The sequence below is a fragment of the Eleutherodactylus coqui genome, chromosome 4 (assembly GCF_035609145.1).
Source record: "Eleutherodactylus coqui strain aEleCoq1 chromosome 4, aEleCoq1.hap1, whole genome shotgun sequence".
Taxonomy (NCBI): domain Eukaryota; kingdom Metazoa; phylum Chordata; class Amphibia; order Anura; family Eleutherodactylidae; genus Eleutherodactylus; species Eleutherodactylus coqui.
In genome coordinates this window covers 285,736,589-286,024,946 of record NC_089840.1, presented here as the reverse complement: position 1 = coordinate 286,024,946, position 288,358 = coordinate 285,736,589, and the positions used below count along the sequence as shown (strand labels likewise).

At 47.2% G+C, this 288,358-nt stretch overlaps 4 protein-coding genes and 2 pseudogenes across 5 annotated transcripts; all 6 read left to right on the top strand.

The window, feature by feature from the left end:
- The first annotated feature begins 2,646 nt into the window (after window positions 1-2,646).
- Window positions 2,647-8,783, top strand: LOC136626365 (zinc finger protein 501-like). 2 transcript variants are annotated; one of them, XM_066601353.1, is made up of 3 exons: window positions 2,647-2,822; window positions 2,909-3,442; window positions 4,806-8,783. In XM_066601353.1, the coding sequence occupies exons 2-3, from the start codon at window positions 3,313-3,315 to the stop codon at window positions 5,762-5,764; spliced, it is 1,089 nt and encodes a 362-aa protein (XP_066457450.1). In that variant the 5' UTR covers window positions 2,647-2,822; window positions 2,909-3,312; the 3' UTR covers window positions 5,765-8,783. The 2 variants fall into 2 exon arrangements, with proteins under 2 accessions (XP_066457450.1, XP_066457449.1); XM_066601352.1 differs by having other exon boundaries at window positions 2,905-3,442.
- Window positions 8,784-34,237: 25,454 nt separating this feature from the next.
- LOC136624401 (oocyte zinc finger protein XlCOF22-like) lies at window positions 34,238-37,554 on the top strand. Its single transcript, XM_066598377.1, has 4 exons — window positions 34,238-34,357; window positions 34,440-34,504; window positions 34,875-34,977; window positions 36,135-37,554. Exons 1-4 carry the CDS (start codon window positions 34,273-34,275, stop codon window positions 37,343-37,345), a joined length of 1,464 nt encoding a protein of 487 aa, XP_066454474.1. The 5' UTR covers window positions 34,238-34,272; the 3' UTR covers window positions 37,346-37,554.
- Window positions 37,555-53,496: 15,942 nt separating this feature from the next.
- LOC136626742 (zinc finger protein 420-like) lies at window positions 53,497-220,630 on the top strand. Its single transcript, XM_066601748.1, has 14 exons — window positions 53,497-53,879; window positions 131,829-132,221; window positions 132,304-132,368; window positions 132,738-132,840; window positions 136,786-137,924; window positions 164,046-164,061; window positions 174,718-174,901; window positions 174,968-175,589; window positions 201,445-201,564; window positions 201,885-202,064; window positions 202,154-202,277; window positions 202,358-202,422; window positions 211,816-211,918; window positions 218,469-220,630. Exons 2-14 carry the CDS (start codon window positions 132,074-132,076, stop codon window positions 219,452-219,454), a joined length of 3,855 nt encoding a protein of 1,284 aa, XP_066457845.1. The 5' UTR covers window positions 53,497-53,879; window positions 131,829-132,073; the 3' UTR covers window positions 219,455-220,630.
- Window positions 56,145-106,777, top strand: LOC136626743 (zinc finger protein 585A-like; annotated as a pseudogene).
- On the top strand, window positions 58,043-59,563 carry LOC136624421 (zinc finger protein ZFP2-like). The gene has a single exon (XM_066598396.1). It carries the CDS (start codon window positions 58,070-58,072, stop codon window positions 59,324-59,326), a length of 1,257 nt encoding a protein of 418 aa, XP_066454493.1. The 5' UTR covers window positions 58,043-58,069; the 3' UTR covers window positions 59,327-59,563.
- Window positions 220,631-255,898: 35,268 nt separating the features above from the next.
- LOC136625011 (zinc finger protein 300-like) lies at window positions 255,899-259,929 on the top strand (annotated as a pseudogene).
- The last annotated feature ends 28,429 nt before the right edge of the window (window positions 259,930-288,358 follow it).

Here is a 288,358-nt window from a genome sequence, read left to right as displayed (position 1 = left end):
GGAACCGGGACAAGATGGCGGAGAGTATATTCACCCTCACCCTAGAGATACTCTTCCAGCTTACAGGAGAGGTGAGAGATTCTGGGGATGATGTCACGTTCCATCATTCTTATCTCTGTCAGTCTCTGGTCACATCTACGGCAGACGATTTACTGTAGATTCATGAAGGACAGAAAAAAAGTAACCCGTTGCGCTATTTTTCAGGTAAAACGATGGACTGCAGGCACAGCTCTCCTTTAAATCAATGCGAGTTGTGCCTGCAGTTACAAGCGCCGATCACTACACAGGGGTCGTCACGGAGACTTCTGCTGCTTCTACTCCGACCTCTGTGTATTTGCGCCACTGACAGCATGTGCCCGCTCAGCTGATCGGTCGGGGTCCTGAGTGACGGACCCCAGCTGATCAAATGTTGATGACTTATACGTAGGGTTACTTTTCTCAATCATTTTTTTTTTTTTGAACTTGGTAAAAAGCCATGCATTCACTCGAAGGTATGCTGCCATCCGATAGGTGGCGCTGCAGAGCTATTGTTTAAAGTTCCTTATGTGCAGGTCTAAAGGAGAGATAACACACAGGCCTGGCACATCCCAGTACATGTGGAGATCATGAATTTGCAATGTTTTGATCACTCCTGCAGTATGATGCAATGCCATCTGGCCAATCACCCTCCATACAAACCCCGAACCTCCAGGACAAAAATGGACGCCCTGTAGCGTTAAGGGGTGAAAGGATATGTACACTTTCGCTTTCCTTTTTTTTTTTTTCTTTAACCAATGTGTTTTTGGAAATGATTGTTTCTGATTGTTTAGTTTGATGCTTGTATTATGTTCCAAGCCATTGCAGACTGGAGGACTGACTTATGAGCAATATCCATGAGAGTGAACTGATGGCTGCTTCTGAGCCGTTCCCCCAGCGTTCCTCCCTGAGTAATGGCCCATTTACATGTACCCATTATCTGAGCGATAGTCCTGCAGTGTGACTGCAAAAAAAAGCTCACTTTTTGTTTGCATGTCATTATCGTGACTTTCAGTCAGCATTAAGACTATTGCTCAATCGCTTCTTGTTCCACCTAAATGCTCCCCATTCAGCACTTCAAATTAAAGATGGAGCGTTGAGTGAGAACCCAGCAATCCAGCAGCGAAGTCTGTCTGTCTAAGCATTCTACACGAGCGGTAATGACTAGAGATAAGCGAGCACGCTCAGAAACAGCAGTTACTCGAGCGAGGATCACTCATCTCGAGTAACTGCTTACTGGTCCGAGCGTGCTTCGGGGGGGAAAGTTGGGGTGCATGGGTGATCTCTTTCACCACCGCCACCCGCTGCTCACCCCACAGAGCACGCTCGGACCAGTAAGCAGTCGAGATGAGCAATGCTCGCTCGAGTAACTGCTGTTTCCGAGCGTGCTCGCTCATCTCTAGTAATGACCTTAGCAGTGATATTAGCGCTCATTTAGCGGACTGTCATCCAGTGTAAAGGGGCCATAAGAATGAGCCTGCTGTGAGAGGGGTACATTACACAGTAAGGGATTTCTGAGAAACGACAGAGGCTTTTTTCAGTGAGCTTTTGTAAGTCCATATGAGTCTTGCACACAGGGGAGTGCAGTCTATGGAGAGCTTATATGTCATCGGTTGTTACATTCAGTGCAATACATACATAGTGATAGAGAATAATCAAACCTGTGATATGTCTGCAGGGAGAAACCTTATTACAGAGGACTGTATGACCTTGACAGGAGATGTGGGGAGATGCTGATCATCTCACCAGCCTTCATGCCCTAGCATGCTGCACCTTGTAGTACTCTTATTTTATCAGGCTCTGCTCTCCATCCAGATCATCTGCCCCCACCCACCTGCCCAAAGTACAATTAGTGAAGCTCATCTCCCATCACCTTATCATTTGATCCAGAGATAAGCATATATAGCTGTAGTTGATTACAATGCCATCTGTTCCACCACCAGCAATCTATACCCACCCCCCAAATAGTAAACAGAGAGGTAGCATTATGTGATATTGAGTGAGCATGGCTAAACAGCCTCTGAAAGAGGGGAAGGGAGGGGAGCTGAGTGTGTGCTCCTTCATGAGAGACCAGCTGATCAGTGCTGAGAACATCCCCAGCCAGAAATAACAAGGCAGGACTAAAGGCAATGCAAGTATAAGGTTTTCCTAATGCATCAGAATGAAAACTCAAAGCAAAACACAGATAATTGCATCATTTCTTTCTGCAGCAACTTAGTAAGATATGTGTGTATTGATTTTTAACACAAAAAGGTTTCCATAGGCTTTAATATCACATGGATATAATTGGGAATGTGAAGATCTCTGGAAATTGGTAAAGACAAACGTGAACAGAACCTTAGTGATTGATGAATATAACTGGAGAGGTAAAAATGTCTGCAGGGATATTTATGGATGTTTCTCCCCATGAACAGGATTACACGGTAGTGAAGAAGGCTTCTAGTGATGGCTGTCAGGCCCCGGTGTCTGATGGATGGGGAAGACCCCTGAGCCCAATCACAGGGCCTCCACCTCACCCCCCGATACTGGAGGAGATCAATGAGCAGAAGATCCTAGAACTCACCAACAAGATGATTGAGCTGCTGACTGGAGAGGTAACGCTGCTGGGAATGCTGGGACATTATACAGTAACACTATGGCGGTATAACGTGTCTGGGTGATGACGGTATCATTGTGTTGTCAGGTTCCTATAAGGTGTCAGGACGTCACTGTCTATTTCTCCATGGAGGAGTGGGAGTATTTAGAAGGACACAAGGATCAGTACAAGGACGCCATGATGGAGGACCACCAGCCCCCTCCATCACCAGGTAATAGACAGGACTAAATCCACACGGCCTTTATTATTTGTATGTAGAGAATGAATTCAGTGATTGTCTGTGTTTTCTGCAGGTAGATCCAGTAAGAGAACAGCAGCGGAGAGATGTCCCCGGCCTCTTCTTCCACAGGATGATCAGGTAGATGGAGAGAAGGTCTCATGAAATCTCCCCTCTGGTCTGTAGGACGGCTGGGAAGGTCTTGTGTTCAGTCTTATTATATGATTGATACTTGTGTAATGAGAAAGCTGGAGATGGCAGGATTACAGCCGACCGCAGACATTAGATCTCCGCATCTTATCACTATTTTCTGGTTCTGGAGACTTCTGATTGGAATAAAGAAGCAACAGGTTGGAGTTATACAGGAGACCTGCAGCTATTTGGCCCAGATCACTACTGCTGTCATGTCATTCCGGCTCCTCATACTAATTAATGACCTTTTCTGGCCATATAAAACCTCCCACACGACTTCTCCAACTGTGTGATGACTTTTACAATATTTATTTCACAGCTGGTGAAACTGGAGGAAGATCTGATCCCTATTGATGCTACAGAGACACATGTGAGGGGGGATCAGCCGTGTAAGGAGGGGATTCCTACAGATAACCCCCCAGGTGAGACTACATGTACAGAAGAGTCTGTGTTGTCGGGGTTTTCAGCTGTATATTCCCTTATTCAGCCATAGTACATATGGAGCCGGCCCCCTCATGGAGGGTTCCTGACAGTTTGGTCATTAGTCTGCTGGTGGTCGTTGTGTGCAGCTCTGCCGGTGCTCCTCCTGTTGTCCTCGCACAAAGGGTCATATGCCGACCCTAATCCTGTGGCTAACAGATCACTATGTTCCTGCACTCTGCAACGGGTACAGATCAGTCATCATTATAGGTTTCTATTAATCCTGGAATACATGATAATTATATTATTTCCTCTAGTATTTTAGTCCGGCCACAGGGGCCGTGTAAGAAGTCATCTCCAGGCTGCATTCAGCTTCTCCTCACATCGCGTCTGCTCCCGGCTGAAACCCCATGTATTATAAAGAAATTTTCACAGCAGAAAAGTCTATAATTTTATAAATCACCCATCACTGAATTGACTTAAAATTAAAAGTTCAATTTTATTAATATTTAGTTAGTTAAAACCATATACACTACAGGGCACAGAAGCTCAGAGGGGAGAGGAACAATAGGGCAGACGAAGACACATACACATAAAACATACAATAGGTTTTCAGATGATTAGGCAACTGGCAAGGGTCACATCAGATGTGGTCCCAAGTGACTGACTTAAGGCCCATTTATACTGGACGAGTGTCTCCGCGCTCCTATGCTCCTGCACGGGAGCTAGCAGGGCTGGCTCAGGAGGGGGGGGGGGGGTTCAGTGCAGGAGATTTCTCTTCTCTCACTCCCCTGTCCCTCTCCATTGAGATACACAGCGGCCGTTTGCTATTGAACGGCCGCTGTATAAAAGATGAGCGATGAAGCTCATCGCTCATCATTAAGTTTAAACAGCCACTGTGTATACGAATGAGCCCTTATCGTGTTTGCTCTCCTTGGTTGCTGAAGAAGCAGAGTTACTGGGCATGCTCAGTAGGAAGTTACACAGCTCTTGTCCACGGTTCGCACAGCTCCTGCACTCTGTAACCTTACAAGCTGTATGAGCCGCGGATAAGAGCAGCAGCTGAGAGCGCCTGCTGGAGGTAGGAAATTACCGTCACCACACGGGAGGAAATCAGTGCAGAACACGTCCTACAATGTGGAAGTACTCGGTTTTTAATAGAGATAAAAAATGCAGAAGAGTTCATGGTCTAAAATGAGTGGTACTTAAGGATGGTTGTCAGATTAGGTGCTCTACAAATTATTGTACCTACTATTAACGGGAAATACTTTTAATAACTGAGTTTTTATGAATATTTATTATAGAAATGTAATAAAATATTATTGTAATATTCAAAAATATTAAAATCCATTTTATTGATGGCAGATGATGACACCAGGAGCTCAGAGGGACAGCTGATATCAACAGATTGTAAAGTGGAAGATCGTGGTATCATACAAGATACATATGTAGACCCTGCCACTATCCCAGATGTACCCTCAGCCCTTCACAGCAAAGATCTATCATCTGATCCCTCTAAACAGGTTCCATCTTCTGATTCATCACAGACTGATAAGAAACATAGAATTTATGGAAGAAAGGTTGGCCATAAAGGAATTGATGCAAGGAAGAAGTCATATTTATGTCCAGAATGTGGGAGATTTTTTGCACAAAATTCACATCTTGTTCAACATCAGAGAATTCACACAGGGGAGAAGCCATTTTCATGTGCAGATTGTGGAAAATGTTTTAACTCCAGAGCAAATCTTGTTAAACATCAGAGAATTCACACAGGAGATAAACCATTTTCGTGTTCTGAATGTGGGAAATGTTTCACCCAGAAACATTATCTTGCTGGACATCAAAGAATTCACACAGGGGAGAAACCATATACATGTTCAGAATGCTGGAAAGGTTTTACTACAAAATTTGTTCTTGTTGTACATCAAAGACTTCACACAGGGGAGAAGCCATTTTTATGTGCAGATTGTGGTAAATGTTTTAACTCCAAAGCAATTCTTGTTAATCATCAGAGAAGTCACACAGGGGAGAAGCCATTTTCATGTGCAGATTGTGGAAAATGTTTTAACTCCAGATCAAATCTTGTTGGACATCAGAAAACTCACACAGGGGAGAAACCATTTTCATGTTCAGAATGTGGGAAGGGTTTTAAAAGAAAGACAGTTCTTGTTAGACATCAGAGAATTCACACAGCGAAGAAATCATTTCCCTGTGCAGATTGTGGGAAATGTTTTAACGACCAAGCAAATCTTGTTAAACATCAGAGAACCCACACGGGGGAGAAGCCATTTTCATGTCTAGAATATAGAAAATGTTTTGCTTAAAAGTCACATCTAGTTGAATATCAGAGAATACCCATGAAAGGTTTTAATTCTAAATCACATCTTGTTGGACATCAGAAAATTCACAAAAGAGAGAATCCATAGCAACATGTTGTATTTGAGAAATGTTTCACCCACAAAATTACATTTTCTCAAATAGCACATCAGGGAAGCAGCCATTATCTCTTTTTTGGGGGGACGGGGGAAGGTTACTGTTCTTTTTCATTGATAAATAGTACAATAAATATCCAACATTCCTTCCTAGCACTCCTACTGACTTACACAGTCTTCAAGTGCCATATTTGGCCCCAGGCATGTATGGAGGCAGGATTCGCTATGTTACCCTAGTGAGGAGAGAACTGTTTCATTCCTTCTGTTGTTGGCCCTCCATCTTGAAGGCATTCTCAAAGGTGACCAGCCTGCCATAGTTCTCCCTTCTTTTGTCCGGAACACTCCCTCCTTCAATAAAGGCTGGTGAGTGACAGGGAAAGTGGAGACACTGCCAGAACCGTGAAGTTTGCCGTTCAGCATCAGACATTTTGGGGTCACAATTAAAGCAGGTCCCCCCAATGATCGAGAAGTATGATGGGTAACTATAGTCTTTACAAGGGTAAGTAATTCGCTTACTTCCAAATGTAAAAACAAGTAGCTCACCTTGAATGTAGCAGGGCATTCCTTCCGTTAGTCTGCTGAAAGCATGTGTGGAGCCTTGGCTAACTGTAAGTCCAAGCAGCAGAGAATATACGTCAAGAAAAGGGATGAATTACCAGTTTCTTCACAGAACTTATTTCTTTATTATAAATTCATGCTCAGAATACAAGAAACCATAGATAAAACGCCTTGTTCACTGTGACGCGTTTTGGCAGAGACTTCTGTCTTTGATAAAGAAGTTCTTTGAAGAAGCTGGCAATTCATCCATTTTCTTGAAGTATAAGTAATTCCCTTCCTTCATAGTAATTCCCAGCTCCTCTCACACCTGTCCTGCTTTTTGCTGGGGGCTACTCTGGTATTTGCTGTGCTTTTGTTGGGGTGCTTTCCCCGATCTTGGTCGGCTGCCCTTTTCTCTGAGAGTCCATTGGTTTCCTCTGTCTTGCCGGGATGGTGTGTGCAGTGTTGTGTCCATGATCTCTACGCTACTCTTTAACTTTTCAGGAGGTAATGCGTGCTTCTATAGGTTCACCGAATCCTGCCTGGTAGTTTGAAGGATGCATGGATATTTCCTTCTATTGGCTGGGCACACAGTTCACTGTCCCCTCCTTCACTTCCAGGTGAGGGCTGTGCTTCTTCCACCTGCCTTTCAGCGTATCATCGCAGGAGTTTTGGCAACCAGTGGTGCCACATGTGCAGTCTCTTACTGGCGAGGTGTTCGTTAAATTTAGCCCCGACTTCACCATGGGGTGGAGCTTGCATGCCCGGGGTGAGCAATGTCTCCTATTAGCTGCTAGCGTGTAGATGTTTTATGTGTATCCCAGACGCCCGCAAACACTCCCTCTCCTAACTACAGCAGTAACAGATACCTTGGTGATATTGGATCAGCCTCCGACTTCATCTACAACATCGTTTTTCTTCAGACATCGCAGGCGATCTCCCAAAACTTTTCCCCCACATGAGGATTTTGATGACGTCTTAGTCAGGGAATGGAATGTTCCAGACGAATGCTTCATTGTGCTTAAATGTGTTTAAATGTTATGTATCCCTTTCTGGAGGATCTTGTGAGGAAATTGTCGGTTCCTCGAGTAGTGGATGTGCATGACAGAAAGCTTGAGGCTCTAGCTAAATCCTCCTTTAAGTCAGTGGGTTTGGCTCTCAAGCTAGTCTTTACCTCTACCTGAGTAGGCAAGAACAGGGCTGAGTGGGCCAAGCAGCTCCACATGGGTATTTGTTTCTGGTTCTCTCGGTGAAGCGTATACCAGGGATAGACAATTAGAGAGCTACGTCCAATCCAGGACAATGAGAGCTACCTCCTCAAGTCTTTCGGATGATATGCATGAGCTGGAGTTGACCGAATGTCAATCTGATGGCAGTCATAATAAACCGCAAGCTACTCACCTTTGTGGCCAGGTCGCGGGATCCACTGGCACAAGTAGTAGACCCTCTCATAATCCTGTAGATGGGATTAGTTGGAAGGGAGGAGAGATGTACAGGAACCAGAAGCCGATGTCTTCTCAAGAAGATTAAGGTGAAAGGTCTATTGATAATTCTCTTAGCCCCACATTGGCCTCACTGAGCGTGGCACACAGATCTCGTCTGCTTGCAGTAGCTATAGCCACGGTAAGAGCCATGTCCCCCAATGAACGGACGAGAATATTGTTTTTCCTATTAAAAATAAGTCCTGTCAAAAAAAATAAAAATTGCCATTTTTTTTTTTACTAAAACACGATTTACTGTGGGAAAACTACAAAAAAATAACTTCCTACAAAACTGGTATTCCCATGTTGATACCAACCTATACTATAAAAGGATTATGCTACATCGATTAATGTAATACATGGAGAATGATTGACTACTTACTACAAATACTTAACAGTCTAGTTATCTACCCTGTTTACTGTTCATTAGTTGGTTTTCATTTCTTTTTTATTTCTCCCCTTCTTCTCTTCCCCCATCCAAGTGAACGGCGAGCGCCGCGGCCTCCTCACTGTATACTGATAAGACAATACTCATTATATTCTTGCTCATAGATGTTGCTGACGCTCAGCTGCCCATATTGTACTCCTAATATATATGTATAATGAGGAAGAGAAATGTATAATTAACCAAAATGTCTTCCCAGTGACCAACTTCTTATATGTAATGACCTTCGGCACGTGTTCTTGTATAACTGCTCGGCATTCTCTGTATTTCTTAATGTCTGTAATAAAGATAAGATTGGGATGTTCTCGGCCAGAAGGGTTTCTGATGAGGTGCGGGGTGATGCCGAAATGTGTGACTAATAGACATAATAATCTAATTGTTTCTTGCTCCTGAATTGCAGTTTTTGAGGAATAAACTTCCTTAGATACCTCGTTACGGAGGTCCATTATATTCTCGCTCTCTCTTTTTGTGAGGGTCTCCTTTTCAGCTCGTATTTCTCATCATCTTAGCTTATTTACTTTGTAAAACGTATTCTAAATAAACTTTACATTCTTTAATCTCACACTGTGAGACCGGATTACTTGGACGCCTCCCACACCAATACCATTTCTATCTTCACCTTTGTTTTATTTAAAAGCACAGCGCCGTGCATTGTATAGTGGTTGTGCCTTGTACTGCACCTCAATTCTATTCACTTAAGTGGGATAAAGCTGCTGAAAAGCCATCTCACAAATGAAGAAGACATCACAGGCAGAAGAAGAAACTGTAATCCTCACTGGAAGGCTTCAAACAGCAGAGGTGCTGGGAATCTGACCCCTCCATCCATCTGACAATGAGAACCCATCCTAAGGATAGCTAATAAATAAGTCCTGAAATACCCATTTCCCTTCTGGAAAGCGTTAGTGCAGCAATAAAGTTTTGCTTAAAGGTAGGTCTTTGGGGTCCAAATTAGTTATATTCGAGCTCGAAGCAAACTTGCAGAACACACTCTCTTTGGATGTGAAAGGAAGTCATCTGATTATACAATTAAGTAGAAGTATATATACCAAAGGACATTTGCAACGGGACTAGAACATGCCTCACTTGTAAGAACTATAATTTATTATTCCTTTATTATCATTAGTTTGAAAAACTAAATAAGAAAATTAACACCTTAGTTGTCAAAGCAGGCTTCTCCCAAGCCAAGAATGTGCACAATATATAAACAATAAGATATTTAGGAAGATGCATCAGAAGCTCCTCAGCTTGGAACATGATGTTCCTCAAGGCCTCTTGAACAGTTATTGCAGATCTATGAAATTCTTGTTAAACGAAAAAGACAATTAGAAGTCAGAGACATACAAGATGGAGTAACATTTATTGCCCTAACTATATGCATGTCACAGAGGTGGGTTGGTTATGAAGTGGGCTTGGGAGCCAAGCTTGTTACATACTTAGAGGATGCCAGATATTTGAAACAGATGCCACCTGCCACAAACTAGCTCCGATTGCTATGGCTTAAGTACGCAGTCAATCCTGACCTGTAAACTGTCAGCCAATGTGAGATCCCCATCCCCCCCCCAATGATACGATCAAAGGGTGCTGATAGTAGCCATACGCCTAGTGAAGTGTCAGGGCTTGAACCCTCAAGTTCCTGTGTCCCAACAGAATAATAGTTAAAAACATGTACCCTGTTTCCCTGAAAATAAGACATAGCATGATTTTCCAGAATTTTTGAGGATGCTTGAAATATAAGCGCTGCTCCAAAATTAAGTCATGCTAACAGTTAATTTAAAAAGTCAATTTAAATAGTGTCCAGGCAGCTATATATGTAAAAGAGTTAAACCTTTTTGAACAAAAATTAATATAAGACACTGTCTTATTTTCGGGGAAACACTAGTAGGAGAGGGATTATCTGGATATACAGGAACTGGACTTCAACAATGGAATGAAAATCCATCCATGATATAAATAGGATAACAATATATACAATCGTGGATTTACAAAGTCATATATAATACAAGCCAGACAAAGCAAGGCAATAAATTAGGACTGTCGGATCACACAAGATTAGAAATGAGCGAACGTACTCGGTAAGGCCGATTTCGCAATCGAGCACCGCGATTTTCGAGTACTTCACTACTCGGGTGAAAAGTACTCGGGGTCGCCGGGGGCGGGGCGTGGCGTGCCGGAGTGGGGGGTAGCAGTGTGGAACAGGTGGGAGCTCTCTCTCCCTCTCCCCCCCCCCCACTCCCCTCTGCAACCCCCGCTCGCCCACAGCGCCCCCGAGTACTTTTCACCCGAGTGGTGAAATACTCGAAAATCGCGGTGCTCGATTGCGAAATCGGCCTTACCGAGTACGTTCGCTCATCTCTACACAAGATATAAATACAAAGTTGTTTCCACCTGCCAATCAAGACCTGTATCCTGAGCCCCAACACACGTTTCACATCTGCTTTTTTAAGAGGGTATGGTTACAATGACTGATCGTCTCCTAAACAACCTAAATTGGAACACCTGATGTATCACATGACTCCAAAGAACACGCCCTCCAGCATGTGTCCCTGAGAGGGTGTGGTTCAGGAGTGTACAACCCAAATTACAAAATTAGATGCTATCTGACTGAGGTGTTTGTGTGTGCACAGCTATAGCACACCAACGAAGGTACCCCTCTCCAAGACATCATAAAAATAAGACAATCTATAGTCCTCATGTGAATCAATGCACAATGTGTATATATAACAGGCAGTGACATAAATGTATAAAAAGTACAAATAACACATTTTACAATACATTAAAATATATATAATAGTCAAAACCATTGAAACAATCATAAATATGTGAATTATATTCTAAAACATTTAAAAAATCTAGATATGATCTTCAAAAACAGCACGCTCGGACAAGAATGCAGTTACTCGAGAAGAGCGAGGCTCGCTCCAGTAACTGACTTATCCGAGCGTGCTCGCTCATCTCTAGCTAAAACATTTACATATGTACAATGCTTATGACACTAAAAATAACACTGGCCAACAAAATTGAAAAAGATTTTTGGTGCCGGGAATGTTACAACTCATTTAGTGTATATTTATCCTATTCTTTACGAATATGCAAACAGTTTCTACCCATCAGCCATAGTGTCGGCGCCTGTGTATGGCCAGCCGCATCACCAATCTTATTCGTACATTTAGTTTGTCCCGACCGGTAGTGAGGAACGGTTGTGTACATTTGTCGCCCAAGGTGTTGTGGGGTGTTGTAGCTATACAATCGTTGTGTTTAGGGCCGTACCTAAAGACTCAGGGGCCTGGGTGCAAAAGTTCAGCTTTCCCCCCCCCCCCCTCCATAAATCATGCAGCCTACAGCTGCAAAACAAATTTCCATACATGATCTGCTCCTTAACATAGTAACATAGTTCGTAAGGCTGAATGAAGACAATGTCCATCTAGTCCAGCCTGTCTATCCTCCTGCATTGATCCAGAGGAAGGCAAAAAACCCCAAGGGCAGAAGCCAGATTGCCCCTTTTGGGGAAAAAATTCCTTCCTGACTCCCTAATGGCAATCAGACTGTTCCCTGAATCAACCCCTAATAGTTCCTACCTGCCTGTATACCCAGGAAGACATCAAGTCCCCTTTTAAACTCCTCTATGGATTTTGCCATCACCACTTCCTCCGGCAGAGAGTTCCACAGTCTAACTGCTCTTACAGTAAAGAATCCCCTTCTGTGTTGGTGATGAAACCTGCTTTCCTCTAATCGTAGTGGATGTCCTCTTGTTACCGTCGCGGTCCTGGGTGTAAACAGATCATGGGAGAGATCCTTGTATTGTCCCCTCATGTATTTATACATAGTTATTTGATCACCCCTTAGCCGTCTTTTTTCTAGAGTAAATAATCCCAATTTTGATAGCCTCTCTGGGTATTCCAGTCTCTTCATTCCATGTATTAGTTTAGTTGCCCTTCTTTGAACCCCCTCCAGTACTGTAACATCTTTCCTGAGTACCGGTGACCAGAACTGTACGCAGTATTCCATGTGAGGCCTGGCAAGTGCCTTATATAAAGGAAAGGATAATGTTCTCATCCTTCGCCCCTATACCTCTTTTAATGCACCTCAAGACTTTATTTGCCTTTGCAGCAGCTGACTGGCATTGGTTACTCCAGTTTAGTCTACTATCCACTAATACCCCCAGATCCTTTTCCATGTCACTTTTTCCTAGTGGTACTTGATTAATTGAATATTGGTGGCATCCATTTCTCCTGCCCATGTGCATAGTTTTACATTTTTCAACATTGAACTTCATTTGCCATTTTTCTGCCCAAGCCCCCTCATTTTGTATATTAGCCTAGTATGTGGCACGGTGTCAAAGGCTTTAGAGAAGTCCAGATATACGAGATCAATAGATTCTCCCCGATCCAGCTTAGAGCTTACTTCATCGTAGAAACTGATCAGATTTGTCTGACATGAGCGACCCCTCATGAATGCATGCTGGTGAGGAGTTATTCCCTTGTTCTCCTTGAGGTACTCATCGATGGCGTCTCTCAGAATCCCCTTGAAAATTTTTCCCGTTACTGAAGTGAGACTTACTGGCCTGTAGTTACCAGGCTCACTTTTGCTTCCTTTTTTGTAAATTGGAACCACGTTGGCAATGCGCCAATCCAATGGTACTACACCGGTCTTGATAGTGTCTAGATATTAGATATAGCGGCCTAGCTATCTCGTCACTTAGTTCCCTTAGTATTCTTGAGTGTAATCCATCTGGGCCCGGCGATTTATCGATTTTAGTCTTCTTTAGTCGCTTCCGCACCTCCTCCTGCGTTAGGTATGAGATATTTTGTGATGGGTTCATTTTATTCCCCTGCATCTCATGTGGCATTTCCTTTTCGTTTGTGAATACACTTGAGAAGAAACTGTTTAGTAGATTTCCCTTCCCTCCGTCATCTTCAATGATTTCTCCTGCATTATTTGTTAAAGGGCCAGTGCTCTCCCTGCAAATCCTTTTGCTGTTAATATAGTTGAAAAATAGCTTCGGGTTGTTTTTGCTCTCTTTGGCGATCAGTCTTTCTGCTTCCTCCTTGGCAGTTTTGATCTTATCTTTGCATATTTAGTTTTTTTCCCTGTACGATTTTAGCCCTTCTTCGCTGCCTTGTTGCTTTAGTAGTTTGAACGCTTTATTTTTTTCAGTTATTGCCCCTCTTACCGTCTTGTCGAGCCACATTGGTTTCCTTTTAGTTGAGTTTCTTTTATTTTTAAAGGGAATGAACTGCTCACATGAGGTGATTAGGATCCTTTTAAACTCCTCCCATTTGTCCTCTGTACTGATATTTTTGAGGATGTTGTCCCAATTAATGTCACCGATAGTAGTTCTAAGCTGATCAAATTTTGCTTTACTAAAGTTTAGTTTCTTTGTCGTTCCCTGATAAGGCTTCCTATTGAATGACAGCTGGAAATTGATTATATTGTGGTCGCTGTTCCCCAAGTGCCCCTCAACCTGCACCCCCTTTATACGTTCTGGTTTGTTAGTTAGTACTAGGTCCAGAGTGGCCCTCCCTCTTGTTGGTTCCTGCACAAGTTGGTTCAGGTAATTATCTTTAATTACTCTCAAGAACTTATCACCCCTGTGAGATTTGCAGATTTCGTTCTCCCATGTTATACCTGGGTAATTAAAGTCCCCCATGATAATCACTTCATTGCGGTTTGACACCTCTTCTATCTGCCTTAGTAGTAAGTTTTAAGTTTCTTCTGTTGCTTTTGGTGGTCTATAGAAGACCCCTATCAGGATTTTGTTATTTTTTCCTCCCTGTATTTCTACCCACAGAGATTCCACCTGTTCTTCTCCTACCCCTATATCCTCCCGTAGCCTCGGCTTCAAGTTCGATTTGACATACAGACATACCCCTCCCCCTTTCTGGTTCCTTCGGTCCCTTCTGAAGAGATTGTACCCCTGCAAATTCACCGCCCAATCGCACTTATCATCCAGCCATGTTTCCGTAATTCCGACTATATCATAATTTTCATCAAACATTCTTGCTTCAAGCTCACCCACTTTACCAATCAGACTTCTTGCGTTCGTGGTCATACAATTTATATTGTTTGTTTTTTAAATTTGTTTTGTTGCTATTCGTACTTATGGCTAATCTATAAGTTCTAACTGTACTAACCCCACCCCCTGCTCGACCCCCATTCCCTTTGCTTGGACCCGGGTCGCTAGTTACACTGGCTACCACACTATTTCTCATTTTACCCTCCCCCCCCAGTCCCTAGTTTAAACACTCCTCCAGCCTTCTAGCCATCTTATCCCCCAGCACAGCTGCACCCTCCCCATTAAGATACAGCCCGTCCCTACGGTAGAGCCTGTAGCCGACCGCAATTGTGGTCATCTGGTGTAATCTTTCCAAATAGGATGTTTGTAGCTCCTTAGGACACTCTCACACACACACTAGGGTACTATGTGATCGCTGACTCCTCCCACACTGGTGACATCATCACAAGTCCTGGAAGCTGCTGTTGGCTCTGCCAGTGGGGGTCTGTGTGAGACGGCTGTGAGGTGAGTGATAGCAGCGGCTGTTCTCTCCTCTCCAGGACGACTGGGGTGATCTTCTGCCAGCATCCCGTCCTCCTCTCCCGCAACAGTTACACACTGCTGGTGACCAGCCAGCCAAGCACTCAGCGTGCAATCTCTATATCTTCGGGGGCCGCTGGGCCCCCTGACCGCAAGGGCCAGGTAGGAATGGCTCCCCCTAGTGGTACGCCTGTGGTTGTGTTGCTTGAATGTTTATACACAGGATGGCCTCCTTCAGTCGAAGTTGTTTAAATCACCCAAATGTATTTTGCTACATCTGTGGAGAATATACCGTACAGGAAAATAGAAAACCTATATCAGACTTTGTGAAAGAGGTCTACCGTACATACTTTGGTGATGAAGACAAAAGTTGGGCTCCACATGTGGTAAGCAAACTGTGCTGAACATTTAAGACAGTGAAGTAATGGGAAAAGAAGAAGCTTAAAATTCGGTATGCCGATGGTGGAGGGAACGAGCACCCCTTCTCACGCACACGCTCGGCTTCGCTCCCCCTTCTCACGCACACGCTCGGCTCCGCTCCCCCTTCTCACGCACGCGCTCGGGTCCGCTCCCCCTTCTCACGCACACGCTCGGCTCCGCTCCCCCTTCTCACGCACACGCTCCGCTCCCCCTTCTCACGCACACGCTCCGCTCCCCCTTCTCACGCACACGCTCCGCTCCCCCTTCTCACGCACACGCTCCGCTCCCCCTTCTCACGCACACGCTCCGCTCCCCCTTCTCACGCACACGCTCGGCTCCCCCTTCTCACGCACACGCTCGGCTCGGCTCCCCCTTCTCACGCACACGCTCGGCTCGGCTCCCCCTTCTCACGCACACGCTCGGCTCCCCCTTCTCACGCACACGCTCGGCTCGGCTCCCCCTTCTCACGCACACGCTCGGCTCGGCTCCCCCTTCTCACGCACACGCTCGGCTCGGCTCCCCCTTCTCACGCACACGCTCGGCTCGGCTCCCCCTTCTCACGCACACGCTCGGCTCGGCTCCCCCTTCTCACGCACACGCTCGGCTCGGCTCCCCCTTCTCACGCACACGCTCGGCTCGGCTCCCCCTTCTCAAGCACACGCTCGGCTCGGCTCCCCCTTCTCACGCACACGCTCCGCTCCGCTCCCCCTTCTCACGCACACGCTCGGCTCCGCTCCCCCTTTTCACGCACACGCTCGGCTCCGCTCCCCCTTCTCACGCACACGCTCGGCTCGGCTCCCCCTTCTCACGCACACGCTCGGCTCGGCTCCCCCCCCCACCCCCCACCCCGTCTCACGCACACGCACACGCTCGGCTCCCCCGTCTCACGCACACGCTCGGCTCCCCCGTCTCACGCACACGCTCGGCTCCCCCGTCTCACGCACACGCTCGGCTCCCCCGTCTCACGCACACGCCCTCTGCTCCCCCGTCTCGCACACGCACTCGGCTCCCCCGTCTCGCGCACACGCACTCGGCTCCCCCGTCTCGCGCACACGCACTCGGCTCCCCCGTCTCGCGCACACGCACTCGGCTCCCCCCCCCCCCCGGTCTCGCACACGCACTCGGCTCCGCTCCCCCGTCTCGCACACGCACTCGGCTCCGCTCCAGCTTCTCGCACACGGCTCCGCTCCCCCGTCTCGCACACGCACTCGGCTCCGCTCCCCCGTCTCGCACACGCACTCGGCTCCGCTCCCGCTTGTCGCACACGCACTCGGCTCCGCTCCTCCGTCTCGCAGACGCTCGGCTCCGCTCCTCCGTCTCGCAGACGCTCGGCTCCGCTCCTCCGTCTCGCAGACGCTCGGCTCCGCTCCTCCGTCTCGCAGACGCTCGGCTCCGCTCCTCCGTCTCGCAGACGCTCGGCTCCGCTTCTCCGTCTCGCAGACGCTCGGCTCCGCTTCTCCGTCTCGCAGATGCTTGGCTCCGCTCTCCCGTCTCGCAGACGCTTGGCTCCGCTTCCCAGTCTCACAGACGTTCGGCTCCGCTCCTCCGTCTCACACACGCTCGGCTCAGCTCCTCCGTCTCGCACACGCTCGGCACCGCTTCCCCGTCTCGCACACGCTCGGCTCCGCTTCCCCGTCTCGCACACGCTCGGCTCCGCTTCCCCGTCTCGCACACGCTCGGCTCCGCTTCCCCGTCTCGCACACGCTTAGCTCCGCTCCTCTGTCTCACACGCTCGGCTCCGCTTCCCCGTTTCGCACACGCACTCGGCTCCGCTCCCCTGTCTCGCACACGCACTCGGCTCCGCTCCCCCGTCTCGCACACGCACTCGGCTCCGCTCCCCCGTCTCGCACACGCACTCGGCTCCGCTCCCCCGTCTCGCACACGCACTCGGCTCCGCTCCCCCGTCTCGCACACGCTCGGCTCCGCTCCCCCGTCTCGCACACGCTCGGCTCCGCTCCCCCGTCTCGCACACGCTCGGCTCCGCTCCCCCGTCTCGCACACGCTCGGCTCAGCTCCTCCGTCTCGCACACGCTCGGCTCCGCTTCCCCGTCTCGCACACGCTCGGCTCCGCTCCTCCGTCTCACACGCTCGGCTCAGCTTCCCCGTTTTGCACACGCTCAGCTCCGCTCCCCCGTCTCTCACACGCTCGGCTCCGCTCCTCCGTCTCACACACGCTCGGCTCCCCACCCCGTCTCACACACGCTCGGCTCCCCACCCCGTCTCACACACGCTCGGGCTCCCCACCCCGTCTCACACACGCTCGGGCTCCCCACCCCGTCTCGCACACGCTCGGCTCCGCTTCCCCATCTCGCACACGCTCGGCTCCGCTTCCCCGTCTCGCACACGCTCGGCTCCGCTTCCCCGTCTCGCACACGCTCGGCTCCGCTTCCCCGTCTCGCACACGCTCGGCTCCGCTTCCCCGTCTCGCAAACGCTCGGCTCCGCTCCTCCGTCTCCCACACGCTCGGCTCCCCACCCCGTCTCACACACGCTCAGCTCCACTCGCCCGTCTCGCACACGCACTCGGCTCCGCTCCCCCGTCTCGCACACGCACTCGGCTCCGCTCCTCCGTCTCGCACACGCACTCGGCTCCGCTCCCGCTTCTCGCAGACGCACTCGGCTCCGCTCCTCCGTCTCGCAGACGCACTCGGCTCCGCTCCTCCGTCTCGCAGACGCACTCGGCTCCGCTCCTCCGTCTCGCAGACGCACTCGGCTCCGCTCCTCCGTCTCGCAGACGCACTCGGCTCCGCTCCTCCGTCTCGCAGACGCACTCGGCTCCGCTCCTCCGTCTCGCAGACGCACTCGGCTCCGCTCCTCCGTCTCGCAGACGCACTCGGCTCCGCTCCTCCGTCTCGCAGACGCACTCGGCTCCGCTCCTCCGTCTCGCTGACGCTCGGCTCCGCTCCTCCGTCTCGCAGACGCTCGGCTCCGCTCCTCCGTCTCGCAGACGCTCGGCTCCGCTCCTCCGTCTCGCAGACGCTCGGCTCCGCTCCTCCGTCTCGCAGACGCTCGGCTCCGCTCCTCCGTCTCGCCGACGCTCGGCTCCGCTCCTCCGTCTCGCAGACGCTCGGCTCCGCTCCTCCGTCTCGCAGACGCTCGGCTCCGCTCCTCCGTCTCGCCGACGCTCGGCTCCGCTCCTCCGTCTCGCCGACGCTCGGCTCCGCTCCTCCGTCTCGCCGACGCTCGGCTCCGCTCCTCCGTCTCGCAGAAGCTCGGCTCCGCTCCCCCGTCTCGCACACGCTCGGCTCCGCTTCCCCGTCTCGCACACGCTCGGCTCCGCTTCCCCGTCTCGCAGACGCTCGGCTCCGCTCCTCCGTCTCGCCGACGCTCGGCTCCGCTCCTCCGTCTCGCAGACGCTCGGCTCCGCTCCTCCGTCTCGCAGACGCTCGGCTCCGCTCCTCCGTCTCGCAGACGCTCGGCTCCGCTCCTCCGTCTCGCCGACGCTCGGCTCCGCTCCTCCGTCTCGCCGACGCTCGGCTCCGCTCCTCCGTCTCGCCGACGCTCGGCTCCGCTCCTCCGTCTCGCCGAAGCTCGGCTCCGCTCCTCCGTCTCGCCGACGCTCGGCTCCGCTCCCCCGTCTCGCAGACGCTCGGCTCCGCTCCCCCGTCTCGCACACGCTCGGCTCCGCTTCCCCGTCTCGCACACGCTCGGCTCCGCTTCCCCGTCTCGCAGACGCACTCGGCTCCGCTCCTCCGTCTCGCAGACGCTCGGCTCCGCTCCTCCGTCTCGGAGACGCTCGGCTCCGCTCCTCCGTCTCGCAGACGCTCGGCTCCGCTCCTCCGTCTCGCCGACGCTCGGCTCCGCTCCTCCGTCTCGCCGACGCTCGGCTCCACTCCTCCGTCTCGCAAACGCTCGGCTCCGCTCCTCCGTCTCGCCGACGCTCGGCTCCGCTCCTCCGTCTCGCAGACGCTCGGCTCCGCTCCTCCGTCTCGCAGACGCTCGGCTCCGCTCCTCCGTCTCGCCGACGCTCGGCTCCGCTCCTCCGTCTCGCCGACGCTCGGCTCCGCTCCTCCGTCTCGCCGACGCTCGGCTCCGCTCCTCCGTCTCGCCGACGCTCGGCTCCGCTCCTCCGTCTCGCAGAAGCTCGGCTCCGCTCCCCCGTCTCGCACACGCTCGGCTCCGCTTCCCCGTCTCGCACACGCTCGGCTCCGCTTCCCCGTCTCGCACACGCTCGGCTCCGCTCCTCCGTCTCCCACACGCTCGGCTCCCCACCCCGTCTCACACACGCTCAGCTCCACTCGCCCGTCTCGCACACGCACTCGGCTCCGCTCCCCCGTCTCGCACACGCACTCGGCTCCGTTCCCCCGTCTCGCACACGCACTCGGCTCCGCTCCCCCGTCTCGCACACGCACTCGGCTCGGCTCCCGCTTCTCGCACACGCACTCGGCTCCGCTCCTCCGTCTCGCACACGCACTCGGCTCCGCTCCCGCGTCTCGCAGACGCACTCGGCTCCGCTCCCGCGTCTCGCAGACGCACTCGGCTCCGCTCCTCCGTCTCGCAGACGCTCGGCTCCGCTCCTCCGTCTCGCCGACGCTCGGCTCCGCTCCTCCGTCTCGCCGACGCTCGGCTCCGCTCCTCCGTCTCGCCGACGCTCGGCTCCGCTCCTCCGTCTCGCAGACGCTCGGCTCCGCTCCTCCGTCTCGCAGACGCTCGGCTCCGCTTCCAAGTCTCACAGACGTTCGGCTCCGTTCCTCCGTTTCGCACACTCGCGGCTCTGCTCCCCCGTCTCGCACACGCTCGGCTCCGCTCCTCCGTCTCACACATGCTCGGCTCCCCACCCCGTCTCACACACGCTCAGCTCCACTCGCCCGTCTCGCACACGCACTCGGCTCCGCTCCCCCGTCTCGCACACGCACTCGGCTCCGTTCCCCCGTCTCGCACACGCACTCGGCTCCGCTCCCCCGTCTCGCACACGCACTCGGCTCCGCTCCCGCTTCTCGCACACGCACTCGGCTCCGCTCTTCCATCTAGCAGACGCTCGGCTCCGCTCCTCCGTCTCGCCGACGCTCGGCTCCGCTCCTCCGTCTCGCCGACGCTCGGCTCCGCTCCTCCGTCTCGCCGAAGCTCGGCTCCGCTCCTCCGTCTCGCCGACGCTCGGCTCCGCTCCTCCGTCTCGCAGACGCTCGGCTCCGCTCCTCCGTCTCGCAGACGCTCGGCTCCGCTCCCCCGTCTCGCAGACGCTCGGCTCCGCTCCCCCGTCTCGCAGACGCTCGGCTCCGCTCCTCCGTCTCGCCGACGCTCGGCTCCGCTCCTCCGTCTCGCCGACGCTCGGCTCCGCTCCTCCGTCTCGCAGAAGCTCGGCTCCGCTCCCCCGTCTCGCACACGCTCGGCTCCGCTTCCCCGTCTCGCACACGCTCGGCTCCGCTTCCCCGTCTCGCACACGCTCGGCTCCGCTCCTCCGTCTCCCACACGCTCGGCTCCCCACCCCGTCTCACACACGCTCAGCTCCACTCGCTCGTCTCGCACACGCACTCGGCTCCGCTCCCCCGTCTCGCACACGCACTCGGCTCCGTTCCCCCGTCTCGCACACGCACTCGGCTCCGCTCCCCCGTCTCGCACACGCACTCGGCTCCGCTCCCGCTTCTCGCACACGCACTCGGCTCCGCTCCTCCGTCTCGCACACGCACTCGGCTCCGCTCCCGCGTCTCGCAGACGCACTCGGCTCCGCTCCCCCGTCTCGCAGACGCTCGGCTCCGCTCCCCCGTCTCGCAGACGCTCGGCTCCGCTCCCCCGTCTCGCAGACGCTCGGCTCCGCTCCCCCGTCTCGCAGACGCTCGGCTCCGCTCCCCCGTCTCGCAGACGCTCGGCTCCGCTCCCCCGTCTCGCAGACGCTCGGCTCCGCTCTCCCGTCTCGCACACGCTCGGTTCCGCTATCCCGGTTCGCACACGCTCGGCTCCGCTCCTCCGTCTCTCACACGCTCGGCTCCGCTCCTCCGTCTCTCACACGCTCGGCTCCGCTCCTCCGTCTCTCACACGCTCGGCTCCGCTCCTCCGTCTCTCACACGCTCGGCTCCGCTCCTCCGTCTCTCACACGCTCGGCTCCGCTCCTCCGTCTCTCACACGCTCGGCTCCGCTCCTCCGTCTCTCACACGCTCGGCTCCGCTCCTCCGTCTCTCACACGCTCGGCTCCGCTCCTCCGTCTCTCACACGCTCGGCTCCGCTCCTCCGTCTCTCACACGCTCGGCTCCGCTCCTCCGTCTCTCACACGCTCGGCTCCCCACCCCGTCTCGCACACGCTCGGCTCCGCTTCCCCGTCTCGCACACGCTCGACTCCGCTCCTCCGTCTCGCACACGCTCGGCTCCCCACCCCGTCTCGCACACGCTCGGCTCCCCACCCCGTCTCGCACACGCTCGGCTCCCCACCCCGTCTCGCACGCGCTCGGCTCCCCACCCCGTCTCGCACGCGCTCGGCTCCGCTTCCCCGTCTCGCACGCGCTCGGCTCCGCTCCTCCGTCTCACACGCGCTCGGCTCGGCCGTCTCACACGCGCTCGGCTCCTCCGTCTCGCAGACGCTCGGCTACGCTTCCCAGTCTCACAGACGTTCGGCTCCGTTCCTCCGTTTCGCACACGCGCGGCTCTGCTCCCCCCGTCTCACACATGCTCGGCTCCGCTCCTCCGTCTCACACATGCTCGGCTCCGCTCCTCCGTCTCACACATGCTCGGCTCCGCTCCTCCGTCTCACACATGCTCGGCTCCGCTCCTCCGTCTCACACATGCTCGGCTCCGCTCCTCCGTCTCACACATGCTCGGCTCCGCTCCTCCGTCGCACACGCTCGGCTCCGCTCCTCCGTCGCACACGCTCGGCTCCGCTCCTCCGTCGCACACGCTCGGCTCCACTCCTCCGTCGCACACGCTCGGCTCCGCTCCTCCGTCGCACACGCTCGGCTCCGCTCCCCCGTCTCGCACACGCACTCGGCTCCGCTCCCGCTTCTCGCACACGCACTCGGCTCCGCTCCTCCGTCTCGCAGACGCTCGGCTCCGCTCCCCCGTCTCGCAGACGCTCGGCTCCGCTCCCCCGTCTCGCAGACGCTCGGCTCCGCTCCCCCGTCTCGCAGACGCTCGGCTCCGCTCCCCCGTCTCGCAGACGCTCGGCTCCGCTCCCCCGTCTCGCAGACGCTCGGCTCCGCTCCCCCGTCTCGCACACGCTCGGCTCCGCTCTCCCGTCTCGCACACGCTCGGTTCCGCTATCCCGTCTCGCACACGCTCGGTTCCGCTATCCCGGCTTGCACACGCTCGGCTCCGCTTCCCCGTTTCGCACACGCTCGGCTCCGCTCCTTCGTCTCACACGCTCGGCTCCGCTCCTTCGTCTCACACGCTCGGCTCCGCTCCTCCGTCTCACACGCTCGGCTCCGCTCCTCCGTCTCACACGCTCGGCTCCCCACCCCGTCTCACACACGCTCGGCTCCCCACCCCGTCTCACACACGCTCGGCTCCCCACCCCGTCTCACACACGCTCGGCTCCCCACCCCGTCTCGCACACGCTCGGCTCCGCTTCCCCGTCTCGCACACGCTCGACTCCGCTCCTCCGTCTCGCATACGCTCGGCTCCCCACCCCGTCTCGCACACGCTCGGCTCCGCTTCCCGTCTCGCACACGCTCGGCTCCGCTTCCCCGTCTCGCACGCGCTCGGCTCCGCTCCTCCGTCTCTCACGCGCTCGGCTCCGCTCCTCCGTCTCTCACGCCCTCGGCTCCGCTCCTCCGTCTCTCACGCCCTCGGCTCCGCTCCTCCGTCTCTCACGCCCTCGGCTCCGCTCCTCCGTCTCTCACGCCCTCGGCTCCGCTCCTCCGTCTCTCACGCCCTCGGCTCCGCTCCTCCGTCTCTCACGCCCTCGGCTCCGCTCCTCCGTCTCTCACGCCCTCGGCTCCGCTCCTCCGTCTCTCACGCCCTCGGCTCCGCTCCTCCGTCTCTCACGCCCTCGGCTCCGCTCCTCCGTCTCTCACACGCTCAGCTCCGCTCCTCCGTCTCTCACACGCTCAGCTCCGCTCCTCCGTCTCTCACACGCTCAGCTCCGCTCCTCCGTCTCTCACACGCTCAGCTCCGCTCCTCCGTCTCTCACACGCTCAGCTCCGCTCCTCCGTCTCTCACACGCTCAGCTCCGCTCCTCCGTCTCTCACACGCTCAGCTCCGCTCCTCCGTCTCTCACACGCTCAGCTCCGCTCCTCCGTCTCTCACACGCCCAGCTCCGCTCCTCCGTCTCTCACACGCTCAGCTCCGCTCCTCCGTCTCTCACACGCTCAGCTCCGCTCCTCCGTCTCTCACACGCTCAGCTCCGCTCCTCCGTCTCTCACACGCTCAGCTCCGCTCCTCCGTCTCTCACACGCTCAGCTCCGCTCCTCCGTCTCACACACGCTCAGCTCCGCTCCTCCGTCTCACACACGCTCAGCTCCGCTCCTCCGTCTCTCACACGCTCAGCTCCGCTCCTCCGTCTCACACACGCTCAGCTCCGCTCCTCCGTCTCACACACGCTCAGCTCCGCTCCTCCGTCTCACACACGCTCAGCTCCGCTCCTCCGTCTCACACACGCTCAGCTCCGCTCCTCCGTCTCACACACGCTCAGCTCCCCACCTCGTCTCACATACGCTCGGCTCCCCACCCCGTCTCACACACGCTCGGCTCCCCACCCCGTCTCACACACGCTCGGCTCCGCTTCCCCGTCTCGCACACGCTCGACTCCGCTCCTCCGTCTCGCACACGCTCGGCTCCCCACCCCGTCTCGCACACGCTCGGCTCCCCACCCCGTCTCGCACACGCTCGGCTCCCCACCCCGTCTCGCACACGCTCGGCTCCGCTTCCCCGTCTCGCACGTGCTCGGCTCCGCTCCTCCGTCTCACACGCGCTCGGCTCCGCTCCGCCGTCTCACACGCGCTCGGCTCCTCCGTCTCGCAGACGCTCGGCTCCGCTCCCCCGTCTCGCACACGCTCGGCTCCGCTCCCCCGTCTCGCACACGCTCGGCTCCCCACCCCGTCTCGCACGCGCTCGGCTCCCCACCCCGTCTCGCACGCGCTCGGCTCCGCTTCCCCGTCTCGCACGCGCTCGGCTCCGCTCCTCCGTCTCACACGCGCTCGGCTCGGCCGTCTCACACGCGCTCGGCTCCTCCGTCTCGCAGACGCTCGGCTACGCTTCCCAGTCTCACAGACGTTCGGCTCCGTTCCTCCGTTTCGCACACGCGCGGCTCTGCTCCCCCCGTCTCACACATGCTCGGCTCCGCTCCTCCGTCTCACACATGCTCGGCTCCGCTCCTCCGTCTCACACATGCTCGGCTCCGCTCCTCCGTCTCACACATGCTCGGCTCCGCTCCTCCGTCTCACACATGCTCGGCTCCGCTCCTCCGTCTCACACATGCTCGGCTCCGCTCCTCCGTCGCACACGCTCGGCTCCGCTCCTCCGTCGCACACGCTCGGCTCCGCTCCTCCGTCGCACACGCTCGGCTCCACTCCTCCGTCGCACACGCTCGGCTCCGCTCCTCCGTCGCACACGCTCGGCTCCGCTCCCCCGTCTCGCACACGCACTCGGCTCCGCTCCCGCTTCTCGCACACGCACTCGGCTCCGCTCCTCCGTCTCGCAGACGCTCGGCTCCGCTCCCCCGTCTCGCAGACGCTCGGCTCCGCTCCCCCGTCTCGCAGACGCTCGGCTCCGCTCCCCCGTCTCGCAGACGCTCGGCTCCGCTCCCCCGTCTCGCAGACGCTCGGCTCCGCTCCCCCGTCTCGCAGACGCTCGGCTCCGCTCCCCCGTCTCGCACACGCTCGGCTCCGCTCTCCCGTCTCGCACACGCTCGGTTCCGCTATCCCGTCTCGCACACGCTCGGTTCCGCTATCCCGGCTTGCACACGCTCGGCTCCGCTTCCCCGTTTCGCACACGCTCGGCTCCGCTCCTTCGTCTCACACGCTCGGCTCCGCTCCTTCGTCTCACACGCTCGGCTCCGCTCCTCCGTCTCACACGCTCGGCTCCGCTCCTCCGTCTCACACGCTCGGCTCCCCACCCCGTCTCACACACGCTCGGCTCCCCACCCCGTCTCACACACGCTCGGCTCCCCACCCCGTCTCACACACGCTCGGCTCCCCACCCCGTCTCGCACACGCTCGGCTCCGCTTCCCCGTCTCGCACACGCTCGACTCCGCTCCTCCGTCTCGCATACGCTCGGCTCCCCACCCCGTCTCGCACACGCTCGGCTCCGCTTCCCGTCTCGCACACGCTCGGCTCCGCTTCCCCGTCTCGCACGCGCTCGGCTCCGCTCCTCCGTCTCGCACGCGCTCGGCTCCGCTCCTCCGTCTCTCACGCCCTCGGCTCCGCTCCTCCGTCTCTCACGCCCTCGGCTCCGCTCCTCCGTCTCTCACGCCCTCGGCTCCGCTCCTCCGTCTCTCACGCCCTCGGCTCCGCTCCTCCGTCTCTCACGCCCTCGGCTCCGCTCCTCCGTCTCTCACGCCCTCGGCTCCGCTCCTCCGTCTCTCACGCCCTCGGCTCCGCTCCTCCGTCTCTCACGCCCTCGGCTCCGCTCCTCCGTCTCTCACGCCCTCGGCTCCGCTCCTCCGTCTCTCACGCCCTCGGCTCCGCTCCTCCGTCTCTCACGCCCTCGGCTCCGCTCCTCCGTCTCTCACACGCTCAGCTCCGCTCCTCCGTCTCTCACACGCTCAGCTCCGCTCCTCCGTCTCTCACACGCTCAGCTCCGCTCCTCCGTCTCTCACACGCTCAGCTCCGCTCCTCCGTCTCTCACACGCTCAGCTCCGCTCCTCCGTCTCTCACACGCTCAGCTCCGCTCCTCCGTCTCTCACACGCTCAGCTCCGCTCCTCCGTCTCTCACACGCCCAGCTCCGCTCCTCCGTCTCTCACACGCTCAGCTCCGCTCCTCCGTCTCTCACACGCTCAGCTCCGCTCCTCCGTCTCTCACACGCTCAGCTCCGCTCCTCCGTCTCTCACACGCTCAGCTCCGCTCCTCCGTCTCTCACACGCTCAGCTCCGCTCCTCCGTCTCACACACGCTCAGCTCCGCTCCTCCGTCTCACACACGCTCAGCTCCGCTCCTCCGTCTCTCACACGCTCAGCTCCGCTCCTCCGTCTCACACACGCTCAGCTCCGCTCCTCCGTCTCACACACGCTCAGCTCCGCTCCTCCGTCTCACACACGCTCAGCTCCGCTCCTCCGTCTCACACACGCTCAGCTCCGCTCCTCCGTCTCACACACGCTCAGCTCCCCACCTCGTCTCACATACGCTCGGCTCCCCACCCCGTCTCACACACGCTCGGCTCCCCACCCCGTCTCACACACGCTCGGCTCCGCTTCCCCGTCTCGCACACGCTCGACTCCGCTCCTCCGTCTCGCACACGCTCGGCTCCCCACCCCGTCTCGCACACGCTCGGCTCCCCACCCCGTCTCGCACACGCTCGGCTCCCCACCCCGTCTCGCACACGCTCGGCTCCGCTTCCCCGTCTCGCACGTGCTCGGCTCCGCTCCTCCGTCTCACACGCGCTCGGCTCCGCTCCGCCGTCTCACACGCGCTCGGCTCCTCCGTCTCGCAGACGCTCGGCTCCGCTCCTCCGTCTCGCAGACGCTCGGCTCCGCTTCCCAGTCTCACAGACGTTCGGCTCCGTTCCTCCGTTTCGCACACGCGTGGCTCAGCTCCCCCGTCTCACAAACGCTCGGCTCCGCTCCTCCGTCTCACAAACGCTCGGCTCCGCTCCTCCGTCGCACACGCTCGGCTCCGCTCCTCCGTCGCACACGCTCGGCTCCGCTCCTCCGTCGCACACGCTCGGCTCCGCTCCTCCGTCGCACACGCTCGGCTCCGCTCCCCCGTCTCGCACGCGCACTCGGCTCCGCTCCCGCTTCTCGCACGCGCACTCGGCTCCGCTCCCGCTTCTCGCACACGCACTCGGCTCCGCTCCTCCATCTCGCAGACGCTCGGCTCCGCTCCTCCGTCTCGCAGACGCTCGGCTCCGCTGCCCCGTCTCGCAGACGCTCGGCTCCGCTCCCCCGTCTCGCAGACGCTCGGCTCCGCTCCCCCGTTTCGCAGACGCTCGGCTCCGCTCCCCCGTCTCGCAGACGCTCGGCTCCGCTCCCCCGTCTCGCAGACGCTCGGCTCCGCTCCCCCGTCTCGCAGACACTCGGCTCCGCTCCTCCGTCTCTCACACGCTCGGCTCCGCTCCTCCGTCTCTCACACGCTCGGCTCCGCTCCTCCGTCTCTCACACGCTCGGCTCCGCTCCTCCGTCTCTCACACGCTCGGCTCCGCTCCTCCGTCTCTCACACGCTCGGCTCCGCTCCTCCGTCTCTCACACGCTCGGCTCCGCTCCTCCGTCTCTCACACGCTCGGCTCCGCTCCTCCGTCTCTCACACGCTCAGCTCCGCTCCTCCGTCTCTCACACGCTCAGCTCCGCTCCTCCGTCTCTCACACGCTCAGCTCCGCTCCTCCGTCTCTCACACGCTCAGCTCCGCTCCTCCGTCTCTCACACGCTCAGCTCCGCTCCTCCGTCTCTCACACGCTCAGCTCCGCTCCTCCGTCTCTCACACGCTCAGCTCCGCTCCTCCGTCTCTCACACGCTCAGCTCCGCTCCTCCGTCTCTCACACGCTCAGCTCCGCTCCTCCGTCTCTCACACGCTCAGCTCCGCTCCTCCGTCTCTCACACGCTCAGCTCCGCTCCTCCGTCTCTCACACGCTCAGCTCCGCTCCTCCGTCTCTCACACGCTCAGCTCCGCTCCTCCGTCTCTCACACGCTCAGCTCCGCTCCTCCGTCTCTCACACGCTCAGCTCCGCTCCTCCGTCTCTCACACGCTCAGCTCCGCTCCTCCGTCTCACACACGCTCAGCTCCCCACCTCGTCTCACACACGCTCGGCTCCCCACCCCGTCTCACACACGCTCGGCTCCCCCCCCCGTCTCACACACACTCGGCTCCGCTTCCCCGTCTCGCACACGCTCGACTCCGCTCCTCCGTCTCGCACACGCTCGGCTCCCCACCCCGTCTCGCACACGCTCGGCTCCCCACCCCGTCTCGCACACGCTCGGCTCCCCACCCCGTCTCGCACACGCTCGGCTCCCCACCCCGTCTCGCACACGCTCGGCTCCGCTTCCCCGTCTCGCACGTGCTCGGCTCCGCTCCGCTCCTCCGTCTCACACGCGCTCGGCTCCGCTCCGCCGTCTCACACGCGCTCGGATCCCTCGTCTCGCACACGCTTGGCTCCGCTCCTCCGTCCCACACACGCTCGGCTCCGCTTCCCCGTCTCGCACAGGCTCGGCTCCGCTCCTCCGTCTCGCACATGCTCGGCTCCGCTCCTCCGTCTCACACACGCTCGGCTCCGCTCCTCCGCCTCGCACACGCTCGGCTCCGCTCTGCTCCTCCGTCTCACACACGCTCAGCTCCGCTCCTCCGTCTCGCACAAACTCGGCTCCGCTCCTCCGTCTTGCACACGCTCGGCTCCTCCGTCTCACACACGCTCGGCTCCTCCGTCTCACACACGCTCGGCTCCGCTCCTCCGTCTCACACACGCTCGGCTCCGCTCCTCTGTCTCACACACGCTCGGCTCTGTTCCTCCGTCTCACACACGCTCAGCTCTGCTTCATCCACTCTCTGAATACATCCTCACACAGCAGAGTCCTGCATCCACTGAGCGGATAGACCTGGTCATGTGACCCCTTGTCTCCTCCCACACACTGATCACATGACGGTGACATCATCACAGGTCCTGTAAGCACAGAACAACCCCACGGCTCCTGTCCGGCTGCAGGTGGAGGTATGTGGGGTCACCAGCACTGGGGGGCAGATTAATGGAAGCCCATAGCAACCAATCACAGCGCAGCTCTCCTGAGGAGCAGGTAGTGCTATAAGCTGCGCTGTGATTGGCTGGTTTTCTTGCACACAGGGTCACGCGGCTCGCAGGATTTCTGGGGTAAATTTCTCATTAAAGAGGTTTTCTGGGACATAAAATGAAGCCACATTGAATGTTCTCCCGGCGGCTCCCGTCCAGCTCCGCCCCCTGATGTCTGCCGCACGGAGCCCGGAAGAAGCGGCGGCCAGCCCCGTGGTGCTCCCCCTCACAGATTTCAGATAGGAATTACGGATTCTGCAGGCGTTTGCTCCTCAGTAATACGCGGATAAATCAAGTTAATTGGATTCCACGATTCCGCTCACATTATCGGGTCAGAATTGCGTAATCTGCTTGCAGAAAACAAAAAGCCGCAGGTTCTGTTAAACTGCGGATATTCGTGACATCGTGCTCTATGGTCGCGGATACGCCAGCAGCCCATACACAAGCGGTGGCTCGGAGAATAGAAACAAACCAAAAATACGCGCATGACATCGGTAAGCGGATTTCACATCCGGCCGGGTGAGCCCGGCGTTATTCAGACCGCTACCTGTAATACATAATTTACAAGAAGCCCCGGGAACGCTCGTCTTCCTGCAGTTCCAGGAGCAGCTTGTTGAGCGCCTTCCGTGTGAGACCGCTGCACCTCAGCAAGCTTACGAAGCCTCACAGGGCGCCACTTTACACCCCATCCCTGCCGGAGGGCAAGAAATACCGCCAAAAAAATGTTGGGTTTGCAGCAAACATGGAAGGAGGAGGGATACCCGGTCTTATTGCCCCATGTGCCCATCCCAACCAGCCTCTGTAATTACCCCGCTCTTCAGACAAACCACACAGTGCCAAAAAGATGGGGAAATCTATTTAGGGAATCAATTTTTAGTTTTTTTTCCTGCACAAGAGGACAATGGCGCCTGGAATTTATTCATTTGTGCCCTGAAAGCTAAAGGTTGTTCCCTCCATTACAGGCCGAGCCATGTGTCCAGAAGCAGATTGGGGTACAATGGGTATGTTTCTGAACATGGGACAAACAGGCGGAGCCAAGTCTTCATTCACATGTGCTGCACAATAAATACTGTTTTTAAAATGGCACACTTGCTAAAAAAATGAAAATCATAATTCTTTCTCCTTCTACTTTGCTTAGATTCATTCAAAAACTATGGGGTCAAAATCTGCAGTACACCCCATAGAGGAGTTTGTTAAGGGGTTTACTTATAAAAATGAGGTCACTTGTGAGGGTTCTCCATCGTTTTGGCAGCTCAAGGGCTCTACAAGTGGGCAATGGGGACTGAAACTTTCTGTTCTGAAAGCCACCGGCTGCTCCTTTCGGTTTGGGCCTCGTAGTGCAAACAAGATTGGGGCCACAATGACTATTTTTCTGAACACAAGACAACCAGGGGTATCTTTTTGGGGTACAAATCCCTATTTTCATGTGCACTATAGAAAAAAACTCTGTCCTCAAATTGATATATTTGCAAAAGTATGACTTTTCTTTCTCCTCTAAATTGCATTTACTCCTGAAAAAAAACTTTGGGGTCAAAATACTCCTGACACCCCTCCCCTCCCCCTCAGTCACTAATGGGCACTATAAGTCATGAACTTAAAACAAACAACAATTTTCTTACTCCACCCCTGGGAGGACGTCCTCTCCGGGCTCCTGGCTTGAATGCTGCAACTCGTCCCTCTTCCTCTCCCCTTTTGCCCCTTCTTCTCTCCTCCCCTAATTATTCTCTCCCCCCTCCTTGCCTAACTGCGACCTCCAGCCACTGGCAGCTGCATTATGCTGCCTTGCAATCCCTTCTTTATCTATTCCTGGACCACCGTGAAGACTTCTTATTGCCACAACTCGTCTCCACACGCTCTTACCATCCTGCTGCTGCCCCCAATGAGTCTTGGTGGTCTTTGGTATTGCACTTGTGTTTCATTCACTGCAATAGACCTGAGCCACAATCCCAGACACAACCCGCGGGCCGGCACAGCTCTGTTATTGGAGGGAAGCAGCCATGTTTCTCTAAACCTGGACAATCCCAATAAAGACGCAGCCACGCAGGGCAGATTATCCACAGGGGGGTTTATACTGATTGTACTACAAAGTCTGTGACTAATCATGACTAATCTGCGGCAGAATCCACATGTGTTATATGCGGAATCTATACAGACAGTTGGTGTCCCACCTTGACTTCCCTTTACTATTGAAGCTCCAAGATGATCGGTGTTAACTCTTGTGATGCCAAGTGAGAGGATTTGGGAAGTCGCTGTCTGACCTCTGGAGTTACTGCTTTATACTGACATCACCGTTGTGGCCCCTGATCTGCTCATGTGACATGCTGTGGCCCCCAACATGGAGGAACGGCCCTGACAAACTATTCACCTCCTGATCCAACCTGGATAAAGAGAGAACAGAAGGCCTACACTTTATTATCTCCAGTAATTGTATTATTATAGGATTTTGTATGATGTTACATTGTCTCGTCTTCTTCCCATTCAGGATCCTCGGCTGATATCTTCTATACCAGATAATTATCCTGATTGACCCGACAAGGATGGAGAGGAACCGGGACAAGATGGCGGAGAGTATATTCACCCTCACCCTAGAGATACTCTTCCAGCTTACAGGAGAGGTGAGAGATTCTGGGCATGACGTCACGTTCCATCATTCTTATCTCTGTCAGTCTCTGGTCACATCTACAGCAGAGGATTTACTGCAAATTCATAAAGGACAGAAAAAAGTAACCCGTTGCGCTGTTTTTCAGGTAAGATGACGGACCCCTAATATAAGACAATGGGGTCTGTCAGGGACCACTGATGTCTGTCATATGATGGATCCAACACTCTTGTCAGTTTTGTTCTTCTGCTTCTATGATGGAACAAAGGAATTGATGAACACATTTGTCAACAGAAACTTAACCCCTTAAGGCCACGGCTGTTTTTTGTTGGGTTTTCTTCCCCACTTTTAAAGAATCTCAACGCTTTTATTCATTCATCCACGTAGATGTCTGCATGTTGTTCTTTGCGGGACGAGTTGTATTATATAATGGTACTATTTATTATACCTTATAATGTACTGACAAACATTTAAAAATTCTGAATGGAAGAAAAAGAGCGATTACACCATCTTTGAGGGGTCTTCTTCGGTGTACACACTACATATATCACCTCTCCTCCTGGCTCCCCGACACTGTTGTAAAGCTCTTTCTCCTAGCCAAGAATTTAAAAATCTCCGCCTCCTGCAAGAGCTGGGTCTGATTGGCTGAGCATTTAGCCAATCACAGGCAGCACCCAGCCATTCATTGAATGACAGCTGAGCGCTGCCTGTGATTGGTCACAGCACTAAGCCATTCATTGAATTCAAGAGGAGAGGGAGGGGAGCTGAGTATGCGTTCCTTCATGAGAGAGACCAGCTGATCAGTGCAGAGAACATCCCCAGCCAGAAATCTCAAGGCAATGACTAAAAGTTTTCTAAATGAATCATAATGAAAACTCAAAGCAAAACACAGATAATTGCATCATTTCTTTCTACAGGAAACAAATGTGAACAGAACCTTAGTGACCTGGATAAGCTGGGGGCTTGGGCAGGAAAATGGCAAATGAAGTTCAATGTTGAAAAATGTAAGACTATGCACATGGGCAGGAGAAACGGATGTCACCAATATTCGATCAATGGAGTACCGCTAGGAAAAAGTGATATGGAAAAGGACCTGGGGGTATTAGTGGATAGTAGACTAAACTGGAGCAACCAATGCCAGTCAGCTGCTGCAAAGGCAAATAAAGTCTTGGGGTGCATTAAAAGAGGTATAGGGGCGAGGGACGAGAACATTATCCTCCCATTATATAAGGCACTTGTCAGGCCTCACATGGAATACTGCGCACAGTTCTGGTCACCGGTACTCAGTAAAGATGTTACAGAGCTTGAGGGTGTTCAAAGAAGGGCAACTAAACTAATACATGGAATGACGGGACTGGGATTATTTACCCTGGAAAAAAGATGGCTAAGGGGTGACCAAATAACTATGTATAAATACATGAGGGAACAATACAAGGATCTCTACCAGGATCTGTTTATACCCAGGACTGCGACGGTAACGAGAGGACATCCGCTACGATTAGAGGAAAGTAGGTTTCATCACCAACATAGGAGGGGATTCTTTACTGTTAGAGCAGCTAGACTGTGAAACTCTCTGCCTGAGGACGTAGTGATGGCAAAATTCTTAGAGAAGTTTAAAAGGGTACTTGATGTCTTTTTGGAGAGGAAGGACATTATAGGATATAAATCTTAGGTTAATTGTTAATCCGGGTATACAGGCAGGTAGGAACTGTTAGCGGCTGATCCAGGGAACAGTCTGATTGCCATTAGGGAGTCGGGAAGGAATTTTTTCCCCAAAAGGGCTAATTGGCTTCTGGCCTTGGGGTTTTTTGCCTTCCTCTGGATCAACACAGGAGGATAGACAGGCTGGACTAGATGGACATTGTCTTCATTCAGTCTTACATACTATGTTACTATGGCCGCCTGCAGACGAGCGGGTCGGATCCGGCAGCGAGAAATCTCGCCGCGCGATCCGACCCCAGAGCCTGCAGGGACGAGCGCGTACTCACCCGCGCCTGGCGGCCCCGGCTCTTTGATGTGCCGGCTGCCGCGCAGCCGGCGCATGCGCAGACCGGAGCCGGCGGCCGGGTGAGTGCGTGCCCCGCAGAAAATTAGAACATGCCGCGGCCGTCTGCATAGGAGTGCGTATTGTAATGCACTCCTATGCAGACTTTCAGCGGCGGAAATCCCGCGGGAAATCCCGCGGCGGGATTTCCGCTCGTCTGCAGGCGGCCTATGACTGATAAATATAACTCGAGAGGTGAAAATGTCTGCAGTGATATTTATGGATGTATCTCCCCATAAACAGGATTACACGGTAGTGAAGAAGACTTCTAGTGATGGCTGTCAGGCCTCGGTGTCTGATGGATGGGGAAGACCCCTGAACCCAATCACAGGGCCTCCACCTCACCCCCTGATACAGGAGGAGATCAATGAGCAGAAGATCCTAGAACTCACCAACAAGATGATTGAGCTGCTGACTGGAGAGGTGATGCTGCTGGGAATGCTGGGACATTATACAATAACACTATGGCGGTATAACGTGTCTGGGTGATGACGGTATCATTGTATTGTCAGGTTCCTATAAGGTGTCAGGACGTCACTGTCTATTTCTCCATGGAGGAGTGGGAGTATTTAGAAGGACACAAGGATCTGTACAAGGACATTATGATGGAGGATCACCAGCCCCTCCCATCACCAGGTAATAGACAGGACTAAATCCACACGGCCTTTATTATTTGTATGTAGAGAATGAATTCAGTGGCTGTCTGTGTTTTCTGCAGGTAGATCCAGTAAGAGAACAGCAGCGGAGAGATGTCCCCGGCCTCTTCTTCCACAGGATGATCAGGTAGATGGAGAGAAGGTCTCATGAAATCTCCCGTCCGGTCTGTAGGACGGCTGGGAAGGTCTTGTGTTCAGTCTTATTATATGACTGATACTTGTGTAATGAGAAAGCTGGAGATGGCAGGATTACAGCCGACCGCAGACATTAGATCTCCGCATCTTATCACTATTTTCTGGTTCTGGAGACTTCTGATTGGAATAAAGAAGCAACTGGTTGGCGTTATACAGGAGACCTGCAGCTATTTGGCCCAGATCACTACTGCTGTCATGTCATTCCGGCTCCTCATACTAATTAATGACCTTTTCTGGCCATATAAAACCTCCCACACGACTTCTCCAACTGTGTGATGACTTTTACAATATTTATTTCACAGCTGGTAAAACTGGAGGAAGATCCGATCCCTATTGATGCTACAGAGACACATGTGAGGGGGGATCAGCCGTGTAAGGAGGAGATTCCTACAGATGACCCCCCAGGTGAGACTGCATGTAGAGAAGAGTCTGTGTTGTCGGGGTTTTCAGCTCTATATTCCCTTATTCAGCCATAGTACATATGGAGTCGGCCCCCTCATGGAGGGTTTCTGACAGTTTGGTCATTAGTCTGCCGGAGGTCGTTGTGTGCAGCTCTGCCGGTGCTCCTCCTGTTGTCCTCGCACAAAGGGTCATATGCCGATCCTAATCCTGTGGCTAACAGATCACTATGTTCCTGCACTCTACAACGGGTACAGATCAGTCATCATTATAGTTTTCTATTTATCCTGTAATGCATGATAATTATATTATTTCCTCCTAGTATTTTAGTCCGGCCGCAGGCGCCGTGTAAGAAGTCATCTCCATGCTGCATTCAGCTTCTCCTCACATCGCGTCTGCTCCCGGCTGAGACCCCATGTATTATAAAGAAAGGAGCAGTATTGTACAAAGTACTCCATGTCTCTCCTTTTTGTGATTTTTTCGGGTTGCTGTAGGTTACGTCCACCCTGGGCAACATCATTTATTAGTCACTCCATCCTCCATTAATGCCTTTGGGCGTGCGCAGTTACCGTCAGGTCACTTTCATCCTCTGTATTAAGCACGAGAAATGGAATTAACAGAACCATTGGTTTGAATAGATTTATTCACATGTGGCTTTTTTATACGTGTTTCTGTCTCTGAATATGCTGTGTATCCAGCCGTGTGAATGAGCCCTGATCATGTTTCCTCTCCTCGGTTGCTGTAAAAGCAGAGTTACTGGGCATGCTCAGTAGGAAGTTACACAGCTCTTATCCACGGCTCGTACAGCTCCTGCGCTCTGTAACCTTACAGGCTGTATGAGCCGCGGATAAGAGCAGCAGCTGAGATCGCCCCCTGGAGGTAGGAAATTACCGTCACCGCATGGGACGAAATCGGCACAGAACACGTCCTGCAATAGGGAAATAATCGATTTTTAATAGAGATGAAAAATGTAGAAGAGTTCATGGTCTAAAATAAGTGGCACCTAAGGATGGTTGTCAGATTAGGTGCTCTACAAATTATTGTGCCTACTATTAATGGGAAATCCTGTTAATGAGTGAATTTTTCAGAATATTTAATATAGAAATGTAATAAAATATAATTGTAATATTCAAAAATAATAAAATCCTTTTTATTGATGGCAGATGATGACAGCGGGAGCTCAGAGGGACATCTGATATCAACAGATTGTAAAACGGAAGATCATGGTATCAAACAAGATACATATGAAGAGCTTGCCATTATCCCAGATATACCCTCAGCCCTTCACAGTAAGGATCTGTCATCTGATCCCTCTAAACAGGTTCTACCATATGATTCATCACAGACTAGTAAGCAACACAACATTTGCGGAAGAGATGTTGAACATAAAGGAGTTGACGCAGGGAAGAAGCCATATTCATGTCCGGAATGTGGGAAATCTTTTACACAAAAATCACATCTTGTTCAACATCACAGAATTCACACAGGGGAGAAGCCATATTCATGCCCAGAATGTGCAAAGTGTTTTAGCCAGAAATTTTGTCTTATTAGACATCAGAGAAGTCACACAGGCGAGAAGCCCTTTTCATGTGCATATTGTGGGAAATGTTTTAACTCTAAAGCAGATCTTGCTAAACATCAGAGAACGCACACAGGGGAGAAGCCATTTTCATGTTCTGAATGTGGGAAATGTTTTACCCAGAAAACACATCTTGCTGAACATCAAAGAATTCACATGGGGGAGAAACCATTTTCATGTTTAGAATGTGGGAAATGTTTTACTCAAAAATCATATCTTGTGGAACATCAGAGAATTCACACCGGGGAGAAACCATATACATGTTCAGAATGCGGGAAAGGTTTTCATAAAAAAATTATTCTTGTTGTACATCAAAGACTTCACACAGGGGAGAAGCCATTTTCATGTGCATATTGTGGGAAATGTTTTAACGCCAAAGCAAATCTTGTTGAACATCAGAGAATTCACACAGGGGAGAAACCATATTCATGTTCAGATTGTGGGAAATGTTTTAATAGAAAAACAATTCTTGTTAAACATCAGAGAATTCACACAGGGGAGAAACCATTTTCATGTTCAGATTGTGGGAAGTGTTTTAACTACAAAGCAAATCTTGTAGAACATCAGAGAACTCACACAGGGGAGAAACCATTTTCATGTTCAGAATGCGGGAAGGGTTTTAATAGGAAGACAGTTCTTGTTAGACATCAGAGAATTCACACAGGGGAGAAGCCATTTTCCTGTGCAGATTGTGGGAAATGTTTTAACTCCACAGCAAATCTTGTTAAACATCAGAGGACTCACACGGGGGAGAAACCATTATCATGTCTGGATTATGGAAAATGTTTTGCTTAAAAGTCACATCTAGTTGAATATCAGAGAATTCCCATGGGGGAAAAAACATATTCATGTTCAGAGTGTGGGAGAGGTATTAATTCTAAATCACATCTTGTTCGCTTTCAGAAAATTCACAAAAGGGAGAAGCCATATTAATATATTGTATTTGAGAATTGTTTCACCCACAAAATCACATTTTTTCAGATTACTTATCAGGGAAGCAGCCATTCTGGTTTTTTTTTTAGGTGTGTGTGTGTGGGGGGGGGGGGGGGGGGGTCTTTCTAATTGATAAATAGTACAAGAAAAATCCAACATTCCTTCCTTCAAGTGCCATATTTGGGCCCAGCATTTATGGAGGCAGGATTCTCTATGTTACCCAGTGAGGAGAGCGAACAGAATTATTTGATCCCTTCTGTTGTTGGCCCTCCATCTCAGACGAAAAGAAGGCATGTTTAGGCATTCTCGAAGGTGGCCAGTCTGTCATAGAGTTCTCCCTTATTTTGTCCGGAACACTCCCTCCCTCAATAAAGGCTGGTGAGTGACAGGGAAAGAGGGGGGGACACTGCCAGAACCGTGAAGTTTGCCGTTCAGCATCAGACTTTTTGGGGTCACAAAAAGCAGGTCCCCCAATGATTGAGAGGTATGGTGGGTAAGTATAGTCTTTGCAAGGGTAAGTAATTGCCTAACTTCCAAATGTAAAAACAAGTAGCTCACCTTGAATGTAGCAGGGCATTCTTCCCGTTGGTCTGCTGCAGTATCTGTGGAGCCTTGGATAACTGCAAGTCTAAGCAGCAGAGAATATACTTCAAGAAAAGGGATGAATTGCCAGTTTCTTCACAGAACTTATTTCTTTATTATAAATTCATGCTCAGAATACTATAGCAGTGTTTCTCAACTCCAGTCCTCAGGACCCCAAAACAGGCCATGTCTTCAGGATTTCCTTAGTATTGCACAGATGATGTAATTATTGTCAGTGCCTCAGACATTGCTACCAGTGATCTTACTATAGGCCATCTTGAAAACATGACCTGTTGGGGGTCCTGAGGACTGGAGTTGAGAAACACTGTACTATAGTATATTAGTCTGAATGAGGACAATGTCGATCTAGTTCAGCCTGTTTCAACCTCCCTGTTGAGCCAGAGGAAGGCAAAAATCCCAAGAGGCAGAAGCCAATTAGCCCTTTCGGGAAAATCCCAGGATTAGCCTCTGATAGTTCCTACTGACTGTAAGACCCGGACCAACAACCCGCTGGTCACCTAATGTTTATATCCTGTAATATCCTTCTGCTCAGAACACAAGACACATAGATAAAACGCCTTGTTCACAGTGACGCATTTCGGCAGAGACTTCTGCCTTTGTTAAAGAAGTTCTGTAAAGAAGCTGGAAATTCATCCCTTTTCTTGAAGTATAAGTAATTCCCTTCCTTCGTAGTAATTCCCAACTTGAGATCAGCAGCGCCTCTCACACCTGTCCTGCCTCTTGCTTGGGGCTACTCTGGTGTTCGCTGTTCTTTTGTTTGGGTGCTTTCCCCAATCTTGGTCCGCAGCTCTTTCCTCTGAGGGTCTGTTGGTTTCCTCTGTCTCACCGGGCTGGTATGTGCAGTGTTGTTGGTTTGATCTCCACGCTGCTCTTTTACTTTTCAGGAAGCAATGCATGCCTTTGTGGGCTCACTGAATCCTGCCTGGTGGTGTGAAGGATGCATGGACAGTTCCTTTCATTGGCTGGGCACATCCTTCGCTGTCTCATCCTTCACGTCCAGGTGAGGGCTATGCTTCTGCCTGCCTGCTTTTCGGCATATCATCGCAGGCGTTTTGGTGACCGGTGGTGCCACATGTGCAGGAGGCAGACTCTGACTGGTGGGGTGTTCGTTAAGTTTAGCCACGGCTCCACCATGGGGTGGAACTTGCATGCTGGGGGGAGCGATGTCTTCACCCTTATTAGCTGCTAGAGTGCAGATTTTTCATTTGCATCCCAGAGGCCTGCCAACACTCCTCCCGTTCTTATGCCGATATCCTTGTCAGCATCGGCGTTTGGAGGTTGCTGCTTGATGACACCTGTCGTTCTATACAGGAGAAGCTGGACGGCTGAGACACACACTGGATACAACATTTCTATTGGCTCCAAGGAACAGTTCTGAATGGGTAAACTCTTCCTGGTGGCCAGCTCCATGCTTGCTACCTCTCCTGTATCATCACTAGCTGGGCTTTTTGTCTGGAGCCAGCTTTTTGCTCTAATTCAGCGCCTCCTGGCATGCATCCTGAAAATTTACATAGACTCAGTAGTTGATGAAAGGGCAAATTATCTGACTCTGATATGGACTAGGAACAGGTTTCCAAACTCTCTACGAATGTGGATAACCTAATTATAGCAGTAACAGACACCTTGCTGATATTGGATAGGCCCCGACTACGTCTACAACATCGTTTTTCTTCAGACCTCTCAGGCGATCTCCCAAAACCTTTCCCCCATATGAGGAGTTTGATGACGTCTTAGTCAGGGAATAGAATGTTCCAGACAAATGCTTCCTTATGCCTAAGTGTTTAGATGATGTTATTTATCCCTTTCTGGAGGATCTTGTGAGGAAATGGTCGGTTCCTCGAGTAGTGGATCCATCGTTGTCCATCTGTTGCCTGCAGAGAGAGGATCCAACACTTTTTCTGTTGCTTAAATCTGCCTCCCTGTGGCAGTAGCTATAGCCACGGTCAGAGCCATGTCCCCCAATGAACGAGACGAGAATCTTGTTTCTCCTATTTAAAATAAGTCCCGTAAAAAAAAAAAAAAAATTTCAATTTTTTGACTAAAACCCGATTTACTATAGAAAAACGCCAAAAAAAAGAGCTTCCTACAAAATTGGTATTCCCATGCTGATACCAACCTGTACTATAAAATGATTATGCTACTTATTCTGTATGGTGCACAAGGTAAAAAAAAATCGCGGTGAAAGAGCTTTGCAGATTTTGATCGTCCCGCCTTGCAAAAAATAAAATAATAAAAGTTATATCCACCCCAGAATTGTACAAAATAAATTGTCAACTCATTCTTCAAAAAAAACCCAAGCTACCCTCGCCCGGCTCCATAGACGGCATTATAAATAGAGATGAGCGAATGTACTTGGCCACGCCCCTTTTTCACTCGAGCACCGTGATTTTCGAGTACTTCTCTACTCGGGTGAAAAGATTCGGGGGGCGCCATGGGTGAGCGGGGGGTTGCAGAGGGGAGTGGGGGGGAGAGTTAGAGAGAGAGAGAGCTCCCCCCTGTTCCCCACTGCAACCCCCCGCTCCACCACGCCATCCCCCACTCCCCGGCGCCCCCCGAATCTTTGCACCCGAGTAGCCAGGTACTCGAAAATAGCGATGCTCGATCGAGTAGTTACTCAAAACGAGTACGTTCGCTCATCTCTAATTATAAACAATAATAGCTCTGAGTTTGGGAGCGGAAAAACAAAATAATGGCGATGAAAAATTCTTCTATGGTGCGATAATTAAAAAACTTGTTATCACTGTAATCATACTGACTCTTGGAACAAAATGATAATATGTCCGTTATACCGTACGGTGTATGTGAAAAAACCAAACCACTGCAACAATGACAGAATTACTCTCTTTCCTATTCATTCTCTCCCGCCAAATAGTTATTAAGCCCTAATGTACTCCGCACAGCTTACATACGTCCCCATAGTATATAATGACAAACCACAAACAAAACCACTACTAATACCCCGAGATGAATAATGAGGTAGTTTTCAAAAAGGAGTCTCTTTTGGGGGAGATGATTCCAAACATGATTCCAGCACCATCTGCCCTTCTATCCTTCTCAGTCCTGCTGAGCATCCAAACAGAAGGTTATTTCCACATATGGGGCATTTCTGTACTCAGGAGAAATCGGGTAGCAAATTTTGTGGTGCTTTTTTCTCAAATGGACCCTTTTGCAAAACTCATAAAATTGGAGCCACATCTGCATAAAAAAAAAAACAATTGAAATTTTTCATTTTCACGAATTGCCTGATGGTTCTAGTTTCTGAAATAGGAGTCACTTTTTGGGAAGTCAACTCTCCTGAGTCCTTCAGGGGCTGCAAATGCAACTTAGCCTGAAAACGATTCCAGAATAGTTGGCACTATAAACACTGTATAGCGCTTCTTTCCTTCAGAGTCCCCCATTGGTGGGAATTTTGATGTATATTTGCAGCAGACATCACCCCCTCAATTGAAAGGGTAAAATTTGCTGCAGATCTGCATCAAAAACCGGGTCAAAATCTACACTTAATGATCGAGATTTTGGTTCAGATATGGCCTAATATATGCAGGGGAAAGTATGCTACAAATTATGGTGGGGATTCGCACCAACATTTGCTATGCAATATCATGTCCCAAAGGGGTTTTCCAGGACTACACCTCCTCAGGAGAGGTCATCAATAGTTCTTCAGCAAAATCTGTTCATGATCCCCACTGATCAGCTGATTAAATAGGTTATGACGCTCCGGTGAGCACCTCAGCCTCTTCTTAGACCAGTAATGTCATGTATATCAGCGACTCTCTACCAATGAAGTGAAGGGCGAGCGCTGCGGCCTCCTCACTGTATACTGATAAGGCAATAATCATTATATTCTGCTCATAGATGTTGCTGACGCTCAGTTGCCCATATTGTACTCCTGATATATATGTATAATGATGAAGAGAAATGTGTAATCAATCAAAATGGCTTCCCAATGACCAACTTCTTATATGTAACGACCTCTTGTATAACTGCTCGGCATTCTCTGTATTTCTTAATGTCTGTAATAAAGATAAGATTGGGATGTTCTCGGCCAGAAGGGTTTCTGATGAGGTGCGGGGTGATGCCGAAATGTGTGACTAATAGACATAATAATCTAATTGTTTCTTGCTCCTGAATTGCAGTTTTTGAGGAATAAACTTCCTTAGATACCTCGTTACGGAGGTCCATTATATTCTCGCTCTCTCTTTTTGTGAGGGTCTCCTTTTCAGCTGGTATTTCTCATCTTCTTAGCTTATTTACTTTATAAAACGTATTCTAAATAAACTTTACATTCTTTAATCTCACACTGTGAGACCGGATTACTTGGACGCCTTCCACACCAATACCATTTCTATCTTCACCTTTGTTTTATTTAAAAGCACAGCGCCATACATTGTATAGTGGTTGTGCCTTGTACTGCACCTCAATTCTATTCACTTAAGTGGGATAAAGCTGCTGAAAAGCCATCTGACAAATGAAGAAGACATCACAGGCAGAAGAAGAAACTGTAATCCTCACTGGAAGGCTTCAGACAGCAGAGGTGCTGGGAATCTGACCCCTCCATCCATCTGACAATGAGGACCCATCCTAAGGATAGCTAATAAATTAGTCCTGAAATACCCATTTCCCTTCTGGAAAGCGTTAGTGCAGCAATAAGGTTTTGCTTAAAGGTAGGTCTTTGGGATCCAAATTAGTTATATTCGAGCTCGAAGCAAACTTGCGGAACACACACTCTTTGGATGTGAAAGGAAGTCATCTGATTATACAATTATTAAGTAGAAGTATATATACACACCAAAGGACATCTGCAACGGGACTAGAACACGCCCCACTTGTAAGAACTATAATTTATTATTCCTTTATTATCATTAGTTTGAAAAACTAAATAAGAAAATTAACACCTTAGTTGTCAAAGCAGGCTTCTCCCAAGCCACGAATGTGCACAATATATAAACAATAAGATACTTAGGAAGATGCGTCCTTCCCGCAGTACAGGTTGTGCTGCCACCGACCATCAGTCTGGATTTTTAGCATCAGAAGCTCCTCAGCTTGGAACATGATGTTCCTCAAGGCCTCTTGAACAGTTATTGCATATCTATGAAATTCTTGTTAAAGGAAAAGGACAATTAGAAGACATACAAAGACATACAAGATGGAGTAACATGTATTGCCCTAACTATATGCATGTCACAGAGGTGTGGGTTGGTTATGAAGTGGGCTTGGGAGCCAAGCTTGTTACATACTTAGCGGATGCCAGATATTTGAAACAGATGCCACCTGCCACAAACTAGCTCTGATTGCTATGGTTTAAGTACACTGTCAATCCTGACCTATAAACTGTCAGCCAATGTGAGACCCCCCCCCCCCCCAATGATATGATCAAAGGGTGCTGATAGTAGCCATGTGCCTATGAAGTGTCAGGGCTTGAACCCTCAAGTTCCTGTGTCCCAACAGAATAATAGTTAAAAACATGTACCTAATAGGAGAAGGATTATTTGGATATACAGGAACAGGACTTCAACAATGGAATGAAAATTCATGCATGATATAAATGGGATAACAATATATACAATAGTGGATTTACAAAGTCATATATAATACAAGCCAGACAAAGCAAGGCAATAAATTAGGACTGTCGGATCACACAAGATTAGAGATGAGCGAACGTACATGGTAAGGCCGATTTCGCAATCGAGCACCGCGATTTTCGAGTACTTCACTACTCGGGTGAAAAGTACTCAGGGGCGCTGTGGGGCGGGGCGTGGTGTGGTGGAGTGGGGGGTAGCAGCGCGGAATAGGTGGGAGCTCTCTCTCCCTCTCCCCCCCACTCCCCTCTGCAACCCCCCGCTCACCCACAGCGCCCCCAAGTACTTTTCACCCGAGTAGTGAAGTACTCAAAAATCGCGGTGCTCGATTGCGAAATCGGCCTTACCGAGTACGTTCGCTCATCTCTACACAAGATATAAATACAAAGTTGTTTCCACCTGCCAATCAAGACCTGTATCCTGAGCCCCAACACACGTTTCACATCTGCTTTTTTAAGAGGGTATGGTTACAATGACTGATTGTCTCCTAAACAACCTAACTTGGAACACCTGATGTATCACATGACTCCAAAGAACACACCTTCCAGCATGTGTCCCTGAGAGGGTGTGGTTCAGGAGTGTACAACCCAAATTACAAAATTAGATGCTATCTGACTGAGTTGTTTGTGTGTGCACAGCTATAGCACACCAACGAAGGTACCCCTCTCCAAGACATCATAAAAATAAGACAGACAATCTATAGTCCTCATGTGAATCAATGCACAATGTGTATATATAACAGGCAGTGACATAAATGTATAAAAAGGACAAATAACACATTTTACAATACATTAACTCTTTCCAATCCACTGTCTGACGTCTAAAGACATTCTGATTGAAGGCTGTACAGCTCCGATGTCAGAAGACGTCCGGCAGGGTATTCTTACTGTAGGTTAGTAGCCGCTCTGTTGTCGGGGGACCTCTCCAGCATGTCACATACTGCAGTACTGGCTCTAGCCAGCAGATGGTGCCATTGTATAATGGCAGAAAGAGAAAGCCCCCTAGGAAACCCTGAATCCAAAATCGGATTGCAAAGGGTTAAAATATATATAATAGTCAAAACCATTGAAACAATCATAAATATGTGAATTATATTCTAAAACATTAAATAAATCTAGATCTGATTTTAAAAAAGAGCACGCTCGGACAAGAACGCAGTTACTCGAGAAGAGCGAGGCTCGCTCCAGTAACTGACTTATCCGAGCGTGCTCGCTCATCTCTAGCTAAAACATTTACATATGTACAATGCTTATGACACTAAAAATAACACTGACCAACAAAATTGAAAAAGATTTTTGGTGCCGGGAATTTTACAACTCATTTAGTGTATATTTATCCTATTCTTTACGAATATGCAAACAGTTTCTCCCCATCAGCCATAGTGTCGGCGCCTGTGTATGGCCAGCCACATCACCAATCTTATTCGTATATTTAGTTTGTCCAGACCAGTAGTGAGGAACGGTTGTGTACATTTGTCGCCCAAGGTGTTGTGGGGTGTTGTAGCTATACAATCGTTGTGTTCAGGGCCGTACCTAAAGACTCAGGGGCCCGGGTGCAAAAGTTCAGCTTGGGCCCCCCCCCCCCTTCCTTTATAAATCATGCAGCCTACAGCTGCAAAACAAATTTCCATACATGATCTGCTCCTTAACATAGTAACATAGTTCGTTAGGCTGAATCAAGACAATGTCCATCTAGTCCAGCCTGTCTATCCTCCTGCATTGATCCAGAGGAAGGCAAAAAACCCCAAGGGCAGAAGCCAGATTACCCCTTTTGGGGGAAAAATTCCTTCCCGACTCCCTAATGGCAATCAGACTGTTCCCTGAATCAACCCCTAATAGCTCTTACCTACCTGTATAACTGGATTAACAATTGACCTAAGATTTATATCCTATAATATCCTTCCTCTCCAGAAAGACATCAAGTCCCCTTTTAAACTTCTCTATGGATTTTGCCATCACCACTTCCTCCGGCAGAGAGTTCCACAGTCTAACTGCTCTTACAGTAAAGAATCCCCTTCTATGTTGGTGATGAAACCTGCTTTCTTCTAGACGTAGCAGATGCCCTCTTGTTACCGTCGCGGTCCTGGGTGTAAACAGATCATGGGAGAGATCCTTGTATTGTCCCCTCATGTATTTATACATAGTTATTTGATCACCCCTTAGCCGTATTTTTTCTAGAGTAAATAATCCCAATTTTGATAGCCTCTCTGGGTATTCCAGTTTCTTCATTCCATGTATTAGTTTAGTTGCCCTTCTTTGAACCCCCTCCAGTACTGTAACATCTTTCCTGAGCACCGGTGACCAGAACTGTGCGCAGTATTCCATGTGAGGCCTGACTAGTGCCTTATATAGTGGGAGGATAATGTTCTCGTCCCTCGCCCCTATGCCTCTTTTAATGCACCCCAAGACTTTATTTGCCTTTGCAGCAGCTGACTGGCATTGGTTACTCCAGTTTAGTCTACTATCCACTAATACCCCCAGATTCTTTTCCATATCACTTTTTCCTAGCGGTACTCCATTAATTGAATATTGGTGGCATCTGTTTCTCCTGCCCATGTGCATAGTCTTACATTTTTCAACATTGAACTTCATTTGCCATTTTTCTGCCCAAGCCCCCTCATTTTGTATATTAGCCTATTATGTGGCACGGTGTCAAAGGCTTTAGAGAAGTCCAGATATACGAGATCAATAGATTCTCCCTGGTCCAGCTTAGAGCTTACTTCATCGTAGAAACTGATCAGATTTGTCTGACATGAGCGACCCCTCATGAACCCATGCTGGTGAGGAGTTATTCCCTTGTTCTCCTTGAGGTACTCATCGATGGCGTCTCTCAGAATCCCCTCGAAAATTTTTCCCGTTACTGAAGTGAGACTTACTGGCCTGTAGTTACCAGGCTCACTTTTGCTCCCTTTTTTGTAAATTGGAACCACGTTGGCAATGCGCCAATCCAATGGTACTACACCGGTCTTGATAGTGTCTAGATATTAGATATAGCGGCCTAGCTATCTCGTCACTTAGTTCCCTTAGTATCCTTGGGTGTAATCCATCTGGGCCCGGCGATTTATCGATTTTTGTCTTCTTTAGTCGCTTCCGCACCTCCTCCTGCGTTAGGTATGAGATATTTTGTGATGGGTTCATTTTATTCCCCTGCATCTCGTGTGGCATTTGCTTTTCGTTTGTGAATACACTTGAGAAGAAACTGCTTAGTAGATTTGCCTTCCCTCCGTCATCTTCAATGATTTCTCCTGCATTATTTGTTAAAGGGCCAGTGCTCTCCCTGCAAATCCTTTTGCTGTTAATATAGTTGAAAAATAGCTTTGGGTTGTTTTTGCTCTCTTTGGCGATCAGTCTTTGTGCTTCCTCCTTGGCAGTTTTGATCTTATCTTTGCATATTTTGGTTTTTTCCCTGTATGATTTTAGCGCTTCTTCGCTGCCTTGTTGCTTTAGTAGTTTGAACGCTTTCTTTTTTTCATTTATTGCCCCTCTTACCGTCTTGTCGAGCCACATTGGTTTCTTTTTAGTTGAGTTTCTTTTATTTTTAAAGGGAATGAACTGCTCACATGAGGTGATTAGGATCCTTTTAAACTCCTCCCATTTGTCCTCTGTACTGATATTTTTGAGGATGTTGTCCCAATTAATGTTACCGATAGTAGTTCTAAGCTGATCAAATTTTGCTTTACTAAAGTTTAGTTTCTTTGCCGTTCCCTGATAAGGCTTCCTATTGAATGACAGCTGGAAATTGATTATATTGTGGTCACTGTTCCCCAAGTGCCCCTAAACCTGTACCCCCTTTATACGTTCCGGTTTGTTAGTTAGTACTAGGTCCAGAGTGGCCCTCCCTCTTGTTGGTTCCTGCACAAGTTGGTTCAGGTAATTATCTTTAATTACTCTCAAGAACTTATCACCCCTGTGAGATTTGCAGGTTTCGTTCTCCAATGTTATACCTGGGTAATTAAAGTCCCCCATGATAATCACTTCATTGCGGTTTGACACCTCTTCTATCTGCCTTAGAAGACCGCTATCAGGATTTTGTTATTTTTTCCTCCCTGTATTTCTACCCACAGAGATTCCACCTGTTCTTCTCCTACCCCTATATCCTCCCGTAGCCTTGGCTTCAAGTTCGATTTGACGTACAGACATACCCCTCCCCCTTTCTGGTTCCTTCGGTCCCTTCTGAAGAGATTGTACCCCTGCAAATTCACCGCCCAATCGCACTTATCATCCAGCCATGTTTCTGTAATTCCGACTATATCATAATTTTCATCAAACATTCTTGCTTCAAGCTCACCCACTTTACCAATCAGACTTCTCGCATTCGTGGTCATACAATTTATATCATTTTTTTGTTTTTTAAATTTGTTTTGTTGCTATTCGTACTTATGGCTAATCTATAAGTTTTAACTGTACTAACCCCACCCCCTGCTCAACCCCCATTCCCTTTGCTTGGACCCGGGTCGCTAGTTACACTGGCTACCCCACTATTTCTCATTTTACCCTCCCCTCCAGTCCCTAGTTTAAACACTCCTCCAGCCTTCTAGCCATCTTATCCCCCAGCACAGCTGCACCCTCCCCATTAAGATGCAGCCCGTCCCTACGGTAGAGCCTGTAGCCCACAGCAATTGTGGTCATCTGGTGTAATCTTTCCAAATAGGATGCATTTCCTGCGCTATTTGTTTGTAGCTCCTTAGGCCACTCTCACACACACACTAGGGTACTATGTGATCGCTGACTCCTCCCACACTGGTGACATCATCACAAGTCCTGGAAGCTGCTGTTGGCTTTGCCAGTGGGGGTCTGTGTGAGACGGCTGTGAGGTGAGTGATAGCAGCGGCTGTCCTCTCCTCTCCAGGATGACTGGGGTGATCTTCTGCCGGCATCCCATCCTCCTCTCCTGCAACAGTTACACACTGCTGGTGACCAGCCAGCCAAGCACTCAGCGTGCAATCTCTATATCTTCGGGGGCCGCTGGCCCCCTGACCGCAAGGGCCAGGTAGGAATGGCTCCCCCTAGCGGTACACCTGTGGTTGTGTTGCTTGAATGTTTATACACAGGATGGCCTCCTTCAGTCGAAGTTGTTTAAATCACCCAAATGTATTTTGCTACATCTGTGGAGAATATACCGTACAGGAAAATAGAAAACCTATATCAGACTTCGTGAAAGAGGTCTACCGTACATATTTTGGTGTGAAGCTTGGTGATGAAGACAAAAGCTGGGGTCCACATGTTGTATGCAAACTGTGCTGAACATTTAAGACAGTGGAGTAATGGGAAAAGATGAAGCTTAAAATTCGGTGTGCCGATGGTGGAGGGAACGAGCAGACCACATGGATGACTGGTATTTTTGTAAAGTGAGTATTACTGGACTGAATCGAAGGAATCGTAGCAAGTGGACACATCCTGATCTACCCCCTGCAAGACGCCCTCTACCACACTCAAATGACGTACCAACTCCTACTTTTCATGAGTTACTAGATCTTTCACGCGCTCGGCTCTGCTCCTCCATCTCACACACAATAAGCTCTGCTCCTCTGTTTCATACGCCCTCAGCTCCGCTCCTCCATCTCGCACACGCTCGGCTCCGCTTCCCCATCTCGCACACGCTCGGCTCCGCTTCCCCGTCTCGCACACGCTCGGCTCCGCTTCCCCGTCTCGCACACGCTCGGCTCCGCTTCCCCGTCTCGCACACGCTCGGCTCCGCTTCCCCGTCTCGCACACGCTCGGCTCCGCTTCCCCGTCTCGCACACGCTCGGCTCCGCTCTGCCGTCTCGCACACGCTCGGCTCCGCTCCCCGTCTCACACACGCTCGGCTCCGCTCCCCGTCTCACACACGCTCGGCTCCGCTCCTCCCTCTCGCACGCGCTCGGCTCCGCTCCTCCCTCTCGCACACACTCGGCTCCGCTCCTCCCTCTCACACGCACTCGGCTCCGCTTCCCCGTCTCACACACGCTCGGCTCCGCTTCCCCGTCTCACACACGCTCGGCTCCGCTTCCCCGTCTCACACACACACGCTCGGCTCCGCTCCTCCGTCTCACACACGCTCGGCTCCGCTTCCCCATCTCACACACGCTCGGCTCCGCTCCCCTATCTCACACACACACACACACACTCGGCTCTGCTCCATCCACTCTCTGAATACATCCTCGCACAGCAGAGTCCTGCATCCACTGAGCGGAGAGACCTGGTCATGTGACCCCCTTGTCTCCGCCCACCCACTGATCACATGATGATGACATCATCACAGGTCCTGTAAGCACAGAACAACCCCACGGCTCCTGTCCGGCTGCTGGTGGAGGTATGTGGGGTCACCAGCACTGGGGGGCAGATTTATGGAAGCCCATAGCAACCAGTCACAGCGCAGCTCTCCTGAGGAGCAGGTAGTGCTATAAGCTGCGCTGTGATTGGCTGGTTTTCTTGCACACAGGGTCACGCGGCTCGCAGGATTTCTGGGGTAAATTTCTCATTAAAGAGGTTTTCTGGGACATAAAATGAAGCCACATTGAATGTTCTCCCGGCGGCTCCCGTCCAGCTCCGCCCCCTGATGTCTGCCGCACGGAGCCCGGAAGAAGCGGCGGTTGGCCCCGTGGCGCTCCCCCTCACAGGCTTCAGGGGGGATTCTTCTATGGCCGCTGTGAGGGGCTCAGCGCTCACGGACACAATGTGCGGCACATGACCGCCGGCCGCTTCTCCCGGCTCCATGCGGCCGCACTGAGGCTGCAGCGCTGGACGGGAGCCGCCGCCACAGGGGAGCAGTCAGCCTCTCCCCTCAGTGACCCCATTCTGTGTTTTCACCTCCCCTCTGTCTGGGCTGGAAGAAATAAAAAGCTGGTATCCGTTAGGGAGATGAAGTCCCTTCCCTGAGGCCCCGGATTTGTTATCTGATGAGATGTTCATCCACCGACCTTTCCCTGGCATCTGCACATACGCCCGTAGGCAATATGACGGACGCAAGCGCAGAAGCTAAGGAGGGCCCAGAAAATTTGAAATCTTCTTGCTTCTTGCTACTAAACAGCCGAGAGCTTAGAGCAGTTACTGAGGGCCACGGAGAACAGTCCCCGGTCACATGATCACCAATATCCAATAGAAAATGGCGATTATGTAGATGTTTTTTTAAAAAAGTTGCAGTTTAATCTCCCCTTAAAGGGGTTGTCTCGCGGCAGCAAGTGGGGGTATACACTTCTGTATGGCCATAATAATGCACTTTGTAATGTACATCGTGCATTAATTATGAGCCATACAGAAGTTATTCACTTACCTGCTCCGTTGCTAGCGTCCTCGTCTCCATGGCTCCGTCTAATTTCAGCGTCTAATCACCCGATTAGACGCGCTTGAGCAGAAGGGTCTTCTCCCTTCTGGTCGGTCCGGGCACGAGCAGCGTTCTGGCTCCGCCCGCCTAGCTCCGCCCCGTCACGTGTGCCGATTCCAGCCAATCAGGAGGCTGGAATTGGCAATCGACCGCACAGAGCCCACGGTGCACCATGGGAGAAGACCCGCGGTGCATCGTGGGTGAAGATCCCGGCGGCCATCTTGCAGGAAAAGAAGAAAGAAATTGCAGAGAGGGGATTCGGGTAATTTTTTTTTTTTTTATTTCAACACATCCCTTGGGTTTGTCCTGCGCCGAATGGGGGGCCTATGCAAAAAAAAATAAAAAAACGTTTCGGCGTGAGACAACCCCTTTAACGATGCAATCAGTGAGGGGAGATGAAACCTCTTCGCATTTAAACGCCATAACAATTATCCTCCACGAACCCTCTCAGGCTTCTGTGCATGTGACACCGGCAAAATGACGGACATAAGCTCACTCCTAGTTACAAATCCAAGCCTGGAGCGGTGAGCGAAGGCCTCGCAGAGTCGTCCCCGGTCATGTGATCGCCGTTATCCAATGTTGTAAAAAAGTAGTGACCTACCGTTGTCTGATCTCACACGACCGGATAGGAATCACGGATTCTGCAGACGTTTGCTCCTCAGTAATACGCGGATAAATCAAGTTAATTGGATTCCACGATTCCGCTCACATTATCGGGTCAGAATTGTGTAATCTGCTTGCAGAAAACAAAAAGCCGCAGGTTCTGTTAAACTGAGGATATTCGTGACATTGTGCTCTATGGTCGCGGATACGCCAGCAGCCCATACACAAGCGGTGGCTCGGAGAATAGAAACAAACCAAAAATACGAGCATGACCTCGGTAAGCGGATTTCACATCCGGCCGGGTGAGCCCTGCGTTATTCAGACCGCTACCTGTAATCTGTAATTTACAAGAAGCTCCGGGAATGCTCGCCTTCCTGCAGTTCCAGGAGCAGCTTGTTGGGCGCCTTCTGTGTGAGACCGCTGCACCTCATCAAGCTTACGGAGTCTCACAGGGCGCCACTATACACCCATCGCTGCCGCAGAGGTGAAGAAATACCGCCAAAAAAATGTTGGGTTTGCAGCAAACATGGAAGGAGGAAGGATACCCGGTCTTATTGCCCCATGTGCCCATCCCAACCAGCCTCTGTAATTACCCCTGTTGTCAGTCAAACCGCACAGTTTACATCATTACTTTATCTAAGATACAGGGAATGCCAAAAAGATGGGGAAATCTATTTAGGGAATCAATTTTTAATTTTTTTTTTTCTTGCACAAGAGGACAATGGCGCCTGGAATTTATTCATTTGTGCCCTGAAAGCCAAAGGGTGTTCCCTCCATTACAGGCCGAGCCATGTGTCCAGAAGGCAGATTGGAGTACAATGGGTATGTTTCTGAACACGGGGCAAACAGGCGGAGCCAAGTCTTCATTCACATGTGCTGCACAATAAATACTGTTTTTAAAATAGCACACTTGCTAAAAAAATGAAAATCATAATTTTTCTCCTTCTACTTTGCTTAGATTCATTCAAAAACTATGGGGTCAAAATCTGCAGTTCCCCCCATAGAGGAGTTTGTTAAGGGGTTTACTTCTAAAAAATGAGGTCACTTGTGGGGGTTCTCCATTGTTTTGGCAGCTCAAGGGCTCTACAAGTGGGCAACGGGGACTGAAAGTTTCTGTTCTGAAAGCCACCGGCTGCTCCTTTATATTTGCAAAAATATGACTTTTTTTTCTCCTCTAAATTGCATTTACTCCTGAAAAAAAACTTTGGGGTCAAAATACTCCTGACACTCCCTCCCCTCCCCCTAAGTCACTAATGGGCACTATAAGTCATGAATTTAAAACAAACAACAGTTTTCTTACTCCACCCCTGGGAGGACGTCCTCTCCGGGCTCCTGGCCTGAATGCTGCAACTCGTCCCTCTTCCTCTCCTCTTTGCACCTTCTTCTCTCCTCCCCTAATTATTCTCTCCCCCCTCCTTGCCTAACTGCGACCTCCAGCCACTGGCAGCTGCATTATGCTGCCTTGCAATCCCTTCTTTATCTATTCCTGGACCACCTTGAAAACTTCTTATTGCCACAACTCGTCTCCACACGCTCTTACCATCCTGCTGCTGCCCCCAATGAGTCTTGGTGGTCTTTGGTATTGCACTTGTGTTTCATTCACTGCAATAGACCTGAGCCACAATCCCAGACACAACCCGCGGGCCGGCGCAGCTCTGTTATTGGAGGGAAGCAGCCATGTTTCTCTAAACCTGGACAATCCCAATAAAGACGCAGCCACGCAGGAAGGATTATCCACAGGGGGTTTTCTACTGATTGTACTACAAAGTCTGTGACTAATCATGACTAATCTGCGGCAGAATCCACATGTGTTATATGCGGAATCTATACAGACAGTTGGTGTCCCACCTTGACTTCCCTTTATTATTGGAGCTCCAAGATGATCCGCATTTATTAACTCTTGTGATGCCAGGTGAGAGGACTTGGGAAGTCGCTGTCTGACCTCTGGAGTTACTGCTTTATACTGACATCACCGTTGTGGCCCCTGATCTGCTATAGAGGAGATGTGACATGCTGTGGCCCCCAACATGGAGGAACGGCCCTGACAAACTATTCACCTCCTGATCCAACCTGCATAAAGAGAGAACAGAAGGCCTACACTTTATTATCTCCAGTAATTGTATTATTCCAGGGAATTGTGTATGATGTTACATTGTCTCGTCTTCTTCCCATTCAGGATCCTCGGCTGATATCTTCTATATCAGATAATTATCCTGATTGACCCGACAAGGATGGAGAGAAACCGGGACAAGATGGCGGAGAGTTTATTCACCCTCACGCTAGAGATACTCTTCCAGCTTACAGGAGAGGTGAGAGATTCTGGGGATGACGTCACGTTCCATCATTATTATCTCTGTCAGTCTCTGCTCACATCTACAGCAGAGGATTTACTGCAAATTCATAAAGGACAGAAAAAAGTAACCCGTTGCGCTGTTTTTCAGGTAAGATGACGGACCCCTAATATAAGACAATGGGTCTATCAGGTACCACTGATGTCTGTCATATGATGGATCCGACACTCTTGTCAGTTTTGTTCTTCTGCTTCTATGATGGAACAAAGGAATTGATGAACACATTTGTCAATAGAAACTTAACCCCTTAAGGCCACGGCTGTTTTTTGTTGGGTTTTTTTCCCCACTTTTAAAGAATCTTAACTCTTTTATTCATTCATCCACGTAGATGTCTGCATGTTGTTTTTTGCGGGACGAGTTGTATTATATAATGGTACTATTTATTATACCTTATAATGTACTGACAAACATTTAAAAATTCTGAATGGAAGAAAAAGAGCGATTACACCATCTTTGAGGGGTCTTCTTCGGTGTACACACTACATATATCACCTCTCCTCCTCCTGGCTCCCCAGCACTGTTGTAAAGCTCTTTCTCCTTGCCAGGAATTTAAAAATCCCCGCCTCCTGCAAGAGCTGGGTCTGATTGGCTGAGAATTTAGCCAATCACAGGCAGAACCCAGCCATTCATTGAATGACAGCTGAGCGCTGCCTGTGATTGGTCACAGCACTAAGCCATTCATTGAATTCAAGAGGAGAGGAAGGGGAGCTGAGTATGCGTTCCTTCATGAGAGAGACCAGCTGATCAGTGCAGAGAACATCCCCAGCCAGAAATCTCAAGGCAGGACTAAAGGCAATGACTAAAAGTTTTCTAAATGAATCATAATGAAAACTCAAAGCAAAACACAGATAATTGCATCATTTCTTTCTACAGGAAACAAATGTGAACAGAACCTTAGTGACCTGGATAAGCTGGGGGCTTGGGCAGGAAAATGGCAAATGAAGTTCAATGTTGAAAAATGTAAGACTATGCACATGGGCAAGAGAAACGGATGTCACCAATATTCGATCAATGGAGTACCGCTAGGAAAAAGTGATATGGAAAAGGACCTGGGGGTATTAGTGGATAGTAGACTAAACTGGAGCAACCAATGCCAGTCAGCTGCTGCAAAGGCAAATAAAGTCTTGTGGTGCAGTAAAAGAGGTATAGGGGCGAAGGATGAGAACATTATCCTTCCATTATATAAGGCACTTGTCAGGCCTCACATGGAATACTGTGTACAGTCCTGGACACCACTGCTCAGGAAAGATGTTACAGAGCTTGAGGGTGTTCAAAGAAGGGCAACTAAACTAATACATGGAATGACGGGACTGGAATACCCAGAGAGGTTATCAAAATTGGGATTATTCACCCTGGAAAAAAGACGGCTAAGGGGTGACCAAATAACTATGTATAAATACATGAGGGGACAAAACAAGGATCTCTCCCATGATCTGTTTACACCCAGGACCGCGACGGTAATGAGAGGGCATCCGCTACGATTAGAGGAAAGCAAGTTTCATCACCAACATAGAAGGGGATTCTTTACTGTTAGAGCAGCTAGACTGTGGAACTCTCTGCCTGAGGACGTAGCGATGGCAAAATCCTTAGAGGAGTTTAAAAGGGGTCTTGATGTCTTTCTGGAGAGGAAGGATATTATAGGCTATAAATCTAAGGTTATTTGTTAATCCGGGTATACAGGCAGGTAGGAACTATTAGGGGTTGATCCAGGGAACAGTCTGATTGCCATTAGGGAGTCGGGAAGGAATTTTTTCCCCAAAAGGGCTAATTGGCTTCTAGCCTTGGGGTTTTTTGCCTTCCTCTGGATCAACACAGGAGGATAGACAGGCTGGACTAGATGGACATTGTCTTCATTCAGCCTTACATACTATGTTACTATGACTGATAAATATAACTCGGGAGGTGAAAATGTCTGCAGTGATATTTATGGATGTATCTCCCCATAAACAGGATTACAGGGTAGTGAAGAAGACTTCTAGTGATGGCTGTCAGGCCCCGGTGTCTGATGGATGGGGAAGACCCCTGAACCCAATCACAGGGCCTCCACCTCACCCCCTGATACAGGAGGAGATCAATGAGCAGAAGATCCTAGAACTCACCAACAAGATGATTGAGCTGCTGACTGGAGAGGTGACACTGCTGGGAATGCTGGGACATTATACAGTAACGCTATGGCGGTATAACGTGTCTGTGTGATGACGGTATCATTGTGTTGTCAGGTTCCTATAAGGTGTCAGGACATCACTGTCTATTTCTCCATGGAGGAGTGGGAGTATTTAGAAGGACACAAGGATCTGTACAAGGACATCATGATGGAGGACCACCAGCCCCCCCTATCACCAGGTAATAGACAGGACTAAATCCACATGGCCTTTATTATTTGTATGTAGAGAATGAATTCAGTGGCTGTCTGTGTTTTCTGCAGGTAGATCCAGTAAGAGAACAGCAGCGGAGAGATGTCCCCGGCCTCTTCTTCCACAGGATGATCAGGTAGATGGAGAGAAGGTCTCATGAAATCTCCCCTCTGGTCTGTAGGACGGCTGGGAAGGTCTTGTGTTTAGTCTTATTCTATGACTGATACTTGTGTAATGAGAAAGCTGGAGATGGCAGGATTACAGCCGACCGCAGACATTAGATCTCCGCATCTTATCACTATTTTTTGGTTCTGGAGACTTCTGGTTGGAATAAAGAAGCAACAGGTTGGAGTTATACAGGAGACCTGCAGCTATTTGGCCCAGATCACTACTGCTGTCATGTCATTCCGGCTCCTCATACTAATTGATGACCTTTTCTGGCCATATAAAACCTTCCACACGACTTCTCCAACTGTGTGATGACTTTTACAATATTTATTTCACAGCTGGTGAAACTGGAGGAAGATCCGATCCCTATTGATGCTACAGAGACACATGTGAGGGGGGATCAGCCGTGTAAGGAGGAGATCCCTACAGATGACCCCCCAGGTGAGACTACATGTAGAGAAGAGTCTGTGTTGTCGGGGTTTTTAGCTGTATATTCCCTTATTCAGCCATAGTACATATGGAGTCGGCCCGCTCATGGAGGGTTTCTGACAGTTTGGTCATTAGTCTGCTGGTGGTCGTTGTGTGCAGCTCTGCCGGTGCTCCTCCTGTTGTCCTCGCACAAAGGGTCATATGCCGACCCTAATCCTGTGGCTAACAGATCACTATGTTCCTGCACTCTGTAACGGGTACAGATCAGTCATCATTATAGTTTTCTATTAATCCTGGAATACATGGTGATAATTATATTATTTCCTCTAGTATTTTAGTCCGGCCGCAGGCGCCGTGTAAGAAGTCATCTCCAGGCTGCATTCAGCTTCTCCTCACATCGCGTCTGCTCCCGGCTGAGACCCCATGTATTATAAAGAAAGGAGCAGTATTGTACAAAGTACTCCATGTCTCTCCTTTTTGTGACTTTTCGGGTTGCTGTAGGTTACGTCCACCCTGGCCAACATCATTTATTAGTCACTCTCATGCTTTGGGTGTGCGCAGTTACCGTCAGGTCACTTTCATCCTCTGTATTAAGCACGAGAAATGGAATTAACAGAACCATTGGTTTGAATGGATTTATTCACATGTGGCTTTTTTATATGTGTTTCTGTCTCTGAATATGCTGTGTATCCAGCCGTGTGAATGAGCCCTGATCATGTTTCCTCTCCTCGGTTGCTGAAAATGCAGAGTTACTGGGCATGCTTAGTAGGAAGTTACACAGCTCTTATCTACGGCTCGCACAGCTCCTGCGCTCTGTAACCTTACAAGCTGTATGAGCCGCGGATAAGAGCAGCAGCTGAGATCGCCCCCTGGAGGTAGGAAATTACCGTCACCGCATGGGACGAAATCGACACAGAACATGTCCTGCAATAGGGAAATAATCGATTTTTAATAGAGATGAAAAATGTAGAAGAGTTCATGGTCTAAAATAAGTGGCACCTAAGGATGGTTGTCAGATTAGGTGCTCTACAAATTATTGTGCCTACTATTAATGGGAAATCCTTTTAATAAGTGAATTTTTCAGAATATTTAATATAGAAATGTAATAAAATATAATTGTAATATTCAAAAATAATAAAATCCTTTTTATTGATGGCAGATGATGACACTGGGAGCTCAGAGGGACAGCTGATATCAATGGATTGTAAAGCGGAAGATCATGGTATCAAACAAGATACATATGAAGAGCCTGCCATTATCCCAGATATACCATCAGCCCTTCACAGCAAAGATCTATCATCTGATCCCTCTAAACAGGTTCTACCATATGATTCATCACAGACTAGTAAGCAACACAACATTTGCGGAAGAGATGTTGAACATAAAGGAGTTGACGCAGGGAAGAAGCCATATTCATGTCCGGAATGTGGGAAATCTTTTACACAAAAATCACATCTTGTACAACATCAGAGAATTCACACAGGGGAGAAGCCATATTCATGTGCAGATTGTGCAAAGTGTTTTAGCCAGAAATTTGGTCTTATTAGACATCAGAGAAGTCACACAGGCGAGAAGCCCTTTTCATGTGCATATTGTGGGAAATGTTTTAACTCTAAAGCAGATCTTGCTAAACATCAGAGAACGCACACAGGGGAGAAGCCATTTTCATGTTCTGAATGTGGGAAATGTTTTACCCAGAAAACACATCTTGCTGAACATCAAAGAATTCACATGGGGGAGAAACCATTTTCATGTTTAGAATGTGGGAAATGTTTTACTCAAAAATCACATCTTGTGGAACATCAGAGAATTCACACTGGGGAGAAACCATATACATGTTCAGAATGCGGGAAAGGTTTTCATAAAAAAATTATTCTTGTTGTACATCAAAGACTTCACACAGGGGAGAAGCCATTTTCATGTGCATATTGTGGGAAATGTTTTAACTACAAAGCAAATCTTGTTGAACATCAGATAACTCACACAGGGGAAAGGCCATTTTCATGTTCAGATTGTGGGAAATGTTTTAATAGAAAAACAATTCTTGTTAAACATCGGAGAATTCACACAGGGGAGAAGTCATTTTCCTGTGCAGATTGTGGGAAATATTTTAACTACAAAGCAAATCTCGTTGAACATCAGAGAACTCACACAGGGGAGAAACCATTTTCATGTGCATATTGTGGGAAATGTTTTAGCGCCAAAGCAAATCTTGTTGAACATCAGAGAACTCACACAGGGGAGAAACCATTTTCATGTTCAAAATGCGGGAAGGGTTTTAATAGAAAGACAGTTCTTGTTAGACATCAGAGAATTCACACAGGGGAGAAGCCATTTTCCTGTGCAGATTGTGGGAAATGTTTTAACTCCACAGCAAATCTTGTTAGACATCAGAGGACTCACACAAGGAAGAAACCATTATCATGTCTGGATTATGGAAAATGTGTTGCTTAAAAGTCACATCTAGTTGAATATCAGAGAATTCCCATGGGGGAAAAACCATATTCATGTTCAGAGTGTGGGAGAGGTATTAATTCTAAATCACATCTTGTTCGCTATCAGAAAATTCACAAAAGGGAGAAGCCATATTAATATATTGTATTTGAGAATTGTTTCACCCACAAAATCACATTTTTTCAGATTACTTATCAGGGAAGCAGCCATTATCTTTTTTTTTTTTTTTTTTTTAGGTGTGTGTGTGGGGGGGGGGGGGGGGATCTTTCTAATTGATAAATAGTACAAGAAAAATCCAACATTCCTTCCTTCAAGTGCCATATTTGGCCCCAGCATTTATGGAGGCAGGATTCTCTATGTTACCCAGTGAGGAGAGCGAACAGAACTATTTGATCCCTTCTGTTGTCGGCCCTCCATCTCAGACGAAAAGAAGGCATGTTTAGGCATTCTCGAAGGTGGCCAGTCTGTCATAGAGTTCTCCCTTCTTTTGTCCGGAACACTCCCTCCCTCAATAAAGGCTGGTGAGTGACAGGGAAAGAGGGGGGGACACTGCCAGAACCGTGAAGTTTGCCGTTCAGCATCAGACTTTTTGGGGTCACAAAAAGCAGGTCCCCCAATGATTGAGAGGTATGGTGGGTAAGTATAGTCTTTGCAAGGGTAAGTAATTGCCTAACTTCCAAATGTAAAAACAAGTAGCTCACCTTGAATGTAGCAGGGCATTCTTCCCGTTGGTCTGCTGCAGCATCTGTGGAGCCTTGGATAACTGCAAGTCTAAGCAGCAGAGAATATACTTCAAGAAAAGGGATAAATTGCCAGTTTCTTCACAGAACTTATGTCTTTATTATAAATTCATGCTCATAGTAATATAGTATGTTAGGCTGAATGAAGACCATGTCGATCTAGTTCAGCCTGTTTCAACCTCCCTGTTGAGCCAGAGGAAGGCAAAAATCCCAAGAGGCAGAAGCCAATTAGCCCTTTCGGGAAAATCCCTGGATTAGCCTCTGATAGTTCCTACTGACTGTAAGACCCGGACCAACAACCCGCTGGTCACCTAATGTTTATATCCTGTAACATCCTTCTGCTCAGAACACAAGACACATAGATAAAACGCCTTGTTCACAGTGACGCATTTCGGCAGAGACTTCTGCCTTTGTTAAAGAAGTTTTGTAAAGAAAGTCATCCCTTTTCTTGAAGTATAAGTAATGGAATGTGCAGTGTTGTTGGTTTGATCTCCACACTGCTCTTTTACTTTTCAGGAAGCAATGCATGCCTTTGTGGGCTCACTGAATCCTGCCTGGTGGTGTGAAGGATGCATGGACAGTTCCTTTCATTGGCTGGGCACACACTTCGCTATCCCCTCCTTCACGTCCAGGTGAGGGCTATGCTTCTCCTGACTGCCTTTCGGCGTATCATTGCATGAGTTTTGGCGACCGGTGGTGCCACATGTGCAGGAGGCAGACTCTGACTGGTGGGGTGTTCGTTAAGTTTAGCCATGGCTCCACCATGGGGTGGAACTTGCATGCTGGGGGGAGCGATGTCTTCACTCTTATTAGCTGCTAGCGTGCACATTTTTCATTTGCATCCCAGAGGCCCGCCAACACTCCTCCCGTTCTTATGCCGATATCCTTGTCAGCATCGGCGTTTGGAGGTTGCTGCGTGATGACACCTGTCGTTCTATACAGGAGAAGCTGGACGGCTGGGACACACACTGGATACAACATTTATATTGGCTCCAAGGAACAGCTCCGAATGGGTAAACTCTTCCTGGTGGCCAGCTCCACGCTTGCTACCTCTCCTGTATCATCACTAGCTGGGCTTTTTGTCTGGAGCCAGCTTCTTCCTCTAATTCAGCGCCTCCTGGCATGCATCCTGAAAATTTACATAGACACAGTAGTCGATCAAAGGGCAAATTATCTGAGTCTTTCTCTGACTCTGATATGGACTAGGAACAGGTTTCCAAGCTCTGTACGAATGTGGATAACCTAATTATAGCAGTACAGATACCTTGCTGATATTGTTTTAGTCTTCAGACATCTCAGGCGATCTCCCAAAACCTTTCCCCCATATGAGGAGTTTAATGACGTCTTAGTCAGGGAATGGAATGTTCCAGACAAATGCTTCATTATGCCTAAGTGTTTAGATGATGTTATGTATCCCTTTCTGGAGGATCTTGTGAGGAAATGGTCCGTTCCTCGAGTAGTGGATCCATCTGTGTCCTATTTGGAAAAAGATGTCACTCTTCCTATAGCAAGTGCTTCGTCATACCAGGATGTGCGTGACAGGAAGTTTGAGGCTCTAGCTAAAACCTCCTTTAAGTCGGTGGGTTTGGCTCTCAAGCTAGTCTTCACCTCCACCTGGGTAGGCAAGGCCATGGCTGAGGGGGCCAAGCAGCTGCACATTAGTATTTGTTTCCGGTTCTCTTGGTGAAGCGTATACCAGGGATAGACAATTGGAGAGCAGACTTCCTCAGCCAAGAGACTATCGATCCAGGACAATGGGAGCTACCTCCTGAAATTTTTCGTGATGATATGCATGAGCTGGAGTTGACCGGACGTCAATCTGATGGCATTCAGGATCAACCGCAAGCTACTAACCTTCGTGGCCAGGTCTCAGGATCTGTTGGCTCAAGTGGTAGACGCTTTCCTAATTCTGCGGATGGGCTTCTGGTTCCCATACATCTCTCCTCCCTTCCCACTAATCCCATGTGTTCCCAAGAAGATTAAGGTGAAGGTCTATCGATAATTCTTTTAGCCCTGGATTGACCTCACTGAGCATGGTATGCAGATCTCGTCCACCTGCTGGTTGACGCCTTGTGGCACTTGTCTTTTTGAGAAGATTTTTTTTTTACAGAGACTCCTCTTCTATCCAAATTTGCCTATTTTTCATTTAACAACATGGTGGTTGAAGGTGCGGTCTTGAAATCACGCGGGTATGTGGAGACAGTCAATCAAACCATGTTAAAAGGTGAGGAAACCTTCCTCCTCTCATGTTTTTCATTTTGCTTGGCAGTGTTTCTTTGTTTAATGCAAACGTTGCAAATTTTCACCCTATGCGTTTTTCCCTCTCCCATATTCATCTTCTTCCCTTCTTTCTACAGCTAAGCCTGGATATGGGCTTAAGTCTGAGTTCCCTGAAAGGTCAGATATCCACATTATCTGTTCTGTTCCAGGGCCCACTGGCCTTGAAGTCGGCTGTCCTTACTTTTCTGCTAGGGGTTCTTCATGACGTTCCTCTATGCCATTCTCCCGTACCACCTTGGGACCTATATATGGTGCTGGACGCACGTCTGTCCCATCCTTTTGAACCATTAAGTGAGCTTCTAGTGCTTCTTTGGACCTCATGAGGATATTATACTGCCTTCCTTCTGTTCTAAGTGAGTTCATCCAAGAGAGTGTGCGCTCCATATATTGGATCTGGTGAGAGCTTTGAGGATCTATCTCAAACAGCTTCTTTCAGATGTGCTGACTCCCTATTCATAATTCTGGATGGCCTGAGAAGGGGTCTTATGGCCTCTAAAATTGCCATTTCTTGCTGGAAACAAGCCACTGTGGGCGAGTTTTATTATGCCATAGGCAGGTCGCCTTCATTTCAGGTTACAGCGCTTTCCACTTGTAAGTGGAAGCATCATGGGTGATTTGTAATGGGGCCTCAGCTTTGAAGGTGTGTAAGGCCGCTGGTATTCTCTGCATACCTTTGGAAAGTTCTACCTGGTGCATATGTTTGAACAGAGAGTTTTGCAGACAGCCGTGGACTGTCCCCATGTGTCATGATATTTCCTACCACCTCCCAGGGTTTGCTATGTCCACCAATGATACTGACAAGAAAGCAAGATTTTTGTTCTTACGTAAATCTCTTTCTAGTCTTGTTCATTGGGGGACAGCACACACCCAGTATTGGTCTTTTTTTAATTTATTGCATTTTCTCTTCCAGTCAGTTTTTTTTGCACATGGTGCCATCACTCAGTTATAGTTACTTTGCTGTAGATCATTTGCACTGTTTTTCTGTTCTACCTACTGGGCTGCTCCTTCTGCTTAAAAACGAACTGATTAGATTATTGCCTGCAGACAGAGGATCCAACACTTTTTCTGTTGCTTAAATCTGCCTCGCTGTGGCAGTAGCTATAGCCACGGTCAGAGCCATATCCCCCAATAAGAGAATCTTGTTTTTCCTATTCAAAATAAGTCCTGGCAAAAAAAATAAAAATTGCCATTTTTTGGACTAAAACACGAATTACTATAGGAAAACGCCCCAAAAAAGAAATTCCTACAAAATTGGTATTTCCATGCTGATACCAACCTGTACTATAAAATGATTATGCTACTTATTCTGTATGGTGCACAAGGTAAAAAAAAAATGGCAGTGAAAGAGCTTTGCAGATTTTGATCATCCCGCCTTGCAAAAAATAAAATAATAAAAGTTATATCCACCCCAGAATTGTACAGAATAAACTGTCAACTCATTCTGCAAAACAAAACCCAAGCTGCCCTCGCCCGGCTCCATAGACGGCATTATAAACAATAATAGCTCTGAGTTTGGGAGCGCCAAAAAAAAATAATGGCGATGAAAAATTCTTCTATGGTTCGATAATTAAAAAACTTGTTATCACTGTAATCATACTGACTCTTGGAACAAAATGTTAATATGTCTGTTATACCGTACCGTGGAAAAACCAAACCAGTGCAACAAGGACAGAATTACTCTTCTTCCTATTCATTCTCTCTCGCCAAATAATTATTAAGCCCTAATGTACTCCGCCCAGCTTACATACATCCCCATAGTATATAATGACAAACCCCGAACAAAACCACTACTAATACCCCGAGATGAATAATGATGTAGTTTTCAAAAAGGAGTCTCTTTTGGGGGAGATGATTCCAAACATGGTTCCAGCACCATCTGCCCTTCTATCCTTCCCAGTCCTGCTGAGCATCCAAACAGAAGGTTATTTCCACATATGGGGCATTTCTGTACTCAGGAGAAATCGGGCAGCAAATTTTGTGATGCTTTTTCTCAAATGGACCCTTTTGTAAAAATCATAAAATTGGAGCTAAATCTGCATTAAAAAAAAACAATTGCAATTTTTCAATTTTGTGAATTGCCTGATGGTTCTAGTTTCTGAAATAGGAGTCACTTTTTGGGAAGTCAACTCTCCTGGGTGCTTCAGGGGCTGCAAATGCAACGTCGCCTCAAAAAGACTCCAGAATAGTTGGCACTCTAAAAACTATATAGCGCGTCTTTCCTTCAGAGACCCCCATGTGCTCAAACAGCAGTTTACACTCACATATGGGGCAGTTCTATACTTGGGGGAATTGGGCAACAAATTTTGGGATGATTGTTCTCCTCTTGCTCAACGAAAAAGTTTAACAATTGGGACCAAATCTATGTTTTGTTTAAATTGTAATAATTTATTTTCACAGCCTGATTCTAAAACCCCTGTGAAGCCAAAACAAACAATATACCCCTTAAGTGTTGGTTGACACATAGCAGAACTGGGGCGGATATTCCACTGCAGAAAATCTGCATCAAAAACCACATTACAATCTGCACCATTGGTGGGAATTTTAATGTATATTTGCAGCAGACATCACCCCTCAATTGAAAGGGTAGAATTTGCTGCAGATCTGCATCAAAAACCGTGTCAAAATCTACACTTAATGATCAAGATTTTGGTTCAGATATGACCTAATATATGCAGGGGAAAGTATGCTACAAATTATGGTGGGGATTCGCACCAACATTTGCTATGCAATATCATATCCCAAAGGGGTTTTCCAGGACCTCACCTTCTCAGGAGGTCATCAATAGTTCTTCAGCAAAATCTGTTCATGATCCCCACTGATCAGCTGATTAAATAGGTTATGACGCTCCGGTGAGCACCTCAGCCTCTTCTTAGACCAGTAATGTCATGTATATCAGCGACTCTCTACCAATGAAGTGAAGGGCGAGCACTGCGGCCTCCTCACTGTATACTGATAAGGCAATAATCATTATATTCTGCTCATAGATGTTGCTGACGCTCAGCTGCCCATATTGTACTCCTGATATATATGTATAATGAGGAAGAGAAATGTGTAATCAACCAAAATGGCTTCCCAATGACCAACTTCTTATATGTAACGACCTCTTGTATAACTGCTCGGCATTCTCTGTATTTCTTAATGTCTGTAATAAAGATAAGATTGGGATGTTCTCGGCCAGAAGGGTTTCTGATGAGGTGCGGGGTGATGCCGAAATGTATGACTAATAGACATAATAATCTAATTGTTTCTTGCTCCAGAATTGCAGTTTTTGAGGAATAAACTTCCTTAGATACCTCGTTACGGAGGTTCATTATATTCTCGCTTTCTCTTTTTGTGAGGGTCTCCTTTCCAGCTCGTATTTCTCATCTTCTTAGCTTATTTACTTTGTAAAACGTATTCTAAATAAACTTTACATTCTTTAATCTCACACTGTGAGACCGGATTACTTGGACGCCTCCCACATAAATACCATTTCTATCTTCACCTTTGTTTTATTTAAAAGCACAGCACCGTACATTGTATAGTGGTTGTGCCTTGTACTGCACCTCAGTCCTATTCACTTAAGTGGGATAAAGCTGCAGAAAGGCCATCTGACGAATGAAGAAGACATCACAGGCAGAAGAAGATACTGTAATCCTCACTGGAAAGTTGTGGCCACTTCAAAACAGCAGAAGTGCTTGGAATCTGACCCCTCCATCCATCTGACAATGAAGACCCATCCTAAGGATAGCTAATAAATAATTAAGCCCTGAAATACCCATTTTCCCTCTGGAAAGTGTTAGTGCAGCAATAAAGTTTTCCTTAAAGGTAGGTCTTTGGGGTCCATATTAGTTATATTCGAGCTCGAAGCAAACTTGCGGAACACACACTCTTTGGATGTGATAGGAAGTCATCTGTTTGTTCAATTATTAAGTAGAACTATATATACCAAAGGACATTTGCAACGGGACTAGAACACGCCTCACTTGTAAGAATTATAATTTATAATTCCTTTATCATTAGTTTGAAAAACTAAACAAGAAAATTAACACCTTAGTTGTCCAAGCAGGCTTCTCTCAAGCCAAGAATGTGCACAATATATAAACAATAAATTTAGGAAGATGCGTCCCTCCCGCAGTACAGGTCGTGCTGCCACCGACCATCAGTCTGGATTCTTAGCATCAGAATCTCCTCAGCTTGGAATATACTGCTCCTCAAGGCCTCCTGAACAGTGATTGCAGATCTGTGAAAATCTTGTTAAAGGCAAAGGACAATTAGATGGCAGAGGTAATACAAACTGGAGTAACATTTATTGCCCTAACTATATGCATGTCACAGAGGTGTGGGTTAGTTATGAAGTGGGCTTGGGAGCCAAGCTTGTTACATATGGCGATGCCAAATACTTGAAACAGATGCCACCTGCCACAAACTAGCTCCGATTGCTATGGCTTCATGGCTTAAATACGCTGTCAATCCTGACATGTAAACTGTCAGCCAGTGGGAGATCCCCATCAGCCCCCCCCCCCATGATACGATCACAGGGTGCTGATAGTAGCCATGTGCCTAGTGAAGTGTCAGGGCTTGAACCCTCTAGTTCCTGTGTCCCAACAGAATAATAGTTAAAAACATGTAGTAGGAGAAAAAGAGTATCTGGAGATACAGGAACAGGACTTGGACAATGGAATGAAAATCCATCCATGATATAAATAGGATAACAATATATACAATAGTGGATCTACAAAGTCATATATAATACAAGCCAGACAAAGCAAGGCAATAAATTAGGACTGTGGGATCACACAAGATAGAAATACAAAGTTGTTACCAGCTGCCAACCAAGACCTGTATCCTGAGCCCCAACACCCGTTTCACATCGGCTTTTGTAAAGGGGTATGGTAACAATGACTGATTCGGTTTCTCCTCCCCACTCTGCAAAAAATCCTAACTCTTATTCATCTTTCGACATTGCTGGCTGAGAGCTCGTTGGTTGATGGATGAATTGTAGTTTTCAAATGGCACTATTTAACATAATGAAAAATGTAAAAAAAAATTCTAAGTGGCGTGAAATGGAAAAAAACGAACCTCTTCTATCTTTGGAGGGGTCTTGTTTTTATGGTGAACACACTGTGGCAAAAATGGCCGAACTTCATTCTGTGGGTCAGTTGGGTTATAACAATACAAAATTTATAAAGTTTTTTTGCGGTAATATTTGTAAAAAAAAATGTATTTGGGAAAACATAAAATAGCACTCTAATCAGATCATATATACTAATTATGGGACACTGCAGTATATGATTTTATAGGAGTGGCATCAGCGACCTCCATGGATAAACCTCGCATAGTATGCATTGGAAACAACGGGCGAGGTGTTGGAGGGAACGCCCAAAGATAGAACATGCCGCTCATGTTATATATTATTATATAGCTCATGAATATGACACCATTCATAACGGGGTTCATATCGCCTCTGAGTGATGAGTTCCATTAGATGATGTCACTGTCATGTGATCAATAACTGGGGCTCTGAACTCCACCCCTGATCACATGACAGTGACATCACAGGTCCTTCATCCCTGTGCACTGAAGAGGCAGACTACACCCCCCACAAACCCCTGCAACCTTTCTTGCTATGGATGCAGCAGTACTCAGTCTGGCAGTTTGCCACAGAGGGTTCAACGCAAGCTAATGCAGCTCACATGACACAGAGATCTCTCTCACTCCCTCCCCCGCTCCCCCCCCCCCCCCCCCCGAGTACGCTGGTGTGGAGGGAATGCGCAAACCACATTGATGACTGTTTTTGTAAAGTGAGTATTACTGGGCTGAATTGAAGGAATCGTAGCAAGTGGACACATCCTGATGTACCCCCTGCAAGACGCCCTCTACCACACTCAGATGTCGTACCAACTCCTACTTTTCATAACTAGATCTTTCACGCGCTCGGCTCTGCTCCTCCGTCTCGCACACGCTCTGCTCTGCTGCTCCGTCTCATACGCCCTCTGCTCCGCTCCCCCGGCTCGCACGCGCTCGGCTCCGCTCCCCCGGCTCGCACACGCTCAGCTCCGCTCCACCGTCTCGCACACGCTCAGCTCTGTTCTTCCGTTTCGTACACGCTCGGCTCCGCTCCCCCGTCTCGCACACGCTCGGCTCTGTTCCTCCGTTTCGTACACGCTCAGCTCCGCTCCTCTGTCTCGCACACTCGCACGGCTCCGCTTCCCCGTCTCGCACACTCGCACGGCTCCGCTTCCCCGTCTCGCACACACGCACGGCTCCGCTTCCCCGTCTCGCACACACTCGGCTCTGCTCCTCCGTCTTGCACACGCACGGCTCCGCTCTCCCGTCTCGCACACGCACGGCTCTGCTCCATCCACTCTCTGAATACATCCTCACACAGCAGAATCCTGCATCCACTGAGCGGAGAGACCTGGTCATGTGACCCCTTGTCTCCGCCCACACACTGATGACATGACGATGACATCATCACAGGTCCTGTAAGCACAGAACAACCCCACGGCTCCTGTCCGGCTGCAGGTGGAGGTATGTGGGGTCACCAGTACTGGGGGGCAGATTTATGGAAGCCCATAGCAACCAATCACAGTGCAGCTCTCCTGAGGAGCAGGTAGTGCTATAAGCTGCGCTGTGATTGGCTGGTTTTCTTGCACACAGGGTCACGCGGCTTGCAGGATTTCTGGGGTAAATTTCTCATTAAAGAGGTTTTCTGGGACATAAAATGAAGCCACATTGAATGTTCTCCCGGCGGCTCCCGTCCAGCTCCGCCCCCTGATGTCTGCCGCACGGAGCCCGGAAGAAGCGGCGGCCGGCCCCGTGGCGCTCCCCCTCACAGGCTTCAGGGGGGATTCTTCTATGGCCGCTGTGAGGGGCTCAGCGCTCACGGACACAATGTGCGGCACATGACCGCCGGCCGCTTCTCCCGGCTCCATGCGGCCGCACTGAGGCTGCAGCGCTGGACGGGAGCCGCCGCCACAGGGGAGCAGTCAGCTTCTCCCCTCAGTGACTCCATTCTGTGTTTTCACCTCCCCTCTGTCTGGGCTGCAAGAAAAAAAAAGCTGGTATCCGTTGGGGGAGATGAAGTCCCTTCCCTGAGGCCCCGGATTTGTTATCTGATGAGATGTTCATCCACCGACCTTTCCCTGGCATCTGCACATACGCCCGTAGGCAATATGGCGGACGCAAGAGCAGAAGCTAAGGAGGGCCCAGAAAATTTGAAATCTCCTTGCTCCTAGGTACTAAACAGCCGAGAGCTTAGAGCAGTTACTGAGGGCCGAGGAGAACAGTCCCCGGTCACATGATCACCAATATCCAATAGGAAATGGCGATCATGTAGATGTTTTTTTTTTAAAAGTTGCAGTTTAATCTCCCCTTAAAGGGGTTGTCTCGCGGCAGCAAGTGGGGTCATACACTTCATCACCAATATCCAATAGAACAGTGGTCCCCAACCTTTTTGGCACCAGGGAGCGGCTTCAAGCAAGACCATTTTTACAAGGCCCAGCAGGGTTGGGCGGGGCTTTGGTTATATGGGGCGGGGCTATGAAGGGGGTTGGAGTTTAGTGCATTCTTATTTAATTATGGCATTTAGAATGTCCTGGCCGCACACACATAGGGCAGTATATAATCTATACCCCCCCCCCCAGCACACACATAGGGCAACATATTATTTATCTCCCCCCCCCCCAGTAATAGACAGCCCCCACATCTCAGTAATTAGCAGCCCCTCCCCCTGTAATAAGTAGCCCCCACCCCCCAGTAATAAGCAGCCCCCCCAGTAATAAGCAGGTCCCCCCGGTAATAGGCAGGTTCCCCCCAGTAATAGACAGCCCCTTCCCCTGTAATAAGTAGCCCCCACCCACCCCAGTAATAAGCAGCCCCCCCCAGTAAGCAATCCCCCCAGTAATAAGCAGCCCCCCCCCCCAGTAATAGGCAGCCCCTCCCCAGTAATAAGCAGCCCCTTCCCCTGTAATAGGTAGCCCCAACCCCCCCAGTAATAAGCAGGTTTCCCCGCAGTAATAAGCAGCCCCTCCAGTAATAGGCAGCCCCTTCCCCTGTAATAAGTAGCCCCCCCCAGTAATAACCAGCCCTCCAAGTAATAGGCAGCCCACCCCCCAGTAATAAGCAGCCCCCCCCCCCCCCAGTAAGCAATCCCTCCAGTAATAAGCAGGTTCCCTCCAGTAATAAGCAGCCCCTTCCCCTGTAATAAGTAGCCCCCCCCCCCCAGTAATAAGCAGCCCCCTCAGTAATAAGCAGGTCCCCCCCAGTAATAGGCAGCCCCTTCCCCTGTAATAAGTAGCCCCCCCAGTAATAACCAGCCCCCCCCCCCAGTAATAACCAGCCCCCCCCCAGTAATAAGCAATCCCCCCAGTAATAGGCAGCCCCTCCCCAGTAATAAGCAGCCCCCCCTGTAATAAGTAGCCCCCACCCTCCCCAGTAATAGGTCGCCCCTTCCCCTGTAATAAGTAGCCCCCCCAGTAATAACCAGCCCCCCCAATAATAGTCAGCCCCCCCGAATAATAAGCAGCCCCTTCCCCTGTAATAAGTAGCCCCCACCCCACCCCCCAGTAATAAGCAGGTCCCCCCCCAATAATAGGCAGCCCCCCCCCAGTAATAGGCAGCCCCTTCCACTGTAATAAGTAGCCCCCCCATAATATGCAGCACCCCCCCCCCAACCCATATACTTACCTCCTCCCTGCTGTCAGCGTCGCTCCCTCTCTGCTTGCCCTGACATCAGTGTGCAGCCCGGAACGCTTCCTCCCCGAGTCATCTCCTGCAGAACTAATGAGCAGGGGACTCGGGGAAGAGGATCCTGGCTGCACATGGAGGTCAGTGTGCGCCGGGATCAGTGCGATTAACAGCGGGGAGCTGCGGCGCCCCCGCTGGTAATCGCTTCAGTGGTCAGCGGAGTCAGCACGCCGCGGGCCACATAACACAAGGCAGCGGGCCTTGGGTTTAGAGCAAAAGTTCCCGGCAGTGCCGCGGACCGCGCTAAACACCCAACGGCCCGGCACCGGTCCGCGGCCCGGTGGTTGGGGACCCCTGCAATAGAAAATGGTGATCATGTAGATGGTTTTTAAAAAAAGTTGCAGTTTAATCTCCCCTCACCGATGCAATCAGTGAGGGGAGCTGAAACCTCTTCGCATTTAAACCCCATAGCAATTATCCTCCACGAACCCTCTCAGGCTTCTGTGCATGTGACACCGGCAAAAGGCCGGACATAAGCTCACTCCTAGCTACAAATCCTAGCCTGGAGCGGTGAGCGAAGGCCTCGCGGAGTCGTCCCCGGTCATGTGATCACCGTTATCCAATGTTGTAAAAAAGTAGTGACCTACCATTGTCTGATCTCACACGGCCGGATAGGAATTACGGATTCTGCAGGCGTTTGCTCCTCAGTAATACGCGGATAAATCAAGGTAATTGGATTCCACGATTCCGCTCACATTATCGGGTCAGAATTGCGTAATCTGCTTGCAGAAAACAAAAAGCCGCAGGTTCTGTTAAACTGCGGATATTCGTGACATCGTGCTCTATGGTCGCGGATACGCCAGCAGCCCATACACAAGCGGTGGCTCGGAGAATAGAAACAAACCAAAAATATACGCATGACCTCTGCAAGCGGATTCTACATCCGGCCGTGTGAGCCCGGCGTTATTCAGACTGCTACCTGTAATACATAATTTACAAGAAGCTCCGGGAATGCTCGCCTTCCTGCAGTTCCAGGAGCAGCTTGTTGGGCGCCTTCTGTGTGAGACCGCTGCACCGCAGCAAGCTTACGGAGCCTCACAGGGCGCCACTTTACACCCATCGCTGCCGCAGAGGTGAAGAAATACCCCCAAAAAATGTCGGGTTTGCAGCAAACATGGAAGGAGGAAGGATACCCGGTCTTATTGCCCCATGTGCCCATCCCAACCAGCCTCTGTAATTACCCCTGTCTTTAGACAAATCGCACAGTTTACATCATTACTTTATCTAAGATTCAGGGAATGCTGAAAAGATGGGGAAATCTATTTAGGGAGTCAATTTTTAGTTTTTTTTTCCTGCACAAGGGAGCAATGGCGCCTGGAATTTATTCATTTGTGCCCTGAAAGCCAAAGGGTGTTTCCTCCATTCTAGGCCAAGCCATGTGTCCAGTAGGCAGATTGGGGTACAATGGGTATGTTTCTGAACACAGGACAAACAGGCGGAGCCAAGTCTTCATTCACATGCGCTGCACAAAAAAATACTGTTTTTAAAATGACACAATTGCTAAAAAAATGAAAATCATAATTTTTCCCTTCTGCTTTGCTTAGATTCATTCAAAAACTATTGGGTCAAAATCCGCAGTTCACCCCATAGAGGAGTTTGTTATCCATCGTTTTGGCAGCTCAAGGGCTCTACAAGTGGGCAACGGGGACTGAAGGTTTCTGTTCTGAAAGCCACCGGCTGCTCCTTGCGGTTTGGGCCCCGTGGTGCACGCTGACACAAAACTGGGGCCACAATGAGTATGTTTCTGAACACAAGACAAACGGGTATCTTTTTGGGGGTGCAAATCCCCTTTTTTATGTGCACTATAGAAAAAACACTGTCCTTAAATTGATATATTTGCAAAAATATTCCTTTTTTTCCACCCTCTAAATTGCATTTACTCCTGACAGCCCCTCCCCCCCAGTCATTAATGGGCACTATTAGTCATGAATAGAGATGAGCGAGCATACTCGATAAGGCAAATTACTTGAGCGAGTAGTGCCTTATTCGAGTACCTGCCCGCTCGTCTCTAAAGATTCGGCTGCCGGCGCGGGGGACAGGTGAGTTGCAGCGGTGAGCGGTGGGGAAAGAGTGAGAGAGAGATCTCCCCTCCATTCCTCCCTGCTCTCCCCCGCCGCTCCCCAACCCCCCACCAGCAGCCAAATCTTGTACCTACGAGCGGGCAGGTACTCACATAAGGCACTACTCGCTTGAGCAGTTTGCGTTATCGAGTACGCTCGCTCATCTCTAGTCATGAATTTAAAACAAACAGTTTTCTTACTTCACTCCTTGCAGGACGTCCTCCCCGGGCTCCTGACTTCAATGTTGCAACTCGTACCTCTTCCTCTCCCCTTTGCCCCTTCTTCTCTCCTCCCCTAAATATTCTTCACCACCTCTCCCTGCGGGTCGCAGCCCCCTCCTTGCCTAACTACGCCCCCCAGTCACTGGCAGCTGCACTATGATGCTACCCTGCAATCCCTTCTCTATCTATTCCTGGACCACCGTGAAGACTTCTTATAGCTACAACTCGTCTCCACATGCTCTTACCATCCTGCTGCTGCCCCCAATGAGTCTTGGTGGTGTTTGGTATTGCACTTGTGTTTCATTCACTGCAACAGACCTGAGCCACAATCCCAGACACAACCCATGGGCGGCGCGGCTCTGCTATTGGAGGGAAGCAGCCATGTTTCTCTAAACCTGCACAATCCCAATAAAGACGCAGCCACGCAGGAAGGATTATCCACAGGGGGTTTTATACTGATTGTACTACAAAGTCTGTGACTAATCTGCGGCAGAATCCACATGTGTTATATGCGGAATCTATACAGACAGTTGGTGTCGCACCTTGACTTCCCTTTATTGTTGAAGCTCCAAGATGATCCGTATTTATTAACTCTTGTGATGCCAGGTGAGAGGACTTGGGAAGTCGCTGTCTGACATCTAGATTTCTGCTTTCTACTGACATCACCGTTGTGGCCCCTGATCTGCTGTAGAGGAGATGTGGCATGCTGTGGCCCCCAACATGGAGGAACGGCCCTGACAAACTACTCATCTCCTGATCCAACCTGCATAAAGAGAGAACAGAAGGCCTACAGGTTATTCTCTCCAGTAATTGTATTATTACAGGGGGTTTGTATGATGTTACATTGTCTCGTCTTCTTCCCATTCAGGATCCTCGGCTGATATCTTCTATATCAGATAATTATCCTGATTGACCCGACGAGGATGGAGAGGAACCGGGACAAGATGGCGGAGAGTATATTCACCCTCACCCTAGAGATACTCTTCCAGCTTACAGGAGAGGTGAGAGATTCTGGGGATGACGTCACGTTCCATCATTCTTATCTCTGTCAGTCTCTGGTCACATCTACGGCAGAGGATTTACTATAGATACATGAAGGACAGAAAAAACGTAACCCGTTGCTCTGTTTTTCAGGTAAGATGACGGACCCCTAATATAAGACAATGGGGTCTGTCAGGGACCACAGATGTCTGTCATATGACGGATCCGACTCCCTTGTCAGTTTTGTTCTTCTGCTTCTATGATGGAACAAAGGAATTGATGAACACAAATGTCAACAGAAACTTAACCCCTTTTTGTTGGGTTTTCTTCCCCAATTTTAAAGAATTTTAACTCTTTTATTTATTCATCTACGTAGATGTCTGCATGTTGTTTTTTGCAGAACGAGTTGTATTATATAATGGTACTATTTATTATACCTTATAATGTACTGACAAACATTTAAAAATTTTAAATGGAAGAAAAAGAGCGATTACACCATCTTTGAGGGGTCTTCTTCAGTGTACACACTACATATATCACCTCTCTGACACATCTCCTCCTGGCTCCCTGCCACTGTTGTGAAGCTCTTTCTCCTGGCCAGGGATTTAAAAATCCCCGCCTCCTGCAAGAGCTGGGTCTGATTGGCTGAGCGCTCATCCAGTCACAGGCAGAACTCAACCATTCATTGAATGACAGCTGAGCGCTGCCTGTGATTGGTCACAGCACTAAGCCATTCATTGAATTCAAGAGGAGAGGGAGGGGAGCTGAGTACCTGTTCCTTCATGAGAGAGACTAGCTGATCAGAGCTGAGCCAGAAATCTCATGGCAGGACTAAAGGCAATGCAAGTATAAAGTTTTCTAAATGCATCAGAATGAAAACTCAAAGCAAAACACAGATAATTGCATCATTTCTTTCTGCAGGAACACAAATGTGACCAGAACCTTAGTGACTGATGAATATAACTGGAGAGGTGAAATTGTCTGCAGTGATATTTATGGATGTGTCTCCCCATAAACAGGATTACAGGGTACTGAAGAAGACTTCTAGTGATGGCTGTCAGGCCCCGGTGTCTGATGGATGGGAAAGACTTCTGAGCCCAATCACAGGGCCTCCACCTCGCCCCCTGATACTTGAGGAGATCAATGAGCAGAAGATCCTAGAACTCACCAACAAGATGATTGAGCTGCTGACTGGAGAGGTGACGCTGCTGGGAATGCTGGGACATTATACAGTAACGCTATGGCGGTATAACGTGTCTGGGTAATGACGGTATCATTGTGTTGTCAGGTTCCTATAAGGTGTCAGGACGTCACTGTCTATTTCTCCATGGAGGAGTGGGAGTATTTAGAGGGACACAAGGACCTGTACAAGGATGTCATGATGGAGGACCACCAGCCCCTCCCATCACCAGGTAATAGACGGGACTAAATCCACATGGCCTTTATTATTTGTATGTAGATAATGAATTCAGTGGCTGTCTGTGTTTTCTGCAGGTAGATCCAGTAAGAGAACAGCAGCGGAGAGATGTCCCCGGCCTCTTCTTCCACAGGATGATCAGGTAGATGGAGACAAGGTCTCATGAAATCTCCCCTCTGGTCTGTAGGACGGCTGGGAAGGTCTTGTGTTCAGTCTTATTATATGATTGATACTTGTGTAATGAGAAAGCTGGAGATGGCAGGATTACAGCCGACCGCAGACATTAGATCTCCGCATCTTATCACTATTTTCTGTGTTACGTTCATGTGGGCAAGTGAGCATCGGGCCCACACAAACGTGACCCAGATTGATAGGGAACACCAGCTGAACTACCACAAATTAGTACCTCTCCCTATCTTCTACTAGGGTTAGTGACACAAACCTAACTGAGCGCGGACATCGCCCCAATAAAGGGCGGCCCAGCCATCTTCAGATTTGGGCTCTTGCTGGTCCTAGGAATCCACGCACCCTGAATAGGACACCTACACATGCCACCACCGACAGGGACAAGTGGACAGGGTAAGAAGACACACAGAGCCATAATCGCACCATAAAGCAGCCAAAACGCAAACAGTAGAAGCAGATGTTAATGCTATAAATGCCAGGTATTGTGTGACATTTTTATCAAAATTTGGAAGCTAGCGGGCCACTTTACGGCTCCTTGCTATACCCCTAGTCCCTAACTAATCAGGAGTCCAGCGACACAACCAAACAAAACCACAACACACAAACCTTTCTTGCAGCCACCACACACACAATCTGCTCACACCATACAGAGAGAGAATGAGAACAGAGAAAGCTGAGCACGCCCACACTGGGGAAGACAGATTTTATATGTACTGACGTACAGTGATTGGCTGGCTGACACACACACGTCCAGCCAGCACAATCCCCAAACCTGAGCATGAAAGCTTCAGATAATCTGTAGCACCACAGGTCTCAGAAGACAGACGTGACATTTTGGTTCTGGAGACTTCTGATTGGAATAAAGAAGCAACAGGTTGGAGTTATACAGGAGACCTGCAGCTATTTGGCCCAGATCACTACTGCTGTCATGTCATTCCGGCTCCTCATACTAATTAATGACCTTTTCTGGCCATATAAAACCTTCCACACGACTTCTCCAACTGTGTGATGACTTTTACAATATTTATTTCACAGCTGGTGAAACTGGAGGAAGATCTGATCCCCATTGATGCTACAGAGACACATGTGAGGGGGGATCAGCCGTGTAAGGAGGAGATCCCTACAGATAACCCCCCAGGTGAGACTACATGTAGAGAAGAGTCTGTGTTGTCGGGGTTTTCATCTGTATATTCCCTTATTCAGCCATAGTACATATGGAGTCGACCCCCTCATAGAATCTGTTTTTGACAGTTTGATCATTAGTCTGCTGGAGGTCATTGTGTGCAGCTCTTATGGTGCTTCTCCTGTTCATACTTGCATCTGTTATGTCCACTGTGCGTACCTCGCCTAAGCGCGGACATATAAGAAATAGAACTTCTAGTGACAGCAGAGTTAGTGAATGGTTAAAAAACCCATGTGTGCCGACTGATAATGGCGGTGCCGGCCTTCTAAAAGCGTCTTTATTTCCCGGTCAGCAGAACATGATCAGCAGACTATAGTTGCAGCGCAGTACAGGGCATTTTACAGCAGGGGGCATCTGCAGCTCTTATCCACGGCCTGTACAGCTCCTGCGCTCTGTAACCTTACAAGCTGTATGAGCCGCGGATAAGAGCAGCAGCTGAGAGTGCCCGCTGGAGGTAGGAAATTACCGTCACCGCATGGGAGGAAATCAGCATGGAACGTGTCCTACGATATAGAAGGACTCGATGAAAAATGCAAAAAAGTTCATGGTCTGAGATGAGTGGTACTTAAGGATGGTTGTCAGATTAGGTGATCCACAAATTATTGTGCCTGCTATTAATGGGAAATCCTTTTAATAACTAAATGTTTATGAATATTTAATATAGAAATGTAATAAAATATAATTGTAACATTCAAAAATATTAAAATCTGTTTTATTGATGGCAGATGATGACACCAGGAGCTCAGAGGGACATCTGGTATCAACAGATTGTAGAGCGGAAGAACATGATATCATACATGATACATATGTAGAGCCTGCCATTATCCTAGATATACCCTCAGACCTTCACAGCAAAGATCTATCATCTGATGCTTCTAAACAGGTTCCATCTTCTGATTCATCACTGACTAGTAAGCAACATAGAATTTATGGAAGAAAGGTTGAACATAAAGGAGTTAACGCAGGGAAGAAGTCATATTCATGTCCAGAATGTGGGAAATCTTTTATACAAAAATCGCATCTTGTTAAACATCAGAAAATTCACACAGGGGAGAAATTATTTTCATGTTCCGAATGTGGGAAATCTTTTATAGATAAATCAGATCTTAATAAACATCAGCGAATTCACACAGGAGAAAGGCCATATTTGTGTTCTGAATGTGGGAAATCTTTTATAGATAAATCAGATCTTAATAGACACCACAAAATTCACACGGGGGAGAAGTTATTTTCATGTTCTGAATGTGGGAAATGTTTTACTCAGAAATCATATCTTGTTGAACATCAGAGAACTCACACTGGGGAGAAGCCATATTCATGTTTGGAATGCGGGAAGGGTTTTAATAGAAAAACAGTTCTCGTTAGACATCAGAGAATTCACACAGGAGAGAAACCATTTTTATGTGCAGAATGTGGGAAATGTTTTATCTGCAAATCACATCTTGTTACACATCAGAGAATTCACACAGGGGAGAAACCATTTTCATGTCTAGAATGTGGGAAAGGTTTTCATAGAAAAATAGTTCTTGTTGTGCATCAGAGAATTCATACTGGTGAGAAACCATTTTCATGTTTGGAGTGTGGGAAATGTTTTACTGAGAAATCTACTCTTGTTATGCATCAGAGAACTCACACGAGGGAGAAGGCATTTTCATGTCTAGAATGTGGGAAATGTTTTGCCCGAAAATCACATCTAGTGAAACATCGGCTAATTCACGAGGGGGAAAAAACATATTCATGTTCAAAATGTGTGGAAGGTTTTAATACTAAATCACATCTTGTTGGACATCAGAAAATTCACAAAAGGGAGAAGTCTTAGTAATATGTTATATTTGAGAAATGTTTCATACATATATATATATATACACATGAGAGAGATTTGCTCAATTTGATCAGCCCGCCTTGTAAAAAATAGATATAAAAGTTATATGCACCCCAGAATTGTACAAATGAAATTGCCATCTCGTTCTGAAAAAAAACTCAACCTGCCCTCGGACGGCTCCATAGACCGCTTTATAAAAAAAAATGATAGCTCTCTGAGTTTAGAAGTGCAAAAAAAATTAATGGCGTTTGAAAAATTCTTCTATTGTGCTATATGGAAAAAATAAAAGACTATATAAACTTGGTATTACTGTACTCACACTGATCCTAAGACTAAAGCTAACATGTCTTTACACCATACGTTGTATGTAAATAAGGACAAAACCAGTACAACAAGGACAGAATTACTCTTGTGAGGGATTATAAGAACTAAAGTACCTCCATCTTGTCTCTTCATAATCGCAGTTAATGGACAATACTAACATGATTTTAACTAACACTTACATGATGATCTCAGCATAAAGCTAAAAATACTAATCTTGTGACCATGAACAATGTACATCTGGTATCACTGGTTTCGGGGAAACTCAAGTATAAGCAGTTTCGCCTCAGTTACTGTAATCTCTAAAAATATATGGGAAATTCCAGATTGTTGGGAACGCACGTACACTGTTTTGCATAAACGCCTTCATTTCTTTGAAATGGTATATAAGACTGAAGGTTCCGCAAATAAATCAGAAACTTCTTGCACACAGCCTGTTGCCGTGTCGCATTAATGTTCTCCAAACCGGCTTGATACTCTAATTTGGCAATCGGTAACATATTGAAAGAAAACCCTTAGCTTTTCACCGACACTCTTCATTCTCTCCCGCCAAATAGTTATTAAGCCCTAATGTACTCCGCACAGCTTACATACGTCCCCATAGTATATAATGACAAACCCCAAACAAAACTACTACTAATACCCCTAGATGAATATGGGTGTAGCTTCCATAAAGCATTCTCTTTTGGGGGAGGTTTTACTGTTCTGGCCCCCTCTGTGGCCCTGTAAATGTGAAATGGCATACAAACATGATTCCAGCACCATCTGCCCGTCTATCCTTCCCAGTCCTGCTTTGCGTCAAAACAGCAGTTTCTGTCCACATAAGGGGCGTTTTTGTACTCAGGAGAAATTGGGTAGAAAATTTTCTAACTTATTTTCTCAAATGGCCTTTTTGCAAAAATCATAAAATTGGAGCTAAATCTTCGTGGTTTAGAAAACACAATTGCAATTTTCCATTTCAATGGCCCAATATTAGCAACTAACACCGAACACCTGTGGGGCCAAAATACTCACTACACCCCTTCATGAACTGCTTGAAGGTTCTAGTTTCCCAAATAGGAGTCACTTTTTGGTTAGTCAACTCTTCTTGGTACTTCAGGGGCTGCAAATGCAATTTAGTCGTAAAGCAGTTCCAGAAAAGTTGGCACTCTAAAAGCCAAATAGCACTACTTTCCTCTCCCCCCCCCCCATGTGCTCAAACAGCAGTTTACACTCACATATGGGGCAGTTCTACACTTGGGGGAATTGGGCAATAAATTGTGGGGTGATTGTTCTCCTCTTGCCCAACGGAAAAGTTAAACATTTGGGGCCAAATCTATGTTGTATTAATAAAAATGGAATAATTCATTTTCAAAGCCCGATTCTAAAACAGCTGTGAAGCCAAAACACACAATATACCCCTTAAGGGTTTGTTGACACCGAGCAGAACTGGGGCGGATATTCCACTGCAGAAAATCTGTATTAAAAAAAAATCACATTACAATCTACACCACTGGTGGGAATTTATTTGCAGCAGAATCACCTCAATTGAAAGGGTAAAATTTGCTGCAAATCTGCATCAAAAACCGTGTGAAAATCTACAGCCAGTGATCCAGACTTTGGATACCGATTTTGGTGCAGATATGGCCCAATATCTGCAGTGGAAAGTGTACTGCAAATTTTGGTGTGGATCTGTACCAAAATGTGCTAAATGTTGACGTATCCCAAAGGGGTTTTCCAGGACTAAAGCTCCTCAGGAGGTCATCAATAGTTGTTCAGCAAAATCTGTTGTTCGCGATCCCCACTGATCAGCTGATTGAAGAGGCCATGACGCTCCGGTGAGCACCTCGGCCTCTCCTCAGACCAGTAATGTCATGTACATCGCCCATGTGTGCTGAGAGCGACTCTCTACCAATGAAGTGAAGGGCGAGCGCTGCGGCCTCCTCACTGAATACTGATAAGGAGATAATCATTATATTCTTGCTCATAGATGTTGCTGACGCTCAGCTGCCCATATTGTACTCCTAATATATATGTATAACGATCAAGAGAAATGTGTAATCAACCAAAATGGCTTCCCAGTGACCAACTTCTTATATGTAACGACTAGAGATGAGCGAACATGTCCGTTACGGACACATCCGCACCCGGACACCGGCTTTGCCGAACACTGCAGTGTTCGCGCGTAAAGGTCCGGGTGCCGCCGGGGGGCGGGGAGATGCGCGGCGGCGCGGGCGGCAGTAGCGGGGAACAGGGGGGAGCCCTCTCTCTCTCCCTCTCCCCCCCACTCCCCGCCGCACCCCCCCGCGCTGCCACGGCAGCCCCCGAACTTTTTCGCCCGAACACTGAAGTGTTCGCAAAGTTCGGTGTTCGGGCGAAAAAGGGGCGGGGCCGAACGTGTTCGCTCATCTCTAGTAACGACCTTTGGCACGTGTTCTTGTATAACCGCTCGGCATTCTCTGTATCTCTTAATGTCTGTAATAAAGATAAGATTAGGATGTTCTCAGCCAGAAGGGTTTCTGATGCGGGGTGATGCCGAAATGTGTAACTAATAGACAAAATAATCTCTTGAATTTAGCCCCTCTCCGTCCCGCCTCCTTTCATTGCAAATAGTGCAGAGGGGCGGAGAGGAGGCAGAGAGGGGGCGGGAGCTCAGTTCCTGCTCCTTGCTCTTCCATCCCCCCCCCCCCCTGCACATGAGGACGACGTATATCGGCTCGGCGTGAAAACCAAGCCGATATACGTTCGTGGGAATGCAGCCTAAAGCTTGAAATGCTTTCAGCATTCGTCCAATGATCTTTTTGTAATCAGGATCTTTCTTATTGCCTAAAAACCTCTCTATGACCTCTTTAAATGCAATCCACCCTTTTTGAGAATCCGTCATGGTATTGACAAACTCTTGATAAGCCTTCTAATGTCTGGTCCGACGAACACACCTCCCTTCAATTTTGCCTCCGAGAGGCCTGGAAACTTGGTGACCAAATATTTGAAGCATACTCCATCTCTTGGAAGTGATTTCACGAATTGCTTCATCAATCCCAACTTTATATGGAGAGGTGGTAGAAGAACTTTATGTGGAGGTACCAAAGTTTTTCGGAGGACATTTTTTTGCTTGACTGTGAGCACCCTCGGCTGCCAACTCTTCTTGGTCCAGTGATTTTGTCGGTCTCAACTTTCCCATACACACAGAAAACAAGGGTATTTGATATATCCAGCTTGTTGCCTGAGCAGCCAATCAGCTCTTGGGGGCGTCAATGCCATGTCAAGCACCCTGTATCTTGTCTCTATACGTCCGATGGCGTCAAGATACAATATTACCACCGGCGAGAACCAAGAAAAAAAATTGAACCAAGCCGATGCATGTCAGAGACTTGCTGTCCGCTTGCAACATGTTGATGCTGGTTTCCATTAGCTCACTCTGGAAGTTCTTTCCTTTTGAAAGTTATGTTTTTTAGGCATTGTATATCTTAAATGCACTGATGTGAATTAATTAATAGTAATTTTGACTTTAACCCTTTCCAATAGATTTATTTTTTCTCACCCATTCTCCCCAGCTGCAAATAAATTGCAGCTGGGGAGAATGGGTGCGAAAAAATACATTTCCCTGCACCCTCCTGAACTGACAGAGTTCAGGTGCTAACTGCACCGTGGGGGATCTTGCTTACCTGTCCGGCGTCTTCCACATTCTCCTTCTGCCTCCCGACTCGGCGATCATGTGACCGCTGGGGTCAGGTGGCATCCAGCGGTCACATGATCGCCGAGCCGGGAGACAGAAGGGAGAATGCGGAAGACACCGGACAGGTAAGCAGGTTCCCCCACGGTGCAGGCTCCCGGCTCGGCGTTCATGTGACCGCTGGGGGTCAGGTAACACCGGCGGTCACATGATCGCCGAACGGAATCTCTATGCATTGCATAGCGCTAATTGAGCGCTATGTAATGTGTAAAGGAGAAGGCAGAAAGGGTTAAAAACCCTTTCTGCCTTCTCCTCGGCGGTCCTCGATGAGGACCAGTGCAGAAGTGTATCTGCACCTGATGTGTCTGACGATCGGTTGCAGATCCACTCCTGCACTGCAGTGTCGGGCCTGCCCCGACATCGGAGCTGTGGAGGGAAATTATGATGTCGGGGCAGGCCCGACATTGGATTGGAAAGGGTTAAATTTAGTTAAAAACCCTAACAAAAAAAAAAATTGAGAAAACTTTGCTAAATTTGAAGAGAATTTTGCATTTGGTGGTAAATCCTGGATTTTTTTTCACATTTTTGTTTTTCGTTTTCAGCACACCAAAATACATGGAAATTAGTTGACAATAATCAAACAGCTTTTTAGTCGCAGATCTGTGTAATTACGTCCTGAAATACCCATTTCCCCTCTGCAAAATGTTAGTGCAGTAATAAAGATTTGCTTAAAGGTAGGTCTTTGGGGTCCAAATTTGTTATATTCGAGCTTGAAGCAAACTTGCGGAACACACACTCTTTGGATGTGATAGGAAGTCATCTGTTTAGTCAATTAATAAGTAGTAACATCTATACCAAAGGACATTTGCAATGGGACTAGAACACGCCTCACTTGTAAGAATTTATTACAATTAATTTATTATCATTGGTTCAAAAAACTAAACAAGCAAATTAAGACCATAGTTGTCAAAGCCCAGAATGTGCACAATGTATAAACAATATTTGGGAATATGCGTCCCTCCCGCAGTACAGGCCGTGCTGCTACTGACTACTATTCTGGTTCTTAGCATCAGAAGCTCCTCAGCTTGGACCATACTGCTCCTCAGGGCCTCTTGAACAGCTATTGCAGATCTATGAAATTCTTGTTACAGGAAAAGGACAATTAGATGACAAAGGAATACAAGATGGATACAAAATAAATTTTTTACCCTAACAGCCCACCTCCCTTTTAAGACCATTTCATCATGCTACATAGCCCCCGCACTGACCTCCATTCTCATCCCAAAAGCTTTAGCTAATTACTAGCACAACAGTAAAAAATCTAGAACCAGTGAGGTAGTGATAAAGGCTCTTGCCTTATCACATGCTATACCATTTATTACCCTGCCATTAGTTATTGCTAGTCCCCAGACCCCCTCACTAGTGATGCCCCCAGAGCTATTACTTCACTATTACCCAACAGTGTGGAAGGTCTCTCACAGGTTTCATCTAATTGTCAGGATTCCCTTTTGAAGTCATGAGTTTGATGTATGAGAATATCTAAGTGTAACAAAATACAAAACATACTAACATATGCCACTCTGGGCAGCTGTAGGGTAATCTAGCACCATTGTGTACTGCCTGGTAATAACAACCAAATAAGCTTGAATTGTATCAGTTTGATTAGCCAGCCCTAATACTGGAAACATTTTGATAATCTGGACAATCTGCAGCTTTCACTAATTAATCCCTCAACCATAGTATGAACGGACAAATAAAGTCATCTTGTTGGCCATGCCCATAAACATTACATGGGGGTTACTGTTTGTCATCAGCCAATTATCCACATCTTTTTTGAAGAGTTTGTATTCAAAACTTACTGCTTATGACAGACCATTATGTGGTAACACAAAATGAACATGACTACTACCCTGTGATCTAGGACTGTACGCAACTTGTGTTACGGCTCTGACCCCCGGAGCGCCAGGTGGGGTGCCCTGAACTTCCCACACCCCGCTGTCCCTGCCTACTTGCCTCGGCCCTGGCTAACCCCAGGCGGACAACTGGACGACGGTCCCTACCCTAGGCTAGGCACCTGGCGACTACAAAGAAGAACCTAACTAGCGGGGGACAGAGTGCCGACAGAAAAGGCAGATGGAATGACCAAACAGGAATGCTGAGCACTAGACAGAGCTAAGGCAAGCTTGGGAAGGAAACTGACTAGCAGACTAGCAGGCTGACTGAGCAGAACCGACAGACAGGACTGACTAGGAGCAGACAGAACCAATAACTGGCAGTGATCTGAGCTCACTGCCAGTCTTTTAACTACAAGGCTCCGCCCAGGGGTGGAGAGTGGGAGGAGGCAGCTCCAAGCCGCCGGGAGGGCCCCGACACCAGAGCTCCAGGACGCCGACGCCGGAGCGACGTGCGCCGACCGCAGGGCCCCCACGCCGCCCTGCATGGTAACACTTGTCATTTAAAAAACAGGACATTCTGTGCTCTGGCCCAATTTTCTACCGTCTTACTATTTATGTTATCCCACACATTGTACATGTTTACTAAGGTAGCCTGTTTTTGAATCATCTACTATGGGGATTACAATAGAATTGCCACATTATTTGTGCCCCCCCACATGCATATTTTGTCCCGGAAGGATAAGAGTCTATTGTGCTGCTTTTTCCTGAGCAGATGAGATGGCATGACGATCCCCCCATCTATGATTGATCAAGCACCGACCAGGGTTCACCAAGCCATGCTCCAGCTATTAGTGGGGTGGTTCTGCTCTGGTGTTTTTATGGCAACACAGCGGCACCAAGATTTTTATTAAACCATGACCTGGTCTTCTTCATAATGAGGGGTATATACACAAAAAGGCTTAGAGGAGGATGCTATAGGAGCATGAATACCTATCCAACAACTTTAAAAAAAAGTGTCCTCAAGTACTGCAGTAAGTACTTCATGGTATTTAACAACTTATTTTCCAACATATTATTTAAGCCCCAAACTCATGGTACTAATTTCAGAGTAATAACCAAAAAAACGTTCCTCTACAGGAACTGGGATAACGGCTCCCAACAGTATTAAATCCCAAACCCCTTGCTCCAATCTTTCTTTGAGAAGAGGGGTCTGGTTTGGAGTGACTAAAATTTTTTGAAGGGAAAAGTGACGAGAATTCCAGCTTGTACCCCAAGGATACTATATGCAGAACCAAGGGATTCCCAATAATCTGGCTCCATCTCCCTTAGACCTGCGAGAGCCTACCCCCTATGGGTCCTCTATATTTATCTGGGTTCGGGCTGTCTGGGGAAAAAAGGGGAACTCTTACCCTTGCCTCCTTTAGGGTGCAACCATCTACCCATCTTGCCTTTACTTTTCTGCTCTCTATGCTGGTACACCGGTTTACGAAAAGAAGCACTACTTTTAGGAAGTAATCAGTTAGAAACCCTCTCTTGTTATCCCCTGCTTTTTCAAGGCTTTTATCAAGTTCTGGCCTGAACAGGTATTCCCCTTGGAAGAGGATGGAACATATTTTGTTCATAGATACAGTGTCTGCTGCCGAGGCGCTAAGCCATAGTGGCCGCCTAGCAGAGTTCCCCAGCAGCACGTTGCTCACCGAATGCTGGGCTCATACGCAGAGGTACTGCGGCATATGAAGAGGGGCTGGCGATACACAGACTGCCACTGCTCACTGAGCGGACATAGGAGACGGACTCATAATCGCTAGGTAGTTGATGCTTATACCCGGATGAACATCCCTTTTGAAGTTACAATATTATATGTTATAATCATTTATAACGCTCAAGAACGGCATCCAGGCCCCTCTTAAACTCTTTTATCGAATTTACCATCACCACATCCTCAGAAAGAAAGTCCCATAATCTCACTGCTCTTACAGTAAAGAACCCCTTTCTATATCAGTGTAGAAACCTTCTTTGCTCTAGACGTAGAGGATTCCCCTTGGTACAGTACTGGATACTGATCATGGGAGAGATCTCTGTATTGTCCTATGATATAGTTATACATAGTTATTAGGTCGCCCCTCAGCCATCTTTTTTTTTAACTAAATAATTCCAATCTTGATAACCTGTCTGGGTATTGTAGTCCATCCATTGCATTTATTAACTTAGTTGCCCGCCTTTGTATTCGCTTAATCAAAAACATTTTTTTTCTACATACCCCCACATTGTGCCCCGTTAAAAATAATCCCTTTGTTATTTAAAAAAAAAAAAAAAAAACCGCTTACCTGCATCCCCGTTCGGGCAGTTTCTTCTTTTAAACATGGCCGCCGGTCCTTTTCCAAGGATGCACCGCGGTTTTCTCCCATGGTGCACCGCGGGTCTTCTCCCATGGTGCACCATGGATTATCTTCTCCTGTCTTGCGTTCCACTGCCGATTACAGCCACCTAATTTGCTGATCGGCACCACGTGACGGAGGCGGAGCTACGATGACGATGCACAGACCAGCTCTCCGGCGCGAGCACGCCGGAGCGGCCCCAGTCAACACAGCAGAAGACCGGACAGCGCAAGCGCATCTAAAGAAGCCAGAAGATGCAGAAATTAGTTGGAGCCATGGAGACGGGGACGCCAGCAACGGAGCAGGTAAGTGTATAACTTCTGTATGGCTCATATTTAATGCACAATGTACATTACAAAGTGCATTAATATGGCCATACAGAAGTGTATAACCCCACTTGATTTCACGGGACAACCCCTTTAAGCTCTGATATGTCCTTCTTGAGTACTGGTGCCCAAAACAGTACATAATATTCCATTTGTGGTCTGACGAGTGACTTGTAAAGAAGAACAATGTTCTTGTTATGTGTGTTTGGACCTCTGTTGATGCATCCCATGATCCTAGTTGACAGCAGCTGCCTGACACTGATTGCTCCAGTTAAGCTTACACCCTTTAGTGTAGTCATCTAGGGATATTACGTACATAGGAACACAGTATGTTAGGCTGAATGAAGATAATGTCCATCTAGTTCAGCCTGTTTCAACCCCCTAGTTGATCCAGAGGAAGGCAACAACCCCAAGAGGCAGAAGCCAATTAGTAACTATAAAGTGTAAGGCCAAAAATAAGACAAATGTCCATTCAGTTCAGCCTATTACCAAAGTTGATCCAGCGAAAGGCAAAAAACCCCAATGAGGTAGAAGCCAATTTTCCCAATTTAAGCAAAAAAAATTCTTCCTGAATTCAATCTGGGAATCATAATAATCCCCGGATCAACAACGCTTTTAAAGTTATTAATGATAACATATAATATTGTATCACTCAAGAAAGGCGTCCAGGCCCCTTGTGAACTCTTATCAAATTTGCCATCACTACGTCCTACAGCAGAGATTTCCATAGTCTCACTACGCTTACCGTAAAGAACCCCTCCTATGTTAGTGTAGAAACCTTCTTTCCTCTAGATGCAGAGGATGCCCCTGGATACAGTCTTGGAGATAAATGCATCATAGTGCCCAAAATGGTACACAAATGGCACCCCATGATCCTACTGGCCTACCCTGGTTGCTTCAGTTAACTTAAAATCCCAAGTCCTTTTCCATGTGTTCCATGTCAGTGTTCCCCAGTGGTTTCCCATTTAGTGTGTAATGGTGACATGCATTTCCTCTGCCCATGTGCAGAACCTTACATTTATCACTGTTAAACCTCATTTGCCACTTTCCCTTCCAAGCCCACAACTTATCCAGATCCTCTTGCAGTCTCCCTGCATCCTCTTGTGTTCTTCACATAGTTTTGTGTTGTCTGCAAATATTGATATTTTACGGCATGATCCTTCTACCGGGTCACTGTAGCCTCCTGGCCTCCAGCACTGACGTTCTTCTGCTCTTTTCATCATTCGAGGGCCGTCCAGCTCTTGGAAATGTCACTTCTTGCTGACGTTGTCATGGTGTTCCCTGGTACATATAACGCCCAGCACATATTTGGCCCCCTTCTTCTGACTGATATCTTACACCCATCAGACCCCTTTGTGTTCTATAAAATCTTTATGGCCCAACTAAGAAAATGTCAGGAAAATCCTAGAAGAGCCGAACTTTATATGGTGATCCGAGTCGCTGTAAGTAACAGCGGCGGAGTGCTGACTGCCATCTATCAGGAGGTCACATGTGATTGGCTGATCCTGAACACAACCAAATATAAGAGGCCGGAAACACTTATGGAACCGCAGTATATTTATATTTCCACCGTAAAAGATTTCCGTTTGTTTTTCAGTGGAATTGTACAGAAAACGAGTCACACGGAGGAGAGAGAAATCTGACCGGATTCATGTTTGTCACATTTTTAACATGACAAAAATGATTATATATCTACTGTCTATTACACACTCGGCTCCGCTCCTTCGCCTCACACGCTCGGCTCCGCTCCTCCGCCTCACGCGCGCTCGGCTGCGCTCCTCCGTCTCACACGCGCTCCGCTCCTCCGTCTCGCGTGCGCTCCGCTCCGCTCCTCCGTCACTCGCACGTGCTCGGCTCCGCTCCTCCGTCTTGCACACTCTCGGCTCCGCTCCTCCGTCTCGCACACACACACGCTCGGCTCTGCTCCTCCGTCTCGCACACGCTCGGCTCCGCTCCTCCGTCTTGCACACTCTCGGCTCCGCTCCTCCGTCTCGCACACACACACGCTCGGCTCTGCTCCTCCGTCTCGCACACGCTCGGCTCCGCTCCTCCGTCTTGCACACACACACGCTCGGCTCCGCTCCTCCGTCTCGCACACACACACGCTCGGCTCCGCTCCTCCGTCTCACACACGCTCGGCTCCGCTCCATCCACTCTCTGAATACATCCTCACACAGCAGAGTCCTGCATCCACTGAGCGGAGAGACCTGGTCATGTGACCCCTTGTCTCCTCCCACACACTGATCACATGACGGTGACATCATCACAGGTCCTGTAAGCACAGAACAACCCCACGGCTCCTGTCCGGCTGCAGGTGGAGGTACGTGGGGTCACCAGCACTGGGGGGCAGGTTTATGGAAGCCCATAGCAACCAATCACAGTGCAGCTCTCCTGAGGAGCAGGTGGTGCTATAAGCTGCGCTGTGATTGGCTGGTTTTCTTGCACACAGGGTCACGCGGCTCGCAGGATTTCTGGGGTAAATTTCTCATTAAAGAGGTTTTCTGGGACATAAAATGAAGCCACATTGAATGTTCTCCCGGCGGCTCCCGTCCGGCTCCGCCCCCTGATGTCTGCCGCACGGAGCCCGGAAGAAGCGGCGGCCGGCCCCGTGGCGCTCCCCCTCACAGGCTTCAGGGGGGATTCTTCTATGGCCGCTGTGAGGGGCTCAGCGCTCACGGACACAATGTGCGGCACATGACCGCCGGCCGCTTCTCCCGGCTCCATGCGGCCGCACTGAGGCTGCAGCGCTGGACGGGAGCCGCCGCCACAGGGTAGCGGTCAGCTTCTCCTCATTATAAGGGCTCGTTCTTCCGGGTCTGAGCGCATCGCCGACAAGTAAATACGGGAATCCCCCCGGCCGCCATGTTTCACCTCCTGTCTGTATTTGCGCGGCTTATCCTCCTCAGCGGCCGCTTGCAGTCAGTAATACGCAGCAGAATCGGACGCCGCGGGGTTATTCTGTCCAGCCATTCCTGATGAAGGGGCTGCGGCACATTATTGTGCTATCAATTAATTAATAAAGAAAAAATTGGGTTAATTCCCTTGCATTTCTCCTTTTTACAATTGAGCATTTCTATGGTGACGGTTATCGGATTGGCAGCGCCCTACTAAGGCCTCATGTCCACGGGCAAAAGAAGAATTAAAATCCGCAGCGGATTTTAACTCTTCTCCTGCCCACGGATCTGCACCCCATAGGGATGCATTGACCACCCGCGGGTAGATAAATACCCGCGGATGGTCAATAAAAGTGATTTTAAAAAAAAATGCAGCATGAAAAAATCTGGACCATTCTCCATTTTCTCCATGGAGAATCCGTAGCGGGCCTGATTTTCCCCGTGGACATGAGGCCTAACTGTCCGATAAAACTATTCTGACTATCGGGATCCCATCCTTCTCTTCTCTTATTTTGATTGGGTTCATACACATTCACCATGTTTTTGGCATGGCTATGCGGGAAGCACATGGCGGGACGTCCTATCTATCTACGAGATCTCGCACCGCCGGCCCCATTGAAAGCGCCGGGAGAACTTTGCGATCCTCTTCCACAGCTGTGACCGCCGCAGCAGAGGATCCCTTCATCCCCGGAGCGATAGGAGGCTGTTGTCACATGAAAACGCCTCGCATCCACAGGGCTTTCAAATGGAGGCAAGGGCGATATTGGGCCGTGATTGACCCTCACCAGTGTAAGAAGCCCTAAGTGATGCTAGTAGACACTACATAATAGTCAGATACCAGAACTACATAGTGATATTGATTACAGTGCAGTTACCTCCAGTGATCATGAATACAGTACAGTTACCTCAAGCTGTCACAGGTGACGTCTCCGCTGATTGGAGTCGTTCTTATTTCTTCTCTATCTATTCGTAGACCACCGTGAAGACTTCTTATAGCCACAACTGGTCTCCGCACGCTCTTACCATCCTGCTGCTGCCCCTAATGAGTCTTGGTTGTGTTTGGTATTGCGCTTATATTTCATTCACTGCAATAAACCTGAGCCACCATACCAGACACAACCCACGGGCCGGCGCGGCTCTGTTATTGGAGGGAAGCAGCCATGTTTCTCTAAACCTGGACAATCCCAATAAAGACGCAGCCACGCAGGAAGGATTATCCACAGGGGGTTTATACTGATTGTACTACAAAGTATGTCAGAGTAGTTGAATCAGCAGCACAGTAGTTATCCCAATAAGGGTCAGACCTGCGTGCAATCACCAGTCAGGGGATTCAAACCAGAAGATCCCCAAAGCCAAAAGTCCATATAAATAAAGAAGGTCTGGCAGCACTTCAGGATGCAATGAAATCAAGAGGTGTTTATTCTCCCATCACCACAGACAGCGACGTTTCGGCTTTGGCAAGCCTTCCTCATGCATGAGGAAGGCTTGCCAAAGCCGAAACGTTGCTGTCTGTGGGTGATGGGAGAATAAACACCTCTTGATTTCATTGCATCCTGAAGTGCTGCCAGACCTTCTTCTTTTTATATGTACTGCAAAGTCTGTGACTAATCGTGACTAATCTGCGGCAGAATCCACATGTGTTATATGCGGAATCTATACAGACAGTTGGTGTCCCACCTTGACTTCCCTTTATTGCTGAAGCTCCAAGATGATCCGTATTTATTAACTCTTGTGATGCCAGGTGAGAGGACTTGGGAAGTCGCTGTCTGACCTCTAGATTTACTGCTTTATACTGACATCACCGTTGTGGCCCCTGATCTGCTCTTGAGGAGATGTGACATGCTGTGGCCCCCAACATGGAGGAACGGCCCTGACAAACTATTCACCTCCTGATCCAACCGGCATAAAGAGAGAACAAAAGGCCTACAGGTTATTCTCTCCAGTAATTGTACTATTACAGGGGTTTGTATGATGTTACAATGTCTCGTCTTCTTCCCATTCAGGATCCTCGGCTGATATCTTCTATATCAGATAATTATCCTGATTGACCCGACAAGGATGGATAGGAACCGGGACAAGATGGCGGAGAGTATATTCACCCTCACCCTAGAGATACTCTTCCAGCTTACAGGAGAGGTGAGAGATTCTGGGGATGACGTCACGTTCCATCATTCTTATCTCTGTCAGTCTTTGGTCACATCTACGGCTGAGGATTTACTGTAGATACATGAAGGACAGAAAAAACGTAACCCGTTGCGCTGTTTTTCAGGCAAGACGATGGACCCCTAATATAAGATAATGGGGTCTGTCAGGCACCACTGAGGTCTGTCATATGACGGATCCGACACTCTTGTCAGTTTTGTTCTTCTGCTTCTATGATGGAACAAAGGAATTGATGAACACAAATGTCAACAAAAACTTAACCCCTTAAAGAGCGGTCTTGGATGACCTTTTGGGGTCCACGGCATGATCAATGGGAATGTTTGCACCCTTCCAAATTAATGTTAAAAGGTTTTGTGCGCACAAAGAAGAGATCACACTGACACAAGTTCAGCATATGAAAACGTCCTCACTTCTGCTTTATTAGTGGGCACGTAGCCTCTTTTATAGCATTCTACATGTCTGCCCTTTATGGGCATGCCAACAATTGCATAGATAAGACGTATGGATAGATAATTGGATGAGCTTTTTAAGGTTCTTCCTGCATCTGGTCATCTGTTGTTTTCGGCGTGGTCCATCCCGTGGTATCAGACAGGAAATGAGAGACATCTTGGAAGACCTCGATGGAGGGGGCAAAGGCGGGATGAGTGAGTTCTTGTCAAATGACGCCCGTGTACCACATGTGGATGGTCAAATATGACTGGAGGTTACAACTTGTATCGCAAAAGGTTATTAGCTTGTGTTTTTTACTGAACCCATTTATGCTGACAAGTGCAATGCTGAAGGCTGCGGCGTTGAGGGTGCGGGCAGACGAGCGCATAAACGGCGCGTTTTTGCGACCAAACGTATATACGTGACCATCTGAGGCAATGGTTTCGAATGTATTCGTTCACATGGGCGATTTTACGGCGCGTAAAAACGGCAATTCGAAAAAAACCGGAACATATGCGACCGAAATACGCGCCAACGCATATTCGATCGCCGAAAAGACCGTTTGCAAAGTAGGAACAAACGAAAATACGCTTTCTAGCTCTGGTCGTGATCGGTGAAAAACGATCGCTCGGGCGATTATACGTTGCGCTCGTGCGAACATAAATACGCCTACGCTCGTCTGCCCGCACCCTAAGGCTGTGGTTTCGTGTATCTTGCTTGCTCTGCTAAAGTCTGCTAGGAATTGTGAAACAGAGAGTTTCACTGTACATTCTTGTATGAGGAAGTGAGTATATAAAGATATATATGTATAGCAGTATACAAGGAATGGAAATATACTGCCATAGGTATATAGGAGACTGTATAGGATATAAAGGATATAGGAGCGTGTATGTCCACTACAGATATAGGAGAGTGTATGTCCGCTACAGATATAGGAGCGTGTATGTCCACTACAGATATAGGAGCGTGTATGTCCACTACAGATATAGGAGCGTGTATGTCCACTACAGATATAGGAGCGTGTATGTCCGCTACAGATATAGGAGCGTGTATGTCCGCTACAGATATAGGAGCGTGTATGTCCGCTACAGATATAGGAGAGTGTATGTCCGCTACAGATATAGGAGCGTGTATGTCCGCTACAGATATAGGAGCGTGTATGTCCACTACAGATATAGGAGCGTGTATGTCCACTACAGATATAGGAGCGTGTATGTCCACTACAGATATAGGAGCGTGTATGTCCGCTACAGATATAGCAGAGTGTATGTCCGCTACAGATATAGGAGCGTGTATGTCCGCTACAGATATAGGAGCGTGTATGTCCGCTACAGATATAGGAGCGTGTATGTCCGCTACAGATATAGGAGCGTGTATGTCCGCTACAGATATAGGAGCGTGTATGTCCGCTACAGATATAGGAGCGTGTATGTCCGCTACAGATATAGGAGCGTGTATGTCCGCTACAGATATAGGAGCGTGTATGTCCGCTACAGATATAGGAGCGTGTATGTCCGCTACAGATATAGGAGCGTGTATGTCCGCTACAGATATAGGAGCGTGTATGTCCGCTACAGATATAGGAGCGTGTATGTCCGCTACAGATATAGGAGCGTGTATGTCCGCTACAGATATAGGAGCGTGTATGTCCGCTACAGATATAGGAGCGTGTATGTCCGCTACAGATATAGGAGCGTGTATGTCCGCTACAGATATAGGAGCGTGTATGTCCGCTACAGATATAGGAGCGTGTATGTCCGCTACAGATATAGGAGCGTGTATGTCCGCTACAGATATAGGAGCGTGTATGTCCGCTACAGATATAGGAGCGTGTATGTCCGCTACAGATATAGGAGCGTGTATGTCCGCTACAGATATAGGAGCGTGTATGTCCACTACAGATATAGGAGAGTGTATGTCCACTACAGATATAGGAGCGTGTATGTCCACTACAGATATAGGAGAGTGTATGTCCACTACAGATATAGGAGAGTGTATGTCCACTACAGATATAGGAGCGTGTATGTGCACTACAGATATAGGAGCGTGTATGTCCACTACAGATATAGGAGAGTGTATGTCCACTACAGATATAGGAGCGTGTATGTCCACTACAGATATAGGAGAGTGTATGTCCACTACAGATATAGGAGCGTGTATGTCCACTACAGATATAGGAGCGTGTATGTCCACTACAGATATAGGAGCGTGTATGTCCGCTACAGATATAGGAGAGTGTATGTCCGCTACAGATATAGGAGAGTGTATGTCCACTACAGATATAGGAGCGTGTATGTCCACTACAGATATAGGAGCGTGTATGTCCACTACAGATATAGGAGCGTGTATGTCCACTACAGATATAGGAGCGTGTATGTCCGCTACAGATATAGGAGCGTGTATGTCCGCTACAGATATAGCAGAGTGTATGTCCACTACAGATATAGGAGCGTGTATGTCCACTACAGATATAGGAGCGTGTATGTCCACTACAGATATAGGAGCGTGTATGTCCACTACAGATATAGGAGCGTGTATGTCCACTACAGATATAGGAGAGTGTATGTCCACTACAGATATAGGAGAGTGTATGTCCACTACAGATATAGGAGCGTGTATGTCCACTACAGATATAGGAGAGTGTATGTCCACTACAGATATAGGAGCGTGTATGTCCACTACAGATATAGGAGAGTGTATGTCCGCTACAGATATAGGAGCGTGTATGTCCACTACAGATATAGGAGAGTGTATCTCCGCTACAGATATAGGAGCGTGTATGTCCGCTACAGATATAGGAGAGTGTATGTCCACTACAGATATAGGAGCGTGTATGTCCACTACAGATATAGGAGCGTGTATGTCCACTACAGATATAGGAGCGTGTATGTCCACTACAGATATAGGAGAGTGTATCTCCGCTACAGATATAGGAGAGTGTATGTCCACTGTCATTGGAGGACTGAAGTATAGATATTGTGTATGTCCACTATGGGGGTTTTCCCGGGTAAAATACTACTGATGACCTATCTTTAGGAGGATAGGTCATCAGTAGAATTCTCCCTAGAAAATCTGTTTACGGACGTGGCCTTTTTTTGTTGTTTTTGTTTTTTTCCCCTACTTTAAAAAAAATCTTAACCTCTTTTATTTTATTTATCCATCCACGTCGATGTCTGCATGTTGTCTTTTCTGGGCCGAGTTGTATTTTTTAATGGTACTATTTATTATACCATATAATGTACTGAAAAACATTAAAAAATGTGGAGTAAAATGGGGAAAATGCATGATTCTGCCATCTTCGGAGAGCGTTTCTTCTTTTTTACACACACTGCAGCAAAAAATAACATGATAACTTTATTCCGTGGGTCGGTCCGATAACTTCGATACCAAATTTATATAGTTTTTTTTTTTTTACTGTACTACTTTCATTTTTTCTAAAGGTATATTTTTAATTATTTCCTGCCAGCATCTTTGGACAGCCATAAGTTTTTAATTTTTCTGGCGAAATAGTTGTGCGGGGGCTTGTTTTTTGCAGGACGACCTATAGTTTCTACTAGTATCATGTTGGAGTACATGTGGAGGACTTTGTGATCGCTTTTTATTCCATTTTCACTTGGAAACCGGGTAACCAAAAAAGGGCACTGTTTTACTATAAATATGGCAAAAGGGCAGTTTGTTAACTTTTCTTTTTTTTTTTAAATAAGGAATTACATTTTTTTAAAATATTTTTTTAATTTCTGATTTAGTCAGCATAGGGAATGTAAACTTTCGATGGTTTGAACACTTCTGCAGTATAATGCAATGCCATCCCCCCCAATCACCCTCCATGCAAACTTCAAACCTCCAGGATGCAAATGGACACTTTGTAGCATTAAGGGGTTAATGGATATGTTCACCTTTGCTCTCCTTTTTTTTTGTTTTTAATAATTTCTTTTTGGAAATGAGCAAGCTGTGGTGGGGTTACATTACACAGTAAGGGATTTCTTAGAAACGACCACTCAGAGGCTTTCTTCAGTGACCGGAAGAAGGCATTACGTTGTCATTTGTAAGTCCATATGAGTCTTGCACACAGGGGAGTGCAGTCTATGGAGAGCCTATATGTCATTGTTTGTTACATGCATTCCAATTCATACATAGTGATAGAGAATAATCAAACCTGTGATATGTCTGCAGGGAGAAACCTTATTACACAGGACTGTATGACTGTTTCGAGAAATGTGGGGAGATGCTGATCATCTCACCAGCCCTCATGCCCTAGCATGCTGCACCTTGTAGTACTCTTATTTTGTCATGCTCTGCTCTCCATCCAGATCACTGGCGTAACTATAGGGGATGCGGTTCCATCCTGGCCCATGAGCCTTAGGGGGCCCATAAGGGCTCCCTATATAGAGAAGAGAAGCCAGTACCATAAATAAAGTATTATAGTTGCAGATTTTGCATTGGGGCCCAGAAGCTTCAAGTTATACCTCCATCCAGATCATCTGCTCCCACCCTCCTGCCCAAAGTACAATAAGTGAAGCTCCTCTTCCATCACCTTATCATTTGATCTAGAGATAAGCATATAAGGGTAGTTGATTACAATGCCATCTGTTCCACCACAAGCATTGTATCCCACCCCAACTAAATAGTAAACAGAGAGGTAGAATTATGTGATATTGAGTGAGCATGGCTAAACAACCTCTGAAAGAGGAGAGGGAGGGGAGCTGAGTATGTGCTCCTTCATAAGAGAGACCAGCTGGTCAGTGCTGAGAACATTCCCAGCCAGAAATCTCAAGGCAGGACTAAAGGCAATGAAAGTATAACGTTTTCTAAATGCATCAGAATGAAAACTCAAAGCAAAACACAGATAATTGAATCGTTTCTTTCTGCATGAACTTAGTAAGATATGTGTGTATTGATTTTTAATGCAAATAGGTTTTCATGGCCTTTAATAACACATGGATATAGTTGGAGATGTGAAGAACTCTGGAAATTGGTAACACAAACGTGAACAGAACCTTAGTGACTGATGAATACAACTGGGAGGTGAAAATGTCTGCAGGGATATTTATGGATGTATCTCCCCATAAACAGGATTACACGGTAGTGAAGAAGACTTCTAATGATGGCTGTCAGGCCCCGATGTCTGATGGATGGAGAAGACCCCAGAGCCCAATCACAGGGCCTCCACCTCACCCCCTGATACTGGAGGAGATCAATGAGCAGAAGATCCTAGAACTCACCAACAAGATGATTGAGCTGCTGACTGGAGAGGTGACGCTGCTGGGAATGCTGGGACATTATACAGTAACGCTATGGCAGTATAACGTGTCTGGGTGATGACGGTATCATTGTGTTGTCAGGTTCCTATAAGGTGTCAGGACATCACTGTTTATTTCTCCATGGAGGAGTGGGAGTATTTAGAAGGACATAAGGACCTGTACAAGGACATCAAGATGGAGGACCACCAGCCCTCTCCATCACCAGGTAATAGATAGGACTAAATCCACACGGCCTATTTTTATTTGTATGTAGAGAATGAATTCAGTGGCTGTCTGTGTTTTCTGCAGGTAGATCCAGTAAGAGAACAGCAGTGGAGAGTTGTCCCCGTTCTCTTCTTCCACAGGATGATCAGGTAAAGAAATCCCCCCTCTGGTCTGTAGGATGGCTGGGAAGGTCTTGTGTTCAGCCTTATTATATGATTGATGTCAGGTTGTGCTACTGGGATCTGTTGTACTACTGGGTTCCAGGAGCACACCTTCACAGGTAGGGGTTAATTGAGCTGGCTGGGTGTGCTGTTCTCCAGCAGCCAATCCCCTTTAGTCTGCAGCATATAAAAAGCAGCATCTCCCAGTATTTGATGCTGGTCTTTGTACTGCTTGGATATCACTGTCTCTTGCCCACTCAGACCTGTGTTTGCATGTAGGTCTGTTGTGTCTCTCTGCTTCCTAAAGATAGTTTGGACACCTGTAGTCCTTGTCTATATCGTATGCAGATCCCCTCTTCCCTTCCCCTGTCAGGTGCGGCCTCCAAATGTCTTATGTCTCGTTTGTGTGTCAGATGGGTGATGTCTGACTGTTCCTTATTCCAGCACGATTGCTGACTGTCTATCCCCCTGATATGAGAATACTTTTAGACTTGCTGTGGAGTTTCATCTGTGTGCATGTGAGCTCTGCGTGGAGTCTGTGTTGTATGCACTACCTGTTGTAGTCTTGTGTGAACAGTGACCTCTGTTGTATGTCTGTGCAGGTAGCCAGACATGTGGTGTGAGCAGTCCTCTTCTGTGTTCAGTGTGTGTCAACAGTGTCATGTCCATGTGTGTTTTAGTGTCTTGCTAGAGTAGGGACTGCAAGACACGAGGAGCCTTGACGTTGCTTGCAGCTTAAGTTCATTGGCCAATGCACAAACTAATTCCTCGCTTTTTATATTCAGTTTTTCCATCTTCTGTAGAGTGTGAGGTTTGTGTGGTGAGTTTGTGCATTTTGTCAGTTCTGCTGGTGGTGAGAGTCCTCCTTCAGGGAGAGCAGGGCCAAGGTTCCAGCATGGGGCTGCCTTTTTTGAGGTGATCGCACTGCTTTGTTTGGTAGGGCCACATCATCCTCCCAGCAGTATAGGGCCAGTTGTCCCTAAACCCGTGCTTACAGGCCACATTCATGCTGGCCCGGTGCTTTTTCGGCCACACGAATGTAACAATTGATACTTGTGTAATGAGAAAGCTGGAGATGTTAGGATTACAGCCGACCGCAGACATTAGATCTCTGCATCTTATCACTATTTTCTGGTTCTGGAGACTTCTGGTTGGAATAAAGAAGCAACAGGTTGGAGTTATACAGGAGTCCTGCAGCTATTTGGCTCAGATCACTACTGCTGTCATGTCATTCCGGCTCCTCATACTAATTAATGACCTTTTCTGGCCATATAAAACCTTCCACACGACTTCTTCAACTGTGTGATGACTTTTACAATATTCATTTCACAGCTAGTGAAACTGGAGGAAGATCTGCTCCATATTGATGCTACAGAGACACATGTGAGGGGGGATCAGCCGTGTAAGGAGGAGATCCCTACAGATGAACCCTCAGGTGAGACTACATGTAGAGAAGAGTCTGTGTTGTCGGGGTTTTCAGCTGTATATTCCCTTATTCAGCCATAGTACATATGGAGTCGGCCCCCTCATGGATGGTTTCTGACAGTTAAGTCATTAGTCTGCTGGAGGTCGTTGTGGGCAGCTCTGCCGCTGCTCCTCCTGTTGTCCTCGCACAAAGGGTCATACGCCGATCCTAATCCTGTGGATAACAGATCACTATGTTCCTGCACTCTGCAACGGGTACAGATCAGTCATCATTATAGGTTTCTATTCATCCTGGATTACATGGTGATAATTATATTATTTCCTCCCAGTATTTTAGTCCGGCCGCAGGCGCTGTGTAAGGAATCGCACAATTTCCCAGCGCTGCGAGGCTGCGAGAAATCACAAATTTATGAAGCCAATGGCTTCAAATGCAGCGTTGAAACAAAATCGCTCCATGTCCATTTTTTTTTAGATCTTGCCCCTTGTCTTCAATGGGGCCCACGGCGGTGGCAGGGCCAGCCCCATTGAAATCAATTGGTGAGGATCGCGATCCTCTGACACTGCTGTGACTGCAGTGGCAGGGGATTCTCCCCGACAAGGATTTTCGAATTTGGGGGCTTGAAATGTAAGCCCCCTCCAAAAATAATCAATAACTGTAGAAAAATAAAAAATAAGAATACATAACCGTACTAGCGCTGTCATCTCTGGTGCGTCTTGTTGCAGGTCCCAGCACTCTTCTTCTGCTGTTCTTCTGGTCCGGGATTGAAAACGCACGCCTTCTGAAGCGCTGTGACCAATCGGAGGCAGTGCTCAGTATTGAATGACAGCTGAGCACTGCCTCTGATTGTTTACAGCGCTCAGCCAATCATATGCAGAGCTTCAGGAGGCAGGGATTTTTAATCTGCGGCCAGAAAAACAGCAGAAGAAGAGTGCCAGGACCTGCAACAAGACGCGCCGGAGATGACAGCACTAGTAAGATGATGCATTCTTTTTTTTTTTTTTTTAAAGGAACGTTTATTTAGCCAAAAGACAAATATACAGTAACAGCAGACATCATAAATAATGCACACCTTGCTGATACATTACAGTACATGAGAACTAAAAAAAAAAGACAAAAGTGAAAACACTGAGTGTCTCGCATATTTGTGTGCATTTCTCATAAAACATAATACTTGGCTGTTCATTTTCACATTTATCAACTACTCATAATGGAACAAACCTAAACCAGGGAGGGCTCCTAGTCCGGAGCCCCAAGACACCAGGAGAAAAAGGAGGAAGGAAAAAACAAAACAAAACAACCAAAAAAGGGGCAAAAAAATAGATAGAACAACAACCTTAAACAACAACCCTGCGCGACTCTTAAAGAAAAAATAGAATTAGCCTAAACAGTAGATCGGTTCAAGCGGGTATCCCTCACCATATCCATTCCCAATATCTAGACAGGCATCTCTGCTGCTGTTGCCGGACAGTTCATCCAGTGCCCCCAAACCTTCTCAAATTTCTCAGGACATCCCCTGGCCATATAAGTCAGTTTATACATTGGAAGCACAGAGTTCACCACCTGGATCCATGCGTTTCTGGCCGGCCTACCAGGGTGCTTCCAATTTAACAAAATCGCCTTCTTAGCATAGAAAAACAGTAGCTTATATAAGGTGCGGGTTGCAGCTGCCATTGTTAGGTCTCCAACAAGCCCAAAGAGGCACACCCCAGGGTGCATGATCCTCGGGGCCCCCAGGTGAGATTCCATAAATACAAGAATGTCCTCCCAGTAGTCTCGAATGACACCACAGTCCCAGAACATGTGCATGATGGTCCCATCAGCAATTAAGCATCGGGGACAGGTCGCTGAGGGGAGCAGACCCATTACATGTAGCCTGGATGGGGTGTATATACGGTGTAGGAACCTCACCTGGATAAGCCTATCTCTAGCACTAATCAAAGGAGGACCAGAGCTCGCCAATATGTCTTCACTCTCCTCCGCTAACAGGTCAGGAATGTCAATGACCCACTTCTGGGTCGCCCTCTCCCTCAATGGGGCAAGACACTGCACCAAGTGGGCATAGAAACTGGACAGTGGTCTTACTAGGTTGCACATCTGTGCCAAGCCTTCCAACTGAGTCAGGGACATCGGTATGGACAGGCCCTGAAACTGAGCCCTGATCACATGTCGTAGCTGGTAGTACCTGAAATAGGAGTGCTCAGGCAGGTTGTAGATTATCTGAAGCTGGAGGAAAGTGCAGAAGATGCCCTCACTGACTATGTCCGATAGTACAGTAATACCATGAGCTCTCCAGAATGCTGACTCTGTAAAGCGCTGCAGGTGTGGCAAGTGTGGATTATCCCACAAAGGAGTATGTGGGGACCATGTGACTTCCACTACAGGGGTCAGCTGCAAGGCCTTGTGCCATATTTTAGGTGTTACCAGCATGGGGTCAGGTAAGGGGGCAATAGGAGAGGAGGGGCCACGCATCAGCAGACCCCTCAATCCCAGGGCGGAGCCCGCCACCCTGCGCTCTAGTCCCACCACTGGATTGTAATCCGATGAAGTCAGCCACCACCCAGCTGGCCAGATAGTAGTAGTAGAAGTGGGGTAAGGCTAATCCTCCCCAGCTCACCGGGGGGCACAAGGTCTCCAATTTAATCCTGGGGGTGGAGCCTCTCCACAGGATACGCAGTACAATCCCACGAAGCGTAGCAAAGAATCTGGTTGGGACCAGGACAGGGGAGTTATGCAGGATGTACAAAAATTTTGGTAGTAGCTTCATCTTTAACAAATTGACTCTGCCCACTAGAATGAGCGGGAGAGAGGCCGAACGCGTCGCCATTCCTTCAGCCCATTTAAGGAGGGGAGCTAAATTAAGGTCAAAGAAGGTAGAAACCCTCACCGACACTCTTATACTCAAATAGGTTGTCTGAGCTGTCCAGCTTAGTGGAGCGGGCAAAGGGAGCTCAGCTGCCGCAGAGTCTATCGCAATTGACCCGAATACCAGAATGCAGGCCAAATGTGTCAAAAATGGCGAGTGCAGAATCAAGAGAGGACTCTGGATCCTGGAGAAAGAGGAGGGTGTCATCAGCATATAGTGCTATGCGCTCTTCATAATTGTGAAGTTTAAATCCCTTTATTACCAGTGAGGTCCGGACCCGAATTGCAAGGGGCTCTATAGCAAGGGCAAACAGGGCAGGGGACAGGGGGCAACCCTGTCGTGTGCCTCTACCGAGGGGGAACTGGGCATAAACATGGACATTGGTTTTGATACTGGCTACTGGGGAGTCATATAGGATCTTTACCCACCTAGTAAATGCTGGCCCAAATCCAAACCGTTGCATCACTGCCCACAAGTACCTCCACTCTACTGAGTCGAAGGCCTTTGCCTGGTCTATAAATACCAGGGTGCGTTTCCCACAGTTAGTGTTCATATATCAGATGGTCAAAAAGCCGCCTTAGATTCATGTCTGTACTTTTGCCAGGCATGAAGCCAGATTGGTCAGTGTGTATAATCTCATTAAGAACGGAGTTTATGCGCATCGCCAGTATTTTTGCCAAAATTTTAACGTCGTTGTTAAGGAGCGACATGGGCCTATAGGAACCACAATCTGCAGGATCTTTTCCAGCTTTAGGAATCATGACAATTATGGCCTTGCGCAGAATAGAAGCGCTAGAAGCCGGGGAGCTAGGAAATCCGCATTCTTTTTATACCATTTTCCAGGGAGTCCATCCAACCCTGGTGATTTCCTATTGGGGAGTGACTTGATAGCGTCCATTACCTCCTCTATACTCAAGTCCCCATCCAAATAAGTGGCACTACTTTGGCTCAGCGCTGGGATGGAGATATTACCAAGGTAAGCTATTAGCTGTTCATCCGAGCAGCTAAGTTTTGAAGTATAAAGATTACTATAGAAGTGGGCAAACATTAGATTGATCAGTTTGGGATTATCCACCAGGGTCCCCGAAGCATCGCGCACCACCGTGATTGGCGGCAATGTCTGATTCTCCTTTGTTAAATAGGCCAACAAATGACCGTTCTTATTTCCCTGGTCAAAGACCTGGTGACGGGAGTAAAGAAGCTTCTTTTTGGTATACTCAGCGAGTAGTAATTTGTATTCCCGCCGTAGGTTATTTAAGTCCAGGTAGGCTTCTGGGGAAGGATCTGCTATGTGCCTGGCTTCCGCTGCAACAAGGCGGCGTTCCAGGTCCAATCGGGCAGCTTGCAGAGATCTTCTATATTCAGCAATGGCGGGTGTAAAAGACCCCCCTGGTAAAGGCCTTAAAGGCATCCCACACAGTCAGTTCTGAGGCAGTCCCCTCATTGACCTCCCAGTACATCCCTGCCTCCTGCTCAACATACTCATGTATCTCTCCCTGTGCCAGCCACAAGGGGCTGAGTCTCCACAAAGGGCGAGAGCCCTCCACACCAAGGTCGAGGACCAGCTGGAGTGGGGAATGGTCTGATACACCTCTGGGCAGGTAGGACACATCCCGCACCATAGGGAGACAGTCCAGGGAGCCAAAACACAGGTCGATAAGGGAAAAGAAATTATATGTTAGGGAGTGACATGAATAAGCAGTGTCATGCGGGCGTCGCAGGCACCATATTTCCTGCAGCAAGTAGGAGTCAGCCCACGTAAGCAATCTGGTTGATATCGAAGCAGCTGGAGTGAAACGGTCCCGCACCGGATCTAAAATAAGATTGAAATTCCCCATAAATATTATTGGGGCGGGTTCGAGCAAGACCACCTGGGTCATTACGTCAGTAAGGATTTTAACATCAGCGAGGGGCGGCAGATAAATATTGATTATCGTGAGGAGCCGGCCATAAAAGGTGCCCTGAAGGATCAGAAACCGACCCCCAGAATCAATGTGGATTTGTCGGAATACAAATTGGGCTGATTTAGCTACCAGCACGCTGACTTGTTTATTTTAAAGACCATGGATTAATAAAGTTTTTCAAATTTGAAATTTTTTTGCTTATGCTGCCACTACATCTATTACATTCAAACTTGCTGTTTGGAGTCCTTAGGTTCAGACTCTTGCTGTGGCTTGCATTTTTTCCACCTCACCTTCTTAGGAGCTTATTGAGTGCTGCTGTAACACACCGACCAGCCGGGAGGAAATCAGCATGGAACACGTCCTACGATATAGAAGCACTAGATTTCAATAGAGATGAAAAATGCAGAATAGTTTTATCTCTAAAATGAATTGTATGTAAGGATGGTTGTCAGATTAGGTGCTCCTCAGCTTATTGTGCCTACTATTAATGGGAAATCCTTTTAATAACTGAATTTTTATGAATATTTAATATAGAAATGTAATAAAATATAATTGTAACATTCAAAAATATTAAAATCTATTTTATTGATGGCAGATGATGACACCAGGAGCTCAGAGGGACAGCTGATATCAACAGATTGTAGAGTGGAAGAGCATGGTATCACACAAGATATATATGAAGAGCCTGCAATTATCCCAGATATATCCTCAGCCCTTCACATCAAACTTCTATCATCTGATCCTTGTAAACAGGTTCCATCTTCTAATTCATCACAGACTAGTAAGCAACATAGAATTCATGGAAGAGAGGTTGAACATAAAGAAGTTTATGCAGGGAAGAAACCATATTCATGTCCAGAATGTGGGAAATCTTTTTCACAGAAATCAAATCTTGTTAAACATCAGAGAAATCACACAAAAGAAAAATTATTTTCATGTTCTGAATGTGGGAAATCTTTTACATTTAAATCAGATCTTAATAAACATCAGCAAATTCACACAGGAGAAAGGCCATATTCATGTTCTGAATGTGGGAAATCTTTTAGAAATAAAACATATCTTGTTATACATCACAAAATTCACACAGGGGAGAAGTTATTTTCATGTTCTGAATGTGGGAAGTGTTTCACCCAGAAATCACATCTTGTTGAACATCATAGAATTCACACTGGGGAGAAACCATATTCATGTTCAGAATGCGGAAAAGCTTTTAATAAAAAAACAACTCTTGTTGTACATCAGAAAATTCACACAGGGGAGAAGCCATTTTCATGTGCAGATTGTGGGAAATGTTTTATCTCCAAATCAAGTCTTGTTCTACATCAGAGAACTCACACAGGGGAGAAACCATATTCATGTTCAGATTGCGGGAAAGGTTTTACCCAGAAAGCACAACTTATTCAACATCAGAGAACTCACACAAGGAAGAAACCATTTTCATGTGCAGATTATGGGAAATGTGTTAACTGCAAAGCAAATCTTGTTCAACATCAGAGAACTCACACAGGGGAGAAACCATTTTCAAGTTGAGAACGTGGGACAGGTTTTAATAGAAAAACAGTTCTGGTTAGGCATGAGAGAATTCACACAGGAGATAAGCCATTTTCATGTGCAGATTGTGAGAAATATTTTAACTCCCCAGCAAATCTTGTTAAACATCAGAGAACTCACACAGGGAAGAAACCATTTTCATGTTTTGAATGTGGAAAATGTTTTGCTCAAAAGTCACATCTAGTAGAACATCAGAGAATTCCCATGTGGGAAAACCCATGTTCATGTTCAGAATATGGGAGAGGTTTTAATTATAAAATAAATATTGTTGGACATCAGAAAATTCACAAAAGGGAGAAGGCATTGGAATATGTTGTATTTAAGAAATGTTTCATCCACAAAATTTTGTTTTTTTTTGCTATTCTTTTTAATTGATAAATAGTACAATAAAAATCCAACATTCCTTGCTTCGTTGTGTGTTCTCCCTGGATAAAATTTATTTGAACTGTATTCCATCACGGCAGACTGCTGTAGATCCTTCTACTGTCACCCCTCCTATTCCGTCCTCTCTAATCCTAGCGCTGGAGTGGACACACTCCCCATCACTGTCCGTTTCAGACTTTACCTGGGTATCTACTGTGATTCTCGACAGGCTGGAATGCATGTCCAGTCCGATTGGACAGAATGTATCTAATGACAGCACCTCTATTTTGCAGGTCTCCCAGTGGGGCAGACCACCTAAAAGGTTTAGGCCTTATCGCTATAGGTTATCATCTGGGTCTTGGCTTCTTCCTCTAATTCAGCGCCTCCTAGTGTACATCCTGAAATGGAGCCATATTTTCTGCACTAACAGTCCCCCTTTTTGCGACTGTTTCATCATGCTACAGAGCCCCCACACTTACAACACCATGACCTCCATTCTCATTCCAAAAGCTTGAGCTAACCAATAGGGATTGTGTTGCTTTACCTAACTGGGAAGATGGGTGTCCCTAAGAATGTTCATGGTCCTCTGGTTACACCCATGTAGGATGGCCATAGTCCATCCCTAAGGGCTCTATTCTAACCCTGGGTCGGAGTGCAGGAGGTTCATATATGCTGCATATTGAGATAGATATAGCATGACAAAACATGACACTACTATTTAGTCATATCTGAGTTGGATAACATTTAAATAACAAACATTTTTTCCCTTTTAAATAACAACATAAAATTACAAATATTTGTATTAATGGACCCGTAAACCAATTATTATATAACCTACTAGATTAGGCATGCACTAGAGATGAGCGAGCATACTCACTAAGGCAAGCTACTCGAGCGAGTAGTGCCTTATGCGAGTACCTGCCCGCTCGTCTCAAAAGATTCGGGTGCCGGCGGGGGAGAGCGGTGAGTTGCGGGAGTGAGCAGGGGGGAGCGGGGGGGAGAGAGTTAGAGATCCCCCCCTCTCCTCGCCGGCACCCGAATCTTTAGAGACGAGCGGGCAGGTACTCGCATAAGGCACTACTCGCTCGAGTAGTTTGCCTTAGCGAGTACACTCGCTCATCTCTAGTATGCACTGAATGCAACAGCAAAGGAGTATACAACATACCACTATACCACAAAGTATACAAAAAAGTAGACAAAAACAAAAATGCACTGAACCAGGAAGCCAATGAAATTATCCCTGGTCCTTATTTTGCCTGAGTGTCTGTATTAACTTTCTAAAAATCTCTATGAATAGTCTCCAAATTATCATTTAAGTTGAAACAACAAATACCGTAAAATTTCTTACATCTATAATCAAATAACATCATTTGTAGCTCTGTTCTGTAGAACAGCTATTAGAGTACCTCATACATCTAACAGTAATACATCTAAAACCAGTGAGGTAGCAATAAGGACTCTTGCCTTATCACATGCTATACCATTAATTACCAGAGCTATCACGTTACTATTACTCAACAGTGTGAAAGGTCTCTCACAGGTTTCATCTAATTATCAGGATTAAGCAGTTTAGCTCCTCTGGTTTATAGTCTGGCTTGCTGCATATTGTTAGGCTCTACGGCCATTGTGCCGACCCTACGGCCATTATGCCGGTCTTATGGCGATTGTGCCTGCTCTGCACCTTATCAGGTATTGCTTTTTTGGCTCTTTTCCAGTGAAATATGTTTTTGTGTTCCCCCTCACCTCTGTGATTTTAATTTGTTTTACAGTGAGATAGTGTAGGTTCTGATGGACGCTGTGTGGCCTTGCCGTCGGCCCGTCAGCTTATGAGTCTTGGCCAAAATGCTAAAATAACACCCACATTTTATTAGTGTGTATCAATATTTCCTTTATGCAGTTTGCTATAGACTTCTGGGGGAGCCCAAAATGTCAGCCAGTGCGGCCAACTGTTGAGATACAGGGCAACCCACTGTCATGTTAGTGTGAGTTGTAATCCTGTATTGTGGGACGCACCCATCTATTGGCTGGATTCTGTGGTATCGTTCACATTGCATATTTAGTTGCATGCAGTCGCTCCTCCCCAATCTGGGCTGGGTTGAGTGGGTGGCTACATATAAATCTGCAGTGGACAGACAGTTCTTCCTGTCCCAACGGGACACGAGGGAGAGTTCCGTGTGTGCCGAGGATGGACTTCTTACCGGGATTCGGCAGATCTTCACACCACCACCCGCAAATGTCGCACATCCCTGCGGGGGAAAGTCCGGTGGTTTTCCTGCTGGAGCAGAAGGTCCCTCCACAAATGCGGGGCATCCCTGCGGAGGAGACAAAAAAGAAAAGGAAAGTAATTACTAAAGTCTGGCTTCTGCTGCGGCAGTAAGTCTAGACTTCCCTAATCAAGAATTCCTTATGTGTCCCTGGCATGGTGCGAGCCCTGGGTGCGGGTCGAGGGCGTGCAGCGTCAGCCGGTCACGTGGCCGGGCTCGCTGGGCGCGCCGCGCAACAGAGGGCGTGTCACGATGACGTCAGACACAGGGGGCAGGGCCAAAACGCTGTGCACGCCGGGTGGCGCCAAATTCAAATAAAAAGGCATCCTGTTCCCCTGGCAGCTCACCCTTTTGGGAATACTGCCAGACTTCTTCCCACCAACTCTACAGGAGAATGGAAAGTGTGGAAGGAGACAGGGGAAGTGCAGCAAGCGCGAGTAGTAAAAGATCCCTTGTGTAATTGCACTATTATCCTCCAAGTTAATAGCCTCTCCTGCATTTCTATTTGCAGGAGGATGCATTCTCAGGAAGTGTGCATTATGCGCCAAAAAACTGGAGGATAATACCAAAAAAGTCGTATGTGTAGAGTGCACGTCTAAAATTATTAAAGAGGAGCAACAGTCCTTAATGGAAGGTATCCGCCTGATGGTGCGGGAGGAAGTCCTGGCAATTAGAACCAATCCTGCTTCCCAACCTAAGCCTGGGCTGTCTAGGCCTGTAAAAAGGGCTCGAACACAGGACTTGGCTTTTTCGGACTCCGATGAGTCAGATTTGGATATGTCTGAAGGTGAAATTTCAGACTTGTCCACGCCGGTCCTCTTAGAGGATGACGAGAAAAAGTATTACTTTTCAAATTGTGATTTAGAAGAACTAATAACAGCTGTTCATAATACTATGGAAGTATCAGACATCCAACAACCCAGGTCCATTCAGGGCGAGATGTTTGGTGGGCTGAGAACAAGACGGCCCTAGTGTTTTCCCGTAAATCCAACACTGAAACAACTGGTGGTAGATGAGTGTGAAAAGGCAGAGAAGCGCTTATCGATGTCCAAAGACTTCAAGGACAGGCTCTTGTTCTCCGCTGACGAGACTAAATGATGGAACACCGTTCTGAAAGTCGACGTTCAGGTCGCTAAATTATTTAAAAAGACAGCACTCCGATGCTTGAGGATGCTTCTCAGCTTAAGGATCCCATGGACCGGAAGGTGGACGGGCTCCTCGAGCGTGGTTGGGAGACTACAGCCAACCTGATAGACGCTAACATCGCAGCTACCTCATCGCTTGTTCCATGTTCATATAGCTGTCGCAAATAAAGTCGCATTTGAGGCAGAAAACTTCAAGGGAATAGCTAGTTGAATACATTCCTTTGTTAAAAAAAGCCACAGGTTTTCTGGGTAATGCTTCGGCCGAATCAGTCCGGTTTTCAGCAAAAAATGCAGCGTTATACAATACAGCTAGGCGTGCGCTGTGGCTCCGAGCATTGTCGGGTGACACCGCTTCAAAAACCAAGTTGTGCTCAATCTCTTTCCAAGGGGAATATTTATTTGGTCCTGTGCTGGACAAAATTCTAGAGAAGGCAGGAGACAAGAAGAAGGGCTTCCCATCAGATTTCTCCGCCAGAAGCAGCACAGCGTTCAGGCAGTCCTTTTGTTTCAGAGCCTAAAGAGGCAAAGGCAAGACGGGCAGGTGGTCCTACGCAAAGGGAGGTAAGGCTAAATCTTCCCCTTTCTTCCCGCCAAGACCTGAACGAAAATAATCCAACAATTCCGGTAGGGGGCAGGTTACGCCAGTTCGCAGGGAGATGGCCTGAGGTTACTGAGAATCCCTGGGTATTGGAAATTGTTTCATTAGGGTATAGAATTGAATTTGATTCCCTGCCTCCTAGAAAATTTTTGGTTACCCCAAACCAATCTCCCCTTCTGCAAACCGGATTAGAAGAAGGGGTTGGGAACCTATTACAGATGGGGCGGTGGTTCCAGTCCCTTCATCACAGCGAGGCTTTGGGTATTATTGGCCATTATTTTTGGTGCCAAAACCTTTTAGAACCATTCTTCATTTAAAATCCCTGAATAATTACATATATAATCGCCATTTCAAAATGGAAACAGTGAACTCCACAATTCAGTTGATTAATCAGTCAGACGCTATGTGTACGATCGACTTGAAAGATGCATACTTTCATATACCCATTCATCCTGCATACCAAAAATTCCTTAGGTTTGCAGTCAGAATGAAGTCAAAAAATTTTCATTTTCAGTTTGTTTGCCTGCCGTTCAGCATTTCAGCCGCCCCAAGAATTTTTTCAAAGGTAATGATAGAACCGATAGGATTCCTTAGAAATCACGATATCTGTAGAATACTTAATTTAGATGATTTGATACTTGTCTTGGGGAGTTTCGAAATTATGGAACAACATCTAGACAAGACGCTAGGTCTCCTTTCGGATCTGGGATGGCTGATTAACTTTGAAAAATCAAGCCTTCAGCCAGATACCAGGAAAGTTTTTTTGGTAGTTTTGTTAGACTCCCGCAAATGTTGTTCTTTTTTACCCTCCAGTAAGAGGATGGATTTGATTTCTTCAGTCAAAAGATTTCAGAGGAAAAGTTGGGTCTCTGTTAGAGAGACCAGGGGGATTCTGGGCCGGCGTGTTTCTCCATGGTCAACTGGTCCAGGATCCACTCCAGAGCTTTACAACAGGCTTTATTGGCAGTATGGGATAGGAGTCAGTCTTCCCTCGATGTAAAGTTTAGGCTGCCGTCATCGGTCAAAACTTCCTTAAGTTAGTGGCTCTCTCCGCAGAACCTTAAGAAGGGAGTGTGGTGGGATCCTTCTCCGCTAGTAGTGGTAACTACCGACGCTAGCAGATCAGGATGGGGGGCAACAGTCGCAGATACGATCCTACAAGGTTCCTGGTCACCTTACGTCAGCTCCCTATCTTCAAATTATAGGGAACTTAAAGCAATTTGGCAGACATTAATCCAGGCAGAAGGTGCACTGCAGGGACAGCATGTAAAAATTTTGTCCGATAACATAACAGCAGTCTCTTTCATTCGCCACCAGGGTGGAACCAGGCACCCTCACCTATAGCGCCTGTCAAAAAGGATATTTACATGGGCGGAAGAGAACGTAAGATCTCTGTCGGCAGTACATCTAAAGGGCTCTCTAAATGTGGTCACGGATTTTCTAAGCCGTGAGGAAATGAATCCAGGAAGTTGGTCCCTGAATACGGACGTATTCCAGTCTCTAGCAGCCTGGTGGGGCTCTCCGCAAGTGGACTTGTTTGGGACAAAAACAATACAAAGTGCCAAAAATTCTATTCCCTGAACATCAGAGACAGATCATTGGCACTGGACGCTTAATCCCAAAATTGGGAGATAGACCTGGCTTATGCCTTTCCTCTTCTTCCTCCGAGTGCTGAGGAAAATCCGCAACAGCCAAACCAGGGTTATTCTGATAGCACCTGCATGGCTAAAAAGACCCTGGTACCCGCTGTTGAAATCTCTACTCATAGATACTCCGATTGCGCTTCCTCTGAGACAGGACCTTCTGTCCTAAGGTACAGTCTTCTGTTAGGAGATTCACCATTTGAAATTGACGGCCTGGCTCCTGAGCGCCGTAGGCTGAGAAAGCAAGGATTGCCACATAAGGTAATTGAAACGCTTCTTAAAAGTCATAAAATATCTACCTCAAAAATATATTCCAAAGTCTGGAAAAAGTTTTCACACTGCTATAGACCCCAGGTTCCGGATACGGATAAACCTGACCTATCAAAAATTTTAGAGTTTTTGCAGGATGGTCTGGACATGGGTCTTAGTCTAAGTGTTCAGGTCGCAGCTCTGAGCTTGGTATTTGACTGCCAGCTGAGCAAAAATGAATGGATTCGTAGATTTTTGCAGGGGGCCGACAGACTTAAACCTTTCATATGGAAGTCTATTCCGGCCTGGGATCTCAATCTGGTTCTGGATAGCCTATGCCAGCATTCATTTGAACCAATTGAGTGCATATCTCTTAGGAATCTGTCAACCGAGGTGGCCTTCTTGACAGCCATAACAACTGCTAGAAGGGTTAGTGAACTTCAGGCCCTATCCTGCAGAGAACCCCATCTAAAAATCTTGGATAACAGGATAATTTTGAAACTTGATCCAGCTTTTTTTCCCAAAAGTCATGTCTAGTTTCCACTTGGAGCAGGAAATTGTCCTGCCCTCCTTTTGCCAAAATTTCAAAAATTCTAGAGAACAGCGCATGCATGGCCTTCACATCAGGCAAGCTGTATTGACATATCTAAAAGTTTCACAAAGCTTCAGGGATTCAGATAGGCTATTTCCCTAGTTTCAAGGTAGAAACAAAGGAAAGGCAGCCACGAAAGATTCCTTTGCTAGATGGCTAAGATCAGCTATACAAAAAGCTTACAAAGCAAAAAATCTGGCCATTCCAGAAGGAATAAGGGCTCATTCAACAAGGACTCTGGCTTCTTCTTGGGTCGAGCGCAGGGAGGCATTGACCGAACAAATATGTAAGGCTGCGACCTGGTCTAGCATCCATACCTTCACTAAGCATTACCGTTTGGACCTACACTCTGAGAGGGAGCTGGCCTTTGGACGGAAGGTCTTTCAGGCTATTGTCCCCCCCTGACGTGTCCATAATTATGTGGTTGTGCCTCCATGTGTGCTGTCAGGATGGACGAAGTGGGAAAAGGTGAATTATTCTTACCGATAGTTCCTTTTCCATGAGTCCATCATGACAGCACATACTTTCCCACCTTATTATGATTACTGTATATGTAATGTTCAGTACACTTGTTTGTTTTACAGTACTCTGGCCACCTGCAGACGGCCGGGTCTGATCCGGCTGCGAGAATTCTCGCAGCGGGACCCGATCCGAGCATCTGCAGAGAGCAGCGTGACACTCACCTGCTCCCGCGGCCCCGGCTCTTTCATGTGCCGGCTGCCGGGCAGCTGGCGCATGCACACAGCGGAGCCGGCAGCCCCGCACAGAAATAGAGCATGATGCGTTTTGTTTGCCGCACGAGATTTCGCGCAGCCATCTGCATAGGATTGCGTTTGTTAGCGCAATCCTATGGCAGCTTCCAGGGGCGGAAATTCCGTGGGAAATCCCGGCGCGAAATTTCCGCCCATCTGCAGGTGGCCTAATAAAAGGATTTGGCCGCATAACCATTGTGATGATTGGAAAGTCACTGGAGAATAGCTGTGGGAGGCGGCCTTTTAAACTCTCCTTCCTTTCCCAACAAGGTCAAAGGGCAACCTCCATGTGTGCTGTCATGATGGACTCATGGAAAATGAACTATCAGTAAGAATAATTCACCTTTTTGTGTTCCCCCTCACCTCTATGATTTTAGAATATCTAAGTGTAACAAAATCTGTTAACCTAAGCCTCTCTTGGGCAGCTGTAAGGTAATCTAGCATTATTGTATTCTGGTTAGTAATAATAATTAAGCTTGATTTGCATCAGTTTGATTAGCTAGCCCTATTATTAGTTGGCCATGTCATTGGCCATGCCGATAAACATTACATGAGGGTTATGATTTGTCCTCAGCCAAGTATCTGCATCTTTTTTGAAGAGTCTGAATTCAAAACTTACTCTTATGACAGAACATTATGTGGTAACACAAAATTAGAATGACTACTACCATGTGATCTAGGACTCTAGACAACTTGTCATCTAAAAAGCAGGACATTCTGTGTTTTGGCAAAATTTTCTGCCATCATTTAGGTTATCACACACATTGTACATGTGTATTAAGATAGCCTATTGTAATCCCCATAGGGGGGGGATTCAAAAACAGAGTCACCACATTATTCGTGACCTCCACACATGCACATTTTGTCCAGGAGGGTTAAGAGTCTGTCATGCCAGTTTTTCATGAGCAAATGAGATGCCATGATGATTCACCAAGCCATGCTGTATTACTGGCGAAAGAGAATGTGTTAAAATACTGGTGGTGAAGGCACAACACTCATCTAGTTGAAGGTTAAGGTCCAAGATGCAATAGTGAAAGCACTTCTTTTTTATTTAATAACATAAAGAACCAGCAAGTGAAAACTCATTTTGGGGTCAAGCCCCTTTGTCAGTTTGGCTGGCCAATCACCGCTATTAACCCTTTAAATGCCGCTGTCAATTCTGACAGCAGCATTTGAATCCCCCGAACAATGTTCGGGGGTCCCGTATGGCCCCCCTCGCGGTGAGATTGGGGGAGCCGTGCAGGGGTCATGGCAACCGGGGGCCTTCTGAAACGCCCCTGGGCTGCCTTAAGAGACTGCCTATCAAGCCATCCCCGTGGGGTGGCTTGATAAACTGCCTGTCAAAAAGTAGTATGACGTAATGCTATAGCAGGAGCGATCAAAGCATTGCTGGTTGTGGTCCACCCTAAGGACTGAAAGAAAAAGTGTAAAAAAAAAGTTTTACTAATTATTAAAAAAAAAAATAATAAAAGTTCAACCCCCCCCTCCCCTTTTGCCATATTTGCAATAAAAGAATCTAAATAATAAAGCAAAAATATGTATTTGGTATTACTGCGTCTGTAAACGCCTGATCTAGCAAAGTAATGCATTATTTACCCCCACGGTGAAAAAAAAAATAAAGAACGCCAGAAATGCGCTTTTTGGTCGCCCTGTCTCCAAGAAAAAAATGTAATAAAAAGCTATCAAAAGTTGTTGGTATACAAAAATGGTACCAACGGAAACATCAGGACATACCGCACTAAATGAGCCCTCACACAACTATGTCGCCAAAAAAATAAAAAACTTATATTGCGCAGAAAAGAGAGACAGAAAATGATTTTAAAAAATAACATCTTTAAAAAAAATACAAGTATTACAGCAAAAAAAAAATAAAAAAAATAAAAAAACTATACAAATTTGGTATCACAGTAATCGTATTTACCCAGAATAAAGTTATCATGTCATTTTTGTTGCGGTTTGTGCGCCGTAGAAACAGGACGCACCGTAAGATGGCGGAATGTCATTTTTAAAAAATTCTCTCCACTTAGATTTTGTTAAAAGTTTTTCAGTACATCATATGGTACATTAAATAGTACCATTCAAATATACAACTCGTCCCGCAAAAAACAAGCCCTCATACAGCGACATCGATGAATAAATAAAGGAGTTACAATTTTTTAAAAAGGGGGAGGAAAAAACGAAAATGGAAAAAAGCAAAAAAGCTGTCACTAACTAGATATATGCCCCAATTGTCCATACATCACTCTACCACTTAACAACTCTTTTACACACAACAACTTTTTTAGACCTACCTGCCTCTTTCACACTGTTACCCATTTACCGTGTTTCCCCAAAAATAAGACCATGGAGAGGGCACCCAGAAACGTCTCTGACACCAGTTCAGGCGCAAACCAAATTTTACTAAAACACTGTGGCCCACATGACCACAAACAATAGTTGACCCATCAAAATTCACATACACTCAGACAGATAGCTGACGCTCTTGTGCTGTTCAGCGCTGTACTCCCCAAATGTGTACTACGAAAATAGACTATGCTTTTACCTAACGGGCAGGCCCCTATTAACCGGACCCTTGTTACCTATTAATACTGTCACTTAGGAACAAAGGGATCTGAGTACCAACGGTGCAGCACAACAGCTTACAAACTTAACATCCCCCTAAACCCAATACAATAAGGTAAATGTACAAAGATCAAAAGAACAGCAGTTGTATAACCAGGTGAATGGTCCCCAGAAGCTTCTTACTAAACAAAACAGCTGTATGTGGCATGCCAGCCACTACGCAGATCCCGCTGAAGTGTGGCCTGCCACCGTCCATGAACCTATCTAGCCTAACTACAGGCCCAAACGCAGTCCCGAGTGACTTGGCGCCAAAATATGGTGTCTTGTGTGCACGTAGTTTTCTTACTGGCCAGGTCTGCTGTATTATTAGCCAACGAGTCCAGACAGATGAGGGGCCCCTCCAGAAAAGTGTGCGGTATCGCATAGAGCAGTTACTTCCTCAGCGACATCCAGCATTGTCCACACAATAGCCAGTCTCGCTCCGGTTATTCAACAACATCCCCGGCAGCAAGTCTTCTCCCATCCAGCTGGCATCTGGTGAGAATCTTAATCCGCTCCACTATGCTGCAGTTCCGGTCCCCCTAGGACACGACCTCCTTCCCTCTTCCGTAGCTCCACTGTGTTCGCTCCATGGACCAACTGTCACCCCACAGTGTACGCATGCTTTTTATTTTATTTTCTCCCGTGTACACAGTGTAACCAGGCAACAGGTGCTCCAATCACAGGCTACCATGTTCCTGTCACCTCACAACTTGACCATCATCTTTTTGTAGAACAGAGACCTCTTGTGGACGAGTAATAAAACACACAGCAGAGGACTATATATAGTAACAAGAACCATGTACACATATTGGAGGCTGTCTCACCCTCTCGCATGCCACCCCACTAGAGATTGACGCCCCCGGCAACCCTCCCCAAACAAACTCATCCTAATCGTCCTACGCAGAGTCTGGGGAGCTGAGCACAGTCACTGAAGGATGCACTGCTGATTGTGTAACTCTCTCCCTAGGTGTCAGACTTGTCTCAACTGGAACCTCTGCCAGGATTGGGACTAGTATGACCCAGCTTTCCCCTTCTAAGGGAGGTTCCCTAGTACTCATGGCGGGGGTAGACACCTCCTCCTCAGTTGCGGCCTCTTCAAAGTTACAAAGTCTCAACATATTACGGTGCAGACTCCGCGAGGGTCTAAGTCACCGTTCTTACTGGCTCTACTTCATAAACTAGTGTGTCAGGATCTACCCTTCACTTCACCATATACAAAACCGCCTCCCACAGCCCATTCAACTTCCCAGATGGCCTTTTGGCTCTACCCAACAGTCAGTCGCCCGGAGTGAACTCCTTTCTCTGCACTGGTCTTGAGTTTGGATGCACCACTTGCCTCAGGCGTTCTCCCACAACCCTGTGCACTGCTCTCAACCGACGGCGGTTTTCTTGTAGCCATCCAGTAGTATTCCTCGGGGGTGGCTCCATCAGGTCGAGCATGTGGAGATCCTCAATCTCCTGGTCTGCTCTCCTGAACATCAGCATATGTGGAGAGTAACCCGTGGTGTTGTGTACCCTGTTATAAACCCACATCAGCTTGGGTGAATACTCTGGCCACAGAGCCTTTTGGCTATCCTCCAAACTTCGCAGCATCTGGATCAAGGTGCGGTTGAACCGTTCACACACCCCATTCCCTTGGAGTTGGTATGGGGTCATGCGGGAACGTTCAATCCCATAGAGCTGATACAACTCACCCATCAGAGTACCCTGAAAACAAGCCCCTTGATTGGAATGAATCCTCCGTGGACACCCAAACACCTGTATAAAATGTTAACAAACTGCTTCGGCAGCCGATTCCATCATTTGATCTCTGGTGGGTACGGCCACCGCATATTTAGTGAAATGGTCCATCATGACTAGACAGTGAGAATGTCCTGAGGTAGAGTACCCAATCTGCACATAGTCAACCATCAAAATCTCTAGGGGGGCAGATGTACTGATAGCTTGTATAGGAGCTCGTTCCTCGGGACTCTTACTCAGTTCACAGGGCCGACACTTGAGACAGGCCTCAGTCACCATCTCTCCCAAGTCAAGGCAATACACCAATTGCTGAAGCCATTTGTATGTCTTATCGCTCCCGAAATGGGCACTCCTCTCATGGGCCTCCTGGGCTGCCGCTGGCCCCAGCAAAGTGGGCCTGACAATCAGTTGTCGATACTGCAACTCCGACCTGTAGGCACAGGACCCCCTGGAAAACGCTCAACTTATCCCACTGTCTTAGCAGCTTTAGACCCTCTGGAGTTAGGCCAGATATTGCTTTTAAAACAGTCCTCATCTTGGATGTCTCATGCTTCAGGGATTAGTTGGCCAACTATGGAGTCAGAAATAGGGGAAGTGTGTTCCTTATCTTCACTGATATATGCGAAGCTTATAAAAATCAAATTCCCATTGCTTGCAGGAAAGTCAATTAAGCCTTCCTTATCTTTGCCTATGTTGGCAACTCTAGAGGCCTGGGGAGATCTCTTAAAGACTGTAGATAGTACAATATCATGCCAATTAAAACGAATTCCCTTAGAAACGCTGGAACTATTTATTCATGGCTTTTGAACTACCGCCTGGACCAATTCAGGAATTAAATTTATTGCGGATTTGTTTGAGAAAGACTTCCTTAGGACCCTTGAAGCCCTGGTTCAGAAATTTGGATTACCAAATTCAGAAATATTTAAATACTTTCAGATACACTCCTTTCTCCAGAAAAAAACCATTTATACAATTAAAGTCCCAAAAGTGATTGCTTCAAGCTTAACTATCACTACACAAAATAAAAATCTTGAAACAAGGATTGCCTATATATGATATGATAGCAGGAGATATGAAAGGAGGAAAAAAATGCCACTTCCTGAGCTGGGAGAAAGAGTTGTCCTCGATTTTCGCAATAGAGAATTGGTTAAATTCTTTCAGATGCGCAAAATAAGCCTCCAGATCAGCTAATCTGATAGTGGTTCATTTGAAGGTGCTATCTAGATGGTACCTTACTCCTTTACAACTTAAGTTTAGACATCTATCCCCAGACGCCTCCTGTTGGAGAAAATGTGGCCATGAAGGGTCGCTTCTACGTATTTTCTGGTCTTGCCCTCTGATTTTGAGGTTTTGAAGACAAGTGTTTATTCTATTTAACAAATTAATAGAGCACCCGATTCCTAAAAACCCAGCAGTAGCTCTATTGCTGCTAGATTTAGAAGATGAAGGGCCCAACAATAGAAAATTGATTAGCCATATTCTGCTGAGTGTAGAGGTATTGATTGTTAGAAGATGGAGAACTAATATATCCCCTGTAATAAAGGACCTTATTCAAATGATTTCGGAACATTGCATCTATGAAAAAATATTCGCCTTACGAAATAATGCCATAAGTAACTATGAATCTAGTGGAATCGTTGGAATAAAATGTTCCCGTTGTGATGTCACTTATCTTGTTATATTTCCATGTTCTCTCTTTACACTCTTTTCGAATGTCCCCTTCTACCCTTTATTTCCCTTAAATTTACAAAATGTAATGTCCTTTTCTTCTATGTAAGCCTATACTCAGCGACATATGTAACCACACTGTACAATGCGAATGCTAATGTACATGTCTCTTTTCCATCTGTTATAGTAAAAACATATTGATTTAAAAAAAAAAAAACTCCAGAGGCATCAGGGTGCACTCCAACCCAGTATCAACTAGGCAGCATACTTTCTTGCCTTCCATCTCAGCTTCCATAACAGGGCTGCTAGCATACAGATTGTGATCACCGTGTATGGGACTTAGACCTTGATGAACCGCCGCAGGACGCCCTGTTACTGCGGTGGTTGGGAGTTTAACGGCAGCTCGGGCTCCACCTGCATCGGGCACTCTCTGGCAATATGGCCATACTGTAGGCAGTACCAGCAGAGGGGTCCCCGTGATCTCTGCACACTAGAAGGACTTCTGTCGGTGGGCCCACGCAGCTGGCTTATCCTTGATGGAGCCAGGTGGGGTGATGGGACCATTTCCGGAGCCTGAGGTGCCCTCGCTTTCATCTGGTATACTTCTACTCGGAGTTCTCTCAACTCTGTCTGCAGGGCCTGGACTATATCCTTCAGGGACTCCGATTCTCCTGGACCCGATCGACCTCCGGTGCTACTCACTGGTTTCACAGCCACAGGCATGGGCTCCACTTCCCTCTCTACTGCAGCCAGATGAACGTCAGTTCAGGCGTCGCCTGGACCATCTCTTGCATCTTGTCCTGCAAGAACCTATTGGATAACCTTATTATGAATCGGTCGCGTAATAGCCGGTCCACCTCCTGGAAGGCTCCCATAGCCTCTGGGTCCTGCCGCTGCACTTCATTCAATGTCTCCTGTAGGGCGTTAGAATATTGCGTCAAAGTCTCGTCCTCCCACTGTGACTAATTGAAGAACTGGCTTTGCAATTGTGCTACCTTGGTGCGCCCCCCCCCCCCCCCCCCCTGAGCTCTTTCCAGCAGGGACAATATTTTGCCTAAGGTGTCCCTCTCTGACTCGGGCCGCACCATTACAGTCCATCTTACGTCACCCTCTAAGGCCCCCAAAGCTATCTCGACACACAGCTCAGGGCTCAGGTTGCACATTTTAACCACACTCCCCACCCTTGCGGCCCAGTCCTGCGACGTCATGTTTTTTCCATTGAATTTGGGGAGTCTCTGCATTAATGCCCCAACTGACAAGTACCCTACCTGGGCTAAAGTGACAGGCACGGGCTGTAATGGCAGTGCTGGGGCACCCTGAGCAGAACCCTGGGCCGGCGCCACTGGATTAATTCCCGCCACGTTCCCGTCCATAACGGTCGCTAAAACACTGTGGCCCACGTGACCACAAACAATAGGTAACCCAGCAAAATTCCCATACACTCAGCCACATGGCTGAGGCCCTTGTGCTGTTCAGCGCTGTACTCACCAAATGTGCGCTGCGAAAATAGACTATGCTTTTACCTAACGGGCAGGCCCCCAAAAAACCGGCCCCTTGTTACCTATTAATACCACTACTCAGGAACAAAGGGAAGGGAGAGTGATCTGAGTACTGGCGGTGCAGCACAACAGCTTACAAACTTAACAACACCAACTCTATCCCCCCAAACCCAATACAATAAGGAAAATGTATAAAGATAAAAAGAACAGCGGTTATATAACCAGGTGAATGGTCCCCAGAAGCTTCTTACTGAACAGCTGTATGTTTCATGCCAGCCACTACGCCGATCCCGCTGAAGTGCGGCCTGACACGGTCCATAAACCTATGTAGCCTAACTACAGGCCCAAACGCAGTCCCGAGTAACTTGGCGGCAAAATATGGTGTCCTGCATGTATGTACTTTTCTTACTGGCCTGGACTGCTGTATGATCAGCCAAAGAGTCCAGACGGCTAAAGGGCCCCTCCAGCCAAGCGTGTGGTACCGCAGGGAGTCGTTACTCACTTCTTCAGCGACATCCAGCATGGTCCACACAATATCCCGTCTCATTCTGGTTATCACAACATCCCCAGCAGCAATTCTTCTCCCATCTGGCTGGCATCTGGTGAGGATCTCAATCTGCTCCGCACTGCTGCAGTTCGGGTCCACTCAGGACACTCCCCTTGCTCAGAACATGACCTCCTTCCCTCTTCCGTAGCTTCACTCCATTAGCTCCCTGGACCAACTGTCACCTCACAGCATACGGATGTTTTTTATTTTCTTTCCTCCCGTGCGCACAGTGTAACCAAGCAACGGGTGCTCCAATCACAGGCTACCATGGTCCGGTCAATTCACAACTTGACCATCAGCTTTTTGTAGAACAACGACCTCTTGTGGACAAATAATAAAACACACAGCACATACCTCTCACATATCTATAGATGGAGGGACACCCAGAGCCCCCAGTACTGCAGACTATTGTATCTGTAGATAGAGGGGCACCCAGAGCCCCCAGTACTGCAGACTATTGTATCTGTAGATGGAGGGGGCACCCAGAGCCCCCAGTACTGCAGACTATTGTATCTGTAGATGGAGGGGGCACCCAGTACTGCAGACTATTGTATCTGTAGATGGAGGGGGCACCCAGAGCCCCCAGTACTGCAGACTGTTGTATCTGTAGATGGAGGGGGCCCCCAGAGCAACCAGTACTGCAGACTATTGTATCTGTAGATGGAGGGGGCACCCAGAGCAACCAGTACTGCAGACTATTGTATCTGTAGATGGAGGGGGGCACCCAGAGCCCCCAGTACTGCAGACTATTGTATCTGTAGATGGAGGGGGCACCCAGAGCCCCCAGTACTGCAGACTATTGTATCTGTAGATGGAGGGGGGCACCCAGAACCCCCAATACTGCAGACTATTGTATCTGTAGATGTAGGGGGCACCCGCAGCCCCCAGTACTGCAGACTACTGTATCTGTAGATGGAGGGGCACCCAGAGCACCCAGTACCGCAGACTATTGTATCTGTAGATGGAGAGGGCACCCAGAGCCCCCAGTACTGCAGACTATTGTATCTGTAGATGGAGGGGGGCACCCAGAGCCCCTAGTTCTGCAGACTATTGTATCTGTAGATGGAGGGGGGCACCCAGAGCCCCCAGTACTGCAGACTATTGTATCTGTAGATGGAGGGGGCACCAATATCTCCCAGTACTGCAGACTATTGTATTTGTAGATGGAGAGGGCACCCAGAGCCCCCAGTACTGCAGACTATTGTATCTGTAGATGGAGGGGGAACCAATATCTCCCAGTACCCCCCGGAATATTACAGCTGTAGTCTCTTCAGGCTGATGTCTGGTAAGATGTAAGGAATCCAACAAGCTCCATAATGACTCTTCTCTGCTGCTCTTCCCTTAAGGCCTCATGCCCATGGCTGTGACGGACTCCGCCAGTGGAATATCGTAATGGAGTCCACCACAGCGCCCCCCAAAACCCCCATACTTATCACTCCGGATCCGCCGTACTTGTCCCTCATAGCGGGCCAACGTGCATGACCTGCCGGCAGTGTCAGATGACGCGGTTGGCACGGATGCGTATTCACGCGATACCTCCACTGTGCTACAGCGGAAGTATAGCATGATGGATGGCTTCCATTGACGGCTTACCCCCCCGTCTCACACACGCTCGGCTCCGCTCCCCCCCCCCGTCTCATACGCGCTCGGCTCCGATCCCCCCCCCCGTCTCACACGCGCTCGGCTCCGATCCCCCCCCCCCCGTCTCACACGCGCTCGGCTCCGATCCCCCCCCCCCCCCCGTCTCACACGCGCTCGGCTCCGCTTCCCCCCCCCCCCCCCGTCTCACACGCGCTCGGCTCTGCTCCCCCCCGTCTCACACGCGCTCGGCTCTGCTCCCCCCCCCGTCTCACATGCGCTCGGCTCCGCTCCCCCCCCCCCCCCGTCTCACACGCGCTCGGGCTCTGCTCCCCCCCCGTCTCACACGCGCTCGGCTCCGCTCCCCCCCACCGTCTCACACGCGCTCGGCTCCGCTCCCCCCCCCGTCTCACACGCGCTCGGCTCCGCTCCCCCCCCCCCGTCTCACACGCACTCGGCTCCGCTCCCCCCCCCCCCGTCTCACACGCGCTCGGCTCGGCTCCCCCCCCCCCCCCGTCTCACACGCGCTCGGCTCGGCTCCCCCCCCCCCCGTCTCACACGCGCTCGGCTCCGCTCCCCCCCCCGTCTCACACGCACTCGGCTCCGCTCCCCCCCCCCCCCCGTCTCACACGCGCTCGGCTCGGCTCCCCCCCCCCCGTCTCACACGCGCTCGGCTCCGCTCCCCCCCCCGTCTCACACGCGCTCGGCTCCGCTCCCCCCCCCCCCCGTCTCACACGCGCTCGGCTCCGCTCCCCCCCCCCCGTCTCACACGCGCTCCGCTCCGCTCCCCCCCGTCTTACACGCGTTCGGCTCAGCTCCCACCCGTCTTACACGCGCTCGGCTCCGCTCCCCCCCCCCGTCTCACACGCGCTCCGCTCCGCTCCCCCCCGTCTTACACGCGTTCGGCTCAGCTCCCACCCGTCTTACACGCGCTCGGCTCCGCTCCCCCCCCCCCGTCTCACACGCGCTCCGCTCCGCTCCCCCCCGTCTTACACGCGTTCGGCTCAGCTCCCACCCGTCTTACACGCGCTCGGCTCCGCTCCCCCCCCCCCGTCTCACACGCGCTCGGCTCCGCTCCCCCCCCCCCCCCCCGTCTCACACGCGCTCGGCTCCGCTCCCCCCCCCGTCTCACACGCGCTCGGCTCCGCTCCCCCCCCCCGTCTCACACGCGCTCCGCTCCGCTCCCCCCCCCCCGTCTTACGCGCGCTCGGCTCCGCTCCCCCCCGTCTTACACGCGCTCGGCTCCCCCCCCCACCGTCTCACAAGCGCTCGGCTCCGCTCCCCCCCCCCCCCGTCTCACACGCGCTCGGCTCCGCTCCCCCCCCCCCCCGTCTCACACGCGCTCGGCTCCGCTCCCCCCCATCTCACACGCGCTCGGCTCGGCTCCCCCCCGTCTCACACGCGCTCGGCTCGGCTCCCCCCCGTCTCACACGCGCTCGGCTCCGCTCCCCCCCCCCGCCTCACACGCGCTCGGCTCCGCTCCCCCCCCCCCCCGCCTCACACGCGCTCGGCTCCGCTCCCCCCCCGCCTCACACGCGCTCGGCTCCGCTCCCCCCCCCGCCTCACACGCGCTCGGCTCCGCTCCCCCCCCCCCCCGCCTCACACGCGCTCGGCTCCGCTCCCCGTCTCACACGCGCTCGGCTCCGCCCCCCGTCTCACACGCGCTCGGCTCCGCTCCCCCCCCGCGCCTCACACGCGCTCGGCTCCGCCCCCCCGCGCCTCACACGCGCTCGGCTCCGCCCCCCCGCGCCTCACACGCGCTCGGCTCCGCCCCCCCCCGCCTCACACGCGCTCGGCTCCGCCCCCCCCCCCCCGCCTCACACGCGCTCGGCTCCGCCCCCCCCCCCCCCGCCTCACACGCGCTCGGCTCCGCCCCCCCCCCGCCTCACACGCGCTCGGCTCCGCTCCCCCCCCGCCTCACACGCGCTCGGCTCCGCTCCCCCCGTCTTACACGCGCTCGGCTCCGCTCCCCCCCGTCTTACACGCGCTCGGCTCCGCTCCCCCCGTCTCACACGCGCTCGGCTCCGCCCCCCCGTCTCACACGCGCTCGGCTCCGCTCCTCCGTCTCACACGCGCTCGGCTCCGCTCCCCCCGTCTCACCCACGCTCGGCTCCGCTCCCCCCGTATATCACACGTGCTCGGCTCCGCTCCTCCGTCTCGCACACGCTCGGCTCCGCTCCTTCGTCTCACACACACTCGGCTCCGCTCCTCCGTCTCGCACACGCGCTCCGCTCCTCCGTCTCGCACACGCTCGGCTCCGCTCCTCCGTCTCGCACACGCTCGGCTCCGCTCCTCCGTCTCGCACACGCTCGGCTCCGCTCCTCCGTCTCACACACGCTCGGCTCCGCTCCTCCGTCTCACACACGCTCGGCTCCGCTCCTCCGTCTCTCACACGCTCGGCTCCGCTCCTCCGTCTCTCACACGCTCGGCTCCGCTCCTCCGTCTCTCACACGCTCGGCTCCGCTCCTCCGTCTCTCACACGCTCGGCTCCGCTCCTCCGTCTCTCACACGCTCGGCTCCGCTCCTCCGTCTCTCACACGCTCGGCTCCGCTCCTCCGTCTCTCACACGCTCGGCTCCGCTCCTCCGTCTCTCACACGCTCGGCTCCGCTCCTCCGTCTCTCACACGCTCGGCTCCGCTCCTCCGTCTCTCACACGCTCGGCTCCGCTCCTCCGTCTCTCACACGCTCGGCTCCGCTCCTCCGTCTCTCACACGCTCGGCTCCGCTCCTCCGTCTCTCACACGCTCGGCTCCGCTCCTCCGTCTCTCACACGCTCGGCTCCGCTCCTCCGTCTCTCACACGCTCGGCTCCGCTCCTCCGTCTCTCACACGCTCGGCTCCGCTCCTCCGTCTCTCACACGCTCGGCTCCGCTCCTCCGTCTCTCACACGCTCGGCTCCGCTCCTCCGTCTCTCACACGCTCGGCTCCGCTCCTCCGTCTCACACACACACTCGGCTCCGCTCCTCCGTCTCACACACGCTCGGCTCCGCTCCTCCGTCTCGCACACACTCGGCTCCGCTCCTCCATCTCACACACGCTCGGCTCTGCTCCATCCACTCTCTGAATACATCTTCACACAGCAGAGTCCGGCATCCACTGAGCAGATAGACCTGGTCATGTGACCCCTTGTCTCCTCCCACACCCTGATCACATGACGGTGACATCATCACAGGTCCTGTAAGCACAGAACAACCCCACGGCTCCTGTCCGGCTGCAGGTGGAGGTATGTGGGGTCACCAGCACTGGGGGGCAGATTTATGGAAGCCCATAGCAACCAATCACAGCGCAGCTCTCCTGAGGAGCAGGTAGTGCTATAAGCTGCGCTGTGATTGGCTGGTTTTCTTGCACACAGGGTCACGCGGCTCGCAGGATTTCTGGGGTAAATTTCTCGATAAAGAGGTTTTCTGGGACATAAAATGAAGCCACATTGAATGTTCTCCCGGCGGCTCCCGTCCAGCTCCGCCCCCTGATGTCTGCCGCACGGAGCCCGGAAGAAGCGGCGGCCGGCCCCGTGGCATACATTCTGCCAACATGTTTCACCTCCTGTCTGTATTTGCGCGGCTTATTCTCCTCAGCGGCCTCTTGATGTCAGTAATACGCAGTAGAATCGGACGCGCCGCGGGATTTTTCCACGTGATTGAATACTCTCATATGAACGAGCCTCATAGTCCTGGAAAACCCCTTTAACCCCTTCAGGACCTTTTCCTCGCCCGAACATGGGGGCTGTTTTTGCAGGACGAGTTATATTTTTGAATGGCCATTTTATGAGAAAGCCTCTAGGGATGTTAGGGATATTCCAGGGACCCCAAATGATATGTTGCCGAGTTCCGAATAAGTATATATTTCTTTCACGCATGGGAACTTCAGTGGCGCACGGTGTGTTCTGTATGCAGAGAATTCATTTTATTACTACAGACAAGAGTTTTTATCAAGAAAAGGAAAGAAGGAGTATACACGGCTTTATGCCAAAGCTTCATATAAGGCCTCGTATGAAACTATTAATTCATGGAAACACATTTTCATTCTCATGTTTACATATCAACAAAAAACTTGTAATATTTGTACTGTGGAATTCTGACATAACTGAACAAGCTATGTTTAGAGATGAGCGAGTAGTGCCTAATTCGAGTACCCGCCCGCTCGAGTAGCTGCCGGCAGGCTCCTCCCTGCTCACCACCGCAACTCACTGTTCTACTGATTGTACTACAAAGTCCGGGACTTGGGAAGTCGCTGTCTGACCTCTAGATTTACTGCTTTATACTGACATCACCATTGTGGCCCCTGATCTGCTCTAGAGGAGATGTGACATGCTGTGGCCCCCAACATGGAGAAACGGCCCTGACAAACTGTTCACCTCCTGATCCAACCTGCATAAAGAGAGAACACAACATCTACACTTTATTACCTCCTCACCGGTTTTCCTTATAATGTCCAGTAATTGTATTATTCCAGGGGGTTTTGTATGATGTTACATTGTCTCGTCTTCTTCCCATTCAGGATCCTCGGCTGATATCTTCTATATCAGATAATTATCCTGATTGACCCGACAAGGATGGAGAGGAACCGGGACAAGATGGCGGAGAGTATATTCACCCTCACCCTAGAGATACTCTTCCAGCTTACAGGAGAGGTGAGAGATTCTGGGGATGACGTCACGTTCCATCATTCTTATCTATGTCAGTCTCTGATCAATGGGGGTCTGTCAGGGACCACTGATGTCCGTCATATGACGGATCTGACACACTTGTCAGTTTAGTTCTTCTGCTTCTATGACAGAGAGAAACAAAGGAATTGATGAACACAAATGTCACCACATACTTAACCCCTTAAAGGGGTTTTACTACTGATGACCTATTCTCAGGAGGATAGGTCATCAATAGTATTCTCCCTGGAAAACCCCTTTAAGGACGCAAGGTTTTTTTTTTTCTTCTTTTTAGTTTGTCTTCCTGACTTAAACCTGATTTATTTATCTATCCATGTAGATGTCTGCATGTTGTTGTTGCGGAACAAGTAATATTTTTTGTAATTGTGCTATTTATTGTACAATATAATGTACTGAAAAACATAAAAAAATTCCAAGTGGAGTGAAATGGGGGAAAACGCTATTCTGACATCTGGGGGGGGGGGGGGGGGGTGTATTTCCTCTTCGTTGTACACACTGCAGCAAACATGACATGATAACTTTATTCTGTGGGTCTGTCCGATTACTTCGATACCAAATTTTTGTAATTTTTTTACTGTACTACTTGTATTTGTTGCGTCCTCCGGACGGGCAACCTCATAAACACAAACAAAAGGCACAACAGTGCAAAAGGAAACATAAAACTAAGGGGAATTTTCTCCCTATAGTCCCCTAACCTGGGAGGGGGCCCTGCCTACTCGGTGGAACGACCGCTCTGACAAGTGCAAGCCCGCACGCGTGCCTGGGCCACTGACAAGTCCCTATCAGGGAGCCCTAGCACAAAAGAAAGGCAAAACAGAAAACCAAACAAAGCATAAAAGAACTTAGCTAGGAGCTTCAGACAAGGCGTGTTCCTCCATCGCTGTCCAAAGGTAACTGAAGGATTGACCAGCACAGGAGATCATGCTGGCACTGTTTAAGTAGGAGCCAAGCTACTCAGCACCAGGTGCTGACTGAGGTTACTGTGCAACTACCACACCCCTCAGCTCCAGGAGAAGCAAGGGCACACCCAAAGCCTGGTCTGGCCTGCAAGCAAGGTGCAGGCCTCAGAACAGCTGCAACAGTAGTTTTTTCCAAAGATCTTTTTTTTAATTATTTTGCCAGCATCTTTGGACAGCCACAACTTTTAGATTTTTCTGTCAAAATAGTTGTGCGGGGGCTTGTTTTTTGTGGGACGACCTATAGTTTCTATTGGTATCATGTTGGAGTACATAGGACTCTTTTATTACTTTTTATTGGAGGTGGGGTGATCAAAAAAGGGCATTGTTTATTTTTATTATAAATATGGCAAAAGAGCAGTTTGTTAACCTTTCATGTATTTTTTTCATAATGAATTGCAATTTTTTTTAATTTTCTGTTTTTAGTCCCCATATGGGACATAAACTAACGATGGTTTGATCGCTCCTGTAGTATGATGCAATGCCATCCCTGGGATCACCCTCCATGCAAACTTCAAACCTCCAGGATGCAAATGGACGCTCTGTTGCGTTAAGGGGTTAAAGGATATGTACACCTTTGTGTAGTGGCCCGAAGTCTATGTTTCTGGCACCTCTATAAATGCCATACATGTTATGTCTTATGTAGATGCACTGTGCAAAGTGTCTTGTCTTCTGTTATGTGTATTGCACTGCTGCAGCAAATGAGAGGTTAATGTCTGCATAAGACAAGGAGATGTCTGTAAATGTATCAGTTCATGTCTTCTCACTGGGTATGTGACAGAAGATAAATAGGAGTATATGAGAACAAGTCGGGGGCTGAGGCTTCATCATCTTCAACGGTCAGGAGTGGAATGGAGTACCGGCCACATGGGGGTACCTTCAACCCTCACTTAGTGAAGTGATGGAGGAAGAGGAGAGGTATCCTGAGGACCCCAATGCCAGGAGCCAATAGAGAGTGAGGAGAAAGAGAGTCTGAGAGAGAGAGTGAGAAAAGAAAGGCCCAGATCACCGTGCAGAGGTACTGTGTTACAAGAGTGTCTGTGGAGTGACCCTACCCTGTGGAGTTCCCTTTCCAGGAGCGATATCTGACAGATAACGCAGGCTTTCAGGACCGATATTATCCAGAGTTTCCTCCCTGACCTCCAACCTTCTGTTCTTACCTGCACTAGTGTGTTCTTGATTTGTGAGATATTGAAATTCCCAAGTAAAGTTTTGCCAGTCCCTGACCGTTCACAGGGACTGAGGTACTTCAACCTTACATTGTGCGTGAATTCTCTTTATTACCACCGAGGGTCATACCGGTGGGTAAAAGGAACAGTGGCGTCACACGTGACAAAAATGTATTCCTGTTCCATCTATATTGGCCATCCCTTTCCTAGGGGTGTCCGGAAGAGGCCCAGCGCTGCTCTGGCCGAGGCTACATATGTCCCTCCAGGAGAGAGTCTGATAAGTGTCACTGTGACAAGTAACCACTCTACCCTCCCAGCCCCATGTCCGGAGTTACCCTTTGGGGCGCTGTATTTGCTCTCCTTTTTTTTCTTTTTTTAAATCAATGTGTTTTTGTAAATGATTTTTTTCTGATTGTTTAGTTTTGATGCTTGTATTGTTTTCCAAGCTGGAGGGCTGACTTATTATTATCCATGAGAGTAAACTGATGGCTGCTTTTGAACCCCTCCCCTAGCGTCCCTCCCTGAGTAATGGCCCATTTACACGTAACAATTATATGAGCGATAATCGTTCAGTGTGAATGCAAAATAATCGCTCACATTTTGTTCACAAGTCGTTATCTCTGACTTTCAGTCAGCTTAAAAACTATCGCTGAATCGCTTCTTGTTCCGTGTAAATGCTCTCCACTCAGCGCTTCACGTAGAAGGTGAAGCGTTGAGCGCGAAGCCAGCATGAACCCAGCGATCCAGTGGCAAAGTCTCGCTGTCTAAACACTCTGCACGAGCGCTGTTGACCTTAGCAGTGATGTCAACGCTCGTGCAATCATTTAGCAGCCTGTCACCAAGTGTAAAAGCATTAGAAGAATGAACATGTTGCGAGGGAGAACATTACACAGTGAGGGATTTCTGAGAAACGGCTTATCATTTGTAAGTCCCCCCCCCCCCCCCACACACACACACACACACACAAACACACACACACTAAATAGTAAATAGAGAGATAGCATTTTGTAATATTGAGTGAGCATGGCTAAAGAGCCTCTGGAGGAGAACGAGGGGGACTGAGTTGTGATCCTTCATGAGAGACCAGCTGATCAGTGCTGAGAACATCCCCAGCCAGAAATCTCAAGGCAGGACTAAAGGCAATGCAAGTATAAGGTTTTCTTAATGCATCAGAATTAAAACTCAAAGCAAAACACAGATAATTGCATCATTTCTTTCTGCAGCAACTTAGTAAGATATGTGTGTATTGATTTTTAATGCAAAAAGATTTCTGTATCCTTTAATATCACATGGATATAATTGGGGATGTGAAGGACTCTGGAAATTGGTAACACAAATGTGAACAGAACCTTAGTGATTGATGAATATAACTGGAGAGGTGAAAATGTCTGCAGGGATATTTATGGATGTGTCTCCCCATAAACAGGATTACACGATAGTGAAGAAGACTTCTAGTGATGGCTGTCAGGCCCCGGTGTCTGATGGATGGGGAAGACCCCTGAGCCCAATCACAGGGCCTCCACCTCACCCCCTGATACTGGAGGAGATCAATGAGCAGAAGATCCTAGAACTCACCAACAAGATGATTGAGCTGCTGACTGGAGAGGTGATGCTGCTGGGAATGCTGGGACATTATACAGTAACGCTATGGCGGTATAACGTGTCTGGGTGATGACGGTATCATTGTGTTGTCAGGTTCCTATAAGGTGTCAGGACTTCACTGTCTATTTCTCCATGGAGGAGTGGGAGTATTTAGAAGGACACAAGGATCTGTACAAGGACGTCATGATGGAGGACCACCAGCCCCCCCTATCACCAGGTAATAGACAGGACTAAATCCACACGGCCTTTATTATTTGTATGTAGAGAATACATTCAGTGGCTGTCTGTGTTTTCTGCAGGTAGATCCAGTAAGAGAACAGCAGCGGAGAGATGTCCCCGGCCTCTTCTTCCACAGGATGATCAGGTAGATGGAGAGAAGGTCTCATGAAATCTCCCCTCTGGTCTGTAGGACGGCTGGGAAGGTCTTGTGTTCAGTCTTATTATATGACTGATACTTGTGTAATGAGAAAGATGGAGATGGCAGGATTACAGCCACCGCAGACATTAGATCTCCGCATCTTATCACTATTTTTTGGTTCTGGAGACTTCTGATTGGAATAAAGAAGCAACAGGTTGGAGTTATACAGGAGACCTGCAGCTATTTGGCCCAGATCACTACTGCTGTCATGTCATTCCGGCTCCTCATACTAATTAATGACCTTTTCTGGCCATATAAAACCTTCCACACGACTTCTCCAACTGTGTGATGACTTTTACAATATTTATTTCACAGCTTGTGAATTTGGATGAAGATCCGATCCCTATTGATGCTACAGAGACACATGTGAGGGGGGATCAGCCGTGTAAGGAGGAGATCCCTACAGATGACCCCCCAGGTGAGACTACATGTAGAGAAGAGTCTGTGTTGTCGGGGTTTTCAGCTGTATATTCCCTTATTCAGCCATAGTACATATGGAGTCGGCCCCCTCATGGAGGGTTCCTGACAGTTAGGTCATTAGTCTGCCGGAGGTCGTTGTGTGCAGCTCTGCCGGTGCTCCTCCTGTTGTCCTCGCACAAAGGGTCATATGCCGACCCTAATCCTGTGGCTAACAGATCACTATGTTCCTGCACTCTCCAACGGGTACAGATCAGTCATCATGATGGTTTTCTATTAATCCTGGATTACATGGTGATAATTATATTATTTCCTCTAGTATTTTAGTCCGGCCGCAGGCGCCGTGTAAGAAGTCATCTCCAGGCTGCATTCAGCGTCTCCTCACATCGCGTCTGCTCCCGGCTGAGACCCCATGTACTATAAAGAAAGGAGCAATATTGTACAAAGTATTCCATGACTCCCCTTTTTGTAATTTTTCGGGTTGTTGTAGGTTACGTCCGCCCTGGCCAACATCATTTATTAGTCACTCCATCCTCCATTAGTGGCTTTGCACATGCGCAGTTACCATCAGGGAGCGTTCATCCTCTGTATTACGCGTGTGAAATGGAATGAATAGAACCCATTGATTTGAATGGGTTTATTCGCATGTGCCTTTTTAAAATGTATTTCTGTCTGTATTTCTTATATGCTGTGTATACAGCCATGTGAATGAGCCTTTATCATGTTTCCTCTCTGCTGCTGGAACCAGAAGGACTGGGCATGCTCAGTAGGAACTTCCCACATCTTAGTACAAGTAACAGTCAGCTGGGTTAGTGAATTGCTACAAACATATCTGCGCCTACTGATAATGGCGGTGCCGGGCTTGTAAAGGCGTCTTTATTCCCCGGTCAGCAGCACATGATCAGCAGACTGTAGTTGCAGCGCAGTACAGGGCAGTTTACAGCAGGGGGCGTCAGCAGCTCTTATCTATGGCTCGTATGGCTCCTGCGCTCTGTAAGCATATTAGCCTATTCTACACGAGCCAATATAAACAACCAATCACCGTGAACCAGCCAACTCAAATAACCAATCATCAGGAATCAGCCAACCCAAATAACCAATCACCGGGAAAGAGTAAATCCAAACAACCAATCAGGTTGCGAATGGTGTGCATTTGGGGGAGTAATACAGATATATGCACTCTGTAACCTTACAAGCCGTATGAGGCGCAGATAAGAGCAGCAGCTGAGAGCGCCTGCTGGAGGTAGGAAATTACCATCACCGCATGGAAGGAAATCAGTGCAGAACACGTCCTACAATAGGGAAGTAATCGGCTTCACTGGAGATGAAAAATGCAGAAGAGCTCATGGTCTAAAATGAGTGGTACTCAAGGATGGTTGTCGGATTAGGTGCTGCGCAAAGTATTGTGCCTACTATTAATGGGAAATCATTTTTAATAATTGAATTTTTATGAATATTTAACCCCTTAGTGACCAAGCCTCTTTGCGCCTTAATGACCAAGCCATATTTTGGAAATCTGACATGTCACTTTAACATAGAATAACTCCGTAAAGGTTTTGCATATCCAAGTGATTCTGACATTGTTTTTTCGCCACATGTTGTACTTCATTTGTTGGTAAAAATAGTAGAATTTGTATTTTTATTAAAAGTGCAAAAATTGAGAAAATTAAAAATAAATTGACTAGAGATGAGCGAGCATACTCGTCCGAGCTTGATGCTCGTTCGAGTATTAGGGTGCTCAAGATGCTCGTTACTCGAGACGAGCACCACGCGGTGCTCGTCTCGATTAAACGAGCACTGACCATTGAATTCAATGGAGCCGGCAATACAGCCGGCTCCATTGAAAGCAATGGGCTGCCGGCTAGCGCGGGATGAATTTTCGGGAAGGGATTAAATATATAAGCCCTTCCCTGCAATTCATCCAGAAATGTGTAAAAATAAAAAATATATATATACTCACCTGGTCCCGGCAGACGGAGTTCAGCTGCGGCCGGCCGGCAGTTTTCCTGAACTGCTCTGAACAGCTGTGAGTAGTATTCAGCAGGCGGGGATTTAAAATCCCCGCCTGCTGAATGAGCTGCCTCTAATTGGTCACAGCATGACCAATCAGAGGCAGATCTCACTCACACCCATTCATGAATTCATGAATGGGTGAGTGAGTGCTGCCCCTGATTGGCTCAGCGCAGCTCTCAGCTGAATGACAGCAGTTCAGCACCACAGTGCAGGGGACAGCAGGAGAAGACGCGGCTGTGCCCCGGCAGCTGAAGGGAGGTAAGTATCTATTTTTTTTGTTTTTTAAATCACTTTTAATTCATTTCCAGGGAATGGCTTATATGTAAAGCCCTTCCCTGGAAAAGAATTCAGGTGTGCCAGCGGACCATTGTCTTCAATGGAGTCGCCGGCAGCAGCAGCGGCTCCATTGAAGAGAATGCCTGCATTTTTATTCTTTTTTACACTAAAATCTTGCTTTTTCAGGTAAGGGCTTATATTTTTAAGCCCTTCCCGAAAATTCATCCCGCACTCGCTGGCAGCCCATTGCTTTCAATGGAGCCGGCTGTATTGCCGGCTCCATGGAATTCAATGGGCTAACATCGTTCTTCTCTGCCACAGCTGTTACAGCTGTGGCAGAGGAGAACGATCGTTATGCTGACAGTAGGGGGGGGGGTCTCACTCTTGCCACTATTGTGGCTTAATAGTGAGACCTCGGAGCCCGAAATGCAGCCCTGCATGTTGCTCCTCGCCTGCCCTATCCATTTCTGTGTTTTTTACATGACTTTGGTGATTTGCTAAGATTTTCACAAATGAAAACCTTAGCGGAGCACCAGTCATATACAAAAATGCTCGAGTCGCCCATTGACTTCAATGGGGTTCGTTACTCGAAACGAACTCTCGAGCATCACTGAAAGTTCGACTCGAGTAATGAGCACTCGAGCATTTTGGTGCTCGCTCATCTCTAAAATTGACATTTTTTCACATTTTTAATTGAAATATATGAAATATGTGCAAACATACTGTACACATTTTGATAAGATATATATTTCCATCTGTTTACTTTATTCTGGATGCACACTTGAAAAGCTTTGGGGGTTTTTTTTGTTTTTTTTTAAAGAGAAATCGTACAAATTTAACATTGATTATCAACATTTTGTGGAACACTTTGTTTTCCTGCACCAAGCCAAGATTGCAAAGGCTCATAGGTGTCAGAATAATATATACCCCCACAAATTATCCTATTTTAAAAACTAAACCCCTTAATGTATTCACTAAGGGGGGTCAGGAGTATTTTGACCCCACAGTTTTTTTTTCAGGAGTTAATGCAATTTAGAGAGGAAAAATTTAAATTTTATATTTTTGCAAATGTGTCATTTTAAAAGCAGGGTTTTTTTTACAGAGCGCACATGAAAATGAAAATTTACACCCCCAAATGGATACCACGGTTTGTCCTGGGGAATTAATTTGCCGGGGCTCTCGGCCTTCTGCGCATGCAGCTGACGTAATGATGCCTGGCCCGCAGGCGCAAAAGGCCGGCATCAAGTCCTGGAGGGCCAGATCACCTCGGGACAGCGCGGAGGACTGGGGTGAGTAATATCAGTTGCCCTCATGGATCCAATCCATGAGAGCAGCCGAATCTTTAACTTTTTAAAAACGTTTTTGCACTTTAATGCGATCCGGGGGATGGGGGGGGGGGGGGTCTCCCCGTGGTCCGGGATAACAGCTCCATGTTGTCAGCTACCTCCGGGTACCGACAGCATGGAGCTGTCACATCCGGAGCCCACGTGGCTTTAATCCCCACGGGATGCATGTTTTTATGTCCTCGGAGATTAAAGCCTACTTAGGAAGGACGTAAAAACACTATGGGCTGGTCACTAAGGGATTATTATAGAAATGTAATAAAATATAATTGTATTATTTTCAAAAATATTAAAATCCGTTTTATTGATGGCAGATGATGATACCAGCGGCTCAGAAGGACATCTGATATCAACAGATTGTAGAGTGGAAGAACATGGCATCATACAAGATACATATGTAGAGCCTGCCATTATCCCAGATATACCCTCAGCCCTTCACAGCAAAATTCTATCATCTGATGCTTTTAAACAGGTTCCATCTTCTGATTCATCACAGACTAGTAAGCAGCATAGAATTTATGGAAGAGAGGTTGAACATAAAGGAGTTGACACAGATATGAAACCATATTCATGTCCAGAATGTGGAAAATCTTTTACACAAAAATCAAATCTTGTTAAACATCAGAGAATTCATACAGGGGAGAAATTATTTTCATGTTCTGAATGTGGGAAATCTTTTACATTTAAATCAGATCTTATTAGACATGAGCGAAATCACACAGGAGAGAGGCCATATTCATGTTCTGAATGTGGGAAATCTTTTACAAATAAAATACATCTTGTTATACATCACAAAATTCACACAGGGGAGAAGTTATTTTCATGTTCTGAATGTGGGAAATGTTTTACTCAGCAATCACATCTTGTTGAACATCAAAGAATTCACACAGGGGAGAAACCATATTCATGTTCAGAATGTGGGAAAGCTTTTAATAAAAAAACTGTTCTTGTTGGACATCAGAGAATTCACACAGGGGAAAAGCCATTTTCATGTGCAGATTGTGGGAAATCTTTTAATGCCAAAGGAAATCTTGTTCAACATCAGAGAATTCACACAGGGGAGAAACCATATTCATGTTCAGAATGCGGGAAAGGTTTTAATAAGAAAATAGTTCTTGTTGGACATCAGAGAATTCACACAGGGGAGAAGCCATTTTTATGTGCAGATTGTGGGAAATCTTTTAACTCCAAAGCAAATCTTATTCAACATCAGAGAACTCACACAGGGGAGAAACCATTTTCATGTGCAGATTGTGAGAAATGTTTTAACTCCAAAGCAAATCTCGTTGAACATCAAAGAACTCATACAGGGGAGAAACCATTTTCATGTTCAGAATGTGGAAAATGTTTCACCCAGAAATCACAGCTTGTCGAACATCAGAGAATTCACACAGGGGAGAAGCCATTTTTATGTGCAGATTGTGGGAAATGTTTTAACTCCAAAGCAAATCTTGTTCAACATCAGAGAACTCACACGGGGGAAAAACCATTTTCATGTGCAGATTGTGGGAAATGTTTTAATTGCAAAGCAAATCTTGTTCAACATCAAAGAGCTCACACAGGGGAGAAACCATTTTCACATTGAGAATGTGGGAAATGTTTTAATAGAAAAACAGTTCTGGTTAGATAGCCGAGAATTCACACAGGGAATAAGCCATTTTCATATGCAGATTGTGAGAAATGTGTTAACTCCCCAGCAAATCTTGTTGAACATCAGAGAACTCGCACGGGGGAGAAACTTTTAATGTTCTGAACGTGGGAAATGTTTTGCTCAAAAGTCATATCTATTTGAACATCAGAGAATTCACATGGAGGAAAAACCATATTCATGTTCAGAGTGCGGGAGAGGTTTTAATTTTAAATCTTGTGGGACATCAGAAAATTCACAAAAGGGAGAAGCCATAGTAGTATGTTGTATTTGAGAAATGTTTCACCCACAAAATGACAAAAATTTTTGTTTGTCTTTTTTTTGCTATTTTTTTATTTGCTAAATAGCACAATAAAAATCCAACATTCTTTGCTTTGTGTGTTCTCGCTGTAAAATCAAATTTGCATGCGGACAGTTGGATACGTTTTGTCTTAACTGTATTCCGTTGCAGCAGACTGCTGTAGATCCTTCTACTGTCACCCCTCCTATTCAGTCCTCTCTAATCATAGCGTTGGAGTGGGCACACTCACTGTTACTGGTAGTTTCAGACTTTACCCAGGCATCTACTCTGATTCTCGACTGGCTGGAACACGCCCATTCCAATTGGACAGACTGTATCTGATGACAGCACCTCTTTTTTGCAGGTCTCCCAGTGGGGCAGACCACATAAGAGGCTTAGGTCTTACTGCTCTAGGTTATCATCTAGGTCTCGGCTTCTTCCTCTAATTCAGCACCTCCTAGTGTACTTCCCAATCTTTTCCATAGACACAGTAGTCGATCAGAGGGCGAATTATCTGAGTCTTTTCCTGACTCTGATATGGACGAGGATCAGGTTTCCAAACTCTATGAAGGTGGATAACCTAATTACGGCAGTAACAGATTTCTTGGTGATATTGGATTAGCCTTGACTTCATCTACAACATCATTTTCATCAGACATCCCAGCCGTTCTCACCAAAATTATGAGGAAATGGTTGGTTCCTCGAGTAGTGGATCCACCTGTGTCCTGTTTGGAAAAAGATGTCACTCTTCCTATAGCGGGTACTTCGTCATTCCAGGATCTACATCACAGGAAGATTGAGGCTCTAGCTAAAACCTCCTTTAAGTCGGTGGGTTTGGCTTTTAGGCCAGTCTTTACTTCCACCTGGGTCGGCAAGGCTGAGTGGGCCGAGCTACTGCACATGGATATTTGTGTCCAGTTCTCTTGGCAAAGCATATACCAGGGTAGACAGATGAATAGTAGACTTCTTCTGCCGAGAGACCGTCGATCTAGGACAATGGAACCTACCTCCTGAAGTTTTCAGATGATATGTCTGAGATAGAGCTGTCTGGATGTCAATCTGATGGCATCCAGGAGCAACCGCAAGCTACTAACCTTTGTAACCAGGTCTCGGGATCCGCTGACACAAGCGGTAGACTCGCTTCTAAATCTGTGGATGGGCTTATTAAGCCCTATTGTACTCTGTACAGCTTACGTACGTATAAATTGACATACCCCAAGCAAAACTACTTCTATTATCCCTAGATGAATATGGGAGTAGCTACTAAAAAGGAGTCTCTTTTGGGGGAGGTTCTACTGCTCCGGGCACCTCTGGGGCCCTGTAAATGTGAAATGGCATACAAAAATGATTCCCCCCAACATCTGCCCTTCCCTGTCCTGCTGTGCATCCACATATGGGCATTGCAGTACTCAGAAGAAATCGGGTAGTAGATTTTGTGATGCTTGTTCTCAAATGACCCTTTTGCAAAAATCATAAAATTGGAGCAAAATCTCTGTTTTTTTTTACTCCTGTGGAGTCAAAACACTCACTGCACCCCTTCATGAATTGCTTGAGGGTTCTAGTTTCCCAAATTGGAGTCCCTTTTTGGGTAGTCAATTCTCCTGGGTACTTCAGGGGCTTGTAAATGTGACCTAGCCTTAAAACCGTTCCATAAAAGTTGGCAGTCTAAGGCCTCATGTCCACGGGCAAAAGAAGAATTAAGATCCGCAGCAGATTTTAACTCTTCTCCTGCCCGCGGATCCGCACCCCATAGGGATGCATTGACCACCCGCAGGTAGATAAATACCCGCGGATGGTCAATAAAAGTGATTTAAAAAAAAATGGAGCATGAAAAAATCTGGACCATCCTCCATTTTCGTGCAGGTCTCCTGCGGGGACGGCTCCCGCGGGCTTCTATTGAAGCCTATGGAAGCCGTCCGGATCCGCGGGAGACAAAAATCAGATTTTACTCACCCGCTCCGTTTCTTCTCTTCGCCGCGGCGCCATCTTCTCTCAGTCGCGGCCGGATCATTTTGCTTCGGGCCGGCGCATGCGCGGGGCACGTCACCGACGTCATCCTGCGCATCTGCCGGGCCGAAGAAAGAAGATCCGGCCGCGACGCAGAGAAGATGACGCGGCAGCGAAGGAAGAATCTGGAGGGGGCGGGAGGTAAGTTTATTCTTATTTTCAGCGCTCATGTCCGCGGGGCAGGAGGGACCCGCTGCGGATTCTCCATGGAGAATCCGTAGCGGGCCTGATTTTCCCCGTGGACATGAGGCCTTAAAGTCAAATAGCGCTTCTTCAGAGTCCCCCATGTGCTCAAACGGCAGTTTACACTCCCATATGGGGCAGAAATTAGGCAACAAATTTTGGGGTGATTGTTCTCCTCTTGCCCAATGGAAAAGTTTAACAATTGGGACCAAATCTATGTTTTGTTAAATTGTAATTATTTTCTAAAACCCCTGTGAAGTTAAACCTCACAATATCCCCTTAAGGGTTTGCTGACACCGAACAGGATTGGGGCGGATATTCTACTGCAGAAAATCTGCATCAAAAACCACATTACAATCTGCACCATTGGTGGGAATTTTGATGTATATTGGCAGCAGACATCACCCCCTCAATTGGAAGGGTAACATTTGCTGCAGATCTGCATCAAAAATTGTGTCAAAATCTACACTTAATTATCAGGATTTTAATGCAGATTTTGGTGCAGATTATCTGCAGTGGAAGATGTGCTGGGACTACACCTCCTCAGGAGAGGTCGTCAATAGTTCTTCAGCAAAGTCCGTTCTTCACGATCCCCACTGATCAGCTGATTGAAGAGGCCATGGTGCTCTGGTGAGTACTTGGGCCTCTTCTCAGGCCAGTAATGCCATGTACATCAGCCACATGGGCTTATAGCGACTCGCTACCATTCAAGTGAAGGGCGAGCGCTGCGGCCTCCTCACTGTATACTGATAAGGAGATAATCATTCTTGCTCATAGATGTTGCTGACGCTCAGTTGCCCATATTGTACTCCTGATATATATGTATAATGAGGAAGAGAAATGTATAATTAACCAAAATGTCTTCCCAGTGACCAACTTCTTATATGTAACGACCTTCGGCACGTGTTCTTGTATAACTGCTCGGCATTCTCTGTATTTCTTAATGTCTGTAATAAAGATAAGATTGGGATGTTCTCGGCCAGAAGGGTTTCTGATGAGGTGCAGGGTGATGCCGAAATGTGTGACTAATAGACATAATAATCTCTTCACATGTATTTTGTTTGTTGTTGCTGAATTGCAGTTTTTGTGGAATATTCCTCATGTGAACATTGAGACTCTTTATGGAGCAGAGCCGAAAAACTTCCTTAAATACCTCAATATGAAGGTTCATTATATTCTCACTCTCTCTTTTTGAGAGAGTCTCATTTCCAGCTCGTATTTCTCATCTTCTTAGCTTATTTACTTTGTAAAACGTATCCTAAATAAACTTTACATTCTTTAATCTCACACTGTGAAACCAGATTACTTGGACGCCTTCCACACCAATACCATTTCTATCTTCACCTTTTCTTTTTTTAGCACAGCGCTGTACATTGTATAGTGGTTGTGTTTTGTACTGCACCTCAATCTTATTCACTTAAGTGGGGTTGACCTGCAGAATGGCCATCTGACAAATGAAGAAGAAGAAACTGTAATGCTCAAGTGTAGGTCGTGGCCACTTCAAACAGCAGGGGTGCTTGGAGTCAGACCCCCCCATCCGTCTGACAATGAAGACCCAAAGGGAAAAGTATCCAGCAATCCAGCAGCACTCAATCTGTACCCACTAGGGGTGAGGTGAAAAAAATGCAAGCCACTCAACAATGAGTCTGAGCCTCAAGACTCAGTAGTCAATCACAAAAGTAGTAGGGAGGAAGTGGCAGCATGCAAAAACTTCATAAAAGATCAAATTTTATCATTCCATAGTCTTAAAGAGGTAGGCTACGTTTCGGCCTTAAAAGGTTGCAAAAGGCCTTCTAAGGCCGAAACGTAGCCTACCTCTTTAAGACTATGGAATTATAAAATTTGATCTTTTATGAAGTTTTTGCATGCTGCCACTTCCTCCCTATTACTTTTGTGATTGACAATGAAGACCCATCCTAAGGATAGCTAATAAACAATTAAGTCTTGAAATACCCATTTACCATAGCGTCCATCCTGACAGCAGACATGGTGGTTGCCCCCTCTTGCGCTTATTAGGACAAGAAGAGGAGAGTTCTTAAGGCCAACTCCCACCACCATTCTCCAGTGTTTGCTTTCCGTTCGAATGGACACAGAGGGAGTTCTTCATGCCAGATGGACTGTCCTGTCAAGATGAGGTGACATGGACGGGCTTTGGAAGTGATCTGTAGAGACCAACCACCGTCGCCAATCCAAAAAGGGCAGGTGTGATATAGAGACTGGTAGGCAGTCAGCCATTTTGTGTGTGTCAGGCCTTAGGCCTATCTCAGCTTCCATTTTATATCAATAGAACAAGTCAAAATAGAAGGTCTGCTCGACGTATGATGGTGAGAAAATCTTGTTTATGTTTATTCAAAAACACATGAAGGTTCACAGACAGCTTAAAAACATTGCAAAAGAGCAGACCGCTTAAAAAATTCCATGTAAGCCAGCCAGATGGGAACATCCGTGTGCTGTGGATACTTGTTAATCAGGCGTCCTGCTAGAGCCGGTAAGTTGCTTTCTTCGTTTTTTCCATTTTATATCAGCTATTCAGGCTTGGCTGTATGGCATCCATTTTGTGTGCAGTTACATAGCGTTGGTAAGTTCTCATGCCCCGCACCTATTTCCTCCACCCAGCCTGCTGAATGCTTGAATTTAGAAAGCTGGTTGTATCACCTCACCTTAGCTGTGATGTAAATAAGCCCCTCCATTCTTCTTAAAGGGGTTGTCCCGCGAAAGCAAGTGGGGGTATACACTTCTGTATGGCCATATTAATGCACTTTGTAATGTACATTGTGCATTAATTATGAGCCATACAGAAGTTATTCACTTACCTGTTCCGTTGCTGGCGTCCCCGTCTCCATGGTGCCGTCTAATCTTCAGCGTCTAATCGCCCGATTAGACGCGCTTGCGCAGTCCTGTCTTCTGTCCTCTGAATGGGGCCGCTCGTGCCAGAGAGCGGCTCCTCGTAGCTCCGCCCCGTCACGTGTGCCGATTCCAGCCAATCAGGAGGCTGGAATCGGCAATGGACCGCACAGAAGACCTGCGGTCCACCGAGGGTGAAGATCCTGTCGGCCATCTTCACAAGGTAAGTAAGAAGTCACCGGAGCGCGGGGATTCGGGTAAGTACTACCCGTTTTTTTTTTTTTTATCCCTGCATCGGGTTTGTCTCGCGCCGAACGGAGGGGCTATTGAAAAAAAAAAAAAACCCGTTTCGGCGCGGGACAACCCCTTTAAGTCTCCTGGCTCCAAATGTCTGCTTAGTTAGAATCAGCATGAGGACACCGCATTGTTTGAGACATTTAGGCACCGATAGTCAAGTTAAAGGAAAATTTGTTAATAAAGATTCTTAAACCCGATATGAAGTATATTTTCAGAACCGGGTAGACCAGCTAAACAAAATGTGTCTAGACACATTGAGATCCGATGCCCAGAACACTGCAAATGACATATGTGCGTAACTGGGCATAATTTACAGGTCATGCTTAGTATCGCTGAATAGATAAAACCATGACTGGAAATATGCCGGGATAATTCCCGATTGGAATTCCCAATTATGATTTTTACACCAGGGATGCATGGCCCCAGCCCAGCCCTCCTGAATGACATCTGAGGGGGCGGAGAAAGGTGTATTCTGAGGGATCTTTTATAATTCGGGGCTCCATTGACCCCTATTGCCAAACTTCAGAGACATGCCTTTGCATAAGGCTGCTCCCATTGCTTCAGTGCCTATGCACAGATAAGACTCTTGGACATCCCAAATCTGGTATCTTTTTTTTTTTTTTTTACTTTTTTCCTTGTTTTATTTTCAAATATTGTCTTGTTGTGTATACATGTATACCCTTATACTCCCGTGTAACAACCCTTTTGTACATCCTTTGTGTGTGTGCATGTGTGTGTATGTGTGTGTATATATAAATATATATATATATATATATATATATGCATTGCTTGTCTTTTTCTAGAGTAAATGTGCAATTTATTAGTTAAGCCTTGTCCGTTTTAAAACAAACCAATAACTCCAAAGATTGTGCTCATAATTCATAGTCTTGGTCCCAGCTTCCCTTAACAGCTAGCGCTGGCAGTATGTGTATGTGAGCGGCATTGTAGTGTGCTGAAATGCGCTAGACCAGATCAGGGGATGATTTGTGCTTTCAGTCTGCATATGGCAGCACCCCGTGAAAGCTGGTCACAAATCTAGCCGTAGCCTGGTGACTCCAATTGCTCTAGAGTGATCAATTGAAGCTCTGCCGTGGCACGTAGTCATAGCAGCGAGACGCTCGGAACAGTCGATCTGTGACAAATCGGTGATAGAGGCGGGATCTGGCAGGGTTCCCCTCTCCTATCTGTGACACTCTCCACGTGTACATTACATCCACGTGCATTTAACTACATGTACATCACACACATATATATGGCTCTCTCCCTGTACATTACACCCATGTACAAAGCCAGGGTCCAATAACAATTCAAGAAGGGAGAGCAAGGAAGAAGGTGGGGAATTCTTCTCTTATGGGGCCGCGACCCGGCGGGGGAGAAGCCGCAAGGCTATGTTTTTAGAATTATTTTTATAGGGAGGATAATGAGCAAACCCCCGTTGCAGGGAAGGCATAGTCTATCCATGGGGTCCAAATGTATGAATGAACAATAGTTTGTTTTGTGGCTAAGAAGAAGAAAGAAATTAGTTTTCTAGAGGATGGAGGTATATTTTCAATCCGTTTAAAGGGGTTGTCCCGCGGCAGCAAGTGGGTCTATACACTTCTGTATGGCCATAATAATGCACTTTGTAATGTACATTGTGCATTAATTATGAGCCATACAGAAGTTATAAAAAGTTTTATACTTACCTGCTCCGTTGCTAGCGTCCTCGTTCCCATGGAGCCGACTAATTTTCGCCCTCCGATGGCCAAATTAGCCGCGCTTGCGCAGTCCGGGTCTTCTCCTGTTCTCTATGGAGCCGCTCGTGCAGAATGCAGGCTCCGTGTAGCTCCGCCCCGTCACGTGCCGATTCCAGCCAATCAGAAGGCTGGAATCGGCAATGGACCGCACAGAAGAGCTGCGGTCCACGGAGACAGAGGATCCCGGCGGCCATCTTCAGCGGTAAGTATTGAAGTCACCGGAGCGCGGGGATTAAGGTAAGCGCTCCGGTAAGCTTTTTTTACCTCCCTGCATCGGGGTTGTCTCGCGCCGACCGGGGGGGGGGGGGGGGGGGGGTTGAAAAAAAAAAAAAACCGTTTCGGCGCGGGACAACCCCTTTAAGGGCTTCCCATGGGTTCTTACGTAAATTATGATAGGTTACTGAATAGATTAGGGAGTATGTCCAAATTCAGAGTCTTTTGACCCAAGGGCCGGACCACCATATTTGAAACATGTCTCCAGGGGAGGAACAACCGCAAAAGCAATCTTTCGAGTAACATGTGCTATCCTAGTGGGAACTAAGTACCAACGTAGCAAATTTTTATATGAAGTTACCAACATTAGTATGTTACGGGCTTCACAGTTGGTTGACCTCCAAATTTGCGACCACTCGTCCTCATCTAGTGTATTACCTTTCCCATCTTAATACATATGATAATTGTGTGCGGTATGTGGAATGTATGAGTCATGAGTAGATTTGTAAAATAAGGCCTTTTGCTTGTGGCTATTTAAAACAATATTTTTTGAAGGGGATAATCGTTAATGCGGAGTTTGTGGTCTTGAGAACAGAAGATATAAAATTCTTAAGCTAGGTAGGTAATGTAGGTAATGAAAAATTTCAGAAGGCTATAGGTCTGAATTCTTCTGAAGAGTGCGGAATGTGGCCATGCCTTCCAGTGAGAGCAAAAGGTTTTTTTTGGAAATGCCTTTATTTGTCCAATTCCAAAAGGAAAGTGTTTTATAATGGGGGTTAGAAATAGTGGGCCTAAGGGTCGGGGGGTCCACAAGATTGAGTCCACTGTAGGAGGGTATACCTCACTGACCTCTAGAGCAGTGTTTCTCAACTCCAGCCCTTATGCCCACCCAACAAGCCATGTTTTCAGGATTTCCTCAGTATTACTCATGTGATGTAATTATTATTGACAGTCCTCGGACATTGCCACAGGTGTTCTTACTATAGGATATCCTGAAAACATGACCTGTTGGGGGTCCCTGAGGACTGGAGTTGAGAAACGCTGCTCTACAGCAAGCCATAATGGGGCATTAGTTGTGGAATGTAGGGTGGCTAGCTGGGCTGCCTGGTAATATTTTAATAGGTGTGGGACTTCCATTCCTCCCACACCCTATGTCTATACAGAGTGGAACGCGACACTCTAGGAATGGAGTTATTTCATATAAAGCAGAGGGTCATCTGCTGAAGAGTCTTCAGGATGTGCCCGGGTACCTGTGCTGGAAAAGCTCTAAAGAAGTAAAGGAGCTAAAAGGAAGAATGTCATCTTTAGAGAATTCATTCTACCAATCCATAAAATATGGTATCGGTACCAACTTTCAAGAAGTAGTCTGCGTTTACGGAGGAGTGGTATGTAATTTTGTGCATATAACGAGGCATAGGAGTTGGTCAGATTTATTCCCAGATAGCCCAGTGATCTAGACAGTCATTTAAATGGAAAATTGGATTGAACCAGGGAGACCATGTGTGAGGGTAGCGTGAGATTGAAAGCTTTCGACTTAGCATTATTAATTGTCAAACCAGAGAGGGACCCAAACCTGGACATTTCTGCCATAAGGTTAGGAATAGTGGTATGGGAAGAAGAAATTCTTTCTAACATATCAGCTTCAAACATGCTGATTTTATGATGGATCGAAGCAATTTTGATTCTCTTGATGTCTGTATTTTTATTGCTAGTGGTTCTATGGCTAGTATAAAATGGAGGGGAAGGGGGACAGTGGACACTGCTGCCTTGTGTCTTGTCAGATCAGAAGGTTATCCGAGCAAAATCCTTTATAGCGAAAAAAGGCTTTAGGGGAAGTATAAAGGATTCGCAACCATGTTAATTTCCAGTGTTCCAATACTGAAAATAGGTAAGACCAACTAAGAGTGTCAAAGCCTTTGTAAACATCCAAGGACAGCAGCATCGCAGGAATGCCCCTGGTCTGGCAGATGTGCATGACGTGGGTCATTCGGCGGATAGTTTCTGGGGCTTGGCAGCCTTGGACAAACCCCACTTGGTCCTTTCCTATTCGAGATGGTAAAGCTATGTTTAAGTGCAAGGCTAATCTTTTGGTGATGAGTTTTACATCTACGTTAATTAGGGAGATAGGCCGGTAGCTCTGTATATCCAGTAGATCTCTCAGGCTAAGGAACCTTTGAAATAGCTGCTATTAGAGAAGTTTGCCCCACTTGTTGTTCCCCTCAGATAGCATTAAAGTACTTTGCAAGAGAAGTATGTGAAATCGGGGAAAAAATTTTTTATAGTAGGAGGAAGAAAAGCCATCCGGGCCTGGATGTTTATTCACTTTGTGTTTTTATTGCGTCTTTGACATCTTCTGGGGTAACGTTTGCTGCCAGGTAATCCAAAAATGTATCAGGAAGTGTGGGGAGTGTGAGGTCTTGAAAATATGAAGCTAGTTGCTCTGGGGATCGGTGATGTGGCTGGGAGTAAAATTTAACCAAAAATTGTCTGAACTTTGATACTATTGTCGATGGGTTTGCCGTGATTGTGCCATGTTTCATGTGAAGCCTAAAAAAATGGCATTGCAGTAGAATAACTTGTAGAAATATTCCTCAAGTTTTGAAGTTATTAAAGACAGCGTGGGAGTGGTAGAAAGAATCATTGATGGACCTTGTGGCATTTTAAGTTTGGACAATAAGGAGTAGCAGGTTATTGAAACCAGGTTGTGGCCTGACCATCGAACAGAAAGGATTCTGGAGTGAGTTATTCGTGGCAGGAAAGAGGTGGGGAATAAAATGTGGTCAATTCTCCTAAAGAGGGAATGAGGAGCCAATGTTTAAAGTCATGGGATGGGGGGTTGTGAGAAATTTTAGAAAGTGGTTATCTAACGGCTCCAGCCCCGAGAGAGAAGAAGGGAGACTGATAACGAATGGGATGGGAAGGAAATGGAAAAGATGACCAACATGTAAGTTTAACGCTTAGGACTATACGAAAAACTTGTATGGTAAAAGCTGCTGTGGTAGTCATAGCACCAACAACTAGCGGGAACAGCACACCGCAAAAGTGCTGAAGAGGAACTTTTAGTTATAAGCAAGAGATGAGGACGAGGACATCTCAAATTATAAGTGGAGTGTAAGAAATAAGGTAAGGAGAAAAGGTGTAAGGAGAATAAGGTAAGGAGGAAAGGTTTAAGGAGAATAAGGAAAGGGGAGAGTGAAGGGGTGAGAAGGGAAAGAAGTAGAGCGAGAGAGAAAAGAAGGGGGAAAAAAACAAAGGGGTTTAACTTGGAAACATATTCATCAAACGGTAGACTGACTACCAGACTGTGAGAACAGTTAGTACGACCATGGATCTTCAGCCAGAAAAGAAGTTTGCCCTTATAACAGATGGACGCCCCTATATCATAGAAGTCTTTCTGCCGTATTGCCGAACCTTAGAAATCTGCAAGAACTCAGGGCTGGTTTATAGGAATTGGGAAAAACTTGTGGAAAAAGGTGAGTCAGAAGGTTCTCATACTTTCGACAGTCCTTCCGTTCAGGGGTATAAGGTACAATCCCCAATAATGTCCCATACTGTAATAAGGGGTATCATCTGTAATTCCAGCTTCTTACTATTCTTCAGGTTTCTGAGAGATCTAGAGGATTGCGGTGAGGTTGAAGAGCCAGGGTGTCGAGGCGGCTGTTGGGACTGTCGGACTTTGAAGTAGCATCAGACTCCCTCCCGGTGTAGGGTGCTATGTGCTTTTTCTTGCATGGTGAGTGCCGGTCTAAATGGGAAATCTTATTTATATTTACTACGCGTATACTGTAAAATTTATTTCCACAAGCACTGAAGGGGACTGGTTAAGATACCATTGGTTATTGGTGGTTATGCCCTTGGGAGGCGAGTTGTGTAGTGATGGCAGTTGAGATCGTGACATCTTGGATGTTGGATATGACTTGTGGTTACCGCATCTCATTATTATGTGGACTTCAGGGTGGTCTAGGAGGTTGCGATGAAGTTGGAGAGCCTAAGTGCTGGGATGGGTGCTGGAACTGTAGGTCCTCAAAGCAGTGTCGGGCTCCCTCCGTGGATAAGATGGTTTTGTCTTGAAAAGCAAATGTCAATCTGAATAAAAAACTCCACCTATATTGAATGCACTTCTGCTGCAGGATTTCTAGGTAGGGTTTAAGGGCTCTTCTTTTTGCAAGGATCGAAGAGGGCAGGTCGGGAAACAATTGGTAGTCGTGACTGGAAAATAAGCTTTGGGTTGGCATGGGTGCCTGAAGGAGTTGCTCCTTGGTGCAATGGAAATGCATTTTTAAAATTACATCTCTCAGTGGACCTCCTATCTTGCGGGTTCGGGATGCTCTGTGGACTCTGTCCATCTCCAGCCGCTCTATGGGAATGTTTGGGCATAATTCTTGAAATAGAGCCATTGTGGTGGACTGGAGGTCTTAAATATATTTGGGAAGGCCTCAAATAATGTCCTCGGCTGCTGGCAGGGTGAGATTCCACTGTGGGCTCCTGCCCGTGGACATTAGGCCTTAATTGTGAGTCCTTTCTGCAAGTTGTTAATAGGCTATAATAGAAAAGGAGACAGACTTCAAATATCCTTCAGACTAATGATGAAGGGGTTATTCAGGCTTTGAGTCCAGAGCTTATGTTCTGCATGTACTCTAGTAATGCAGAGGCAAGATGGCTCTGAGGAGACAGCTCCTTCTGTGTCTCTCACAAGATGGCGTCTATGGGCCGGGTGGCCCTCACAGAGATGGCTGGATCTGCTAAGGTTAATAGCAAGGAGTGTGCTCTGGATTCCAGGGTTAAGGGTCAGGGATCCCTTGACAGGCATCTATTCAGACGCTATAAGTGGCTAAGAAACTGGCGCCGCTGCTCTTGCTGCTGGGTGGCGAGCAGCGGTTTGCATACATGGTCGGTGGAACAACACAGGAGGCAGGCCGTTCAGGGCAGGCGGAACAGGGAGGGGTCGACCGGAATTCCCCTGGGTTCAAGGTCCATGTCCAGGTCCTCCGCATGAAGCCGGAGTCCCCACCGGCAGATAGAGCTGCTGCTGGATCTCTTTTCCCATCGCAATACCCGAAAACTTGAGGTAACAGGGCGGCAGGAGATCCGGTGGCTTTAGACAGCAGGTAGGCCGCAGCTCTTCTCAATTTCTATCTGCACTTCTCCTCCTGCGGTGTTCGGATCTGCAGATGGAGGCATGCTACGAGCTTCTTGAGTCGTTTAAACTGTTTTTTTGGTAAACTTTCCTGGGAGCCGGACTTCCACGTGTCCTCTCTGCTCTGGTGCTAAACCACACCCCAAGAAAACAGCTGTTGATTAGGGGTATGTTTAAACATGGTAATAAAATTCTGACCAGAAATAAAAAGTTTGGCATTCAGCCTATGCAGCCCTTTGTGATCTTCTCCTCTTCTCTGTACCCCCTTGCAGTGAAGAAGAGATTGAATGGAGCATGTGTGCTGCCACTCTGTTTAACTCTATGGGACCATAGAGATGGCCAGGAATGAACAGAACCCTGAATTGGTTTCTGTTTCAGCAATGGAACCATTCACTTCTGTCTGAATCCCTGTTTCAGGGATTCAAATGTAGTCTTTTATTGAAAAGGCTTTTATTGAGATAGAGGAATCCAGAAATTGCAGTTACAAGTAAATGGATATGCAGCATGAAAAGTTTGAACCAGAAATTGCAGAGACAATGTAAAGCTACGTCTGAATGCCCTTAATGAGTGCATAGGAGTGGTTCCTCTATCTGACATTTCCAAATAGGAGTACAACAAATCTTGAGAAAGAAACAAAAAAATATATAACTTGGGATAGGGAGGGGGGAAAGGAGGGGACAGGGTGGGACAAGGGTTAGGCTTGAGTCTCAAAAATGATTAGAATGTAATGTAATATATAATATAAGTTGCCACTGGAGTGAAAACGTTTAGTAACTGTGAATATATTCTGAAGGGGAAAGAGGAGGGGAGAATGGCTACCTGACCACCAGAAATTGGGGTAGGAGTAAGGTCTACAACAAGATGGGGTGTGGCTGTACCCGAGGCCCAAATTTAGAGGATGACCTGAAATCTAACCAAGGCTAGAAGATCGCATAAAACCCCTCAAAGGCCATTTCCTCTTCTGCTCTCATCTCTTCATACCATACAAGGGAATTGAGTGCTTCTACCCAATAGATTCTAGTTGGGGATAAACTGCATTTCCAGAATCTGGGTATAATTTGTATAACTGCCTGAACGAAAATACCTTAGCAGACCTGTCTTTAAACTGGCAATAGACCCCAGATAAATGGACAGAGCCAACTCAAAGGTGGGCACAACAGATAGGTTGCAAATGACATTGTATAGACCTATGAAGTCCAACCAGTGAGCCGCCACTGGAAGGCAATCCAACCAAACATGAAACATATTGACACAACCCCTAAAGCATCTTCAGCATAAAGGAGAGGACTGAGCAAACATTTTGTGTAAGTGTTCCCGTATTCTGTACCAGCGCGACAGGATCTTATATTCGAGCTCCTGAAGTCTAGAGAAGGATGCCCCCTTCCATCCCAACTCCTTCTCCCATGCTATCACAAACTTTGGGTGTTGCCCCCCCATCTCCTTAGACAGCAGCTTCTGGTATAATAACAAGATTATTTTGTGTTCAAAATGTGGGAAGTATTTTTCCAAGAAATCAGATCTTGCCAAACATCAGAGAACTCATACAGTAGAGAAGCCCTTTTCATGTTCAGAATGTGGGAAGTGTTTTAGGTTTAACCCCTTGAGTGGCACGCCCAGAAATTTTCCGGGACGAGCTCCACTGCCGATAGTAATATAGCTCGGAAGATTTCCGGGCTATGTATCACTATGGGAGCTGCAGAGCACAATGCCACAAGCTGTCGCAGTGTGCTCTGCCTGCACAGACCCACACAGAGCAGTGCAGGACTTTGAAAAACAGAAGCAGGAAGATATTGCTGATCTGCCGGCAATCTCCTGCTTCTAATGTTCTGCTTAGTTTACAGGTTGCTATAGAGACCATCGGCTTGTCAGAAGCAAGCCGATAGTCTCTGTTGCAGGGAGAGCTGGTGTTTGGCTGTCAGAGGACAGCTAGGTACCAGCTCTTACAGCAGAGATCAGAGAAAACCTCTGATCTCTGCTGTGTTAACCCTTTACATGCTGCAGTCTGTGACTGCAGCATGTAAAGGGCTGTCACCATCGGACCCCGAGAAAGTGATCAGGGGGTCCTGATGGGTCCCTGTGGAAGTCCCCTAAAGGGACAAAAATTTTAAAAAAAAGTTACAAAAAAAAGTTTAAAATTATTTAAAAATAAAATAAATAAAATTAAAAACACTTGTCTCCCTTTACTTTGTGAAAAATTAAAAATAAAATTACATGTGTGGTATCCCTGCGTCGTAATGACCCAGAGAAGAAAGTTAGTACATTATTTAACCCCTTAATGACACGGGCCGTTTTTTTCTTCTTTCCCCATTTCTTTTTTTCCTCCCCATTTAAAAAATCATAACTCCTTTATTTATCTATCGACGTTGCTGTATGAGGGCTTGTTTTTTGTGGAATGAGTTATATTTTTCAATGGTGCCATTTAAAGTACCATATAATGTACTGAAAAACTTCTACAAAAATCTAAGTAAAATGAAAGAAAAATGACATTCCACTATCCTTCAGTGCGTTTTGTTTCTACGGCACACAAAGTGCAACAAAAAATGACCTGATAACTTTATTCTATGGGTCGGTACGATTACTGCGATACCAAATGTGTATACTTTTTTTTACTGTAGACATTTAATTTTTTAAAATTATTTTCTGCTGCATCTTCTGCGCGCAATACCTTTTTATTTTTCCATCGATGTACTTGAGCAAGGGCTCATTTTTTGCGGGACGTCCTGTAGTTAACGTTGGAATACATACGACTTTTTGATCGCTTTTTATTGCATTTTTTTCTGGGAGACAGGGTAACTGAAAAAGTGCATTTCTGGCGTTTTTAATTTTTTTTTCGGACTACGTTCACCGTGGGGGTAAATAATGCACTATTTTGATAGATCAGACATTTACGGACGCGGCGATACCAAATATGTATTTTTCTTTTATGATTTAGATTTTTTTATTATAGATATGGCAAAAGGAGGGTGATTTAAACTTGTATTACTTTTTTTCCCTAATCTCTTTACAAGTTTTTTCACAAAAGTTATGCAATACATTATATATACCCAAAAATGATGCCATCAAAAAGTACAACTTCTCCAGCAAAAAACAAGCCCTCACATGGCCGTGTCAATGGAAAAAATAAAAAAGTTATGGCTCTTGGAACGCGACTCCAAAATTAGTTGAAATTAAATGATTGGCCCATTTAAAAAACCTGCCCTGATGGGCACGACAGGGGGGGTAAGGAAACCCGCCACTCAAGGGGTTAAGGCAGATCTTGCTAAACATCATGTAATTCACACAGGGGACAGGCCATTTTTATGTTCAAAATGTGGGAAATGTTTTAATCGGAAATCACACCTTGTTACACATCAGAAAATTCACAAAGGGGCGAAGGCATATTCGTGTTTTGAATGTGGGAGAGGTTTTAACTGTAACTCAAATCTTGTTAAACATCAGAGAATTCACACAGGGGAGAAACTGTATTCATGTTCTGAATGTGAAAATGTTTTACTACTAAATTAAATCTTGTTCAATATTAGAGATGAGCGAGCGTACTCGGAAAAGCACTACTCGCTCGAGTAATTTGCTTTATCCGAGTATCGCTGTGCTCGTCCCTGAAGATTCGGGTGCCGGCACGGAGCGGGGAGCTGCAGGGGAGAGCGGGGAGGAACGGAGGGGAGATCTTTCTCTTTCTCTCTCCCGCCCGCTCTCCCCTGCTCCCCGCTGCGACTCACCTGTCAGCCGCAGCGGCACCCGAATCTTCAGGGACGAGCACAGCGATACTCGGATAAAGCAAATTACTCGAGCGAGTAGTGCTTTTCCGAGTACGCTCGCTCATCTCTATTCAATATCAAAAACTCACAAAGAGGGGAAACCATACTAATTTGGGAAATGTGTCACCTACATCTTAAACATCAACTTACTCATCAGGGAAGCTGCTATTTCCTTTTTTGTTACTTATTTAATGGATAAATAATACAAGTAAAAATATCCACCATTAACCCCTTCCAGGCACATGCCATGCTGTTTTTCATAGGTTCAGAAGCTGAGTCCCCTGTTTTAAGAATTACTTATCTGGAAGAATCCTTGAAAAAGCAAAAGCTGGCCAAGCAGCAGCTACCTCAGTGTTTTACAACCTGTTCTACAGACAGGTAATAGGAACTGAGGAGGTGAAGACTGTTCCCACCATTAAGGAGATATGGGAGGCAGGCTTTCTCAAAGCTTCTCTCATGGACGTAAGGCGTTATAGGTTCAAATCTAACCAAGGGCAACTTTTGGATGGGGGTTTTCAAAGTCCATGCATATGTTGTCCTAGAAGAGATTTGAACCTAGGGCCCCAGCACCACAGTGCTAACCACTGAGCCACAGTCATTGAAGAGTTCTAGGTTCAAATCTGTCCAAGGTCAGGGTTTGTGGTGCTGAGCTGGCGGTGGCTGTGCAGACTGTAGCTCGGGCTCTCTCCAGCTCTGACATCCATCTCCTGCAGGGGACCGCGTGAGCTGTGCAGATGCAAGTGAAGCTGCGGAGTCGGTGGCAGGAAGATAGGCTCCGGCCTCGGAGCTGAGCTGCTCATAAATAAAGACCGGCCTCCCTAAGGAGCAAGCAATACAGTAGAGGCCTAGCAGGAGTACTGACTGAGGAGCTTGGTGCTGGGTCCCCAGTGTTCTTACATCCTCCACTCTACAATATAGACTCTCCTGCTATTAACTGTTACCTCTCCTCACAAGGTGTTAACCCCTTGGTGGCAGATTTATTGGCCTGTGCCATTCAATCCCTTCATGTTTGGAGGTACGGGTTTTAAGAGCTCTGAGAACCTGGGCTGTCAGTTTTACGATATGCCTAACGTCTTCTCTGAAACCCTTCAGTTTGCCACAATTGACTGATTGAAAGGCGCATTTCTGTTCATTTGTAACTTTAACTTGGCTCAAATCATGACCATTTAAACTAGTCTTCAAATAACCAATAACTGGGAAGTGGTTTTCCATACATGCCTGAGGTGAAGATCCTGACTCTGGAACCAAGAAGAATCCAAGAGCAGCACATACGGTGCAGACCCCGACATCAATGTAAGGTGCAGCTTTATTTCCTCACAACATATACTGTGCGGCGTTTCGACCTTACATAGACGGTCTTCAGACAGCAGACGAACCAACATTAAATAAAACACCAGACTCATTACAAAATGTAGCCCCCACCCCACCAGGTGCTGCAGATCTTCTCCGCGAGGAAGGGGAGATGGGGGGGGAGGGGGGGTCATGTTGTCCGCACTCACATCTGTGTTGGAAATCATCACATTCAAAATAAAAATTACATAATCCATAGCAGAACCTGGTGGGCACCATCTATGATGGCTCAAGGAAAGCAAGGATGAAAACAAAAAAGTGGCTGGCTGTTAAAGGGTTAAACCATTCTTATATGTACAACGCCCTGGATGGCACAAAAAATAATATACAAGTACATAATACACTCAGCTCTGCTCCTTCTGCACACACACTCGGCTCCCCCGTCCCGCACACACACTCGGCTCGACTACCCTGTCTCGCACACACGTCACCACTCCTCTGTCTCGTACACAGGATCAGCTCCGCTCCGCTGTCTTGCACACACACTCGGCTGCCCCATCACGCACTTACTCTTGGCTCGGCTCCTCCATCTCCCATGCGTTCAGCTCCGCTCCTCCACCTCGCGCGCGCACTCGGGTCCGCTCCCTTGTCATACAAGCACTCGGCTCCGCTCCCCCATCTCACACACGCTCAGCTCCGTTCCTCTGTCTCATACGCACTCGGCTTTGCTCCTCCAATCCGCACGCGCTGGGCTCCGCTCCCCCGTCTCGCACGCGCTCGGCTCCGCTCCCCCGTCTCGCACGCGCTCGGCTCCGCTCCCCCGTCTCGCACGCGCTCGGCTCCGCTCCCCCGTCTCGCACGCGCTCGGCTCCGCTCCCCCGTCTCGCACGCGCACGGCTCCGCTCCCCCGTCTCGCACGCGCACGGCTCCGCTCCCCCGTCTCGCACGCTCTCGGCTCCGCTCCCCCGTCTCGCACGCTCTCGGCTCCGCTCCCCCGTCTCGCACGCTCTCGGCTCCGCTCCCCCGTCTCGCACGCTCTCGGCTCCGCTCCCCCGTCTCGCACGCTCTCGGCTCCGCTCCCCCTTCTCCACACGCGCTCGGCTCCGCTCCCCCGTCTCACACCCGCTCGGGTCCGCTCCCCCGTCTCACACCCGCTCGGGTCCGCTCCCCCTTCTCCACACGCGCTCATCTCGGCTCCCCCTTCTCCATACGCTCTCATCTCGGCTCCTCCGTCTCACACGCGCTCGGCTCCGCTCCCCCGTCTCGCACGCTCTCGGCTCCGCTCCCCCGTCTCGCACGCTCTCGGCTCCGCTCCCCCTTCTCCACACGCGCTCGGCTCCGCTCCCCCTTCTCCACACGCGCTCGGCTCCGCTCCCCCTTCTCCACACGCGCTCGGCTCCGCTCCCCCTTCTCCACACGCGCTCGGCTCCGCTCCCCCGTCTCACACCCGCTCGGCTCCGCTCCCCCGTCTCACACCCGCTCGGCTCCGCTCCCCCTTCTCCACACGCGCTCATCTCGGCTCCCCCTTCTCCACACGCTCTCATCTCGGCTCCTCCGTCTCACACGCGCTCGGCTCCGCTCCCCCGTCTCGCACGCTCTCGGCTCCGCTCCCCCGTCTCGCACGCTCTCGGCTCCGCTACCCCGTCTCGCACGCTCTCGGCTCCGCTCCCCCGTCTCGCACGCTCTCGGCTCCGCTCCCCCTTCTCCACACGCGCTCGGCTCCGCTCCCCCTTCTCCACACGCGCTCGGCTCCGCTCCCCCTTCTCCACACGCGCTCGGCTCCGCTCCCCCTTCTCCACACGCTCTCGGCTCCGCTCCCCCTTCTCCACACGCGCTCGGCTCCGCTCCCCCTTCTCCACACGCGCTCGGCTCCGCTCCCCCTTCTCCACACGCGCTCGGCTCCGCTCCCCCTTCTCCACACGCGCTCGGCTCCGCTCCCCCTTCTCCACACGCGCTCGGCTCCGCTCCCCCGTCTCACACGCGCTCGGCTCCGCTCCCCCGTCTCACACGCGCTCGGCTCCGCTCCCCCGTCTCACACGCGCTCGGCTCCGCTCCCCCGTCTCACACGCGCTCGGCTCCGCTCCCCCGTCTCACACGCGCTCGGCTCCGCTCCCCCTTCTCCACACGCGCTCATCTCGGCTCCCCCTTCTCCACACGCGCTCATCTCGGCTCCCCCTTCTCCACACGCGCTTATCTTGGCTCCCCCTTCTCCACACGCTCTCATCTCGGCTCCTCCGTCTCACACGCGCTCGGCTCCGCTCCTCCGTCTCACACACGCTCGGCTCCGCTCCTCCGTCTCACACACGCTCGGCTCCGCTCCTCCGTCTCACACACGCTCGGCTCCGCTCCTCCGTCTCACACACGCTCGGCTCCGCTCCTCCGTCTCACACACGCTCGGCTCCGCTCCTCCGTTGCACGCGCTCGGCTCCGCTCCTCCGTCTCACACGCGCTCGGCTCCGCTCCTCCGTCTCACACGCGCTCGGCTCCGCTCCTCCGTCTCACACACGCTCGGCTCCGCTCCTCCGTCTCACACACGCTCGGCTCCGCTCCCCCGTCTCACACACGCTCGGCTCCTCTCCTCCGTCACACACGCTCGGCTCCTCTCCTCTGTCACACGCGCTCGGCTCCGCTCCTCCGTCACACGCTCGGCTCCGCTCCTCCGTCTCGCACGCGCTTGGCTCCGCTCCTCCGTCTCGCACGCGCTCGGCTCCGCTCCTCCGTCTCGCACGCGCTCGGCTCCGCTCCTCCGTCGCACGCGCTCGGCTCCGCTCCTCCGTCGCACGCGCTCGGCTCCGCTCCTCCGTTGCACGCGCTCGGCTCCGCTCCTCCGTTGCACGCGCTCGGCTCCGCTCCTCCGTCTCACACACGCTCGGCTCCGCTCCTCCGTCTCACACACGCTCGGCTCCGCTCCTCCGTCGCACACGCTCGGCTCCGCTCCTCCGTCGCACGCGCTCGGCTCCGCTCCTCCGTCGCACGCGCTCGGCTCCGCTCCTCCGTCTCGCACACGCTTGGCTCCTCCGTCTCGCACACACTCGGCTCCTCCGTCTCACACACGCTCGGCTCCGCTCCCCCGTCTCGCACGCTCTCGGCTCTACTCCTCCGTCTCACACACGCTCGGCTCCGCTCCTCCGTCTCACACACGCTCGGCTCTGCTCCTCCGTCTCGCACGCGCTTGGCTCCGCTCCATCCACTCTCTGAATACATCCTCACACAGCAGAGTCCTGCATCCACTGAGCAGATAGACCTGGTCATGTGACCTTTGTCTCCTCCCACACATTGATCACATGACGGTGACATCATCACAGGTCCTGTAAGCACAGAACAACCCCACGGCTCCTGTCCGGCTGCAGGTGGAGGTATGTGGGGGTTCCACAGCCCATAGCAACCAATCACAGCGCAGCTCTCATGAAGAGCTCTATTAGCCTGGGTTCACACAGGGCGGTTTTGCCGCGGATTGACGTTGCATGTCCGCACTGCGGCAAAACCGCTGTGTTTGCAGTGCAATGCAGCACAAATGAGCTTTGGAAAAAAGCTGTTCTCACAGGACGGATCAACTGCGGCGCGGTTTTAAAAGATGCAGCATGTCCATCCTTCTGTCTTTTCCGCAGCGCTTTTTTGTCCATAGACCTCTATGGGCGCAGCTAAATCCGCACCAAAATACACTGCAAAATGCAAAAAAACCGCTTTCGGATTTTTCCGCACGAAAATCCACAATCAAAAATTAACCCTTGAAGCGGTTCTTCTGCGTCAAAGCCGCAACGGAAAAAAACAGCAAAACCGCAACAAATCCGCCCTGTGTGAACCCCGCCTCAGTATTATAAGCTGCGCTGTGATTGGTTGCTTCAGTTTCACACAGTTTATCGTCTTCCTATCTGTCAGGGTCTCGGGGGCAGATTTATTATTAACCCCTTCAGGACCCTCTATTCCATTGGCCTAGCAGTGTGTGGGGTTGTTTTGGCGGCACGTGTTATATTTTTCTGCGGCCCCATTTTGCGCAGCCCTGCAGGGAGCTCCGCGGTTGTTCTTGTGGAGTCACGTCCGCCGGTCACATGCTTTCTTTGCAGCTCTGCGCCATTGAAGGGAGTAGAACGGAGGTGCGCTACAATGCAATCCAACCTGTTAAAAAAAGGGATCCTCTCCTATTCCGGCTGCAGTCCGCACACCCGCGGCACGGAGCCTGGGAGAAGCGGCGGGCGGTCACATGACTTAGGCCTGTTTCACACAGTTGTGCGATTTTCTTGCATTGCTACAAATGGCCGGTATGTGAAGCCCGCGGTTTCTATGGGTTCCTTCACATTTGTTTTGTAACATGTGACATTGCGAGACAAAAACCCCCGCTGGTTTCGCGATATTCAGACACTTGTGCGGTTCTGTTGCCCATGTTCCCTATGGATCTTCCTCTCTGTTGCATCGCATGAAGTGCTTTATGTGCGATGCAACTTTTACAGTAGGGAATCCTAAAGTCAAAGCCCTAAAATAAGCCCTAGCTGCAGGGGAAAAAAAAGAGAATACATCACCTCTCTGGCCTGTCAGCTCCCCATTCGTCTCCCCCAGAGCTCCACTTCACTTGCTTGAAGTCTCCTGCAGAGCTTCCTGTCCGGTCTTTAAAAATTCCCTGCTCCAGGAAGATCTACTTCTGATCTCTGATTGGTTCTCGATCACTGCCAATCAGAGCCAGCGCTCGATGAACCAATCATACATTCAATGGATGGCAGTGATTGGTTCTTCGAACGGTGGCTCTGATTGGCTTAGGCAGCACTCAAGAACCAATGAGAGGTAGAGCTTCCTGGAGGCGGGGATTTTTAAAGACCCAGACAGAAAGCTTCTCTTTCATCCCTCACCCCCCCCCCCCCCCCCCAAAAAAAAAAATCTTCGCACGTGGTGCTACAAAGTGGCGTGGCTTTGTAGCACCACTAAATTACAGTATTGCCCTGCGGGGCTGAACAGTATTCCCTGCGCAGCTGTCACAGCCACGGCAGAGGATTGTAATCTTCTCCCATTGATTCTAATGAGGCCGGTGCTTCTGCTGCCGGCCCTATTGCAAACAAAAAGTGATATCGCAAAAAGGAAGGAGATGCTGAAATTTTTTTTCAGGCAGGAGTGAACACATCGCTAATGAGAATATTACCATTGAAAATCATTGGTTTCATAATCGTGCACTTTCACTCACTCTCGCATCCAGAGAAAATTGCGTCTTTTTTATATTGTTTTTGATGGTTCTGGATTACATTATTCTATGAAGGTGATGGTCGTCTGTTTGGTGCTGTGACACCCATTCTTCTAACCCCTTAGTGCCGAAGCCTGTTTGCGCCTTAATGACCGAGCCAAATTTTGGATAGGATAACTCTGTAAAGGTTTTGCATATCCCAGTGATTCTAACGTTGTTTTTAGCCACATGTTGTACTTCATTTAGGTGGTAAAAAGAGACCGATAGAATTTGTGTATATTTATTAAAAGTGCCAAAATTTATTTTTCCACATTTTCAACTGCAATATATCAAATAGGTGCAAACTTACTGTTCACATTTTTAATAAGATAAATATCGCCATCTGTTTACTTTATTCTGGATGCACATTTGAAAAACTTTAGTTTTTTTTAACCATTTAGGAAATGTACAAATTTAACATTACTTATCAACATTTTGAGGAACATTTTGTTTTCCTACACCAAGCCAAGATTACAAAGGCTCGTAGGTGTCAGAATGATGGATACCCCACAAATGACCCAATTTTAAAAATTACACCCTTAATATATTCACTGGGGGGGAGCGGTCAGGAGGATTTTGACCCCACCGTTTTTTTTTTCAGACGGTAATACAATTGAGAGGAGAAAAAAAGTATAAAGACATATTTTTTTCTGTAGTGCACATGAAAATGAGGATTTACACCCCAATGGGGATCCCGCTGCTTGTCCTGTGTTCAGAGACATACCGGTTGTGGTCCTAATCTTCTGTCTGTATGCACAACGGGGCCCAAACTGAAAGGAGCAGCTGGTGGCTTTCAGAAGAGAAAGTTTGCTTGCAGGTGATTTAGACCTCATTGCCCACTTGTAGAGCCCTTAAGCGACCAAAATGTTGGAGAACCCCCACAAATGACTCCATTTTGAAAACTAGACCCCTTAACGAATTCCTCTAGGGGTGTACTGCCCATTTTGACCCCACAGTTTTTGAATGAATCTAAGTAAAGCAGAAGGAAAAAAATTACGATTTTCATTTTTTTGGCAATCGTGTCATTTTAAAAACAGTTTTTTTTGTTTTTTTTTGTACAGCACATATATGAATGAAGATTTTCACCCCAAAATGTTTACTTCTGTTTGTCCTATGTTCAGAAACATACCATTGTGGCCCTAATCTTATGTCTGTATACACAACGGGGCCCTAACCAAAAGGAGCAGTCGGTGGCTTTCAGAACAGACATTTTGCTTGAAGGTGATTTATGCCCCATTGCCCACTTGTAGAGCCCTTGAGCGGCCAAAACGACAGAGAACCCCCACAAATGATCCCATTTTGAAAACTAGACCCCTTAACGAATTCATCTAGGGGTGTACTGCGTATTTTGACCCCACAGTATTTGAATGAATTTAGACAAAGAAGTAGGAAAAAATTACAATTTTCATTTTTTCGCCAATTGTGTCATTTAAAAAAACTGTTTTTTGTACAGCACACATATAAATGAAAACTTTAACCCTAAAATAGATACTCCTGTTTGTCCTGTGTTCAGAAACATACCCGTTGTGGTCCTAATATTATGTTCATATGCACAACGGGGCCCAAATTGAAAGGAGCATTGAAGTTCAACTGTTTTTATCTTTTATGTGATCGCCATTATCCATTGGATAACGGCGATCACATGACTGGAGACCGCTCACCACTGCCCTCAGTTACTGCTCCAGGCTCTCGGTTACCTTTAGTAACCAAGAGCAAGGAGATTTTAAATTTCCCAGGCACTCCCCAGCTTCTGTGCTTGCGTCCGTCATTTCGCCAACAGGCGCATGCGCCAAAGTTGAGGACGGCTCTGTGGATGAAGATCCTATTGGGGAACATTGCCAGAGGCCTTAGGTAAGTAATTTCACCTCTCTTTATGGATCGGATCTGTGACAGGAGGTGAAATTTTAACTTTTTTTTGCTTTTACGTAATCGGCGTTATCCATTGGATAGCGGTGACCAGAGATTGCGTACCACGCCCACCCCATGAAATGTTCAGGCTCTCAGCTACATTTAGTAGCCAGCAGCAGGGAGATTTTAAACGCATGCACAAAAGCCACGGACAATCCGTGGCTTTTGTGCATGCGTTTGCCATTTTGGCGATGGGTGCATGAGCAGCAGCCAGGGTAAGGTCCACGGATAAATCCGGGGTCCATAGGTACGTAATTTCATCCTCCCTTATAGATATGATCCGTGAGGGTAGATGAAACTTGAACTTTTTAAACTTTTTTTTTTACACTTTTTTTTACTTTACATGATCACTGTTATCCATTGGATAACAGCGATCACGTGACCAGAAACCACATACAGCGGTCTCCAGTGATATCTCTCTGCTCCCAGCTACTCATGCTGACTGAGAGCAGAGGGATTTTAAATCAGCGGCCCGGGGACTGGTCACCGCAGTCCCCGGTGACATCTCCAGCATCCCAGCTACCTTCAGGAGCCAGGAGATTTCAAATATCCCACGACGATCCGGTCTCCTGCGCATGCGTCGCCAGTTTTCCTTTGGCGCGCAAGAGCAGAAGTCGACCGAAGGTCCTTTTCAGACCTGATCATCGCGGGACATTGCGGAGGACGGGGATGAGTAGATAAGTGCCCGCCCCTTGTCCATAGCCATCAATGGGAGGAGGCGGGATGGGGACGGAGGGGAAATGGGCGATGGCCTGGTGAGCTTGGCGCATTTGCACTGGCCTCACCAGGCCATATGAACGGGCGCACAAACGTTTGATTTGTGCGCCTGTTCACCAGTTTTTTCTCCCCCAATGTAGCGTATATTGGCGGCCATGAAAACATCCTGCTGATATGCGCTCATGTGAAAGAAGACTTATTCCTACAGATCAAATTAATTTTTGGGAGTTATGTTAGAGGCAAATAAGAGAGATAAAACAATACCTCTGCAGCGCCACCTATTGGAAGGCGGCATTCCTGCAAGTCATTAGATGCAAAAATTCCATATTCCGTTCTTCTAGTGTGGAGATAAGCAACCACATCGGTCCAGTCCAGCTATCAATCAGATTTTAGGCTTCCTTCAGAAAGGCCTAGACTTGGTAATCCATCTTAGCACTTCAAAAAGTACAAATTTCTGCATAAAGTGCTTTTTTTCATACTTCCCAGGAGGAGCATTGTTGGGTAAAAAGGAGGGGAATATACAGATTAAATCCTTTTCAATCTGCCTCTAATTCTCAATGTGATTTAAACTTGGGAGGGTATGTGTCATGTCCGTGCGGCTCACAAGCACCATGCACAGCACGGACGCAGGGTGATGTTCACGACTACTTTCGTAGATAGACTTATGCAGCGGAGAGCAGTGCGCACCACAACTGAAATACGTAGCCCAGATGTAAAGCCCGTGTGACACAATAATACTACACTCAGGACAGCAACAGGAAACGTACACACAGTTGGAAATAGCCGCACACCACGCTATGCAGAACGGTAGCACCACTCCAGGGAGAGGGAAGGAAGCCTGGCCCTAACCTAGGAGGGAGGTTACAGGACCCTGCCTAAAGCAGGGACATTGCCTCGATAAAAGGCAGCCCCACAGTCTTCTTTCTGGGCCCTGATTGTCCCTATAGGAACAATGGAGAGATGAAGCTACACGCAAAGCAAAAACAGAAATGAAAAGCAACAATACAACTGACAAGGAACCCGCAGCTACTTATCTGCAAGTAGAAAAACACCCAGCACAGCAGAGCTGCAAACTCCAATTTCTCCGCTATGGAACGGAATAAGCAGCACTGGTTGCCAGGAGGGCTGAGAATATATAGCTACTCTGCACCTGAAAACTGGCAGAGTGAATAGAAAACCACACTTCCACCCTACTCCCAGGCATGGCTATACAGCATGCATCCATGCAGCAAAGGCAGACAGCACCAGCAAACTCTGCACGTGGTGCATTAACGCTTGACCTGCTTAACAAGACAACAGGTCTTTGCCTGTATTGAGGCCACCATGCCATGACGTTGTCGCAACCGACAGGCTGCAACAGTATGTGTATTAATGCCAGTTCCTGGCATAACAAAGTTATATATATTTGCACAAGTGGGGATTTGCACAAAAGTTTTGCGTCTTTCAACTTTTTGTGCCGGCCATGCCACATTTGTAAAAACTGAATGCAGCTTGTCTAGAAGGGGTGTCATGGGGGGGCGGAAACAGGCTGAAGTGGATGGACATTTGTCTTTTTTCGACCTATCATACTATAATATGTGAAGACTCATGCACCTCTTCATGTATTGGGTGCACAAATCATAGTAAGACTGGAATTGGAAATATGCGACTTAATAAATTTCCATTTGGTTCTTCAAACCCTAACAAAAGGCCCTTTGAACCACTAGATTCCAAGTCTTTAAAATTTTTAACCTTCAAGACTTTTTTTCTGATAGCAATAACCTCACTCAGACGTCTGGGGGAGATCCAGGCCTTATCTTCTAGCCAGCCATATTTAGCCCATGAGTGGCACGGCCTATTTTGGACCTAAGAACATGTCGATTCTTTTTTCTGTGACTTTCCATGGAGGGCTTGATTTTTGTGTGACAAGCAATACTTTTTATTGGTTTTATTTTGGTCTACATATGGATTTTTTTGGAAGGTGAAATGAATAAAAAAAGCATTTTTGCTCCTGCTTCTAATTTTGATTTTGCAGCATCTCATTTTCCTGGCATTAGCGCTCACATCCTGGGCGTCATAATGCTAGGAGTACAGAATGGTGGTGCTGTAGCCTCTGATTGGCTGCAGTGGTCATCTGACTTCTGGTGAGATCGTCTGTCACAACAAACATCAGGACCACAGCGGGGCTACAGTAGAGGACAGGTAAGTACAGCATAGTGGGTGCTACTGGGGGCATGTTGTTCAGTAACCGGACAACCCCTTTATATTGTAGCACTATCCCTCGCTGCTCCCACAATGTATTTTTAGATGTTATTTAGTTATAATGTATTATAGCTACAGTTATCAGGAACTGTCCTGTATCTGGGATGGTTGGGAGGCATGATCAGGCCATTACTTCTATTCCGGAAGTGATGCTACATTGTCTCGTCTTCTTCCCATTCAGGATCCTCGGCTGATATCTTCTATATCAGATAATTATCCTGATTGACCCGACAAGGATGGAGAGGAACCGGGACAAGATGGCGGAGAGTATATTCACCCTCACCCTAGAGATACTCTTCCAGCTTACAGGAGAGGTGAGAGATTCTGGGGATGACGTCACGTTCCATCATTCTTATCTCTGTCAGTCTGTGGTCACATCTGTGTTGGATTCATTATTGCAAATTTAATAATAAATGCCAGAAAAAATGCAGCCGTCTGTTCTGCTTTTCAGTTAAAATGCAGAAAACCCAACAGACCTATTATAAGGTAATGGTAATTTGTCGGGTGTCTTTGATGTCTGTTATTTAACAGATCTGGCGCTCTGTAAATTCTGTTCTTCTGCCTCTATGATAGAGTAAAACAACAGAACTGATGAACACAGATGTCAACAGAACCTTAGTAACAAATGGATATAATTGGAGACATGAAGGACTCTAGAAATGTCTGCAGGGATATTTATGGATGTATCTCCCCATAAACAGGATTACACGGTAGTGAAGAAGACTTCTAGTGATGGCTGTCAGGCCCCGGTGTCTGATGGATGGGGAAGACCCCTGAGCCCAATCACAGGGCCTCCACCTCACCCCCTGATACTGGAGGAGATCAATGAGCAGAAGATCCTAGAACTCACCAACAAGATGATTGAGCTGCTGACTGGAAAGGTGATGCTGCTGGGAATGCTGGGACAGTATACAGTAACGCTATGGCGGTATAACGTGTCTGGGTGATGACGGTATCATTGTGTTGTCAGGTTCCTATAAGGTGTCAGGACGTCACTGTCTATTTCTCCATGGAGGAGTGGGAGTATTTAGAAGGACACAAGGATCTGTACAAGAACATCATGATGGAGGACCACCAGCCCCCTCCATCACCAGGTAATAGACAGGACTAAATCCACACGGCCTTTATTATTTGTATGTAGAGAATGAATTCAGTGGCTGTCTGTGTTTTCTGCAGGTAGATCCAGTAAGAGAGCAGCAGCGGAGAGATGTCCCCGGCCTCTTCTTCCACAGGATGATCAGGTAGATGGAGAGAAGGTCTCATGAAATCTCCCCTCTGGTCTGTAGGACGGCTGGGAAGGTCTTGTGTTCAGTCTTATTATATGAGTGATACTTGTGTAATGAGAAAGCTGGAGATGGCAGGATTACAGCCGACCGCAGACATTAGATCTCCGCATCTTATCACTGTTTTCTGGTTCTGGAGACTTCTGGTTGGAATAAAGAAGCAACAGGTTGGAGTTATACAGGAGACCTGCCGCTATTTGGCCCAGATCACTACTGCTGTCATGTCATTCCGGCTCCTCATACTAATTAATGACCTTTTCTGGTCATATAAAACCTCCCACACGACTTCTCCAACTGTGTGATGACTTTTACAATATTTATTTCACAGCTGGTGAAACTGGAGGAAGATCCGATCCCTATTGATGCTACAGAGACACATGTGAGGGGGGATCAGCCATGTAAGGAGGAGATCCCTACAGATGACCCCCCAGGTGAGACTGCATGTAGAGAAGAGTCTGTGTTGTCGGGGTTTTCAGCTCTATATTCCGCTATTCAGCCACAATTTATAATTAAGTGTAAATGTTATATAATATTTTAATCCAAAAAGGTTTCCATTATTTGCTGCTACAAACAATTGCAGGAACATCTGAATCTCACATCAGATCTGGATGATCTCCATCCTCTGCAGACTCTTTCATGTCCGTCACATGTGCTCATTGTGAAGCTGCTCTTATCTGTGAAGAGAACGGGGTGCCAATGGCCGACCTTCCAATTCTGGCGTCTCTGGCAAACTCTCTTTAGACTGCATGGTGCTGGGATGTGAGTTCAGCTTTCACAACAGGATGTTGGGCCCTCGTGGCCCCTCATGGGGTGTTTCTGGCAGTTTTGTCAGTAGTCTGCTGGAGGTCTGTAGGGTTCTGGCGCTGCTTCTCCTGTTCCTCCTCGCACAAAAATGCAGATTCCAGTCCTGATGCTGTGGATAGTCAGTAAGGGACATTTCCTTCCCTGTGTGCCTGCAGTCTGTAACAGTCACAGCTCAGCAGCCATTTTGGTTTCATTCTAGCAATAATTATTTAATTTTCTCCACTTGCATCTCCTTGTAATATTTTGGACTAGCCACAGGCTTTGCATAGGCAAAACTCTTCCCATGCTGCATTGAGCTTCACTACATTGCACCTACTCCCTGTTGGGGGCTGATGCATTATGTCAGTGCCTCCGTGTAACATCCAATGCAAAGAGGAAAAATACTCTACAAAGCACTCCACGTCTCTTCTGTTTTTTTAACTTGGGTTGCTGCTTTCCTCCACCTTTCACAAGTGTTTTATGGTCAGACATGTGCAGCAATCTTACACTCTATATAAACCAAAATTCCCGTCCCCTAGTGGCACTTCTGAGCATGGGTAAGTACTATTATCATGGTCCCTCTTCTTTTATAAAGGACCTATTTCTTGTATCCACTCTGAACTGTTTCCAAAAACTGTTACTCCAGAGCCATGACTTCTTCATACATGACTATACTGCTCCCCTCTGTCCGGCTCGGTACTGAAGTGCATTTATCTGTCAGGGAGTGAGACGGTCGCAGGTCCCTTTATGATTCTCCACTCAGTGTTTCACAAGAAATGAGTGATACACTACACTTATACATGAAAAAAAAATCAAAAGCCGGGAGGCCTAACATTATGATCTACTGGTCCTTGGTCTGATGTCTACTGTTAAATTGTGATTTGTTTTGCCCCCTTGTGTTCCTGAAAGGGTTTTTGCCATTAGGCTAAATTGAGCCATCATCCAATAATAAGCATATGTAACATAGTTCAGTTTTTGATATTGCTCTTTTCACAAGTTCACTGATTTGGACTCCATGTCTCATCCTTGTTTATTATTAGAGTCGCTAAAGGTGACGTCCATCCTCAGCAACAGCGTTTGGAAGACACGTAATCGTTCAATCTTTCTATCTCATCCAGACCTTCCATCCCCCAGTGCTGCCTCCGCACATGTGCAAGTACTACTATCATGTCCCTCTCCTCTGCTGCTGGAACCAGAAGGACTGGGCATGCTCAGTAGGAACTTCCCACATCTTAGTACAAGTAACAGTCAGCTGGGTTAGTGAATGGCTACAAACATATATGTGGCCACTAATAATGGTGGTGCCGGCTTTCTAAAAGCCATAATTGAAAAAGAGACCCCCAGGAGAGTCAGACTAAACTCATAACTCACACTAAATTGCCCAACTGGACATTAAAAGCTCTTCTTTACTCCCCTGATAGATTGTGTAAGTGTAAAACGTAACCTTTATTAATAAGTTGATGAAAGGCCCCTGATTAAAACGGCAATATTAGTGCCTTCATATAGAAGCAGAAACAGTAGTTTGCTACATATAGCTAATAGTAAGAACAACAACTTGCTAAATTTAGTTGTTATTGGTAGTAGGAGCAGTAATTTGCTAAGCATAGCTAAATGCATATGAACCCAATTGCTACTGACTAAGATCACATATATAAAAAAAACTGTAACTCTACTAGTTAAGAGTAATGCTGAAGACCGCCTGACTTGTTTCATGGCAACCGCAGCATCCTCAGAGGTGGGAGCTCAGAAACACGAGGCACGCGTATGACTCTACCTACAAAGAACAGAGCAGAGGAGAAAGAGGTACAGCAGGAAATGACTACCCACAAAGAACAGAGCAGAAGAGATAGAGGTACAGCAAGAAATGACTCTACCCACAAAGAACAGAGCAGAGGAGAAAGAGGTACAGCAAGAAATGACTCTACCCACAAAGAACAGAGGAGAAAGAGGTACAGCAAGAAATGACTCTACCCACAAAGAACAGAGGAGAAAGAGGTACAACAAACAATGACTCTACCCACAAAGAACAGAGCAGAGGAGAAAGAGGTACAGCAAGAAATGACTCTACCCACAAAGAACAGAGCAGAGGAGAAAGAGGTACAGCAAGAAATGACTCTACCCACAAAGAATAAAGCAGAGCAGAGGAAAAAGAGGTACAACAAGAAATGACTCTACCCACAAAGAATAAAGCAGAGCAGAAAGAGGTACAGCAAGAAATGACTCTACCCACAAAGAGCAGAGGAGAAAGAGGTACAGCAGGAAATGACTCTACCCACAAAGAACAGAACAGAGGAGAAAGAGGTACAGCAAGAAATGACTCTACCCACAAAGAACAGAGCAGAGGAGAAAGAGGTACAGCAAGAAATGACTCTACCCATAAAGAGCAGAAGAGAAAGAGGTACAGCAGGAAATGACTCTACCCATAAAGAACAGAGCAGAGGAGAAAGAGGTACAGCAAGAAATGACTCTACCCACAAAGAATAAAGCAGAGCAGAAAGAGGTACAGCAAGAAATGACTCTACCCACAAAGAACAGAGCAGAGGAGAAAGAGGTACAGCAAGAAATGACTCTACCCACAAAGAACAGAACAGAGGAGAAAGAGGTACAGCAAGAAATGACTCTACCCACAAAGAACAGAGCAGAGGAGAAAGAGGTACAGCAAGAAATGACTCTACCCATAAAGAGCAGAAGAGAAAGAGGTACAGCAGGAAATGACTCTACCCACAAAGAACAGAGCAGAGGAGAAAGAGGTACAGCAAGAAATGACTCTACCCATAAAGAACAGAGCAGAGGAGAAAGAGGTACAGCAAGAAATGACTCTACCCTCAAAGAACAGAGCAGAGGAGAAAGAGGTACAGCAAGAAATGACTCTACCCATAAAGAGCAGAAGAGAAAGAGGTACAGCAGGAAATTACTCTACCCACAAAGAACAGAGCAGAGGAGAAAAAGGTACAGCAGGAAATGACTTTACCCACAAAGAACAGAGCAGAGGAGAAAGAGGTACAGCAGGAAATGACTCTACCCACAAAGAACAGAGCAGAGGAGAAAGAGTTATAGCAAGAAATGACTCTACCCACAAAGAACAGAGCAGAGGAAAAAGAGGTACAACAAGAAATGACTCTACCCACAAAGAATAAAGCAGAGCAGAAAGAGGTACAGCAAGAAATGACTCTACCCACAAAGAGCAGAACAGAGGAGAAAGAGGTACAGCAAGAAATGACTCTACCCACAAAGTACAGAGGAGAAAGAGGTCCAGCAAGAAATGACTCTACCTACAAAGAGCAGAGGAGAGGAGAAAGAGGTACAGCAAGAAATGACTCTACCCACAAAGAACAGAGCAGAGGAGAAAGAGGTACAGCAAGAAATGACTTTACCCACAAAGAACAGAGGAGAAAGAGGTACAGCAGGAAATGACTACCCACAAAGAACAGAACAGAGGAGAAAGAGGTACAGCAAGAAATGACTCTACCCACAAAAAGCGGAGCAGAAGAGAAAGAGGTACAGCAAGAAATGACTCTACCCACAAAGTACAGAGGAGAAAGAGGTCCAGCAAGAAATGACTCTACCCTCAAAGAGCAGAGCAGAGGAGAAAGAGGTACAGCAAGAAATGACTACCCACAAAGAGCAGAGGAGAAAGAGGTACAGCAAGAACTGACTACCCACAAAGAACAGAGCAGAGGAGAAAGAGGTACAGCAAGAAATGACTACCCACAAAGAACAGAGCAGAGGAGAAAGAGGTACAGCAAGAAATGACTACCCACAAAGAGCAGAGGAGAGTAGAAAGGGGTACAGCAAGAAATGACTCTACCCACAAAGAACAGAGCAGAGGAGAAAGAGTTATAGCAAGAAATGACTCTACCCACAAAGAACAGAGCAGAGGAGAAAGAGGTACAGCAAGAAATGACTCTACCCACAAAGAACAGAGCAGAGGAGAAAGAGGTACAGCAAGAAATGACTCTATCCACAAAGAACAGAGCAGAGGAGAAAGAGGTACAGCAAGAAATGACTTTACCCACAAAGAACAGAGCAGAGGAGAAAGAGGTACAGCAAGAAATGACTCTACCCACAAAGAACAGAGCAGATGAGAAAGAGGTACAGCAAGAAATGACTCTACCCACAAAGAACAGAGCAGAGGAGAAAGAGGTACAGCAAGAAATGACTCTACCCACAAAGAACAGAGCAGAGGAGAAAGAGGTACAGCAAGAAATGACTCTACCCACAAAGAGCAGAAGAGAAAGAGGTACAGCAGGAAATGACTACCCACAAAGAACAGAGCAGAGGAGAAAGAGGTACAGCAAGAAATGACTCTACCCACAAAGAACAGAGCAGAGGAGAAAGAGGTACAGCAAGAAATGACTCTACCCTCAAAGAACAGAGGAGAAAGAGGTACAGCAAGAAATGACTCTACCCTCAAAGAACAGAGGAGAAAGAGGTACAGCAAGAAATGACTCTACCCTCAAAGAACAGAGGAGAAAGAGGTACAGCAAGAAATGACTCTACCCTCAAAGAGCAGAGCAGAGGAGAAAGAGGTACAGCAAGAAATGACTCTACCCTCAAAGAGCAGAGCAGAGGAGAAAGAGGTACAGCAAGAAATGACTCTATCCTCAAAGAGCAGAGCAGAGGAGAAAGAGGTACAGCAAGAAATGACTCTACCCTCAAAGAACAGAGCAGAGGAGAAAGAGGTACAGCAAGAAATGACTACCCACAAAGAGCAGAAGAGAAAGAGGTACAGCAGGAAATGACTACCCACAAAGAACAGAGCAGAGGAGAAAGAGGTACAGCAAGAAATGACTACCCACAAAGAACAGAGCAGAGGAGAAAGAGGTACAGCAAGAAATGACTCTACCCACAAAGAGCAGAGGAGAGGAGAAAGAGGTCAGCAAGAAAAAAAATTCTCAAAAATGCTCACCACACAAACCCAAAGAATTAGAATATCATCAGTAAAGTAGCCCCAAAATGAAATGTAATTCGTATATTGCTCAAGTTCTTCACAAAAGACTACAGTTTCTTACCACCACTCTAAAATCAAAATTTGCATAAGCCAGGGCAAACCCATGGCGGTGCCATGAATCTGAGAATAAAAAGTGCCATCACATAAAAAGTAGTTTTATGAAAGGACAAAATCAAGAAGAGTCAAAACAAAGTTGTTATGAACATTAAATTGATTCCCCTGTGTGTTCAGAAAATACTCAACACCTTTCAAATGTTATGCTTTATTTTCAAATAAAGACTTTTAACATCTATAGTATCTCAGTAGGTTGTATGGGAGACAGAAATATCATAAATCATATTATATGTTGTATCTTTTAACTTAAAGGGTAAAGAGGATACAAACAGCGGTAAAATTCTGTCGGACATCAGAATTCACACAGAGGAGAAAGTGTATTCATGTTCTGTGTGTGGAAAATATTTTACATCTAAATCAGATCTTGTTAGTCATCAGAGAAGAAGTAATTTTCATGTGTTTAATCTACTTATTAATAAAGGTTACGTTTTAGGCCTCATGTCCACGGGGAAAATAAGAATTAAAATCCGCAGCGTCCGGAAGCCTATGGAAGCCGTCCGGATCCGTGGGAGACCTAAAATAGGAATTTAAAAGCATTTACTCACCCGCAGCGGGCCGAGAGGGTCTTCTCTTCCTCACGGCCGCATCTCCCTTGCTTCGGCTCGGCGGATGTGCCCGGCGCATGCGTGCGGCACGTCGACGACGTGCCGGCGACGTGACGAATTCATCCGCCGGCCGAAGAAAGAAGATCCGGCCGCGACGCAGAGAAGAAACGGAGCGGATGGGAGGTGAGTTTATTGTCATTTATTCTTATTTTCAGCGCTCATGTCCGCGGGGCAGGAGGGACCCGCTGCAGATTCTACATGTAGAATCCGTAGCGGGCCCGATTTTCCCCGTGGACATGAGGCCTTACAGTTGCACAATCTATCAGGGAAGTAAATAAAGTGCTTTTGATGCCCAGATAGACAATTTAGTGTGCCTTCTAAAAGTGTCTTTCTTCCCCTGTCAGCAGCACATGATCAGCAGCAGACTGTAGTTGCAGCGCAGTAGAGGGCATTTTACAGCAGGGGGCGTCAGCAGCTCTTATCCACGGCTCATACGGCTCCTGTTCTCTGTAATCTTACAAGCTGTATGAGCCGCGGATAAGAGCAGCAGCTGAGAGCGCCTGCTGGAGGTAGGAAATTACAGTCACCGCAAGGGAGGAAATTGGCGCAGAACACATCCTACGATGCGGAAGTACTCAGTTTTAATGGAGATGAAAAATACAAAAGGTTAATTGGCTAACTTAATCAGACTATTAGGATGGTGGCCAGTAGTTTAGGTGGTTCACAAATTATTGTGCCTACTATAAAACCCCCTAGATTAGTTGAATTTTGCTACATGCCTTGCAATTTGTGTGGAAATTTAAACAGAAATGTAATAAAAAAATCAATATGATTGTAATGTTCTATTCAAAAAGAATATCCATTTTATTCTTGACAGATGATGACGCCATGAAGTCAGAGGGACATCAGATATCAACAGATTGTAGAGCAGAAGATCATGGTATCGTACAAGATACATATGAAGAGCCTGCCACTATCCCAGATACATGCTTAGCCATTCACATCAAAGATCTGTCAGCTGATCCTTCTAAACAGGTTCCATCTTCTGATTCATTACAAACAGTTAGGCAAAATAAAATTTATATTAGGGAAATTAAGCATCCAGGAGTTCACACAGCAGAAAAGCTATATTCATGTCCTGAATGTGGGAAACATTTTAACCACAAATCAAATCTTGTTTTACATGAGAAAAGTCACACATGTGAAAAACCGTATTCATGTTCAGAATGTGGGAAATGTTTTAACCGGAAATCAAGTCTTGTAAGACATCAGAGAATTCACACTAGGCAAAAGCCATTTTCATGTTCAAAATATGGTTTATATGTTACCTGCAAATCAGATTTCATTAAACATCAGAGAACCTACACATGTTCAGAATGTGGAAAAGGTTTTACCCAGAAATCTATTCTTGTTAAACATGAGAGAATTCATACAGGGGAGAAGCCATTTTTATGTTCAGAATGTGGAAAAGGTTTTATTGAGAAATCAGATCTTGTTAGACATCAGAGAATTCACACAGGGGAGAAGCCATTTTTATGTTCAGAATGTGGAAAAGGTTTTAAACGGAAAGCAGATCTTGTAATACATCAGGTTATTCACACAGGGGAGAAGCCATTTTCATGTTCAGAATGTGGAAAAGGTTTTAACCACAAATCATATCTTGTAACACATGAGAGAATTCACACGGGAGTGAAGCCATATTCATGTTCAGTGTGTGGAAAACATTTTAACCAGAGTTCAGATCTTGTTATACATCGGAGAACTCACACAGGAGAGAAGCCATTTTCATGTTCAAAATGTAGTAAATGCTTTATCCGTAATTCATCTCTTGTTAAACATCAGAGAACTCACACAGGGGAAAAGCCATACTCCTGTTCTGAATGTGGAAAAGGTTTTAACCGGAAATCAGGTCTTGTTAAACATCAAAGAACTCACACAGGGGAAAGCCATACTCCTGTTCCGAATGTGAAAAATATTTTATAGATAAATCATATCTTGTTAAATATCAGAAAATTCACACAGGGAAGAAGTAATCTTCATGTCTAGAATGTGTGAAGCGTTTTTTGATTAGAAATAGAGATGAGCGAACCTACTCGTTTCGAGTAATTACTCGAGCGAGCACCGTGATTTTCGAGTACTTCCGTACTCGGGTAAAAAGATTCCGGGGGCGCCGGGGGAGGCGTGGCAGAGCGGGGGTAGCAGCGGGGAACAGGGGGGAGCCCTCCCTCTCTCCATCTCCCCCCCCCACTCCCCGCTGCAACCCCCCCACTCACCCACGGCGCCCCCCCGAATCTTTTCGCCCGAGTACAGAAGTACTCGAAAATCGCGGCGCTCGGGCGAAAAAGGGGCGTGGCCGAGTACGCTCGCTCATCTCTAATTAGAAATAAAGTCTGTTTGATTATAAAAACAACTCACACAGGGAAGAAGCTATAGTGCTTTGAATTTTGGAGGTAAAACCTTTCCAAATCACATTTAGTTGAACATCAAATAAATTCAGAAAAGAAGCCATTGTCTTTTGTTTTCTTTGGTTATTTTTGCTATTTGATAAATAGTACAAGAAAAAAATCCAAACACTAACCATTGCCCGACATGAACTGTAGATGTACTGCACAGCGGGACAGTAGTTATCAAATTCCCCATACATGTATGGTGCTAGTTACTAGAGTATCAGACGGTCAGCCCCCTTTAACTAGACTGGGATTGTGACTGTAACCCCGATCCCGTTGCAGCTGCTGGCATCAAGCCTAGCTCCAGTTTTAGTGATTTTAATCTTACAGATGCTGCCATCAGTGTAGACAATGGCATTTAAAGGATTTGGAGAAGAGAGGCCTGAAGCACTCACAATGAAATCGCAGTGTGTCGGTGGTTGCCATGTACAGTGGCCTATGGTTGTCAGTTTCTTGGCTTACAGTAATAGGTCTTACTGTCAATGATGAATCTGACAGAGAATTCACTGCAGTACATAAGTAGTTCAGTGTTCTTTTCTAACAGACTGCATCTTCAAGTTCCCTTGTGAATAAACGTAAAAAAATAAAATGTTTCATGTAAAAATTAAAAACCATGTAAAAAATTAGCATAAAAATTACTTTTCCAATAAGACGCAACTTACTATTTGCAAAAATGTAGGGAAAAAACCCCTCCTACAAAATTGGTATTGCCATGTTCATAACAACCGGTACTATAAAGTGATTATGTTACCTATACCGTATGGTGTACACTGTAAAAACAAAAATAGAATTATTAATTTTTATTATCCCGCCTCACAAAAAATAGATTAAAAAGACCAGCAAAAAGTCGTATGCATTTCAGAATGGTCGTCCGCTCGCCCTGCAAAAAACAAGCCTTCACACAGCTCCATAAAGGAAATAGTAAAAAAGTTACAATCTTACAACAAGGTTGAATTACATCATATTTCATGGCTAGGTATTTTAAATTTCGTACTCCAGCATCAGTCTAACAATGGTAGCAACTCCTTTACATCTCAAAACACTAAACAAAATAGAGTCATCACCCGTGACTTCATCCATCTTCAGTGCTCAGTTCACTGTGTCGGCCTTCCTGGATTCTGGTTCGAACCTCTTGCATCAGGCCGTGGTGGACTGCTATCAAGTACCTATTCAATGCCTTGAGAGACCTTTTGTAGTGACAACTGTGAATGGAAGTACCCTTTCCGAGTTCATTTAATTTGTCACGGGGCTGTTGGATCTGAAAGTAGGCATTCTCCACTCAGAGAAGAGTTCCTGCTGGTCCTTCCAAGGTTCAACAGTTCACTGTTGTTGGGTCTGTCTTATCTTCATCTGCATAATCGCACCTTGGATTTGAGGTCTGGGGAGGTGTTACATTGTGGGTCACCCTGTTATTCCAAGTGCCTGCTTCCAGTACTGCCTGTTGGACGTCCCTCGGCGCCTCAGAACCTCCAGGGCCTGCCAGGGTCCTACTACAGTTTTGCTGATGTCTTTGAGAAGAAAGGTGGAATGTCTTCCACCTCATTGTCCCTATGACTGTCGGATTGATCTGGTGCCAGGTCCCTTACCTCCTTGAGACAAAGTATACCCTCTGTCGCTTCCTGAGAGCCGAGCAGAAAATGTCAAAGACCATCTCGCCAGAGGATTCATTTGCCAGTCTTCCTCTCCTGCTGGGGCGTGGATTCTTCTTCACTAGAAAAAAAGGACAGGTCACTCCGGCCCTGCATAGACTATCAGGGTTTGAATGTTATTACCATTAAAAACAAATATCCATTACCCATAAGCCCTGAGCTTTTTGACCGCTTGTGCGGTGCATGTATCTTCAATAAACTTGACCTGCGAGGAGTTTACAATCTAATCCACATCCACAAAGATGGTGAGTGGAAGACTGCCTTTAACACTCGGAATGGGAACAATCAGTATTTAGTAATGCCTTTAGGTCTGGTTAATGCTCCTGCCATCTTTCAGGAGTTTGTGAATGACGGCTTCAGGGACCTCCTCTGCAAGTGTGTCATTGTGTATCTTGGTTATATTCTGATCTTCTTTGCAGATATTCACTTATATTGCAGAAAAGTCCATACAGTACTCCGGCAGTTAAGCGAGAACCGACTCTATGCCAAATTCAAGAAATGTATCTTTGAATGAGGCTCTCTTCCTTTACTAGGGTATATAGTTTCTAATCTGGGCCTGCAGATGGACCCCAACATGTTATTCAGGGATTTTTGGACTTCGCAAACTATTACCAGCAGTTTATCCTTCCCTTTTCCACCTTGACAGCGTCTAGCTCTGCCCTCACTCGTAAAGGGGCTGATGCCAAGCAGCGATCTTCAGAGGCTGAAGCAGCCTTCCAAGCTGTGAAGCAAGCTTTTTTTGTCGCACCAGTTTTGCACCAACCAGAGATTTCGAGGTTGATGCATCTTCCACCAGGCTGGGAGCAGCTCTGACGCAGATAAGTGCCTCTGGGAGGATGGTGACATGTGGATTCTTCTCTAAGTCTTTTTAGGCTGCTGAAGAGATTTACTCTATAGGAGACCATGAACTGTTAGCCATCAAAATGGCTCTGGAGTTTTGGTGATTCCTGCTGGAGGCAGCCACTCAGCCTATAGTGATCTATACTGTTTATAAGAATTTAACTCATCTACAGACAGCACAGTGACTCAATTCTTTGCCTGATTTGACTTTGTTTTGCACTTCTGGCCCGCTAATATAATAAACATTCCTCCAGGATAAACATTCATACCTGAACCTAAAAGTCTAGTCTTGTCCTGGGGACATTGTTCCACGGTAGCTGGGCATGCCGGTCAACCTAAAACTGCTGAATTACTTTGTCATCACTATTGGTGGCCGTCTATGGTGAAGGATATCCAGAACTTTGTTACGGCTTGCACCACTTGCGTTCCAAATAAGTCTTTGAAACAGGAACCCACTGGTATCCTTGCCCTCTACCCATCTTGAGGTTCCATGACAGCACATAGCAATGGACTTTATCACAGACTTGCCCTCTTCCAAAGGGTGCACAGTCATCTGGGTGGTCATTAACCGTTTTTCCAAAATGGCTCACTTTGTCCCTTTGCCCAGATTACCATCTAGCAAAGAGGTTCATTGACCACATCTTCTGACTCTGACGTCTGCCGTGATTCCTGGACTCTTATCTGGTTTCTGTCTGCACGCCTGTTTGACACCAGACCAGTTTCTGTTCACAGCTCAGACTGTTCACAGTGCTTTGCACCCGTGTCTCTGACCCCCGTGGGTCAGCTGCCAAACACACTAGGACTACTCTAGGAAGTAGTGGCCTGCTCAGTTCCTAGCGGCGAAATCCGTATCCGTGACAAGGGGTTAAAGGGTGAATACTGGGGAACCCTCGGGACAACGCTCGAGAAGGTCAGTTTTAGAGAGGTTAAATTTGAGGAAAAGGGAGGACATAGTATTAGAGACAGACAGTCAGTTATATTTTGGAGGAATGGTTCAGAGATCTCACGGGAAGAGGTGTAGAGGTAACGTCAGTGTAGAGATGGTATTGGAGGCCGAATTTGTGGATGGTTTGTCCAATTGGGGCTGTGTAGATAGAGAAGAGAAGGGGACCAAGGACTGAGCCCTGGGGTACCCCAACAGCAAGAGGAAGTGGGGAGGAGATAGAGCCAGCAAAGTAGACACTGAAAGAGTGGTCAGAGAGGTAGGAGGAGAACCCGGAGAGAGCAGTGTCCTTTAGACCAATAGAGCGGAGCATAGTGAGAAGGAGGTTATGGTCCACAGTGTTAAATGCAGAAGAGATGTCAAAGAGGATTAGTAGGGAGTAGTCACCTTTCAACTTTGCCATCATTAGGTTATTTGATACTTTTGTGAGGGCAGTTTCATCGAGTGTAGAGAGCGGAAAACAGACTGAAGGGAGTCGAGGAGTAAGTTGTCAGAGAGAAAGTGTGTGAGGTGGGAGTAGACCAGGCGTTCTAGTAATTTGCAGATGAAGGGGAGGTTTCAGATGGGTCGGTAGTTGGCGGCATTGGTCAGGTCAATAGTTGTTTTTTTTAAGCGGAGGGGATATAATGGAGTGTTTAAATGAGGAGGGGTAAGTGCCAGAGGTTAGGGAGACGTTGTAGATTGTGGTGAGGTGAGTAATGAGAGCTGGGGAAAGGGACCGGAGGATGTGAGAGGATCGCTAGTGCAGGTGGTGAGGCGGGCAGCGTAAAGCAGCCTGGAGACCTCTTCCTCTGTCGTTGGTTCTAACATAGAAAGTGAGTAGGTGCTGGATGCAGTACTGGAAGATACTAGGATCGGGGCTGGCCATGCAGTTTTTGGAGATTTCTTTTCTGATGTTGTCATTTTTTTTCTTTGAAATAGGCAGCTAGTTCTCCAGCAGTCAGATCGTTGACGGGGGCCTGTTCTTTGGGGATGAGGAGAGAGTGGAAGGTCTCAAGAGTCGTTTGGGGTTGTGGGATATTGAGGGGACGTGGGAGGTGAAATAAAAGTAGTTAGGCATGGTGAAGGGCTAGGTTATACATTTTAAGCATGAATTTGAAGTGGAGGAAGTCTGCGGGCAACTTTGATTTTCTCCACAGCCACTCGGCACACCTAGAAATTGCTGAATACAGTGAAGAAAAAAGCACCCGCGCTCCTTTGAAGAAAGTCCTCCGAACGGCACTTCCGAAAGTGAAAGTAAACTCTCCTTTATTGTACAACGCGTTTCATCTCATTAGAGCACTCGGCACACCTAGAGCACCGCCGGATGAAGCGTGTTTGGGATGTGATCCAAGGTTGCCGTGGTCTGCGGTTGACGGCTCGGGTCACGGTCGGTGCCGTTTCATCCAGGGCATGGCTGAGGGTGGTGTGGTAGTGTTCAGCTGCCAGTTTAGGGCAGGGGAGGAGAGAGATAGGGGACAGGGAGGACTGAATGGTCTCAGCGAACTGTTGGGTGCAGATGGACTGGAGGTTCCTAGAGGTGCGATAGATAGGAGGGTCAGGGAAGATGCTAGGATGCCTGATGGAAAAAGAGAGGAGATTGTGATCGGAGAGTGGAAGGGGGGAGTTAGTAAAGTGAGAGGCAGAGCAGAGACGGAGGAAGATTAAATTAAGAGTGTTGCCATCTCTGTAAGTGGGGCAGTCAGAGATTAGTGAGAGGCCCAGGGAGGAGATAAGCGCTAAAAGCCGGCAGATGAGGAGCTAGGGTCCTTAGTAGTGATGTTGAAATCGCCAAGGATGAGGGTTGGGATTTCACAGGATAGAAAGTAGGGGAACCTGGGGGCTGATAAATAACTGCGACACACAGGGGCAGTGGGCGGAAGAGTCGCAGGGTATGGACTTTGAATGACTGGAAGGTAAGTGAGGGAGCTGAGGAAATGACCTGGAAGGTACAGTTAGGCAAGAGGTAATACCTACTCCTCCGCCTTGCCTGTCATCTGATCTGGAGCTGTGGGAGAACTGCAGGCCATCATAGGACAATGCAGTGGGGGAGGTAGAATTGGACTGCTGTATCCAGGTTTCAGTGAGGGTGAGCAGGTTGAAGTGTTTGGTGGTGAAGAGGTCGTGGATAGTTGGGAGTTTGTTGCATGCAGATTGGGAGTAAAGTGGGGGAGACATTTGAATGGGGCAGGGGGAGATTTTGGTAGAGAGCAGTATGGGGTGGGCCTGGATTGGGGATATGGCCCCTGCGACTAGGAGAAGCAGGGTAGCAAGGGTGAACATGTGGCTAGGGGATTTCTGCAGGTGGATGAGGTGTTTCTTGGCAGTATGGGGGGGGGGGTTGGAGCCATCTGAGGAAGTTGAAAAGTGCATGGGAGACGTGAATGGGTGAGGAGAGAGGGAGGGGCTGATGTGGATGGAGTGTGTTGGGGCTGGGCGTTGGAAGAAAGTGTTAAGGCTTGAAAGGATAGTGGTGGAGATCAGTGCAAAGAGGAGAGTATTTTTCTCCAGGCTTTGGACGATTATGGATTTTACCTGTCTCCTGCGCTATAAAACTGCATCATTCAACTGCATAAGACACTTGTTTCCATTAACGTCACGCTAGGCAGCCACATGCGTGGCAATGAGGCTAAAACTAGCTTTAAAGTTCTGGCTGCAGGACGTCAGCTTGGAGTGGCTTGTTACATTTCACTAGTCAACAGCTGCCCCATCATTGCATGGTTAAGGAACAATATGGGGGGGGGGGGGGATGAAGAGGTTTATTACCCTCTTAAATAAACAAAATGTGCTCAGCAACACTAAGATGAGACAGAGGGAGAATGCTATTGGGGGAAGTGATGAGGAAAATTACATATGGTAACAAATAGAGTCAATTCAGTTTATATGAAGCATTGGGACATACCATTGTGCACAGATTATGACATCAATGAAACATTTCACAGCAGATTCAGTAGAGGGGAGGCACAGCAATCAACCGGAGGGATAAACCACTTCAAAAGGGATTTATGAAACACCCTATGCACCCTCCAAGAACCCGGTAAATCCAACTCATAAGCTAGAGGATTTATGACTCGCGTTATGGCAAAGGGACCGATAAAACGCGGCGAAAGCTTTGCCGAGGGGAGCTTCAATTTTTAATTCTTCATGGACAGATAAACCTTCTAAACGACCTCAAATAGCTCAGATACAGTAGAACTTTTACAACTACGTAGTTGCATACGACCACTTGCTTCCTCCAGATTCTCGTGCACACCATTCCAGACCTCCCGCAACTCACTAGTAACAACATCAACAGCGGGACAAGCTGTAGGTACTGGAATGGAAGTCAGGAACTGGGGATGCTGACCGAACACAGAAGAAAGGTGACACCCCCGTCGCAGAACTGATACGATTATTTATGGCAAATTCAGCCAAAGGTAAAAACTCTACCCACCGACTGACCCTCTCACCCACAAAAAGATGCAAGTATTGTACTAGGTCTTGATTTTTACGTTCCGTTTGCCCATTCGTCTGCGGATGAAATGCTGATGAGAAAGACAGAGATGTTCAAGTTTTTATAGAAGCCCCTCCAAAATTGGGCCACGAATTGCACCCCCCGATCCGAAACTATATTGACCGGTATTCCATGCAATCTTATAATCTCTCTAATGAAAATCTTCACTAATTCAGCGGCAGACAGTCATTTTTTGCAAAGAAACAAAATGGGCCATTTTCGAGAACCGGTCAACAACTACCAAAATGGTGAAACAACCTTGTGACAAAGGAAGGTCCATGACAAAATCCATGGACACGTGCGACCATGGCCTACCAGGTACTGACAACGGCATTAGCGGTCCCTCAGGGCTCTTACAGCGACTCTTACCACATGCACAAGCTAAACACCGATTTACGAATTTCCGGACCTCCCGTGCCACGCCAGGCCACCAGTAGAATCGGGAACATAGCTCAAGAGTCCCCTGGACCTCCGGATGCCCTGCAAAAACTGAGAATGAGACTATCCCAGAACCAACAACCGCAGGAACATCGGTACAAATAACTGCCGCAACCCCCTCCGGAGCCTCTTGTTGATATTCCTGAAGCTGAGCCGGAAGGTTCCATGTCAGGGCTGCCACCACGACAACGGGCAGGAAGATGCCTTCCGGGGAAGGGTCCTTAACCTCAAGAGTCCCGAAATATTCGGGAGTGGGCGTCAGCTTTCACATTTTTATCTCCCGGCAAATACGTGACTGTAAAATTGAATCTCAAGAAGAAAAGCGCCCACCTGGCTTGCCGCGTATTGAGACGCTTAGCATTCTCAAGATACACTAAGTTCTTGTGATCGGTGAAGACTGTCACCTGGTGTCGAGCCCCCTCCAGAAGATGACGCTATTCCTTAAATGCCCATTTTATTGCCAACAGTTCCCTGTTCCCAACTTCGCAGTTGCGCTTGGCCCTACTGAATTTGCGGGAAAAGAAGGCACATGGACTATACCCTGAATGACCCACCAATAGCTGGGAGATGAACTGCACCCACCCTAACCTGAGAAGCGTCTACCTCCACGAAAAAGGGCTTCTGAGGGTCCGGCTGAGCAAGCACCGGTGCGGTGGAAAAAGCCCTCTTAAGTTGCTCAAACACCTCAGAAGCTTCTGGAGACATCACGTCTGCTCCATTTTTAGTGAGATCAGTCAGCGGTTGTGCAATCACTGAAAAATTTCTGATAAATTTTCTGTAAAAGTTGGCAAACCCAAGAAAGCGCTGAAGAGCCTTCAAATTATCTGGTTTAGCCCATTGTGTGATTTGCCGCAACCTTGTCTGACTACATACACACATCAGTTAGAGTAATGATATACCCAAGGAATGACACGCGTTTGACTCCAAATGAGCACTTCTCCAATTTAACATACAATTGGTACTCCTGTAGCCGCTCTAACACTAAATGGAGATGTCTAACATGCGTGTCCAAATCCGACGACTACACCAAAATGTCGTCCAAATAGACAATCATAAAAACCCCTAGGTAATCGTGGAAGACCGCGTTCATAAGCCCCTGAAAAACCGCAGGGGCATTGCATAACCCAAAGGGCATATCCAGACACTCGAAGTGCCCCAACGGGGTGTTGAACGTGGTCTTCCACTCGTCACCAGACTTAATACGTATAAGATTATAAGCCCCCTGAAGGTCAAGCTTAGAGAAATAGCGTGCTTCCACCACCTGATTCAACAGATCAGGGATCAGAGGGAGCGAGTACTGACTCTGTTGCGTCCTCCGGACGTGCAACCTCAATAACATAAATCAAAGGCACTAACCCCTGGAGGGGGCCCTGCCTACTTGGCGGACCGATCGCTCTGACAAGTGCGAGCCCGCACGCGTGCCTGGGCCACTAACCGGTCCCTATCAGGGAGCCCTAGCACAAAATAGAAGCGAAACAGAACCAAACAAAACAGAAAAGAACTTAGCTTGCATGGAGAGCTTCCGCCAAGCTGTGTTGTTCCGTTGCTGTCCAAAATGCAGCTGAAGTGATTGACCAGCACAGGAAAAAGTGGTGGCCCTGTTTAAATAGGAGCCAGGCTACTCAGCAGCAGGTGCTGACTGACCTTCCTCCTGCAGCTACCACACCCCTCAGCTCCCGGAGAAGCAAGGGCACACCCAAAACCTGGTCTGATCTGCAGGCAAGGTGCAGGCCTCAGCACGGCTGTAACAGACTCTTTATGGTGATCTTGTTTAAAGCCCGATAGTCAACACAAGGCCGTAAAGACCCATCTTTCTTTTCAACAAAAAATAGGCCTGCTCCAGCTGGTGACTTTGATGGTCTGATATGTTCCTTGGCTAAACCCTCTAAAATATAGGATTTAAGAGCCTCATGCTCCCGACCCGACAGATTAAATATGGCCCCCTTAGGGATGGGACTATCTGGGACAAGATCAATCCTACAATCCCTTTCGCGGTGTGGGGGTAATATCTCAGAAAGCTTCTTAGAGAACGCATCTTGAAAATCCCGTAACTAGTCTGGAATACTAATAGTATTGGTGGAGCACAATGTAACAGGCACTAGATGATCCTGACAGAACTCTCCCCACCGAACTAGCTCCAGAGTATGTATTAGAATGGTTTTTGCTCACCACTGCCTAGGTGTCTCCTCCTTTGGAAAGATTATGCATCGGCTTGGGATCTCTTTCAGACTGCTTCAACCGTTCCGTCCAATTAAGGTACACAGGTAAGTAGATGCAGAAAAATGCTGTCTTCACAAAGATAGTGTCCACAAGTCTTTATTGAATGAAGTGATACATAAAAACAGTCAGACGTCTACACAGGACGGGTTTCCACTCCCTGAGGAGTCTTGATCACCTGATTATGGGGGGTTACATCACTCCCTTAAATATCTGAATAATTAAAACCAATTAAAAACAATACATAACAGCTGACTTATTTGATTCTATGTGAACTTAAACCCAGATTTTAATACGGCATACAGCATGTTCTAAACTAATTCTACATATAGTATAATATAATATAGTATGTTGTAGTATAATCCATATAGCGTAATAATCAATATATATTCATTAATACATATGCTATAACATTATTTTTTGATGTTAGTTGTGTTCAGATTATCAGTTTAACTCTTTCTTGTCCTCCTTCCTTATTTCTTTTCTTCTTTTCTTTCTCTTCTCTCCGGATTTAGAGGTTTCTATATTGGCAATAAACGGAACATTTTGTATACAAAAGATAAAATATTGAATCTCCCTAATGAAATTTAATGAGAAAATCTACGCGAGATAACATATGCAATATATTATAAATGGCAATATCCCATATACATCCATTGATAATTAATGAAATATAAACCTAAATGACTAAATGTTATTTACACATATATCACATATCAAAAAAAACATGTTTTTTTTGTTTTTTCTTGCAAGCAGCAACTGTGATTCTTCGTCAATGCGCAAACTAAAATACGCATTTGCAAGATCTATTATAGTGAAAAACACTGCGGTTGAGGGGATCTGATTTAAAATCGTATGAGGGTTCGGGACGAGGGGTGAGTCTATAATGATCAATTTATTGATTTCCCGCAGATCATGTACCATCCGGTATGTCTGCGGTGGCCCTGGAAGGCATTTCTTTTTTTACAGGAAATAGCGGTGTATTATAAGGGGATCTGCAAACCCTTAAAACACCAGCCTCAAGAGAGTCCTCAACTTGCACTGAAATTGCTCCTGTCTGATCCTTGCTCAGGGGATATTGTCTTATGCACACTATAGCAGCTCCAGTTTAATTTTCACAGGAGCAACTCGTAACAAGCCAACATCTGTTTTTCCCTTCACCCACAATTCTTCTGGAATATCTCTCAACATCTCTTCTATGTCTGCCTCCAAAATCTGACATTTGTCATCAATTTGCACTACTCCTATCAGGGTTGTCAACATTTCTTCAGACATAGGGCCTGTAACTGTGATACCTTTTTTCCCAAACCGTAAAACTGCATTAATGGCACTCAGCACATCTGCACCAATCAGATTTGCAGGACAATTTTCAGACACCAATAGCCGGACACAAACATCAATTGTGTCTACTATACGAATTTGCAAAGGTTTGGTCTGTTGTAACAAGCACGGTCCATCAATCTCCACTCCCCCCACTTTGCCAGGTTCAATTAAGTTAGAAGGTATGTCTTGTTTGCGTACAATTGAGCGGCCAGCCCCTGTATCAATCATGAAACTTTGCTTGTTTCCATGGGGGGAGCATTAGTTCCACACTTGCGTGTGGTCCTGATCGTGGTGGAACAAGCAAAGTGGGGCTGCCTGCATCCTAGTCTGCTTGTGGGTATTCTATGCCAAGCAGCTGGGCATGCGTCTGGCTCCTTCTGGATGGGCAATCACGCTTCATGTGTTCCCTTCCTCCACAGCCAAAACACACACCAGACCTCCTTGCTTTCTCCCTCCTTGGCTGTGGATGAGGCACACATGAATTATATCCTCTGCCCCTTCTGTAAACATTGCCACTGAAGTTCTGTACCCCCCTCGCTTGTGCTGTAGGCAATACCACTTCTGGAGGGGCCGCTACAGAAATCACTACCGGCGTCTGTTTCTGACTCTTTTTCAACTTCTTTTTATTAAATCTGTCTTCTATGCTTCTGGCTACCACTAGAGTCTGCTCCAGTGGAGTGTACATACACTCCGGACGTACTGCATTCAATTCAGTCTTGATATCTTCACGCAGCCCACTAATAAGACATGTACGGAACAATCGAGCATCTTTACTTGTGGCAGTGTTGATATCATACTCTTGATCAATAAATATATTGGCACATCGGGCATATTACACTGGTCACATTCCTGCATGGTACTAGGCAGAGTTTTATTACATTTGCAGACCCAAGAATTAGATCGTGTAAATCTATTATTTGGATCTCTCCGCTCCCTCCGCTCTTCCTCTTCCCTCTCTGCCTGCTCACTCTCTGGATCCACCTGAGGTGCATCTCCCAAACGAGAAGGTTGGGAGGACACCGTCGAGGTGTCACCCTGCACTGGTTTCCTTGTTACATAGGGCAAGGTAGGAGCGGTGGGGGCATGAGCGAGTATATTCGCTAAAGCACTACTCGCTCGAGTAATGTGCTTTAGACGAGTATCTCCCTGCTCGTCCCTGAAGATTCGTGGGCCGCTGCGGAGCGGGGAGCTGCGGGGCAGAGCAGGGAGGAACTGAGGGGAGATCTCTCTCTCCCTCTCTCCCGCCCCGCTCTACCCTGCTCCCCGCCGCGACTCACCTGTCAGCTGCGGCGGCTCCCGAATCTTCAGGGACAAGCAGGGAGATACTCGTCTAAAGCACATTACTCGAGTGAGTAGTGCTTTATCTGTTCACACAGGCTACTTTCCGATAATGGTGAACCGGGGCTCTTATGTATTGTGCTGGGAATGCAGGACACCTGTGAGGGAGGGTGTGCAGCACAGGAAGCCTGTAATTCATACATAGACTGTGCTACATAATCCTGTAGATGCGGATAAATTAATCCCACAGAAGGACTAGGTAACGATGTATACCCAGTAGAAGCAGAAGCACTGTAATGGGGGGGGGGGGGCTGTGACCTAAACCCTTCATACTGAAGGGGACTATCTACTGTCACCATGAGGATTTCTTCCACAATGATGCATGTCCATCCTTTCCCTATCTCCTGCATTATCCCTTCCAACATCCAATAGATGAAATCCAGGACAAGGAAAATACATCACAACATTCCCCTGAGATAGATTTGAATAAATGGTTCTTAAAAGATTTCTCAGCCCAGCATCTGTATGGGGTCAGGCAACCCAACTTGTACATACATTCAATGTTTACCTACCGTATTTGACCTAACAACATAAAACAATACACATAGAATATAATTCTCGGAAAAGCTCTAATCCAGGACATACCAAATCATGAACCAAAAAGTCACTCAACTCACCTCAGATCTTCACTCCGCCCGAGGGTAGGAAATGAAAGTGTAGAACAACCCTTTTCTTATTCATGAAAGGGTTGTACTGATCGGAGAAGTGTGCCTTGTTATTTGTTGGGGGATGCTTTCCTTGTTAGTCCATACTTACATAGCTGTAAGGCTTGTAGAACACAATACAATAGTAGCCTAGAACCTAAGTAGACAGCAAGGAATATTTGGATGATGATTTGTATCATACCCATAATCCATGCTGGATTAACCATGAAAAAAATGTCACTCCACCAGGAATCTTGCTTCTGGTCATGTTCCTTCAGCCACTTGTCTCTCATTTCCTAAAGCTTATATACTGTTATTTGAAACATTCCACCCGGGCAGCTTTGTGCTAATCCGATAATATAGTTTTTTCATTAGTAACAACAATCAATCATGCTTAAATTGCATTAGATTGATTAACCAGCCCCAGAACTGTGAATATTTGATAATCTAGGCAGTCTGTAGCCTTCACTAACAATTCCCTCTTTCATAGTATGAGTGGGCATATGAAACCATTCTGTTAGCCATGTCCATAGACATTACATAAGCCTTATCATTTGGCCAATTATCCACAGCTCTCTTGAAGGGTGTGTGTTAAGGGCTTACTGTTTATGATTCACCATCATGCGATAACACAAAAGTGGCACGCCTACTGCTGTATGATCCAGAATGCCAGACCACTGTTGGCCAAAACTCAGGATGGTCTATGTTGTGGCCCACATTTCTGCGGTCTTACTGTTTATGTTGTCACACATTGTACACATTTATTAGGTAACCTATTGCAATCCGGATAGAGGATGCAGATAGGGGGTATGATTTGAAAACAGAGTTGTCCCATAATTTGGAACCTCCATGCACGCACGCACGCACGCACGCACACACATACACAAGGTCCAGGAGGAATAAAGGTTTATAGTAACATTTTCCTGGGCAAACGAGATGGCATGATGAGTCCCAGTACAGGAGCATTTAGAAACCAACATGGCGTCACCGAGCCATGCTCCAACCACTATTGGGGCAGCTGTGCCCTAGTGTTTTTGTAACAACACAGGAGTACCAAGAATTTTATTACACCAGGACCTGATCTCTTCCACAGTGAGGGGGATAGCCACAAGGGGTGTAAAGGAGGATGCTGTAGGGGCATGAATACACATTCAACAATTATTTAGATTTTCTGCATCATCAAATGCTACAAGAAGTACCTCATGATTTTTAACAAGCTTATTATCCCAATGATCTTTAACACATAGTGAGTGTGTGTGTCAGTACAGAGCAACAGTGACAAGAGTCTTTTTTGGTTCAGGAGCGAGGACTTTCTTGCAGTAGCTGGAGTGTGTCCCATTGTCTGTTCCTTCTAATGTGACTGAAGTGGCAGTTGTCAACTGGATCTGGTATGGTCCATCAAATCTCAGTTCCAAACCTTTTCTGATATGTACTTTTGAGGATAACCCAGTCACTTGAAACAAAAGCATGCAACTCCTCTTTTGAGTCTGGATCTTACAGCCTGCCTAGCTAATATACACTTAGTTCTTTTATGGACCTAGTCAAGATCTTATTCCTTTATGGTAAAGTGCCTTCGTCTTTCTTTGAGCATGGTTATAAAGTATACATTTTTATTGTTCTGTGTTTGGGAGGGTATAACCATTAGGCCATTTCTTGCCTTTGGCAATTTCCGTAGTAATTGAAGTGGCAGTTGTCAACTCGATCTGGTATGGTCCATCAAATCTCAGTTACCAACGTTTTCTGATATGATCTTTTGAGGACAACCCAGTCACCTGAAAGCAAAACTATGCAACTCTTGAGTCTGGATCTGGAATCGGAGAAAATACACATTCATGAATAACAGTTAACTCCTGATATGAAGCACTTATGTGGGAACTGAGGTGCTCATGCTGGGACTGGAGAAAGTATAGGTCTGTTATAGGGGCCTTACCAAACAAAACTTCATAGGGGCTCAACTTGGTCTCACGATCAGGGACAGTTCTGACTGAGGGCTAATAAAATGTGTACCTCTATTATTTTCTATGACTTTTGGTACACCAAAAATATACAAATTACTTAATTCAACAATTGCTTAGCCGTAGTTTTGGTGTTGGCATTTTTATTTATTTCACAAGCCACACTTCCAGCATGAGAAGAGGTCTATGCCAACCAATATAAGCTCCAAAACACCTACCTTTGGTAGCTGTATGCAGTCAATCTGCAGTTGCTGAAACGGATAGTCTGGCTCACAGAAAAGAGGTACCTTGACCAATTGGCCTGGGTTGTGACCGGCGCATACCATGCAGCCTGTACTAATCGGGTCACAGCAGTGTTGAACGGTGGGTCAAGCCAAGCAGAAGACACTATACCACACAATATCTCGTTGGATTGATGGGTTGGCCCATGGCTCAGGTGGGGATGCACAGGAGCTTACCTTTCCTCTAAACCCCATCAGTGTTCTGTTTGCTCCTCTCTTGTGCCACTCTTCCTTTTCTCCCTTTAAGGCCTGTTCCTGCAATTTAAGCAACAGAGAGAAATCCACACCCGCTTCAGGTGAAACCAGGTTAACAGCCCTTATCTCAGCCAAGGAGATTCATCTGTAATGTAACCTTGAGAAGAATCCTGGCACGATTTACACGATTTTTGCAGCTATTTATAAAACTCAATTAGTTAAGGCACTGTGTAATTCAATAGGGGTTAATTATCAGTCTATGTATATACCTGGGCTCAATTAATGAAAGGTATATATGTATAGAGGTGAAGTTGTATAAAAATACACAAAAGAAAATAGAGAAAATCGTATTTACTCTCACAGTAGAAATGATCAAAAGTTTAAATACCCAAAGGGAACTAAAAAAACTGAAAAATTAGTAATGGAATTAATTCAAATAAAATAATAAAAGCTAAAAAAAAAAAGGCACCCTTTTTACATAAAAGGCATTAAACAATAAAATGTAAATGGCATCACCCATATACGGCCCCTACGTGGACATTACACCTATATACGGCTCCCTCCATGTACATTATACCCATATACGGCCCCCTCCGTGTACATTACACCCGTATACGGCCCCCTCCGTGTACATTATACCCGTATACGGCCCCCTCCTTGTACATTATACCCATATACGGCCCCCTCCGTGTACATTACACACATATACGGCCCCCTCCGTGTACATTACACACATATACGGCCCCCTCCGTGGACATAACACACACATAGACGGCTCCACTCCATACACTCTCTGAATACATCCTCACACAGCAGAGTCCGGCATCCACTGAGCGGAGAGCCCTGGTCATGTGACCCCCTTGTCTCCTCCCACACACTGATCACATGACGGTGACATCATCACAGGTCCTGTAAGCACAAAACAACCCCACGGCTCCTGTCCAGCTGCAGGTGGAGGTATGTGGGGTCACCAGCACTGGGGGGCAGATTTATGGAAGCCATAGCAACCAATCACAGCGCATCTCTCATGAGGAGCAGTTAGTGTTATAAGCTGCGCCGTGATTGGTTGCTATCGGGGACAGGGACAGATTTACATTTTAGACATATTTCTAACTCCTGCCTCTCGGGGTCTCCGGGGCAGATTTCTCTACAGTATTGATGAGCCGTCCTTAGGATCGGTTATCAGTAGCCGTCCCGGTAGCGATGCTTCCACCTCATATTTGTTGCGTAGGTCACATGACCTGAGAGCGGCGCGTTCTCATTTAGGCGGCTGGTAAATATATTTATGGTCCATTTAAAGCTGCGCCACTCACATGGCCCATTGTCAGGTTGTCATCACTCTCTCATAGGTACTGGGCCGCACATCGAAAGTAAAGAAAACCAATTTTATCCACATTTTTCAGTCCGGTGTTGGGCCATCTTTGTCCTCAATGACTGCAGTAACCCTCCTAGGCTGCTTCCACCAAATCCCCATAGACGTGTGAGGGATTTGCCTTCATTCCTCAGGGCAGTTTCGCTCTGGTGAAGGTGATATTGGCCATGATTCGCAGCCCGATATCACCCTCGCAGTCCTTCTGAAAACCCCTGGATGCGAGGAGTTTTCGCATGGAAGCAGCCTTGCATCCATGCGGGGGTTCCCTTCATCCCCGCCGCAGCTGTCACAGGAGATCACAGTGTTTTCCCATTGTTTTCAGTAGAGCGAGCGCTGCTGCCGCCGGCCCCATTGAAGACATATGGAAACCCCTGGATGTGACAGCCTCGCATCCCTGCGGGGCTGAAGGAATCCCCTGGCGCAGCTGTCACAGCCACAGTAGGGGTTCATGATGTTCTCCCATTGATTTCAATAGGGCCATTGAAAACAATGGGTGATAAAGATTTTTTTCATCACAACATGGCTTGAGTGAAAACATCACAAATGAGAATGAAACCATTGAAAATCATTGGTTTCATAATCATGCATTTTCACTCATTCTCGCAAACCCCCCCCCCAAAAAAACGCATGATTTTATCGCCCGTGTGAAGCCAGCCTCAAGGAGAATGTGAGTGAGCTTCCATTTCTGAATAACAATTGCCATGAGTGAACTTTATAAGGTCCAAAAGCTGCGATGTCCCGTACTGATTGTTTGGTGACATCCACCCACCAGACCCCGTTGTCAGCTCTACACCTGGTGACATCCCCCACCAGACCCCATTGTCAGCTCTACACCTGGTGATATCCCCCCACCAGACTCCGTTGTCAGCTCTACACCTGGTGATATCTCCCCACCAGACTCCATTGTCAGCTCTACACCTGGTGACATCCCCCCACCAGACCCAGTTGTCAGCTCTACACCTGGTGACATCCCCCCACCAGACCCTGTTGTCAGCTCTACACCTGGTGACATCCCCCCACCAGACCCTGTTGTCAGCTCTACACCTGGTGACATCCCCTCACCAGACCCCATTGTCAGCTCTACACCTGGTGACATCCCCCCACCAGACCCCATTGTCAGCTCTACACCTGGTGATATCCCCCCACCAGACTCCGTTGTCAGCTCTACACCTGGTGATATCCTCCCACCAGACTCCGTTGTCAGCTCTACACCTGGTGATATCCCCCCACCAGACCCAGTTGTCAGCTCTACACCTGGTGACAACTCCACACCAGACCCCATTGTTAGTTCTACACCTGTTGACATCCCACCGCCAGACCCCATTGTCAGCTCTACACCTGGGGACATACCACCACCAGACCCCGTTGTAAGCTGTACAGCTGCTGACATCCCACCGCCAGCCCCCATTGTAAGCTCTACACCTGATGACATCCTACCACCAGACCCCATTGCCAGCTCTACACCTGGTGATATCCCGCTGCCAGACCCCGTTGTCAGCTCTACACCTGGTGCCATTCCACTGCCAGACCCTGTTGTAAGCTCTACATCTGGTGACATCCCACCACCAGACCCCGTTGTCAGCTCTACACCCGGTGACATCCCCCCACCAGACCCCGTTGTCGGCTCTACACCTGGCGGTATTCTGATGGTTTCTGTACTGGGATCTGCCTGTGTGATCCTCTCCTTTATACCTAATGCTCACACATCACCTATCAGCGCAGGACTGGTAATGGGGGGGGGGGGGGGGGAGCTATTACTTTTGTCAGCCTATTGTATGTAAGATCCCCTGATGAATCCTGTCATCCTTACAGGGGAGAACGCGTTGGGTTGATTTATTGGACATATATGATTTTAAGGTTTTCCCTTTAGGTGCTGTGTAGCTTATCAGCAGTAAGTGTTCAGGACCGCAGGGGCGCTCTTCTTGGGGTGACCACCTTGGTGAGAGGGGCATTGTAGGGTCCACTTGCCTGACTATGAGGCTTCCCATCATTCTATAGAAGAGATAAAAACCAGTGGATTGGTGATTATATGTTACATCTTTTAAGTCCGCGGCAAGACACAAGTACCACGACCGTGGTTTATCTTTTATGCTACTTTATCTTGGTATACCATGAGGCATATTTCGTGTGTACACTCCACCCCTACTGTTTTAAAGGGCTTAGTTACACATTTATCCATAGTTTTAGGAGTATTTAACAAAGTTGTACTTTCAGAAAGAGGTAAAAATTTTGTAGTGTTTTGGTAAATACAATGTTTTTAGAAAGCCTGCATACCCTTTCACTTTTTTTTACATTTTGTTATGCTGTGGCCTTGTGAGACTGCAAGTATTTAAAATTCTGAACTGATCCTGAGCTCTGCTGTCTATTTGCATATGCCAGATATTTATTCTGTACATAACATGGGGTTATGTCCCTAGATAATGTATGTGTTGGGGGCATATTAATGTCCTTTGAACAGATGCAGCAATACTCCTCAGTAAAAGACACCTGAATCCTGCCTGGAGTTGGCCAAAAAGCACCCAAAGGACCCTCAGACCATCAGAGAAACAAGATTCCTTGCTCTTATGAAACCAAGATTAAACTTTTTGGCCTCAACTCTAAGCATTCTGTTTGGAAGAAACCAGGTGCCACTTATCACCTACCCAATACCATCCCAAGTGAAACTTGGTTGTGGAATAGGGAAACCAGTTAGGGTGGATGGGAAGCTGAATGGAGCAAAGTACATAGATAATGACAACCTGATCCAGAGAGCAAGGGACCTCAGAAGAGTTACCTTTCAACAAGACAGTGACCCTAGGCGCACAGCCAACACAACACAGGAGTGGCTTAGGGACAACTCTGTGAATGTCCTTGAGTGACCCAGTCAGTGCCCTGACTTGAATCCAATCAAGCATCTCTGAAGAGACCTGAAAATGGCTGTCCACAGACGGCCCCCATCCAATCTGTCAGAGTGCAGAAAATCCCCAAAACCAGATGGGTATATCTTGTGGAAACATACCCTTGTGGTCTCAATTTTAAGAGTGATCTATCTTTTATTTATTAATTTCATTATTGTTGGGGTTTTTTTGTTTCTCCCTTTTTTGGTTGCCTTAATCTTATTTTTCTTTAAATTATTTGATTTAATGTTTTTGCACCCAATGTGTTATTCTATGATATCATTTTCTGTTTTGTCATTTCCTGTTGTGTGTTCTTAAAATCTTGCTCAGTCTGCCTTTATTCTTCTCCTGCTATGAGTAAGACCTGTACGGTTGAAACACGTTAGCGGTTGCTAGCAGACGTTCATATGTCTCTACATATTTTTATGATCATCCCCCAATAAAGCATTAAGAATTTTATATCGTCGTTGGATTATTTTGCCCATGGATTCCTCCCTTCATTTCTCATTATATAGGAAGTGCAATCAGGAACAAAGATGGACCAGGAGGCAAGAACTAGGTAACTGGGAAATACACAGCAAGGCTAGGTTTCAGCAATGAACTGTCCAAGTCCAGATAGCCTAGTGGCGAGAGCTCTCGACTAGCATGCAAGTGTTCATAGGTTTGAGCCCTGGCAAGACGCCCTCAGGTGCCAGCTTCCCTGGGTATATCCTATGAAACTCATTTGTGAGCCACGGAGCATGCACATTCTCCTCTGGCCCATAGCCTTGCCATTTCACAAGGTACTGTATTTTACCTCTCTGGAGTCTAGAATCTTCTCTACCACAAATTCGTCCTGGCCCTGAACTTTCACAGGAGGGGGAGGCGGTTGATGTCTTCCCACAAAAGTATTCTCATGAAAAGGTTTTAATAAGGAAACATGAAAGACAGGGTAACTCTTCAGATTGCCCGGGAGCTTCAGCCAGAATGCCACCTGGTTAACCCTTGCTGCAATTGGAAAAGGTCCCAAGAATCTTTGCCCAAGTTTGGGAGAGGGTACGTTCGCCTTCAGGTTCTTGCAGGCTAACCACACCTTTTGTCCAACCTGGAAGGTAGGAGCTGCTTGGCGATGACAGTTGGATGCCTACTTGTAGGTATTCTGGGCTTCCTGTAAGGTTTCTTTTACCCAAAACAGTCTATGGCTACCCGTTGGGACTGGAGTGTTGATAGGGAAGCCAGGAATAAAAATGGGATGTGTACCGTAGTTGGATAGAACGGGGTCTGGGCGGTTGAACTGTGTTGACCATTGTTGTAGGTGAACTCTGCAGTTGACAAATAATCCACCCAGTCATCCTGTAGATAGGAGATAAAGCAGTGGAAATATTGCTTCAAAGTCTGATTTGTTCTTTCTGTCTGGCCGTTAGACTGCGGATGAAAGGCAGAGGAGAGATTTATGATAATACCCAGAGCCGTGCAGAAATGTCTCCAGAACCTTGAGGTAAACTGGGCCCCTCTGTCAGAGACCACATCATCTGGAATTCCATGTAATCAGAAAACTTCCCGGATCATTAAATCTGCGGTGTGCTCAGCGGTGGAAATCTTTTCTATAGGGATGAAGTGGGCCATCTTTGTAAGTTGATCCACGACCACAAGGACAGCAGTCATCCCTTTTGAGGGGGGCAGATCCACTATAAAATCCATGCTTATAGATCCCCTGGATATGGATGGGACTGGGAGGGGCTGTAGCAACCCTAGAGGGCGAGCTCATGGGGCCTTGTTCTGAGCACATACCGCGCAAGATATGACATACTGTTTCACATCCCTCCTGCAGTCAGGCCACCAGAAGGAGCAAAGTAGAAGTTCTGAAGTCCTTGTGGCCCCCAGGTGACCAGCCAGCTTGGAATTGTGGACTAGTTTAAGGACTTTGAGTCGAACAGCTTCGGGAACATACAGTTGGTGTTCTTGCCTCCAAAGCCCCTCTGGAAAGGAAAGCTTCACATCCTTAGAAGGAGAACTCAAGAACAGGTCCTTTTCGTATCCTCCCTTAAGCTTTGTTAGGTCTTCAGAGTGTAAGATGCCCCCCAAAATTTTTGGGACAGAATTGTGTCGTCTGTATTTGCCCTCTCTTAAAACTCTGTACTTATCCTGGACAATGCATCTGCCTTGCCATTTCGGGCACCGGGGCGGTAAGACACAATGAAATTAAACCTGAAGAAGAACAAGGCCCATCGTGCTTGTCTCGCAGATAACCTCTTGACAGTGCATAGGAACTCTAAATTTTTATGGTCAGTAAGAATTGTCACTGAACGATGGGCTCCTTCCAAGAGGTGTCTCCACTTGGTGAAAGACACTTTGATGGCCAGAAGTTCCTTGTTCCCCACAGCATAGTTTTTCTCAGCGGGCGATAACGGATAGAAAAGCACAAGGTGTAGTTGAATCTTATTTCCCATTCGCTGTGAGAAAATGGCTCCCACTGTGGAGTCATAGGCATCCACCTACACGACAAAAGGCAACTTTGGGTAGATCAGTATTGGTGCTGAGGTAAATAGAGTCTTTAGTTTTTCAAAAGTGGTTTGTGCCTCTGGGGACCACTAAACGTGTGCCCTTTCTTTGTGAGGCAGGTGATGGAAGAGATGACTTTTGAGAAGTCCTTGATAAACTTCCTGTAGAAATTCGCAAAACCAATTACACGCTGTACTTCCTTCAGATTTTTAGGAATGGGCCAATACAGGACAGCTTTAATCTTGCTGGGATTCATACTTAAGCCCTCTGGGGAGATAATGTATCCCAAGAATTGTATTTGGGTCTGTTCGAACTCAAATTTCTCTAACCTGATGTAGAGGTTATTCTTTGGGAGTTGTTCCAAGACCACCCAAATTTGTTCCTCCAAATTGTCAGAGAATATAAGGATGTCGTCAAGATATGCCACCACAAATTGATCTAACAAGTCTAGAAACACATCATTGATAAAGTGCTTGAAGGTAGCGGGAGCATTGCAAAGACCAAACGACATCACTAGGAATTCAAAGTGTTCATATCTTGTCCTGAAAGCAGTCTTCCACTCATCTCCGGGCCGGATCCCCACCAGATTGTATGCTCCTCTGAGGTCCAGTTTTGTAAAAACCTTGGCTACCTGAAGCCTCCCCAGCAGTTCTGGGATTAACAGGAGAGGGTAGCGATTCTTAATGGTGATCTTGTTTAGCTCCCGGTAGTCAATGCACGGCCGAAGAGTCAAATCTTTCTTTTTAACAAAGAAAGTGGGTGCTCCTGCCAGAGAGGAAGAAAGCCGGATGAAACCCTTCCTTAGATTCTCATCCAGATGTTCCCAAAGAGCCCTTAACTCAGGTTTGGCAAGGTTAAAGATACGACCAAAGGGAATAGAAGATCCCAGGAGCAGCTCAATAGGACGGTCATACGGCCAGTAAGGTGGCAGCTGGTCAGCCTTCTTCTTACTGCAAACATTCTTGAACATCAGGTAGTGTACTGGTAATTTCTCTAAGTCCTGTTGCTCATCCTTGAGGTCCTGTACTGGTTTAGAGGTGGATGGTGCCATCTGGCAGTTTTCTTTACAGTATTCTGAGGGGAAGGCAGTGGTCCTGGTTTCCCAGTTGATGAAAGGATTATGGGTAGAAAACCAGGGGATCCTGAGAATCACTGGAAACTTGGGGGATGAAATGAGCTGGAAGCGGATTTGTCTCGTGGTGATCGGGGTTCATGTGGAGCTCCAATTCAATTGTCTCCTGTGTGATGGGGCCTGAAGACATGGGTGACCCATCCACAGTTTCCATATCTATCGGTATGGACCAGAGTCTGGTTGTAATGTCCTTGTCATGAGCAAATGTTAAGTCCATGAAGTTCCTCCCCGCTCTCTAGTCCAACATCGCTGAGCACTGTCTTACAATCGCAATTGGGAGGACAAAATGATGGAGTGGGGGAAGGGTTTCCACACCATCCTGAATTACTGGTAGAAAGGTGCGTTGGGTGGCATCCCCTTATTTCATGATGGCTGGATTGGCCATTGGCTTTGCGTGGACCAAGGCAAATGTCCTTTGGGGATTGCTTGGGCAGTTTAGGGCATAATGTTCCAAGCTCCCACAGTAAAGGCACAGATTTTCAGCCTGGCGCCTTTCTTTTTCCATGATAGAGGTCTGCGGATGACGTCCACCTGCATGGGTTCGGGTGCGGCTTCAGTCCCTGGGTGGGGACTAAATGTGGGTTGACTGAAAGAGTGCAGGGTGCTGGTGCCTGAACCCTGCAATCTTTCTCTTCGCCACTTGGAAAGTCTCTAGTCAATCCGGATGCATAATTTGATGAAGTCCTTCAGGTTATCGGGAGTCTCCACTCTGGCAAGTTCATCTTTTACCCACTCAGATAATCCCCATCGAAATTTGCCTTGTTGTGCAGCAGGATTCTATGTAGTATCATTGGCCTAGCAACAAAATTCTGTTGGAATGTTGCCCTTGTCATAGGCTATGCAACCTCCCTTCAGCTGTGGCACAGTAGTTTGGATCATCAAAAATTTGTTCCATAGCAGCCGTGAAGGCATTAAGGCTGTCGAGGAGATTACTGTTGGTCTCGACATATGGCAAGGCCCAGGCAAGCGCTTCATCAGTGAGGAGGTTAATGATAAAAAAATACCTTTTTCCGATCACTGGTAAACAATGTGGGCTGCATTTGAAAATAAATACAGCATTGATTTAAGAAACCCCGATACTGGCGACGGTCACCTGCAAGTTTCGCTGGTATCTGGCACAGAGTTGTGCATCTCGAAGAGCTGTCTCTGCAGCCCCTCGATCTCAAATTGCATAGCAACAACCTTCTCTTAGTAGGAGGCATAAAATTCCTGAAGTTTTGTGACTTGTTTGCTGAGTCTAGTCACTACGGACTCTATTTTTGGGCGTGATTATTTTGTAAAGTCTTACTGGTGCTAGATTGGAGCCCAGGTGTAGTAGCCAAGCCGGACTGGAGAGTAGTCAAGGGGAAACCAGATCGTTAGCAGGTGGTCTCAGTTGGAGTACAGAGTATGAGGCAGAAATCGTAGTCAAGTGGAAGCTAGGTCATTAGCAGGTGGTCTCAGTTGCAGTACAAAGGATGATCTAGCAGTGAAGCTTGAGTACAGGCTGGGAGCTCAATAATCACACAATGGAGGGGCAGGGCTAGGCTTATATAGGAAGTGCAATCAGGAACAAAGGCGGGGTCAGGACCAGGAGGTAGGAACTAGGTAATTGGGAAATGCAGAACCAGTCTAGGTTTCAGCAATGCAACTGTCCAAGTCCTAATAGCCTAGCGGAGAGAGCTCTTGACTAGCATGCAAGAGGTCCGTGGGTTCAGTCCCTGACACATCCAGTCTGCCCACTGGTTTCACCTGATTGGCAGCACCTTTACGACTTGTTTTGATAGCTCTCATAGCTTTTCGGTCCTGGGCTCATCTGGGATACAGGCCTCTAACACCTTTTGAGTTTAGCTCCATCCTTTTTCTTCTATCTTCATCTATCCCTGTTCTTGTTTGGCATGCATACCGATTTCTTTTCTTTCCTGCAATCCCTTGCAGGTGCCGTAGCATATGCTGCCTGCGCACCTCAACTCTCTCTTACTTGCTGAGACTTCAGCGGCATACTGCGCATACACCTTGAGGATCTTTACAGTTACCTGACCTCGGACGCAGTGGGAGTAACAATCCAAAAGGTGCATGCGCAGTACACTGCTGAAATTACCGGAGAGCTAAAGAAAAGTTCCCTTCAAAATTTGCATGAAAGAATATCAGAATCCCAGAGGACATAAGCTTCAGGAGGATGTCAGACTATACATGAGATTTTGTATGATGTTACATTGTCTCATCTTCTTCCCATTTAGGATCCTCGGCTGATATCTTCTATATCAGATAATTATCCTGATTGACCCGTCAAGAATGGATAAGAACCGGGACAAGATGGCAGAGAGTATATTCAACCTCACCCTAGAGATACTCTTCCAGCTTACAGCAGAGGTGAGAGATTCTGGGGATGATGTCACGTTACATCATTGTTATCTATGTCAGTAAAAAATATTGCAGCCTGCTGCTGTTTTTCTTGTAAAATGATGGACCCCCAACAGACCCGTTGTAAGCCTCAAATAATTTGTCGGGTGCAGCTGATGTCTATTATGTAACAGATCCAGCCCACTCATTTTTGTTCATCTCCATTTGACGGAATAGAGCAATGTAAATGATGAATACAGATGTGAATACTGACTGATAGACATAACTGGAGAGGTGAAGGACTAGAAATGTCTGTAGTGATATTTATGGATGTATCTCCTAATAAACAGGATTACACGGTAGTGAAGAAGACTTCTAGTGATGGCTGTCAGGACCCGGTGTCTGATGGATGGGCAAGACCCCTGAGCCCAATCACAGGGTCTCCACTTCACCCCCTGATACTTGAGAAAATCAATGCACAAAAGATCCTAGAACTCACCAACAAGATGATTGAGCTGCTGACTGGAGAGGTGACGCTGCTGGGAATGCTGGGACATTATACAGTAACGCTATGGTGGTATAACGTGTCTGGGTGATGACGGTATCATTGTGTTGTCAGGTTCCTATAAGGTGTCAGGATGTCACTGTCCATTTGTCCATGGAGGAGTGGGAGTATTTAGAAGGACACAAGGATCTGTACAAGGACGTCATGATGGAGGACCACCAGCACCTCCCATCACCAGGTAATAGACAGGACTAAATCCACATGGCCTTTATTGTTTGTATGTAGAGAATGAATTCAGTGGCTGTCTGTTTTTTGCAGGTAGATCCAGTAAGGGAACAGCAGCAGAGAGATGTCCCCGTCCTCTTCTTCCACAGAATGATCAGGTAGATGGAGAGAAGGTCTCATGAAATCTCCCCTCTGGTCTGTAGGATGGCTGGAAAAGTCTTGTGTTCGGTCTTGTATGATTAATACTTGTGTAATGAGAAAGATTGAGATGGCAGGCAACTATTCTAGCAAATTTAACTCTTCTGAATTCCCCTATACCACCCCCACCTCTCTCATCTCTGCCACGGACTTTGCCACATGCTTTTATGATAAGATTGACAATATTATTGTTGCGTCCTGACTGGACATGCGGCGTACAACAACAAAAGAATAAGCACAACTGTGCATAACACAACCAAAAGCACAACCGTGTAACGAAAACACAAAATTAAACTAAGGGGAATCCTTTCCCTGTAAACCCCTACCCCAGGAAGGACCCCTGTCTAAACAGCAGGCCAACCGCTCTGATACGTGCGGATCCACACGCGCACCTTGGCCACTAATAAATCCCTACCAGGGAGCCCTGAATACCAAAAGAAACAGTACAATGAAATCAACAGTTGCACTTAGCTGTAGCAGCAGTCTTGAGCAAGGAAAAGGAGATCCAAAGGCAGGCTGTGCTCCTCATCTGCAATCTAGAAGGAAACTGAATTGACCAGCCATGAAGTCAGATCTTAAGCAGGTTATATTGGGCAGGGCAACTAGAGACAGGTGAGAACTGACATCACTCACCCGACACCATGCCCCTCAGCCCCAGGAAAGGCAGAGATACTGCTAAAACAGTGTCCGGCATGAAAGCAAGGCGAAGATCTCAGAAAAGCTGCAAAAATGATCGAAAGCTTCAACCTACAGTCCCCACAACCCCTCTGCATGGCTACTATGTTATCTCCCCCTTCAACCTGCAAGCCTCTCCATCTTACTCTCCAAATCGCAACTTACTTCCCGTGGGTTTGACCCAATTCCAGCCCACCTCATACCCAGCCATACCACCGTGTTCATTCCAGCCCTAACCCACTTGTTCAAACTTGTCACTGACTACGGGTGTCTTCTCTTTGTCCATCTAACAGGCATCCATCACACCCATCCTCAAAATACTATCCCTTGATCCTTCATCTCTGTCCAGCTGCCACCCCATATTGCTGCTCTCTTTTGCATCAAAACTCCTGGAACAACAGGTCCAGCTTGAACTGTCCTCTTACTTCTCCTCCAACTCCCTATTTGACCAACTGTAATCTGGTTTCCAACTCCACTACTCTACCAAAACCGACCCAACCAAAGCAGCTAACAATTTCCTAACCTCAAACATTGCACTGTACCTCTCCTACTAGACCTGTCTTCTGCCTTTTTTTCCATAAATTCTTCATTTAAAGCTTTTTTTAAAAAAAAAAAAACCACAATCATCCTGCTAGGGGATGTACGTAATAAACAACCGTTTAGTAGTACGAGTTAATAATAAATGTATATCATGGCGTACTCCGACCGTGGATGATGGATGGCACAATCGTCTAGACGAAGAATCTGCAGTTTTTAACCATAACATTTAGATTTAGATTTGCGATATGACTCTAAGTATCCCCAAAAGAAAAAAGAAAGACAAGTTTGTATAGCTGATAAGAATTCAAATTGTCATATTACGCCTAGTATAACCCTGTTACTTATCTTCTGTCAATTTCTTTATTCCTCCGATGGTATCTCAGGTAGAGCCAAAGATTACACAGTATACTTATGTATGCTGAAATCTAACCCATGGGGCCCAGGAGTCATATTTCCAATATAGGGAGGCTTTAAATTCCTTTATCTACTGGATTTCCTCCACCTTGTGGACCCAATGAGCTGAAGCGGGGGCTCAAGAGGACTTCCGAAGGGATGGGATACATAAGTTGACCGCATTAATAAAATGTTAAAGTATAGATTATGTAGTATGTATTTAGAGGGCTATCCGAGAGATGTAGTAGGAATAGGGTTGGAAATTTATGAACGTGCAGGTACAAAAGTTTACATAAAAGGGGGTGGTAAGCCTTCCAAAAGTTACGTATTGAAAAGCAATTCAAGAAGATGGTATAAGAGGGTACCTACTTCTGTACCTTGAGCCTTGTGTTGTGCAGAGTGTTAAGGCAGTAGAAATGGGTTTAACCCCTTAGTGATGGAGCTTTTTTACTTTTTTCCATTTTTGTTTTTTCCTACTCCCTTTTAAAAAATCGTAGCTCCTTTATTTATCCATCGACGTCGCTGTATGAGGGCTTGTTTTTTGCGGGACGAGTTGTTATTTTCAATGGCACTATTTATTGTACCATATAATTTACTGAAAAACTTTTTAAAAATTCTAAGCGGAGAGAAATGGAAAAAAAACGACATTCCACCATCTTTCGGTGCGTCCTGTTTCTACGACGCACAAACTGCAACAAAAACAACCTGATATTTTTATTCTATGGGTCAGTACGATTACTACGATACCAAACTTATATAGTATTGTTTTTGCTGTAGTACTTGTATTTTTTTTTTTAAGATATTTAATTTTTTTCAATTATTTTCTGCGGTCATTTTGTGCGCGATAACTTTTATTTTCCGTCGACGTAGTTGAGCGAGGGCTCATTTTTTGCGGGATGTCCTGTACTTTCCGATAGTATGAATTTGGAATACATACGACTTTTTGATCCCTTTTTATTGCGGTTTTTCTGGGAGACAGGGTAACTAAAAAAGTGTATTTCTGGCGTTCTTTTTTTTTTTTTCGGACGACGTTCACCGTGCAGAAAAAATAATGTGCTACTTTGATAGATTGAACTTTTACGGACGCGGCGATACCAAATACATATTTTTATTTTATGATTTAGATTTTTTAATAATAGATATGGAAAAAGGGGGGTGATTTAAACTTTTATAACTTTTTTTTTTTTTTAACAATTAAAAAAACTTTATTGATTTTTTTTTTTTTTAGTTTACTTTGAAGTCCTGCTGGGGGACTTTAACATGCGATACTTTGATCGCTCCTGCAGTATGACGTAATGCTATAACATTACTTCCTACTGCTTTTTGACAGGCAGACTATCAAGCCACCCTGTGCGGATGGCTTGATAGGCAGTCTGTTAAGGCAGCCCTGGGGCCATTCATTAGGCCCCCGGCTGCCATGACACCTGCACGGCTCCCCCGATCTCACCATGAGGGGGCCATGCGGGACCCTCGAACAGCGTTCGGGGGATTTAAATGCCGGTCAGAATTGACAGCAGCATTTAAAGGGTTAATAGCCCCGAACGGCCGAGCGCAGCTATTGCCCGCGGGTGTCAGCTGTAATAAACAGCTGACGCCCGCGCTGTATGGAGGGAGATAGCGCTGCTACCTCCCTCCATACACGTCCTGCAACAGCAGGACGTTGTTTTACGATAGCGCCGTCACTAAGGGGTTAATCCCCATTTGGTTCAGGTAGCTGGTTCAAGTTTGATTCCACATTTAGAAGCCCACTTCGCACATTTAGAAGCCCAAATCCTGGATCTGAATGGGCAACTGGCAACACTGAGAGCCATTGACATCATGGAAAGGAGTTTGGTGCTCACTGAGCAGGCACTCGCTGGGGTAGAGGCGGGGGCGGATGGTAGTACAGAAGAGCAGGGGGAGCAGGCAGTAAGCTTGGTGACAGAAAGAAGGAGGGATAGAGGGAAGAGAACCAGGGAGGCTAGTCCTGAACTGGCAGAACCCAACAAGTTTGCAAAGTTCGCAGATGAGGGGGATGCCATTACAGAGCCAGCACCGCTGCAGCACGACACGCCCTCTGAATGCCAGTTGGATGACTGCTCCAGTGAGAAGGGGACGGGGAGCGTAGGGCAGGCTAGACAGGTCCTAGTGGTGGGGGACTCAATTATAAGGGGGACAGAAAGGGCAATCTGCCATAAAGACCGGGATCGTCGAATGGTGTGTTGTGTTCCTGGCGCTAGAGTTCGACACATCGCGGATCGGATTGACAGATTACTGATAGGGGCTGGTGAGGATCCAGTGGTCATGGTGCACGTTGGCACCAATGAACAAATTAGAGGTCAATGGAGGGCCCTCAAAAATGATTTCAGGGACTTAGGATCCAAGCTTAGGGCACGGTCCTCCAGGGTAGTTTTCTCGGAAATACTACCTGCACCTAAAGCCACACTAGAAAGGCAGCAGGACCTTAGGGAGGTAAACAAGTGGCTCCGGAGTTGGTGTAAGAAGGAGGGATTTGGGTTCCTGGAGAACTGGGCTGACTTTGCTGTCGGCTACAGGCTCTACCGTAGGGACGGGCTGCATCTTAATGGGGAGGGTGCAGCTGTGCTAGGGGAGAAGATGGCTAGAAGGTTGGAGGAGTGTGTAAACTAGGGACTGGGGGGAGGGTAAAATGAGAAATAGTGGGGTTGCCAGTGTAGCTAGCGACTTGGGTCAAAGAAATGGGAATGGGGGTCGAGCAGGGGGGGGGGGTTAGTACAGTTAGAACTGTGAGGTCAGCCATTAGCACGTATAGCAACAAAACGAATTTAAAGAACAAAAATAACGATATCAATTGTATGACCACAAATGCACGAGGTCTGATTGGTAAAGTGGGTGAGCTTGAAGCAAGAATGACTGATGAAAGTTATGATATAGTTGGAATAACGGAAACATGGCTTGATGATAAGGGCGATTGGGCGGCGAATTTACAGGGGTACAATCTCTTTAGAAGAGACCGAAGGAACCAGAAAGGGGGAGGGGTATGTCTGTACGTCAAATCGAACTTAAATCCGAGACTATAGGAGCATATAGGGGTAGGAGACGAACAGGTGGAATCTCTGTGGGTAGAAATAAAGGGAGAAAAAAAACTTGATAGTGGTCTTCTATAGATTACCAAAAGTAGCAGAAGAAATAGAAAACTTACTATTAAGGCAGATAGATGAGGTGTCAAACCGCAATGAAGTAATTATCATGGGGGACTTTAATATCCGGATATAATATGGGAAAATGAGACCTGCAAATCTCACAGGGGTGATAAGTTCTTGAGAGTAATTAAAGATAATTATCTGAACCAACTTGTGCAGGAACCAACAAGAGGGAGGGCCACTCTGGACCTAGTACTAACTAACAAACCGGACCGAATAAAGGGGGTACAGGTTGAGGGGCACTTGGGGAACAGTGACCACAATATAATCAATTTCCAGCTGTCAATCAATAGGAAGCCTTATCAGGGAGCGACAAACAAACTAAACTTTAGTAAAGCAAAATTTGATCAGCTTAGAACTACTATCGATAACATTAATTGGGACAACATCCTCAAAAATATCAGTACAGAGGACAAATGGGAAACGTTTAAAAGGATCCTAATCACCTCATGTGAGCAGTTCATTCCCTTTAAAAATAAAAGAATCTCAACTAAAAGGAAACCAATGTGGCTCGACAAGACGGTAAGAGGGGCAATAAACGAAAAAAAGAAAGCGTTCAAACTACTTTAAGCAAGAAGGCAGCGAAGAAGGGTTAAAATCGTACAGGGAAAAAAACAAAATATGCAAAGATAGGATCAAAATTGCCAAGGAGGAGGCGGAAAGACGGATCGCCAAAGAGAGCAAAAACAACCCGAAACTATTTTTCAACTATATTAACAGCAAAAGGATTTGCAGGGAGAGCACTGGCCCTTTAACAAATAATGCAGGAGAAATCATTGAAGATGATGGAGGGAAGGCAAATCTATTAAATAGTTTCTTTTCAAGCGTATTCACAAACGAAAAGGAAATGCCACACGAGATACAGGGGAATAAAATAAACCCCTCGCAAAATATGTCATACCTAACACAAGGGGAAGTGCGGAACCGATTAAAGAAGATTAAAATCGATAAATCGCCAGGCCCAGATGGAATACACCCAAGGGTACTAAGGGAACTAAGTGATGAGTTAGCTAGGCCGCTATACCTAATATTTCTAGACACTATCAAGACCGGTGTTGTACCATTGGATTGGCGCATTGCCAACGTGGTTCCAATTTACAAAAAGGGGACCAAAAGTGAGCCTTGGTAACTACAGGCCGTTAAGTCTCACTTCAGTAACGGGAAAAATTTTCGAGGGGATTCTGAGAGACGCCATCGAAGAATACCTCAAGGAGAACAACGGAATAACTCCTCACCAGCATGGATTCATGAAGGGTCGATCATGTCAGACAAATCTGATCAGTTTCTACGATGAAGTAAGCTCTAAGCTGGACCTGGGAGAATCTATTGATCTCGTATATCTGGACTTCTCTAAAGCCTTTGACACCGTGCCACATAATAGGCTAATATACAAAATGAGGCAGCTCGGATTGGGTGAATATGTGTGTAATTGGGTAAAAAATTGGCTCCGAAAGCAGAGGGTGGTAATAAATGGTTCGTACTCTAATTGGGCCACCGTCACTAGTGGGGTACCACAGGGCTCGGTATTAGGCCCCATTGTGTTCAATATATTTATCAACGACCTGATAGAGGGGCTGCACAGCAAAATATCAATATTTGCAGATGACACAAAATTATACAATATAATTAATGCAACGGAGGACATTGTCCGGCTACAAACGGACCTGGATAAGCTGGGGGCTTGGGCAGAAAAATGGCAAATGAAGTTCAATGTTGATAAATGTAAGGTTATGCACATGGGCAACAAAAATGGGTGTTACCAATATACACTTAATGGGGCACTGCTAGGGAAAAGTGATATGGAAAAAGACCTGGGGGTATTAGTGGATTGTAGACTAAACTGGAGTAACCAATGCCAATCAGCTGCTGCAAAGGCAAATAAAGTTTTGGGATGCATTAAAAGAGGTATAGGGGCGAAGGACGAGAACATTATCCTCCCACTATATAAGGCACTTGTCAGGCCTCACATGGAATACTGCGCACAGTTCTGGTCACCGGTGCTCAGGAAAGATGTTACGGTATTGGAGGGGGTTCAAAGAAGAGCAACTAAGCTAGTACATGGAATGACCGGACTAGAATACCCAGAGAGGCTATCAAAATTGGGACTATTTGCTCTAGAAAAAAGAAGGTTAAGGGGCGACCAAATAACCATGTATAAGTATATGAGGGGACAATGCAAGGATCTCTCCCATGATCTGTTTATACCCAGGACTGCGACAGTAACAAGAGGGCATCCACTAAACTTAGAAGAATGCAGGTTTCATCACCAACATAGAAAAGGTTTCTTTACTGTTAGCAGTTAGACTGTGGAACTCTCTGCCTGAGGACGTAGTGATGGCAAAATCCATAGAGGAGTTTAAAAGGGGACGTGATGTCTTTCTGGAGAGGAAGGATATTACAGGATATAAATCCTAGTTTAATTGTTAATCCGGGTATACAGGCAGGTAGGAACTATTAGGGTTTGATCCAGGGAACAGTCTGATTGCCATTAGGGAGTCGGGAAGGGATTTTTTCCCCAAAAGGGCTAATTGGCTTTTGCTCTTGGGGTTTTTTGCCTTCCTCTGGATCAACAAAACAGGAGGCTAACAGGTTGAACTAGATGGACATTGTCTTCATTCAGCCTTACGAACTATGTTACTATGTTCCATCCTTCTGCCGGCTCAAGGTTGACTGAGCCTTTTTCAGCCTTCCATCTTAGGATTCAGTCATGACTCGGTGCTTGCACCAGGGGACTTAAGATGTTGGTGCTGTAGTACAGAAGTAAAGTAAAGGGATAGGAGGGGGCAATTTAGAGGGCACTGTGTACCAGCACAAGAGGAAATTTAAGATTCTTCATATCTACTAGAAATAGATGATCTGAACTCGTAAATTCTATTCGCCTGGGCTGAGGAGAAAGATGACCTTGACATTCCCCATATCTGGTGCAGAAGAAGCAGAGAGGCACCTATCGTCCTGTTACCCCCTCTCATAATTCAGGAAAGGAGCTGCAAGTTTGTGGTGCGGCTACACCATGCTAAAATCTGTGGCCCCTGCCTCCAGGATGGAGGGGAAAAGCCTCCATTGAGTGATGTGGTCTGCTTACCTACACTCTCCCTGCCGGCAGGGGGTAGGGAGAGTGTAGGTACCTCAAGATACCCATTGTAGTTGAGGCAGGTCCCTTACTTCCAGTCTTCTTCCCTTTTTGCGTTGTGGCTAAGAGGTAAGATGGGGCAATTGCTGTCTGAGCTGAGCAGCAGTGGTGCCTGGTTCAGGAGCTCATGAGCAGAGCTTCTTCAAGGCACCTGTCCTCTGCCTTTGACATAGCCGACTCCTGCTAAAAGATCTCTACTCTCTTTGCTTCACAAACTGGGTTATTTCCTGAATCTCCTCATACCTCACTGACCAAACATTTAGTGGTTCACACTCACACACACACCACATCCGTGCCTCACCTTCTCTTTCTTGGTGTTCATCAAGGTTCAATACTATGAATCCTACTCTTCTCCTTCTACACCCACGATCTAGGACATTTCATAGAATCTCATGGTTTTTGATATTACCTCTATGCTGATGAAACTCAAATCAACCTCTCTAGCCCAGATATTACCTCTCTGCTATTCAGAATCCCAGAGTGTCTAATAGCGATATCCTCCTTCTTCTCTTCGCACTTTCTGAAAATTAACATGGGAAAAACTGAACTCATCATCTCCCCCCCCCCCCCTCACTCTACACTTCCATCAGACCAATCACAATCCAACAATGGCTCCATACTCTCACTAGTTCCACAAGTACACTGTCTCAATGTTACATTTATCTCTGCCTTCTCCTTCAAAGAGAATATACAAGCCCTTGCCAACTCTGGTCATCTTCAGCTCAAACACATGTCTAAGATACAATCTTTCCTCAATCTCAAAGCAACTAAAATGCCAGTGCATGGCCTCATCATCTCCTGTCTAGAATGCAGCAACATTCTTCTCTGTGGCCTTTCTTCCAATGCCCTTGCACCCCACTAATTCATCCTCAACTCTACTGCCCATAGGATTGGCACAATGGCCGTAGGGTCGGCACAATGGCCGTAAAACCTAACAATATGCAGCAAGCCAGACTATAAACCAGAGGAGCTAAACTGTCCACTGCAGACCTATATGCAAGCCATCCACTCAACCCAGCCCAGATTGGAGAGGAGCGACTGCATGCAACTAAATCTGCAATGTGAACGATAACTCAGAAGTCAGCCAATAGATGGGTGTGTCCCACAATACAGGATTACAGCTCACACTGACATGACAGTGGGCCGCACTGGCTGACATCTTGGGCTCCCCCAGAAGTCTACAGCAAACTGCATAAAGGCCACTACGGCCATTGTGCCGACCCTACGGCCATTGTGCTGGTCTTATGGCAATTGTGCCTGCTTTGCGGCGAACGTGCCTGCTCTGCACCTTATCAGGTATTGCATTTTTGGCTCTTTTCCAGTGAAATATGTTTTTGTGTTCCCCCTCACCTCTGTGATTTTATCATACTAATTAATGACCTTTTCTGGCCATATAAAACCTTCCACACGACTTCTCCAACTGTGTGATGACTTTTACAATATTTATTTCCCAGCTTGTGAATCCGGATGAAGATCCGATCCCTATTGATGCTACAGAGACACATGTGAGGGGGAATCAGCCGTGTAAGGAGGAGATTCCTACAGATAACCCTCCAGGTGAGACTACATGTAGAGAAGGGTCTGTGTTGTTGGGGTTTTTAAAGGCCCATTTACATAGGACGAGTGTCGGGCAAATGATGCCCAACACTCGTCCCTGTGTTTCCTCGCTCCAGTGCTCCTGCATGGGACCTAGCAGAGCTGGCTGGGTCACCCCCCCCGCTTGCCTCCATTGAGATAACACAGCTGGCGTTCGCTACTGAACGGCCACTGTTTAAACTGCACTGAGCTTCATCGCTGAAAGTTTATGCAGCATAAAAGATGAGCAATGAAGCTCATCATGCAGTTTAAACAGCAGCCGCTGTGTTATCTCAATGGAGTGTAAATGGGCCTTAAGCTGGCCAGTAGGCTGCTTCAATCATCTAAGTCCAGGTCCGGGATGTATGAGCACAACTTTTCAAGATCCCCATCTCTTAATGAAGTAAGACTACCTGCCAACTGCCTATAGAAACTAGAGAGCAGCTTCAGAATATTGGTTATTTGTGCCAGCTCCTCCAACTGGGTTGGGGCAAGAGGCATGCTTAGGCCTCCAAATTGGGCTCTGAGGGCATGATGGAGCTAAAAATACCTAAAAAGGGAGTTTTTGGGAAGGCCCATTCTTATTTGTAGTTGTGCAAAAGGTGCTAAGAACACCACTCTCTACCACATCCGAGAGGGCAGTTATTGCATAGCACATCCAAAAGATAGTATTTGGTATGTCTTGCAAGTGTGGAAGATTAGGGTTGCTCCACAGATGAATGTGAGAGGAGCACTTTGCTGCTTCATCAGGAATTAAGTGCAGAGCTTTATTCCAGATTTTAAGGGTCACCCACATGGGCATAGGTAGGGTACTTATGTGTGAAGCTGGGTCCCTTAGCAATATTCTTTTCAAACTTTGATCTGGCCCTACTATTCTGCGCTCAGGCCCTATCATTGCATTATAGTCAGTAGAGGACAGCCACCACCCTGCACATACCAGCTGGCTAGTCAGATAGTAGTAGTGAAAATGGGAAAGGCCCAGTCCTACACCCTGCATGGGCAGATAGAGAGTTGCTTGTTTAATTCTCGGGGTGAATCCTCGCCACAGTATACGGAGGAGTACCTTTTAAACAGTCGTCCAAAACTTTATAGGGATCAAAGTAGGTGTATTCTGAAATATACATAGAAATTTGGGTAGTATTTTCATTTTGATTAAGTTTATACAGATTACTAGCTTCAGTGAAAGGTAATTCCATTGGGTCCCCATGATCTCTGCCCTTTCCAACAATAGGGTAAGGTTTTCCAGAAAGAAATGGTCAGCAGATTTGTGCACCACTATCCCAAGGTAGGTATCTCTGTCTGTCCACCTCAGGGCGGCAGGGAGGGCCAAGGAGATCGCCAGGGCGTCAATCGCTAGCAGCCCAGTTTTATCCAAGTCGATCTTCACCCCAGAGTATATTCCAAATGCATCAAAAATAGAGAGTACTGCAATCATGGAGGATTCTGGGTCCTGTGAGAATAAGAGGGTATCGTCCGCATACAGTGCCACGCGTTCTTTGCATGTTCTCAGTCTAAACCCTGTATCCTCACTTGATGCCCGGATTTGGATGGCTAGAGGTTTGATTCCAATCGCAAAGATTGCTGGGGACAGAAGGCAGCCTTGACGTGTTCCCCTAGCCAGCAAAAATTGCTTAGATATAGAAGTGTTTGTGCATATCCGAGCCACTGGGAGATAATACAGTGTTTGCACCCATTTAATAAAATTCGCCCCAAACCCGAAATGAGTCCTCACTTTGCATAGGTATTTCCATTCCACTGAATCAAAGGCCTTAGCTTAATCAATGACCAGAGTACGCTTCCCCTGACTGGAGTGCGATAGTGCAAGGTTAGTGAAGAGTCGTCTAACATTCGTCTAACAGCCAGGGCGTTGGCTTTTGGCGCCAATTGTGTTTGGTGTGAATCTGTTGGCGGGTTTGAGCTTTGGGAGGGCCATAAAGATAAGCGCCATCTTGGTTGCACCCAATAAAGTTTAAACAGTCCATTAACTTTTTAGGCACACAAGGTTAGATCCCGTTCATGGGACGCTAAAGATAGTCCTGTAGTAGCCTGTTCGTGAGGCCAAAGATAGTTGCAACAGGCAATTGAATAATACATATATATCCAGTGAGAGACGCCAAAAATAGTCCTAGTGTACAACTATGTAAAATATATACATATATATCCTGTTACGTGACTGTCAGAAGTTGTACACAGGGCCGCGGAATAAACTATATACAGACTTTCTTGTTACCTGTAATGGCAGGCAATGATTGGAAGAGTAGTTGTCGGTTCGTGACGCCACCGTTCCATACACCGGCATTCACACACGGCGCATAAATGACACTGGACAAGTGTATAGTACCTTGGGTCCTCCGGAATGGCAGAGGCCCGGTACAACTTTACTAGTAACATACAGCAGACTTCAGAATGCAGAATTTATAGTGCAGGAAAACTTAATGAATATTCAGCAATATTTGACGTGAAAGTCAATGGCCACAGAATGGCGTGCCCACCAAATAACTCCCCAAAAAAACAGAAAGAGAAGAGCTCTATGAAACAGACAGTGCAAAGAAGAAAGAAAGCGGGGACCCCTCCCCTCATGTCTAGTAATAGACATAAGCCCATATATAATCCAAGTTCACTTATCCTGTAGTTTGTTTAGTGACTTAGTGCAAATAAAGTTCGTACAGCCACAGAGGATTCCTTCTCTCAAGGCTAGGTGCGCCAAACCAAGCTACAGTAGACTGACTCGCAGGCCTAAATTTATTCTTGGGGTCAACTAGTTGAAAAATAACCCGAGAGAGAGAAGAGGAAAGGCAATAGACAATGTAAAGCAGTTACATTAGTGCAATCATAAGACATACATAAACCATCTGAATCTGATGTAACATACAATCGCACATGGAAATTCCCTCCTCTCCATGGAGAATCGATCTCCCCTCCGTAGAGGAAAGCGGGAGCATTATTAATATCACCAGGAGGCGTCAGTAATCGTTTCAACCAGTCAGTCCAAGGCACTCAGGGTCTATTGGTGCTCTAACCAATCATGTCTTACGGCTTCTCAAAGAAATAAGCCCAGTTGTTACTGATCATTTTCAGTCTAGCCGGAAGCAGCATTGCATAGTCCAGCTGTTTTGAACCTCTAGGGAATGGTTGGGAAAGGTTCTCATGTGTTGTCCCTGAACTTTTAAGGGATCCATCAGTTCAGGAGTTGAGCTATGAATGTGCATGGAGGCACTCTTGGAGGTGGGGTTCTAGTCTGGATGCGATGTGCTCGTTCAACACAGAAGAGCGTTGAGAATCAGAGTCGTAGAATTCCCTGAGAAGTGATTGGAGGTATTCACAGGGTTGATGTCCCTCCACTCCCTCTGGTAGGCCGACTAATCTGATGTTGAATCTATGAGAACAATTCTCCAAGTCTTCAATTTCTGTGCAGAGGTGACAGATTTGAGCACCCATACTTGCGCCCTAAGTGGTGTGACTGTGTCCTCCAGATCAGAGACAAGGGTCTACACTGTGGTGCGCTCTCTCAGGGTATGGACGTCTGCCCACAGTAGGCCAAAGTCAAATTGTAAGGCGTCACTTTTTTCACTGAGTGCAGATCGACACTCTGTTATAGCTTTCAGTACGTCTGCTATAGTCGGCCCCAAGGCACTGGATCCAGGAGGGGAGCCCTGAGGCATGCTGCAAGTGCCAATCTGGGTATCTTCCATAGGGCCAGGTTTTGCAAGCTGTTGCACCCTATTTGTGAGCTTTGTCTAGTTTGTAGGGGCCATTCAGGTGAAAGGCTCATATGGGGTTTAGCACAGAGTTATTAGAGGAGGTTCTCAATTAATTTTATTCTTACTGCATCTCGGGGTACTTATATTTAGCCAAGTGCCGGGTGTGTATCTTTGTAAGTCTTTCACACTGACGGCACTGAATTTGTGATTTTAAGTTCAGGGCTCTGTAGTAGAAATGAAATACAGGGTGTTGTTTCAGCAGAGGATCACTAGATGTTGATAGAATACAGCAAAGAGTCCTTCCTGCTCATACAGACTGGCTGCTATAGCCTCACTTCTCTCTCCACTTGCAGGATTATGTATCGCTCTCTCTACCCCACCAGCTTCAATTTGGTCAGGTAGGTGAGCAGAAAAAACAAAAATGGGGGTGGGGGGAATAGGCAACTTCACCCCCCAAGTACTAGGGTTATTTTACAGCCAGAGGCGCTCCACTGTGGTGTGTCCTCCTTGTTATCCCCTTCTCTTCCACCTCTTTTCTCCCCCTCACCTCTCTCCGAAACCCCCTTTCCCCGCTTATGTTACTCCTCTCCTGTCTTCAGCTCCTCATAGCCCCGAAAGGGCACAGTAGGGGAGAGGCTTCCCTCTATCCACTGGTCCAAGATGGCAGTCGCTCAGTGGGAGGTACGTTTCGGGGCATCTCAGGGTCTCCAGCACAGTCCCAGCTGCTCAGGATCTTCGGGTGCACCGGCCCCACTGAACAGGAAGGAGGCTCGGGCAGCAGGGCAAATGTCCGTCGGAGCTGCTGCTAGCAGCGACGTCACTCACCCAACTGTGGGACAGTGGTAGACAGCAGTAGCTTCACCCCTGCAGGGGCCTCCTGTTTGGTCCCCAGTCCGGACCTCTGAGCAGGAGGTCTTCAGCCGGGCTCTTCCCGAGCGCCAGCACCTAGTACTCGAGCCCGGGGATGTCCAGACTTGGTAGGCCGCACCAGGCCTCAGCAGATCCCCATCTCCTATGAGACCTTAAATGGTCTCTAAATGTTCCCCCTAGGCTGCGGAAGGTGTTATTGGGTCTCAGCAGGCTGTCTTGTGCAAAGACAAGATGGCAGAAGATTTCTTCTCATGTACATGCAATTTTAAGCATTTTTTTCAATATATTCTGCTAAAGAAAATTGTGGGAACATCTCAATCACACATCAGATCTGGATGATCTCCATCCTCTGCAGACTCTTTCATGTCCGTCACATGTGCTCATTGTGAAGCTGCTCTCATCTGTGAAGAGAACGGGGTGCCAATGGCAGACCTGCCAATTCTGGGGTCTCTGGTAAATGCTCTCTAGGCAGCATGGTGCTGGGATGTGAGCTCAGCTTCCACTACAGAATGTCGGGCCCTCGTGGCCCCTCATGGGGTGTTTCTGACAGTTTGGTCAGTAGTCTATTTTGGGTCATTCTGTAGGGTTCTGGCATTGCTTCTTCTGTTCCTCCTTGCACAAAAAAGCAGATCCTAGCCCTGATGCTGTGGATAGTGAGTTCAGGACGGTCCTTCGCCGTGTGCCTGCAGGCTGCAACGAGCACAAATCAGTCAGCAGTTCTGTAATAATCGGGGAATATACAGCAATAAGCTATACAAGCAGTTATGTTATTTCCCCTTAATGTTTTGGTAGAGCCACAGGCGCCGTGTAAGGAGAAGCCATCCTCATTCTGCTTTCAGCTGCTCCTTCCATCTGCCCCCAGCTGATACCCCATGCACTATGTCAGGGTCTCTGCAACATCCAATCAGTCTATCAGACCTGGACCCCCGTCCCCAGTGTTGCCTCGACACATGTGCAAGTATTATTATCATGTCCCTCTCCTCTGCTGCTGGAACCAGAAGGACTGGGCATGCTCAGTAGGAACTTCCCACATCTTAGTTTCAGAATGGTTCCTTCACACTGGTGAGAAAATAATGCAAGGTTTGTACATTGCGAGATGCACAAATTTGAAACCCCTTCTTTTGAATGGGTTAATTCACACTTGCGATTTTCCCCTGCATGGCACTGCATTGTGATGCGATGTAGGAAACACATCGCAGCAAGTCCATTCTTTTTGCGATATTACCCATTGCATTCAATGTGGACATTGGCAGCAGCGTCGGCCCCATTGAAATCAACGGGAAAAGATCGCGCTTCCCTGCCAAAGCTGTGACAGCAGCGCCAGGAGATTCATTCAGCCATGAATCACGGTCCAATATTGCCTTCGCCGGTATGCAGGAGCCCTAACAGTCAGCTGGGTTAAGGAATGGCTACAACCATATGTGTGCCCACTGATAATGGCGGTGCGGGCCTTCTAGAGGCGTCTTTATTCCCTGGTCAGCAGCACATAATCAGCAGACCGTAGTTGCAGCACAGTACAAGGCAGTTTACAGCAGGGGGCGTCAGCAGGTCTTATCCACGGCTCGTACGGCTTCTGCGCTCTGTATCCTTACAATCTGTATGAGCCGTGGATAAGAGCAGCAACTGAGAGCGCCTGCTGGAGGTAGGAAATTACCGTCACCGCAGGGAGGAAATCTGCGCAGAACACGTCCTACTCGATTTCAATGGAGATGAAAAATACGAAAAAGTACATTTCTTGGTTAAAATAATTGGCTCATTAGGATGGTTGTCAGTATATTAGGGGGTCTAATTTATTAGGTGGTCTATAAATTATTGTACCTGCTGTTAATGAGAAGACCTCTTTGATAATTGAATTTTTCTACATTCCCCACAATTTGCACAGACATATATTTGTAGAAATCTAATACAATTTCAATGTAATTTGTAATGTTGTATTCAAAAATTTGCTTTATCCTTGGCAGATGACGGCACTAGGATCTCAGTGGGACATCTGATATCTTCAGGTTTTAAATCAGAAGATCAGGATTTCATACAGGATACATATGAAGGACATGCCATTATCCCAGACATACTCTCAGCCCTTCACAGCAAAGATCTATCATCTGATCATTTTATGCGGGTCTTATTTTCTGATTCATCAGCGACTGTTAATCAAAATGAAATGTACCTAACGGATATAGAACATCAAGGAGTTCACACAGGGGAGAAGCCATATTCATGTTCAGAATGTGGGAAATGTTTTAACAAAAAATCACATCTTGTTAGACATCAGCGAATTCACACAGGGGAAAAGCCATTTTCATGTTCTGATTGTGGGGAGTATTTTGCTCGGAAATCAAGTCTTGTTAAGCATCAGACAACTCACACAGGGGAGAAGCCGTTTTCATGTTCTGAATGTTGGAAATTCTTTACTTGTAATTCAGATCTTCTTGCACATCAGAGAATTCACACAGGAGAGACTCCATTTTCATGTTCAGAATGTGAGAGATGTTTTAACTACAAATCACAACTTGTAGCACATCAGAGAGTTCACACAGGGGAGAGGCCATATTCATGTTCAGAATGTGGGAATGGTTTCAGTCATAAACCAGATCTTGTTAGACATCAGAAAATTCACACAGGGGAGAAGCCATATCCATGCTCAGAATGTGGGAAATGTTTTACCCGGAGATCACATCTTATTAGACATCAGAGAATTCACACAGGAGAGAAGCCGTATTCATGTCCTGAATGTGGGAAATGTTTTAGCCGGAAATCACGTCTTGCTACACATCAGGAAATTCACACGGGGAAGAAGCCATTTGATTATTCAGAATGGGAAAAATGTTTTAAAGAAAAACTGAATCTTGTTACGCTTCAGGGAGATGACACAGGTGAGGAATTATATTCATGTTCTGAATTTGGTAAATGTTTCACCCACAATCATATCATCTTAGACATTGAATAATTTATCACCGGAGTAACTATTTTCTTTATTTGTTTATTGACAAATGGGTAAAAATAAAGTCAAAGCAGAGTCACGTGTAGTAAAAAACAGTTAATAAATATATGTAGTATATCCAAATGGAACTCGTCATACATACGAGATTGACCCGATGTTCGCTATGGGAACATGTAATGTTTCAAAAAATGATTGTAAATGTCTTAAGAACTGTCAAGCCGAGGATACGGCTTTAACTATTCGCCGTCCACGGCTTGGTCTTCCACATTTTGGGGACATGGCAACAGTCAACTGATAAGCACTTGATATAAACGTCCCTTAGCAATGCTTGACTTTCCATAGTAGCGCTGTTGGCTGGGCACAATAGATTTAACTTTGACCTTGCCTGATAGGTCATTCAATAGATCAAACTCAAATTTTATGATTTTACGGAGGTGTGAGGGGGTAACAAATCTAATGACACCAAAATCACCCACCAAAGGTCACGCAAAGGGGTCAAAGTGTGGTTCAAGACAAAGCCTGTAGGCTTTTTTTATATTAGATTCGTGTATAGAATATTTCATATTCATCTACATAACTGCACCTCAAAACTTATTACCAGTTGTTAATAAATGTTTAAAACTTACACGCTTCTGTTTGGGCAAATCTCCCTTTAATCTTTAAACACTACAGTATCTCCTCAGACTTCTGGAGAGCTGGTTGGTACTTTGTGTACGGTGAGCAGAGAATTACATCAAGGATCCCGGACTTTGTGGAACTTTTTGGGACACTTTCTGTTTTTGAAAATGATCATGAGGTCAAATATATTACAGCACTTAGACAGGTTATGGAGTCCTTCATCCATCTCATTGCTGTAGTTTTGTGGGTCACAAAATATGGATAGGATGCTGTTACTGCTCCTCATCAAGAAGACCCAACAGTCATACGCCAGGTGTAGCTGGTACCGGTGGCCAACCACTCCAGAAAATGGTTGATTATTTCACTCCGAAGTGTACAAATTCTAGAATGAGACCTTTTTAGGTGCAAATCTATTGCTTCCAAGATGTGAGGTAGCTGTTCAAGTGCAGACCCAATGGTGCACCTTCTTGTAATTACAATCTTAAGCAAGGAAATAAAAAAGGGTGCAGTACACCTCCAAATATAGCTTACATTGCTGCTCCAAAACCAAAATATAAAAAGATACACAATGTTGACAAGAATATTACGTCCAACCCCCCCTTCCCTGACAACCCTCTGCTGTCACATAATGTGTATTAGGTATAAAGGAGAGTTTCACACAGGCATATCCTAATGCAGTAACCATCAGAACGCCATCAAGTGTAGAGCTGAGCAACCAATTAGTATGGGACATTGCAGTGCCTTGGACCTTCCAAAATCCACTGTTGCCAATGTTATTGGGAAATGGAAACCATCCAGTGTTGAAGTCCATCCTCAACACCAAAGAGTACAGAGACATTCCAAACAATGGGGCATTACTGTGGCAATACTTTGGTAGAGTTCCACCAATATGACCGAGCACTATGTCATACAGCATGCAGTGTGGGGACTTGGTTTGAGGAGCAGAACATCTGCAAACTTCATTGGTCTACCCAAAGTCTGGATCTCAATCCCATTGAGCGTCTTTGGGACAAACTAGAATGCCGTATCCGTGCACAATCAACATGCCCATCATTCCCCGCATCACTGTCTGAGAGGAATGCAGGCAAATCCCCCCATATCAGAATTTGGTACAAAGCATGCCTATGAGAGTTACTGCAGTGACTGAGGCCAAAAGCCACTCAACAACTGTATTGAAAGGCAAATAAAGTCAAATTTCATCATCTTCTATGTGTGTCCCAATACTTTTGTCGACATAGTGTTCTCCTCACTCATCACGTGATTGTCAAGAGATATTACACTGATATTACAATATTAACGATTATTGCTGGATACGCTTATTGTTAGCTGCATGGAAAACAATTAAATGGGAGGTGCTATTACAAAATCAAACATTATTTAAATCCAGTTCTTATATTACATTTTGGTGATTTTTTTTAACTTCTCATACCCATAAATATACTAAATCTGCCGTTTTCACTCTGGCCACTGGACAAAATTCCACTCCAAAATCTACAGGTCTAACTATGGATTTGGGTAATACAGTAAAACACAAACAGGAGTGCGCAACAACACAATGCCATGTTCCAAACCAACTCCAAAGCCGGGGTTCTAAACTGAACGTCAAGTTGGCCCACAGTGAGACTGTTCTAACGAAGGTGCGGTATGGAGAAGGCAACGGAAGTGGTACGGCTTGGCTCATCAATAACTCTCCGAAAGGTCCCTACAAATGTACTAAGGTTATTGAACCACTGGATCGTCTCTCTCCCAGAGAGGGTTAAATCCACGCCAGTGCCTGTCCGGAGAGATGAGACATCATGAATGCCACTTTAGCGCGATCCGTGGAAAACAGTTGGACAGCAAATCGAAGTGAAGGAAACACTGGTTGAGGAACCCATGGCATTGTTTGTGTTCATCCTCATATTGCGGCGGGGATCGATGTTGAGACGTGCTGTAGGATATACATTTAGGTAGTACTATCGCTTTAATCAAGTTTATGTGTCCTACCTCTGAGAATGCTAGAGAGCCCAAAATTTTAAATTTCGATTTGAATAAATCTATTAGGGAAAATACATTTAGATCTTGGGATCATCAAGAGCAGTTTCTCAACTCCCGTCCTCGGGACCCCCAACAGGTCATATTTTCTGGATTTCCTCAGTATTGCACAGGTGATGTAATTATTGCCGGAGCCTCAGACATTGCCACAGCTGTTCTTACTAGAGGATATCCTGAAAACATGACCTGTTGGTGGTCCCTGAGGACTGGAGTTGAGAAACACTGAGGTTCTAGAAATCTGGATTCCCAAATATTTAAAAGCACTCGTAATCTAGAGACCGCAGAGTGAGTCAACATTGCATAGAGGGCTCTTCAGAGAGAGAAGCATCAAGGTTGATCATGCCTAGTTAATATGAAGCCCCTTTGCTGCTGAGGGGGAACACCAGGGAGCAAGGGGCATGACGGGACCCTGTGAGCTCGATCAACAGCAAATGCACCTGAAACAGTGGCTCCTGGGAGTATGGACTGCCAAAACACTATGATCGCAATGATAATGCCTTACAGGACTTCTGTACTGCAATGCCTTATCACTTACATTAGCGATCATAAGCCGGCTGGGACAGCAAAAAAAGAGTAGTACAGTAAAAACAAAAAACTATATAAGTTTGTAGTAATCGTACTGAACCATGGAATAAAGTTATGTCGTTTTTGTTGCAGTTTGTGCGCCGTAGAAACAAGACGCAGTGAAAGATGGCGGAATGTCATTTTTTTTTTTTTTTCATTTTACTCCACTTAGAATTTTTAAAAGTTTTTCAGTACATTAACAAAAAAGAAAATGAAACAAAAAAAGGGGGCCGTGTCATTAAGGGGTTAAAAAGAGGTGCTGTTGGCTGTAATCACCATCTGCAAGATATCCTTTAGGCCCGCTGCCACAGGTGTGATTATTAAAACGTGCATCTGAACGCTTTCATTGGAAAGCATTGGTTCTAATAGAGCCACTGTTCATGCGCTTTAAAAAAAAAAATAAATTGCTTGTCTGAACGAGCCCTAAGTGGTCCGCTGGTGGATTAAGTTGTAAGGCCTGCGTAAGGTATGGAGGGGGGGTCCTTTGTTCTCTAGGTTCAGTAAAGAGTTGTTGGAAGGGTCCTGGTATGGATGTGACTACTTCATAAGTTAAAGGGGTTGTCCCGCGCCGAAACGTTTTTTGTTTTTTTTCAACCCCCCCCCCCGTTCGGCGCGAGACAACCCCGATGCAGGGACTTAAAAAAAAAAACGCTCAGCGCTTACCTTAATCCCCGCGCTCCGGTGACTTCTATACTTACCGGCTGAAGATGGCCGCCGGGATCCTCTTCCTCCGTGGACCGCAGCTCTTCTGTGCGGTCCATTGCCGATTCCAGCCTCCTGATTGGCTGGAATCGGCACGTGACGGGGCGGAGCTACACGGAGCTACACGGAGCCCCATTGAAGAAAGCAGAAGACCCGGACTGCGCAAGCGCGTCTAATTTGGCCATTCGACCATTTTAGACGGCGAAAATTAGGCAGGCTCCATGGAGACGAGGACGCCAGCAGCGGAGCAGGTAAGTGAAAAACTTTTTATAACTTCTGTATGGCTCATAATTAATGCACAATGTACATTACAAAGTGCATTATTATGGCCATACAGAAGTGTATAGACCCACTTGCTGCCGCGGGACAACCCCTTTAATTAACCAACCTCCACTATTTGTACACACCACTCAGTGTTTAATCTAGCTCAACTGACGAAGGGTCTCGTCCCCGAAACCCGTTTTTACTTGCAAGTTATCTGGTAGTCATGCGGGCTATTAGGTCAGGGGAGGATCAGTTTTTTTCTATGGATTATGGTGTCAGGGCAGCTCTGATTCCCCGTGAGCCCCAGAAGCGTAGATTTCCGAGGAGTAGATTGGCCCTGCGGTCTTACTTGCATCAGTAGAGAGATGAGCATTTATTATTGAGGTCGTGCACGTATCAGATGATGCACGTGAATGGCAGGTTTATCCTAAAATGCGGTCCTAATAGAAGTTCCGCCCTCGGAACTCATGTTGGTTCAGCGCTTAGTTTTGCATTAGCATATTATCATGGCTTAATTTTTGAAGGTGATTGAGAAGGGAATTGTCTATATAAATTGTAGTGTTCCTGCGATTTTATTTCTTTTTCATGGTTGTAGTTGGCATGCTGATTTAATGCAGGGTGGAGATCAATGGTTTGTACTTATTTAAATAGAACTGCTTCAGATATTATTGTAGAACATTGAGAATGTATTAGCTGTTGTTCCACATCCGACCACTAAGTGGTGATAGAGTCCACTGAAATGTATGGAGGAGCTCATATGGCGGCTTCAGATTTTCTGAAGTTGGGGAGGTGAGGGCTCAACTATGGCTGCTCCCGCTGCCCGTTACCAGTGGTTTTCTCTAGAAAAGGACCCCACCTGTCCCCCCTTCACCTTAAACACAAACAACCCTGATCACAAATGAAGCCTCTGTGACTGTATATACAAGCTACACCAAACCACAAGACACGGGAGCATAAGAAATAGAATTTTAGTAGAACTCAAGATTACTAAAAAAAATGTACAAAAACAACACAGTACGCAGTGTCCATATAAACAGGCTCACAATCGGGTAATATAACATTTAAACAAGTAGGAACATTGGCATAAAATATATAGAAGTAGTCAGTCCTTGTATATATAATGATTCAATCACAACTACGCAGAAGTCGTGGTAAGATCCGCGGATAAATCCGGGAGCCTTACGTACGTAATTTCATCTCCCCTCACGGATCATATCTGTGAGGGGAGATGAAACTTAAACTTTTTTTTTTACACTTTTTTTTACTTTACATGATTGTCGTTATCCGTTGAATACCTGCGATCATGTGACCGGGGACAGCATACAGCAGTGCCCGGTGATATCTTACTGCTCTCGGCTACTTATGCTAGCCATGAGCAGAGGAGTTTTTAAAAGCTCCCGGACTCCCCGGCCTTCTGTTCATGCGCATGCCATATGACGTCTGGAAGACCAGAACGCTGCGGGATATCTCGGAGGACAGGGGTGAGTACTTTCAGCTGCCCTGGGGATCGGAAATTTTAACTATATTTTACTTTGTATTTACTTTTATGCACTTGCCGTTATCCATTGAATAACGGCGATCGTGTGACTGGGGGTCGGACGTCCGAGACCCCCATGACAGTTCCAGGTTGTCGGCTACCTCCAGCAGGTAGCCGTTGCGTTCATAGCCCCCGCGGCTTTTATATCCAGGAAGGGCGTGTTTTTACGGGCCTTGAGGATTACTGCCCACTTAGCCAGGGTGTAAAAAAGTTAATTGAGCGGTCACTAAGGAGTTAAAAATAGCTTTCAGTCTGGAAACGGGATTCTTTTAGGCCGGGCCCATACAACTGAATGTCTCACTGCGTGCCTCCCGCAAGAGATACGCATGCGGCACATAGCAAGTATGCAATTAACATGCATACTTGCTGTGGGCTGCCAATTGCCATGCACTATTTTGGCATGTATGCATATGTAATACGTGCCAATATGGAACATGCTGCGGTTTTTTGTGCATAATTGACATCAGCAGCAACATGGCAGCTTACGACAGATTGATACAGCGTATGCCATGCGTAAAAAAATGCAACAATGGGGGCGTGGCCAGCGCATGGAGGAGTAAGAACGCTTCCCTGAGGGCTCCCACGGCACCTACCCGAATACAGACCCCAGACACCAGCAAAAACCGTCAGAAACCCTCAGAAACAGCGATGGGCAGACGCAGGACAGAGGCAGCGGCGGAGGACAGCAGCGGTGGAACGATGGAGCGCTTCCTCAGCACCCGGCGGCCGGTCCCCGCCAGATCAAAGATGGCGCCATGTGCAGGAGACACCGGCGGCTCAGGCAGGAGCGGCGAACACCTTTGCGGCAGCCAGCAGCTCAGCAGAGGCAGAGGGATTCCCCTCACAGAGTCTCCAAACCTCCAGAAACGGCGCCAGCAGCAGTCCCAAGGCTTCTACCAGCACCCAGGGACGGGCTCATGTGAGTAACAGCAGCGGCTCTACTACACCGCAGCCTCACACATCCCCCCCTCCACACGACCAGCAGGGACTTACATCAGAAGGGAGTTGTAGTCCTCCCTGGGACATGCACCAATCTCCCCCAGACTACCCAAAAACGACCTTAAAAAAAGTCAGAAGGGTGCTGCCAGCCATGTCCGCGTATGACACAGGGGAAGATGCATGGAAAACCCACATTTTGGAAATCCCTACTAGAGACGAGCTGAGTGCCCTATTCTCTAGATTTGAAGCCTCTAACAAACAAACCTTAGAGGCCATCCACACAGAAGTACACCAAATAGGTCACAGGCTGCATCAAGTGGAGGGGGTGCAGGAAGAGACGGCGGCCATCTTGGAGTCTCATAGACGAGCAATACAAACCCAGGCAGACCAGATCGCCACTCTCACCATGCACTTAGACGACTTAGAGAACAGAAATCGGAGGAATAACATACGCATTAGAGGCCTCCCTGAGGAAGTGGAAGGGAACCAACTAGAACTGTGGGCGCAAAACCTTTTTATGGGTTTACTGGACAGATCACCTGAACGCCCTGTCGAAATAGACAGGATTCATAGAGCATTGGGCCCCAGAACGACTGATCCCAACCGCCCACGGGACAATATATGCAGGATACACTTTTTCCGCGATAAAGATACAATAATCCGCAAAGCGAGGGAACAAACAGAACTTTTATCATACAAAGGCAAAACTATCATCATCTTACAGGATCTTGCTCGCCACACCTTACAGCTAAGAAAAGCTCTGGGCCCCCTCCTGGCGGCACTCAAAGAAAAGGGGATACAATATCGCTGGGGATTCCCGTTTTCTTTATCAGCCAAAAAAGATGGTAGATCAGCAGTGTTCCGTTCACTAGGCGACCTGCCCAAATTTTTAGGAACATTTGAGTTACCATTAATCGCACTTCCTGATTGGCCTACGGCCCCCAACTTGCTCACACAAACCACACAGGAGCAGTGGCAGACAACACAATCTCGGAGACGGAGAGAGAGTCGCAAAGGAGGAGATCGCACAACTTGAAAAAAAGATCTTAAAGGGGTTCCGCGAAACGGAACACTTGTAGGACGTTCACGTGCACGATCCGACGGGCTTGGTCTCAGGCCAATCCGCTCGGAGGCGTAATTCTCCTCCAGACTTAGAGGGTTTGGCCCTTAGAGGGCAAGAAGTTCAAAGTTTTTGGGGTGTCGGTGCTTGGGGTTCAATGTTTTAATTATCAGAGACCTCATTGAGGTCACATCGTTATATATTTGTTGGGTGGGTGCGGCCCGAAGGGGGCCTCCGCTCCCTTGTTGCGCTTCCACTCTCTCTACCGGATGACAAGTCGCTCAAAGGAGTGCGACATCTGGCAATTCGCTGGAGTCTAGGTTTCACCACGTTATGGCTGCTATAGGCAGTCCACTTCTAATTCTAGCTTTTTCTTCTTTGTTCTCTTCTTCCACCCCCCTAGTCTTCCCCTTTCCCTGCCTTATGTCTGTCCGGCCGCTGAAGTACGCCCCATGGAAACCACCTGATGGCTAACCTCACAGTTGGCTCCTTCAACGTGAGGGGCCTAAACAAGCCAGCCAAAAGGGGGCAGATATTAGATCACCTACACAAACAAGGTATAATGATTGCACTAATCCAAGAGACCCATTTCGAAGAAGGAAGCATACCCAGCTGCAGACATCGCCACTACACGGCGTGGTATCATTGCCCTCACCCACAGAAAAAAGCGGGAGGCACTTCTATAGCTTTCCACAAACAGCTACCACACAGATTTCTCTCGTTGGAGGCCGACCCTGAGGGGCGCTATCTATTTGTAAAAATCCAGCTGGGCGTGGAGACCTTTACCATCGCTAATGTTTATTTTCCCAACCAGTCACAGGTCCGCTTCGGGATCCGAGTGTTGGGGGCCCTGGCGTCCTTCGCGGATGGCTCTGCTATAATTCTTGGAGGCGACTTTAATGTGGCCATGAACCCCAGCCTCGACTTGTCGGGGGGTAAGTCCAGTATTTCACCCACAGCGACACGTAGACTAGTGAGAGAACTGACGAACCTACGGTTAGTAGACATGTGCCGCATACTACACCCAAAAGTTAGGGACTACAGTTATCACTCACCAGTACATAACAGTTACCACCGCCTGGACTACCTGTTCATCTCGCACAAACTTTTAGATAGGAACCCTAAGTGCTCCATAGGGGCATTCCTGTGGTCGGACCATGCTCCGGTCTGGGGATCCTTAGACTGGGGTCAGAGAGACAGAACAAACAGCAGCTGGAGGCTAAACGACAACCTCCTAAATGACGGAGCTTGCCTACAAGAGATCCAACAGGCGATAGAACAATTTAAAACAGATCACGCAGCAGACGACACATCAGCCCCAATCAAATGGGAAGCACTCAAGTGCGTGTTAGGGGGTATTTTCATTTCCCATGGGGCACGCCTAAAAAAAGACAGAAGCAGAACACTGGAGAAACTAGTTGCTGAATTGGGTCTCTTGGAGTCAACCAACAAAGCAGCCCCATCAGACGAGAGAACAGCGGAGATCTCTGATGTCCACGGTCAGATTCTACAAATATTGGACCAAGCCTCGCTCTGTCAAAGAGACAGAGCAAAGGGGAGCTTCTATGAGTACGGAAATAAATGTAGCAGGGGACTGGCTAGGCCCCTCAACCCAAAATCCCCACAGACATACATCTTTTCCATCCAATCACGTAACGGGGTACAAGTACACACCAACACAGAGATCTTAGATAGCTTTCACTCCTACTACCATAACCTATACAACCTACAGAATGACCACATGCTAGCAACTGACGAGGCAGTAACATTACAAGACACTTACTTAAAGGGGTTGTCCCGCGAAAGCAAGTGGGGGTATACACTTCTGTATGGCCATATTAATGCACTTTGTAATGTACATTGTGCATTAATTATGAGCCATACAGAAGTTATTCACTTACCTGCTCCGTTGCTAGCGTCCCCGTCTCCATGGTGCCGTCTAATTTTCAGCGTCTAATCGCCCGATTAGACGCGCTTGCGCAGTCCGGTCTTCTTTCTTCTGAATGGGGCCGCTCGTGCCGGAGAGCGGCTCCTCGTAGCTCCGCCCCGTCACGTGTGCCGATTCCAGCTAATCAGGAGGCTGGAATCGGCAATGGACCGCACAGAAGACCTGCGGTCCACCGAGGGTGAAGATCCCGGCGGCCATCTTCGCAAGGTAAGTAAGAAGTCACCGGAGCGCGGGGATTCAGGTAAGCACTAGCCGTTTTTTTTTTTAACCCCTGCAAGGGGCCCGGGCCTGACGGCTTTACGCCGCGCTTCTTAAAATATGTGGAGAAGCAATGGCCCCGATAATGCTAGATGCCTTTAACACTGTTTCGCGCGAGTGCTCATTCCCCCCACAGGCCCTACAGGTCACCATAACAGTCATCCCTAAACCTGGAAAGGACCCCCTGGCCTGTGGCAGCTACAGGCCTATTTCATTGCTAAACATCGACACCAAGATCTATTCTAGCATGTTAGCGGCCCGTCTGAGACCTCTTATCCCCATACTGATAGACAGAGACCAGGTGAGATTTGTCCCCGGGAGGGAGGAAGGGGATAACACAATCAGAACTCTGGCTATGGTGTCCAGGGCACGCCGCTCTGGAGACCCACTGTGCCTGCTATCCGTGGACGCCGAGAAAGCATTTGACAGGGTGAACTGGAGGTTTCTAGAAGCGGCTCTGCGGATGGTGGGCATAGGCCCACGCTTCTTGGACAGGGTTTTGGCACTATACAGGGACCCTGTGGCTAGGGTACGGGTCAACGGGCGGCTGTCCCAGCCAATCAAGATTAACAACGGCACCAGACAGGGGTGTCCCCTGTCTCCCTTCCTCTACATATTAGTGATGGAGACATTGGCGAGGGTGTTGAGAGCCAACCACGACATACAGGGGGTTAGGGTGGGCAGAACAGAACACAAAGTCGCGCTATATGCAGATGACCTCCTGGTGTATATCACCAATCCTAGAGTAGCTCTCCCATGCATACTGAAGGAATTTGAATTATTTGGTAGGTTGTCTAACTTTAAAGTCAATCTCAGTAAATCAGAGATATTAAATGTAACACTGTCCGAGAAAGAAACAGAGTCACTGCAATTAGCATTTCCCTTTGCATGGAGAGAGGATGGAATTAAGTACCTGGGGACGGTTATCAGGGAGAATCCTGACAAGCTTTTTGAAAAAAACTACACACCGCTGATCGCGGCTCTCGAGAAGGACCTAGACAAATGGAAGTCTCTTCCATTGTCCTGGTTTGGGAGAATAAATACAGTTAAAATGAATTCCCTCCCCAGGTTCCTATACATCTGTCAAACGGTACCCATAAAATTAACAGGAGCATTTCTCACACGGATTCGACGGTTAGTCATGAGATTTATATGGGGCAACCACAGACCCAGGAGGAACTGGAGAGCCCTCTGCAGCCCCAAGACAAGCGGCGGGATGGGAGTCCCTAATTTCTCTCTGTACCATAGAGCAGCCCTAACCAAATTCGCACTCGACCTGCTTCATAGCAGAGGGCGCAAAAGATGGGTAGAAGCTGAACACGACGCGACGCTGACCGGGGTACAAGGGTGCATTTGGATTCCGGGAAGGGGTGGACACAGAGACCTGGGTATGTCGCCTTTCATAGAAAACCTGCTTAGCACCTGGATCGGCCCTGCTGGGAAATCAGGATTGATCACCTCTCCGTGCCCGCTCACCCCCCTGGTGGGTAACCCAGGTGCACCAACGTTCTCAGGGGGCTCCTCATTGATAGTGGGAATGACAGACTCGGTCCCCAGAATCCGAGAGATTATGACAGGCACAAGACTAAAGACCCTACAGGAGATCCTAGACGGGAGGGGCACCCCGGCCGGAGCATGGTACCAATATCTACAACTATGTCACTATGTGAGGTCGCTGGGTAGCTTACAACAACTAGGGAAGACAATTACAACCTTTGAGAAGATCTGTCTGATAAATCCTGACCCCCTAATAACTATTTCCTCAATATATAAACTACTACTAGAGAAGGACACGTCAGGAGGGAACAGGAAGCTAGAAATGACATGGGAGAAAGAGCTGGGGACAGATTTATCAGTGCAAGATTGGGAGAAGGCCTACGTCCTGACCCATAAATCGAATATCTCTAGCAGACTACAGGAACTTAACTACCCGATGGTACAGGACCCCGGCGGGAGTGGCCAAAATATACCCCTAACACTCGGATCTCTGCTGGCGGTGTCTCCGCGATCCGGGGACCTTTGTCCACATAAGGTGGTCTTGCACACACATCCAACCACTGTGGCGTGAGGTGGAGGCTTTATACTTAGCTACTTGTAAAGGCTCGACCAGGTTTACCCCTGAGCTGGCATTGCTTTCTATGTTCCCGGGGTCACTGTCCGGCACAAAAAGCTCCCTACTGCGTTTTTTCATACTAGCAGTCAGGCAGATCATTCCTAGAAAGTGGAAATCCACAACGCCCCCAACACGAGTAATGTGGTTGGAAGCTATGGACAACTTAAAACAAATGGAGGAATTGTGTGCTAAAGACGAGTTGCGTTATTCTAAATTCTATAATACCTGGGCGGTGTGGTTGCAGTTTCGGGTCTCACCCGGTTTGGAGGCATGGCTACGTGACAGCACTACCGCTACTTAGCTGGCATGGACTCTCCTACCAACAAGGTTAACTTGCCCCATCTAACGGAGGAACTGGACCGCAGGGTGTGCTCAGACTGGACAGACTTCCCTAACCCTACCTTTTACCCTTCCCCTTCACCCACTCTTGTTTTCTTTCCTTTACGTTTTCTTCGCTTCTGGACTTTCTCACCTTCTAAAAAGTCCAGATACTTTTAAGTTCATCTATAAATTCCCCGAATAACAGGACGTTTGATGATCAAGTTTCAGGGGAATGTGATTTACGATTTGCTATGTTATGTTTTGTTCGTTTAAAAACCTGCACGGGGGGCCGGTCAGCTGTAGAATTTGCTGAAAGATAAGATGATTACTATGACTGCAAAATGTCCATTTCTATGCCTGTACCGTACTTCCTGATGCAGCTAATAATAATAAAATACTTTTGAACCATAAAAATGCAATAATCATTCCATTTAAACACAATCCAACAACTGAATAATAAATGCGAACTGTGCGCTTCTTGTTCGTGGTTCAGTATAACACATAGGAATGTGAAACACTAAATGACAAGTTCACGATTCCCAGCGATGATTTGCCTGTTGAAAAAGGCTGGCTGAGTGCAAATGAGCTGGTGATGACATCATCAGCTCATTTGCTCAGGCAAACGAGAATTGTGAGATTCTCCTTCGGTGTAATTTGAGCATAAGACAGATCCAATCCTTGTCATCTGTGGATCTATACAAAGGTTTTTTCTAAAGAGAAAGAACAATGAAAGAAAAAAGCCTCCTACACTTAGGATACGAAAACACAAGATGAAAGAGGTAGTTTTTTTGCATCAGTGGAGAATATGAGAATCTAGAGCAGAGGTAACACACTGGCCTGGTGACCCCCTAACATCAATTTGGAGACCATAAAACTTTCACATACCTTGTCACTGAGCTAATTAAGTATTTACTGTTCTGCACATCCCTTTCTGGTATTTATTAAAGTGCTATTAATTACATCATGTCTGTGCCCTCTTATCCTGGACCGGAATTCGTTATAAGAGCAAATTAATAACACCATGTTTCTGTCCCTGAATGTGATCATGTGCATACTGTAGACAGTTAAAGGAGGATGTTGTGGATGGAGTATATCTCCCTCCCAGGCTCTTAGTTTGGAGAGGGTGGAGATCCAGTCTACAGCTTCACCCTGGTTCTCAGGAACCTCAGCTGCAGGCACTGACCTAGTTGCTGGGGCATAAAAGGCTGCAGCTCCCAGGAGTCAGTGTCTAGCAGCCTGAGGTGGGATTGCCACTTTGCTGGTAGACCTGAGCACCCTGTGTGGTGCAGATTTGAATGGACTGTGTCATACGGACCTTTTCTGTGGCTGTACAGCTTGACAACCTGACGAGAGGTGTACAGCCTGAGCACCCTGCGTGGTGCAGAAATTGCAGTCTGATGTGGACTTTGTGTTGTTTTGTTGGAGTGTGCCGTGCCAAATTAAACGGAAGTGAATTTTACCCACAACTTGGAGTCCAGTGCGTCGCTGCCCCCCCCCCCCCCCCCTCCCCTGGAGGACAAACTGTTACAATACGTATTTATAAAAATGAATCTTTAGATCTGTTCCATTAAGTGTGAGGAGGAACCCTAAGTAGGTCTGAAAGCTCGCTATAACATCAAGATTACTTGTTTTCTCTTACTGAGAACAATCACACTTTTGCTCTTCTGGCTAACACAGTGAAAAACTTTTTTCCTTTTACCTAAATTAGTACATAGAAAAATAAATAATTAAAGGGGTTGTCCCGCGAAAGCAAGTGGGGTTATACACTTCTGTATGGCCATATTAATGCACTTTGTAATGTACATCGTGCATTAATTATGAGCCATACAGAAGTTATTCACTTACCTGTTCCGTTGCTAGCGTCCCCGTCTCCATGGTGCCGTCTAATTTCAGCGTCTAATCGCCCGATTAGACGCGCTTGCGCAGTCCGGTCTTCTCCCTGGTGAATGGGGCCGCTCGTGCCGGAGAGCTGCTCCTCGTAGCTCCGCCCCGTCACGTGTGCCGATTCCAGCCAATCAGGAGGCTGGAATCGGCAATGGAACGCACAGAGCTCACGGTGCACCATGGGAGAAGACCTGCGGTCCACCGTGGGTGAAGATCCCGGCGGCCATCTTAGCAAGGTAAGGAAGAAGTCGCCGCAGCGCCGCGATTCAGGTAAGTACTATCCGTTTTTTTTTTTAACATATGCATCGGGTTTGTCTCGCGCCGAACGGGGGGCCTATTGAATAAAAAAAAAAACCCGTTTCGGCGCGGGACAACCCCTTTAAATAAAGGGAACACATAAATTTGATGAGGCATTAGGACCTGCTGGGCTTATATTAAAAGGGCGATGCAATAAGGGCAGGGATATAAAATGATAAAAGTAGTTTTACTAAATCTCAGACTTTTTCGAGGATTTCATTTAGCTCTCCCGGTTTTAGAGTGCTCAAAAGGAAGATAATAATAACTGATCAAATTCACGTTTCATTTCTATAATTGTATATTTTTATATATACTGTACAGATTTAGGACATATGTGCAACATTTTATTACTACATATGTAGGGCCACAATGGGTATGTTTCTGAACACAGAACAAACTAGGGTATCCATTTTAGGGTGCAAGTCTTCATTGATCTATGTGTTGTACAAAAATAACAGTTTTTAAAATGACGCAATTACCAAAAAAAAAATTAAAATCGTAATTTTTCCTTCTGCTTAGATTCATTAAAAAACTGTGGGGTTAAAATATGCAGCACACCCCTGGAGGGATTCGCTAAGGGCTAAGGGGTCTAGTTTTCAAAATGGGGTCATTTGTGGGGGTTCTCTTCTGTTTTAGTCGCTCAAAGGCTCTACAAGTGGGCTATAGGGCATCAATCTCCTTCAAGCAAAATTTCTGTTCTGAAAGCCACCTTTCATTTTTGGCCCTGTTGTGCAAAAAGACATAATATTAGGGCCACAATGGGTGTGTTTCTGAACACAGAACAAACAGGCGGATCCATTTTGGGGTGTAAATCCTCATTTTCATGTGCATTTTAGAAAAAAATCCTGTTTATAAAATGACATATTTGCAAAAATGTGAAATTTTATTTTTTCTGTTCTAAATTGCATCAACCCTTTCCAATCCACTGTCTGACATCTGAAGACATTCTGATTGAAGGCTGTACAGCTTTGATGTTGGAAGACGTCCGGCAGGGTATTCTCACTGTATATTACTGGCTGCTCTGTTGTCGGGGGGGCCTCTCCAGCATGTCCCATACTGCAGTACTGGCTCTAGCCAGCAGATGGTGCCATTGTATAATATGGCAGAAAGAGAAAGCCCCCTAGAAACCCTGAATCCAAAATTGGATTGCAAAGGGTTAACTTCTGAAAAAAAAACTGTGGGGTTAAAATACTCCTGACCCCCCTCAGTGAATACATTAAGGGGTGCAGTTTTTAAAATGGCATCATTTGTGGGGGTGTCTATTATTCTGACAGCTATGAGCCTTTGCAATCTTGGCTTGCTGCAGGAAGACAAAATGTTCCTCAAAATCAATGTTAAATTTGTACGTCTTCTAAATGGTAAAAAAAAAACACGAAAGTTTTTCAAAAATGCTTGCAGAGATATTGCAATTGAAAATGTGAAAAAATGACAATTCCAATTTTGGCGCTTTTAATAAATATACACAAATTTTATCGATCTATTTTTACCACCTACATGAAGTACAACATGTGGCAAAAAAACAATGTCAGAATCGCTTGGATATGCAAAACCTTTATGGAGTTATTCTATGTTTAGGTGACACGCGTCAGATTTGCTAAATTTGGTCTGGTCATTAAGGCGCAAACAGGCTTGGTCACTAAGGGGTTAAACTGCTCTTCTAATTTCATAATATACATACTACAATGCCCATGTTAGCTTCAATACGTGGGTTTTACAGCCCAAAATCTAAAGGCCCATTTAGACGGGACGAATATTGGGCAAACGATGCCCGACATTCTTCCCCTCAAGTACCCGCTCATGTGCTTTCGTATAGAAGCGAGTATCGCTGCTTCACAGCTATTTACATGAGAGTTAATAGCAGCCGTTCAGTACTGAACAACCGCTATGTTAAGTGTATGGAGAGGAGCAGGGGAGCGCGGGGAGAGAAATCTCCTATAGCCGCCCGTTTGTGAGGCAACGATACTCGCTCCTGTGCAACAGCACATGAGCGGGTACTTGTGGGGAAGAGTATCGGGCATCATTTGCCCGACATTCGTCCCGTCTAAAGGGGCCTTTAGATGTAGAATAAACAAACCTAGGTCGAATACCAAAAATAGTTTTCTAAAAGACAGTGTGTCTAGATGCGACACTGATACACAATGGTGACTTTGATGTACGTTGTTACATCAACTCTTTAGTAGACCTAATTCACAAACTTTAATTTTAACCCCTGCAGGATGTACATTGTGACACAAACACAATCCCTATCAGAGGATTGTCACTAGTGCTGGATAAGGAATGTTTCCCTCATGCAGTAGCACTGAATAAACGAATTCAGAGGCTCCCCGGGTCTCTAGACAGATAACCAACCACATTACAAAGTAGAGGATGAAAAGGCTCCCCCCCCCCCTACTTTACAGGCACTGGAGGAGAAGTCCTCCTCTGCAGCAGGTCATACAGAATGATCTCCGCTGGCTCAGAGCATGAAGCTCTGACCGCTCTCATATTAGCCTTTTACTCCCCAACTCCACACCATTCGCAACCTGATTGGTTGTTTGGATTTACGCATTCACGGTGATTGGTTATTTCGGTTGGCTGATTCACGGTGATTGGTTATTTGGTTTGGCCGATTCACTGTGATTGGTTGTTTAGGTTGGCTCATGTAGAGGTGGGGAATAAAAGGCTAATATGCTGACCGGTCTCTCACAGCGCCTGCCCAAAACCTGACAGGCTCTCCTCTCTGCTCCTTGTGAACAGGGACAGACGGACTGCGGAGCGCATGCTCCAGAGTCCCGGCATTGAGGGGAAGGAGCTCAGAGTTCCACTCCTCTGCAAGGAGAACACCAATGCTGGCTGTTCAGCCATTCGCACTGCCAATACAAGCCACTATTACAGTGTAGCACTAGTCTTTGAATAAATAGGCATCACACCATCTATTGTATGTGAGTAATATATATATATATTAAAGATGAGCGAGCATACTTGTCCGAGCTTGCTCGTTTGAGTAGTAGCATGCTCGATGGTACTCATTACTCGAGCGAGCACCACGCAGTGCTCGAGAAAATATTATGTCACTTCCCCACATGTTTAGCGCCGTTTTTTAGCCACTAAACATGTAGGGAAGGATTTACCACTTCCTGCTGTGACGTGCCAACCCTGCGCACATCTACAGCAGTGAGTAGTTGGGCTGATCGGGTGACTGCCGAGTATTAAAGCTATGGTCACCCGCGGCTCGCCTCAGACGCATGCTGCATAAGCTTAGGGATAGAGCTGCTGCAATAGAGGAAGCGTTAATGTAGGGATTAGGTTGCGGTTATGCAGGGATCCTTACTACCAGAATCTAACAATCCTTTCCAGGACTACTACTCCTTTTATTGTGTGCATCAACATTTTGGCTTTCTGGGACCAGTAGTGCGCACAAATTTTTTTCAAGCATCCCGGCTGTATTCTGCCCACTGCTACTGGTTTTATGCAGTGTACTGCCAGGGGTGTACACAGAGTACATAGGAAGTAACAAAACTCCTATCTTTGCTCATTTTTTTTGTTTTTTGTGGGGCTCAAAGCGTACGCTATATACCCGTGTGTTGGTTTTGTGAATCTACACTATCTAACAACAGTATACACACTGGAAAAAATTTTCTGGGCCTGCTGAGAGCATACTCTATATACCAGTGTCTGTGGGCTGTGAATTTGCGCTGTCTAACAACAGTATACACTGATTATTCTGTCTATTTTGGGCTATAAGCGTATGCAAAATGCATAGCATTTTGCGTAGCATTTACTCCAAGTGCTTTATTCAACATGATGAAGACTAGGGGTAAGGGTTGAGTTGGAGGACGTGGGCGTCCGAATGAAGTTGTGGACGGAGGCCGAGGTCCTGGGCGTGGTGAAACAGTGCATGCTGCTGAGGGATGGGTAGAGCGCAGTGTATCATCCCTTCCCCAGCTTCATCTCACATTTTGCAGGTCCGCGTGGTAGACGATTATTAAAAGCACAGCAGTGCACTGAGGTGCTAACGTGGATAGAAGATAATGCCTCCAGTACTTTATCCAACACCCAGTCTTCCACGCAGTCCACTAACGCCAGCCAAGGGACTGCACCTCTGAATCCTCAGGCTGATCCTCCTTCCTCCCAGCCTGGTCACTCCAGGAAAAGGAGAGATTATGAAGAGGCATACACCCAAGAACTCTTCTTGGGTCCCTGCCCTGGGTCGCAAAAAACGGTTCATCACCCACGTGAGGAGTGTGTCATGACTGATGCCCAAAATTTGGACCTTTCACAGACTCAGGGTGATGAGGGTGGGGACTTCCAATTAGTGTCTCGAGCTATTTGTGGATGATGAGGATGAGACACAGTTGTCTGTCAGTGAGGTTGTTGTTAGGGCAGTAAGCTTGACGGAGGAGCAGACACAATATTCAGAGGAAGAGCTGGTGGATGATGAGGTGACTGACCTCACCTGGCTTGCTAAGCCCACTGAAGACAGGGCTTCAGAGGGGGACGCAAGTGCTGCAGCAGAACAGGTTGGAAGAGGCAGTGGGGTGGCCAGGGAGAGAAGCAGGGCCACAGGAAATACTCCGCCAACTGTTCCCCACAACACCTCCTCATGGCAAGCTCCGGTACAGAGGGCTAGGTGTTCGATGGTCTGGAGGTTTTTCAATGAGAGCGCGGACGACCGACAACCTGTGCCGCACCAAGATCAGCAGGGGAGCCACCACTACTAGCCTGACAACCACCAGCATGTGCAGGCATATGATGGCTAAGCACCGGAAGGCTTGGAATGAAGGCCATTCACCGCCTGCGGGTCACACCACTGCCTCTTCCCCTGTGTCACATCCTGTCACTGAGATCCAATCCCCCTCCCAGGACGAGCGTCTCCCGCCCTGCACCCACACCCTCACCTCCACGGTCCTTCACTGCCTCCACCAATGTCTCCCAGCGCAGCGTCCAGCTGACGATAACCCAAGCATTGGAATGCAAGCAGAAATACGCGGCCACCCACCCACATACACAGTCTTTAAATGTGCATATTTCAAAACTACTCAGCGTAGAGATACTGCCATACGGGCTAGTAGAAATGGAAGCTTTCCGCAACCTGATGGCGGTGGCGGTCCCTTAGTACTCGGTCGGAGAATTCTCGCAGCGGGACCCGACCTGAGCCCCTGCAGGAACCAGTGTGGCGCTCACCTCTCCCGCGGCTTCGGCTCTTTGATGTGGCAGCTGCCGGCCAGCCAGCGCATGCGCAGAGCGGAGCCAGCAGCTGGGGAGTGACATTACTGTGCGGACCTCTGCGAGACCCGCACAGAAATAGAGCATGCTGCGATTTGTTTTCCGTGTGTGATTTTACACGGACAAATCGCGTCCGTCTGCCTAGGATTGCGTTGTTTTAACGCAATCCTATGGCAGCTTCCACAGGCGGAAATTCTGCAGCGGGTTGTCCCGTAGGGGGCCTAAATTTATGGACTCTGAACCTAATACATGGTGGGCAATCTCCTAGTAGGAAGACCGAAAAGGACTTTGGTATTGGACCTACAAACATGTGGTTTAGTAGACTTAAAGGGGTTGTCCCGCGCCGAAACGGTTTGTTTTTTTTTTCAACCCCCCCCCCCCCCCCCCGTTCGGCGCGAGACAACCCCGATGCAGGGACTTAAAAAAAAAACCGCTCAGCGCTTACCTGAATCCCCGCTCTCCAGTGACTTCTATACTTACCTGCTGAAGATGGCCGCCGGGATCTTCTCTCTCGGTGGACCGCAGGGCTTCTGTGCAGTCCATTGCCGATTCCAGCCTCCTGATTGGCTGGAATCGGCACGTGACGGGGCGGAGCTACACGGAGCCGGCATCCTGCACAAGCGGCCCCATTGAAGAAAGCAGAAGACCCGGACTGCGCAAGCGCGGCTAATTTGGCCATTAGACGGCGAAAATTAGTCGGCTCCATGGGAACGAGGACGCTAGCAACGGAGCAGGTAAGTGAAAACCTTCTTATAACTTCTGTATGGCTCATAATTAATGCACAATGTACATTACAAAGTGCATTAATATGGCCATACAGAAGTGTATAGACCCACTTGCTGCCGCGGGACAACCCCTTTAAGACCTGTGTCCATAGTGTGTCCACTACTGGGTATGACCACCAGGTGTGGAGCATGCTCCCAGTTTTTTGACAACTGCGAAAACATAGTAAGGATGTTGATGGGAACAGGCGGTGTACCATTTGTGGAACCAAGTACATTCTATGTAAAATCTTAATTGAGGTTCCCATAAGAGAGACCTGACAGCTACCTTTATATATCGTTGTGCAGCAATGTTACCATCTTTTTGGTGTCGTCTCTATTCCCAAGTCCTCTTCCCATTTTCTCATGACTGCAATTTTCTCTTCATTAGTGGGTTGGTTTAGTATATTGTAAATATGTCAAGGAGCACCTTTCTGGGAGGGGTCATTGTCGCATAGGTTTTTGAATAGGGTAAGTTTGGGGAGTGAGGAGGGCAGGGCTAAGGAGTAAATAAAATTAAACACTTGGTCGATCCATAGGAACTCCTGAATGGGGGGGGGGTTTAAATATGGCATAGAATAGTTGTATTGTGCAGAGTTTAGACTTATCGAAGAAATGGCGGAATGTATTTAGCTGATTTTGTCTCCACCATGTAAAACTGGAAAGGACCATTCTTGGTGGGAACTGTGGGTTAGGGATTATAGGAAGCATTGGGGAGATGTTAGAGGAGAAGCTATAGTTAAACCTGGTATTTCTCCACAGCAGGAGAGCGAGGGCTCATTAGTAACCATCCCGGAGGTAGGGGTTCCGTGGACCAAGAAATGATATAGAGTGTGGATTTGTGCGTCTTCTTTACACTTCGACCTATTGTGAAATAGCGTCAACACTCCCCTATGTTTAGTAGATGCAGAAGCAGTGCAGAAACTGGAGGACTGCGGGTGGAAATAGCTAGGAGAGGAGGATTGGGGAAAATGAGTCACCTGGATGCATAAGACATATGAAACATTGCCCAGATATGATAAGAACGCCTGTCTTCTTTTCTGAGGGGAATTAAATCCCCGTACATTATAGGAAATAATGTGGACCATGGAAGCGGGTTAAAGATCTCTTCAGACTTGGCAACTGCTGGCCTATGTGCCCCCATACATTTCTATGTAACAACATCAGGAAGTAAAGCCGAACCTGCACTGGCCTTTACTATGTGTAGTCAATATTAGGGCTCCACTCCCAGCTACAGGAAATGGGTGCCTACAAGCCCCTCTTCCTGTATTCAGGGGATTGTTTGTGGGAGAGCTGCGGGCTCCACAGAGACTTATCTGCCCCGTTTTGTATATCAGCACTCTCTTGCTGATTAATCATCACATCTCCTCTCCTCTCCGGCTGTGTAAATCGTATCAGGCAGCTGCGAGCATTGGCAACGCTATCTTGGGACTCCCAGCACCCCTCCAATGCCTCCTCAATTTGATATGGGGCCTGTGTCTAGTTATGTGACCCTACTGCACTGGCTTTGGATTGTTGTTGGATTATACTGGCTCTGGGTTGTTGCTCCAGCAGATGCTTCTAAAACTGAGGTCCGGGCTGCTTCCCTCTCAGCAAGCCCAAGAGGCTGTGATGTAGATAAGTAGTGGGAGAGGTGGAGAAACTCCCTCTCCATTGCCCAGTTGCTTAGGAGGGTCTCCCACAGATAATTCACAGAACTAGAGGTCTGGGAAACAGGCAAATATCAGTTTTTTGGGACTTTTTCCTTCTATATCAGAGGAGCTCTTTCTCCCTGTGACTGTTCTCCTTGTTGGCTTAGCCACGCTCCCATATTTTCCCTTTTTATTAGAAGGACAAAAGCATATATACTGGAACCAACATGGTTTTAATTGTATCAGAAATAGAAGGGATTGAATTGCCCCTCCAAATTTGTGCAATCGTTATCCTGGTAGCTATCAGAATATGTAGCAATGGGGCACATATGTTACATGGAAGTTGGTAAGAATCTCTATTCAAAAGAGTCAATACTGGATTAGGGGGAATCCGCAAAAAACAGGAACCCTATTACTTGATCCTAGTCCAGATTCTCAATTAACCTAAAAGGGGTGTTTACGGCCGGGTACTTGCCACCTGTCCGAGGTGAAGGGTGAATAAAAGAAGAAAGCAAATAGCATAGTGTGATTCCCTCTCTTCTACTTTACGTAGTGGAGATATTCAGGAAGTGAAGATGCTCCCGAGACGCTGCCAGCTGTGTCTCCATGGCAACCGGACGCCCCGCAGCCGCCGACCAGACGCCCCGCAGCCGCCGACCAGTCACCCACCGCCAGGCAGCAGGTAACCGGCGCTAGCCCCCGGCTCCCCAGCGCTACGCTCCCGGCTCCCCAGCGCTAGACCCTCAGCCCAGGTGAAGGCCCCGGAGCCCAGGTGAAGGCCCCGGAGCCCAGCGCTAGGTTCCGGAGCCCAGCGCTAGGTTCCGGAGCCCAGCGCTAGGTTCCGGAGCCCAGGTGAAGGCCCCGGAGCCCAGCGCTGGGCTCCGGGGCCTTCACCTGTCAGTGAACATCACCCCCGACCCATCACTTACCCCCCTGGCCCAGCGCTAGTTCCCCCGGCCTAGCGACAGCCCCCCCCCATCGCAGCGACAGCGACGACAGCCCCCCCCCCCGGCGCAGCGACAGCGACGACAGCCCCCCCCCCCCCCCCCGGCGCAGCGGCAGCCCCCCCGGCCCATCACTTACCTGGACGGCAGGACAGCTGGACAGCTGGACGGCAGGACAGCTGGACGGCAGGACAGCTGGGCGGCTTCTCCGGACAGCTGGGCGGCTCTGCACCTTCCTCTAACAGAGGAAGGTACAGAATGGCCGCTCCAGCGCGCTCCCGAGCAGTGACAGCTCATCTGCGCATGCGCAGAAGAGCTGTAGCGGGGAGCACACTGAAGCGGCTCGTGCTGAAAGGAGAAGACCGGACTGCGCAAGCGCGTCTAAAAAAGCAAGCTGCCGGCGAATTTAGACGGAACCATGGACACGAGGACGCTAGCAACGGAGCAGGTAAGTGAATAACTTCTGTATGGCTCATATTTAATGCACGATGTACATTACAAAGTGCATTAATATGGCCATACAAAAGTGTATAGACCCACTTGGTTTCGCGAGACCACCCCTTTAATGTCTTCTGGGATGTTTCGGAATCTGATACAGCTTCTCCTTGACCCGTCTTCTAGGTCAGCCAGTTTGAGTTTTATGAATGTAATATCGTCTTCCATCATTTTGGACATCCACTAGAGAGTTGTGGGCTACAATGAATTCCTCCGTTTTGTCTTCTAAATGAGCTGTGCGTCCTCCGACCTCTGTAATTTTTTTGTATAGATTCTTCTAAGTCTTGGAACATAGAATTTATCATATCAGTTGAAATATGGTCTGATGAGGGACCAAAAGATGGAGACAGATAGGAGTTGCTCCTGAATGCGGCAGCCAGGCTCATCTTCTTGTCCAGCCGATACTCAGGTGACTCTGCCCTGTGCCAGTCACTGCACTGGCTGACCATTAAATATAGAATTCAATTCAAACTTTCAAGCTCCCTACCTTCATCCATTAAGCTCTCAATAGCACCGCACCACCCTACATTGCCTCCCTCATCTCAATCCACCACCGAGCCTGTGCCCTCAGGTCCACTAATGAGAAGATTGTGTCCCCTTTAATTCAAACCTCTCATTCCCACCTCCAAGACTTCTCCAGATCAGCAGCAGTCCTCTTGAGTGCACTACCTAAAACTATCCAGGCAATCCCCGACGCACAAAACTTCAGGCGTGCTCTAAAAACTTATTTCTTTAGGGAGGCATACCATATTCCCTAAAACAAACCCCTCTTTACTCCCGCTGATAACATGCTCCCAGCCCTCGCTGACTGCAATCCCTGCTAGCCGCAATCAACCTCCCCCTGCAGTCATACAGATTCAGCGACCACACGGCTTAAGTCTGACTATTGTCTATGTGTATAGCATCCCTCACTCTCCACCTGGCTATACTGTGTACATCTCCAGCGCCCTTACCTTCTGTATCACTCCATTATTTGTAGTATGTAAGGAGCAGGACCCTCACCCCTACTGTTCTAATTAACTGATTACTACATGTAACAGTAGTTTTTGTAGCTTTGTTTTTTGTATCTGTTCTCCCTTTTTTGTAGGCACTGCGAAATATGTTGGCGCTATATAAATAAATATTATTATTACTATTCTAATGGTCTTTGAGCCTTCCGAGAGTAATATATGCTGAGTGAGAAGTAAAAAAACGATCACACAGGTATTTTAACACTTTCCAATCCACTGTCTGACGTCTGAAGACATTATGATTTAAGGCTGTACAGCTCCGATGTTGGAAGACGTCCGTCGGGGTTCTCTTACTGTATATTGCCAGCCTCTCTGCTGTCGGAGCCTATCCAGTGTGTCAACTCATGCAGTACTGGCTTTAGCCAGCATATACTGCTGTTGTATAATGGCAGAAAAAGAGTAAGCCCCCTAGAAAACCAGGATGCAAATTGGATTGGAAAGGGTTAATGATTGAGCTTGCTCTAGGTCACGGCGACCGTGTTGAGTGTTCCTATGTCATAGCCGTAGCTTTATATATATAGATCATTAAAAAATGATGCAGTAGCATTAGGTAGTAGAAAAGAGGGATCTCCTTGTAATAGTTAGAGGTCTGGAGTCTTGTACATGCTGGATCTTGGATGTATGTATATGTAGGAAAACAGCATTATGATTATGGGATTGATCCTAGGAGTAGTGTTACATGCAACGATTATCACTCAAAATTGGTTGAAACGATAGTTTTTGACTGATAATCATTGTGTGTAAATCCTTGCCATTGTTTGCTTTTATGCCAAACAATGGATTTCATGTGAGCGTGAAATCCATCTTTCATGATAGCAGAGACTGCATGCTGAGTTCTCCACGGGAGTGCTGATAGCATTGTTTTCAGCTGCAGTTCTGTGGCAGAACAAAGGAGCTGTATGCAGATAACAGACCACCTGCTGTAATCTGCATACAGCGAATGGAGGCTTATTTACATGCAAATGAAGCTAATAAGCTACTAATGGGCATTAGTGCCTATTAGTAGTTTATACAAAATGATCGCTCAAACTGTCAATCAAACTATTTTTTAAATGAATTTTGAGCAATCATCTTTGTGTGTAAATGGGGATTTAGATGTCGGGCAAAGATAGTTTTGCATTGTGCTAAGAATCTCTCTTCTAACCCAGATTGTGTACTGTGAATTCTTCTTGTTGCTTTATCTTGTGAGTATGGTAAGAGGATCATGTAGTGTTGTGCTATCTTTTTATAAAGGCTAAGTTTAAAGATCAGTTCACAACTCTGTTCCTTAAGAAATTGGCAGGGGAGAGGTCTTCTAGTCTAGATGTGACAGTTGTTTAAACATTATTAGAGTTGTATGGCAGAGCTATCTCTAGAGAGAATGCAGAGGGGTTTATCTAATCCTGTACTTCTTGTTTTCTCTACAGAAAGGCTGGGCAGCAGCAGTCAGGATATAATGGGAGAGGGAGGCGGAGGCAAGGGGGATTTAAGAAACCTCTTGGTCTTTCCTTTGTTAGGGCTCAGGTATGAAGCTAGCGTGGGGCTTACTCTGTAGGTTGGGACCAGGACCTTCACTCTCACAGCTGATCAGAGGTTAAGTCTGTCATGTGATGTATATATCATTGAGCTGTCCTCCTCCCTCTGATGACGGGAGACCTTATTGGTTCCAAACAGGTTATTTACCAGCTGCTGGCTCACTGTTTTATCTTCTGCCATGGAACTTGACCCAAAAAGCAGAGCCAGGTCTCTGCCTCATATGAGGAATTTCTTGCAGAAGATCCTGAGATGTCTCTTTTTTTTAAGTTCTTCTAGGCTGAGGGAAATGCACACAGCTGAACTTTTTCTTAATAGAGTAGCAGCTAACGTTAAATACCTCTACCAATTTGCTAGTTTACAGAAGCTCTGGAAGACTGTGTTTGCTCTCTTCTGTGGTTAGCCATGCCCTCAGGGCATTTTGCATGATGTTACATTGTCTCGTCTTCTCTCCATTCAGGATCCTCGGCTGATATCTTCTATATCAGATAATTATCCTGATTGACCCGACAAGAATGGAGAGGAACCGGGACAAGATGGCGGAGAGTATATTCACCCTCACCCTAGAGATACTCTTCCAGCTTACAGGAGAGGTGAGAGATTCTGGGGATGACGTCACGTTCCATCATTCTTATCTATGTCAGTCTCTGTTCACATCTACGGCAGAGGAATTACTGGAGATTCAGTCAAAAATGCTAGAAAGACATTGCAGCCGGTTGTGCTTGTTTTCTGTTAAGATGATGGAAACCCAATAGACTTATTATAATGCAATACAGTTTCTTGGGTGCCATTGATGTTTGTCATGTAACAGATCCATCACTCTCAATTTTGATGTTGTGCCTCTCTGAAGGGGATAGAACAACAGAAAGGATGAATATAGGTGTGAACAGAACCTCTGTAACGGATGTATGGATGTATATAATTGGAGACATGAAGGACTCTAGACATGTCTGCAGGTATATTTATGGATGTGTCTCCCCATAAACAGGATTACATGGTAGTGAAGAAGACTTCTAGTGATGGCTGTCAGGCCCCGGTGTCTGATGGATGGGGAAGACCCCTGAGCCCAATCACAGGGCCTCCCCCTCACCCCCTGATACTGGAGGAGATCAATGAGCAGAAGATCCTAGAACTCACCAACAGGATGATTGATCTGCTGACTGGAGGGGTGACGCTGCTGGGAATGCTGGGACATTATACAGTAACGCTATGGCGGTATAACGTGTCTGGGTGATGACGGTATCATTGTGTTGTCAGGTTCCTATAAGGTGTCATGACGTCACTGTCTATTTCTCCATGGAGAAGTGAGAGTATTTAGAAGGACACAAGGATCTGTACAAGGACGCCATGATGGGGGACCACCAGCCCCCCCCCCCCCATCACCAGGTAGTAGACAGAATTAAAGCCACACAACCTTTATTATTTGTATGTAGAGAATGAATTCAGTCGCTGTCTGTGTTTTCTCCAGGCAGATCCAGTGAGAGAACAGCAGTGGAGAGATGTCCCTGTCCTCTTCTTCCACAGGATGATCAGGTAGATGGAGAGAAGGTCTCATGAAATCTCATCTCTGGTCAGTAGGACGGCTGGGAAGGTCTTGTGTTCAGTCTTATTATATGATTGATACTTGTGTAATGAGAAAGCTGGAGATGGCAGGATTACAGCCGACCGCAGACATTAGATCTCCGCATCTTATCACTATTTTCTGGTTCTGGAGACTTCTGGTTGGAATAAAGAAGCATCAGGTTGGAGTTATACAGGAGACCTGCAGCTATTTGGCCCAGATCACTACTGCTGTCATGTCATTCCGGCTCCTCATACTAATTAATGACCTTTTCTGGCCATATAAAACCTTCCACACGACTTCTCCAACTGTGTGATGACTTTTACAATATTTATTTCACAGCTTGTGAATCCAGATGAAGATCTGCTCCATATTGATGCTACAGAGACACATGTGAGGGGGGATCAGCCGTGTAAGGAGGAGATTCCTGCAGATAAACACCCAGGTGAGACTTCATGTAAAGAAGAGTCTTGTTGTGGTAGGTTTGGGTTTTTGTTCACAGAGGTCTAGTTTATGCTAGTGTTGTTTTGGATTTTTCTCTCAGCTTTCTCTAACACTGGTGGGAGTGTCTATGGGAGTGTTCTGCTACCTGTTGCACCTGCTTAGAAATTAACAACGTTTTTTTTATTCCTGTCTTGGCTGTGGACCTATGCTGATTATTCTCAGTCTTCATCTGATGGTTGTTGGAATCAGAGCTGGAACTTGTTCTACTGTATTTTTCCTGCTGATATCAAGCTAAGTACAGTGGTTATTGTTGGTAGTTGAATTGTTACTTAGTTGTTTATTTCTCACACAAATTACTAGATACTAGTCCTGATGCTGTGTATAGTGAGTACAGGACAGCTCCTTTATTGTGTGCCTGCAGTCTGCAATAGGCACAGATCAGTAACCATTGTAGTTTCTGTTAATTCCAAAATATATAGCAATATTTATTTTCCCTCGCTTGTATCTCCTTCATTTTGATCTGGTGGCAGGGGCTGTGTAAGGAGTAGCTATCTCTAAGTTGCATTAGGTACTCACATTTTGCCTGCTCTTGGCTGAGACCCAATGTCAGTGTCTCAGTAAAACAAGTGATGCATTATAAGAAAGAAAAATACAAAGGACTTCTTTCTTGTATCCACTTCAAGCTGTGGCATAATAAATAAAACATAGAAAACCATTGTTGGAAACCACCGATTCACAGAACACGTTCTTCCTCTTCTGGCTGGCGGGAAGCTATAAATCTATTACAGTAAGTAAAATATATATTTGTATAACTATAAGGTTTAGGATAAATAATATGTGTTTTCTGGGTTCCTATAATCCTAGACAGAAAAAAGATGCACATTTTCAAGTAATAATGAGAGGGTACACAGGCGCTCTGCTATTGAAGAAAAGACATAAAGTGAATACAAAAAGTTTACACACCCATGTTAATCTGCCATGTTTTTGTCATGTTCTTAAATCCCACAAAGATGAATTATTTCAGATTTCTTTCCATCTTCAATGTGACCAATCTGTACAATTCCAATGGAAAAAAAACAGCTAAAATCATATAAGGTGGAAACATTAAAAAAAATAACAAAACTAAAATGTGGTTGCATAAGTTTGAACACACTCTTATATTTGGGGATGTGGTTGTGATCAGAATTAGCTGATCACATTTAAACTCATGTTAAATAGACTGTGGGAGGACAGCTCGGTAGAGTGCGGGTGGGCGGCAGTCAAAGGCGGAAACCAGTGGATAAAGTCCAAGAGCAGGCGTGACCTGCGTTTATATCAGTCCAGAATAGATAGCACAAATGCAGCCTTAGCTTCAGGTACAAAATAACAGTCCAGTAATCACAATAGGCAGTCCCTGCCTGACCAGGTCACGCTCCGTAGGTGCACCACACAGCAGGGTTTCCAGCTGTAGCCGGTATCACAGGCTGCCAGGGTCTAGCAGCCATCTCATCCCCCCCTGTGTCCGTGCACACTGCTATTTATATCTAGCCTTAGCCTGGCTCAGCCTCAGCACAGGTGCTGATTGGCCTCGCCCACAACCTGGAGTGGAGGAAGTGGAATGGATGGCCCCACTACCAACCTGACATCCATTCCAAAAAAACAGGCCCGGATACTTTTAAAGAAAGACCTCCAGCAAATATTTGCTGGAGATTACATTGCACTCCTGGCTTTTCATGTCTCCAATAGCTGGACATGCACTTCCTCCAGCCCTACTAGGCGTAATAGCGGAACCTGGGGGCGATGTAGCGACCATCCAGTATCACGCCCCTCAGTACCTCACAAGACGTATTATGGTCTGATGAGACCAAGAATGAACCTTTTGTCCACAATTCTAAAAGGTATATTTGGTGCAACACTGCTCATCACCAGAAGACCACCGTACCTGCAGTGAAGATGATGGAGGCAGCATTATGTGTGAGACTACTTTTCTACTGCTGGAACTGCAGCTTTAGTGAAGTTGGAGGGAATTATGAACAGTTCCAAATATTGATCCATTTTAGCACAAAACCCTCAGGACTCTGCTGAAAAGCTGAAGATGAAGAGGAATTTTACCTTTCAACATGACAATCACCCAAAGCAGACCAAATCAACTGAAGAATGGTTTTGCCAGAAAAAGATCAAAGTTTTGAAATGGCAGAAGGGCGTGGCTTGGCTTGGCTGTTGAAGTATATGGCTGCCTGACTGTAGACCTCTTGAATCACCAAGGCTCTCAAGCAACTTCCAAGCATCAATTCTACAGCTGAATGGACCTCACCTGCTGCCTAACTATCTAGGATGCCGCGGAGGAGGAAGCGAACATTAGGTAAACCGGAGAAGTTAATCAATTTTTATTTCTCTCAGTCCCTGGCGTGGGACTAAGGTGGTGTGGCCAGAGGCTCATGTGGAAGCTCCCCCGGCCTGAAGCTTTTGAGCTCTCACCCAAGCATACAAAGTCCAAAGAGTCAAGGTGAAGATCCAGCTCCGAACCATTGACTAGCGAGAACTTTCAGTTAAACCTGTCTGTATGATTTTGTTAAAACCTTAGATTTTTTTTGTCATAGCTTCGTAAAGGAATGCCAGCCCAAAACATGGTTTGCTTTAATGGTCTACTGCAGGAGTCCTCAATAAACCTCTAAGAACCATGCAAATTTATCCAAGTATGTTCTGTCCATTTTCGACATGAGCAAAATCAAAAAAGGGATCCGCCGTATAGGAACCAACGATGGCTATACTCATCAGGTCGAAAATATGAAGAACTATTGGCCAATTTCAACAGCAAATTTGGATCTAGAAGGGGCCGTTACCCACGACTCAAGCATTACATACAGAAGAGGGCAGAATTTACACAATCATCTAGTGCATAGCCTTTTGTGAGACCTTTTTCCCTAAATAGAGAATCACCCCAGGCCAGTCGTACTGCTCTGATGCCTGTGGGTGGCGCTCTCTCTGTCCACTTATCATAAATGTCTCTACATTTGTCAATCCACTGGACAGTACAATTTATAATATACCTCAGGAAATAACATGTTACATCACAGGTGTTATCTATGGAGTCACATTTCCAAACAACTCAGCTCTATATGCATCAAAATAGACAACCCGTTGCAAGACATATAAATGGATGTCATGGAGGCGATGGTATTCAACTAATCCAGAGCATTTGACAGATAGAATTGGGTCCCCGTAAGGGAAATCTGGACAAAAAGTTGCTACGTGAGGTGTGCTGGAAGTAAGAGCCCTTGGGGCCCAAATGAGGGATTTGCTTATTCAGCATTTATTTGAAGGCAGCTTTTGGAAACACTATTCAGTCACTTCTATGAATTGTAGAACTATTACCTAACTGCTTTTTATGGGGTGACTGTAGGGTACTGAGGCCCTGTGACAGGAGAGCATTGTACACACTAGTATACCTAATGCCACTGTCACACTGGTTGTTTTTACAGTGTTTAGCGTGTTGTTTTAAAGGGGTTGTCCCGCGCCGAAACAGGTTTTTTTTTTTTTTAACCCCCCCCCCCCGTTCGGCGCGAGACAACCCCGATGCAGGGGTTAAAAAAACACACCGGGTAGTACTTACCCGAATCCCGGCGGTCCGGCGTCTTCATACTCACCTGCTGAAGATGGCCGCCGGGATCCTGTCTCTCTGTGGACCGCAGGGCTTCTGTGCGGTCCATTGCCGATTCCAGCCTCCTGATTGGCTGGAATCGGCACGTGACGGGGCGGAGCTACACGGAGCCGGCATTCTGCACGAGCGGCCCCATTGAAGACAGCAGAAGACCCGGACTGCGCAAGCGTGGCTAATTTGGCCATCGGAGGCCGAAAATTAGTCGGCACCATGGAGACGAGGACGCCAGCAACGGAGCAGGTAAGTATAAAACTTTTGATAACTTCTGTATGGCTCATAATTAATGCACAATGTACATTACAAAGTGCATTAATATGGCCATACAGAAGTGTATAGACCCACTTGCTGCCGCGGGACAACCCCTTTAAGCGCCGCGCTAAACACTGTAAAATGCCTCCACAGATTTCTATTTGGCTTCTCAGACAAGTGTTTGAGCGCTGCATTTCCAAAGGCCCGAATTTGAACTCTGTCGCTGTCGCCCGTGTGAAAGAGGCCTAAAGCACAGTATACAACAGATTGCAGCAGCATTGAATGAGGTATATTATAGGTGGCTTAGTGCTCCCAGGTTTGCTAGGCAGGCGTTTGTATTTATAATTCCTATGCCTCTTAGTGTTTTAATTAAGTTCGATAAAAGTTAGGTTTTAATAAGGGTATTCAACCGGGGTGTTTCTTGCCTTTTGAGCAATTTTGTTAATTTTTTTATCAATAAACCCGGTGTACACCCCAAGTCACTTTTTATATACTTTATGGTCCTGTAAACTTATCATGGGGACCTCGAAGCAGGTTTACGGGACTTCACTGAGGACAACCCTGCTGGCCTCCCATTGGCTGCAGTGGTCACATGAGTAAACAACCCAGATTACCATTACTGTCAATGTAAATAGAAACTGGAGTGGTGCGGGAGGAGCACACAGTGGGAGGTGAGTATGTGTGTTTTTTATTTTACAGACACCTGATTCCCCCTCTGCCACCAATGTCAGAAAACCCTTTTAAGCCCTTAGTGACGGCCCCATTGCCTTTTTACGTCCTGCTTTAGGGCTTTAAGCCTCAGGGTCATAAAAACATGCTCGTTCTGAGGATTAAAGCAACGTGGGCTGTGGAAGTGATGTCATGGTGGGGCTGGGATATCTGACCCCTGGTAATGCGATTGGCGCTATTCAATGGATAATGCTGATCGCTTGAAAGTAAATAAAAAGTGGAAAAAGTTAGAGTTTCGGCTCCCCTCACGGATCACATCCATGAGGGTAGCTGAAAGTGCTCACCCCCATCCTCCAAAATGTCCCGCGATGATCTTGTCTGGAAAAGACCTTCGGCCGTCTTCTTTGCCTAAGCGCCAAAGGAAAAGTAGCGGCGCATGCACAGAAGACCAGATCGGCATGGGGGATTTGAAATTTCCTGGCTACCGGCTACTGAAGGTAGCAGGTAGGCTGAAGATGTCACCAAGGACCACAGTGACTGGTCCTCGGGCCCATGATCACTGCTATCCAATGGATAACGGTGATCAGGAAAAAGTTCAAAAAAGTTAAGGTTAAAGTTTCAGCTCCCCTCATTGATCAGATCCATTAGGGGAAGTCAAAATACTGACCCCCATACTCCATGATGTCTGGTGATATTCTGGTCTTCCAAGACTTGATGTCATTCTCTGTGGATGCATCATACATCAGGCGCGTGCTCAAAAGGGCTCGCGCCCTGCAAGATTTAAGATTTATTTGGCTCCCAACTACTATGTGTAGCCAAGAGCAGAGAGGTCTCACCAGGGACCGCTGTATGTTGTTCCCGGTCACATGATCGTTGTTATCAATGGATAACAACAATCATTTAAAGTTAAAAAAAGTGTAAAAAGAAAAGTATAAAAAGTTTAGGTTTCATCTCCCCTCACGGAAATTATATACCTAATGCCTCCGGATTTATCCGTGGACATTACCCCGGCAGCATACGGAAAAGCAGTAGATTGCCTGGGTAATTTAAAATCTCCCTGCTCCTGGCTACCAAACATAGCCGAGAGCCTGAATATTTCATGGGCGCGGTCCCTAGTCTTGTGATCACTGCTATCCAATGATGATAGCGATCAAGTAAAAGTTTTAAAAAAGTTAAAATTCCACCTCCCGTGACGGATCCGATCTGTGAGAGGAAGTGAAATTACTTACCTAAGGCCTCCGGCAATGTCCCCCAATGGGATCTTTATCTGCAGACTTTTCCTCAAGTTCCCGAGGACCCGGGAAATTTAAAATCCGCTTGCTGCTGGCTACTAAAGGTAGCTGAGAGCCTGGAACAGTGACTGAGGGCTGCGGTGAGCGGTTTCTGGTCACAAGATCGCTATTATCCAATGGATAATGGTGATTACATAAAAGTTAAACAGTTGAAGCGTAATACTTCTTGGGCCTGTTGTGCATACGGACATAGATTGTATTATTTCAGGGGACTTTGTATGATGTTACATTGTCTCGTTGTCTTTCCTTTCAAGATCCTTGGCTGATATCTTCTATCAGACAAGGATGGATAGGAATCGGGACAAGATGGCGGAGAGTATATTCAACCTCACCCTAGAGATACTCTTCCAGCTTACAGGAGAGGTGAGAGATTCTGGGGATGACGTCACGTTCCATCATTCTTATCTCTGTCAGTCTCTGTTCACATCTACAGCAGAGAATTTACTGCCGATTCAGTCAAAACTGCTGGAAAGATATTGCAGCCGGTTGTGCTGGTTTTGTGATAAAATGATGGAAACCCAATAGACCTATACAATGAAATTTTTTGGGTGCCATTGATGTTTGTCATGTAAAACATCCGTCACTCTGTCAATTTTGATGTTGTGCCTCTATGAAGGTGGTAGAACAACAGAAAGGATGAACATACGTGTGAACACAACCTCTGTAACGGATGTATGGATGTATATAATTGGAGACATGAAGGACTCTAGACATGTCTGCAGGTATATTTATGTATGTGTCTCCCCATAAACAGGATTACATGGTAGTGAAGAAGACTTCTAGTGATGGCTGTCAGGCCCCGGTGTCTGATGGATGGGGAAGACCCCTGAGCCCAATCACAGGGCCTCCACCTCACCCCCTCATACTGGAGGAGATCAATGAGCAGAAGATCCTAGAACTCACCAACAAGATGATTGAGCTGCTGACTGGAGAGGTGATGCTGCTGGGAATGCTGGGACATTATACAGTAACCCTATGGCGGTATAACGTGTCTGGGTGATGATGGCATCATTGTGTTGTCAGGTTCCTGTAAGGTGTCAGGACGTCACTGTCTATTTCTCCATGTAGGAGTGGGTGTATTTAGAAGGACACAAGGATCTGTACAAGGACGTCATGATGGAGGACCACCAGCCCCTCCCATCACCAGGTAATAGACAGGACTAAATCCACATGGCCTTTATTATTTGTATGTAGAGAATGAATTCAGTGGCTGTCTGTGTTTTCTGCAGGTAGATCCAGTAAGAGAGCAGCAGCGGAGAGATGTCCCCGGCCTCTTCTTCCACAGGATGATCAGGTAGATGGAGAGAAGGTCTCATGAAATCTCCCCTCTGGTCTGTAGGACGGCTGGGAAGGTCTTGTGTTTAGTCTTATTATATGATTGATACTTGTGTAATGAGAAAGCTGGAGATGGCAGGATTACAGCCGACCGCAGACATTAGATCTCTGCATCTTATCACTATTTTCTGGTTCTGGAGACTTCTGGTTGGAATAAAGAAGCAACAGGTTGGAGTTATACAGGAGACCTGCAGCTATTTGGCCCAGATCACTACTGCTGTCATGTCATTCCGGCTCCTCATACTAATTAATGACCTTTTCTGGCCATATAAAACCTTCCACACGACTTCTCCAACTGTGTGATGACTTTTACAATATTTATTTCACAGCTGGTGAAACTGGAGGAAGATCCGATCCCTATTGATGCTACAGAGACACATGTGAGGGGGGATCAGCCGTGTAAAGAGGAGACTCCTGCAAATAAACACGCAGGTGAGACTACATGTAGAGAAGAGTCTTGTTGCGGCAGGTTTGGGTTTTTGTTCATGGAGATTTGGTTTATGCTAGTATTGCTTTGGATTTTCCTCTCAGCTGTTTCTAGCAATAATAATAGGAGTGTCTATGAGAGTGTCCTGCTGCTCGTTGCACCTGCTTAGCAATTAGGGAGGGTTTATTTTATGTCTTGGCTATGGGCCTATGCTGATTATTCTCAGTCTTCATCTTATGGTTGTTGGAATCAGAGCTGGATCTTTTTAAATCAAATAGGTTTATTGAAAATTTTCCAACTTTTCCAAGAACCAAACAAAATCAACAGTTAAAATACTTCCATTCCTCCCCTTCCCCCTCAACTCCCTCTAATATTAATAGACTGAGGTATGGTGGTCCACAAGTCCATTACTGAAAATATTGTTTAAAAGTCACCATATCTTACAATATAATGGTATTCAATAGATTTGGGAGAATTTGGCAGATCCTTTTTACACCCCCAGTTTTCCACCCTCCCCTCCAGTTTATGCATTTCAGGGAGCCATGTGGTGTCCCAGATAGACGAGTATTACGTACATTCTGCAACCTGCATCTGTTGTCTGACTCTCCACCAGATTTTATGCACGAGTCAGATTGATGCATATCCGGAAGATATCCCTTTAGCAACTTACAGTTAACATCTTGTTTATCCTCTGTATTCCATCCCTTAAAATGCTGAAACTGTGAGGCCAAGAAATATGCCCATGGATTGGGTACCGCCAGACCACCCTCCTCTTTGGGTTTGTATAGTGTCTCCAGTTTTATCCTAGGAATTTTCTTCCTTCATATAAGATTCCGAAATAGGCGCTTCACCCCATAAGAGAAGCGTTGGACTATTCACTGTGGGAAATTAGGAATTAGATATAGTAATTGTGGCATCCAAATCATTTTTATAAGATTTGATCTTGCTATGAAAGAGAGGGGCGTGGGGGGGTCATACCAAACACCTAGTTTTCATTTACATTTAGCTAGTAATAGGTCTAGATTTAATTTCTAGTAGTCAGACACAGTTCTTTTGATGTATACTCCCAATTATTTAAAAATAGGCTTAGAGAGTAATGGGGCTTGTGCCATATGGATACCTAAATCTGGCTAACCCAAAGGGAGTACTTGTCCCAATTATTAACCAAGCCAGAATATAGACCATATTCATTAATTATATTTATATCTGTTTGTAGGGAGCTCTCTGCATCTTCCAGAAACAATAACATATAGTTGGCATAGAGCGCTATTTCCCCCCCCCCCCCGCTTTTCCATTTCTTGCAAAGCCCTTTATGTTCGAGTGCGTCCGTATTATAATTGCCAGTGGTTCAATTGCTAAAGCAAATAGTAAGGGAGAAAGGGGACATGCTTGATGGATACCTCTACATAACGAAAAATGTGGCATCCCAATTTATATCAACACAGGCCTTAGCATCAGTGTAGAGAGGCGCATCCATCTCGAGAAACTAGGGCCAAAGCCCATTTTGATCATAACTTCCCACAGAAACGACCATTCTACACTGTTAAAGGCCTTGGCTGCATCGAGTGAAACCAGAGTCCCGTCCCCATGCTATCTGTTGTGATATGGGAATAAATATCATATTCCATGTACTTCCCTGTCTGCTCCAAATTGGTTATAATGAGAAGTTGCATGCATGCAATGTATCAGAGTCTGACTCCATGTTAGTCATTCTCCAGTACACTTCTAGTTTATTCACATCATAACGGTACAGATATAGTTGGACATGACGCATCAGTACACATGTACGCCCCCAACATCATAACAACTCATGATTGGCTTAGTATGTAATGACTCTATGATTAACATATTTTAACGCCCCAAGTTATATGCTGCTACCAAACACGTAATTCCCAAACCTTAAGTAGCACAGACTTTAGTAATATCCCTGCCTGCAGAGCACACGCGCGCACTGGTGCAGCATTAGGAGTGGTGAGGCTATAATCACAGAGATGGAACGCACCTGACACCTATTACCCCAGCAGTAATAGTGACCCCCAATAATTGCCCCAGCAGTAACAGCTAGCGATATTCCGCCTCGGCCGTGGACAGGGCGCCTTACATATTATATACTATCATTAATGAAGGAAGACTGTTGTCAGAAGGTGTAGGTGTGTTTCCAAGCGCCGTGGATGTGCTCAACGGGTGTGCTCAACTACTTGGACACTATTGAAGGGATACAATTTGTGGATGTCAGTACTCCTCTGAAGAAGGTTGTCGGGGGTCTAGTCCACACAGTATGTTGGAGCCCTGGAGAGCCTTATATCATTAATAGTACAGAGAGTATCTGGGACATGCACTTTACCCTTTCCTCCTAGATGGGGATTATACTGGAGATGCACTGATGGCGATTTCCCTGGACATATCTAGTGATATATATCTATTTTGATTTGTATTATGCTCTCAGGGACTCATATCATTATGTGGGGATTTTTTAGATTTAATGTGTTTTTATATTTGTGTATATATGTTTGTGCTTTTTCTTTGGATGAATTTTCTATATGTAATAAATATATAATTTCTTTATATGTAATAAATATATACATTTTTTCATAAGTCCTGCACTCCGGTTTCCAGTCCATTTAATGGGTTGTCAGTAGACTAGGTGGTCTATAAATTATTGTGCTTATTATTAATGGGAAAATCCCTTTTATTAAATTAACTTTACTGTATACCTCTAAATATGTTATGGACATTTATATACAAATGTAATAAAATATCAGTCTAATTGTAATTTTATATTCAAAAATCTTAAAATCCATTTCATTGTTGGCAGATGACGACACCAGGCGTTCAGAGGGACATCTGATATCTTCAGGTTTTCCAGTGGAAGATCATAGTATCATACAAGATACATAGGAAGAGCCTGCCATTACCCCAGATATACCCTCAGCCCTTCACAGCAAAACATCTGTCATCTAATCTATCATATTACTCATGTTCTGAATGTGGAAAATCTTTTACAGATCAATCAGATCTTGTTGAAGATCAAATAACTCACACAGGGGAGAAACCATATTCATGCTCAGAATGTGGGAAACGTTTTAACCAGAAATCACAACTTCTTACACATCAGAGTTATCACACAGATGAGAAGCCATTTTCATGTTCAGAATGTATGAAAGGTTTTTATCTAAAATCCCATCTAATTAGACATCAGAGAATTCACACAGATGAGAAGCCATTTTATTGTTTAAAATGCGATAAAGGTTTTTTTTTACCAAAAATCATATTTCACTAAACATCAGAGAAGTCACGCAGATGAGAAGACATTTTCATGTTTAAAATGTAGGAAAGGTTTTTGCCTTAAAATCACAGCTAACTCTACATGAGAGAATTCACAAAGGTCACACGGAGGAAAAGCCATTTTCATGTTCAGTATGTGGCAAAGGTTTTTACTTGAATTCACTTTTTGTTACACATCAGAAAATTCACACAGTGCAAAAACCATATCCATGTTCGGAATGTGGAAATTCTTATAATACGAAATCATATCTTGTTAGACATCAGATAATTCACACAGGGGAGAAGCCATTTTCATGTTCAGAATGTGGGAAATGTTTTAATTCGAAATGGCATCTTGATAGACATCAGAGAACTCACACAGGGGAGAAACCATTCTCATGTTCTGAATGTGGGAAATGTTTTAAAAGTAAATTCCCTCTTGTTGAACACCAGAGAATTCACACAGGTGAGAAGCCATTTTCATGTTTACATTGTGGAATTTCATTTGTTAAGAAATCAATTCTTCAAAGACATGAGAGGATTCATGAAGGAGAGAAGCCGTTATCATGTTAAGAATATGGGAAATTTTTAATCTGAATGTAGACATTGGAGAAGTCACATGAGAGAAACTGTATTCATATTCTGAATGTGGAAAATGTTTTACAGCTAAGGGTCCCTTTACATGGGACAATCTGTTGGGCAACAGATGCGTGACCATCATCCAATAAGTAGTCTTTTGTGTGCTTTTACACAGCAACAAGCATCATTGACACAAAGCAGGCAGAGCAGGTCAGGGATCATTCCAGCCCACCTGCCTACCTTCATTCACATGAAGCAGGCAGTCGTTCATAAGTGAACAACTGCTTGTTTACATGGAATGTTACATTATTCTGTTTTCTGCATTTAGAAACTGAAAAACGTACAAGAAGTGAACGACTTCTCGTTCCTCATTCAGTCGCTGCATGCATTTACACTGTGCAATAATCATTCAGATTCTCGCTGGATTGCAGGAATTTGAACGATATTTGTTCCATGTAAAAGCACCTTAAATAAAACCCTGTTGACCATCAAAAAACTCAGACAGAGGAGAAGCCATATTCATGTTTTGAATTTGGGTTTTGCCCACAAATAAAAATTTTTAAAAAATCAAAAAACTAAACAGGGAAGAAGTCACTTTCTATTATTGGGGCAGTTATTCTTGTTAACTGATCCAACAAAATCCAACATTAAAGGGGTTCTGACATGAAAAAAAAAAAATTGTACTCACCTTGCCTGGCCTGGCCCGATCGCCAGGCATGTCCCCTCCAACCGGCATCTTCTTCTGTGCCTTTAAAGCAGAGCAGGAGCGGTCAAAAAGACCGCTTCCTGCTCTGGTCCGTCCGTCAGGCACTTCCGAGGTCAACGGACGGACCGCCACAGCAAGCACGTCACAAGCAGTGCTTGCTGTGGGCGGCCCGTCCGTCCTGGCTGAACTCCGGAGTGCTGAGCATGCGCAGTGGAGACGTGGCCCGTCCTGACTCCTGTCAGAGGGCACCTCTCCACTGCGCATGCGCGCGATCCCGGAGCGGCGCGGCTGCTGGAGGAAGAAGACTGCCTGCCGGGAGGCATACTAGCACTTTCTGCTTAGGTTAATTAGAGCCACCTGATTGGATTGGCTCTTCGGCACCATGTGACTGCACAGCGTGCACCAATCAGGTGGCTCTAGTCAGGCTGCTTAACCTAAGCAGAAAGTGCTAATATGCTGCCGGGAGATGACCCCCTGATGTCAACAACAACAGGAGAACAGGTAAGTATAAGATTTTTATGCTTTAGCAACCATTAACCCATGGGTTCCCTGGGTCCATTAGGCAGACCAGGGAACAATGGCTGCTAAAGCATAAAAAAATTATTTGTGTCAGAACCCCTTTAATCCCTCACATCTCACATGCACTGTACATGTACACCACAGTTAGACAGTAGCCTCCTCATTGCTCCATACATGTATGACTTGTTGAATGGCATTAAAAAAATACAAATGTCAGACTTGCAGCATTTTTATTAAGCTTGGTTATCTAAAAATGCTGTAAATGGTCGTCAAAAATTTTGTCTGCACCCCAAAATTGTATCAATGAAAACATTAGCCTATTCCACAAAAAACATGAACTCACCCAGCTTCATAGATGGAAAAAGCTGTTCTAGTTCTATGAATATGGTGATTACTTTTCTTTTATTTAGCAAGAATAGTAAAAATATTAAAAACAACCATATATCAATTTGGTACGCTGCGATCATTCTGACCCGCAGAATTACGTTTACATGTTATTTATACCACGCGGTGAATGTAATAAAAATAAAAGCACTCTAACAATGACAGAGTTATTGTTTTTATCATCTCCTCACTCTCATTTCCAAAAAATTACTAAAGACACTTTTTTTTTTCTAAATCTATGTGTTTTAGATAATTGCAGACTTTTGGTAATTGGTTTTCATAAAAAAAAAAAATCTGATTGTTTAGTTTCTATGCTTCTATTGTTTCTCAAGGCATTGTGGACTGGAAGACCAGCATTCTGTGAGAGGTGGATGGAGGGGAGACACATTACACATTAAGAGATTTTTGAGAAACTACTACTCGGGGGCTTTGTGCTGTGGTAGGAAGGAGGTGACACATTGTCATTGTAGGTTCATATGAGTCTTCCACACAGAGAAGTGCCATCTATGGAAAGCTTATATGTAGATATGAGCGAGCACCAAAATGCTCGGGTGCTCGTTACTCGAGACGAAATTTTTGCGATGCTCGAGGGTTCGTTTCGAGTAACGAACCCCATTGAAGTCAATGGGCGACTCGAGCATTTTTGTATATCGCCGATGCTCGCTAAGGTTTTCATTTGTGAAAATCTGGGCAATTCAAGAAAGTGATGGGAATGACACAGCAACGGATAGGGCAGGCGAGGGGCTACATGTTGGGCTGCATCTCAAGTTCCCAGGTCCCACTATTAAGCCACAATAGTGGCTAGAGTGGGCCCCCCCTCCCAACAATTTTTACTTCTGAAAAACCCTCATTAGCAAGGCATACCTTAGCTAAGCACCACACTACCTCCAACAAAGCACAATCACTGCCTGCATGACACTCCGCACGACCCAGTGACCACAGCGCACACCAAAGTGTCCCTGCGCAGCCTTCAGCTGCCCTCATGCCACACGCTGGCCTCATAGCCACACCACCCTCATGTCTATTTATAAGTGCGTCTGCCATGAGGAGGAACCGCAGGCACACACTGCAGAGGGTTGGCACGGCCAGGCAGCAACCCTCTTTAAAAGGGGCGGGGTGATAGCCCATAATGCTGTACAGAAGCAATGAGAAATCCAATCCTGTGCCACCTAAATCAGGAGCTGCACACGTGGGCATAGCAATGGGGAACCCATGTGCCACACACTATTCATTCTGTCAAGGTGTCTGCATGCCCCAGTCAGACCAGGGTTTTTTATAAATAGTCACAGGCAGGTACAACTCCGCAATGGGAATTCCGTGTGCACCCACAGCATGGGTGGCTCCCTGGAACCCACCGGCTGTACATAAATAAATCCCATTGCATTGCCCATCACAGCTGAGGTAACGTCAGGTTTAATGCAGGTGGGCTTCGGCCCACACTGCATGCCCCAGTCAGACTGGGGTTCTTTAGAAGTGTACACATGCAGTTACAACTCCGTGTGGACCGACAGCATGGGTGGGTCCCAGGAACCCACCGGCGGTACATAAATATATCCCATTGCAGTGCCCAGCACAGCTGAGGTAACGTCAGGTTTAATGCAGGTGGGCTTCGGCCCACACTGCATGCCCCAGTCAGACTGGGGTTCTTTAGAAGTGGACACATGCAGTTACAACTCCGTGTGGACCGACAGCATGGGTGGCTCCCTGGAACCCACCGGCAGTACATAAATAAATCCCATTGCATTGCCCATCACAGCTGAGGTAACGTCAGGTTTAATGCAGGTGGGCTTCGGCCCACACTGCATGCGCCAGTCAGACTGGGGTTCTTTAGAAGTGGACACATGCAGTTACAACTCCGTGTGGACCCACAGCATGGGTGGCTCCCTGAAACCCACCGGCGGTACATAAATAAATCCCATTGCATTGCCCATCACAGCTGAGGTAACGTCAGGTTTAATGCAGGTGGGCTTCGGCCCACACTGCATGCCTCAGTCAGACTGGGGTTCTTTAGAAGTGGACACATGCAGTTACAACTCCGTGTGGACCGACAGCATGGGTGGGTCCCAGGAAGCCACCGGCGATACATAAATATATCCCATTGCAGTGCCCAGCACAGCTGAGGTAACGTCAGGTTTAATGCAGGTGGGCTTCGGCCCGCACTGCATGCCCCGGTCAGACTGGGGTTCTTTAGAAGTGGACACATGCAGTTACAACTCCGTGTGGACCCACAGCATGGGTGGCTCCCTGGAACCCACCGGCGGTACATAAATATATCCCATTGCAGTGCCCAGCACAGCTGAGGTAACGTCAGCTTTAATGCAGGTGGGCTAAAAATTACTAGGATTACACTGTAGGCGAGGGCTCAAAAAAATTGGTGTACCAACAGTACAAATGTACTTCAGAAAAATTGCCCATGCCCAACCAAGAGGGCAGGTGAAACCCATTAATCGCTTTGGTTAATGTGGCTTAATTTGTAACTAGGCCTGTAGGCGGCCCAGTTAAAATAAAAATTGGTTCAGGTGCAAGTTTCAACGCTTTATTGAATTGAGAATTGAAACGTATAAACATTGTTTACAAAAGTTATATGACTGAGCCTTGTGGGCCTAAGAAAAATTGCCCGTTCGGCGTGATTACGTGAGGTTTCAGGAGGAGGAGGATGAATATAATACACAGATTGATGAAGCTAAAAGGTCCCCGTTTTTTATGGTGATAGAGAATGATGCTTCCATCTGCGGCTGCAGCCTACGTATTGTTTAGGTATCGCTGCTGTCCGCTGGTGGAGAAGAGAACTCTGGGGAAATCCAGGCTTTGTTCATCTTTGTGATTGTAAGCCTGTCGGCACTGTCGGTTGACAGGCGGGTACGCTTATCCGTGATGATTCCTCCAGCCGCACTAAACACGCTCTCTGACAAGACGCTAGCCGCAGGACAAGCAAGCACCTCCAGGGCATACAGCGCGAGTTCAGGCCACGTGTCCAGCTTCGACACCCAGTACCAGTAGTTGTAGGGGGCAGAGGTGTCACGGAGGACGGTCGTGCGATCGGCTACGTACTCCCTCACCATCCTTTTACAATGCTCCCGCCGATTCAGCCTTGACTGGGGAGTGGTGACACAGTCTTGCTGGGGAGCCAGAAAGCTGTCAAAGGCCTTGGATAGTGTTCCCCTGCCTGTGCTGTACATGCTGCCTGATCTCCGCGCCTCCCCTGCTACCTGGCCCTCGGAACTGCGCCTTCTGCCACTAGCAGAATTTTACCATCAGTTTGTCCGCCCGGGTCCTGTGGTATAGCATCACTCTCGAACCCCTTTCCTCTTCGGGTATGAGAGTGGAAAGGTTCTCCTTATACCGTGGATCGAGCAGTGTGTACACCCAGTAATCCGTAGTGGCCAGAATGCGTGTAACGCGAGGGTCACGAGAAAGGCATCTTAACATGAAGTCAGCCATGTGTGCCAGGGTACCTGTACGCAACACATGGCTGTCCTCACTAGGAAGATCACTTTCAGGATCCTCCTCCTCCTCCTCCTCCTCCTCCTCCTCAGGCCATACATGCTGAAAGGATGACAGGCAAGCAGCATGGGTACCCTCAGCAGTGGGCCAAGCTGTCTCTTCCCCTCCTTCTCATGCTCCTCCCCCTCCTCATCCTCCTCCTCAATGCGCTGAGATATAGACATGAGGGTGCTCTGACTATCCAGCGACATACTGTCTTCCCCCGCCTCTGTTTCCGAGCGCAAAGCGTCTGCCTTTATGCTTTGCAGGAAGCTTCTCAAGAGCCATAGCAGAGGAATGGTGACGCTAATGATTGCAGCATCCACGCTCACTATCTAGGTAGACTCCTCAAAGTTTCCAAGGACCTGGCAGATGTCTGCCAACCAGGCCCACTCTTCTGTAAAGAATTGAGGAGGCTGACTCCCACTACGCTGCCCATGTTGGAGTTGGTATTCCACTATAGCTCTACGCTGCTCATACAGCCTAGCCAACATGTGGAGCGAAGAGATCCACCGTGTGGGCAGGTCGCACAGCAGTCGGTGCACTGGCAGATTAAACCGATGTTGCAGGGTCCGCAGGGTGGCAGCGTCCGTCTTGGACTTGCGGAAATGTGCGCTGACCCGGCGCACCTTTCCGAGCAGGTATGACAAGTGTGGGTAGCTTTTCAGAAAGCGCTGAACCACCAAATTAAAGACATGGGCCAGGCATGGCACGTGCGTGAGGCTGCCGAGCTGCAGAGCCGCCACCAGGTTACGGCCGTTGTCACACACGACCATGCCCGGTTGGAGGCTCAGCGGCGCAAGCCAGCGGTCGGTCTGCTCTGTCAGACCCTGCAGCAGTTCGTGGGCCGTGTGCCTCTTCTCTCCTAAGCTGAGTAGTTTCAGCACGGCCTGCTGACGCTTGCCCACCGCTGTGCTGCCACGCCGCGCGACACCGACTGCTGGCGAAGTGCTACTGCTGACACATCTTGATTGCGAGACAGAGGTTGCGTAGGAGGAGGAGGAGGATGGTGGTTTAGTGGAGGAAGCATACACCGCCGCAGATACCAGCACCGAGCTGGGGCCCGCAATTCTGGGGGTGGGTAGGACGTGAGCGGTCCCAGGCTCTGACTCGGTCCCAGCCTCCACTAAATTCACCCAATGTGCCATCAGGGAGATATAGTGGCCCTGCCCGCCTGTGCTTGTCCACGTGTCCGTTGTTAAGTGGACCTTGGCAGTAACCGCGTTGGTGAGGGCGCGTACAATGTTGCGGGAGACATGGTCGTGCAGGGCTGGGACGGTACATCGGGAAAAGTAGTGGTGACTGGGAACCGAGTAGCGCGGGGCCGCTGCCGCCATCATGTTTTTGAAAGCCTCCATTTCCACAAGCCTATACGGCAGCATCTCCAGGCTGATCAATTTGGCTATGTGCACGTTTAACGCTTGAGCGTGCGGGTGCGTGGCTGCGTACTTGCGCTTGTGCTCAAACACTTGCGCTAGCGACGGCTGGACGGTGCGCTGAGAGACATTGCGGGATGGGGCCGAGGACAGCGGAGGTGAGGGTGTGGGTGCAGGCCGGGAGACGGTAGTGCCTGTGTCCTGAGAGGGGGGTTGGATCTCAGTGGCAGGTTGGGGCACAGGGGGAGAGGCAGTGGTGCAAACCGGAGGCGGTGAACGGCCTTCGTCCCACCTTGTGGGGTGCTTGGCCATCATATGTCTGCGCATGCTGGTGGTGGTGAGGCTGGTGGTGGTGGCTCCACGGCTGATCTTGGCAAACCTTGCACGCCCCAGTTCGTCGGTCGTCTGCACTCTCAGTGAAAAACTGCCAGACCTTTGAGCACCTCGGCCTCTGCAGGGTGGCATGGCGCGAGGGAGCGCTTTGGGAAACAGTTGGTGGATTATTCGGTCTGGCCCTGCCTCTACCCCTGGCCACCGCACTGCCTCTTCCAACCTGCCCTGCTGCTGCTGCACTTGCCTCCCCCTCTGAAGACCTGTCCTCAGTAGGCTTAGCAAACCAGGTGGGGTCAGTCACCTCATCGTCCTGCTGCTCTTCCTCCGAATCCTCTGTGCGCTCCTCCCTCGGACTTACTCCAATTACTACTACCTGAGTGATAGACAACTGTGTCTCATCGTCGTCGTCCTCCTCACCCACTGAAAGCTCTTAAGACAGTTGCCGGAAGTCCCCAGCCTCATCCCCCGGATCCCGGGAACTTTCCAAAGGTTGGGCATCGGTCACGACAAACTCCTCCGGTGGGAGAGAAACCATTGCTGCCCATTCTGGGCAGGGGCCCGAGAACAGTTCCTGGGAGTCTGCCTGCTCCTCAGAATGTGTCATTGTAATGGAGTGAGGAGGCTGGGAAGAAGGAGGAGCAGCAGCCAGAGGATTCAGAGTTGCAGCAGTGGACGGCGTAGAACTCTGGGTGGTCGATAGATTGCTGGATGCACTTTCTGCCATCCACGACAGGACCTGCTCACACTGCTCATTTTCTAATAAAGGTCTACCGCGTGGACCCATTAATTGTGAGATGAATCCGGGGACGCCAGAAACGTGCCTCTCTCCTAATCCCGCAGCAGTCGGCTGCGATACACCTGGATCAGGAGCTCGGCCTGTGCCCGCACCCTAACTTGGGCCTCCGCGTCCTCGCCCGCGTCCACGTCCTCTAGGCCTACCCCTACCCCTCAGCATGCTGTATTACCAGTAGTGCAGAAACAGAACGCTGTAATTAAATGTGCTGCTTATTGGCCTGTGGTTGGAAGCTGACTTCCCTTACGGAACGCACAGCAGAGCCAGGAAAGAATTTTGCGCAAGCCTGTAGTGAGACGTAGGTGTGTATGACTGAGCTAGTGGAATTCACAGCGCAGAAGCAGTCAAGTGTCCAAAGGCCACTAGTAGGCCTTAAAGGGATTGTCTCGTGCCGAAAACGGTTTTTTTTTTTTCAATAGGCCCCCCAAAGGATGGGTTAAAAAAAAAAAATATATATATTACTTACCCGAATCCCCGCTCTGCGACGACTTCTTTCTTCCTTCTCCAAGATGGCCACCGGGATCTTCACCCACGATGCACCGCGGGTCTTCTCCCATGGTGCACTGTGGGCTCTGTGCGGTCCATTGCCGATTCCAGCCTCCTGATTGGCTGGAATCGGCACACGTGACGGGGCGGAGCTACTATGACGACACGGGACCAGCTCTCCGGCACGAGCGGCCCCATTCACCAGGCAGAAGACCGGACTGCGCAAGCGCGTCTAAAAACGCCAGAAGACAGCGAATTTAGACGGATCCATGGCGACGGGGACGCTAGCAACGGAGCAGGTAAGTGAATAACTTCTGTATGGCTCATAATTAATGCACGATGTATATTACAAAGTGCATTAATATGGCCATACAGAAGTGTATGACCCCACTTGCTGCCGCGAGACAACCCCTTTAAGTATTTTGCTTCTATTTTTTTAAAGGCTGAGTTGAGACAGCAGACAGATACTGTAGGCAGCGTATATATGTATACTGTTTCCCTCTGGACGGGATGACGGCGGTGATGTAACGGGCAACGCAGAGCAAGGAAACAATTTTGCGCAAGCCTGCTGTAACACTTAGCTGCGTATTAATTAGGACTACTACCCCCAGCAGACACGCAGTACACTGAAGACGGTTACAGGAAGCCCAAATATAGTATTTTTCCCAAATTTGTTTGAAAAAGCCCACTGCCTATATAGACAGTATATCTCTTTCACCTTTCCCACTGTCCCTGCCTCACCAGTACTGGCCCTATACTATGTACAATGACTGCAGACTGAGGACGCAATGCTCTGCACGCCCGATATACAAAAAAAAAAAAGTGCAACACTGCTAAAAGCAGCCTCAACAGTACTGCACACGGTCAGATGTGGCCCTAAGAAGGACCGTTGGGGTTCTTGAAGCCTAATATTACACCTAACACTCTCCCTATAGCAGCAGCAGCATTAGCAGCACTTTCCCTGATCTCTGTCAGAATGCATCTGTGGCGAGCCGCGGGCGGGGCAGATTTAAATACTCGGGTGACACCTGATCTCCCCAGCCACTCACTGCAGGGGGGTGGTATAGGGCTGGAACATCACAGGAGGAAGTTGTAATGCCTTCCCTGTCTTTCTATTGGCCAGAAAAGCGCGCAAATGTCTCAGAGATGAAAGTGAAAGTAACTCGAACATTGCGTGGTACTCGTCACGAGTACCGAGCATCTCGAACACCCTAATACTCGAACGAGCATCAAGCTCGGACGAGTAAGCTCGCTCATCTCTACTTATATGTCATTTTTTATTACATTCACTCCAAATAATAAGTATTAAAATATTATTAAAAAAACATGGGATACATCTAGAGGGAGAAACCTTAGTACAGAGGGTTGTATGACCGATCATCTCACCAGCCCTTGTTCCCTAGCATGCTGCAGCTTGTAGTATTTTTATTTTGTCATACTCTGCTCAGCTCTCCATCCAGATCATCTACCCCCTACGCACCTGTCCATAGTACAGTTAGGCTCTCTTTTTGTGGTTCTTTTACACGGTATGAGCTATTTAGCAAATTATGCTTAAAGGGGTTGTCTCGCGAAAACAAGTGGGGTTAAGCACTTCTGTATGGCCATATTAATGCACTTTGTAATATACATCGTGCATTAAATATGAGCCATACAGAAGTTATTCACTTACCTTCCCTGCGCTGGCGTCCCCGTCTCTATGGCTCCGTCTAACTTCAGCGTCTAATCGCCCGATTAGACGCGCTTGCGCAGAAGGGTCTTCTGCCTTCGGGTCTGTCCGGCAGCAGGAGGCTGGAATCGGCACACGTGACGGGGCGGAGCTACGCGATGACGCGTAGAAGGGGGCGGAGCCAGAACGCCGCTCGTGCCAGACTGAGCCGAAGGCAGAAGACCCTTCTGCGCAAGCGCGTCTAATCGGGCGATTAGACACTGAAGTTAGACGGAGCCATGGAGACGGGGACGCCAGCACAGGGAAGGTAAGTGAATAACTTCTGTATGGCTCATATTTAATGCACGATGTATATTACAAAGTGCATTAATATGGCCATACAGAAGTGCTTAACCCCACTTGCTTTCGCGATACAACCCCTTTAACAGCTTGTCCCAGTGATGCTCCCTCCACTGCTGTTACGCAGGAGTGAGCATCGTTGGCATTGCTCACAGCACTGCTAGAGGAGAGGCAGGACAGGCCGGGGAGTTTTCTCCTCCTGCCCACCTCCTTTCACAGTAAACAGACAGTCTTTCAAAAGTAAATGACTGCTGTTTACACTGAACGATTCTCATTGCATGCAGTTACATGGGATGACTACCCTTCAGATTCCCACAGGAGTGCAGGAATCTGAATGATAATCGTCCTATGTAAAAGGGTCATTAGTCTAGCTCATCCCCTAACACCTTGTCATTTGATCTAGGGAGAGCATTGTATTGTAATCAACTACAAAATGCTTATCTATTCCATTTGCACCAACCTATCCCCAATAGTAAACAAGATAGACATGGACCATTGTGTAGAATAGAGTGGGCATGGCTACATATCTTCTGACAGGGAGGGGGGATTAAGCTTGGGGTTGGTCATGCAAGAGACCAGCTGATCAGCACTGGGAATTTCCCCCAGCCAGAAATCTCAATGGAGGACTTAAGGCAATGCAAGTATGAGGCTTTCTAAATACTTGGGAAGAAAAACACAATGCAAAAAAACAGATAAGTGCATAATTTTTTTTCTGCTGGGACTTAGATCCGTATGTATTGATTTTTCATATAAAGAGGTTTCCATAGCCTTTATGTACTCAGCGCATCTTACATACACCATCACATTAAAAATTTACATATCAGTAAGACCCCCAAATAATGCTACTGCTTCATATATCCCTATATGAATGTTAAAGGTTGTAGTTTGTAAAATAGGGTCACTTTCGGGTGGTCTCACTGTACTGGGTACCTTATGAGATCTGCAAATGTGACGTGACTTCCCAAAATTATTCTAGGAAAATCTGCGCTCCTTTCCCCATGAGACCTGCTGTGCATCCAAATGGCAGTTTATGCCCACATATGGGTCATTTCCATACTGCACAAAATTTGCTACCCAATTTACCAGTTTTTTTTCCACATGACCCTTCATGAAAATTACAGGACGCGGGTATACCGGATGTGACCTCTGTGACCTAACCCAACCTCCCCCTTCTCCCAATTAAAAACGCTACAACTTCTAGCTTGGATAAATTTTGGCCAAAGCGGCCGTTTATTAAAGTTCTATTAACAATTGGGTAAAACATCAAAATAAAACAACCCACTGAAAAGGGGGAAGTCCCTGGAGCCTCCAACCCCCTCTGTCGCCTCCCCAACCGGGAAAAGGATTTCAGTCCTGCCTCCCGCCGCTCTCTCCCTCTATCCGACTCGGGAGACCGAAATCCTTCCCGCTAAAACCCTCCCGTCGCAAGACAGCCGACTCGGGAGGCAACACACACACGGTTGCCCCTAGTCTCCCTCCTCCTCCCGACTCAGAGAGCTGCTAGCCGTTCCTAGGCTAGGCCACGTTTCTCTGCAGGGACTACGGCCTGACAGAGCCGGGAGGCGACAGGCTGACCACACACACTATACCAAAAAGGGGGAGGGGGGGAGAAGGTAGCCATCAGCCCCCGTTCCCCCCCCCCCGCCCCGCATATCAGCTGTCTCCAAGAACTCCCCCCCCCTTCCAAACGCCGCTATGACAATGTCGCGATAGCCTCTACAACCCTTTCCACTAACTAAAACTGCCCCCTATATACTAAAGTAAGGGCGGGTGGGTGGGACTTCCTCGTGGCCTCCGTCTTCTCCTCTTCTGCTTCTTCTTCCTCCGTTGCCGCCTAAGGATGCTCCGCCCCCCGCTGTTCCCGCACTTTCTCTCTAACCTCCCCCTCTACCACACCCCCCCCTCTTCTCACTTCTATTAACCCTGGCCTCCCCGTTAACCCTGTCATGGGCTGCCTCCATATATATCCCCGGGGGCTACTATTCCGGCGCCTCTAAAGTTGTGGCTAAATGCACATGTTTTTGGGACCAATTTTCACTGCCCAATATTAAGTACTACCACTGAACACTCACTACTCTCCTTGATGAATTGTTTAAGGCCTCTGGTTTCCTTTTTTTACAGTGTTAAACACAGCATAAATAACATGATACTTCGGCGAGTTGGTACGATTACAACAAAACCAACAATATTATAATTTTTAGGTTTTATCACTTCTACACAATATAAATCCTTTTTTTTGGAAATTATTATAATTTTCACATCACTGCATTCAAAATCCTAGAACTTTTTTTTTTTTTTTCCATGGTCGTTGCTCTATGAGAGCTGGATTTTTGCACAACAAACTGACGGTTTTTTTTGTACCATTTTGGAAAACATGCGGCTTTTTAAATCATTTTTGCATTTTTTTGGGAGGCAGAACCTAACAAAATAAGCATTTTGCCCCAGTTTTCATAGTATCATAGTATGTAAGGCCAAAAAAAGACATATGTCTATCCAGTTCAGTCTATTAACCCCCAATGTTGATCCAGAGGAAGGCAAAAAAGAACCCAACGAGGTAGAAGCCAATTTTCTGCATTTAAGGGTAAAAAATTCCTTCCTGACTCCAATCTGGCAAATCAGAATAATCCTGGATCACCGACCCTTCTGAAGTGATTAATAATTATAACATATAATATTGTATTGCTCAAGAAAGATTCCCCTCTTGAACTCCTTTAGAGTTTTTTAAAAAGTTTTTTGCCATGCAGGATAAATAGTGTGTTCAATTTAGTGTACGCAGGTCATTACAGATCTGATGAAGATAAATTTGTTAGATTCTTTAATGTTTTTTATACAAATAGAAGAAAATGCGCAAAAAAAATTTTGTTTTTAATCTATGTTTTTACACTATCTTTTTTAACTTACATTTTTTATATCCTTGTAGGGGACTTGAACCATAACAGCTATGGTAATGCATTGCAGGACTTCTGTACTGCAATGCATTATCTCTTAAAATAGCGATAATAGGCAATGGGCAAGCAGGGATGCCAGTATCTAGCATCCTGTTGCCATGGAAACCGATCAGCCCTGCTTGATTACATCACAGGGGTCCAATGACATCACAGAATGAGCGTGCTTTCTCTGGGAACCCTATACATGCTGCGATATACATAGGTAGAGCATGTAGGGGGGATAACAGCGTGGATTGCTGTTCTTATGTATCTCTGCTTTTGGAGCAGGAGGCTGGCTATCAGTAACAGCTCTTGGTTCCGTGCCATCCAAATGGCAGAAGTTTACATACTGTTAAATTGAGAACCCCGTAGCCAGAACGTAAACTTATGTCCTGTGGTGTTAAAGGGGTTTAAAAAAATATTCATTATCAAAACCCTGTTCTAAAACACCTGTGAGTCAAATAGCAATGCACCTTGCGGGGGTGGGGGGAGGGGCGTGGCCTGATGGCAGAAATAAAAAAGTGATCCAGCAGCAAACTTTGCAATTGTGAGGATCCTCATCAACTGGGGTACTTCCTATGACAAAAAGGAAGACCTCCAGAGCCTCACCGCAGCGGGTAGCAGATGTCTTCGTGGTACGCGGTGCCAGACAAGATCAGGCAGCAGCTCCTAATGGCCCTTCCTCCCCAGCCGGCTCAATATTAAGAGAGGAGATAGCTGTGTCTACCCCTCACTCCTCTGATAGGCTCGGTTCACACGGGGCGGAATTGCAGCGGAATATCCATGCTGTCATTCCGCCAGCAATCTTAAAACTAAGCAGCAAAGTGAACGAGATTTGCAAACATCTCTTCCACACGCTGTGGACAGTCCGTTGTGGCCAAGCCTCGCTGAAACTGACATGCTGTGCGGAATCCAAAGCTGAGGCATGTCAATTCTATCTCCGTTTCCGCTGCCGGCTCTCTTCTCTCTATGGGGAAAGATGGCCGAGCTGAATACCGGCAGGCAAACTGCTGCAAAGCTTGAAGCTGCGTTTCTGCTGCAAAAATCCTGTGGAATCTCTGTGCGGTCCCACTGCGGACACTCCACTCCGGAAAGTAGACCTGAATGCCACGAAGCATTGGGGCATTGCGGCCTAGCAAGGCCTGAGAAGCTGGGGGCCTACATTTGCAGCCCATCACCACACAAGTGATCATGAGGGCACCAGTAGGACTTGACTCTCTGCAGAGCCTGGTGTGCCCACCGCCTACCCTAGGGGACTAGAACAGCTGGGAGGAGGGGGTGAATTGAGGAGGAGGACAGATCCCCTCTTGTCTCAAGCCCAAATAGCCAGGAGACAAAGAGAGAACAGAGAAGGGGAACTAAAAGCCTGCAGCCACTCTAAGTACAGCTGAATAGAGTCCCTCACCTCCATCCCTCCACCCGCTCACTGTCCTAACCTTACACCCATCCACCCGCGGATCATGACAGGCCGTATTAGAGACTCTCACCACAGACTGAGTGAGCAGGAGAGTTACAGACCCAATCATTAGTTGCTTCCCTGTTTATCGGTAACACTGGCAAGTAATCCACGGATTTCGTAGCCTCTTATCCTTCTACTCAGACTTCACTTACTGGATATACCACTGAGGTGTCTCAGGTACTTCTTTGCCTTACATTACATGAACCAGAAAGCTATGGCTGATTGAAATCTACTCTCTCGGTAAGTATAGCTCCAAAGCGGCTCACAACATGACCATTTAATGCAAATCATGTCCTAAGGACCATCAGACATTCTTGCTACAACTTCCAACTCGCATAACAATCAACTGATACTTTTACCATCCCTCATCAATGACAGAAATAGTAAAAACAGCTCCGATACCCCCTCCAAAGTTTAACTACAAAGGGAAAGAGGTGCACTAGACTCACGGACCATTCTCCTTTGGGTCACATAGCGACGTCGGGACGCAGCATCTCATACTCACCGTCTTGAGTGTGAGAGAGGAGAGGCTTCTAGCTCGCCTGTGCGCAATTCTTCACCCCAAATATCCGCATTGGATTGCTCATCACGCCCCCAGCTGACCACAACCCCATGCAAAGAGAAAGCATCAAAAAGGAGCCCTGGGTCCCCAGCGAGCCTCTCCTTCTGCAACATGCCCAGAAGCCAAAAAATGTCAGAACAATGCATCATTTCAGGTCCCTTCTCTGGAGGAGAAAAATTGCAACATCCAATCCTACCTGGATTCGGACAGGTCTTTAACCACCAGCACCTTGAAGGAACTGCATCCAAAAATTCTCAGGTCCTTTCTAATAGAATATTGATCATATGGCTTCTCAAGCAAAAAATGGGAGAATTCATAGTGGCGCACAACGAGCTGGAAGATGCGCATGGGGGCCTGGAGGAAGACGTAGCCCAGTTACAAGAAAAAAATCATAGATCTGGAGGACAGATTGAGAAGAAATAACCTTAAATTTCAGGTCATTCCTGAAGCTGTGTTCCCAGCCGACATCCCCCACTACTTGCTCAAGATGCTCCAAACACTTCTCCCAGACCTCCCCCCCTAGAATATTCTTTTGACAGGGTGCATAGGATTCCAAAAGCCCGCTCTGTTCCTGAAGTGGCCCCAAGAGATATTTCTACAAAACCAAAAAGGAAGGTTTGTCTGTTGGAAGGCGAAAACGATCCCTACCAGCCCCATACGAAAACATCCAGTTGTTTCCGGAGCTTTTCGCAGCTGCATTACAGTCTCGCAGACAATTTTTTGGCAGTTACAGCAGCACTTTGGGGAGCGAACATCAAGTACAAGTGGGGCTTTCCCACCAAACTCCAAATTTCTACAATGGGGTGATTTATGGGGGTTTTAAAATAAGTCTCTCAAAGTCGCATCAGAACAAAACTCCTATCCTTTTTCATTTATTAATTTTTTGGGGGGGGCTTTAAGAGCGCGCTATATAGCCCTGTGTGCGTCCTCTCAATCCACGCTATCGTACAAGACTAGACGATGTTTCCTGTGTATATTTTGGGGCTGAAAGCGTATGCTATATACCCCTGTGTGCATCCTGTCAATCCACGCTATCTAACTTGACTGTACGCAGTTTACATTTTTTTTGGGGGGGGGGCTGAAAGTGTACGCTATATACCCCTGTGTGCGTCCTGTCAATCCACGCTATCTTACAGCAGTATACACTGTTTATTTTGTATACTTTGGGGTTCAAAGCGTACGTTATATACCCCTGTGTGCGTCCTGTCAATCCACGCTATCTTACAGCAGTATACACTGTTTATTGTGTATATTTTGGGGTTCAAAACGTACGTTATATACCCATGTGTGGGTCCTGTCAATCCACGCTATTTAACCCCTTCCCGCTCCAGGGCGTAAGTTTATGTCCTGGGAGCGGGGTACTTCCCGCAACAGGGCGTAAACTTACGTCCTGGGCATAGCGCAAGATCACATATGATCCCGCGCTATCCCGCAGTGGAAGCCGGCTGTCAGTCACAGCTGGCCTCCAGCTGCAACAGCAGGAGGTGCATTGGAGATGCGCCCCCCCCCCCCCCCGCTGTTAACCCCTTCCCTGCCGTGATCTAAGTAGATCGCGGCAGGGAAAGGGTTCACAGGGGGAGCGCTCCCTCTGTGTCTTCAGTCCTGTGTTGCCAGTGCCTGAGATAAGTAGCCCTGCCATGCCTTATCACAGCGATCATCAAGGCTGTGGTGAAAGTCTCCTAGAGGGACACAAATGTAAAAAAAAAAATTAAAAAATTGAATAAAAAAAATGTAAAAAAACCCCCTTTTTTATGCTTTTTCTCAGATTAGCATAAAAAAAGGTAAAAAAAAAATTTAAACCCCCACATATTTGATATTGTCGCGTCCGTAACAACGCATACAATAAGTTGCACATGCTTTTGACTGTGCATTGAAAAACGCTAAAAAACTGAGGCAAAGTGCTAATTTTTAGCATTTTGCCTCACTAAAAACGCAATAAAAGTGATCATAAAAGCCGTATGTACACCAAAATGGTAGTAATAAAAACTACAGCTCGTCTCGCAAAAAATAAGCCCTCACAGAGCTCCATACATAGAAAAATAAAAAGTTACAGGACTTTGAATGCAGCGATTTAGAAAAAAAATAATTTCCAAAAAAAGGTTTTTATTGCAGAAAAGTGGAAAAACTTTTAAAAAATGTAAGAATTTTGGTATCGTTGTAACCGTACCGACCCGCAGAAAAAATGGAATGTCTTATTTATGCTGCATGATGAACGCTGTAAAAAAAAAATGTGTGGCAGAATTGATGCATTTTCTTTCCCTGCTATCATAAAAAAAATAAAAGTTTTACAATATAGTCAATGTACCCAAAAATGACGCCAATAAAAACTACAGTTCGCCACGCAAAAAACAAGCCCTTATACGGTCGCGTCGATGGAAAAATAAAAAAGTTATGACTTTTGATAAATGGAGAAGAAAATCCGCCAAAAATCGTTGCGTCCTTAGGCCCAAAATAGCCGTGTCATGAAGGGGTTAATAACAGTATACACAGTTTAGATTTTTTTTTTTGGGGGGGGGGGTGAAAAGCATATGCTATATACCCATGTGTGGGTCCTGTCAATCCACACTATCTAACAACAGTATACACTGTTTACATTTTTTGGGGGAGGGTTCAAAGAGTACACTATATACACGTGTGTGGGTCCTGTCAATCCATCCTATCTAACAACAGTATACACTGTTTATTGTGTCTACTTTGGCCTATAAGCGTACACAAAATAACTCGCTCGTAGCATTTTGACAAAGTGCATTATACAACATGATGTAGAGGGTCGAGGATGTGGACGTGGGCATCCAAATGAGTATGTGGGCAGAGGCCGAGGTCCTGAGCAGGGTGAAACAGTGCCTGCTGCTGAGGGCTTAGTAGAGCGCCGTGTATCTACGCTACCTAGCTGCATCTCACATTTTGCAGGTCCGCGTGGTGGAACATTATTAAAAGCACAACAGTGCAATCAGGTGATGACCTGGATAGCGGATAATGCGTCCAGTAATTTATCCAACACCCAGTTTTCCACGCAGTCCACTCATGCCAGCCAAGGCACTGGACCTCTGAATCCTCAGGCTGCTCCTCTTTCCTCACAGCCTGGTCACTCCAGGAAAAGGAGAGATTCAGAACAGGCATACTCACAGGAACTGTTCTCAGGTCCCTTCCCTGAGTCGGAAAAAATGGTTCATGAGCCACTTGAGGAGTTTGTCGTGACCAATGCCCAAAATTTAGACCTTTCACAGTCTCAGGGTGATAAAGGTGGGGACTTCGAAGTAGTGTCTCAAGAGGTATTTATGGATGATGATGATGAGACACAGTAGTCTATCAGTGAGGTTGTTGTTAGGGCAGTAAGTCTGAGGGAGGAGCAGACTCAGGATTCAGAGGAAGAGCTGGTGGATGATGAGGTGACTGACCCAACCTGCGTTGGTATGCCTACTGAAGACAGCGCTTCAGAGGGGGAGGCAAGTGCAGCACCAAAACAGGTTGGAAGAGACAGTGGGGTGGCCAGAGGGAGAAGCAGTGCCAGAGCAAGTCACCCCCAACTGTTCACCACAGCACCTCCTCACGGCAAGCTTCCGTGCAGAGGGCTAGGTGTTTGAAGGTCTGGAGGTTTTTCAATGAGAGCACGGACGAATGGCAAACAGTGGTGTGCAACCTGTGCTGCACCAAGATCAGCAGGGGAGCCACCACTACCAGCCTGACCACCACCAGCATGCGCAGGCATATGATTGCTAAGCATCCGACGAGGTGGAACGAAGGCCATTCACCGCCTGCAGGTCACACCACTGACTCTTCCCCTGTGTCACATCCTGGCACTGAGATGCGTTCTCCCTCCCAGGATGCAGGCACGAGCGTCTCCCGGCCTGCACCCACCCCTTCACCTCCACGCTCCTCCACTACCTCTACCAATGTGTCCCAGCGCAGCGTTCAGCTGTCCATAACCTAAGCATTAAAGTGCAAGCGCAAATATGCAGCCACCCACACGCATGCACAATCGCTAAAAGTGCATATCTACTGAGCTTGGAGATCCTGCCATATAGGCTGGTAGAAGCGGAGGATTTCTGCAACCTCATAGCGACAGCCGTCCCTCGGTACTCGGTTCCCAGTCACCACTATTTTTCCAGCTGTGCCGTCCCGACCCTACAACAGCATGTGTTATGGAATATAAACTGTGCCCTCACCAACGCGGTTACTGGGAAGGTCCACTTAACAACCGACACGCGGACAAGTGCTGGCGGGCAGGGACACTACATTTCCCTGACGGCACATTGGGTGAACCTGGTGGAGGCTGGGACCGAGTCTGACCCTGGGTCTGCTAACGTGCTACCCACACCGAGGATTGCGGGTCCTACCTCGGTCATGGTTTCTCCGGCTTATAATGCCACCTCCTCCTTTCAGGGGTTCACCTATACTCTTGGTAAACAAATACCCTGCACTCTTACTCAAAAAATCTTTCAGGTTCTCACCTGCAATGTTGGTTAAAAAAATGTCTTCTTTTTAAAATGGGTTGTTTTCTTTGTAAACAATGTAGAAGTACTGGCCTCGGAGTCCTCCCTATGCTGGCGTTTGGGGCTAACGAAATGCTGTGATGGAGGTGGCATGGGATGGCACTTACAATCATACATTAATTTGTCTGCGATTTGTCAGCTATGAAGCACAATTTTAAAAGCGTCACACAGCGTACGGAAACGTATCCCAGTGCAGTAACCATCTTTGGCCACTAATTTTCTCACAGTTCATGCTGTCTTTCCCTGGGGCACTGGTTAACAAGCGCCACAGGGAGAGATTTTTTTCTTTTTTCTATTTGCACGCTTCCTCAACTGGAAGAGGCGTTGTTGTATGCCCAGCTAGTCGGAGGGGGTGCCCGGGTCAGATGGCCGCCCGCCAGCTACCGCGGGCAGACACGCAGAGTGGGGACTCCGTGGCTCTGTCCCAAAGGGGGGCGGCAAAGGGGCGGCTACAGTGTGTTGACTCCAGTGTGCGCGTCCCCACTCCTTCTCAGCACTTTTAGAAAATAGGTCAAAGACCGCTAGCTCTCTGCCAGTACTCCCAAGCAAAGGCGGGTTGATCCGAACCCCTGTGACAAAAGGAGATGGACGCTCCTCTTTCAAGTGCCGCTCCGCGCGGGGGCCGTGTCGGTCCGTCTGACATCAGAAAACGGAAGGACCGGCCTATGGTGTCGCGGAGCTCCCGTCGGCGAAGTAGGCGAAGGGGTGCGCCTTACCCCGTCTGGGATGGGGACAGCTGGACACTGCGCTGGGAGAAATTTTTAGTACGCTGTGTACTCAGGTTCGTGTGGCGGATTGGACTGCAATGCTAGCATGTAACACAGGAGAAGAGGCAGCGGTGTCACCCGCAGGCAGTGATTAGCCTTCGTTGCTCCTAGTGTGGTGCTTAGCTAAGATGTGCCAGCGCGTGTGCCTTGCTCATTATGGTCTATCCCAACTAAATTGTTAGGGGGGTGACCCCCTGGCTCTTGCCAACAATTTGGCCTAATAGTACACCCTGGGTGCCTCAGATGCACCCATGCATGCTGCCCCTGCTGTTCCCTATCCGTTTCTGTGGTGTTTTCATCACTTTCTGATATTTCACACAACCTCCCCTATGCAGAGCATGGGTCACCCTGAAAAATGCTCGAGTCTCCCATTGACTTCAATGGGGTTCGTTACTCGAAATGAGCTCTCGAGCATTACGAAAAATTCGACTCGAGTAACGAGCACCCGAACATTTTGGTGCTTGCTCATCTCTAATTAAAAGTTAAACTAGATAAATGTATTGCTAAGGGCAGGGGAAACAGTTATGGCTTACTCACCAGAGGTGTAGCTACGTCTTTCTGTACCCTGAGCAAATATATAATCTTTCTTATTTTGCCCTTATACTGTGGAGTCTGGGTCTGGACGTCGGAGGAGAACGCTTGACAGTGCGGCTTCTGGGCAGCCAGGATGCAGCTAGAACAGGTGCTGACCAGCATTCTGGTAAATTTTGTAAATTGATTGTTATTGGCCCTGTGGTTTTACAGGTAAGGCCTTATGTCCACTTGTATGCTTGGATACCGCTTTTGAATCCCGCAGTAGTATCCGTGCGTGCCCATGGCCATGGAGAGGAAAAGAATGTTTCTTACCTCTCCGGATCCAGCGCAGAACTCCTTGAAGTTGGCCGGATCTTCTTTCTTCAGCACGGCGGACGCATCTGTGAACATCTGGCGAAGTGCCTGGCGCATGTGCAGTGCTCACTTTTTGGCTTTTGAATCCCCTGTTTTAACACGGAACCACGGCACCTTCAGAGTGATAGCTGTGGTTGTGCCAGCTTCTATTGACTTCAATGGAAGCCAGCGCTGCGGGACCCGCAGGAAAATGGAGCGTGCTGTGATTTTTTTTCTGTGCGTGTGACCCAAACGTCGAGGAAAAAAAAATCACATTCGCATGCTTTTACTTGCCGTGCAGATGCTGATACATCCCTATGGGTGGCAAGAAGGGCAGATCTCCTGTGTGGGGGCCAGGCATGGATTTTATCATTAAAATCCGCACATGGACATTGGGCCTTAAAGGGGTTGTCCCGCGAAAGCAAGTGGGGTTATACACTTCTGTATGGCCATATTAATGCACTTTGTAATATACATCGTGCATTAATTATGAGCCATACAGAAGTTATTCACTTACCTGTTCCGTTGCTGGCGTCCTCGTCTCCATGGTGCTGTCTAATTTCAGCGTCTAATCGCCCGATTAGACGCGCTTGCGCAGTCCGGTCTTCTCCCTTCTGAATGGGGCCGCTCGTGCCGGAGAGCTGCTCCTCGTAGCTCCGCCCCGTCACGTGTGCCGATTCCAGCCAATCAGGAGGCTGGAATCGGCAATGGAACGCACAGAGCCCACGGTGCACCATGGGAGAAGACCTGTGGTCCACCGTGGGTGAAGATCCCGGCGGCCATCTTCGCAAGGTAAGTAAGAAGTCACCAGAGCGCGGGGATTCGGGTAAGTACTATCCGTTTTTTTTTTTTAAACCCCTGCATCAGGTTTGTCTCGCGTCGAACGGGGGGGCTAATGAAAAAAAAAAAAACCCCGTTTCGGCGCGGGACAACCCCTTTAAGCTGCTGTTTACCAGCAAAATTGCAGAGCTATTTGACAATCAATTTGAAAGTGTGCAAGAAGTATCTGGGCGCAGTTCTCGACTGTATTGTGACTATGCTGGGCTGCTCTATGGCCCGACTCTAAACAGCCAATAAAGGTCTATGTGCGCTTTTTCGAAGCTGTGTTAAGAAGTGACATTTCACTTTTTATTCCTCACGTGTATTTCAAATTTGCGCACAGAAAAAATGCCGCCATGCACAGTACGGTGCGGCTTCGCATTAGAACTAATGATTGACTTCAAATATGAATTTCACTTCAGATTTCATGTGCAATTAGTGCAGATTCTACTTCAAATCCACAATGAAAAACACCATGCAAACATGACCTTATGGGCTAATGCCCACAGACAGATTTATGCCGCACTCCCCGCAGCGGAATAACGCAGCTATCAGGTTCTATTAAGCCTAATAGCTCAGTCCTCACATGCGGAATTCTGCCGCGGATTTACGCCGCAGGAAAAGCGCGTTTTTCCACAGCGGGAGGTCTTCATTAACATAGTATTAATGGAGACCGCTGAAAAAAGTGTGTTTTTCCACGATCGCCAGCGGGAACTTTTTTAGTTTATTCCCGCGGCATAAAACCGCGGATGCATCCCGCTCCGTCCGTGGGCACGAGCCCTAAGTGACTCATTGGTGCTACACTAGCAGCCAGGGATGTTGTTGAGTTTTTAAGAGATCAAGCCTCAAGACTTCTTTCCCCACGCAGTAATAATCCTCTTATTTCTCCCTCCACAGTGATAGCGTCCTCCTATGTGCCATAACAAAATGATAGGTGTCTTCTTATGTGCCCTTCACAGTGATAGTATCATCTAGAGATGAGCGAGCGCACTCGTTAAGGCACATTACTCGAGCGAGTATCGCCATTTTCGAGTACATGCCATCTCGTCCGAAAAGATTCACGGGCCGGCAGGGATGAGCGGTGAGTTGTGGGAGTGAGCAGGGGGGAGCGGGGGGGAGAGAGAGATCTCACCTCACCCCGTTCCCCTCTCCCGGCCCACGAACCTTTTCAGGCATGTACTCAAAAATGGCGATACTCGGTCGAGTAATTTGCCTTAGCGAGTACGCTCGCTCATCTCTAGTATCATCCTATGTGCCCACCTCTACAGTAATAGTATCCTCCTTTGACTGCAGACTGGTCTGATGACCCCCCCCCCCCCTCAAAGCACCTGGGGCTCATACTTCTCTTGACACCCTTTCCTATACCCTTTTTTCTCTACTGTTGTATTTTCAGTTTGTGTGCTGTCTGTGTTTGTAACTGACTGCACAATGACCTATTAAAGTTAATTGGCCTATTTGCAATAATTATTCCTGTGCTTTTAGGCCTCATGTACACGGGCGGATCGGATTCTGCATGCGGGTTTCCACAGCGGGAGACCTGTGGAAACTATTTGTGGGAGATCGCAGATGTAATGATAAAAAAATTGCGCACCCCCACCTCCCTAATTGATATTAACCTTCAAATCCGCAATTGTATTTGAGGATGCACTGTGGATCGCCCACACCCATTGACTTCTATTGAGCCCGCACGGAATCCTCACTGAAATGAAGCATGCTGCGATTTGTTTTCTGCATTAAATGGTCCGCAAATCAAATGCGCATGCTTACATTCAGTTACAGATACAATGCTTCCTTATGGGCACTTTGAATTGCGGATCTTCTGCGCGGGTGGCCCGTGTGGATGTCGCAAATCAAATCCGTCCATGGACATTGGGCCTTAAACCTCAGACAAGAATAGCACTATGCCTGGATGCTTCCAAGGTCCCAAGAACTTGTTTTAAAAGTTTAAAAGGGCCTCTTTTCCCAGCTGTCAGAGGCAAAAATTGAAAAAATTTTAAAAATGGTTATTGCATCATTAAAAGTTCGTTATGAAAATATGACATTAATAGTCTCACTAAGTGAACACTGTCAGAGAAAAATTAGACAATTGCAGTTTTTTAAACACCCTGTTTCTGAGTAAAAAAATATGAATAAAAAGTGATCAAAACTTGTATGTATACCAAAATTAGTACATTTGCCATGGATGTAATTGTACTGACCTGTAGAATAAAGATAACATGTAATTTTTACTTTACCATAAAAATTCACCCTAAGAACAAACCCCTCTAAAGTGTTTTATATGCTGTGAGGGATTAGCGTTTAGGATTGGTAGACACCAGGGCATAAGCAGTCAGAGACAGTGACACATGGGATAAAGTCTTTAGTCCAGGCTTTGCCTGGGTTTATTTCCAAGCAAACAAAAGCAAAATACAGGCCTTAACATCAGGCCAACATAACGTAAATCCTGCTCGTCTGAGCACTTACTAAACATGGATCATCCCTGTCTACACACTGGTAAACAAATGGCTCCTGCGCACAGCCAGCCAGGACTCTCAGATCTGCAAAGGTCTCAGCTCTCCCCTTAGGCCCTGTAGGCCCAGGCTTTATAAGGCCTAGTACCAGCCCCACCTGGTACGTGGGAGTGACCATCCCACCCTTCGCTTTGGTCACTCCAGGAAAAGCTGGCCCGGATTATGCGGCTTGGAGCCACTTACTTGCTACCGCGTGTTAGTAGCTTAATGCTACTAACACTATTCTGACGGCTTCCTCCACCGAGCCCAGGCTGCTCGGTGGCACGTATCTGCCCAAGCGCTCCCCAAGGCAGCATAGGAGAGCATCCTAGGCGACACATACCTGCCCTCCAGCACCTTGCCGGTCACCGTCTCACAATGCGTATATATATTTTTAAAAATAATTTTATTTTTATTAAAGAGATGTTTTTCATACAAAAAAAAGAAGAGAGGGTTACACAGGCAGAGAAAAAGAGAAACTGGGAAACCGAAAAAAAAAGAAAAGAACAAAAAAGGGGGGAGAACATCAAATAAACAGAAGAGGTACATTTCCAGGGCTGGGTGTGCAATTCTGGTTTGCGCATATATATATTTTGTCAGATGTCTAAGCAGCATTTTACAAAGAGGAAGAGGAGCAGTTCTATATCTTTTTGTGGGCCATAGTGGTTGCAGCAGAGCCCCACCAAGCTTGTGTCTAGCGGACCCACCGCGTGGGGTCCCTAGCTGTCCATCCATCCACCAACCTTGGAAACCACACCTAAGTGCGGTTGGGGGGGGGGGGGTCATAATGTCTATCCATGGTGCCCGTGAGGCCAGCAAGGAAGGATTCTTGATGTGCCTACAGGAGTAGATCTCCAGATAGAATGCTTGATTGACGGAGTTTATGACCTCTGAGGTTGAGGGAGCCCCAGTCAACTTCCAGTGTCTGGCAATCATTAACCGTGATGCCAGAATAATGTGAGAACTGAATAGAAAGGGGACAGCCTGCTAGTGTTTAGGAAACTGTTGCAAGTGAGCACCAGGCCCACGCAAACGTGACCCAGATTGATAGGGAACACCAGGTGAAACTACCACAGATTAACACCTCTCCCTATCTTCAACTACGGTAAGTAACACAGATTTACCTGAGTGGAGACATTGCCTCAATAGAAGGTAGCCCAATGGTCTTCAGATCTGGACCCTAGATGCTCCTAGGAACCCATGCACCCTGGATAGGACACATACACATGCTACCACCAACAGGGACAACTGGACAAAGTCAGAAGACACACAGAGCCATACTCACACCATACAGCAGCAAACACACAAACTTTAGTAGCAGATGTTAATGATGTAACTGTCAGGTATTAGTTGACATTTTCATCAAAATATGGAAGCTAGCGGGCCACGTCATGGCTGCTGGCTATACCGCTAGTCCCTACACTAACCAGGAGTCCAGCGACACAACCAAACAAAACTCAAAACACAAACCTTTCTTGCAGCAACCAAACACAGAACCTGCTCACACCACACAGAGAGAGAGAATGAGAACAGAGAAGGCTGAACACACCCACACCTGGGAACACGGTTTTTATGTGTACTGATCTGCATGATTGGCTGACTGGAGACACTTATTCCTTTTGTGTCTATTCATGGGCCAGCAAGTAGGAGGATAAAAAATATAATTCAGAAGCACTGGCCGCCGATTCGTGGGTGTTGTAGTGATGTCCCTGAATATCCTAAGCCCCCTATCATGGCGTATAGAAGAAGCCCCAATCTGCGTGATAGATTGGTACATCCTTTAATATCCATGACTAGTGAGTCTATACAATGTACATTGTCATCTGTGAGAAAGGGTAATTTGCCCTGCCTGTCATGTTCCTGTTGTGGCAATATGCTGAGAGGAGATCATTTTCGACACTCCGGGACAGGTAAACATTCTATTAGTCAGCTAAAATTTAGAATTATTGATTGGGTTGCTCCACCATTGAGAGGGAGTGACCGTATGAGCCTTTTGAAATGTAGAGAATTGAAATGGATATACGAGTTGGGTACTATGATCCCGATGGGCCTCAATTTAGAATATCCCGCCATTTTAAAAAAACACTTGAGTCTTAGCGTCGTCTTCGGTGTAAGTACATATACACTGGGTATAGTTGAATGCTATTGTATATGATACCTAATGTGTATATTCTTTTATTTTAGATATACCGGATGTCTGCATGTCGTCTCCACCGGCTATACTGGATTCCCCTTTAATTGCACTGACATTTAGTTTGTGTACCTGATTATGTGATGTGATTTATCAATAAAAGATATATTGTGGCAGTATGCAGGGGTGTGATGTCATCGCTTGGGATTTGGTTCCTCTATTTATATATCAGACATGTTGATACTGTTCTAGTGTAGATGTGTAATCCACATTTTGTGAACAATGTATAACACCTTATTGCTGTACTTTCATATACAATGGGACTACCTACCGAAACATGTATCCTTATAGCTATATGATTCCCTTTTTATATATATATATATATATATATATATATATATATATATATATGGTATGCATATAAGCACTCATTACTATCTATTATTATTCCTTGTGTGTACCTACCAGATAGTTTCCAACGCCCTTTGATATTACTGAAGAGTTATGTTTGAGCCGCACTACATAACAGTGCTGATGCGCATGTATGGATACTGCTGCAGAGCTATATTTGTTCCGCATCATATAACTGGCATCACCCCAGGTTTCTGTGCATTTGTTTACCTGGATAACCTTTGACAAAGGGGATATTTTATTGAAGCTTAGATATGGAATTATCGCGCGATTTTGGCGCATGCGTAGTTACGCTATAGACCTGCGGACTTGTTCTATTCTTGGCGTTGTCGGGCAACTTTGATGTTATATCGATAGTCACGCATCTATTTATTGCGCATGCTCTAGATTATCGCACTCGCTCTGTTGAGTTGGGTGCTCCTTGGCGATGACATAACCAACCAGTATCGCAAGATTTTCTCGCACTTGCGCAATGCGATCGGGGGCAGCGCTGTCTATCTGGAGGAGATGCACATAGAGCACTTCGGCTTTTAACCCTTTGCAGTCCAGTTTAGTGGATTGGAAGGGGTTAATCAACATGTCTTAGTGTGTTAACATGCTTGATGGATTTCAGCTGTGTTATTGTAATGTGATTGGTGGAGGGTGTGTTCTAAGTATGATATTTATACTCTGTGTATTGTCAGTGATATAGTCTGCTTGAAAAAGACCCGTGTCTAGGTCGAAACGTTGCCGCTATTTCTATGGAAGAATAAAGGCATTATTTTTTTATTGCATCTCAGTATGCTGCCTTCGTCTTTACTTCTCACTTAGCATATCTCAACCTGAGGAGGCCAACACTAGTTTGCTTGGTAGCTGGAATGATTGGCTTAGTGTGGAGAAGTCCATCGGGGTTGTGCCTCTAAAGAGGTCTCTGATTTTTTTTAATGCCTGCAGTTTCCCAAATCAAAATCCGCAACTAAATAAGAGAGGAAGTGCAGGGGAGGATCGAGGCCAGTTGCTTCCAGATGTATGTCGAGGTTCATAAGCTCAGGAGGGCGCGTGGCAGCAGGGGAAGGGGAGTTTCAAACCAGTAAGGGATATCAGGGGGCAACTAGGGCCGCAGCTTCTATGGAGGCCCATTTTTTGCGTTAGAGCCACCCACCACTGTTTGATCTGGTCTAGCATAGCAGTAGCAAAGTATCTTTTAATGTCCGGGGCCCCCATACCTCCTATTTAGTGTGGTTTTGTTAGGGAAGAAAATTTGATTCTGGCATGGCCTACCCCCTGAATAAATTTATTGATTATGGTTTGGAGCTTAGTCAGGAAGGTGTTTGGAACGGTGATCGCTACTGTTCTAAAGATTACAGGATGCGCGGCAGAATCATCATCTAGAGTGCTGCTATTCTCCCGGCCCAGGGAATAAACGGCTTGTGAAAGTTGTTTAGTATATGGGGGATACATTCAAAGAGTGGTAGATCATTTTTTTCAAAGGCGAGGGAGCTAGGGCATGTTATGCTAATACCCAGATAAGGTAGGGAGTTTTTGTCCCAGGCATATGGAAATAAATTTGTCATGGTTCACTTAGTCTTTGCGTCTGGTCCAACATTTAGCATCTGGGATTTTGTATTGTTCACTTTATAGTATGATACTCTACCAAAACGGACTAGGGTGGCTTGGACCTCTGCAAGAGAAGTAATGGGGTTTGTGCCTGCTGGAATCACGTCATCTGCATAGAGACCTATCCTAAGCTCCTGAGAAGCTATTTTAATCCCTTGTTAGAGATGAGCGAACACCAAAATGTTCGGGTGTTCGTTATTCGAAACGAACTTCCCGCGATGTTCGAGGGTTCGTTTCGAATAACGAACCCCATTGAAGTCAATGGGCGACCAGAGCATTTTTGTATTTCGCCGATGCTCGCTAAGGTTTTCATGTGTGAAAATCTGGGCAATTCAAGAAAGTGATGGGAATGACACAGAAACGGATAGGGCAGGCGAGGGGCTACATGTTGGGCTGCATCTCAAGTTCACAGGTCCCACTATTAAGCCACAATACCGGCAAGAGTGCCCCCCCCCCCCCCTCCCAACAACTTTTACTTCTGAAAAGCCCTCATTAGCATGGCATACCTTTGCTAAGCACCACACTAGCTACAACAAAGCACAATCACTGCCTGGATGACACTCCGCTGCCACTTCTCCTGGGTTACATGCTGACCAACCGCCCCCCCTCCCCCCCCACAGCGCACACCAAAGTGTCCCTGCGCAGCCTTCAGCTGCCCTCATGCCACACCACCCTCATGTCTATTTAGAAGTGCGTCTGCCATGAGGAGGAACCGCAGGCACACACTGCAGAGGGTTGGCACGGCTA

Excerpts from the sequence above, each read along its gene's own strand:
- LOC136626365 (XM_066601353.1), top strand. The coding sequence starts at position 3,313 with ATGACTTTTACAATATTTATTTCACAGCTGGTGAAACTGGAGGAAGAT. Across the intron at positions 3,443-4,805 it reads TCCTACAGATAACCCCCCAG|ATGATGACACCAGGAGCTCA; the intron begins GTGAGACTACAT and ends TATTGATGGCAG.
- LOC136624401 (XM_066598377.1), top strand. The coding sequence starts at position 34,273 with ATGGAGGAGTGGGAGTATTTAGAAGGACACAAGGATCTGTACAAGGAC. Across the intron at positions 34,358-34,439 it reads CCAGCCCCTCCCATCACCAG|GTAGATCCAGTAAGAGAACA; the intron begins GTAATAGACAGG and ends TGTTTTCTGCAG. Across the intron at positions 34,978-36,134 it reads TCCTACAGATGACCCCCCAG|ATGATGACAGCGGGAGCTCA; the intron begins GTGAGACTGCAT and ends TATTGATGGCAG.
- LOC136624421 (XM_066598396.1), top strand. The coding sequence starts at position 58,070 with ATGGATTGTAAAGCGGAAGATCATGGTATCAAACAAGATACATATGAA.
- LOC136626742 (XM_066601748.1), top strand. The coding sequence starts at position 132,074 with ATGACGGTATCATTGTGTTGTCAGGTTCCTATAAGGTGTCAGGACTTC. Across the intron at positions 175,590-201,444 it reads CGAATGTGAAAAATATTTTA|TATCTTCTATATCAGATAAT; the intron begins TAGATAAATCAT and ends ATCCTCGGCTGA. Across the intron at positions 211,919-218,468 it reads TCCTACAGATAACCCTCCAG|ATGACGGCACTAGGATCTCA; the intron begins GTGAGACTACAT and ends TATCCTTGGCAG.